Raw genomic sequence first — 255,340 nt, 5'->3', positions numbered from 1 at the left:
AGGAAATGGTTTCCTTGCTCAAGGAGGTTTATGAAATTCCTGCCTTATACATGGGACTCTGAGCACCTGGTGCACACAAATGTTGAAAGGCAGTTGAAAGCATCTCTGCTTTGTGGGGGTCTGTCATATCGGTTGTTCTCACAACCAAAATCACACACCTACACCTGGTGTTCACACACACTGACCTGGCAGTTCTGTCTGTCTGGAGAAAAGACACAGCCGCCCTCACCTCACCATGCCCTCAGGAAAAGCCCTCTGTGGTGCCACCACGGCTGAACCCAGGCCCACTAAGAGGGACTTGGCACTGCACACTCGCTCAAACAGTCTTGGTCATCTTCTTCGCAAGTCCCATTTGAAGAGCTCATAAGTTAATAGTTCTGAGAGTACATCCAAATTCACATTTTCTAATTGCCTCCCATTACTTCTGAGATGTGAACAGCAGTGCTGGACATGCGACGGCACAACAAACCGAGACGTGTCCTAGGACCTGGTGGAGAAGGTCAAGTCCCAGGTCCCAGTCCACTTACATAAACCCAACGAGAAGGTTTTGTGTGCTTCCTTCATTCAAGGGAAGAGAGAAGCAACGCTCCCAGGGAGGCATGGCCAGGTCCCACACCAACCCTAACAAACAGATCAACTATAAGAAGAAATAGGGCCGGCTGCACAGGAGACTGTCAGCTCTGGGGAGAGATGACCACAAGTCTTGTTTTCCCCAGGTAAGACAGCTAAGACAAAAGGGGAGGGCTCAGTGCGGGGAAGAGGGCAGGACCCAGGAAAGAGAGCTCAGTGCTTCAGCATTATTTACGCTTTTTTTCATGTACATCTTTTCTGAAAGTCTTTTTGCTGCAGATGGACTGTAATAACAATTTCTGTGGCATCCTCATAGAGATGCTTCTCACAGAAAAGGGGCTTGCATGCCCAAAAACAACTGTTTCCCCCCATCTCTTTCAAAAGAATGAAGGGGATCTAATAAAAGATATTACCTCTCTCTGCAAATTTTACCTCAGTTAAAAATAAGACATTGGGTCAGATTCTCATCTGGCATAAATTTTGGGTCACTGAATCAAAGCCCGGTGGAGTTGCACCAATCTGGCCTATTGTCTATAATGCAGATTAATAAGAAAGACAGGACTCTAAACCAGGTATCTGTAGCCAAACCACAATTCCAGGCTCTTCCTTGCCAGTTCCTTGTGCCTGGGGCCATAGATCACAGAAAGTTACAATACAGATCAGAACAAAGTGCACATGTACGGACAGCCCAAGCATGTTAATTTTTGAGCAAATCCTTATAATGAACCGAAACAGAAGAAGCTCAAGAAGGAGCAAAGAAACAGTAAAATCTATTGGCATTAACAAATTCAAATACACAACAAAGTTAGGACCAGAGTGATTCTGCCCATTCCCTGGTGAAACACAGTATTTGTCAGCAAACTACAGGCAACGCTGCTTCAGGACTCCACATGGCTGTATTTCTGCATGGCAAAAATCCTGCTAAACTTCTCAGCCTGGCAGAACAGAAACAAAAGCCAGAAAAAGCAATGGGAGAGAGGTAAAACCAAACAGCAAACTAACACATATTCAAGCTGTAGCATAGAAAAAAATGAAATAAAGGCCCAAAGCAAACCCTAACGTGCTCCAGGACACGATTGCTCTGCCAGGGCCCATTAACACCTCATAATTGTAACCGAGCACCCACAGAAAGAATTATATTTTCATATAAAACAACACAAAAAACAAGCTAAGCTCAACAAACCACCAAAAGGTAACTAAGAGAAGTCAAACTCAATTACTTTTAAAAAAAAAAAAAAAAAGAAGGATATAACATGAAGGGAGGAAGGCATCCTAAAATTTTGGAAGGGTCAGTCTGGAAAAATTGATCGATAGTCCTTATTTCAGAGCCAATTATTAGCAGAGCTGCTGGACGTGGACCTGTGCTTTTGCATGGGAAGTGCAATTTCCTATGAGAGGAAATGTCCTCCTGGGGGCTGCGTGCCTTGTTGGCAGTGGGACCATGGCACGGGGAGAGACCCGGAGAACAAACCTAGAAGCAACTGTGGTGAAACTGAAGGGCTCGTCAAGAGAGGTGACATTCTCTGTCACCTGGGATAGGGAGAGGGGGGCAACCCAATGGGCTAGTTCTTCTTTTCAGCTGAGGCTTTTTCACAGGTGTTTTCCAAGAGAACAATCTCTTCTGATGTTGCAGCCTTGCACCACATGGTACACCTCTAGTTCTTGCCTAGGCCAGCGGTGATCAAGAGATGGCCCTGAACTGCAGTGTTTGTGCAGAGACTTTGAATGTCTTAGAGTTTGGGATCTTTGGAGCAAATCCTTTGGCTCAATCCACGAGAGAGATAAAGATAACTGTCAGAAGGGAAGCCAGTGAATTCATGTTTATAGCGAACTGCCCTGTGCGGGCTGAATTTACATCAGAGTTTTTCACGCACAGTGCATTACTCATGGCCAAGCTAGGCGCCCACCAAACATTTGAGGAGTTGCTGGCCTTTAGTAAGGCCATTCAAAACAAACAGCAGTAATAAATACTCCTGCTGGTATGCCTCCAGAAAGCCCAAAGGTTAAGCGAACTGGGAATCTTCCTCCTCCTTCTCTGACCAAGGTTCCTCCAGATCATGACGGACCCTGTAAAAGAACTGATGGAATAAGTTTGCCAAGCCCAGCTGGAACTTTTCTAGGGTACACTGACATAAGCTCGGTTTTTCTTATGAGATGTTATGATTGCTGTACAGCATGCAAGCAATGTGAAAATGAAGATAAAGACTTTGAAAGGCATTTAGTCAAAAAAAACTAAAAAAAAACCCAAACAAAAAACCAGCAGCTTGCTAATTGTGATTAAAACTTTTGTGCTAATCTTAAACACCTTATACGCATTTCAGAAAACTGAAATAACAACATCAGACTGATCTTTGGCTGCTGCATGGTGGCAATAATAGCAAATGCTTTTTAAGAACAGAGAAGTCTGGCAATTCTAAGTCAATACTCCATGATCCATTTGGTTTTTTAACATCTTTCCTCTTTGCATTCAAACCTGCACCATCTGGCTTTAAAGTGAGAGTTAACTTCCTTCACAGTCATAAGGTGATCTTTGACCCTTCCAGCATGGCTGGTAGGAGACAGCAGCGGCTTCCTTGGTCAGCGAGTGCTTAGGTCAAGTGCTAGGAAATGGAGTTGCTGGCTCTGCCAGTAAGCGTGAAGACAGCTTTTGCTGTAGCTGCGAATGATAAAAAGGTTGGAGTTTTTCTGAAAGCAGCTCAGGAAGGAAACAGACCTAACATCACCCTCACATAGCACTCACAGTAATGGGCATACCTGGAAAAGGGGCCAGAAACATCCACTTTAGTCCAGGGTGGCCAATGAGAAAATAATGATACGTACATGTGAAGGAGGGAAGGGACCACAAGGCTCATATGCCACCCTGAACGCCCACTGTATTGATTTATAGGCCTGACCCAGAGCCCACCAGGCAGGTCTCTGCTCCAGTCACTGCTTACTGCATTCGTTTGACATATGCTGATGTATTTTGTTGCACTTCTGGTTTACATTTTTTTTTGTTCCCTTTTTTTCATTGTTTTTTCTTTTGTTCATTTGGTTTTTGTTTTGTTTTTAAGGGAAGAGGTTAAAAAAAAGTAAAAAATAATAAAAAAATAGAGGTAAGATCATAAGCATTGTCAGTCTTTTCACAACAGATTTGCATCACCTAACAGAACTCACACCTTTTATTCTTGCTGAGGTCTGGTCAGCACTTTTCTCTGAAAGTAGTCATTTTGCATAGCAGTTAGTCTTGATCGCATTCATGGCTGCTTAAATATTTTCAAACCTGATTTAAAAAAAATAAAAGCCATCTACCCAGATCTCCCATGGGCAGGAATATGTTAGGAAGTTTTTGCATGCTGTTTTACAAGCTAGTTTGTAGGTCTGAATTAAAATAAACAAGTTAGGGGAAAAAAAAAAATTATTGTTCTTAGAAACGTGTTGACCTATGAAAGTCTCATCCCAGATATAAATCAGATATAGGGATCTTTCCCGGCCAGAACTAAGATCCAGAGAAGATCTGAAGAGCTGAGGTGTGCTTGCTCCTGAGTAGACTGCTAAGAGAAGCTTAGCTTATTCAAAGTTCGAGTTCAGCTCCAGATCAGTATATCATATATTTCTCAGTGGTGTTAAGATTATCACTGTCTTATCATGAATGCCAGTCCCTCTCCAAGGCAGTCATCCAGGCTCGCTCATGATGCCCAGACCACATTCTCTCCCATTTTTGATTTGTACATTTTTGATATTTGCACATCATGTATTCACTTCTCTGGGAGACCAAGTTCAAGAAAATGGAAATTCGTTAGTTATTTGGTGTAGTCTATGGGAGAAAGGCTAATAGTTATGATATGCTGCAAGGCAAGATACGTACTTGTGTGGTACTCAGTACCACAAACCTGTTGAATTGGTCATTTTTAGGTATCTCCATCTTTCTTGTGAACCGTTCCATCCTCGAAACAAAACTTTCCCTCCTTGGTACCATCTATCAAAGGCTCCATTTTATGCTCATATGTGTATGTTTGCACACACGCCTGAACTCTGCCCTGCTCAACCACCCCGAGCCCTCACCAGCCTCGTCGCTGCATTCACTGGGGCTGGGTTGGCAGCTGCTGTATAGACGAAACTTGGATGTTTTCATTATGGAGCTATCCACGTGGTAAATTTTGATTCCAAAGTTTCCTTACGTTAGAGCCACCAATCTAGCTTTTTGGTTTTTTTACCAGGGAATGCAAATCACAGCAGAAGTGCAGCTGTGTCCAAATTCCCACTTAAGAAACACACATACAACCAAAACTAGTTGTTTCTGGCATGCAGCAAGGACTTTATGAATACTGTGCTTGGTAGATGATTTGCTCATGTTCCCCAATTTTCCTAGGCATTTATACTTCCTGGGCAAACACCTAAAACACTTGAACACTTAAATATACCTGTACTCACCATAGCGTTTGGCTCCATTTAGCTGGGTTCACATGCTTACTTTGTAAGCACCCTCTCTTTTTGGTGAGCAAAACTTTAACAGCTAGTGGTGTATCAGATGTATCTTTAAAAACATAACTGCAAAGAACAAAATATCTTAATTTTAAGCTTAGTTGCATTCCTAAACTGCATATTCTGATCCAAAATCTTACCCAATATACATTTGTACCTCAAGGGACTTGCCAAATCTGTAGCAAAACTTGCTTTGTCTTAGAAGAGAAACAAGTACATGTTGCATCACACATTAATGCATTTAAATTGGATTTGGCGAGCTTAAATTTGGGATAATTGTGTTTCTTTACTTTGTTTTTTCATATGCAAAGTGATTGGTATGAACACTGGCATCTGTCTTTGCTTTTAAGCTGTTTAAAACTTTATTGGCACAGTCATATGAGGTAAGTAAATATTTTTTTCATGAGCCTATAAAACATCGTTAGTTTATTTTTTCATCATGTCTGGTTGGATAAGTATCTCACAGTGCCTGTACATCTTCATGAGAATTTTATTATTTATTTTGATTTAGGCTAAACTAAAACGAAGACCTGTCCCAAAGCCCTGGGCTTCTCTGACAGTCTTTAAAATATACAGTAATAAAATTGAATTAACAGGCTCCCTCAGTGATTTCCAGATGGCAATATGCTGGTAACAGCAGAGAAACCACAAGAGCTTTAGCCCCCTCTGTTCTGCCCTAGCACTGCAGCAGATGCATCCTTTGCATCTCTCTCATCCCAAAGCGGAAGGGCCAGAGGGCAATGGCAATGGGGCAGGCAAGAACGGGATCCTGTCGTCAAAATAATAACCTTACCCATTCCCACACGCCAGAAGAGAACATTGGCTTTGCAGGCTAGTGCGCAACTGTGCAATTTTTGAGAAACAATAGCTCCAGGGTAGATAATTTAATATTTTATCCACATAGAGACATTAACTATGTCTAGTAAACTAGAGAATGAATTACCAACACGATGGCTGCATTACTGAAGCTCGTCTGTATTAATTCTCCATGTAGACTGCCTCGATGCGAATTGAGACCACCACTAAGTGTGCAGCTTACCCCAGATTTGAGGGGAGAAGGGTCTGCACCAGGAGCATCAGGAAGCACAAGCACATATCTGCCACAGGTTCATTTTCCAGCTGATGAATCTTGAGTGCTCCAGAGTGGACAGTTCTGACTCAGGACGCTTGATTATAAATCTCATCGTTTGTCTGGCTGAAATAATATAAACCATTTCCTTCCAGCTTTATAAACTGGGTGAAACAGATAAATTGTTTTCTTTGAATTTATCAAACACCAGGAGAACCAACAATAGAGGAAAATGTTTTCGTGCATGAAAACATCTGCAGAACTTTGCCAGTGTAGACCCAGTTAATGTCCCTGTCATCCAAAAAAGAAAGCTGCCACCAGAAGCACAGATATTGTTTCTGCTGATGTAACCTGCATGATAAACTTGGAAGAAGAATGCAGTGTTGTATCCACACCGAGCAAACCTGTCCTGCTAACTTAAAATGTATTGCCCCTGCAGTCTTTGCCTAGCCAACGCTTCATACAGATAGGGCAATTTTCAGTTGCAAACAGGTGAAAAACTGACTTTTGTGCTTGAAAGCAACTATAGTACCTATAAAAGAGGTGACTAACCTTGCCAACCACCTGCGGATGGCACCACTATAGATGCAGAGCAGTATTTTGGACTGATTGTGAGATGTGGGCTTGATGCATCACAATTAGTGTGTCTTCAAAGACAATGCTAATTGAATGGGATTGTTACTTGCAGGACTGAGACAACAGTTCTGCGAACAAATGGGATGGAGAGAAAGAATAAGCAAACTATGCAAGCAGAGCTAAATACTTTTTCTAAAGTCATTTTTCTGTTACACTCAGGTGATTCTTCCTTTTGCATCCATGGCAAAAACAACATCTGTTTTGGGTACAAGATGGACCTCACCCACTTACACACCTGCTCGTCCCTCTCTTGTAACCTTGCTCACAAAGCAACACTGGAAAATGCTCCTTTACAGGAATTACAGTTTCTTCAATGCAAAGATAACTCATTCAGAAGAATCCAGGAAGGAAACAAGGGTTGTCCCTCCTTATCCCAGCAGATCCTGAGAGAAGGGGAAAAGACCCTCTATTTTACCTTCAGTGAAGTTAAACAATACTCATCCGTAATATCAATAGGATTATATTAATTCGATATAATCCAAATGTTTTACTCCTGCTGCCATTGCCGTTGAAGCACAGAGAAGTGATACTCTGGACACTGAACCTCACTAGTTAAATAACAACAGTTAAACAGCCCCGATGCCCATAGACACCATCCTTGCCCACATGGTTGTCCGTCTCCGTCTTGGCCCTGCATCACACACAGATTGCTCGGAGGGGGCTGGGTCCCCACCGATCTTCAAGACAGTGGTGGGGGCTCTGCAGCTGGGGAGCCCTCGGAGCTGCAGGACGCCCCATGGTGGGGCAGAGGCACAAGGCTTCCTCCCCTGCAGTGAAATAAGGAGACCACTGGGCAGCCCACCATCACACCGGTGCCAGATGCTGGTGAACTGGGGAGCTGTAACGAGCTCTCTGTGGTTTCCTTTTTCCCCACTATATTCCCCCTTCTTTCTCCATGACATCCCGAAAGTGAAGGGCATCAAACACACAAGCCACCGACGCGGTTGGAAAAACACAGGTATGCAACTTTAGTAAATATAACTCAGTTGTACCAATAAAATTGAAAACAGAGAAATGACATAAAAAGAATGTACATTATTTTAAATTACAATTTTTTATATGTTCACTTTTATTGCCTCACTCTTTAAAATAAATCCAGGGCCTGATTTTACTTTAATAAAAGTTTAATTTCACATCTTGGTTTCAGTTCTGTACTCTTAATTTATTCTATGGCCAGCCTTCTGACAGGAAAGGAGCTAGAGCAGCTGGGGAGTTTTACAGGCAAGGTTATACCCAAATCACTGTGGTACAGTGGATAAGACCAAATTCAGTTGTAGCTTCCACCGTATAGAAGTGTTTTATTCTTTTGGTTTTGGTATGTATTGTTTCGAAAAAGCAGCAAAGATTGAAAAGGAGCTGTTCTCCATATCCAAAAATGTAAGCGTGCATGTCGATGTTTCACAGTCCCATGTTTCAAACTCGCCAGAAATGGCGTATGAGAGAGGGGCGTATTAAAGGCCAAACCCAGAGCATGTAATACACAAGTGACCCGCAGCGGCACCACAGAAGACTCCTGCTTTCAGAAGCCTCAGCATACCAAGCAAAATTTGGATTATACGTCATTTTACTTCTTTCTTCTGAAAATCACCAAGAGTGCAAAGGCGAGTAACAATTACTGCCCTTGCTCCACAGCTGAGCAGTTGCTAAACTCAAGCTCCCTCAACACAAAAACCACAGATCCATTAGCAAAGTCAGGTTGGATACACGCGGGTTTGCTGCTTATAAACAAGGGCAGAACGTGATTTGCAGAACAGTTATCAAAAGCAACTAATATGACTGCACAGAAATGAAATAGCCTCTTTAAGCCATTCAGGACTCTAAGGCATCACACACAAACCCTGCCTCAACACATCTGAAACATAAGCAAAAGCCAAGGGTGCCCCACAGACACACAGATACACCTTGAGGGAAGCCAGACTCCGCACAGCTAGGCTCAGGTTTTCTCCTGAGCAACCATTTCCCCAGGGAAAACTTGGCTCTCCCAGCCCCGGGGCAAGGGCTCCCCCCAGCCCCTCTCCAAAGGCCTGTCTCTGAGGGGACACCTCATGCAGCTTGATTTTGGCCCAAGGAGGGGATCCTTTGCTGCTCTGCCATTACCTCCAAGCCCCTTTGACCACAGGGCCTCCTCAGGCCACCCTGTGCAGCCACAGGCAGCCCCACTGCAGATTTCTCCCTCCCTGATCCATACTGACCACCTGCTCCAAGCCCTCGCTATCAGCAAGCAGCCGGGGAAGCAATAAAATCACCAGTATGCCTGACAAAGCATATTCTCTTACCTCAACAGGGAGCATCCCACCAGCGCCTGCCCACTCCAGTCAGCCATGATGCTCTGTGGAAAGCTGCAGCCCCACCTCACCACACACCTCCCCACCAGCAGACCTGCCACATCTGGGGGAAAAGGGCCTAGGCGGGGGCCAACCCCTGCCTGCCTCCAGGTGCACCAGCCTCCTCCTCACCTGGCACAAAAAATACAGCTGAGGCCCATTGTCATCGTTGGAGGGGGGAGAAACAGGCCGAGTCATCGCCAGTGGGGAAAGGGCTGACCATCGTCCTTCAAACGGGCAGCCCTGGGGTAGTAGTTCCTGGCTTCCTTCTCCTTTCCCCAAAAATTCCCTGCCTGGAGGCAAGTGCTTTCCCTCCATGGCTGCTAGGACCTGTGGGGTGTGCTTGCCCAGGCGTGACATGGCAAAGGCAGGTGAGATTTGCTCGGGCAGGACTAAGCCATGTGAAGGACAAAGCTGCCTCTCTCAGGACCAGAATAGGCACAGCTGGAGCAAGAAAAGCATTTTACGTGGCATAAAATGGCAGGCATTAGCCAAGGCAGAGGATGAACACAGCCCTTGTGAGGCAGCTAAGCTCTCCGTGTGTTGAACACCCAGGCAGCCCAGCCTGGCCGGAGATGAGCAAACCTCTGCTGTCTTGGCATCCGACTCCCCAGCCAGCTTCCCGGGAAGGCAACGCACGCAACCATTTTGTTTCTGAAGGGCTTACTCGCAAGCAAGGGGCAAATCCCATCACTCAGACTCACAGTGTAACGTCAGGGTTAGGACTAAGGACACTAAGCACCAGCACCAAACACGCAGCTCTGCACACAGAGGCTAATGGATGCAAGCACACCTACTCCTAAAGACCAGTCCCTGAGTTTATGCAACCTGTTCAGCTCACTGGTAAAGGGGGTTTGCATTTAACATCAGTAGTAAGTGCTTGTGCTCTGGCTGCTGGAGGTCTTGCCGATTGCTGTAGTGCCTCTGCAATGGTGTAACTCATCACAAATGCATCATTCATCACAAGGTTCCCTACCCTACCACTCACAGCTGTTTTAGCTTTGCTGTATGTTATGCAGCTGTAGCATATCAGCATGTGGATTAAAAAAAAAAAAAAGGAAACTAAAGCAACGCTTTCACTCTTCTACCTTTTTTTCAAAGGAGCAGATAATAATCAGCCTATCCTTTCTGCAACAGTGACAAGGATAATTTTGGTTTTGATAATATTAAATCACGCTGTGATAGAGGTCTGGTGGAAGGACCAAAAGCACTGTAGCATGGCTGAGCAGGCCAGCACACAAACTCGCAGCTGTTAACACCTGAAGGCTGACTACTCAAGCCCAGATACGTAGGGGAGTCTTACAGGAGCTACTGAAAAGAACAGGAAATAATGTCATGTTTTATTCATGTCCGCAAAGCAGCACACAGCTCTACAAATGAAGAGATAGTGATTTCCTCTCATCGGCCTTAAAAAAGTACTAAATTGTAACCAAGGCAGCAGATTTGTTACCATCCTAAATTTATCATTTCTCTATAGCAACCAGGTCCCTTCTGCCTGGCTGTTGCTGCCAGATGTTCATTTCAGTGTAATTTAGCCATATGCGCAAGACACTGGCTTGCACTGCCCTCGCTCTGTTTTCCTTGTTAGCAATTCTCTTTGCTTCCTGGTCACTATTTCATTAGCAATAAGTCATGCAACTGACAGGTGAAGTTGTACAAAGAAGTTTTTATTAAACGTGCTGATGGGCCGTGCTGCCTGCTGAAGCTTTGCAGATGGACAGCCTCCACCTTCCAGGTTGTGACGCTAACCGTCATGCTGCACAGGAGTAAAAGCCCTCTCGAAAGCCTTTCTCCACTGTGCCTTGGGCAGAAGTCACTCATCTCCTCCTTCTGAGGCAGTAAACCCTGCTTCCTTAACCACGCACTGGGTAGCAACACGGAAGGACTCCACGCTTGTAAAGCTCGAGCAACTCTTCACTCGGAGAACAGCCAGGACTTTGTTAACACACGTACAGACCCAGTTTATTGCTGTCTTCTTCCAGCATCTCTTCTCTTTCCCCTTCTCTCTCCCCAACCCCTTTTCACAGTTTGTTCTCGTTCCCTGCAGACTGTTTTTAATGCTATGCTTTAAAAGGATCTCACCTCTTAAGGGCAAGGCTACCAACTGTAATCCATTTGAGGCACTTCTGCATGTATAAGCTCAGCTCCAATACCACCTCAAGGAAGCCAGCAGCTTCTGTTCCTCATGTTCCTGCGCTAGAATATGCTAACCTGTAAAGCTGAGCACAACTGAGAACTTGGGCATAACATAGAAGCATGAACAGAGAAAGATAACACCTTCATTCATTAAGAAAATCTTAAGTAAAAAGAAAACTGACTGGAAGCACAGCGTTGCCCTGTACTTCCAGAAGCAGCATTGCTAACAAGACCAGTTTGCCTTGTGGCTGACCCAGTCATCAAAGTATTTTAAGGGTCCAAGAGGAACAGAGCACACTGGCCATGTTAAGTGGATGTACACCCTAATATTTGTTTTTACCACATGGATTCTCTGGTATTCACAAGGGTCGAGCTGACATTTCAGCTTTTATCTTTCTCGCCGGTCCAAATTAGCTTTGGCATTTTCCACAAAAACCTGCAAGAATTTAATACACTGAGACTATCTTATTCGAGTTTGGCTGAATCTGCCCATCAAGCTCAAACGCTTTGGTGGGGAGAAAGACAGAAGAATGAGGAGTAAACTAAGCATTGCATATTGCATTTGCTTTGTTTTCCTAGCAAATTAGGCTAAACCCAGAATTCTGTCCCAAGCAAGTCCAGGAACAAATTTCAAATACACCCGGGACTATGCTCTAAGCCCATAGTGCGGTCGGTGTCATACTTAAGTCTTGTCAACACGTGTCATTCTAAACCTGAGATTTTCATGCCACATTCAGCTCGCCCACATCTTCCTTGCATTTGCTTTCTAACATTAGACAGATTTACTTTCCTTAATGACCAGCTTTTATGGCCTCATCTCTACACGTATTTACCCAGCTGCTATGTATTTGCTAGGTGAGCGTGTGTGTCACTTCACGTTTCAGAAGGGCTTTTAACCCTCGCCTCTGGGCAGCCAGGATTTCCTGCTCGGCAGCAGCAGGAACAGAACGAGACAGGAAACTCCGCTGGCTGCTGCCAGGGGCTGGGAGGGAGAAAGGTCAACGGCTGTGTTTGTACCTTCTCATTACTCCCACATCCTCGGGATTGTGCCTAGTCAAGATTGCATTTATCAATGCCACTATCGATAACCAATTTATGAATACCTGAAATTCGCAAATTGCCCCTTTTATGTTTTCAGTATTTGCTCGACTTCATCTGAGACATCAATGCCACTCATTGCCTTCAAATCGCTTTGAACATTATGTTGCTGAGCAGGCACTGACCGGTGTAATAGCAACGCCAAATATCCACAGGCTCAGCGTGTCCATACCACCCATGGGAACAGAGCCAAGCCTGTCCAGCAGCTTGAAATGGGAGTAGATTTTTCAAGGCCCTGTGTCTTGAGACCATCCACTTTATGTTTTGCTTTGTAGAAGCATCTTGGGAGGACGGCCACACAAGCCACATAATATTGCAAAGTTGCAACAATCATTTGACATTCTTCATCATTAGGAAATATAGTTTAATTTTAAAACATGGTTTTTAAACAAAAACTTTTTTCACTTATTTCCTAATTTGATCTGAAGTTCTAGAAGCATCAGCTTAAACTTTACATGATTACAGTCACATCATTGGGTTTTGTCCATCACCTTTTTGTATACTTACAACTTCATTTCTGCGACCAGCATTTCCATTTTACCTTTTAGAAGGCTGCTGTGACACTTTATAGCACTACAATAAATAAATTCATTTAAACGCTGTTACATCCCCATACTTGGGCACTACCGCATACTACCATGAAAGTAGAAATAGACTGAATGCTTCTCAAATAGGAATGTTATAGTGGAGTTTTGGAACAGTCAATTGAAACAAACTTAGCTTTATTCTGAATCAAAATTAAACTTTCATAAAGTTTCCCATAAAAAGCCCAATGCCTTGTTTTTCGAAGTGCAAAACAAATTCATAAATGAAACATTTCACAGCATTTCAGTAGAGGTACCTCTTGCTGCAACTTGTATTGGTAAATATTGCAAGGAACAATAAGATATGAGAAGTATTCTACCCCACATATTTTCAAAACTGAATTTATAATTTCAAAATGACAGCAACAGTATTTTAAAAAGACAGTGTGGCAAACATTTTTGAAAATACCTTTGACTACCTCTGCTCAGACCTTAAAGCTGAACATGAACAAAGCGACCACCTGCCAATTCTGGTCTCCATAAAGAGCCTAGGGAAAGACATCAATTTATGTTAAAGGTAATGTGGAATTCCGAGTCAGTGCTGGGACTAGAAAACCATAAACAGTGAGCCTATAGTGTTTACACAGCTGCAAGTTCAGGTCCAACTTTTTAAAAGACTTACTTAGACAAAGGGAACACTGATGAGATCTGGTTGTCATCCTGAGACAAGTAAATCATCATCTAAAGTCTCCTTCAAATTGAGACTTTCTATATCTAAGTAAAAATACTGCATTTTTATGCCGTTAATCCAGAAGAAACACAAATAAAATGCTTGACTGTCAGGTTAGTTTTCTCCTTCCTGTGAACAAGCACACAAAAAAACTTTTGAATAATATTGAAAAATGGTTCTAGTTCTACAAATTAAACTATGTCGTTATTTCTCCTGCATACTATGACTTTTGCAGTTTTGAATAATACTCATTGAAGAAAATGCATCAACATAAGACAATTCAACAGCTCTTTCAAGCCAGATGTAATTTCAGCCATTTTAGCTTAAAGGGCATAAAGGCTTTACAGGAGTAATGCAGATAAACCGAGAAATCTCTTCTGCTCCTATGTGGTACAGTCTTGCACACGGAACAGTCACGCAGATTCCAGGACCTGTAACAAGGTTTTAAATGGGACATGTGTGCAGCAGCAGGACACTCTGTACCTGTTGCAATAGCTTAATACAACAGGTCTTTGGAATATGGGGAAACAAAGTAAGACAAGGGATGCTCCTGTATTATACCAAGAGAACTTTCCAAGAGCACTTGAATGTGGTCCCCTTGCTGCCCAAACAGGGAATACCGAGGAAGTGAAATTTCTGAACGGAGTAGATTGGTGTTCAGCTGTTGCTTTGCCTTCCTTTGCTCATATTCCCTCGTTTTCCTATTTTGCTTTATCTGGGACACAAAAGCAGAGCTTCTGTTAGCATACATTTACAAATTCAATCTCATCTCTCTCTGCAAGTGCCAAAGCCTTCCTAATAGTTTTCCTTAGGTAAGAGTTCACCACCAAATTAAACTGAACCAAAGATGACAAGATAGTAGAATATATTTGTTTAATTTCAGCACAGAAACACGTAATTGTTTAGGCCCATTTTCTTTTTATTAATAATATAAGGTTCTATAATCTCTTAACATTACAACTGAAGTTTTACAGTTAATCTCACACTAAAATGACAAACACTGTTTGGCTTTATTTGCAGAAAGTTAAGTTACAACCTTGATAAACATACATTTCCAAGATTGAGAAGCAATTGTGTTTTCTGGATTTCAGTGCTAATGTATCCCTGCCTTTGAAATTGGTTTCAGTTAATTAACATTGCTACGGAAGAACTATTTGGCCTGGCCTCTCTTCACAGCTGTAAGGCAAAGATGATCTTTAACTCAACCAATATACTGTAAGTCAAGTCAAGAGGAGACATGTTTTTTCTTTGAATGTAAGATTTAGACCCTGGATTGATTTCTAACAGATTTCCTTCTTTCTCTTATAAAACCTTTATAAGAGTCTCTCTAATGTAAATACATTTTGCAGTCAAGCCCTACTCACTCTGCACCTTTCCTCCTTCAAAGAGAGCAGAAACTGTAATTGGAAGTCATGACAAGCTTAATTAAAACTGCTTGTAACTTACAGCCAAATAGTCAAGCAAATGAAAAAGTAACGTGTTATGCCAAGATACACTTCTGATGTTCATGGATCAAACTCCATCTCTGAACAGGCTGCAGCTATGGGAAGTGAAGTCTTTAGAAAGAAAATCGAGAATACAGAAGGGAAGAGTGGTGGAAGAATTTAGTATTATAAAATGGAATATTTCTTTTAAATGGGTAATGATCTGTGCGTATCTAGGTCTTCTGAACTTGCATTACGCTTTTCTCTAGTTTAATTATGAATTTAAAGTGAAGTTAAAGACAATCAGTAATGCATTTCAACTACACTTTCACTAAGCTCTGACCCATTCATAGGACAGATAAATATTTAGGAAGACAGCAATAGGGTGGCCATTAGAAAAAATATCCATTACATTGGTAGTTAATCTTTTCCTCAGAGCTATCCAGAGACATTGCTTTGGGACCCTCATAGCCTGTTATTTCACCTTCCCATAGGACGATTGACATGCAGTAAAAACCTTTACTGCATTTTAAATCACTTCAGAAGCCAGTGGCTATTTAAAGGTCGGAAATAGAGGGTGTACAGAATTTTTGTCTGTGTAATTTCAATACAAAAAAAGGGACAGGGAAACCACAGTCAGAAAACTAAGAATGGGGAAGGATGGTGTAGAGCTGTGTAGTACTTTAAGTCAAAATCTTAAGAGACTGGTATTACCGAGCTGTGACTACTTGTTTTAGTTCTGCTTGCGCTGTCATTCTGCAAAAAGACTTCAAATATGTTCCTTCGAAACTGATTCTTCATAGTTAGACATATACTTTCATTGAGGCACAAAAACACCCTTCATATTTACCAACTCCTAGAAAGGTCTCTATACGAGTCATCAGCAAGATGCCAGCTGTGGCCATGTAGTCACCATCGTGCAGCAACGCAAGCCGAGGAAGTTCTCTGCAGAAACATGTACAGATTCACTTTGCTGAGACACCGTTGTGTACCTAAGGAACACTTAACCACAGTGCTAAGAGTAACTTTCCTAAAACAGGCTACACCTAGCGTTTTGGTTGTGGCTGAAATATGAACTCCGAGGGCCAGAAACATAAATACAAAAGAGTAGATTTTTACGTTGAAATGTTGTGAAGCAAAGACCATTCGAAATAAATCTAGCTGCATTGCAAATATCACATTAACGTTCTGTTTTATGACCTGCAGATCATAAAAAAAATTTTCTTTAAGTACCTTGACACATGCATTTTAAACTGATGTTTTTAGTCTTCATGTTTTTTGATCATTTTAATTATAGAATTGAAATTCATTTTTAGACTAGTTCAAAGTTGTCGGATATGCAGCATTTTTCAAGCATTTTATACTTTTTTTGGTATATGACCAAAACTGAGAGCTAATTACATAATATTCTAAAATAGTTAAAAAACAAAAATGCACTTTTATCTTTTTCTCCTCATTAAGGGCACTACCAATACAAAAGGTGTCCAAACTGACACTACAGAGCTATGAAGCAGTTGGCAAGAGACAGTGTCCTCAAAGGAGTCTGTATTTTTTCTATCCTATGCAATCATACATATTAATTATCAAAAAGTTGGATAATTTGCTTTAAGAAAAGAACCCACCTTAAAAATGGATCATGAGTATTGACAAATACTTTTAGTTCATTTTACTGATTAAGATTCAAATTTCAATGTAAAAATGCTTACTTTCACACGATACTGATCAAGAAAATATTTCTTTTTCTGAAAGTTAAATGGACAAAACTGTGGCTACTAGTGAAGTAAATAAATGATTCATAAAGGCCATAGGAAACTGTACAAAACTAAAGTGGGAAATCTCACTTACAGGATGACAGTATGTTGTCCACCTAAGTGTTTTATTAAACTGTTGAGACTGTTTCAAAAGACAGTGCTGGGCAGTTTCATTTGAATAGGCAAAACTTTTTTTTCTGAAAAAGATATTTTGCATCTCTGCAAAACAAACAAAACAGGAGCAAAACCCATACACACTAGGACTGAAGTACAGATGAAGGCAAAGTTTTGTTACAAACCTGTTTTCAACATACAGTGAGAAATGTCCATTGTACAAAATTTAGTGACTGACCTACAATTAATTTAAGATTATCCCAGCAATGCAAATACAACTCAGAACACCTCAACTGTGTAAGATTTTTCCAATAGTACTACGGTGGGAGACCACTGAGTTTTTAGAAGTAGTTTGACTTGTCTCTTTTGATCAAAGCCTACATTTGTACTTTAAGTATTCACGGGTTACAAGTCTGTTACGTACTTAATCCTTCAGCACAGAAAGTACTCCTTGGTGTTCCCTCATCTGTCTCCTAGCAGCTTTCCTTTAGCAAGAGGCTGGGTTGAGCAGCTGCTTCTGTAGAAAACACTGTTGTCAGTCTTTGTTCTCCTTGCAGGGGATGGTTTAGTAAGACACATCTGGCAGTATCCAGCATTGAAAATACTGTCAGCTGTGTTGCCTACCCAAACTTGGAAAACCAGATTTGCATTTCCTGGTTGGTAATACACTTTGTGCCCGGTGGGTTGTTTAAAGAGTTAAGAACTTTGTGAGTAAAAATCCATAAACATTAACAGTGATGTTTCAACTTTATTAGGGGGAGGAGGAGGCAAAAATAAACGTAAGTTACTAGTTTTTAAAGTTTAGTCTATGTTATATTTGATTACTGGGATATCAATACAATGAAAGTGGAGGAATTTCAGCAGTAATTTTGAAGAAGGTTTAGTACATCATGTTGTGCAGGGCTTTATAAAAGATTTTTGTTTCCAAAGATGTTATTGGGGTCCACATATTCTTTAACAGATCTCAGCATTCCCAGACCAACATCAGAGATGCTCTCCTTCATCCAGCGCTTCCGCAATTTGCCTACTGGAAAAACAAAAACAAAGTGTTTCAATATATGGCAGGATTCTAGGAGCCAATCAATCTTGTGACCATGAATGAATAAACACTGTGTGATAAATGCTTTTATTCAAAAATGAGAAATGTTTTGCTTTATTTGATTTATTGAGCCCACCAGACTATCAAGCTCATTAAGCTCAGCATACTCCCAGAGGAAGACTGTGTTCCACACTGTCTACTTTCTTTAGAAACTATGAAATTTAGATGAAGCTTGGGCTGAAATCACATGTTCCATTAAAATAGGGAATTGGTAGTAACTGTTAAAAAGTCACCAAACTCATTTTAAGTAGGAAACTGAAGAGGAGATTACTAAAAAGCAGAACCCCACACCTCCCGATTGCTTTAAAGTGAAAGCATAACTCAAAACAGTATGGGTTTAAATAGCAAAAAAAAGTTTTCTAAGAAGAAGGGTTAAAGCCTAGTTTTAAGTCAACAAAATACCTTATTTAATTTAAAAACTTTTACACGGGCTGATAATTGCTCCTACCATTACACAAGAGCTTAGTTTCCCATGTAAAAACGGATATTCACAACACATACCAAATACAAAGCAAAGCTGAAACACCAGCCATTTGAGAACTCGTTTCACTACTACTCTCACAATAGCCCTATTAAATGGCCGAACCTTCACATACTAATTAACCAAGTCATCAACTCTGATTTAACAGATCATTCAAAATAAAGGGCATTTTTTCGTTAAACACACTATAGGATTTAACTTGTCAGCCTGAAACACAAACCATTTGTCAATATGATGCGATATAGTAAAGGTTTGAGAGACAGATGCTTTAAGAGTATCTGAAGCTACATTCAAGCCATCTTTTGTGCCCTGTTCTCAAGGTAACCATCAAACTGCCATCAGAATAATAAATTACACAGACACCTCTGGAGAATGGAGTATATTTGTTTATACCTTAAGGAATATGAGCTAGTCACAATGCCAACTGAAAAAGCAAGTAACGTGAGAAAGAATGAAATTTGCAGTTTGCTAGAAAACAGCTACTCGCAGCATGCATGTCAAGAGCAAGGATTGTAATTGAAGGACAAAAGAATTTGTCATGTGGTGGGAACTGTAGTTGTATTTTGCAGCCCAGCTCAAGAAAAAAAAAAAATCCCCATCTGTAAGTATACTATCACTACAATTTGACTGTCTGAGCAAGCTGATGTAGTCGAATTTTATCTGGGGATACTTTAATACTACTACTACTACATAAAAAGAATCACTGATGTGGCTTGACCATCACGTCAAGTCACTCACACTGGCCCTTACACAAGCAGCTGAAGAACAGTCATTACCATTCTCAACTGTTATCTGTAATATAGTTTCAATGAATGTGTCCTGTGGTTATGGATGTAATTGTCCTGAAAAGACTGCAAACAACTGCTCCAACAAGATGGAGCACATTAGAATCACAGCAGGATGCCCAACAGCTAGCGTGCCTGCCTCTTTTACACCTCCAGTAATAATACAATTCCACAAGGAACTGAACTACTGTCTGAGCAGCACCAAACAGTCGTTGCATATTTAATGAAGTCGCTCACCAAGTGCTGGAAAACAGAAGGTGCTTGGAGTGCATCATTAGTTCTGTCAAAGTGATAATTTACACATCTATCTTGTCAAATTTTCTATGGTTTATACTTTTGCAATAATAAATCTAACATACATTTGATTAGTGAACTGTAAAGAAAAAAAAAGTTACCAGCAGTCCTTCACAAACATGTTCAATGAAAAGATTTTAACCCCTTGATAACAGTAGGTTGAGCCCTTACTCCTACTGCTCACGTCAATAAGATATACAGGGATTTTTGAAGCAATCTGGCTCTTAGAATTCTAAAATGGTCCATCTAATTAAATGGAAAATAGAGCAAGTGAAGGAAAGGCTCCGTGCAGACAAGAGCACCACCTAGAAAAGCAATGTTTACATTTGTTTCACTTCAGGTTAGTGCTGCCCTCTAAGTATTCTCATAGGACAATTAGCTTCAAGAATGAGAAGGGAAAAGGAGGAAGAAAATACCATAATAATAGAAGATGTTACCATGAATGTAAAAATAATTCCAAGTGGCAAAGTTGCCTAACTCCCCTCTAAGACTAGGCAAACCACAGCCTTGGACTCAAGGAAGCCTTAACTTCCCCAACAATAAAAGGTCTCAGTTAAGCCTCTACCATGGACTAGAGAAAACCACCTTTCCACTTCTAGCCTACAGAAACCTTTTAGTTTTAGCCCTAGATGATGCCATTTATATAGAACTGATACAAGAGTGCACAGAACCAGATTTTAGCCAAGCATCTACCCCTTACGTGCTCTCAGCATGGTATACTTTTCTCAATTAAAAACTGAGATCAAACTCACCTGATTCTATATGCTACATCATAACATTATTAAAAAGGTTCCCAAATCAGCATAGCATTGTACGATCAGTTTGTAGTAGCTATTTGTCAACTCATCTGTACACGCCATTACAATGCTTGTTGCCCCAACTGGAAACAAATACAGCCTTCCTTCTTCCATCTTATTCTTCTGAAGACACCTAAGCTTACACCTTAATTATCCAAGATGAAGTGCAACAGAATTAGTTTTCAAGTTTTACAAGCGGCGAGTGCCCTGTTCCTGAGGTGTGCTGAGCAGTCTAATGCTTTAAAACATTCGCTGCTAGGAAGGCAGAAGTCTTCCATCTGAAGCCCAGCTATCACAGAGTACACACACCCTGGCATAACAGAGAGTCTGCTTCACACAAAGTATTCAGACCAGAAAGCCAAGAAGCTTGTTCAGTAGCAACGCTCAAAGACAGTCCAACACCAGTTTTGGTTTTGCAGTATTTTCAAGTTTTATCATCATTATAGTCCATACGTGAAAGAAAAACATGTGAGCTGGATAAGTACTTTTTCCCCAATTCTGATAGATGCTGGTCCAGCCCTCAGCTGGTTTCATTAGAAGAGTTGATCATGCTCCCAATGCCCTTTTAATCTGTTAGGGAATAAATACACTTTGGTGAAGTGCAACCATACTCTATGCTGCTCCTGTAGAACCCACCCTTTGAAAAAAACCAACCAACCAAACATGCACTGACGTTACATTCTCTGCCAAAAGCAACAACAGTTTCCTATGTGCATGATTTTTCAAAAAGTGCATTAGATGGACAGCACATACCTGCTGGTCACAAAGAAGGTAAAATGGGAGTACAGCTTTCCTGGCTCATAAAGGCTACACTTTATCTATATATTTCAAAGATGTACACTACATCTTTGAAAATGCATCTGGATGGCTGCAAAAAAATCTGGCTGCTAAGGATGGAGCTAGCAGACAGAAGGCAGCAATTGGTTTTCTCACTTTTGGAATATGAAGTACTTGGGCACACATGAACAGGCTTGTAAGGAAAGTTTTAGTGTAGCTGATGGATCCCAGGAATAACTCTACACCCATAGAACAGATCTATAGCAGCGTGTGGTCCCAGTGGAAATAGGCTCTAGTGGCACTGCACGTGTCCCTGGACTTCCTCTGCTCCAGCCCTTTCAATTCCAAGAGGCAGTTATTGCAAAACAATAGCTCTGCAATAGGAGAAGCAGTAACAGGTCCTAAGAAGGATGGGGTTCTTCCAGCTGTTGCTTGCTCTTCCTGAAGCTGGTTGTTTCTATGGAAAACACCTCTCTACTTTTAGAAAATGCTTAATGTTTTATTATTCTTCCAGAGAGAACTCTGCAATACTGAGAAAGGTCAGTGCGTTAATCTAATACTGTGGTAGCGCTGGAGTACATTGGAGCAGTGTACCTGAAGTCTACAACATAATTAACATTTTGCATCACCATAACACCTGGCATATATTCATTTGATATCTAAACAACTTAAGTACTTTTGAGTTCTATGTTGATGAATCATAAAGTCCTTCGCATTTATTTGTTGGAAAAGACACTGAAGATGACTGTTCTATTACAACTTTCAACAGACAAGGACAAAAATACAACTGTGTTGTTATATTATTTTACATGATGTAATTGTGAAATAATATAACAACACCCCAGGCCCCATCCCTGGAAGTACTGGGGTTTTTTTTGTTTTGGTTTGGGGTTTGTTTTTTTTTTTTAGGGTTGGTTGGCAGTGGGGTATTTTGTGGTTTTGGTGTTTGCATTTTTAGGGCAGGGTTGTTTTGTTAAGTTTTCCTACATGAACTGGCAGGAAATTGATACTATACCTAAACCTGTGGAGCTGGGCTATGTTAACCTTTATTCTAATCAATCCGTCTAGAAAGTGGAAGAAAATTAGTTCTATTATGTTAAGTGGCTAAATAGGGGTATTTTCCTCAAAGCCACAAGCTGATAATTGTTTCCTTAAGTAATCAGTTTTAATTAGAACATTCTGTGCAAGGGAAATAATCTATCATTAATTTTTACACTGTTCCTTAGTTTTGCATGGTGCTTAGCATGGTAATACAGAAGGGATCAGGCCTAAATCCAGCCAGCTCCCTTCTGATGCTGTACCCCAAAGTGATTATAGTTGTATTTATACCCCAGTCATACCTACTGGTACTTCCTCAGCACATATTTTATATATACAAAAAAAGAAAGCATGTATTCTATGAAACAAGAATTCAGGAATGCAAGGTGTGATACATCATACGAGTGGTTTTAGGGCTTGCCCTAAATAATTAGAAGAATCATTTATCTGAACTTAAACTTACTTCTGTCTACAAGAAATTGTCATTCCTAATGCTGCTTTTTAAATGTTAAGTTTCTAGAAGCTAACTGCATCTCTAGCAACCCTTACTTACATGACTCTCAAATCTAAAGATACTCACTGGCCAGAAAAGCAGAAGGATCAAAGCTGCGTTCAGAGATGTGCACTATCCCTTTATAAGGGCAGGACATAGCCAAGGCAAGATGAAAACTGTAATCAAGACTAAAATCTCATGTAGGAAATGAAGACAAGGGATGTTACAACTAGGATATCTAATTCCTGAATACCTTTCAAAAACTTTTACTAAGTCACAAATTATGCCACAGCATTAGTTAAAAGGGACAAAGAAGGCGAAAGAAACCACTTTGAAGTCACACATTAGAAGCTACTTTAAAACCACTAAGAAGCTTTTCAGCAGTTTGTTAACAACAAATTTAGTGAGAAACAGACCTAGCACATCTAGGCAAAATTGCCAGGATCATGACAAAAAAATCTGATAGCCTCCTCTATAAGGATCAGTTTCTGAGGCACTGGAGAATGGCTGAATTCCCCCTATGTAAGTGCCTATCTGATCAGCTATGTATTTTGGGTGTATATTTATTAGCAGCACATATGCCTCAGATTCTTCCTAGATGTAAATTCTGTTCATAACATAATCCAGAAACATTATCAAGTGTTAAATACTAACATTAAAGTAGATGCCATTCCTGACATTTACAAATTAGATTTAAATATTTGAAAGTCAAGAGTGAGAAAGACTTCAAAAAGCAAAGATAATTTGATTAAATGGACAAAGTCATTTAAGAAGTATCAAAGAAATTATATCCAGATTTATAAAAACAAAAAATATGGATGTTCTACCCCAAAATACAATCGTTACATTGAAAGGATAAGTTCATTACACAGATACATATGTCTGGCTTTGCTACAGCTTCTTGTGTCTAGGAGATGTTTGCTGTACAAGGGTGGTGTTAATACACTTCTGCATTTTCTTTGTTGGAATGTTGTTGTTGTTACGTATTGCAAGGTGTGACCTTTAATATAATCCATTAATAAATGAAAGTGATACAAGTTTTAAGTCTCAAAATTCGTTGGGGAGGATCTTCTGACAGTATTGCTACCTTTAGTGAGTCTTGCCTAAAAGTTACAATAATTTTCATTAGCCTGGAGGGAGGGGAGGAGAGAAGAGATACTGAGATTAAAATAGAATCCAAAGTCAAGTCTTTCTGAAGTTACTCTTCATAAAGTTAAAGGTGTAATGATTTCCGTTCTCACTGTAGATTGTAGCTATGTGTTTACCTGCAGTTAATACTTCCCCAGATCTAAAATAATTTAGCGCTTTGCACATCTCAAACTGTCACATATGACCACTTCTTCACTCAAGGAGTGTATGAAGATTGACTTAAGCAGGCTTTGTATTTCCTATAGCCTCAAGTCCCAGACTACATCTGTTTTCTTTGATACACAAAAACAGAGTTAAAATAGCTCCATTTATCACAGTGTGATTGTAGGCAGCAGACAAACCAGCCTGTCTGTTTCCAGATAGTGAAAACAACTGTTATTAATCACAATTACAAGACAAATACTAAAATAAATTGCACCAGTATTTTCTTTTACCCCACACAATAGCCCAGTCTTAGCAGTGCTAAGAGTGACAAGGCCTGAAGGTCAGTAAATAAAACTGATACTATTAGGCTAATTCTCAGCAGCACATCTACTAAGCACTGGAAAAAATGGATCTTTAATATCGTACACAATGAACTGCCAGACAAAAGCACTCAAAGCAAAAAATATTTATCAGTATAAGAGGCAGTCGTGCACACAACAGGAGCATAAGAAGTCTAATGGAAACCAAGTTTTTCATATCTGTGGAGTCAAAAAGTTCAAGTGTGCAAGGGTTTGAAAATGCTACATAAGATTTTTTTTTTTCTTGTTCGACATATGCTGCAAGCAAGGTTTCATATGGTGAGGGCAAATACATCCAAACATGTGACAAGCTCCAGCTGCATGCGAGTTAATAGTTGAAATGCTAGTCACAGTAAAATACAGCTGCCACAGCAGGGGAGAGCACAATAGTGCATCAAGGGGGTAATTCCACATCCCATGTGTGAGAATTAACCAGCCCACTATACCACCATATTAAAGATTTAATCAGAGGACAATAAAAGCATATTAAACAAAAAAATACTGAAACTGTTTTCACTCACGTTATCATCACCTACACATCTTTCAATATCCTGATATTGCTAAAGCAGAGTCCACTTCAGTTTCTGTCACAGAGCTAGATGCCTGAGAACAGCTCTAGCTAAAAGCTTCAAGTCCAGGAAGTCACCAACATGTTTTAAAGCGCAGGTTATGCCCTTCAGTTTTCCCCACATAGAGCTTTCTTAGAATTACAAAATTTTAATCTAGTTTTAAACCATCAGACTTCTTCCTCTTTGCTCTTATTTCTGTGGCCAGACAATTCCCCAAGAAAGAGGAAGAAATGCATTAAGTTAACCAGTTAAAAGATAGCTACACAAATCAAACTGACTTCCCAACAAGTCTTCCTGACCGAGTTTACAGTATTATATAGGAGACATGCAATCAAATTCGGCTATCTGAATATTTGGGAAAAGCATATGTGAAGCATCAGATATATGAAGTATCACTTATACATGACACTGATTCTTAAACTTAATATTAAAGCACAAGATAGCTTGCAAAGAGGCTAGTAACTCAGGACAAGTAGTTCCCTAACTCCAAGAGAGGAAACTGAACAATCAGAAGTTAGAAGACAGCAAGCCAGTAATAACATCAATTATGCAACAAATGGTAAATTGTAACATAGCTCAATTTAAAGCCACTAGCTCTTTTATGCAGATACTTTCACAAAGTGCTCTGGAATTAGGTCTAGCAGCATCCACCTAGTCACAAGGGACACTAAGCTGCCTTAAAACTGTGAAAGTCTCATTTCAGGTCTTTGTAACTGAATATACCTCTAACACCAGGTTCAGTAAAAGTTGCTCAAGACGAACTGATCAACTATATTTTCAGGTTCTCCAACAGCCTGTAGACTTCCTATCAAAGGTTTGAAGCTGGTGCTCATAAATACACCGCATTGTGTGACTTGATATCAAGTAAATCACATCTAGGGACACTTCCCATGAAAGTCTGACAAACAGGTGAAGAGTTTCTAGAAAGAATACCAGGAGACTCCTGCCCCCTTCCCAGTAATTTCAGTTAATGCCTGTGAAATATTTTTCCAACTTACATTATGAACTACTTTATGTACTCATGAATACTTAGCAGTATCAAAGAGATTAATATTAGAGTGAGAACATTACCTCCATGGTGATGTGACAGACTTCCTCCATTGGCAAGTATTTCTTCTCTAGCAGCCCTCTAAATTGGAAAGGTGAGATATTTATTCAACAGCAAACACACAAGATACTTGTTTTCAGTGCAATACTTGCTATCATACACATTACACAGGTGTATGGAAAGTTTCAGAAGTAATAAGGGTACACAGTACAGAAACATTTCATTCAAGTCTGCAGATAAACGTGGGGTTTTTTTTCCAATTAAACATTATCAAACCCAAGGCATTTAAAATGGCATCTTTTATAACAAATCTATTATTCCAGAACGGAATATTCTGGATCACTTCCTCCTTGACAAAACTAAAACAGTCTAGTGGCTGGGATGCTCATCTGGAACATTGTTAAGTGCCTATTGAAAAGGAAATCGCAATAAAGTTGTTTGAAAACAGGCTCCCCAGAGTGATTCAAGATCTTTATTCAGACCGGAGTTTAGACCCAGATCTCCAAGGTTCTAGTTGAGGAAGTGAGGTACTTTACAACTGACAACTCTTTCATGGGCGAAGTTTGTGGCAGAAAACAAAATTTAAATTTTGATGTTAAGAAATATTTGAATGCTTTCAAGCTCTAGAATCTTCTTTCCCATGCAGCTCTGATTATGAACAGTGAGACAGCTGAGAAGGCTGTAACAAAGAAAGCGTTCCTAAGCAGAAGCACTAAGCGTTTTTTCAAAAAAGTGTACTTTTTTTAGGAATAATGTATATAACCATACCTATGCAGTTAGGGATTTTTTCAGTCTGCCACAGAGTGCATGTACTTGGTTGGCAAACTCACTTTGTAGGTTAAATTTAGTCACCTACAATGGAACTCATGCATCCAGGTGATTGCACAGCTAACTAATTCCAATAAATGGCAATATCTAACTATTAATAAAGTCTCATTAAATAAGCACTTAAGTATTACATTCTCCAGTGCCCTATATTCAACAGCACAGAAGCCTCACAACTTTTAGATAAAACTTTGCATCCAAGTAAAGTTATGCTTGCCAAGTTGAAGAGAAATTGCTAAAGAATAAACATGAGCAGAATGATATCCTAGTTATAGACTATTTCTGCACAGTCTTATTAGCAATTTTCTGGTGCTAAAGCTTTAGCATATGAACTAAAAGGTAGGATGAAAACCAGCCTGGCCATATCCTTCTATGTTTAAGTATTACATCTTCACGGTAACAAGGATATTAGTTTCCCCTAATGAGGTAAGGATAGTGATTCACCAGCCAAAGTGTTAAAACAGAGAGTTATTCTGTAGCTTTTTAGTAAATGTCGAAGCAGCTTGCAACCAGTCCAACACAGCAGACTTTGACAAGCACTTATCCAGGCCCAAACAGAAATAACCATAGCAGTTAATTCTCTGAAACAGCATGACAGAGACCGTCACATTCATTATTCCCTACATGCAGCACTATTAATAAAGTACAGTCTTGATAGTTTTACCATGTATTTTAAAGATTAATTGAGTATTAAGTGAAAAGAGTAACTTTGTATATAATGGAACTAAGGAAGTCTTGTTTCCCATGGATTTGGGTTTTGTAGTTGATAGTTTCTGCCATCCAAAAACCAACGCCAGTTCAAGCTTTTCTGTACTTCAGTAATAAGTGTTCATTTACTGAATGTCTGAAGTAGTCACCTTGCAGTCTTTCCTCTACTTGGTGCACTAGTAGAGCGCACCTCTCTCCCTAGCTGCTAGTGATCAAAGCTTTACAGACAGAATTTTGAGGTCTTTCCTGCAAAATTCAGTTAGCTTGGCCAATGGGTTCAGTATATTTTATTATGGGACACAAGCTTCTCCCCCTCCCCCTTAACTATTGTTCTTATATACATTACCTCAATTTGTTCATAAACATGAATAGGATCACTAATTCCTCTGTAGTTAAAGGCAAAGTAGAAGTAGACACATGCACCTGCATCATAAGTCTGTGTCACCCTGTTGAAGAGAACTGCATTACAAACAAAGCTTTATGGTATTAAGCCAGCCACTATGTGACATTACACAATTCATAAGGTTATTTATTTTAAAAAGTTGCATTTTTTTAAAAATAGTTTTGTATCCTTTTTGCTCATACTTCATGAGTGACTCAATGCTATAACAGAGTTGAAGCTCTTAAATAAGTTGTTACACTTGAGTTTTGTGCATATAAGCAAATTTCAAGACTAATCAAGTGCTACTAATCCCTTGAACTACTCACTCTTGCATGTAATCCACTTGCAGGTTAAAGAGGAAGTTCAGAATTACTAGTGTTTGTAATGCTATTAACGGATGCACTTGACCTACTAGCTAGCAAGTTTAATGACCTCTTCCTTAGTTCTCTTATTATCAAAGATTCAAGAAAAAATATTAAGTTTTTGCATGGCTTACCTGCAGGTGCAAAGAGGAGCAAACTGAACACCCTTTTCTTTGCATTCTCTTACTATCCTTTCCTTTACATTCCTACAGAGGTCCAAAACCCTGTAACAGAAAACACATTAAAATATAAAATCTTAGTATATGATTTTATACAATGTCCTAAATAACACAACTTCAGCTTTGGTAATCTTTTTGAAAAGGTATAATCTAATAAAACTGGTTCTTGAAGGCAATCACCTGTTTTAAGTAGCTTAAATTTTGTTCTAAGAATAAAATAGTCCTCATCATCAAGACTTTGCTAGTATTGCTTTTTCCGTACTTCTGAATAGCAAGTTTACTCTGAAGCAGAGTACATAATGAAAGCTCTTTTCCATAAGAACTAGGAGTCAAAAGTCTTCAAGGGAAAGTGGAGGTTACCTGTTTCTATATGTCTTTACTTACTTTCTCAGCAAGACAGCCTGAATTTTTTGGCAAAGTAGTTGACAAATACAGCTCATAGTACAATGCTTGAGAACTCTAAGGCCCTGTATACTCTGCTAATACCACACCTTTGGTATGTTGCAAGGCCAAAACTGGAGATACTCCAGCTGTGCACTAGTTTGCCAGCTTGAAATGTTATAGTTCTAATACGGCAATGAACTATTGAACTTTGTCATAAGCTATACTTGTTTTACTTTTTTTTTTTTTTTTTTTGCTTCCAGGACAGACCCAGGTGCAAGCAAAGTGCTAGAACAATTGAAAGAAATCACTGTTTTTCAAATCACCATTTCTTTATTTATATGTTATCCAACAAAGGTCTGCAGTGCTATATATACAAATCAGATTTTTGAGACTTTTTACACATATTTAAAACTACTTTGCAGATTGACAGAAATAATACACAAGAGAAATTTATCCATTTACTGAATAAGCAAGTAAAGCTAAATATTTTATTCAGCTATCTTCAACAAGTCCGGAATAAGGTAACTGATTGATTTATGGAAAATTACATAGTTCTTGTGAGTCAAAGTAGAAAACATTTTTTAAAGCAGGATAGGTGAGAACAATTTCAAATATGTTCTTAAAGTCATTCTCTCCTGAAATGAGAGAGGGGCAAACCAAAGTTGGCAACTAAGCAGTTAGCATACTTCAAGATCTAGGAAGTTAAATAAAGAGCAATTTTGCATTAAAATTGTCCTCAAGTTTCTGCCACCCATTTAAGATCCTATGCCAATCTTCAAACCAGAGGCTGGAACTTACCACTAAATTCAATAGCAAGGATAAGGCTTACCAGCTTAAGTCATCACACTTTGCACACTTTCCACTTTGCATTAAATACTGGAAAGTTTTGATTCAAATCACTTAATATCCTGCATAAGAGGTTTCAGGCTTACTAAATGGACATAGCATCCAAAATTATTTCATACATTAAACTCTGTTGTGGTCAAGTGTTTCTCAACCACAGCTAACAGATAAAAGCTTAGGAAAAAGATTTATCTTAGGCAAAAGTTATCTTTTCAGTTCATTTCCCTGCATTACTGGGTGCCCAGACCACGACAGCGAGGAAAGAAAAAGCTTATATTTAAATATATTTAAGTAATTTTTTTTCCCTCTTCACTACCAACTTTTCCATTTGAAATATACTGCTGATCCCACAGATGTGGCTGCTCATCATACAATACAGTTATTGTCACCACTGTCCAGCTTCCTAAACTGGTCAATTTCCAGTCCTGAATTTGTTGTTACAGTAAGCTAACCTAAGTAGAAATATTACTGAATGCTTGGCGACATTGCATTTACAAAATCCTACATGTAATTTACTAGCAACTTTAGCAAGAACACATAGGTGCAAGACTTGAGGCACACCAGGGAGCCTCCCATACACATAAGGCCTAAATTAAATTAAGTTTCCCCATGAGCAAGCATAAGTTAGGAATAATTTGAATGAAATCAAGTACAAGTTTTAAGCAATTCTAAAGAATAATCACAGTTTACCTATCCCAAGGAACAGATGTCTCGAATGATTCTCCTATTACATAGTAATCCAGGCCCAGGTCCTAATAAATAGAGAAAGGAAATTATCAGTAACATTCAGCATCAACATCTGGGATTCCAGTGTATGCATCGCAGCTAACAGTTGAGCAACTTTAGTTAGTCTGTATGAGAAAAACAGAAAGTCTATTTAACAAAAACACCCATCTGTCCCAGTGACATTAGTTTATAATTATGGAAATAGGGTATCTCTTCAAAGACACAGATGACAAACATTTTGATGTCATTGCTATAGCGAGACAACTTGTCAGACTATCAGTATGCCTACACTAATCAAGTATTTCTACCACTATAGAAGCAAGCCAAGAGCTTCACTGTGCTAACCAACACAATACTGAGTAGAAATATTTATTTGGAATGCAGTTCCTATCTATGTAGAATAAAGACAAACATTTTGCCCATTTTATGTACAACCTGCTGAAATAAAGGGAAATTCAGTGATTTGTCCCTGACTATAAAAGCCAAATAAAAAATAAAATCTACCACTCAGGATGTACATACTATTCTGAAAAAAAAAAAACACAAACCAACAAACCTCTCAAACAGTAAGACTAAAATACATAAGAACAGCTGCATCATTTCATATTTAAAGTCTATTTGTTCTGGTATTCTAATTTGAACAACAGCCATAAGCAGATGTCCAAAGAAGAGTAAAAGGTGAGTGTGCACATGAGTATTTCAAGTACTCTCCCAGCCTCCAATTACGTACAACCTGTTGATTTATAAGTCTAATCTTGTTTATTTAGTAACTGCCAGTGGATTCTTCCATCTAATTTTCTTCACTCTTTATTAGAAACTATTTTCTTAACAAATGCTTTTATGGTGTTTTGCAGATGAAGTTTCATGAGTAAACACTAGTCAGAAATGGAAGAGATACAACGTCTGGGAGAAGTTTGAGATATCATCCAAGGCAACCTGCTTTTAGATTTCAGAGAAAGCATCTTCAAAAAGACATCTGTTTTGTTATATTAGAATTTTCAGCAAGCGGACAAAAGGTGACCTACCCGAAGGTAAGCAATGACAAATGTCAGCATATATCCTCTCTGTCCGTTATCTTCTCCTGCTGCCAAGCCACTGCAATTAACAAGAATTTAATTAACTTTCCAGCAAAGTAGTCACTGGTTTCCAAAAGGAATTAAAAAAACAACACTTTGATTATCAAACGTATGTGCAAGTTTAGCTGTCTACACTGTGTTACAATAGGTGCAAATAGTAGGGTCTTTTCTTCACTAGAAATGAGAAGTTACTTCCAACCAGACCTTTAACTCTTTGCTTTTCTCTTTTCATTCCATAATCCAAAGAGGGATGAACAATCACAAAACATTTGATGGAGACCTTAAAATAACAGTCTTCAAACATCACAAAATAGCAGAGGAAACAGAACTAGATATAGTATATCCTTGATGTTCATTTACAGGAATAGGTGTAACTACATTTCTAAGTGTGTTGGATGTGTGCACTTGTATGCTCACAGGTCATGAGAGCAAGACTCAGGACCCCAAAGCGTAAGTGATGTGAATGGATAAAAAAAAGACACAGCACTAAAAAGAAAAAGGAAGCCTTGCTTTCACTAATCTATCAAGTCAGGAGCATTATGAAAATCTTTGTTTTTAACTATTAATTTCTAAGAACAAGAGAGTGCTATGTATCTGTAATCAGTCTTCCTAGAAGCTTCTATAAATCCGAGAGGTGTGTGGGATAAAGTAATCAGACATCCTGAAGGAGGACAGAATTAAAGCATTTCAGACCATTAAATTGTTTTGCATTTTAGACCAAGTTAAACTATTAAACACTTAATTAATAGCCTTAACTGAGCAGCGCAGACAGCACATCATCTAACAGACAGGTTCCCCCTCTTATCAATATACCATCCTGAAATACCAAAATACAAAAGGACTCACAATTGAAGCCTGTTCTTGCATATAACATTAAAATAACTAAAATGCTCTTTAAGATCAAGAGCAGTGATATTCTTATTGAATGTTAGCAAGCTGCTCACATGAAATACTACTTTCATAAGCTATTTTAAGTGTTAGAATGAAAGCACAAATTTCAGAAAGGGTAGCCTTGAAATGGATAAAGAGCTTACGTATATTTGAATAGGTGAGACTACAATACTAGCAATAACATTCTTAAAAAGTAAAAAGTATGTTCTTAAAAAAAAAAAAAAATCACACTTTTAGTGATGGTTTTTATCAGTCACGCTTAATCAAAGCGGAAGGACAGAAACTACCTGATCATTACTCAGCCTCCCACACCAATGTATGTTTTCTGTTCCTTTGTAAGAATAGAAAACAGTCTACGGAACAGAAATTCACTGCATTCCTTTAATTAAACACAGGCTCGTCTTTTAAACAAAGTTTCTTGTATTCATATGCTCACATCAATTCTGCAAAAATTTAATGTAGCCCTTATGATTTTGTCTCCCCCTTGTGTAGTTAGAGTCTGGTATTGCAAAACAAGCAGCTTCCATGCCTATAAGCAATTATAAGGGCTAGTTTCCATTTTATTAACATCAGTTCCATATTTAGTCAAATACTTACTTTTCCTGCAATACACAGACAGCTGAAGTTTTTCAGTAAAGTTACCTATTAAGAGTTAGCACAAGCCATATTTATCAAAGGGGACATTCAGTAACTAATTGATTATTGCCACTTTAAGCTAGTAAATTGAGAACATATCCACACAGTAATCACTATAAAAATATGGTAATACTATTTTTTTCCTGGACAGTTAACTCCCAGCTTCATATGAAAAAGTTCTTTGAGAAGCATACCCGAATTTGGTGGCAATATCATAGACTTGCTTTTCATGCTGAAGAACCTTCTCTCTGTCACCCTCAAAGAGCAATGTAGCTACACACAGTATGTTGGGATCAAATCCTTTAAACTGCAAAGACAGAAAACTTTGTATTATGTCATAGCTCATGTGGTAGAATACAAGCAACAACTTTTTACTTTTCAAATATATAGCATGTGCTCTGGCTAATAAGTGTTGTTGCAACTAAGAGGAAAGATTAGGAAAAAACATCTTTCAAAAAACACTTAGTCCCAAAACAATCAAGTTCTTCTTTGACAGGACAAACATTCACAAGCCCCCTGAAATAACAGAGGTTATATCTGTCACGTTTTTCCTCCTGTTAAAAAGCAGACAGCTATTATGTCTATTCTACCTATGCTGAAGAAAGAACAGGTCTTAAATGCTTTGAGTAATAGGGAGACATTTATATTCTATCAACTATTCCTGTATTGAAGCAGGAAGATGACTATGATGACCATAAACATCACTGCTCGCAGAACAGTTGTATCGACAGCATACCACAGAAACGTCTCTATGCTGGGAAAAGCACTATGGAAGGAAAATAACTTCTAACCTTGTAGCAGGGAGCATATCCCAGTGGAAATGGGAAGAAAACTATTACAGGTTTAACAGTAATGCGGTCAGGCTGTCTGTATGGCTTTGTTTCAGGACTAACAGTCAGGAGTCATATCTTAACTTATTTTCTACATACCTTTTTTATTATTAATTAGGTCCAGTGAACTACCATTACAAGCACGTTTCAGAAGGAATGGAGATGTATATAAAGTTGCAACAACATTTAATGACTATTTCCACAGTTAAAAGGGTAAAAATTTATAATTTAGAACAATGTATTCTTAATATGTATATTGACCAGCAACTTTTTTTTTTTAAAGCCTTGCCCTTTCCAGTAGCATTCATCTCTTCCAGTCTCTAACTCTGCTTGTGATAGCTTGTTATTAAGCATCAAGCAAGATTATATGAAGTTACATTAATAGTTGAGAGTTCAAACTCATCCTTTATGCACAACAGATATGCTGAGAAAAGTCGCAGTTAGTTGCAATTCCTTTTATTATTCCCTTAACTGAATAGATTAACTGTACTGGAAGTTAACTGAAGGTACCAAGAGGGTCCAAAAAAACCAAAAAAACCCCAACCATCCAGCAATGAGGCAAAGTATCTTAGGATGGCTCAGTCCTCCAGCCAGTGACGTCAAATCTTTATGGGGATTCTCCAGTCAAAGACATCCAAATTAGTATTTCTGAAAAGGATATTGCATCCTACCACCCCAACAAAACACCACCATGAACGCTACAGAATATAGTGCCCTGGGCAAAGGATCTGTCTTATCCACTAGTCCTACAGAAACAGCATTGCTAACATAAACAGAAATAAATATTATTACCGCTGCGATAAACTCCAAGCACAGGAATAAAGGTCTATTAAGATGCAATTTACTGTCCTTTCTCATCGTAGAGCCATTTGCATTTTATCTAACATAAATTCTTTTGTCTATTCTGCCATCTTTTGGCTGTAATGCTCAGGTAACACCTTACAGTTCTCTTTAAGAGGCATTGGAGGAACTAGGGACAGTGTGAACTAGTAAACAAACAATACCTAGAACATTCACCTATCAGTGAACAGTCCCAAACTATATGGAGGAATAAACCGGAAAGACTTTGTCCCTGTTCTTTTAAGTGGTATCAGTTAAACAACTAACATTCTTTTACTGAACAGAGGTATCTGATGTGTTCTGCATCCTGATGTTTACTTTTTTGTTGTTGTTGTTACAGGAAGCAATTCACAGATGAAGTAAGCGTAAGATGGATTTGAGTATCTCAGTCTCAGTAACATCTGCAATATCAGTCTCAGGGTCATTAAACCTGCTCCTTTCTCTGCTCATATCTCCTGTCCCACCTCGGAGTTTCTCCGAAGTAGCAGTTGCTAAAATACACGAAGGGGACCGAGCCCTGACGTAAGAGCTCCACACTGGTCACCAACCTGGAATCTTTGCATCAGTATTACATATTATTTCTCCACAAGCTCTTTTTCTCCTGCAGATCTGGAAGAATTTGAATTGATATACAACATCCCTTGGTGATACAACATCCCAACAAGCAGTGATGCTTGTTGCTGACTACAGAAGCAGCAGTTATTGCTGACCAGGATTGTTTCAAACTGGCAGCAATCTTGTTGCCAAAACCTTTACTTCTTTAGATGTTCCTGCACTATGGCAGATCAAGGAGGGAAAGCAAAATAATTTCTGGGCTATCTCTAAAGCTAATACGCGTTTCCTAGCAAAAGTCCCAAGGCATACAGCATTTTCTACTTCAGTAGCACAGGAAAAAGCAGCAGAATCAACACTAGCCACTGTCCCTCAAGAAAGCCCACTCCTTGAAGACACTCAAAATTATCAGATCAGAATGGAATGTTTACCTCCTCCTCTAACAGTTACCTAAATCCAGGATGATGCAATTTTCTATGTTTGAATAACCATATTTGCAGGAACTGTCTAGTTCGCTAATTTGGAGGAAAAAATCAGTTAAAAGACAAATTATTTCATACAAAAGCTTCGGTGAAGTCATTTTAGCATCAGATAATTCTGGATTAAAAAGGGTATTCATTGGGATGAATTCCAGAAAGATAAAGAACCAATTTATATGGGCAATTCAAGACAAATATGTTGAGATTCTCCCAAAATTCTAGTTCACTGTACTAACAAGGTAGATTGTGCCTTGACAAAATCTGGGGAGAGGAAAAGACAGTAAAGTGTTAGCCTTGCTCCATCAGTATGAACTGATGATCAGCGGTCTGTAAGCTAGATAAATCTGTTCCAGTCTTGCTCTGTCACCAACTCACTGTTGGACAAGGCACATTAATCTCATCTATCGATATGACCAGTGAGAGCAGCTGTCATGGAACAACTCCTCAAACAGATAATCTTATTTTGGATTAAACCACCTTGAGAATCTACAGCTAACTGATAGTACAATGTAGGATCTGTTACACTCAAACTCAGCTGCGTTAGAGACAGTATACCAAAAGATCTTGAATTTTATAAATAGCATGCAAAATTCCAAACATTATTAAAGCCCAAAAGTTACCTTTGTGATGTAGAATTTTTTCAGTCCATCCAAAAACGACGTAAATATGGAAGCAACTTGTGGTTTAAGAGCATGACCTTTGGCAAAAAGTGGAAAGAGGTGTGTTAAGGCAAATAGGGCTCTTAAAATTCCTACTTCAATGGGCAAAGAAAAAAAAGTTTAGTTGCCAGAATCACTTGGAGCACTTTGATCATCACAATTTAAAAGTTGATTTAGGGAGAGGTTTTTATTAATTTTTTAAAAGGCATACATACAACTGTGCACAAATATTTCATTTGACACTAATTAAGGCTGCCCTAGTTTATATCTTCACAAGTATATAGTACATGGAAAATTTTAAAAGAACACTTCATTAGTTTTTACACTACAAAACTAAGCAAAATCAGTGACCTTTTTAAAAGTTATGCCAAAACCACTGAAACCAATAGCCAAAAATGGTGCAAGTTAGGAGTTAAGCATTTTTTTTTTTCTTAACGGTTATGTCACTTGTGCACAATTTTCTACATAAAGCTAGTAATTGCTTCCTTAATCACATACAGGGAACTGAAATTACCAGGATATATAAATGGTGTCTTGGAGTCTGTTAAATTAACATCTCTGCCTCGGGACTGAGTTTAATTGAGATGAAAGTCTTTTACTGTTTGTTCCATTGTTTTCAGTCACGAGCAACTTCTGAACTCCCATTACTGCTTCACTTTAACAGTCTTGCATCTGGCCTACATGCTGTGAGCCCAATTCATAAAAAAAGTTATGCACCATTTACATGATACTTCCTTCTAAAATACTTTACAAAGTATTTCCTTCTGAATAAAGCATGAACTTCAGTAAAGGCTCTTCCTGCAGGCTTGAACAAACCCAGAAGTACACCTCCAAGCACAGAAAAAAGCAGCAGATAACAAAAGGACACGAATTTATTAAGCCACAGTCTGTAAAAACTACTGGATTTAAGCCTACTTAATAATGACAAAAGGGAAAATCTACAGACACACCTGAAACTATGTTTTACAGGTGACTGTATAAGCTGCAACCTCAGATCAAAGCTAAAAAGTAGAAGAATGATTTATTCAGTGTTGGGTTTAAAACTTGTAATCGGTCAAACTTCTTCCCAATTAAAAAGAAAGAAAAATGCATCTGCCTTGTTGTACACGTCTGAGAGAAACAGTGTAACACAAGAGTGACCAAAGCAAGCAGCAAGGCTTGCTGGGCCCTCAGGTATTACACATCCTGATTTCCTTGGTTTGAAAAGAAAAATAAAAACAATAAAAACATTAATGCTATTTGAAGTCAAGATTCATCACCGAGGCTTCTGTTCAGAAATTCTGACTTGTTCAAGTGGTATTAAAATAGAGGCATTCAAGGTCAGTCAGACTTCACATTTTCATCTTTCGGGTAAGATCAAAATAGCACAGTCTCAGCAAGACGTTCAAGTTCTGTAAACTGTTAGCTTTTGGGTAGCGGAATTTAGGTTCTCCTCAAGAGCGTCTTGAGCCAGAACACATATTTTGCCAAATTTCCTACAGTTTAAAATGACAGCTTCCCCTAAGAAGTGCTCAAAAATGATTGCTCTGCATGTCTGACATTGCCCTATTTAGGTATTTGAACTAGTCGAAATATCACAAAATCTTTGTGTTCAGTAATGTTCTAGTAGTTTCATTGACCTTCTATACTTAAAGCCTACAGATTAGTTCTATTTGCGTACAGTTATGGCATTTACTATATCTGAGCTTCTTTTAAAAACAGGCAGCTCACTTTGGACAAGTATGCTATTGTCTCTCTCTCCCATCCAAACAATCATTGTGACATCAGAATGTTTTCAAAAAACCTGCTACTTCTAAGGAATCTATATACCACTTGTGGTGCTTATATGAAATTTAAAGCATGGCTCTTTACTGACTGTTATAGTTGATACTGTTTTCCCTGAGACAAAAACAGGCTTTTCTTTCTGAAAGTACACATTACAGCACCATCTAGACTTTGACTTTGGAGTCTGCCTTTTGTCTAGTTTTGAGCAAAAGAATTACCCCTTAAAACAGATTTAAACTACTAAAAATCAAAACCATTGGAAGAAGATACTCCTCCAAGAAGATCTACTTACTTACCGAACTGAAACTGTGCATTGTCAACAAGGCGAATTGATGCAGGAGCACATCTCTTGGGGACAAAGCCAGGGGAACGAGAGGGAGGAAAAATAAAAATATTATGTACACAGTTTTGCTGAAATACGTGACCATCAAATTTTTCATTTAATAATAGCGCACAAGAAAGTACACTTTGATACCAAAGACCTATGGCCATCAACATCATTGAAAAGGGGTGACTATAAGCTCGTTTTCACTTGAATAGCAACATCTATTATTAGGCATGTCAAGATACAACGCATTGAGAACTTTCAGTTTAACCTCAAGCCAACACAGGAATAGACCAAAGATCTTTGACCTTCAAGTATTGACTGGTTTTCTAAGTTACCAAAATGCACTAAACATACCGTATTTGATTAGAATATTAAGCTTATGTTGCTATGTAATCAGAGATACGCATACATACAAATTCATTGAAAAGTCTAATTGTTGTGGGTTAACCCTGGCAGGCAGCTAAGCACTGCACAGCTGCTCACTCCTTCCCTCACAGAGGGACGAGGGAGAAAATCAGAAGGGCAAGAGTGGGAAAACTCATGGCTTGAGAGGAAGACAGTTTAATAAGCAAAGTGGGAAAAAACACACTAAAGAGTAATGCAAAAGCAAGCAATTACCACCAGCTCACCAATACCCAGCCTGTCTCCAAGCAATGGCAACCCCTGGAAAACTCCCCCCTCCTATTTTATTTCTGACCATGATGTTATATGGTATGGAATATCCCTTTGGTCAATTTGGATCAGCCTTCCCAACTGCGTTCCCTCCCAGCTTCTTGTCCACTCCCAACCTACTTGCTGGTGGGAGGAGAGTAAGAAACAGAGAAAGCCTTGACACTGTTCAGCAATAGCGAAAACATCGGTGTGTTAACATTGTTTTGGTCACAAGTACAAAACATTGCACCACACAGCTGCTACGAAGGAAATTAACTCCATTCCGGCCAGACCCAGGACATTAGTGCTCTGCCATCGGACTGCAATTAAAATCCGTATATGGGTCCAATCTAGATTCTGTACTGTACAGAAATCTGAGAAACAGTAAAAATAGCTGCCTTCAATTAGGCAAGCGTCTGGTCATATCTACACCTACATTGTGTAATCTGTGATGACCATGTCCAATCACACTGAAATGTATGGCCAGAGGAACATGACAAAGCCTGAATTTTATGCTATCTTCATCTAATTACATGGATATGGAAGTGCTCCCCTATCATTTGTTCTGACATGTTCACCCTCCATCATATCATTAATATACATTGCGTCACTCAATAGGAAGAAGGAACATAAAGAAGAACTAAGCTCACCACGCGGGTTGACATAAGAAGGCTGGATGAGTGGTTTTAAATGACACCAACCCACCCACAACCTGCAGGTCGGTTATTGTTACATTAAAGTAGACCAATACAGACAAGAAACAGCTTTTCAGATAGCAATCATTGTAATTACTACCAAGATTGATGTGAGGGGCAAAAGAAGAGAGGAATAAGTAGTTCAGGCTCAAGTAAGCAGTGACACAGCAGCAACAGAAGCTTAGAAATGGAGCAACACTAAGTGGCTCATAGTGCCTTTTTTTCCTCTTCTAACTAAGCCCATAGCTAGGGAAACACACTAGTTCCTTAACTGACTTTAAATGTTGATCAGCCATATGATTAAGCATTCCCAAACAGTCTGCTTAGGTACCTTTAACAGAAAGAACAAGCACTAGCAGCAGAAGCACAACAGAAGAACTGGCAAGTGCTGCTGACTAGCATATACATGTCATTCACACACCAGTTTGAACATCTGGCTTGGAACATTAAGTCATTAATTTAGACCAATCACTGGAAAAAATGTAAAGCTGTGTTTGGTTTGGCATTAATTAAAACATTTCTGAAATTACTTCCCCAATTCAGGGTATATTCCACCATTCATAGAAATGATTTGTTATGTTTTGCACGGAGCAAAGAAAAGTTAGTCTAAGATCATGATGAAAGAGGATAGCCAGTGTCAAAGTTGCCTGGAAGCATAGCCATGAGGAAAAGCTTTACACAACTGGGATACCCATGTCTGAGTTTTGCCACCTGAAACCATCTGACCACACTATTCAGAAGACACTGTTTAAATACTACAGTGTAAGCACAATGCCACCTCAAAATATCCATCTCACCTGAACACATCACTGTGCTTCAGGAAGCGTTTTCTAAACACAGGCCAAATCCCTCCATTGCATGACTTTTGTTCCTTTGCCACTTCAGAGCTATAAATTCAACTGCCCTTTACTTGCATGCTGCAACTTAATTCCTGTAAATACTGCTTCCTTTTACATAGTCCTGAATTAATCTGAGGGTCAAGCTCTCCATTGAAGGAGATGCAAAGCTAAATTTTCTGTGCTGAGATATGCAAATAATTCCCGCTAAGGAAAGAGACATCAAAAGGCACATCCACAATTTGGCTCAGAACATCAAGCAAATTCAGAATGTGCTCAATCCTCAATTGCCTAATTTCCAAAAGCCTTACGGACCATATACACTTACAAGACTCTCAAATCCTTGGTTATCAGTTGCCAGAAATACTAGAGCATCAGCACAGCCCTAGTGCTAGAATCTGTGTTCTTGAGCGAAGTCAACATCCAGCTTTTCTTTACCTGCTTTGCCACTTCCCTTAAGCAGGCCACCCCTCGTTCAAAGTTGGGGAAGACCACAGAGCCATACTTCTGGTATTCAGGGACTGGGCGAATCTTTATCGTAACTTCAGTAACCACTCCAAGAGTTCCTTCAGGGAAAAAAGAAAAAGTGAGCAAGTGTTGCAAGATCTACTTCTTACAAGTTACCCAACTTAACAAGTGTCTACCATGATGCTGTACGTTAACACAAATCAGAAATCAAAAAAAAAAAAAATCAGTATTGCAGTAGTAGGTGATTTATTCCTGACTATTTACATGGTGATACAAGATATCCTCTAAATCATAATGTTTGTTAGGAGACTTGTAGGCTAACTCCACAGATCTGTTTTAAGCACTGTTCAGAGCTGCTTAACTTCAGTCCTAATTAAGGTCTCAATGTATTACCCCAACACAAGAAATTCATGCCTGCATAATGCCACCCATAGACACACTGGAAGCCACAGAATTAAAGATGCTCAAGTCAAGCCATTACAGAAGCCGAATTAAGATGCAGTCATGTGAAATTACTGTTTTTATACCTTCAGATCCCATAATGAAGTGATGGATATCAGGTCCTGTTGACATGCGAGGTACTTGACAGTTTTTTTCTACTATTCCTCTAGGAGTTACCATTTTTATATGAATCACCTGTTCAAACAATATGCAATGACTATAAATACTAGCATTAAGCACAGATTTTTTTTGCATGATATTTATTTTCAACAAAATGTATATTAAGCTTGATACAGTTCAACTTTGTAGACTTCAGACTTTCTGTAGGCGGCACCAAGAACTTTTGGGACAACCTGAGGACTGTTACCAACAATTATTTCTAACACAGCATGGTTTGCCCACACAACAGGTTGTTTCCAGTTCTATGACAAATCAAATCAGCTGCTGGCTACATACAGACAGTACCAGTTAAAACTGTTTTGTTTCTTAGTGTAAACAGTACTTTATGGGTACTAGGATTTTAATCCAGAATATAATAGTAATTCAGAGTAAAAAAGTGAGGGTTTAAATTTTCCTCAATTTTGCTTTAGAACTGCTGCTTGATGAAGTTAATATAATTCAGTCACCAGTTGCTACATAAATATTTCCATTAGGAAGAAAGACAGAAGTAAGATTTGTAAAATAGATTATCCATATTAAATCTGCCATAACACTGACGAATACGTAAGGCTAGAAGGTTGTATTTTTAAAATATTTTTCAACGTTATTGCTTCCAGCTTTATTTGTCCACATGCAATACAGAGACCAGTTTGTTTTGTTTTTTTTAAATCCTTTACTCAATTATTTTATACCAAGGAAGCGTGGATTTCAGGGTTTTTTTAGTGAAGCCTTTAAGTGAAGCAAAATTACTGAATTTCAACTAATGGCTTTAAAACTTTCAAGCACAGGTTGCTAAGTAATTTTCATCCTGCTCTGAGCTGTTCGAGAATTACACTATATGCGTTTTACGAACTGTTGATTCTGCAATAAGTGGATTTTAGGCAGCTTATATAGCACACCATTTCTAGATGTAAACACTTCCCTGAAACTTTCTCACTGTGGCATTTTGAAACTCATGAACTGTTCTGAATCAATTTTCAATCCTATTTCTTCCTGATGAAAATCTCAGAAGCTGTTTTAGCCTGAAGTTATGCTTGCATGATAGAAAAGCTTTCGGCTTCACATCTCCCAGTACAAGCAAAGCTATACCGTTCAGTAACACTTCAGGCAGCAGAGGACAGATGACACTTTTTAAGTGCTAGTAGTTTTAGCTCAGCCAAGCCTACTGAATAAAACCTGTGTAGTTCCTGCCAAGCTCAGCCACTGATAGTAATGTCACATGCGTGCACAGAACAAACGCGTCTGTGAACTATGAGCTGATGAAAAAGCCTGAGGTGATGGGGATAAATTACCTAGAGTGTGTTGCAGGAAATAAGGAAAAACCCCCACATGTGTAGAAGGGCTATTGTACAAACTACGAAAGAAAGCTGGAAGTTTGAAGCAAAGAGGTAGGCAAAGTCTGAACAGTGATGATTTAACTTCAATATATTAATTTGTTATACCAGAAATGGTAGATTTTTAAATCAAAAAGTATGCTTTAAAGAACAAATTACCTGGGTTAATATAAAGATGAACCATTTAAATGCTTAAAACAGATTCAGGAGCAGAATACTGCCATTCCCAGCTCATTGCTTCCTTCCTTAGGGCTCCTACAGACCATGTGGTGGCATCAGATTTCACCATTGTGCATCCACACGGTATGTTAGATCAGGCTACTGATTTGAAAAAAACTGCCAGCCTAGGGGGCGATAGGAAGGTGGAAAGAGCTAGCTTGCTGTCATTAGGTGACTCAACTAGACAACATGAGGAACGCAGAACAGGTAGGAGAGAACATGGGCCTTTTGAAATCACTCTAAAAATTTGACAGGATTATTACACTGGATTAATAGAGAGCGCAAAACAGTGGTAGAAAGCGCCAGAGTCAGGACAGGGTAACACTATTCCTTGAGCGAGCCAGTGAGAGCCAAAATGAAAATTACTTAGATCAGTGATAAGGATTATTAGTACTAATAACAAAAGCATGCAAAAAAGCATTTCAGATGCCAAAACTGTATCACTTAAGAGAACTGCAATTTACTATCCCTTTTCCCTCTCATCACAGGTAATTACAAAAGTTAAACCTCTGAACAGAGTAATTAATTAGAAAAAGTATTAGAGCTATTTACCAGATCTTCAATGTTTCCATAGATGTTTTTTTTCATGCCTGATGCTCTTGTTGCTACCCATCCTCCTAGTGAACTGAACTCCATGGAATCTGGTTCATGGCCTGTGCAGAAGCCACTTTCAGCAAGCTAAGGAAAGGAAAAAAACACATTCTACAGAGTCTGCGTTTGTTTAGTACTCCAAATCTCAGTATTCTATAGTTGGTTTTTGTTTTTTTGTTGTTTTTTTTTTTTAATTTGTTTGTTTGTTTTGGTTTTTTGGGTTTTTTTTGTTTTTTTTAAATACATATCCTGACCACACACCCACAATTTTAGTCTTTGTTATAGAGATGAAATGCAAATTGATTCTGCTTCTACTATGCAGACATAGTGCTACATATCAACCTACAATACTCCTCCCCCATATTTTAAAACTAAGACCTCTATTGTTCATAAGAAGGTGCGAATGCAAATACATATGGAAAAAAATAACTAACTGCCAACTTTGCACAAACGCTGCCAATAAATAAGGCACTTAATCTCCTGTTCTTTCTATCCTAATGTGATATGCAGCAGGTCTGCAGAAAATGTGAGCAAATTGCCTGTACTTAATTCTCTCAAGGAGCGATGTGTTTTAATATACAGCCATCTGGTTGGGCTTCCTGTATGCAACACTGTCAACTATTTGTGATGCAGATCACACATTCCTGTACATTAAGTAGTCACTTGTTTCTCATTTTTCTGTATTAGCTTGGCTTTGCCATCTGCACAGCACCTGAGGTTGATTGGATGCACTCAGAATCGCAACACCAAAGCTGTTGGACAGGAAGAATTAAAGACCGAACAGTCTCACATTAAGTGATAACTGTGTTAGTGTATTTGAGATGACCAATTTGCACTGACTGACTGATAACAATCCAGGTGGACATAGGTATTCAAGTATACCACATAATGTGGATCATTAACTATGTTCTGTTGTACAAAGTAGTTCTAACTTAAAATGATTGAAAGTCACTTCTACGTAGTCTATGGTGATCTACGTAGCCTATGGTGATTCATCTAACTCATGGTCCTCTCACACCAGAGAAGCTTGTGGCTTGAGATGCTTACTGGTCATATATTAGGGGAGGGTTGGAGCCTGCACTCTCCTCATTCCCCAAGATGAAAAGAAATTCGCTTCAGTCACAACTTACCGGTTTCTAGAAGTTGTAAAAACACAAGCACAGAAGACCATGCTTCTGAAAACTTTTAACTGACTGGGCATGTACAAAGCACTTGGCCTAAACTCCTTGAATCCTGTTGTATGAACAGCATGCGCTAAGAGCACTTACAGGACAGGGGAGACATAATACTATGTACTTTGCAAATGCAAGAGACAGACTCATCCAGAAAATACGAGCATGTACTAGCTTTTCCTATAGACTCACAATCTGATTGATAATGCTTTCTACAAAACCCAGTATTAAATATTGTTGTATGTTCATTATCCACTTGTCACCTTTAGTACTCATCTATCAGCTATTTTTCCATATTCTGTTCTGACAAAAAACCAAGTAACTTAAGGCTTCTCTATAGAGCCCACTAATATCTGAAGTTCTCATCCCACAGAAAACAGTGTCTTAATCACCCTAGTCGCTAGCTAAGACAGACAACTGGTTTTGAATGCCCCATTATAACACTTACAGCCTAGCTTTTGTCAAATATCAGGTTTCCCAAATCTGTTATTTGTTTAGAATTCATGTCTCTGTTTAGACTTTTAGTTACTGTTATAAGGTTCACTTCACTGCAACATAATTCCTAGATAATGCTGGTAAAGTCTCTTTTTAAAATATATATACACACACACTAAGTAGATGATCCGATTTTGTATTCTTTGGACACTGAAGGAATTACATAGAAGCCCTCACGTGCTCAGAGTCACTCTGTAGATTAAAACCTTTGTATGAATACTAGTTTATATTCAGTATTGAACAAATTGACAACCAATACTCTTTTCATAGTCAAAAACATGACTGAAAAAAGTTTTATCAAGAATATTCAAAAAGAATAAATGCAACAGTAGCATTTCAGCTCATGAGAGCTATAAGCAGCAAGGGAATATTTCCCTTGCTCTAAGTGAAAGGAAAAGTAGTGGCATTTAAAGGACAGATAGTAATGAAATATCAAACTACTACCGTAGAAAAATGTCATTTAAATGCAGAGAATATTCTCTGCATTTTAATTCCAAGCTTAAGAGAAATGGATCCAGAAAGGTTAAAATATTACATCAAATGATAAAAGGGAAAATAAAATAGGAAAGGCTATCTTTCTCGTCATAAACAGCTCTATTAGTCAAGTATGATAAGTTTTCATTGTCTGGAAAAAAACATTCAAAAACCCCTTCAAATCTCTGCAGATTTGTATATAGCTTTTGGGTGCTAAGAAAAGTTTAGACAACATCTAGCTATCAAATAAGTCAAGTCCTAGAATATTTTTTTTAAATAAGCTGAACTGCACATTCTGAATAATAGTTACAAACATCCACAGCTTGCTTGATTATAGAGAAGTACCAAGAAAGATCCTGAGAAGGGTGCTGTAGCTCATCTGATAAACTGCAATAAAAAGCCACTAGAGGTCAATTAAAAGTGAAGGGGAATCTTCCACTGGACTCCTGTTCTGGGCAACTCTCCATCGTTTCTGCTACTCTCCTGTAGCTGGCCTTAAGCAGCAGCAACTGCAAATCTGTTACACGGTCTAACCTTTCTGAGGAAACTACCTCTGGCTAAAATGACTAAAACACGCCTCACACAATGACAATTTGAACTTGTCCCTGTAACTGGTACCAAGTGTCATACCGTGCAAACACAAGGGTGTATCTAAGGTCTGAAATAGAAACCATAGCACTACATCCTATGAATTGTCAACTTACTGTAATCACATTTTGTAGCTAGAGCTAAAAAGAAGTTTTTTTAAAATGGTCAAATACAGCATTCAATGCCATATGGTTCATAACCGTGAATATAACGCTTACCACGCCCGTCTGCATAAAAACACACAAGAATTAAGCTAGAATTCAATGATTTACACAATTCAATGATTTACACAGAGGAAAAGCTATGAAAAATGGGGAGAAATACTAGATGCTTGACAAGTTAAAAATACCTGGTTTTCCAGATCTTGTCCAACAATGCCTGCTTCCACACAGGCTGTTAAGTTTTTCTCATCTATCCAGAGAATCCGATTCTGTTGAAAAGCCAACGAAAACTAAGAATCAGTGTTAAAGCTTTTTGTTTATTTCCTTCCCTAATGTTATACAATCAACACACTTGGTCATACAGTTTACTACTAATACAACTCCAGTTATTAAAGCAGTGAAAGCTGAGCCCCCTCACACCCTCAAACAGATACATAACACATTAGTTTATGAAATCACCACTACAGAAGAGTAGCATATTTGTTAGTCAATTTATACTAAGAATGTTTACAGAAACAAGGCAGAAAAAAAAACCCAGAAAGAATTAAGTCAAAGCTCTTACAGAAGCAATACAGCGATTTTCACTATTAACATGATTGAAGGTGCCTGAATCTGACTATCTGGACATTAAGTACACACCAAGAAAAGCATTCTTAAACATACTCCATGGGTTAAACAGAATGCATTCAGTTATTCCAGTTCAGCTCTTGCATTTTGACACAGTAAGCTAGAAGAAAGATATACTACAGGATGTCAGAGTATGTACATACTTTAGAAATTTAAGATACTTGGATCATATCATTTTATCTTACAGGATTCACTGTTCCATCAGTATATTCTACTAAACAGGAAAAGTAGTAAACACTACAAGTTACATGGCACACCAAGCACAATTGTCAATGAGTACAATCCACATGAAGGAGAAACTTAAAAATGGTTTTAGCTTTGTTTATAGCAAGGACACCACAGAAGCTTGAGCTTCCACTCTTCATCCTTATTAAGTACACTTGTGGTGTACTTCTATAATTTTGTGTATTAATACTGTACAGAAGAACAGCTCTACCTTCCCTTTGCCTTGATTTTTCAAATGACAGAAATGTGGACAACTTGTGGTCCAACTTAAACTATGCTTCAAATCAACTGCCTCCCCTCACAACATCTGGGCTAACTAATTATTCAAAGCCAGCTATTTCAGCTCCTTTCAAACACCTTCAGTTTCAACATAAACTACTTAACTGATCTAAGATGCATATGTAAATCAGTTTTTATGCAACATAGACCCTACATAGAAGATGAAGATACCTGTTAAGTGTCTATTAAAATAGTAAAGTTTAGACAATCATCTTAACTGCTCTGAGACACCCAGGTTTTAACTCTGACAATGCTTCTTTTCACCTTATTTCCTTATTTTCCTTCCTCATTCGTGATTACAAGAATTGGTTGCAGAGTCATTCAAGACACTTGAAAGTGGTCTATTTTCTGAGTTGGTGTATACTTGCATATCTAGCTGACAAAAAAGCATGATAAGAGTTAACCACATTCCTTTCCCACCCCCAAACCAGAGAGAAGTCAAAGCTGTAGGCAATGAATCAATGAATTCAAATGAAGGCCTGAGTCAGTACTGTATGTATTCCTTGGATTCTACTCCGTATAGACACACAAAGAGCTTCCTTCAATATGCAACTGCCATCACTTTGTAGCCAGAAACACTGAGAAACAAGTTAACTGAAGCACCACTGACTGAGTAGAGAAAATGGAGCCAAAACCCAGGTCTTACCTTCAAGGCTAAAGGAGTTATTAAGCTCAGCAGGTGCTCAGAAGCAGTAGAGCCTTACATCAAAAGATACAGAGCTGCTTCTGAAGCATCTCATTACCATGTAGTCATAAAACTATCATTTTCAAAGCATAAAGGTCCTTCATAATGGAAGGATGAAAACCAGCACTAAATTTTACAGAACTTCATTTCTAGACTGCCATAAAGCTATGAACTTCACATTCTCAAGATGCTATCTACACAAACATCTCGTGGTGTTTTTTTTTTTTTCTTTAAAGTTAATTCTTCAAGTTGATTTATAGATATTAGGTCACCTTACCAACCTTTGCTTTAAGTATTTTTAAGTCTGGAAAAACTAGTGACATTTACAACAGTAACTTCTTCCTAGCCTTTCACTTAACCTCAGATACGACGTTCCAATATAGAACAATAGCAGCTTCCTCTGTTTTTCACTTAAAGCTGCTATAAGAAGGCTAAGCAGTGATCTTTTTTCTTATTAAATAAACACAGGTCATATGAAGTAGTAGAGGGTTAACATCAGCAAAATAGCACTTAAACTGAAGGAATACCCATTTAATCATGCACGGTACAAATTAATATTTCCATTCCTACTTTATCCTTGCAAAGAAAGAAATTATATTCTTTAGTGATCATCGTTCAAAGTAACCATATGATAATTTAAAAAAAAATAAAAACTTGAGAGACATACCATTTGTGATGTATCCAGTGAGACAATTGTTCTTTTTTCTTCTTCGGGACATTCAAGGGCACTAGAGACACTTGTCCCTCCTGCAAATATGGGAGTGACACTGTCATCGTAACATTCTTGGGCAGCTTTTCTTCACATACCATCCCTCTCTCCTTCCTTTCTGATATTGAACTTAATAAAGTAAGATCACTGAAGTTCACTGTTTGAGGCTACAGATTAGCCTTTTAAGGCTGTCCCTTCTCCCAAACTGGGTTTCACAAAATCAAGGCAGCATTAGAGATGACAATGCTTTAACTGCACTCAATAACAGACCATGAAATTCTGTGACCATCTCAGCCACTTCTGTTAAGTCCAGAATAGAGTTTTAAAACAAATACGGATTAGAAATAAGAAAGCCATCCAAGAAACAGAGATAGCTATGGTTTCTATATAGTGTTCTGAGATCACTATGGAAGTCACTACACTTCCACACAGAAAGCTGGTTCAAGAAGTCTACCCAATACAGGAATGCAATACCTATCTGAAAGCAGGAAAGAAATTGAAAGGGTATAACAAAATAAAAAAATGGATAAAACTAAATGTCAAACTTCTCTTAGAGTTTTCTAATGTGTCTTTATAGGATGTCACAGAACAGCCTCCAAGTCGTCTTTGGCTTCTCAGAGACTACAAAAGCCATAGGAAAAGAAAGACTAGGACGCTAGAGATCCACAGCAAGCTACCAGAAGAACATCCAATGGCAAATATAGAGACAGTGCTAACTAATAAAACACTCTCCAAGGGCAGTAAAGCCCATCAGCTTTGTTTCCAATGATAGGAAAGGTGGCATTTTCCTTACATACCAAGCCCTATAGTAATAACTCCAGAAGCTGACTGTAGCTCAGTAGAAACAGACTTGGAAAAAAATCTGAAGATCTTTCTGTATCCTGGTCAGTGAACAAGAGATAGTCAATATTGCTGCTTTCAGCTATACCAATTTATTGGTACCAAAGGTGACTTGTAGCAGTCTTACAGCTCTCCAGATGAAACTGACAGGGGTGAGAGTGTTTTAGGGAGAAACCAGCTCCATTAGTTTGGTATTCTCTTCAAGTGACATGCTCACCTTCTCAAACAATTATGGCCTTCCTACAGGCGCTATACTCCTACAGCATAAGAAAGTACCAAATCTGAGAATACAAAGATTATACAGGCCTTTACCTGTACTCAGCACCTGGACCATTTCCTGAAAACTCCTTGCCACAGGAGTCTCTAACTTTCAAACTGAACACTGTCTAAGAGGAAATTACAATTATGGTTAATGATTTTGCGGTACAGGTGTCTGACTGCAATTCTCCTTGGAGGTATGAGCTTCAACAGTACAACAAAATAACCCTAATTTGCACGTGTTTGTGGGAAAAGAGCACAAGTAATGCGTCCAAAAACATGATACCTCTAACACATATTTGAATCTCTTGACTTATTTCCTAGAAGACTTCCAAGGCACAGAGGTAGATTTCAGCTTCATATAATCAACTCCTCTTGCACATTCAATATTCAAGATGTTGACATACTTTTAATGACTTCCACTAAATTGAATATAGCAGCTTTTAATACTGCAAGATCATAAAAAAATTAAGACTGCACTTAAAACACTATTTTAAAAATATCTAACTATTATTGGTACAATATATTATTAAGATCATATATTTAAATTGAATTCAAGTAGAATACATTTTCACTATTGTAATGTTAAACAGATTTGAGATTTCATAACACTTACCACCAAATGGTATTATGCAGAGATTGTGTTTGCAGGCTAATTCCACAATTTTAACTACGTCTTCATGGCACACTAAAAGAGTCCAAAGAGTTAAAAAAAAAAAAAAAAAAAACAAAACCAGGATTTGTGCTTAGTACTGTTATTTGTGCTTAGTACTAAATATTGCAGTCTGAATAAGCAGCAGCTCTTTTTGTGACACCAGCAAGGAAGACATTTCAAAGAGTTCGGCACTAAATAAGAGCTAGGCTCAGAAGCGTCACAGTTGCAGAGTAAAGTTTAGACCTGAAACAACTCTACGTTTCTACTACTACTGTATTGAGACCTCCTGCAAATTCTCAGGGCAAGATGAGCCACCAAGCAGTTAACAATTAATCTAGCTATCTTGAAGAAAAAAAAATCAAGTTTAAAGCTTTTATTGAAAATAGGCTGCCCAATTTATTTTAAGTGAGAAATAAGTCTCTTCTGAGATCTGAACAATATATCTTTTTTTTTTTCCTTGTTTCAAAAGTAGAGTTGCTGGTGAAATTTACTTTTTCAGAATGCATTCTGTGTCTGGTCAAAGAGGGAAGCAGAAACGCTTGTGCACAGGCAAGGAAAAGGATTAAAAAAATAGATCAAATACAGCACATACATGAGCTTGTGCAAACAGCAGAGAAGGAGCAGGACGGAATAAATATGCTTACAAACTCTGACTACTTTGCCCTTGCCATACAGACCAGCTTTAAACAACGCTAGTCAACCATTTTATTTCAGTTGCTTTTGGAGATGCACAAAATAAAGCTGTGGCAAGTGCTGTTCATGGTCACCAGTGCTGCCATGTCTGTACCTGTCCTCAAGTAATGAGATGCATCTTATAGTGCCTCTTTTTATGCTTCCCATACGTGATTCCCCCCCCGCCCAAAATAAAGGAAGCAAAATTGAGCTAAGACTAAGTTCTTATCAAAAATTTTTAGGGTTTCTAATGCAGTGCAGCTACCAAAGTATCAGAAAGAGTTATAAAAGGTAAGGAAAGAATGGGATTCATACAGCTAAACTGAAACCGACAGGTACTTAGACCAAATGACTTTTTGGTTAGCTACTGAAGAATGGCACATGGAAAGTAGTTCCTAGTGACCACAAGAAACATGACTCAAAGAGAAAATTCACACAACTGTGCAAATGAAGTCATATCAGTTTAGGTATTTGTATCCTTTTACTAAATAGAAGCAAGCACATTTTCTGCTACATATTATCTACAACAGCATTAGTTATTACTCTACTTAAAGTGGGCCTAGCCTGTACTCGGATTGCCCTACTCTTTCTTCAAGTCAATGATCCTTTGTAAAGTGTTCTGACAGGAGTTACAGGTGTTATACTTTAATAAAAAAAAGTACAGCATGTCACAAAACAAAGTTCTTTAATACAAAGATTTTGCTACCCTTTTACCATCACGTACTCTTTAAAAAAAAGAAAATTTAGACGGCCATTTAGACAACCATTCTTGGTGAACAAGAAGTTCAAATTACACTGAGGTTACTTAGTTCATGAATTCAGCTGTAACAGAAACTTCACCTACATTTAATAATAAATTTGACTTCCCTACAAAGTGATGGGATTTCACAGGCACAACCTGCAATCCAGATGTTAAACAATCACGATTACCATCCATGAGAAAATTCCTTCAGTTCCTGTAAAGATGAGTGAAGCCAGTGAACCAAGAGACAGCTTCCCCATGACAAGAAAGCACAGGAGATTAGTAAACAATGGCCTCCCAGATCAAAAGGGAGAATAAGACAATTAAAGCTTACCAGGCCATACAACTATATCGGGAATTCGCTTAAACATTCCTTCCCTGAGTATAAATATCTCATGGAGGCAGTGACCTGAAAAACAAACAATAAGTTAACAAGTTCAAACAAGGAAGCATCGAAGGCAGCGCAGTTACTTAAATGAAGTTCTCTTACCATGAGCTCTGAATACCCGATCTTCTGCATCCTGCGAATATGAGATTTTAGTGTCTCTAAGATCCTGAAGAAATTCTTCATTTACAGTGGATGGAGGTACATCATTAATATTTAAGGATGCCTACAATACAAGAAAAGAAGTTCATTAAGGGTAGGTTCACTCTTACAGCATTTACGTACAACAGAAATAATACAAATAGGTTACCACTAACTGATACCCAAACACAACTATTTAAGACCAGAAATACAAAAAGTTCTCTTCCTTGTCTTCACTCACGATCCCACTTCTCCTGCCTGGTACTCAGCTGACTAGATGCAGGCAGGAAGTTCTGTTTCAGTAGCACATTCTTACCCTTTTTCCTCCTGAGAAATTTGGAGAAATGCACTAGCTTATGAGTGCATACTGAACAAAATACCTTTTTAAGGACTTCCCAAGATCCAAGAAAAACAACTGCCTGAACAGAACTAGAGAGTCTCCTTTTGATAAAGGGGTAGAGACTGAAGGTCATAATTCCTTTTTGAATTCCTCCTCCAATACAGAGAAATACATAACGAAGCAAGTACCTACTCCGCCAATTCCTCTATTTACAGATTTGTTTCTACCTACCCACTTCCCCTCCTCCTATCATGTACTGGGAGTAAAATCCATCTCAGACCAAAGCCTGATCAGAAGTCCAAAGCAAGGCAAAACTAAGTTTGATTGATCTAATATAACAAGTATACTTTAAGTAGACCTCACACATCAGAAAGGCTTTATAAAAATCCATGTTCAGTCACTAACATGCAGGTGTTTCCAGAAAGCCTCTAACTGGAAATCCTGATCAACACTTACAGAAAAAAGTTTTTCTTTCAAAGAAGCTACACTGGACATTTTGGCTTACCAACAGGCCTTGAATCAAGGTTCTAGAAGTCCAGAGGGAGAACCCCTGCTTAGGGTTTTCTAACAAAGGTTTTCTTCCAGGTCCTTACAACAGATATCTCATATAGTATACTTATGGATTCTCAAAGTGCAGACCTAGCCATTTAATCCTCTTTTCTGAAGTCCGCTTTAGGTATCAGGCACATACAAACATAGTTCATGCATTGACTTTTTAAATGCACTTGGAGAACGAGGATTCTTCACAGGATTCCAAAAAATAAGATCTTCATAGACATTAAGTGTAATGCTTTTAAGTGCTTTGAAGGTTCCAAAACGGCATGCCTTTTTTTTTTTTTCCACTCCTTAAAAATAGAGCCAATAAATTAATCTATACCTTTTATGGGTAACCTCCCCAAAGGAATATGTCTTCTATTACAAATGGCCTCTAATTAAGGAGTTCTTTAATTATACGTAAAGCCTGTCTTATGACTAAAAACTAACTTTTGGACTTCAACTCTTATTTGGAAAGAAAGTGTTGGTCAAAAACCTTATTTCTAGTTATTGAAGTCCCTCAAGTTCAAGAACAAGAAAACTGAAAGTTTTTCACCACCCCATCTTTTATTTGAAATACATTCTTAAAAATTAGAAGTCACATAAACATTAGTTAAAACATAGTGCGGTGCTTTCAAGCTTCTGTCATGAAAGCCTTGCTGGCAAATTAACCGACATCACCTTCAACTCAAATAGAGGAACGTTCTTGCAATTTTGTTATAAAGCCACCAGGAAAGACTATGGGCTGCATAATGATGCCAGAAAGAGCTTGCTTACAGCCCTACCACCAAGATGTATATTCTACAAAGAGTTCCACATAGTGAAAGAAACCTAAACATTTCTTTGACGAGCCTAGCCTATGCTTCTTGACAAGTACAACGAGAAAACAGCAAAACTGAATTCATTTTTCTTTCACCTTATGATGTTTCAGCCTTCTACAAAAAAGTATACCCACACATCCAAGTTTTCTTTGCTGGAATGGAGTTTTGCCTATCTTCGCTCTACATAACCTCCAGAACAGCTGACTTTTTGTGAACATGTGTCTTAAGATAAAAGCTTCAACAATAGGACCAGTTACCAAGTTAACAGCAAGGAAAACAGAAGTTAATGGTCTCCCATCTGCCACCACGGCAGCACTCTATTCTGAATGGGTTGAGTCTCAAAGTAGTAAGAGCTGAAGAAGGGAAGATTTAACCTCAAACAGGAAGGTTGTCAGGTAGTTAAAACATTCATGGTGATGGAACTTGCCTACCAGTGTCCAACCAGCGTTCAAGGCCAGGTTGGATAGGGCTTTGAGCCTGTCCCTGCCCATGGCAGAGGGAGTGGAACTAGATGATCTTTAAGGTATCTTACAACTCTAGACATTCTATGATTCTACACGAAACTATGTAAGGTTATGCAGAAATCAAAGAGTACTTACATAGATAATTCAGAAAGCAGTATCTGCCTGAGATATGTTCATAACTGATAGTTAACAACATTTTGAGGTCCAAAAGGATAGTCAAATGTTTGTTTTAGAGTTTTCATACAGAACATATGATGTAGTGAAAACATAGTTTTAACAATGATTTGACTTCTGAAAGAGGATATGTGCTGTTCTGACTTGTTTTAAGGATAATATTAACTTCTTGAAATAAGGTGCCTGAGAAAAAGGCTTTTCCCTCCAACATACTCACTTTGTCACCTACAAACACAGAAGCTGACATTAAGCATTGCTTAGGTGAGAGGTACATCACTACTAAGAGATCATGGTTTTAGGGGCCAGTCACAATAAGCACACAGGAAGCCAGGTCTTGGGTTGCTGCTTTTAGCTCTTACCATTCTGATATTAATGCATATTCACACAGTGCTGTTTGCTAATGAAATAAAGATCTTTAAACCACTTCAAAAAAAAAAATCCCTGCTAGCTGTGCTTACATTTTCTATTTTAGAATTTGGTTTCTTCATGATTTCCATAGAAAGAAGTATTTTGTATCATTTCAAGTGGAATACCAAATGCTTGAAGATCTTTGTTCTCCACAAGAGGGACACAAACTACTCAAAGGTATGACAATTTCTTGCAGATTATTTTAAGTATCTTGATTTTTATCTCTTTTCCACAAGTATTTTAATCCTTTAGTTTTCATCTTCAAGATTGAAAAATTAATATTCATCCATATAAAGCTTACGCAAAGCCAAACAAAAATATGCCTTTATTTTTTCTTATGGGACTGAAATATTTTAAGATTTGTGCACCGAAAGGCTGGACAGGAGGCAGGCCTTTGTGAACTAGGTCTAAACTGCTCTGTGGTAGCTCTAGTCTGAAAAAGGAGAAAAACATCATCAGGCCTTGAGCATCACAGAAGCAGGTACATTTTCATTGTTGTTAATTATAACAGAGAAACGGCATGCAACAGGGAACCCTCCAGTCTTACAGAATAGAGGCAGGAGGAGATGAGATAGAAAGACAAATGGACCAAGAGATCCCCCTCCTACTGCTGTTCCTATAATCAAATTCCTTCACGCTCTGATGATAGTAGGAGGTGAAAAACCAATAGAGCATGACAAGCTGAAATATAAACTAGGAACTATGACAGAGACATGAAAATGGGGGACCTGCAGTAGTAGTTGGGAACACCTATGAGAAGCCCAGATACATACTAGAGACTCCAAAAAGTCCTGTTCTGCATCAAGGTCATCAGCCTGTTTCAGATCACAAGAACATCAGAAGCAGAGGGGCACAGCATAACAGGAAGGCATTCAACATTGCTGGCAGATATCCTGAAGAGCTGTTTTGCAAGACGTGCTGGGAATCAAGACACTATTCAAGAATCTGCCCTTATCCTCTGACTCTACTTTGTTCTATATTTCTGCTACGTGTAGAGAGGGAATGTCTCTCAGGACCTCTGATCACAGCAAATTAAAGCAGCTGCCAATTAAGACCAATCCTGGTCAAGGAAAATGCATCAAGATAAATTTTTTCAAAATATATTGTCAGATGGAAATCCTGCAAGTCATAGCAGATGAAAGAATGTCTTGATCAACAGATGACTGAATAAATTTTCGAGTTTTCATGCTCTATGAGATTACCTACTTCACAAAAAATGCAATCTTGAACTTACTCAAGAAATGTGTAAAACTGTTACCCAAAGCAGGGTTACAAGCACAGCCTGCTTTTAACACTGCTTAAGCTGCCTATAGTCAGGAACCTGCAGCTTCAAAGGAATTCTTAGAAAGGAGTCAGGTCTCCTGACTGACATGAGTTACTTTTCTTGCAAAGCAAAATATAGATGCTTTCAAAACCCAGAACACAAATATGTTGTTTTTTGGAAGAGATTCAGTTCAATCTTGAGTATTCTGCTGGCTGGTTTTCAGCACCCAGACAGGTAAATATAATTACTGTCAAATAAGAACTTGTATACCATTAAATACACTGAAAACACAGCACAATTTAACTTCACTGTACCTTCTGTCTTTGTTGTCACGAACAACATTGAAATTGCATAAACAATTCCCTCTAGGCAAACAGTTTCTACAATCTTGAAAAGCAACCTACAAGCAAGGACAAAAAACTTCCCTGCATTGGAGACTTTTGTTCCAACAGAAGTACTACCAGTTAACCTGGAACCACAAGTCATGCTACGTCATTGAACGTTTCATGTAAAACACTTTCAAAAAATTGAGGTATTAATACACTATATTTAAATCATGCGCAAAGTGACCTTCAGGACAACAGCTGAATCATCTTTAACAATATGGTCTTGATTATCACCAAGACTAATGTTCAAAGGAACTGGTTCAGCTATTTACTTACTCTAGAGGTAGTTTTGTGCTCCAGACTTGCTCCAAAGGTTTTTTCTATCCATTCCTTAAAAGTTGGTAATATCATACCACCTAATCTGTACCTGAAAAGTCAATATTACATACGGTCATTTTAAATTAAAAGAATGTATGTCAGATACACTTCTTTCGATTCTATGTATGCACAAATAGTTAAGTTTTAATTCAAATCCTTTACCTACAAGCCTGCAAAGCTTTTGCACATATAGTTTTCATGCAACTGCACATTTCATTGTATTTAACTGCTCTGTACTTCACACAATCAAATCAATTGTCAGCATCTTCAGTATTATTTTCCTTCATAATCTTTGGGAATTGCGGCATAAGACTTTTCAGATACCCCACCCCCCATCTTTACTTTTAAGAAAGGTCTCCCCCTTTCAGTAGGACAAAAAGCAGTGTCACACTTTATATGCCAGTTGCAGGTAAAGGCATGTGTGTATGGACACACTGCAACATAAACCAGTCTCAGTCACACAAACCCAGCTCAGTACACCTTACATGCTTTGAAGAAAAACAGCATTAAAAATCTTTCCCTCATCACCATAATGCATCAGAACCCATCAAACAATGTAAATTTATTTATTTTACAGACTCTTTGGCAAGAGCTTAGCCATGTGACTAATGAGGACTTAGACAAGGGACAGAGGAGCTGTTTGTGAACATGTCTACCACATGTGAAAACAAAACAAGGCTGGGGACACACTTAAACAGGTAGGAACTATTGCTATTAATTGTATAGATTAAACACCTCGTGCATGTTTATGTATGCACAAGTATTCTCTGAGAGGAGAAAAGGGACCTTTCTTTGCTATTAAGAGCTTTCAGCAGCTGAAAATCCTTGCTATAGTTTGCACCTGGGTCACTGCATTATGCCTCATGGGTCTTCCTTCTAAGATTATTCAATCACTGTTAATCCAATTATGACCTTGTCCTTCACAGCTGTTGCAACCAAGTCTACAACTAAGTCCCCTATTACACAGAAAGATCAATTTCTTTTGTTTCCTCGCATCAACTACCTCCCAGTTCTCCTATTGAAAAAAAAGACAACTCTAAGAATAGAGATAAAAGACTACAACCGTATCTCAACTCAAGTTTGCCTCTTCAGCTTGGAAGACAGCATTCAGTTGTTCTTCCTGTGACAGCTGTTATTGCATCATCACACCCATATGAAACAGTTAAATGAATTCAATGAAAAGGAAAGCACAATAAGCAGTGAAAGTTTAATGCATTTCCATCAGGTGTTTACAACAAAGGTACAGACTCAAGTCAGCTTGGTGTGTTTTCTTCTCCAAACATACTTTTTGGTATTGCCAACCTATACCTGGCTCGCAAGGGTAACCTTAAACACTTAGTCAAAGGACAAGCTAAAGCTATATGAACACGAACAACTTCTAAGTCAAGAAACAGACAGAAGTGACAGCACAGAGGGAGTTGGTGAGTTTACTGCACAGAATACAACACATGACTGCTCAGGAAGCAAGCTTTGTACATACACTGATGGTGCAAGAAGCCTCCCAGAAGACCTCCTCCCGCCACCCACACCCAAAGAAACAGGTTTAGTTACTCAGACTAGCAAGTATCATCTATCCCTGGTGAAATGGTAGAGCATATAATAAAAAGATAGTTTGAAACATGGAAAAGCATGGCCTGTTGGGAAAGGCAACACAACTTTCATAAAGGGAAATTCTGTTTCATTAACCCTCGGAGTTCTATCAGAATGTGAAAACAGAAAGTAAATAAAGGGGATACCTTGAACGTTAAATTCCATGCTCCCTTATACTTCCACAGGTGTTCACCCCAAAAACTATTTAAGAAAATACATTGCTACAGTTAAGGAAAGGTTATTCTATAGGCTGAAGGATAAGATAAGAAGCAAAGGGCAGGGTTTATCGGTCACTGTACAAGACAGACTCAGGAGTGCAGCTTGCCACACACTGGTACTGGGACCAGTTTTACATAATGTCTTCATCAGTGATCTGGATTCATCAATGGACTCTCCAAGCAGCTCAATAATATTAAGCTCTTTTGGGTAGACAGATACCATACAGATAGGAAGGAACTCAGGACCTTAAAAAAAACCTGAGCAGACAAATGAAGATGGAAGATAAGATGTAGATAATTGCAAGAGAAAAAAAAAGCATTATTTGCATATTTGGCAGAATCAGACTGGTAGTCAGTATACGAAAAATCACGGCATCTTCACTGACAACGTACAACAGCAGCCAACAGTGTTATGCATTAACTGGGCAGGTATAAGACAGACGACAGTTCATCTCTTTCTGCTGCTCTGTAGAGCCCTGGTGTATCTATACCTTGAGCGCAGCACACAGTTTTTGTCCCTGTATCTCCAAAAAGATGTAGTACAGCTAGAGAAAGTTCAGAGAACAGCAACTGTAAAGACCAAGGAGCCTTGTAAGCAGAGACTAAAGGTCCCAGGACTCCTCAGCACGGAGAGAAAGTGGAAGAGAGGATACCATTGAGCAACCTGGAACTTGCTGCCATGGGATGCTGTAGAGGCAGACAATATCAGCAGACTTGAAAGCTATTAGACAGGTTTATGAACAACAGATGTGTAAGTGGATACTAAAGGGACAAGGCATCTACATCATCTTTGCAGATGCCTATTCTTCTCTTTTCACTTCAAACACTCTCCTTTTGCTGCTGTGACAAACTATTCCATAGAAACTATGCTAGTGTGGCCCAGTTAGAGAGAGAGAGAGAGAAAGTGAAGATTGCGGAAAAAACGCCATTCTCCCCCATTCTAGAACAGTGACTGGTTCTCATCAAACAGCAGCCTCAACACTTTCTCCTGGAAAAAAAAATAAAAAAATCCAAGTCCAGCTCTTTAACTTTTTTTCCTTCAAAGTCCGCTGCATAAATTTTCTATGCAGCATAACCTACCCCAGATAAACTAGAGATATCAGATGAAAGAATGAGTGACAAAGTGACAAAAGTCAGAATCCTGGCAAGAAGATAGAGACCACCAAGATCTCCCTAAATATTATACCGTGAACTCAAGTGCCTAAAACGAGGCTTTGCATTTTAATCTGGGCCTGAAAAAAAAATAAAAAAAAATAATAAAGAAATTAAGGATTAGAGGGCTCAACATCCCCGTTAGGTTTTTGCAGCTTTGACTCAATCTACCTCATGCTAGTTTACACAAACTCAAAAGACCAGGAAGGAATTTTTCTGAAGGACAGTACTTATTTCAGACTTATTTCTCTTCCCCGTTCTTTTCCTCTACTCTTACAAAAAGTATATTTTTTTAAACCAGGGAAGAGACTACAAGACTATTTTCCACTGAAGCAGAAAAAACAAAAAGTAAGATGTCAAGTGACAGGCTTAAATCCCACTGGAAGAAAGTGAAGAGATCCCTAAGTAGACTTAATTTTAATATAATTTCCTAAAAAAAACTTCAGAAAAACAAACTTGCTGTACAAAGGGCTAGTAGATAATAAATCAGAAGCGTTACCACTACAGAACATACAACTGAAGCACGTTTTTATTTTTAAGCTCAGAGGATATAGTAGCTACATGCACAATGGTTAAAAAAAAACAAACTAAAACACAAATTGGAAGTTTAATAAAGCAACTTGTTGATGCTCAAGAGATTCTCAAAACCGGCAAAACTTCACTGACCTGCTGCATGTTATCTAAAGCTTTAGAACATGGTGCAGATTCTCAGTTTGATTCCATTCTCCAAAGGAAGTTTAATGTACAGAGTATATCAAGTTACAAAGATTCACATTAATTTGTCCTTATAACACTTTTAATAAACCCTCCAATAAGCCACATAGGCCATTTTACTACATGTTAGGCTACCGTGCCTAGAATCCAGTAAATCTGTTAGATGCAGAACAACTAATAACCTATTCCATGAGATAAAGCAAGTTTTTTGCCTTCTTTGGATTAACTCAGCAGTGCAAGTTTTTAAACTCTTTTCAAAAAAATCTCTAAATAAGATACTCCAGTTAGACAGATTTTCAACTTACCTTTTTCCTGTGAATTCTGCTTGACCCTTCTTATTGAAGATGAATTTGGAGTCATTATATCCCCATCCATTCCACTTCAGAAGTTCTTGCCTTAAAGGGTGAAAAATATATAAGTGAGATTATTAGTATATTGTACGCCCAAAATGTTTTGCAGTTCTATGGCTTTGGAAAAGTGTCTCATTAGATAGCAATTCCAGAAATCAAGTACATAGCTTCATAGAGCAAAAGGTCATTCTGCAGCCACAACCGTTACTCCTTCAGATTGCATCCTAAGACTTGAAAGACAAGATGTTTTATAAAAACAGCCAGTTTAAGTCAAGGCGCACTGGATGGTGATATTCTCAAATTGGCAAGAACAACATATGAAAGATGTTTATTTTTAAATCTATATATAAATACTAACACAAATAGGTAATAGCTAAGTATTTTCAGAATAAGACAGACATTTAGCATTATTATACTCTGTCAAGAGAATAATTTTAAGTTTTAGTTATTTGACATCACTACTGTAATCCCACTGCATTCTTAATAACAATTCACTTGACGAGCCACGCAGACACATTTGGACTGAAAATATATTTTGTAAAGTCAAGAAAATCCCCAAGAACTGCAGGAATAACATAGCAAATAAAACCTGAATGTGACCTCAAAGCATGCCACCGTAAGAAAGGGAGTATAAAGAACAAACTAACAAACCCACAACTGCCAAAATACAACCACAAAATTGAAATACCTTAAGCACAAGCATACCAAAACAGAGGATCTCTTAATTACGATAAAGCCATCAGAATTATATCAATGTAAACATATCTAAGACTCAAATATATATGAAGAGTAATTACACATTAATCTGAATTTGCTTAAAAAGTTTGCAATTTATTTACATTAGAAATGAAGTACTAACCTAAAAAGTGAATTTTAGTTAAAAAAAGGCATCTTAAAGAAATCTAAAAACAGATTATATACCTTACTCCACTATATACAGCAAATGTCGCTCTTACTCTTTGATTGTATAATGTAAAAGTAAGATGATGATCAGGGGTGACCACTTCAAAAAGACCTCATGATTCTGAGAAAGACCTCATGATTCAGAGAAAGCATTGCCTCAAGTCAGTTATAACTCCAGCACTACGTACAAGATAACTGGGTGATGACTGATTACCAAAGGCTTTCACCATAGAGATAACATTAGCATAGGCTGCTGACATACTGTCAGTGTTGCAATTAAATAGACTTGGCTTAATCAAAATTCATTTTCTTCAAACTGCCTGTACACAAGGTTTCAATTAATCAAATGGAAAAAAAAACCCACCACGGACACATATTTCATTACAATTGTTTGAATCAGACTTCTCAACAAGCCTTTGACAAATTTAGCACTTTCAGTAAACTTTACAGAGCACTTTCAGTACCCAGTAACTAATACATTTTTGTGAAATAGCCAGTCTTTGTTGTTCTTCCACAGTGAGGAACTGATTCTAAAATTCCAGTCAAAATTAAAGCGTTTGAGCAGACAGCCGTCCAGATACAGAAGCCCCTCTGTCTGGCTGTCTCCTCTCTCGATACTCCATCTTTATACATGCAAGTGCTCACTCAGAAAAAGGCAAGGATGCACTCATGTTCGATAGCACAGGAATGCCTTGTGCTATTGCACTGACATGACAGATTATGAAAAAGTGTTCTTAATGCATATTATGCAGTCTTTCCTATTTTTACATGTATTCCTATATTATCTATATGTATATTAATAAATATTGTATATATTTATATGATATTCCACAAAGAGACATACACAGGCAAGTTGTTCCCAGCTGACACAGAAGTGGTCAACTCAAGTGACTTTTTTTAAAAAAAAAACCAAAACAAAACAAAAAAAAAAAACCCAAAATGTTCCCCTCCAATTTCCATCATTGCAGTCCTCCTCAAGGCAAGATTTCTCCCTCTGCTGACTAAACATAGTATTTCTATACACTTGATCTCTGCAGTTTGTTGTATCCTGTTCAGTCGGCACAGACTTGATATTAATACACAAAATCAGAGGAAGGCTCAAGCAGCTTCCCCCCTAATTTAGAGAGGTAAGTCCTCTTGCAAAGCAGTGCCAGAATAAGTACGCCAATATGATGCATGAAACAGGCTACAGAAACTGGCTGCAAAGCTGGAGATAATCAGACAGACCAAGACAAAAGACCAGGCTCTAAAGGAACTGGTGTCATAAGATACACTGATAAAGAACACCTTTGAAACTATCGTTAGTCCTGATGTCGGTACAGATAGATACTCTCCATAAAATCCAGGGGAGGTACTATTAGTTAAGTCATGAACAAAGGCCCAGATACGAGGTCTTTCTGCTAAGCTGACTGCATTCCCAGCTCTTTGCCTTTTCTAAAGGCCTACTGTCCTAGGTTGGTGTTAAAGTACCTGGTGCTTTCATCAGGCTTTAAAATACAAAACAGAGGTTAAGAGTCTTAACTCTTAAGAGTTTATTTTCAGGTTGAACTACTCCTGAATAAAAGTAAGTACACAAAGGTTTACTCTGCCAGACAACATAGCTCCTGAGAATAATTGAATTAAAATCTAATCTAACAGTTTGCATGCTTGTAGCAGAACAGCTGGTTCTAAAGCATCTCAGCTACCTTATAACATGAAGTCGGGAGATTTCCCCCCCCACCCCATCCCTGTATAACGGCCAGTATTATATCTTGTGACAGATAAACACCACAACAAAAAGTTAAACATTAACTTTTATGTTCAAAACTCTACTGGGCAAGTCTGAGGTTTCTGTTTGGAGACAGGAAGGGCTCTTTTTGTAAGAAGTTATATTTGTTCTTTCTTTTGTTCCACTATACTAGAGTTCTGCCAGTTAAGAACTGTTGTTTGATTTACTTAATGTAGCTCCTAGCACTTCATGACTACACACTAAGTTAGAGGAAATACTGCATGTGGCTCCCTAAGAAAGAAGCCTAAGAAGACCAGATTTTAAAAGAAAGACTGATTAGTCGGTTCTAATTTGTAATTGACATGGTCTGCAGTGAAGACCAAGCTGTTTAGATCTTCTCACATACCATTTGAAAGGTATGCTCTTTGTGAACAAGAGCTGGTGAACCTCAAGAGAATTACCTTCAGCACAGAGGAAAGCAGGAGACATCCAGAGGAGATCTGCAAGCCTCCTTGACTCCTGAGGCAATGGCAATGTCACACTGATATAATTCAAAGATTGTAGCAAAACTTTTCGGAAGGGTTTTTTTTGTTAGATATTAGTTGACGTATTATTCAGAAGACATGCAAGCAGCTCTGCAATACAGAGGCCAGGGCAGCATGCTGTTCTTCTGCAGGTCTGCCTCAATACCGCTGCTCCCTCAATAAGGCAAATACACTAGAACATACCTGCTCTGCTTTCCATTGTCTTTCCAGCTTAAATTTGGATATTAAAACTGTAATTTGACAGCATAATCAGAAGGCAACAAGAAAAAAAGTATTTTTCTAATCATAAGTGTCACAACTGCATTCCTCCCTCTCCTTCATTTTCATATTGTCCTTTTGCAGCATTATTTATACAGTCACTGTTCCTTGGAAAGAGCTCTTCACACCCCAGCACCAGTGCAGCACATCCACTGCTCTCTGTGTAATGCCCTGGCGTAGCAATTAGAGCTGCCCAACAGATTAGCACCATGCATTGTGTTTACCTTGGCTCTCAAGAATCCAGGCTGTGACTGAGCAATCAACGTAGCCTTCAACACTTCCCAAGGTTTTCATTCCCAAAATCTCAGTATTAAACTCATATTCCATAAGAGTATAAAGGGCACAAAGAACTGCTGAGCACTTGCAGACCTAAGCAGACATTAAAAGCTCCCTCCATGTACGGGTACTCAACATATCCAATCTTGGCTTTGAGACCAAGGGACTCAAACCACACATTGATCTGCAGCTTAATATGTACCATCATTACACCTACCTAGACTTTTACAAATTATGTGTCCTCTAACACTTCAGTATTTTGTACTATCTAAAACAAGATTTCCCTTGCATTAATAGTTTCTATCCTCATTCTTCAAAAAAAAAAATATCAAGAATTTGATTGCTAAATGGTAAAAAACCAACAACAAAAATAACCTGAATAGCCCATATAATACCTGAATACTCTGAATAATATCTGAATCTCTCAAAACATGGTAAAAAAGTTTTCTGCCCTAGCCTGAAAAAAGAAAGATGCTCAGTTTGGCTTAGTCAACTGACGTGTTCATGCTACATGTGTTCTATGTGTAGCAAGACATAGTTTACACACCCTTCTATTTTTCTTCCCAGACGCCTTTCCAGGAATATATACAGCAAAAAGACTCATCAACATTTGATACTATTCTTGCTTCAACTTCGACGTTACTCAGCTCTATATTGTACCTGAATTGTCTCATTTAAAGACAACACCCTTCCCATTCAGTCATTGGCTTCAACAAAATATCAAGCTCACTAACTCTACTTTCATCTTTGACAAAAATATGGAATATTTTAGCCAGAAATAGTAGGAAATGACCAGTTCTCTCTTGCCTTCTAAATAAAAAGCCAGAAATTCACTACTGAAATATATGAAGTACTATAAAGCAAAGATTGCTTAACTTTTTAAATATATATTTATATATACACACACACAAAATTATGTTGTCTGAATGGAAAAAACCTGAAAGAAAACAAATCACCATGGAAACAGTGACAATAGACAAAAATAGTGTCACTAGGTTAGGTCAATTTAAATATTTCACTTTCATTACAATGCCCAACACTGAAATACTAGGTTTAACTTGATGTAGTAAGGATTTTTACAGCAAAATATTTGCTCAACAAGCCAAGTGTTTTCTGCATTTACCTGGAAAACCGGCAATGGAATAATCAAGGAGAGACTGGACAGGACACTATTCAGGTAACAGCACAATGCACTATATTAAGCCCCCAAACGACCATGAAGGTGCCTACAAAGTGGGCAGAAGCTCATGAGCTGACAGCATGTCTAGCCCTGGGTGGTGGCCCCCCACCCACCAGCTGAACTAGTGCTCCCAAGGCACCCAGTCACTCCTCTGGGCAGGCGGAGGCCTCCAGACCTACATTATTTCAACACAACTGTACCTGCCAGCACTTTCCAAATCTCATGTTTTAGGGAGAAGCATGGTGACTGCCTGAAAAAGTTCTGGTCTCTCCCTCGGAAACTGAAGAATAAGCACAGGGTCTCCCACAGATGCCCAAGCTCAGCATCTGAAGTTCAACCCATGTGGAAATTACACCGTGGACATCATTCTTCAGTAGTTTCAGATTCACATCACAAGTACATATCAGATGCCTGCATACACAATATACATATAATATACATACAACTGCCAGTGAAAAAGTGTTTTATACTGCAAAAGAAAAGCGTCACCAACACTTACAAAGCCTTTTATTTTCCAAGGTTTAAAGCACATTGCTACTATAACACCAGAAGTAAACACAAAGGTTTTTTTCACTTATGAGGAAGTTATGAGATTATGTTCAACGAAATATCAGAACCAAGCAATGAATGAACTCCAAATATTAGCATCATGTGATTTAACAAAGAATGGAATTGCATCATTACATAGACATACCATTTAAGCACATAAATATCAACAAAACTTCCCCCTTCTTCAAAATATTCTGAAGATCTGGTACATTATACACAAAATTTAGACAAACAGGCTAATTTACTCAAAGGACAAGCGACAGTTTCATGTATTTTCTTCAGAGAAGCAGGATGAAATTGCAGTTCAATGCAGCTGAACCAATGCAGCTCAGGTGGAGCAAAGCCAAGATGCTCACATCAATTTCCTCACAATAACCACCAACATTTTCAATTCAATCACCAGCTGATGCTCAGCATTAAAACAATGTATACATAAGATATTCACAGACACTCCTGTTCCATGATCCAAGAACCAGCACATTCTCGGAAATTAGTTTAAAGTGGCAGTTTTAAGGGCTACCACATGGGCTAAAGCACTGGTATTTTCTTAATGTAACAACACAAGTGTCTTGCAGGTTGCAGAGTTCCTGCAAAACTCAGTACATGGGTGCAGACTGAGGCAGTATTATGGTGCTAAGGAGTTACAACAAGACACTACCCAAACAGTAACTCCTCAAAGCCTACCTCACCTGGAAATTCAGAACTCTTTCCACAGATGATACTGGAAGGTCACTCTCCCTCTCCTCTGGAGCAGTCTCTCTGTTTGGGTTACATGGTCACACTTCTCAACCAAGTAAGAAAGCCACTCCAGAGTCTTTTTGAAGGCAGTAGTAAATTAGTATCAGGTGTCTGGAAATTCAGAAAGCAAGTGTAGCCCAAGGAAGCCCTTCAAGAACTACTTTGCAAAAGCATCATTTATCTGGAAAAGAGTGCCACGCTGCAGGCAGGGAGTATCTGCTGTTTGTCATTCTTACACTTCTTCCCTCTTGGAGGGTCTTCCCTGCAGCAAACCAAATGTAATCGCTCTCAAGACTGAAGTCAGATAACATCTGCTTTATAACCTTAGACACATTCAGGTTCTGCAGCCCATGCTTTCAGCTGCTAAAACCCCTGCAGGTGCACATACACTTGATTCAGCTGCTATTCTGTTTGCTGAATATCTGATATGGCAACACAAACCTGGATTCATATTTACAGTTTACATCCACAGTAAGCAGCTAATGCAGACAAGATTTTAGGTGTAAAATAAGACTTTAAGGGTTTAAGTATGCCAAAGCATAGTGCTGTTTGGTTTTTTTTAAGCAACTGTTCTAATAAAACAAATGTTAGCTCTCCTTACACATTCCTAGCCTCGACTATATCATTACTCTTCATTTCAGCACATTGTAATAAACAAAGCCCCAAGGAATAAGGAAACTGGTGTTTCTCTAGTGCTCTTTCATAGAAAGCTTAAGTCAATTAGGGCGGATTAAAGATTCAAGAAAGCTAAGACATTATACCTGTGCTTCTGCGTATACACTCAGCCAAATTATGATTCTTATGCCACGGAATACTTTACTAGAAGCTATCCCTATTCCACCTACTACTTCAGTTGACACCAGTTTCATTTTTATCTTCAAAGAGACTGCTCTACTACCAAAAAAAAAAAAAATGCATGCATGTGGCTACTTCCAGGCAGTAAACGAACAAGCACTTTAAGATTTATTTTTTTTTTTAAACATTAGAGAACAGTCCTTTGACAAGTATTTTTTGAAAGCCTGCAAAATCAGGAAGCCCACTTCACTACCTTAAAAAAAAAAAAAAAGACAGGTTAGTGGAGGAATCAATTGTCTGCCATTTATTTGCTCAAGCAAAATAAGATCAGTTCCTGGACAGCACTGTTTTACCTGTTGCATGGAAAATTTTTAGCATGCTCTGTGGCAAATACATCAGATAACCGCTGAAGAACCCTTTTTGGCCTATAACATCAACCCTCAAGACTTGCACACAACAGCCCAATTTTGGATATAACACTGCAGATGCATTATGCTTGTCCATCACATTCAGCCTACAATTGATTTTCAATACTTCATATTATTTTTTCTCTACTAAGAGGTATAGTAACATTTCAGGAAAGCCTAGTTGGCTGCAACCTGTTACACTACAGATGTCCTTACTTTACTTCAGCTCAAAATAGCTTCTAGGAAGTACAAGTAATTACTCTAGATCAGATACGTTAACAGATCATTCTATTCAGTTCAAATAAAGAATCAAGTTTAAATAAATAGCTGTACATACGCATTCATTTTATTGTACCTAACAGTTCAGACCTCAGTAGATATTAAGAAAAATTCTTTCAGTTTTTGCTGTAAACTGCTACTTGCAGTTATAATAATCCCTATTGTACTGTATGTATTAAACATACTTTACACTTCTATCTTGTATCCAGGTGGGTTTTTTCCTAATAAAATTTAACCAATTAATATATCCAGTTTGGTTTAATTGGTATCAAATGATCTAACAATACATATTATATTACTTACATTCTTACAGATTTCCTGACACGTCATCTGCCTGACATTCAACTACTTGGCACTAGATGACAGACAGGAATTGCTGTTGCATATGAAGTCACATTTGCCTTCAGATTATGACATTTTCTTTTATCAGGCTAATGTTTCCATATGAGAATTTTCTTACTTTATCTGTTCCTCTACTTCAAGCATCAGCCTTGACTAGCTTTGATGCAATCACAGAGCCTCCTGTCAACTGCTACACCTTCCTCAATGCAACAGACTTGCTCTTCTGATTTATTAAGTCTCTAGGGGCACCAGCTCTTTCCTTCTTTGTCCTAAATTTCCACCACCTTAAGCTCAGAAGTCAGCTACACCAGGATTCAGTTCAGTGTCAAGTGTTGCTTAAGAGCTGTCTCTTGTCTAAAGAGTTAAGTGTTTATAATAAAGACTGCTCTGAGTATCAGCGGTAAGATATGAAGCCTCTTTAGTGTTACTTCTTAAATTCAAGTAGGAGTTAATTCATGTTGCTGCTTAATACAGTCATAATCATTACCTGCAACTACAGCATGAATTGCAAGAGTCTATATAAAGGTATGGAGATGTTAACACATTAACCTGTGTGTGAACTTGATACAGAGCAGGCAGCTGGGTACATGCTCATCCCTAGTTTACCCTGGATAACAGTATGCCCATAATAATTAAGAGATCCACAAGCTCTCTTCATCCCACAGGAAAGAAGCTTCTCCACAAAGAGATAGGAAAATCAGGAAATCCTGCCCTACTTTCTCTTGCTCCAGGACAGAAAAATTTTAAGTCTATGAGCTACCGAGTAAACATTTAGTTACACTCAATCAATACTCCCTTTTAACAAGGGCCAAATTGTTTAAAGTTTGATTTGAATAAGTTATAATACAAGCTATTATGGCAAGATTAACATCAGCATCTGCTCCACCTCTGAGGCACTCTTACTTTCTAGCACTCATAACAGTTACTATAGTACAGCAGTGTTCTAGGGACTTGTAGCACCTTACTGTTTTCAAAGCAGTACAAGTTGAACACTTCATGTACTTAATCTTCAAAAGAACTGTATGTAAGTTTTTAGCTCAAGTCTCACCAGCAAAGTGAGCTTACTAATAATCAGTCAACAAAAGTCAACAGCGAAACATGAAAGTTCAGAAAAAGTAATTTCAAGGAAGAGTTTTTTCCAACTTTTTTTTTTTTTTTTTTTTTTAAGTTTTCCAGCACGCCTGTTGTCCTGTTAGGGTATAAACACACATTGTATAATTATGATGCCCATCTTCTACTGCAACACTCAAAATATGAAACTCAAGCCAGGAATGACACCAAGAAATAACATCTCTCCACTGTTATAGTACCTAAGACTTCCCTCAAAAGGATACTCATCTAAGAATAGCGTTGCTTGTCTTTTTTTGAGGACTTTTCCCATCTTGATAACCATAATCTTAAAAAGTAGGAAGCACATTGCAATCTTTAAACAAATCGATTTGCAAACACATTGTTAAGCCTTCAGAGGCAATTTTATTTGGAAACAGGGTTGATCAGATGAGCACCCACATACTCTCAGTCAGTTCCACATACTCTCCTTCCTCCCCTCACTGGTGATGAAAAATGTCTGGATAAGATCCTTAACAGTTTGGTCTTTGAACCATCAACAAGAAAGCCACGTTTCTGCAGGTGACTGACTGGTGACTATTGGATAGGCAGCCAGAAAGAAAACTCTGTGATCAGAAACATACACCTGAAACAGTACAAAGCTACTACAAAGGGTTTTTTTCATCATAGGAAGTCTTCTGCCTTGCAGAACAAATGCAACATGAGAAGAGTGCCCCTAAATCTTGTACCATAGCATCTGTAGCTTTGACACCATTTCAAACACTACAGGAAGGATACAACAGGGGTAACGAACAAAAGTTGTGCTTAAGGTACTTTTGGCTGCAGCTTTGCTAGGAAAAATTAAACTAATAGTTCAAGAGGCAGAAAAGCTGAATCATCATCATCAGAGAATGCAAGAAAAAAGCATCTGGGTTTGGATTATCCTAATATTGCTGATAAAAGCCACACAGCACCACTGTACCTATCTACGGGCCAGTTATTTTTACCAGATTTTTCAGTCAACCTTCTAGGTCTCATGAATAGATCAACCAGCTCCAGATTAGCTGGAAGTCACTAGAACAGGACTCGGGTGATCATCACATGCTGCCTCCAAATCAGTATAGACAACAGAATTGTCTTTCTCCCCCATCACTCACTTCAAAATCTGCATATTATCCTGAAACACAAACTCCACCTAGACCCTCACACCCAAGCTATATTAAAGTATCAGTTTTCACATGCAATATCTCAAACATGTTTCAACCACATTTCAGACGTTTAGCAGGAATCTTAAGACAGAGATACAGCTCTTTAAAGTTCTTTTGTTTCTATACATGCAAAAAAAATGGGCTCTAGGTACAAAGACAGTTCTATCTAAGGTGCAGACCAAGCTTTCCAGCAGCTCCCTTACTCCCATGGCAAAATAGCCAGCAGTTGTATCATTTTGATCATAAGCTCCTTGAAGTAACACGATTTTTATGCTTAATCCAGAACAAATTATTTAGAGTATAAATAGCAATCCATTATGATCTTATAGGGAATCCTAATATGGAAGAGCAATGTCAATAACTTGTAGAAGCACAGGTGTTAAGTTCACTATGCCTGTGTTTCCACAGAGAAAGAAGCTATCCTTCAGGTCACATGCATCTTCACAAAAGCCTGTTTCACCTGCTCTTCAAAGATGCAATAACTGGCTGTAGAAGTTACACAATACTCCATTTAAAATAAAACCCTGAAAAATAGCTAAACTGATATTTTTTTCAGAAACAGTAATTTCTTCCTAAATTCAAACCAAAGAAAAACTCACTATGGAAGGCAACAATTTTGGAATGACTCATTTCTTTAGTGAGCAGCACTGTTTGACACACCTCCTGCAAGAGCATCAAATCCTCCTTAGTGAGAACTAAAAGATTTCAAAGTTGTTAACATTTGACTACATGCCCATGACATCCCAGTCCTCCCAAAGCATGCAAGCTCAGCTTGTGGCCCTGAGCCACAAATGGCCTGTTAGAATAATTCAGACTGTCCCTTGTTCTCTTCTTGAGAAAAGCTGAGAGCAAACCATAGGCTGAATGAATTTTCCTCAAAGGAGGAACAACTCTTTCACCTACTGCTTGCCCTATTTGCCTCTTTACCATCTCCATACACAAACATACAAGTCCCTGTACGCAGCTCGATGGAGAGCAGTAGGTTGTCTATAACCTAAACGGTAATATGCTCTTACTGGACAGCACACCAACACACATATAGACAATCCATATCCGAGAAAGGGGAAATCAGGAAGCAAACAGAAGTCCACCCGAGCAGAAAGGTGGGCCTCACGATGATAAGTTACATGAAACTATATCATGGTACTATAATTGTAGTGTTTAAGAGATTCTACTAGAAATACAAATCCAAGAGCCAGTGAAACAATTTGACTATATGTATTCCTTTGGTCTCAGGTGACTTGAGATTCCTTACTACTAAATACAATCAGAAGCAGAAAAGTTAGTTAATATGCTTAAAACTATTAATGTTTAAGAAACCTGAGTTAGAGCCTAACACGAGTACATTTTTGGCAGTATTCATGTAAGGTGAAGGTTTCACGTGTCTGCAAAGACAGGACTGAAAGCCCATACACAAACCTTGCTCCTCACACGTGCTACGTTCTTCACTGTAGCAGCCTCAAAGTATTTTACAAACACCGAACCTCTTTCCCCAGTTATCAGGGTGCCTAGGAACGACTTTCCATTTTAAGAGAACGCCACTCACTACAGACACAAGGAAGAGGCTGCAAACCACCTTCCCTCCGTTTCATCCGGTCCCTGCAGCGGCGAACCGCTTCAGCACTTTACCCGCGGTTGGGCTCCTCCTCCTCCCCGCCGCTGCCTTCCCCACATCTCCCAGCCCCGTTAACCCCGCACCTCCCCGCGGGGCCTCTCCCGGGCCCCGTCAGCCCACGCCCGGCCCCAGGCGGGAGAGAGACGGCTCTCCGCAGCGCAGCCTGCCCTAGCGCCGACCCGCACCGACAGCCGGCGGCTCCGGGAGCCCGCCCAGCACGGCACGCACCCCTCCCCCCGGCGCGGCCCGGGACCCGCTGCCCCGCGGGGACCCCAGCCCGCACCCACCGCTTCTTCGGGATGGAGCCGGAGGCCGGCCCGGCGGAGCCCCCCTGCGCCTTGCAGGGGTTCGGGGAGAGCGCTTCCCGCTCCGCCGCCCGCGGCGAGCCCCGCAGGTGCCCGGAGATGATGCGCAGCCGCCGCCGGGCGGAGGACGGCGACCCGCCGCCGCCGCTTCCCGCTGCCTCCTCAGCCGCCGCCGCCATCGCGCTTCCGTGTTGTGCCGCCGATCGCCGCCGGGTGAGAGGTCGGGGGAGCGGAAGGCGCCTCCCGCCGCTCCCCTCAATATGGGCCGTCCCGGCATGCACTGCCGCCCGCGAGCCTCCCGCCCCTCCCAGCCCCGCCTCGGGGCAGCGGTTGGGCGCGCGGCCGCGGGAGGCGGCCGCGGCCCCCTGAGGCGAGGGAATGCCCGGCCCCGGCAGCTGAGGCGGGACCGGGCGGCCCGCCCTGTGCCCCCACACCGCCCCGCTCGACTGTTCGGAGCGACGGAGGACGCCTGTGTCGCCAGAGCTTCGAAGCCGAGGCCTGGTTGCCATCAGCGGCCGCGCGGCCCGCTAGAGTAACTGCCGGCCTCAGCAGTTCAGGGCTTACGTGACCAAACAAGGAAGAGAAAGGGAGGGGGAAAAAAAAGCTTTATTGGAGATTTCTCACATCTTGTGATACAATTATCGCCCCGTTAGAGCTCTAAACAGATTTGAGGGAACACAAAGGTGTGTGTTCTATTAAAGATTGCCTAAGTTAATGATGAAATGCTAATTAATGGCAATAATATAGGTGGGTTACTTAAGACATAGGTTGTTGAGGTGACAAATAATCCTACAGGAATTAGAGATTCTATCATTACTGTTGACAGGGGCACAAGGCCCCAGTGATGGGAGGGCTGCTGAGCCAGGTGCCTCTGCCTGTGTAACCGGACTGATCATCCCACGCCATGCATTGCTAGAAGAGAGGCTCCAGGCGCCCAATGATCCACCTCCCACCAGTAAACCCACACCACGAAATGAAGGCTGACTGGTGGGAATATATCCCTTTCTGGAGCACCTCTCTTATGAGGGAAGTCTAAGAGACCTGGGTCTGTTTAGCTTGGAGAAGATTGAGAGGGGATCTTACCAATGCTTATAAATGTCTAAAGGACGGGTGTCAAGAGGATGGGGCCAGGCTCTTTTCAGTGGAGCCTAGCGACACGACATGGGGCAACAGGCACAAACTTGAACACAGGAAATTCCATCTCAACATGAGGAAAATCTTTACTTTGAGGGTGGCAGAGCACTGGAACAGGCTGCCCAGAGAGGTGGTAGAGTCTCCTATAGAGATATTTAAAACTCACATGGATCTGATCCTGTGCAACTGCTCTAGGTGAACCTGCCTTAGCAGGAGATTGGACTAGATGATCTCCAGAGGTCCCTTACAACCCCTACTATTCTGTCATTCTGTAGCAGGGACAGCCATCCCTGGGTACAGAACTGTCAATCCTGACCATGTTTGAGCCTTGTGTGAACAGCTGGGATTCACCCTCTAGCATCACTTTGAAGACGGAAAAGAACTGGGATTTAAGGGGAGATACAGACGTGATGCCAACCCCAGGTGCCGCCTGCTACTAGGAATCATCCTGCACTGGAGGGTTTTGGTCAGCTTTGAATTTCCGCTCAGGAAAAGATGTGGAAACTGGAAAGACTTTAAAGGAGAACAGATGAGAAGAGGTTTTTTTTCATCAGAGAATGAAAACAAACTGCATCCCTTAAAGAAGACTAAGGAAGATAGGGTTTCAGTCTTCAAATATGTAAAAGGCTGCTATGAAGTGAAAGGGAGTAGTCAATCTGCTCTTCATGTCCCGGCTATGTTGGTGAGAATGAGCTCAAACTGCAAGATATAACTTGAGTATTAGCATTGGACTACTTCCTAATGGCAGTGAAAATCAAAAACTCTTGTAGTCTGCCTAAGTAGAGACTGAAGTCACCTTCATTAGACAGTGTTAAGAACAGACAACATATGTCTATCAGAGACCGTATGGTTATATATATAGTGTGTGTATATATATATACACACACACTATATATATATAAGCTATATATATAGTGTGTATATATATATACACACACACTATATATATATAAGCTATATATATAGTGTGTATATATATATACACACTATATAAATGCCCTTCTGCTCAGGGCAAGGTGATGGGCTAGATGACCTACTCATATTAATTCCAACTGTTTTCCTGTGATGTGAAATACCTTACACTGGTGAAGCCTACTCAGTTTTCACACAGGAGCTACTTCTGTGATTAACTTTTGCAGTTTGATGGTGACGATCAGTTTTGGGGAAATCTTGAAGTGCGATGCTAGTATCTGTGCAATTACTAATACTTTCATAATGACATTTTGCCTATCATTGTTGATTGATTTGTTCATTCCTTCCTTATACGTCCCTATGCTTGTTATGTCACGTATATGAGATAAAATCACATGAAAATTCATAAAACTCTTGCCCTCTTTCCAGTCTCTTTCAGGGACCTATTTCTCCCATGATACTTCAACGTGATACCTTTCCGTTAGCTAAGCAACTAGCAGAAAGTTCTCCAGGGAGCAGCATCTTGCCGAAAATTCTCCAGGGAGCAGTATATAGTGCACAAGCAGTGAGTCTTTGTTTCAGTTCCCTACTTCACATGCAATATTGATGCCTCTTTGGGCATATAGCTTCCCCTATATAAACCAGGGATAACAGTATCTCCCTGGAGAGACTGGTTTGAAGATAAATACACTAAGCACTGTGTGACAGTACAGGATCAACCCCTGTAAGACCTACTGATGAAAAGCAGTACATAAAAGCCAACCAAGTATTATTACTATTTGTTTTGCTTTTATTCTCACTGTTGTTAATTTATTTTATGCCCTTTGTGTACTTTGACTAGAAAATAGCCTGTAATTTTCCTGGGGCAGGAATTGCACTAGTTGCAATGGGGTCTTAGCTTTAGGTTAGGTTTCTGGTATTACTGCAACATAAACAGCTGTTCAGGCAGTGTGATAGTTTGCTTATGGAGTTAAATTTCCCCCCTGTGAATAATTTGTATACTACTTTGTGGATTAACTCATGTATATCCACATTTAACTGTCTGCTGCTGTGGAGGCAGCCTGTAGGGAGCAAACATGGGTCTCTTGACGGAATTTCCATTCGCATTGTTTACTGAAGTTCTGGATATAGCTGGGGGTGACTTTAAGTCACAGTTACCTAAATCTTTCCACATTGCTGAATGCTGGCAAAGAGATAGTAAATTCATTGTAGTAGGTTTCAGATTTTTCTATAATGTTTCTTTGTCCCACAGTCACTTGTAAAGAACAATAATGAGCCCATTGCTTATTTATTTGATCCTAATCATAGAGGTTGTCAGTAAAAAATTGAATTCAACTGGTATCTGATAAGCAATATTTGTCACCACCTCAGAACTTAATTCTCCCGAAAGTTCCCAATTAATTTTCAAGTGTGTCTGTGGCTGCCACTAGAGGTGTGGTGATATGGTTTGGAAACCAGTGAGAGCACTTGTATTACACAGAGCAAAGGTACAGCTGAGTGACACCTTGGTTTTGCGCAAGAGGGATCTTTGCTTACAGCAAGAATGTTGAGTTCCTGACAGTGCTCTGCATGCAATCCTCAGCTCCCTTGGAAGGATGGCAATCTTCATAAACAGAGGCAGTAACATAATATACTGCAGATCGTGAGGTCATTGTTTTTAATCATTTGTCTAAAGTGAACCACTGTCATATTTTCAAAAAAGATGTCTATTTGATTCATATAAAGTCTATCTGGTAAGTAGAAGTGCTGAAAAGAAAATTTAGGAAACACAATTTTGAAAGTAACTTGGTTATGACAGCAAAGAGAACTGATTTCAGCAATAATACCAGCAGATCTACAGTGTGGTAGTTTGAAGTATGCTAATAGTTCCCAAGCCAAAGAGGCAGCGTTCGCAGTTCCGTGAGCTGTCCTTCTCACATACCTGAGTGCATCTGCAAGCGTGAGTGAGATGCCAGCTCAACATGACACTCCTTATGTCATTAAAAACCTGCATTTCCAGAATGCTGCACATTGGCATTTTCAAGAAACATAGTTATAAAGAGAGTTTACATTGTAATACAAAATAAAGTATCCAAAATACTTTAAACTTTCAAAGAGGTCTTCATAGCAAGGTGTCTCAGAGTTCTGTTATGCAGTAGTTACGTGGGAGAGCAGAGAAGGAACCTGCTGCTCCAGACAAACACTATGCTCTGGGGCAACCCATACGCAGGCTGTGAAAAGAAAAGACTTCTGATAAATTTTCTTGCCTTGAATGAAGTTCTTCAACAGATTGTTGAAAATCACCTAATGTAGCATGAGAACCCTTGAGATGTAGGTATCAGATGTGGAACATTAATTGATAGGATACATATCCAGCCTTGGAAGCTTTAGCAACTTACAAGTTGCTGAAATAGCAACTGTACACACATCTAGAAGAGAAAGTAGAGTACTATATTCAACTTAAACCGTAAAAAGAATTTTGAAAAATTTCAAAGAAGTCCTATTGAAACCTATGAAAGTTCCTCGCCCCAGCTGAAACTAGCAGGAATTGCCAGTATCATAGTACGTGCCTGTGCTGTTCCTTTACAAAGTAACAGAAAAAGGTTGTGAGATTTTTTATTTCTTTTTATTTTTTGCTTTTATAGTAGCACATGTTTGAGTTGTGAGATAATTCTTAATTCATCTCACTGCTTCTGAGGGCAACAGAATAACATTATCATAATAGTAGCCAATGAGAAACTGAACCTAAAGAATCCTTTGGTATTGGGAAATTAGAAACTAACTTTTTCACTCATCTTTATTTCACGGCACCACTTGCAAAGTTAAAGCAGAAAGTAACGCCTACTTGAATAAGGTGTGTTTTAGATTTTCTTGCTTTCACCAGTTCAATTATTATTCAGATGTGATTGACACTAATATATTAGAACACCTTTTTGTTCTGTAGCCCAGTACAAAAAGCCACCACCTACAGAAAAGGTGGGGTTTTGGCTGCCCTAGGTACAGGATGGGTGTGGGACTTCCACAGCTGAATCATGGGCTCAGAAGAAGCTGATGAGGCAACAAAAGGGGGAAAAGGGCATAAGCCCTTGAGATCACCTCTGAATTAGTCATTTTTTTCACCAGAGAAAAAAAAAGGAAAAGAAAACTTACACCCATTAATGAACATGTCATTCAACACCAAGTAATTCATGCTCTGGGAGGAGTTTTGTTGATGTTTGAATGTTTTCATGAAAGGGGCCAGCCAATTTGTCTAAGACCTACTTAGGCTTTATGCCATTTTTACGGAGTCAGCAGAGGCCCTGGGGAAAAGACACCACATCCATCCATCCATCCACTGCCAGCTTATGGCAATAGGAGGCTCAGCTTGCAGGTCTCAGTACCACAGAATGAGAGAGGCCCAGTTCTCAGAGCTTACAGCTAGTGAGAAGCCTGCAGGACCTCAAGCCATTGGCAAGGATCAGTCTGGATTTGGAAATGTTACACAAGGACAGGAGGAGCTGAAACTATGAAGAAGGTGATAAAAGCCTGCAGAGCATAGGCCTTGAATGAAACCTCCTATCTAGGGATCTCCAACTAGAATCTGACCTTTTTTTATATGGAAAAGGTTAGTGGCCAGCATGTTCTCTCTTTAAACATACAAAGAAATACAGATTTTTTGTACATGGTGGTCAGCTCTCTCCTGATAAAGAGAGAAAGTATCAAAGATAATCAACAATTTCAGCTTTCCGTCAACAAGATGATCTGAACAGCTTAGACATGCTAGAGTTTAGAAGTAAGTCTGTATCTGAACAAGAGCTAATCACTGAGAAGCAAGTGCTAAATCCTTGTCCGTAATATATTGACTCCTGCATATTGACACTCTGTGAAACTGCTGTGACTTCACTAAGCCTTCCCCTGGTACACCAAGGCAGAGTTATTAGTAATACATTATTATTGTCTATGTACTAGTAATAACTCCAGATGTGACTTTTCTGTTTATCACATTTTGCATGAACAAACGATACTTGCTAAATTGTTAGCTGTATGCATGGATGAGTTTGTGCATTAATCAATTCAAGGTTGGCCTTTGCAAACTGAATAAGACACATTTCTACTTGTTTCTTCTATTTACTTTTGCTAGTAACCAGTTAAACTCTATCACTGGTAGGAATAGTGGCAGATATGTTTATCAATGTAGATGCTTCGCGGTTTCTCAGTGAACTCATTTCACCTTCTTCATTCTCCTGTAATGAAGTATGCTGCATCCAAATAACTGAAAGGAAGAAAGGCAAGCTTCCTAGAACACTCTGTGTAGAGAAGTATAGCCCTGCCCAGTTTCAACTCTTCCACAATGTATGCCAAAAGCCCATCAAGAAAAAGCTATCATATTTATTTATTGAGGTAATTCAGTAAACCCAAACATAGTTACCACATCTGGCTTCCCACGGCTTTGTCAGTGAGAGTAAGCATAATTTGACATTTACAGACACTTAGCTTTCAAGGTGCGTATCCCAAAGGAGCTCCAGTGTGGTTTGCACGCTCTTTTTTAGTGCCCCAAGACTTTCTCTCCTTCCCCTTTTTTAAGAGAGCTGTCAATTAAAGTGAAATGTAACTGCCCAGCATGACAAGGGAGCTTCTGTTGAAACTATTTGCCTCTACACTTTCCTGGCTGTTGCAACTCCTGTACTTGGTGCCTTGGTGACTCCATCTCATAACTGTTCTCCATTCTCTTCATTTACTTTCAGAACATCCATTTTTCATTACAGCTTTATTTCCTCCTGTGGAGGAGTCTGGCAGGAAGTGTTGCAACTCTGAAAATCCCCTTTTGAGAAGGAGCTTTGCCATTCTCAACCCAGTTTATTAATTTCTCCTGAATAGAGTTAGTAATTTCCTTTTGAGACATTTAATTAATATAATTATGATACTCTCCTCATTTGGATAGTCATGTATTTTTGGAAAGGAAACATGCCCTTCTATATTTTCCCAAAATATATTGCTTTGATAGCCAGCAGACAGCAGAGAAATGTTCCATGGGGAACTGAGGCAGGAGAAGCTGGATGTAGTAAACATTACTCAAGTTCAACAGTTTGTCCTGATAATCCTATATCCTGGCGCTCTCCTGTCCCGTGTGCTCTAATGTGTATGGAATGTGAGATGAACTCAGGATACTGCTAGGATCTCTGTGTACATCCGGCCTTCTGGGGAGATTGTATTATAGCATTTTATTAAATAATCCATTCTAAGTATGCAGTTTGATGCATTAAAATTCTTGCACTAAAATTCTCACAATTTGCCACAATTTCTCAGAGTTTAGAGGAGGGAGAAGAAATGACCTGATAACGGCATTTGCTTAATTCTGTGTTTCCCTTGCTTATGTCCCTAGACATATCATTGGTTCTAATAACCATTGTTTTACTCCTAGGGGTATATAACATATACACTGTATTGTGGAAGAGAAAGTTGCTTGGGTTTTAATTAGAAACTCAATTCCTGTGTATCCTTTTGAGAAGATTGTGGATGTGACAAGAGCTCTACAACTTCTGGATGAGAAATAGCATCTCAGGAGAAATACAAGGGTATGGAGCGGGCTGATTGTGCTTGAATTTTTACTTGCTTAATTAAAATACAAAAAAGGTGCTGATGAAAAGCCTAGTGTATTTGTGCAGTTCTTGACTGAATCTTATTACAGAATTCTTTACTGCTGGAGAATGGACATTTATGAGATAGCTTAGCAGAAGTGTTTGATATATTTCAGTTAAAGCTGTAACACAACTGTTGTGGCTATCTCAAAAAAAAAACTTTTCCTAGGTCAGATAGCAAGGCAGCTTAACAAACAAATCAGCTATTGCAAATCCTTCCTCGGAGTTTAATGAGAAGGAACAATATCTTCTTGTGGCTATTACATTTTAGACAATTACCCGAGTATGCTCTAGGGAATACCAAGGTATGCAACATCAGACACACAATTAAGCAATGTAATTGCGTAAACACCGTATTCGTGACAGGCAGAGTGTTTGAATAGACCATGCAAAAACTATTCCCAAATGGAAGCTGACAAATAATCAGGTGACTCTTTAAAATGAACAAAACACTCTTTATTCTGATATATGCAGGCACCCATATGCTTTTATAATTCAGATCCGTAATCTTTCAACACACAGCTAAGGATGAATACCATCCCTGCCATTAAAGTCTGCTAGGGAGTGTGGGTTAAGCTGTGTCCTCATGTCCTGCAGCAGATTTGCAGTTTATGCACTAAGTTAACATGCACTCTTACCCAAACAGCCACCGTTCTACCGATCCACTGTATCACGGAATCACGGAATCACGGAATCTTCAGAGTTGGAAGGGACCTCTAGAGATCATCTAGTCCAACTCCCCTGCTAGAGCAGGGTTGCCTAAAGCACATCCCTCAGGGCTGCATCCAGGCGGGTCTTGAAAATCTCCAGAGAAGGGGACTCCACAACCTCCCTGGGCAGCCTGTTCCAGTGCTCTGTCACCCTCACTGTAAAGAAGTTTTTCCGTGTATTTGAACGGAACTTCCTATGTTCTAGCTTGTGCCCATTGCCCCTTGTCCTGTCGCTGGGAACCATTGAAAAGAGCCTGGCTCCGTCCTCCTTAAACCCACCCTTTAGGTACTTGTAAACATTAATCAGGTCCCCCCTCAACCTTCTCTTCTCCAGGCTAAAGAGTCCCAGCTCTGTACTTGTGTCTTTGTTTAGCCCTCAGTGATATTCACTTCCCTCTTAGTCTATTCCCCCAAATTTTCCTGCAATGCTGTATTACTCCTTCTAGTTTGGCCCAGCTTCCCTCTGCATTGCCAAATCAGAGGCGCCTTCTGACAAATCAAAGATGCTTTCCCTGTATGTACTAACTAGATATAGGGGAATAATAATTCACCTTCATTTGTAGAGACATGCTCAGGATGGTTAGTTTAGAAAGATGTTAAAGAATACATGCAAAGATGATGAGAATAGATAAGAGTCAGGCAGAGTGTAGACAGAAACAGGTGGTCATATTGGACATTTAATGGTCTTTCCATGTGCTGTGCCAAGAGGGGATCAAGCACCCTAAGCAATTTTATAGCAAGATAGTGGATGCAAATGGAACACCCAGCAATGGCTTTTTATGTGCTCGTGCCACAGAAAACTTCAGCAGGAGACGGCCAATGCCGTGAGCACAAGATCTTCTGTATCCTTGTACCAGGTTTCTTTTGTACCTCTGCTGTTTCTCAAGGAATGGAGTAATGGGAAGGAGGAATTGGCAGTCAGTGAAAGAGGAACTGGAAGCATAGAGCTGTGAACAGGGAACTTAACCACAGGCTGGGGAGCACCACCCACCATGTGGTGTTGCACTCATAGCTAACCGCAGCAGAAAGGGAGTGATTTCCTGGTTTACATTGAGCTAAATTATCATGCCAGTACTATGCCACTTGTGTTTTGTTTGGGACAGAAGCATGCATCTCCCACACCTCATTTTCATTCTCCTTTTCCTGGACCTGGATATAAGATCTTCAGTTTTGCCCCATCTGAGAAACAAAAATCCGGAAGGAGGTGACAGGCTGAAGTAATAATAATGAGATCAAGTAGTAAATCAAGGAAGCTTGAACAAATGTAGCTAATTGAGTCATTCTGTGAAACAAAACAAACATTGATTCAACTATAATTTAGGCTGTGGAATCAAAGGCAGCTGAACAGAATATTTGTATGAGTAAAAGCAACGCTTCTGCTCAGATGCAAATCTGTTGCAGTTTTTAAAATACAGTTTTAACATCAGAGATGCTAGTAAAAAGGGATGATTTTCAGGATTTTGCAAATTACAGCACAGTATATTAAGAGGAATGAGTGGCAATTTATCTGAATATGCAAGGCTATAAACTGGAGCAGTTCAGCAGCTGCTCCACAGTCAGCTAAACTGTCTTTGTGATGAGAGCGAGAGCCTCCTGGAGAAGGGCAGGGTGGACAGTCATGGGTAGGAAACGTTAAAAAGCATCATTAAGTAAGCGAGCACTGCTAGAGCAGGCTGAATCATGAGAGTTACTATCAGGCAGGCTGGCAGTCTTTCTCCCTTTTATTTTTGGAATTATTGTTTATTTGTTGATTTAACTTTTTAAAATTTTGTCTCCTTCCTGATGATGATGTGATTTGAATTCATCTACATATTTGATTATTGTATTCTAGAAGTTTAATTAAGGATATAAAATTAAGGCATAGCTTCAGCTTGTCCTGAGGAATTTGCACCAGCAGGGCACCTTAAATGCTCCTATTGCTGCTGCCTTGCCAGACCTGAGGACTCCAGTCTCGGGCACTGTCAAGGCAATGCTGTTCACCAGTGCTTTGTTTCAACAGAGAAATGTGGTGCATACAAGGGATAACAAAGGCAGCTCCTTTTTTGAAGAACACAAAATAGATTAAGCTGGTCTCAGCTGAAAAGGATGCCATCAATTTAGACAGCAGCCTGCTCTTTCAGCTGAAAACATGGGAAATGGAGCAGCACAAATGGGTGAACTGCTTGATTCTCCAAAATATTTGTGAGATAATTAATCTCTACTGCTTTCTTTCTTTGATAGGGGACCAGCTTACTGCTCCATTACATGCAATGATATTGCTGAAGAAGGTAGGCATTTTCAAATGAGAGAAAACCAGAATTTATTTTCTCCTTAACACAACATTCTTTGTGTGCTGAGAAGTAAAAAAACAAACTGTCCTTGTGTTCATGGCTCCTCAGCACTGCAGCACTGGAAGTTTAGGGGCAAAGGAACAGTTGTAAAACAGAAAGTGGGGGCAAAGAAAGCAGTGCCAAACTTTGAGGGAGAAAGTACTACTGTAAATATACCTAATGACGACGCATAAAAAGAAGTACTGAGTGATTCCTCATGCTCTTGTGAACTGAAAGCAGTTTGGTGAGAAACCTCAGGGCAATCATTCCCAAGCTTGCTGGAACAGCAAGACTCCAGGATAATAGTGTTGGCTCCCCTGCTAGAGCACTCCCTCCTGGCCAATGTATGGATTAGTTTTAAGAGGGCCATTAAGGATAATAGTACAACCTTGTGACTGAAGGAAGAATAAAACCATGATAATAAATTTGGCAGAGGGAGAGTTAGAAAATTGAGACATTTATCAGGACGATTGTCTTGCTGTGACAATAGTAGTACTTACCCTGGACATCTTGGTACAAAGCAGCTTGGGCCAAGAGCATTAAAGCTGCCTTACCGCTATTTAAATACCAAATTTCAGCTGGAATGGAGAGGATGAGACTCCTGGTACACAGGAAAGCAGGACAGAGCTGAAATGTCTGTCCTTGTTCTTTAGTTCCTAATTTGAGATTTTCTTATGCGTTTGAATTTTTCCATAAATGGCTAGAGATCGTTTCTGTCTTATTCCTCCAATAAGAGGTTTAAATTCCTCATTTACTGCTCAGTACATCATTCAAGCTCTCCAACTCTCAGAGCAGAAAGCACTGCTTTTGGATCTTCAGTGGAGAGTTCTCTGCTCTTGGAGCAGGAATGAAGACACATAGCACGTTCCTTTTACAGAAAGAATTTTAGCAGTTATTTTGTAGTCAACTGAAGTGTGTATTTGTTTATCAGCAAAGTATTTTCTAAACACTTTTTTTTATAGTGTCTAAATATACTTTATTGTAGTTCCGAACCAGTTTCTAGCCACCATTAAAAAATTAAAAAGGAAAAATTATTTGCCTCAGATTTCTTTTCCTGGTGATACCACGTATCCCAGGACTGCCAAGCGTTCCTACCTTCTGTAGTTGTTACTTGACTTGTACAGCATTGTTGGCTGTGTTAAAAGAGACAGACTTGATCCTTATGCCTTGTCAATCTTACTTTAGATTTCATTCAGTTGTGTTGTGACTGGATTTAACAGAAAAGCTTTCCAATTTTTTTTCTCCTGTCAACCCTTCATTTTTCACTCTATCTTACCTTGTACACTGCCCCCAGGACTCTTTAAAATGTATTAAACATTGGAACCAGACTCCGGAGTCAGCAGCCCCTGTGCACAAGCTTCTCTCAGACTTCTGGAGTGCTGCACTGTGACAAACTGATTGGAATCAGTGCCTCTGTAGTAAGCCTGTGATGCAGTGTCCTCAGCCCTGCAAATCCCTGCAGGTAGTCCCAGCACAGGCCAGGCAGAGCAGGCAGTGGGCCCTGCAGTCCCCAGCCAGCACGGACATCCCCACCTCACAGGCTGGAATGCAGAGACTGAAGCTGTACCCTAAAATCTGGTGACGTCTTTTCATTTGTCCTACCACATCTGGGGACAGTAAGGATCTTAGACAGCATCTCTATGTGAAAGCTATTTAAAATTGCACAATACTGAGTTCTGATCTAAGGAGATCTGGTAAGCTGAGCAGGGTGGGTTAACAAGATATTTTCTGATCAGTCACAGCCTAAACGTGTCATTGGCAAAGGACTGGGATGTGCTATTTGTGACTTTTGCTTCCAAATGCAAACAAAGTACAGCTTTCCTTTTACCCAGCAGATGGCCAACTGCTCTTGCTAACAGAAATTAAACCTAAGCAGAGGCTTTCTCACGAACATTGATAGCCCTGCAGGTAGACACTTGAAGGGAAGGCAGCTTTGTTAAAAGATAAAATGAAAACCTATGGTAACTTCAAATTCAAGGCCTGATTATTTTGTGCCCTATGTTGGATCTCCCTTTCCTTCAGACAGCTCTCCTTGAGTAGTAAAGTACATGCAAGGCCTCTGGGAAGTGTGGTGTGTGCTCCAGGGATGTGTGGTGGTTTACTTCTACAAGGAGCACGAAAAGCTGCAATAACAGAAACAGTAGGCTTTGTATCCCTGGAAAAGCTTAGAAATATTAAGCTGAATTACAGGAGAACACGTAAATAAATGCTTTGAAGTTTTGTTCAGTGAAGCTCGATCTGCCATTCCCTGATCTTGTTCTTTCTCTGAAAGTTCAGTGCTGTTCCCAAGGGCATTGCAGGTTTAGCTGGACTTGGCTGCACCCAGTGGTTGCAGTTCTGCCTAATGCCTGTGACTTTAGGTGGTTGGAGGGTGCTCCTAGATGGGAACATGAAAGTCTAAACTCGAACTAGTATTTTCTCCAAAATTCACATTCAGGATTAACCCAGCAGCTTAGACATGGTACTGCAATATACAGTTACTCATCCGGAGGGGACGGGTTCACCTCACATCTTAGACTTATCCCTAATGTTTTGTCTCCCACCATTAACTTTTAGACAGTAGGTAGTTACCAGCATGTGCAGGCTGACGGACAGGCACCTTCTAGCATCAGTAAAGATCTCACAATGCCAAAATGAAGTAGCTAATGAAAAACAAACTAGGAATGGAAACAACAAACTTTCATCCATTGCTAGGAGATAATGCAGTCTAACGCAGTGTGGCAACCATTGGCAGACACTCAAAAGCAGGAGCATGGGGTGCTTAAGAGGCTTAGACTGACTACAGTCACAGGCTTTGTCAACCCACATCTCCAGGAACTGAGGACACAGTAGGCGTCAGTTCCCCTCCCAGACCTGCTTTGTTTGCAGTAGTTTTCCCTCTTCTGCTTTTCCCATACCTGGTACAGCCAGTGCTATTCAATCACCAGGAAGGTATGTATGTACGCCCCGTCACAGATTACTGTAGTACAGAAATTACAGAAAACAGTTTCCTGCTTTATTTGATATAATTTCTAGCACAATTTGAGTTACTGTTTTATTATTTCTCATATGTAGCCAATTAGCTTTTTCTGTATGAAAATCTCTCGGATGGCAACACAGCAAAGAATATAAATTAAGAAAGTATGACTCTATGCTAGAAAACTAAACTGGCAGGAATCTTACAGGCAGATAAAGTAAATAAAACAGCATTAATAATCTTAGCAAAGCATTCCAGATTTTGAAATGACAAAGTCCTTTTCAATAAGATTTTGCATTACTTAAACACTGACTGCAATGTGTTGTGCAAACAGTTTTAATGTTCTTCTCTTACTGACACGGGGGGTTATGCAACCAGACCACAATACACATGTTGCCTTTTGAAGACAAGTTTAAAAAGCAGTAAAGTATTATAAGAGTATCATTACAGGAGCAAAAGCTCTTTCTAATCATTCCAACTGTTCATTTCACAAGAGAAGGAGGTTGTTTAAACTCTGTTCCACGGTATATTATGAGTGTAAACCATAAAAAGCAACCTTGGGAGACTGTGCCTGCACCAGTCAACGATGGGTGCCACAAGCATTTGCCTTTCAGAGGTGGCAAATGATGCCATAAGTTCACATACAAAAGTATGTGCAAATGGCCTAAGAAATGCCAAACAGGTGGAATGAAAGGTTTCTGGCATGGAAAGCAACTAACCTGAGGGGAACTTCTGAGCAAGAGAGGCTGAGTGTGCTTCTCTCCCCTGCTAATGTTCTCTGCCATTCTGCCTTTTTACCTTGGCATCTGTTAACTTGATATGCTTTTACTATTTCCTGCCCTGCCCCAGGTGTCTCTAAGCTTCGTATTTGATTTTTGGCACCCTTTTCCCTTTCGTGCTTATGCTTATTTCAGGCAACAGCAGCTGCATGGAATAAATCATTTGTGTTTTATAGAGCCATTGTTCAAAGCTGTGTTTAAGAGTGCTCTTACACATTTGCAATAGTAAACAACTATAGAAGCTGGAATTAATAAAAACATAATAAAAAGGCAGAGCTAAATACTGTTATACAGTGAAAGCAATTGGAAGTATGCACGTACAAAAATACTTCTTTGATTAGCACGTTATGAAGGAACAATCATTTTTAGAGGAAGAGCATGCAGTACTTATTTCATCTACTAAGATGCATCATTGATTTTGTGTTTTGACTCCAGTTTTGAATAAACATCACAAGGCTGAGATGTTAGATTCACTTTCTTCGTTTTGTGAGTAAATGTCACTTTAGGTCCTCTTTCAACCAAGTGACCAGTACTGTGGTGCATACTGGAACAGCCTCAGGGATGATCTAGTTATGTTGGGACTACAGTTGTTGGAAAGGGAGAGAGATTCCAGCTAAGAACACAAGTCTTCTCTCTTTTTCCATCATTTCTATCTTTTTGCAGAAGAGAAGCATTTGGCATACAACTCCTCTGGCAACTCCACACCAGGCCAGAGGCTGCCTTGCAACAAAGCTAGTCCTTGGAGTCCATATTTGACCTTGTTGCTGGAAAAAAACCTAGTGGCTTGGCTGTAGCAGAATTTTCTCTGTAGTCTGTTTTAAGTGGGTTACCCACAAATCACTAATTAAAATGAGTGGATCCCTAGAACAGATGAATTCAGACTTATCAGTGAGACTTGCTATTTTAAGGAGTATTTTACATTTTACAAGAAAGGAAAGAAAAATTAAAGTAAGCATCTTTTGATAACTTTGCATATTCCACTCATATAGCCAACTCCTATTTTGTGAACAGCTGTATGTATAACGTGCATTTTTATATTATCTAGAACTTCAGAACACAAGATGGCAGTGTACATTGTAGTGAATTCAGGCTTCGAGCTGCTCCTCCTAGTCAAACAGAGCATATAACATTTTATTCAGTTGTATATTAATCTGGTCATGTACTTGCGGTATTAGAAATAAACCTAAAAGTATTTGTCAACACCAGAAACAAATGCAATTTGCCAATAAATGAATACTGCATGAACAAGTGTTAGGTAAAGCTTAATTCAAGATTTTATCGTACATAACAACACTCTGGAGACATTAAAAGCCTCTTATGGAACTCCTCAATTGCAATAACAAGAGGGTATCCCTTTATGAAGGAATAGAAGTTGGCTCAGTCGTAAGAGCTTCCAGAGCAGAATTGGCTGCTGGGGAAAAGCACATAAGAGAGCTGGCAGCCTGAAAGATGTGAAAAGCTCAGGGCTCTCAGAGGAGTAGTGCAGACCACTGAAGTGGAACAGGCTGAACAGTATCTAAAATTGAACAGGTGCCTTCCTATGAAAAAAACAACAAAGCGGACAACTGTTTGGCATGACAATTCAGAGAAAAAAAAAATTCCACTGAGAGGCATCAAATTAGAGGCTAGGTCTCTGGCTGATGACAGAATTGCTTAAAGAACTGCAAGGAGTTGGACCTTTCTGTGCGTAACTCCAGAGAAAGCTCATTCAGAGTCTCTCTGAGTACAAGTGGCCAAAGAGAACTGCAGTAATGAACTTTCTATGCAGCTACCCCCCCAGTCCCTTTTCTTGGTGTGAGCCAAATGTTGGAATTAGTAGGTGTAGCTACAAAGTTGTCTTGGCTGCCTTTCTGAACTGAACTTCTAGTATTTGGTTATGCAAACACGGCCTTATTAGAAAGGCTAGCTACATAGTCAAGAAAGCCCTCAGAAAAATAGTAATATTTCAGAGTATAAAATAATTCTGGAAAACATTGTCCCTGTGAGATGTGTAACACTGACAAAATTCTAGGCAGTCGTGCTTCCTTCCTGGGGGATGTTGGTATGACATTGCCTCTCTGCAGCCAAACTCACGGCACTAACAGGCAAATCAGGCTGACCCAGAAGATCAAAACTCAACACCAAGGTTCATCATTTCTGGATACAGCTTTTAATTTAACATAGTTATTTGGAATTAGGTTATGAAAATGTATATAATTTCTTTCAGACAGGTGTGATTTAACTATTTCATATTTTTCTCTCCAGATTGAGAATATTTGTCATTTTGCATTGTGCTGGTCTATGCAACTCACAGTAGTGTGAATGGAGCATGGCATCCAAAACTTGACCAGCGTTTTTGATAGAAGGTGGAATTGGGAATGCTGGTCCCCACATCTACTTTTCTTATTGTCATTATTCATATGTAAAAATCCCTCAACTGCAGTAGCTCCAGTGAAAAGTTGTGAGATTTTTCATGGTGGTCCACTCCTCTTGTTACAATTAAATCGACTGCTGCTTGTTATTGCCTTATGTTCCCATGCATAAGTCACTGGGTTTATTCCAAGAATTTTTTCCCTTCTCTCTGAGTTTGCATAAGATTGAATTTGGCATTGATTCAAATAAAATAATTCAAATGTCATTTTTCCCTCATATTTAAACTAAGGCTGGGTGTGGGCTTGTGACTAAAATAAGGTGTCTTACCTAGCAGTTTCAGTCATTTGTTCTATTTGTCACCGCAGATTACAGAAAGTGTGGTATGCACAGAATTATGCATGCACTTTTCAGCCATCTAAATAGAGGATAAATTGAACATGTCATGGTTCTAGGGTAGTAATTTATATTGAATACAAGCTGGGAAGGGACCAGAGCCAAACCCTCAGATCTAAATTACCTTGAGTTCCAGGGAAATTTTAATCCAAATAAAAACTTCACAGCTGCTCATTATATAATTAGTGAACCAACAGGAGATCATGTCTCAGCACTCCCAAACTAAAGAATTTACACCAAAATTGAAATTTGTGGCATAGTCCACAGGTGTCCTGTACTGACCCTGACCACCAAAGTTCTGTGTGCAGTTATTGCCTCTTGAATTCTGCTGTCTGTTGTAACCACTCTGAATGTCTTTGCTGGCTTTTATTTATTCCCATTCTCCATAAATGAACTTTTTGTGCCTGATATTTCCTTCCCGAGTGTGTGTTATGAGGATTCACAAACTCAAGATTTTTCATGTATGAACTGTTGAAGTGGGTCTCATGGCCACCTTTTCATTACAGGTGCTTTTTCAAGGTTTGATTTGCCTCTTGTCTTTGGCAGCCCTGGGAATTGCCTGCCTTTCAACTTCCTATGAATGCAGATATCACTGGTAATGTCCACGTTTGGGAGGAGAAAGGAAAACGTTTTATTTTCTTGCTTCTTATGCATGGTCTTCCCTACATCTTCTTTTGCTTCTAGTAAAAACCCATCCACTTTTTTATGTCAGTAGTCAGCCCATGTAGACATACACTGAAATTCCTTCTTTAGGTAAAATAGTTCTTACTTTTCTATTCGGCATCAGTCCTAATCCAACCTTCTTTTCCTGGGTATAACCAATTTCCCCATAATCGAAGGTAATCTACCATCCTCTCACAATAAAAAGTAGCTGTAATAGCCCACCCCAAGATTAATCTCTCACTCCCCAGTATTTCACAAAAGCATCTGTTTGACCCGACCCAACCCAAATCAAAATTAATTTCTTTCCCATAGTCCAAAACAACTTCTTCCCTCCAAAATAAACCCTTCTTCTCCTGCCATTAAATTCTAATGACACTTGCAAATTCAGGAAGTCGTGGTGGAGCAGAATGATAGTAGTCCTAGGGGCATTTTAACCTTTTCATTTACTGCAAAGCATCATCCCTCTGCCTTTCATCAACCTGTAATGTAAAAGGCAAGGTCTGGTTATGAGGGGATGGAGCAGGAAATGTCAGCAGGCCGGAGATTGCTACCTTCTGGTCCAGCACAGGCACCCAGGCTCCAGCTGGGGCTGCAGGCTTCAGAGCTGTTCAGGGCAGGGAATGACAGAGGGAAAGGATATTGGGGGTTATTGCTCCCACAGATAACATTCCCCAGGTAAACACTGATTGTCATAATGAAAGTAAAAGGCAATATATTTAAAACTGGCAAAAGTAATACACCTGCGAAACATGCTTGCAAATGGTATCATTGAGGCTAAATGCTTAACAGGATTCAGTAAAAGGTTATACATACATATTCATACATTTATGTGGGGAATTAGATTGGACCTGATAAAAATTCATAATGGATATAGATGTTCACAGTTCAGGGCATAAATCAGCCACCAGCCTGAGGTTAGAAAATAACTTCCCCTATAGTCAGGTTATTATACAATTATCCATTCTACTTGTGGAGGGGGGGAAAGGAGGTTGAAGAATAGGGCAATTTCCTCAGAGACATCTGGGAATTACTATTGGCAGACAACTAATTTATATTTGATCTGGTATGGAAGTTCTTATTACATCAAATAATGTAATTTAGGATTAAAGCATATGATTTATTTTGTATTTTCTTACTCTTTATGTAATCAAGTTCATGCCTGAGGGCAACTGCAAGCCTTTTCCTTTTAAGCCAGCCAAAGTTAGTGAAATCCACTGTGCTGCATTTTCTCACAGAACCTCCTTAAAAACAGCTTCGAATTTTCCAAGGAAGTCAGGCAGAGTCCCAGGAATTTAGTTTGTTGAAAAGCTAGCCGACTAATATAGCCAACAACTGTCTTAGAGAAAAAACTGCGTGCACGAACTGCAGTAAAAATCTCATATTCTGAAGAGTTCTCATTCTTGTTAAGTTTGCATAATAACCTAAAAAGACTCACAGAGCTCCTGAATGTCACAAATTAGAGCATGCAGCCTACCCCGGGACTGCTTTTTCTGCTTGGTACTGTCAGCTCACTTGAGCAAAACATACATGTTCAGCGGACTTGTTTTCATTAAGCAACACACCTCCAGCTCCCTTGTTGCACTTGCAAACAGTCTGCAAGCCAACACAACACACACCACACACTAATAAAAACAGCCTTTGTGACCTTGCAAACTGATAGCTTGATTGAAAATCAAATTCTTAGTCAATTGATTAAGAAACTATAAGTGAACACAGGAAATCGTTTACGTTTGCTGCAGGGTTCAAGGGATGCTAACTGCATTCTGCTATAGTTTGCGGAATGCATGTGATACACTTATCGTAATAGCATGAATTATCATCACAATAGATGTGGGAAACTGAGGAACATTTATTAACCAAACATCTTACCAATTTTCACAAGCAAAAAGTGGTATCAGTCTCTCTTAGGCATAATTTCTGTTCCTAGTAATACTAGAAACATTGCACAGTGATAGCTCAACATCTGGAAGGTTCTAGGGCAACAATCAACAAACACTGTGGTTTTATTAAAAAAAAACTTGCTGTGCCAACTTGAGTGATCTGCTTGGACAGGTTTATAAAAGGAATGGCTGAAGTGAAGGCAGCAGATGTAATGTAGTAGATTTTCTTAAAGGTTGCAAATAATATTCCATAAAAATCTTGCTTGAAAAATGAATTCAAGCTGGCTGTGCTAGGAAAGCTGTGAGTTTGTTGTGGAGCACCTGACCTGTCCCCTTATGTCCCCCCAGCCAGGGCTCCCCCAGCTCAGTGCCCAGTGCTGTAGGTGTTGGAGGCAGGAGGCTTTGCAGGCTCCAGTTACTGTGCTGTCCTCGTTTAACACACAGGGTCTGCGACTGCTTTATGGCTTTCTCAGAACAAATAGGGCAACTCCCTTAAGCACAACTAACTCTTAACAGCGGCAATGTTACCAGCCCTGCAGCTGAATCTCAAGTGACGGTTATGATCATATGGGGTGGGCCTTGTTGGGACCATTTGACACCAGTCTTCTGCTAGTCACATATGCAGTTTTGTTGTGTCTCCTGCCTCCTTATGTCCTCCTGCTGCTACTAATGACACCCTGCCAGCAGCAAGCGATTTCCCTGGGAAGCTCCCAGGCTGCTGACAGCCCATCTGCCTCCTTCTGCCAGCTACCAGACTGCTGCCCTGTCTCCCATGTAGGCTTCTCCCTCTCCAACATGGCTCACAGTATGCTGGAAACCCCAGTACATACTCAGAACCTCAGTACAGTGTTGTAAAGACATATGATATATTGAACTGTGAGATGTTTGAGGTATGATAAATATTCGTGCGAGGGCTGATTTTTTTTTTAATGTTTTCATCAAGAAAATAAACTTCAGGATACTGCTGACATTTACAATTGTACATCGCAAAAAGCTGCAAATACCAATGAAGAAAGAATTATAGATGGGGTGTAAAGTAATGGTGCACTCAAAAAGTAATCGTTTTGATCTAGAATAAGGCAAATTGATAAATAGTGTACAAATAACCCAAATAATTTTTCAGTGGAAGAAATAACCTGAAAAGCAAGAACTGGAAAAGAGAATGATGGGAAACTCTCCTTCTTCCCTGGCAACTAGATGCGAGTTTGCACAGGACATGGCAAGGCAAAAGAGCAATGTCATTTTGGACTCCCAATTAGGAGCTGTAGCAGCATCAGGTTAAGTCATTTTCTTTATGATTTTGGCTTAAAATATTCTGTTCCATCCACAGCACTATCAAAAAGACAAAAGATAAATGAGAAAGAGTTATGAAAAAAGCCAGAATAGCAATCAATGGCTGAAGGCCGGATTTATTTGGAAAAACGTGTATATGTTTAACTTGTCCAAACCTTTAAGGGTAGTTAAGGGGAACCCATAATGGATGACTTCTGGAACAGAGTACTTAGAAATACAAAGTAGGAAAAAAAGCGGTCAGCAGGTCATGGGCCGCCAGAGATCCCAACACTGGGTTGTTAGCTCCTGCTGCTGAGCAGCTGCCAAATTACTCTAGTAGCAGATCCCAAAAGAGTGCCTAAAAATAAGGGTTGCATTTGTATTCTGAGAGTCAAGCTTAGTTTTTGTTTCCTCAGAAACTCACTTCCAGAGACAAACCTCCCTGTTTCTACCACATATTTAAATAAAAAGTGGGCACGTGGTCCAGCAGAGTGCCGAGAATCACACCCATTGCTTGATATTCCTTCCTATTCAAATACAGTCTTCATTCATCCCTAGGCCTAGTGGTACCTCTCCCTATAGCACACTAACGGGGATGAGATCAGGAGCAAGGCTAATGGGTGGCAACACCATGTACGTAATGACATATTTAGGAGAGGAGAGAAAGAGGCAAGTTAAGCTAGAAAGAAAAAAAAAAGTAGAACCAGGCAAAATACCAACAGAAACAGCATGACTCCAGGGTTTCTGCATTTCTGACTGTTGCCTTCATACCGCGGCATAGAGGACACGTCGGCACTGGAAGCTGGTCTGTGCAACTTGTTCAAGGTCTTACCTCTGCTGCCTAGCTTGCAGTGAGACTGCAGGAGCGTTCCTACGCAGCGCTGGCATCTGCCCTCCTGCCTGTGCCCATCTTCACAACCCCGAGCACATTTGGAAGTTAGCACCCCAGCAGACACATCAGGACAGGCTCAGCACTGGGGGCTGCTGAAGGCTACCAGGCTGCCTGCGTAACAGCCCTGCGGACCAGAAGCAGAGCATCCTGTGCGTGTGGCTGCTCCATGAGCAGGTCTTGCAGAACAGTGGGAATAGAGTCAGCAGGTTGCTTATGTTTTAAAAGTGGTAAGTAAGGACTCCTTGCTGGGTTAGCAGAATATATGGGGCATGACAAGAGGCTGAAGGAGTAAACAACATATTATATTGCCATGTCATGTGACTAGCATGAGGAAAATATCAAAAAAAAGAGAAAAAGCAAGGGAAAAAAGTGGCAATAAAGCAGCCAGCCTCTCCCTTTCTCTTTGAAAATAAAACAGGAAATAACTTGGGGTTTCCCCTATTTAGCAAACACTTTTGTTATAGCAGAGGACATACAGAATGAGTTAGAGGATAAGGAATGTCTTTCCTAGAAGAGATTATGAATGTATCATAGATTTAACACTATTTGAGTTCTTAATTCTATTCGTATAGATAGTGCTAGTATACTAAAATACCTTGATAAGACAGATATTCTACTCAATGTTTGTGTTACCTCTTGCATCGGAAAATGAAAGTTAATGAGACCTCAGTATTATTCTCACTTTCACACTTTATGGAATTTTTGGGGGTGGAAAGGGCAACAAAAAGTCCATTAACAATTATAGTATACATTAGAGAAATGTTTAGGCTCTCCGAGTTCCTGGGAACACCTGAGAATTTAAAGACAAAGATAGGCAGGCAGGAGCTGGGTCAGCTCACCTATGGTGTAAATGTATTCCAACACTTAGAGGATGGTGGGGAGTTCAACAGCATATCAGACATGGGGTTCTGACTCCAAAGCACATGATACACTTCAGGCTCTTTGTAATATGTTTATTTATAGTTAGTCTGGCTTCAGCAGTTGAAGTCACAAAACTAAGGCTTTTAAAATTATTCCTAGTATGTTCAGAACAATGCAGGTTGCAAATGTTTCTATTCATGGATTTTAAATTGCTGTATTTACAGGATCATTAATTCTGGAATAAGTTCCTTCATCTATTTTAGCTTATTTCAATATTTAATTCTAGAACAGTTTTTCTATTCTAGAGTTGTTCCAGAATTGTCTTGGCTCCAGAAGGTCATAGAAGTATCCTTCATGAGACATACTGATATTGTAGTATTCCCTGGGTAAAACAAGAATTAGGATTCTAGTTGGGTTAGGAGCACAGATCACATCGTTTATTATCTGCAGATGCCAGGACATTAAAGCTTTCAATTGTTTTCCCACCAAACTGAATGAGGCAGTTCGTTAATACAATTACCTCTGTATAATTGGAAACTAAATCATCGATGACTGTGTGATTTGAATATTACTTTAAATAATTTCATTTTTATGATGCTATTTTGTTGTACATGGTATCACCAAATAGCTTATTAATTTTCCTGCTGACTGTGATTTGAGTTTGCACCTTTCTTTGAGAAGGAAGAGGCACATTTTCAACCTTTCTAGTTTTATGGGATACGGCATGCATTGCTTTTAATTATTTAGCCTGACAGACATTAACACTAGAAGTGCATAGTCCATAGCAAGCGAAACAAGAGGGAAGGACCGGGTGGATTATAACTGCCCCAGGAAGAGGAGGAGGCACCAGAGGTCTTTGGCAAGGCCCTTACAGAAAATTGGAAATTTGGAGTAGACAACAAACACAGAAGTTGAGCGTTGTGAAGGATTTCCCCCGCTCCTTTCAGAGGAGCGTCCCTAGTCACTGCCTGTTCACTCTTTTGGGAAAAAAAAAAAGCAGTTTAAAAGTATTTGGACAGGTAATAGGGAGAAGAGCTACAGACTACTTGCTCTGTGTCATGGTCCATCTGGATTTGTCAAATTTACAGGACAAGGTACTCTGTAAATTAAACTTTATTTTATGACCTCATTAGGAGAGAAAACAAACGTGACAAACAAGGGCTCAATCCCCTTTGTACAGGCTAGTCTAGCACGTGAATTCACTAATTCATAACTAAAGTCATGAGGTTTCTAACAAGTTCTCTAATTAGTAACTCACAATTCATTAACTCGTAACTTGTAACTTGTGTACCTATGAGCAAAATAATTACCTACCCAACTGTGAGGGTGCTCATCCTTCCTCCTCTGTCACGGTGTGGGTGTCCCCTGCATCACACTGGGAACACCAGTAGTGTTTTATCAGCACTGTTTTTGTCATGTATCCAAAACATAGCACCATACAAGCTACTATGAAGAAAATTAACTCTATCCCAGACCAAACCAGTACAATCTCCACACCTTATTCCATACCATTTATATCATGCTCAGGTCCTACACTATCCAATAGATCCTTATCAGTTACTTTCCCCCTTCCCATGCTTTGCTATATACAGAGATATCATTCCCCTAGTCTAGGGACCACCCCTGTAAAATGTCCATAAAATGTCCACTGAGTTCATTAGTCCGTGACTTGAGTTCTATCTGTTATGGTGGTCACTCAGGACAGGAGAGGTGGTGCGTTGCGTGCAGTTATTGGGCACCAAAGCTCAGGCTGTGTTACTGCTGCACTTGCACTGCTTTTTGTAAGGCACGTCTTCCACTGATGGTGGTTCCTGCCGTAGTACTTGCTATAACATGCAACTTGAACTATAGGTTACAACAATTTAAAGGTATATCCATTACAATCTCTGCCTCTGGTCCCTTTGGACACCGCAGTGTACTCCTCCCCTTGTCTCTGCTCCAGTGTGGACTTACCCACAGACCACAGGCCCACCCACTCCAGCATGGACTTACTCATGGGCCACAGCCTCTTCAGGGTTATACCTGCTACAGCCTGGACTTATCCATAGCCACAAGTCTATGCTCCAGCATAGACTTATCCACAGACACAGACACTTTGGGGTGTCCTGCTCCTCCATGAACTTATCCACAGGTCACAGTCCCTTCGACTCAAGCTGACACTGGAGCTCCAGCCTGTCCAGCACAGAACAGCAGCGATGCCCTGGCCGTCAGCCAGCCCAGGCACATGGCCACTGCCTTTATCAAAATGCTCCCAGGCACAGCAGGGTGAGATGATAAGCCCCACAACAAACAGCAAGAGCAAAAAGCAGCCACTAACAAGCACTGGACTCTAACATACAGTAAGGCAAGCAAGCCCCGTGGCAAGCACAGGACCCTGCCAATTAATAGCTAAACAGCTGTAACAGCTATAAATTTGGTCTAGCAAACTCCAGTCTAATCTGTTGTTACTTCGAACCCTTCAGGCCCCGTGTTGGGCACCGAAAAGGACTGTCTTGGATTAATCCCAGTGGGCAGCTCAGCCCCATGCAGCCACATGCTTGCTTACCCTAGTGGGATGGGGAGATAATCAGTAGGGTAAAGTGAGAAAATTTGTGGGTTGAGATAAAGACAGTTTAGTAGGTAAAGCAAAAGCTGTGCATGCAAGCAAAGCAAAATTAGGAATTCATTCACTACTTCCCATCGGCAGGCAGGTGTTCAGCCATCTCCAGGAAAGCAGGGCTCCGTCACGCTTAATGATGACTTGGGAAGACAAATGCCATAACTCTGAACATTCCCCCTTCCTCTTTCTTCGCTTCAGCTTTTATTGCAGAGCACAGTGTCATATGGTATGGGAGATCCCTTTGGTCAGTTGGGGTCAGCTGTCCCAGCTGTGTCCCCTCCCTGCTCCTTGTGCACCTCCAGCCCGGTGGGGCAGCCTGAGAAGACGAGAAGGCCTTGATGCTATGTGAGCAGTGCTCAGCAATAGCTAAAAACATCCCTGTGATATCAATATTTTTCATCACAAATCCAAAACATAGCACCATACAAGCTATTGTGAAGAAAATTACAAAACCAGTTCAGTAAATAAAAAAAAAAATTTTTTTAATTGACCAAAAAGTCTGCATGAGTTTTCACTGTGTGAAAGACACAATAAGCTCAACAACTAAGAAATGTCCTTGATCTTGTTTTTAATCAAGCTAACGTAATAGGAGGTGAATTCTTAATGTGTAATGTTGGTAAAATGTGCACCCCGCAATTGTCTGTACGTAAGCATCTGTATGTTACAAAAAGCTCTTCTGAAAATTGTTACCTGTTGAGTAGACCTGGCTGCTGTTGCAAAATGAAGCACCGCTGAGTGATACTGTCAAGATAACAGTCCTTCTCCTCTATGAATGAAAAGGGCGGTCATGCAGAGTGCCTCCAAAGGCTTCTAACATACTGCCACAAAGCGGCTAAATCATCCTTACAAGCTCTTTTATCTGTTTTAAATGCATTGTTCTCAAGAATTTTTCAACTTGAAAAGAAATTAATTTCTCAGTTTAAGTCATCAAGCCATAACAAGACAGAAACTCTGGCAGTCACGCAATCAAAGCATTTCAATGTCAGTTTATTCTACAGGATGAGACAAGTACCAGCAGAAGATAAACCATTCCTGATTCCACAGAGCCAAATTTAAAGTTGAACTTTCCTCAGGAAGAGTAAGGGTCTATATTCTACTTGTTCTTACTCAGGTACAAAGTTCTACCACTTCTTGTATTTCTGTGGTTCCTGGGAATGAGATCATAACTATACTTAACGTCCAGGATGCGGGAAAAGGTTGTAGGCCTACGGTTACTATTTCACTAGTACTAAAGACAGGGTCTTCTCCATGAAGTGAGGAAGGAACCAGCTACTGCACTTCAGACTGTAAGTTAATCTCATCTAACTTTTAGATGGTAAGGGTTTGGGAAGATGAATTCCAACAATTGTGGCTGAGGACATACCATCTTATGCCAACAACCAAGCAGGGATCCATGGTCCATCTCATGACTTTGGGACGTAAGAAGGGAACAGAGCTTGTGCCGCATGTGATGCTGATTCCAGAGTCCTTGGATTACACCTCGTGCACAGCTCTCTGTGAAATAGAGGATGTCTCCTTATCACTGAGTGAAAAATAATTTTTTTTTCATTGAATCCTTTCATCATTGTTTTTCTAGTGACATTGCAGGGAATAATTTTAAAATGAAAGTTCTTATTAAAGATGTAACATCGAAAAAACTTCTAGGCAAAATCCCAGACCCTGAGAGTCACTTCTCATTACAGTCTCAGTCAAAATAGTCACTGGTTCAAACCTCAGAAATTCAGTGTGACTGAAATTCACTCGGCAAGTCAGGACTTCTCTCCAACATTTTTCAGAGGTTTGAAAGATTTTATTCTGACAGATACTTTCCTCCATTGCCCTTGTATTTGAAGGTACCCAAACTAGCAAGGTTTCTAAAATGTGTATTTTCAGCAGTAGATGGCACTATGAAGTTTCTATCTTCATAATTATTCTAATACAAAATAATATTAAATGTTGTGCAGATACATTAGAAATAACTTTATCAAAATGTTGTTAATAGTCCATTATCTGAAAATATGGGCAGATATTTCCATTTTCCTATTCCTGTAATTTTAAAAAGAGCATGAAAAAATTTTGGAATAAATTCTGATAATAAAATAAATGTTTTTCTAAATATTACAATTGACAAAAAGTCTAATGCAAGAATAGGAATAATGAGAATGTCTAATATAAAAATAGGCAACTAATAACATTTAAAATTATGTGTGTCATAAAAAGTTCTCTATACTCTTTTTACTCTTCAGTAAAGTACCACCGTGGGTTGTTCTTGAATATGCTACTTCAGATTTCCTGGAAATTATATCTATCTTATTTGGATACAAACTGTAATATTGCAATAATGAGTGTCAATACATATAACGAGGTACCTGCGTTTTAAAAGATCAATGAACTATACTGACAGGAATACAGCAAATGGAAAAGCGTTTGGATTTTTCTTTGCTTGGCCAAAAGTTCATATTTACAAGCGGAGACCAAAGCATTACACGTGGGCCCATATTCCTTTATGTATTCCATATGGCCATGTTATTATATCCCATAAAAACTCCAGAATTAGAAAGATGCAATGTTAATTGAAAACATTTTCTTCAAAATTTCAAATACAAAAAGCTATAAAAAGCAACTAACAGACAAGCCTGTGTTTCCAGGTATTTCAGGTTGTTTAATCAAATGAAAATAACAATATTGCAAAAGTGCTGCTCATAACTTTGTTTCAGAAAGCTCCTAATGCCATACACCTCGTTTGTCAGTGGCGTATGGTGGGATGAGTGCAGTGATATACAGCATTTTCATACAGCTGAGTTTAGGATGGCTGCCTTACTCATCAGAAATGAAGCGCCGGTCTCCCTGAGTTCAAGGTGTGAAGATAAGGAAAGGGGAAAAGAAATTAAGCAAGCAACACAAATGAAATATATAGTCACTGCTCTTTTATCTGGCCTGGCCAGAAAGTGTCCTTGCCTTTCTTTTTCACCCCAGGCTCCATGCAAGCTGCTTAGCTTTGCATACTATTTCTGCGCTGTGATACAATCTGTGCCAACGCCTAAGATTCACGTTTGCTTTTATTTTGCTTTCTATTAAATAAAGCACATAGAAAAGACACCTTTATAGCTTCAGGGCAATTTTTCACAAACTGACATTGTGTATTACTCATTTTGTGCTAACATGATCTGCTTGCTGTTTCTTTTATAATACTGAAAAAGTCAAAAGCTTCAGTATTTAATAAAAACATAATTTGCAAGGAGCTGGCAGCAGCTGTACTCAAAGGTTTTTTAACTTATGACAACCCCAACTTCTGTTTCTCCAGAGTCTCCAACAGACTGCTTTCAGCTGCATTCCGTTGGGTTCACTTTTAGACCACAGAATAAAGTGGTCCTACAAAAATAATACACATGAATATACTTAAAATTTTGCTGCTGATTCTCCGTTACAAATGATTTATTGTTGCCATCCATTCTCCCTCCACGGAATTGAAGCCATCGCATCATTTAAGAGCTCCCTCGATATACCTAGTTCATTCGGTGATACAGCACGTGTTCTGCTTAGACCTCTGTAATATGTTTAGTGGTGCTACAGATGTGTTTTACCTAAACCTTCATTGTAAGGCAAGTGCTCCCACTGTATCTAGTACAGTCATCCAACACACATATAACAACTTCTGCCTTCTTTCTTCAAAGGGTTCTTCTTCCTTCAAAGGGATATATCAATTTCATATCATTACAGCAAGCAATATCTTTGGGTAGACACCCATCTGCAACATGATGGTGCAAAGAATTTTTAAAATCATTACGGATTTATCAAATTTATACACTTGTGCTATTTTTTAATTTGTAAAGTCACACTCTTGTACCTTGCAGGGCAAACGTGAGAACAAGATCTTCACGCCAGGCCTGTTTAAATTGCGAGGTGCAGTAACACAGCTGACGGGCTGTGAACACCCAAAGCGGGCACAGCGCACAGTCTGAGAGAGGCTACGGCAGCACGCTGGCTGCAAGCCACACGAGCCAAATAAGCACCTACAAAGGAATACTTAGATCTGCTGTTATGGCTAGTAAGAGTCTCCTAATTCCACGCTATTTGGTTATATTAGATCATTGAAAGTAGACACAAAAATGGGCCCAAAGGGTGACCGAAGGATCATTTGAAAGGTCTGTATTGTCATATACTGACAGCCGGGCTACAAACAGAATGGCAGCAGTCATACGCACTTCCAAGCCGTACTCAGTGCACTGAATTGACTGTCTATTTGACTGCTCCTTGAATTTCCAAGTGGAACTCAGCTTGCTCTCCGATTAACGTCGTTTACCAAATAATGACAAGTGATTTAAGATAAGTCACTCCAATTATTTGGTAACTATGACACAGGGGCAGGGACCCAGGCCTGTGGCCCGTCCGCTCCACAGCATCCCCTCCTACTCTGGGGTCTGCCGGGGCACGTTCTTGCTGTTACGCCTGAGGAATATGGTGTGTTGTCGTATGCACATTAAATAGTTGGAGAAGACAAAAGGTTGACAAAAAGTTACTAGTAACGACCAGTAACATTACTGCTCGGGGGGGCACCCCTTCTGAAGGTATAAATTCCGTGCAATTTGTCTGTATCGAACCCCAGATCTCCTTATCTCCTTTTCGGCCGTTTTGGGAGTTTGGACGCTGGTTCGGCAGCAGGCAGTCGGTGCACCGGCGGCTCTGCCAGGCCGTTACCGTGTCGCCCCCGCCTTTCTGTCCCCGCAGTGCCGCCCACCGCTACCCACTGCCGGCTCGCTTCCATCTTCCCACCTCGCTCCGTGGGTACGCCATACACGGATACACACGCAGACAGGCAGCGGGGATGGGTGCGGGCAGCACCGGCGCCCACCCGCTACGGCCGGATCAAGACGCGGCCGGCCGTTACCGCGGGCAGGGCAGGGGGCGGCGGAAGCCCCGGGGGCGGGCGAGGTTCCCGGCACGGCCGCCGCAGCCGCCGCTGCCGGGAAAGGAGCCGCCTTCCGCGGGCTCCCGAGGCCGTTGAGTGGCTGGACGGCGGCGGGGCGGAGCGCGGGGGCGGCCGCCGGCCCGTCCCGGTCCGGGCCGCCTCCCGTCCCCGAACAGCGCCAGAGTCAGCGGGCAGGCGGTGCCGGGCCAGCCGCTACCACGCCGCACCGGCTTCCCCGTGCCCCCCGTCATGGAGATCGAGCTGCCCCCCGCCACCCAGGTGAGAGCGCGACCCGGCGGGCGGGGGCGGGGGCGGTGGAACCCCCCGGTCCCCCCCCCGGTAGGGCCCGGCCCGGCCCAGCCCAGTGGGGTGTCCGGGCGAGGGGCGGGGCGGGCGGTCACGAGGCTGGCGGAGCACGTGGCGCCGCCCCGCCCCTACCAAGGCGCTGAGTCACGGCGGGGGCGGTGCCGCCCAGGCCCCCGCAGCCCCCCCCCCGGCCCCGCTCCGCCGCTGGGGGGGGGAGGGGGAAAGGTCAGTCAGGGCCTCCAGGAGCCGCCTCGGCGGCAGCTGCCCGCTGCCGGGGCAGGAGGAGCAGGGGAGGGGGAGAGGGCCAGAGCCGGAGCCGGAGCCGGCCCCTGAGGGAGCGGCTGACGAGGCGCCCGCCGCCAGAGGGGCTGCCCGCGCTGGGCGAGGCGTCGCTGCCCCCGGCGTGCCCGTGGGCCTCTCGCTCCTTACTCGGGTGAGTTACCGCAGGTTTCCTTTGGTCGCGGCGGGGCTGCCCGTCGCAGCTACCTCGCCGGGGCCCTGTCCCCAGGCGGGCCGGGCTGAGCAGGAGCTGTTGCACAATCACGCGCTTCCCCGGGGCGGCTTTGGGTCTAGCGCAGCCTCTCACACGCAGCCCGAGGAACACGAAGCGGGATGAGCCCGGCCCGGGCCTGAGGGGCTGTCGCCGGGGAGCTCGGCCTGCTGGAGGGGCCCGAGCCATGGCGGTTCTCTGGGGTTTTGGCCCGGGAGGAGGTTCGTCTCGGTGGTCTCTTCCGAGGCCAGTCCCTTGGAGGCTGAGGGGCGTTGGGATGCGTTTGTGTTTCGCGCTCTCGTGCTACGGAACCTCCTCGCTAAACGCCTGGGGAAGTTCAGGGCTTTTTGGATCGCAAGCTAGTTGCACAAGCGCGGGGTGGATAACTGAAAACATAACTGAGCTCCATTTTAAATTTATATAATCGTTACATGCTTTTTTCGGGCTTTTAAATGGAAAACATGACCTTATCAACCAAGTGTTAGCTTTAAAGAAGTAATACTTGAAATTTCATCTGGAGCTGTTTTAGTTCTTTTAATACTACAAATTTAAGACTCAAGAGTTTTGAGGCTCCTTTAGTGTATGTCAGTACAATGTATGCTATGCAGTAGTGGTTGTTTTTAACATTGTCTCTCCATCCTTTAGGATATATAAGTGGGTACTTCCTACAGGTAACATCTCTGTAACAGTGTTAGATGTACCTTTTTCTGTTCATTGAATGCTGTTGCTTTTCTGTCTTAGGCCACTCATGCCTTTGCCTGGCCCATCTCTTTTTCTAGCCCTGGGTAGCGCATTCGGGACCTCTACCTTGCCTCCTTGGTTTCTTGGAAAATACTGTAACAAAAATGAGGCTCTTGGCCCATAGTGCGTAAGCACCTTGCAAATTTCTTTTTGCCTATACTATCCAGCTATGGCACTTTAGCTCTCATTTCTGAGGGAATCTGGACAGACTGATTCCTGTGTACCTGCTTTTGTACCTTCTTGTCCAGTCCACTGTGACTGCTCTGCCAGCAAACCTAGCTTTTGTTACTTGTTTCCCTACTTTGCCAAACTTTCTACCAAGCCACCTGTTGCAATTTGCCTATCTGAGCTCAACAGCTGCTGGTTTATTCTCTTGCAGAGCTAGCCTGAAAAGGCACTGCGTTTTTTAGATAGTAGGTGATTACCATCTTTGACATACAGTTTTAAATGTATTTATTAAATGGAAAATTCAAATACCCTTTCCCATAAAATGTTCCCTCAAAGTGAGAGATGGGGAACACAGTCTTCATTTAGCCCATTAGGTCTTGCAAGGCAGTGGATGGGAAAGGTGTGCGCTTGTGCAAATACCATGCAAGCTCTTAGTCTTTTATGTGCCTGGAAGCAATTGTCATAGCAGTAAAGGTGAATGTGAAGGATCGGGATTGATCTATCTCCTGAACCAGAACATAAAATCGACACTTTCTGCTACGTACTTCTGTGGGAGTTAGCAGTGACGTTGCCTGCAATATTCTTAGAAAAAGTATTCCTCTCTGCCTGGAAATAGGATGCACTGCTGTACGCAGAGGTAAAATGGGATGTTTCCTTTTACACACTAACAACACAGACACTGAAACACATAAGAGAAAAGAATGCGATGGAACAAGCGTCAAGGTGTTTCAATCATACTTGTGAAAGCAGTGATAATTCTCATAGTAGTTATTCTCTCCTTCAGTAAATTTGAAGTTATTGAAATGGTTGCTTGTAACCTTGTAAAACAGCTCAACATGCTCATCAGTTATTAAATTTTGAGCCTTGCAACAAGAAGAGAGCAAAGAGAATTCACTTTCCAACACAAAGAATAAAGCAGTGGGTTGTACTTACACTGAAGACCGACTGTAACAACTAGCAAAGCCAAGTAAGCAAATAATTGAGTGCCTGTGTATCTGTTAGGGTTTTTCTACCTAGAGAACTGCCCTGAAGAGTTTCCACCTCAATTAGTGTGATGTCTTCAGTCTAAAGGGCTTTAACGAGGAATTACACATACTTTTTTTATGACATGCTGCATTACATTGTCAAGTGAATGGGTTTATTTTTTATTCCCTAATGGCCTGTCATTTCCACACGAGGTAGATTCTGCAGGCAAAGACAAACAAGTGCACCTCTCAGGCCTGGCAACAAGTCTTTGTTTTTAGAGTTGGTTGGGTTTTTTGTTTTGTTTGGGTTTTTTTTGGTTCTTGATAATGTGTTTTAATAACTCTGTTGAATAGCACTATCTGATCAAGATATCTGTAGAAGTATCTATGTATGTAGATAAATTTCAATATAAGAAAACATCCACACTTCTGAATATAATGTTGTCTACTCAAATTATGGCCAAGTTTGGAGGAAGTAGATGGGAGAGTATCACAAGCTCTGTCTTAAGTGAAAATGCATTTATTTTCACCCTCACAGTTCTTCTGTGCTCACCTTGGTGTGAGGCTTCACTGACAGCTTTCTTTCCTTCAGATCTCACAAAATAGTATCTTTCAGTTAAGCTGGTGGTAGATGTAATGCAATGTAGTATGTTTAGCTGAAATTAATGTAGACTAATAGGAACTGACCCTGTCAATCCCTTCAGGAGAACAACTAATTGGATATTATTGTTATTGTAGTAAATATCCATCATATGAACACTGTTCTGTAGTTTGTCTTTAAAATGTGCTAAGAAGTCACAGTTATATTGGAAATTGATGGAAGCACAATAAGTTAATTGCCTCTGAAAATCTGACTTGAAGAAGTTTGTGGTTAGGACTCAAAGTTGGAGAAGAGTTTGGCTTTGAAAGTTTGTTGGGAAATATTTGAAAGAGACCAAACAGGAACAAAAAAGAACATTCAGTGTAAGCAGAGGGCAGCTGGATGATCTCGTGTGCTTTAAAGAACTTGAGACATTTTTATAGCACTGTGTGGGTGGTTAGGAAGGTTTGTGTACACTTCCCACCAATGTTCATGGGCAAGAATAAATTTTGGCTCTCTGGGCCTTACTTTTTTCTTTTTTTTTTTAATTGAAAAAGCAGAGACAGTATAAAACTTATCCTAAATAAGAAAGCAGCAGGTAATGTATAATCCTGAAGGACAAGGATGTTGTTAAAAATGTGTCAGATTATTATAGTTGTTAGTGTTGCACTTGAATAAACCTTCTGATATCTTTTGGTTTCTTTCCCTCAAGTTCGGTGTCTTAAGTTTGCAAAGCAGAAAAATATCTGTTTGATATGTATTGCTGCCTTTGTGATCCTGACTGAAATGAATGTAGCAATAGCATATTGAATATACTTATTTTGTTAAATAAAACTTGGATACCTTTGTGGAATATGCTGGGCTTTGTGAGATGATGAGGAACACTAGAAGTGGAAGGAGCTTTGTGAGATGATGAGGAACACCAGAAGTGGAAGGAGCCAAGTGAAATACTCGTTCATTTACTTTCTCGGTAAAATTAATTAATACTATTTTTTTTAATATAGTTTTTCCTGAATAGTTGTAAAATTTTGTTATATTTGGTCCTTCAACAGAACCAACAAACCCCAAAACAGCAAAAGCTGTCGGAGTCTGTCATTGAAAATCTTTGAAAGCTTAGCGGGAGAAGGAGAGAATGTAGAAGGTTCAGATGGTGACAGCAAGTAACACCAACTGTGCCTGTAGCACTGCGTGTGCGCTTCATTGGAAAGAAGGAATTTGATTTTTGTATCTAGAATACTGTTTCTTTCTCCCCCCCCCCCCCCCCCCCCCCCGAAGTTATAAAGATAAGCTTTAAAATGACTAAACCATTCATTAAAATTAGGCCAGTTTGTGAAAGTGTGATGTATTTGCAATGATTGTGTTGGCTGAGGCGAGTGCGGTACAAGTCCAGGCAGTAACCTGTCGTCATGAATTAAATATTAATCCCCTGCTGCTGTGCTTGAATTGCAGCCAGCAAAAAGTCCTCCAAAGTCTCCAGGTTAATCACCTAGTTAAAGTTTGTTTTGGCCTCCCATCTCATTCCAACCCTAAGTAACCTATTATTTTAATAGAGCACATTCCTAGAGAACTTGAAAGGGTTTGAAGTCTGTTCGGTTTTCTGATACAGCGTATTATACAGAAGTTGGACTTTGTACCACAGAATACAGCTTTAGGTGAAGGGAGAAGAATACAATGTGTTGGCCAGATCAGGGTTTTTTTTTCAGTATTAATCTAGTTTAGCTGGTTTTGGAAACACTTCATCTGCTACCTATGCAAGTCTTTCTGCGTAGACCAATGAGAAGTCAGGTAGGAGGAGTTGGAAGTCGTGACTTTGAGTTTGTGTTATCCAAAGATGACTGATATACAGTGAACTGCTCAGGATTGCTCAACACTAATACTTTTATGGCATATTTGTTTTATTAAGGTAAACAATTAAACCAGCCAGTATGCAATGAAAGCCAGCAACGCTATCTGTGGTGTATAAAACGGCTTTAAAGCAGGGAAGGCTTATCTGAAACCGACACCGGCAAATACATTTCAAGTAAAGATAGGTATTGTGTACTTTTATCTTTTCTACCCAGTAACTGCTTGCTGTACAGGAAAAGCAAAGCTAGTGACAGTCACGTATTAATTGTCAGTAGCAAGAAGTTAATTGATCATATAGCACTTAAGTTTTTCTGAAGTATAAGAACAGCATTACTACTCTGTGCAGCACAGTACTGAAGAAAGCACAGGGACAGCTCTGTCTCAGGATTTCATTGTTTCAGTGATTTTTAGATATATATTTCTTCACCACCTTTTAAAATAAGGAAATTAAAAAATACATTCTCCAGCAGAGTATCTTGTTTTAATATTAGTTTAGTTTTACCTTGACATGCATAGCCCAATAGTGCCTGTTTCAAATAGAAGCCAAGTCTCAGAACCATACATTTAATTAAATATTAATTTGCATAACCAAGCAGTCTGTAACAACATCAAATAAAGATAAAAATGTTCAGTTATCTGACTGCTTTGGAGAAGAGGGTTTATCTTCATCTTATGAACCATCTTCTGTTTTCTGTCTTTAGCCATTTTGAATTCTTGGTGAAATACTTGTTTTGTTTTCTTTAACTGACAGGTTGATTTTCTAATGTTACATGTTGATACATGGGATTTGTGTTTGGCTCTTAATTCCTACTTCAATGTTCACTTTAAAGAATTAATTCAATTGTTTTGATATGTTGATCATGATGATGGTGGAAAGCCAATAGGAGTTTTACTGCGTTAATAACCAAGTTAATAACTCGGTTAAGTTAGCATTGTTTTACCAGCAGAGAGTAACCACTGCTCACTGGTATATTACCAATCCCTAGCGTGAGTACTAATTGGCAAGACTGTAGTCGAATGGGTATAGCTTAATAATACTTACATGGGTGCAATTTATATACTATGGATCTGGTTGAAGTTTTTTATTATGTGAATTTCTGATTTTGGCCTGATTAGCTGCAGTTTTTATACTGGGAAGAAGGAATATAAAACAGTGTTTATTTTTAGCTAAATTACTTTGAGGGTGCTGCAAATGACTATTAATACTTCCTATCTTTACAGTTAAACTAAACCCTTTCAAGAAGTATATCTGTTGATGCTATTGCAGTACTGAGAGAGTTGAGACCACCCAACCTGGTACTTGTCTTGCAGAGTCTTAACAATTTTCGTCCAACTTCTGCAGTATTATTTTGACCAATGATATTAAAAAAGAGAAGAGAAAGGAAAAGAAAGTGCCTTTAAGTTTGATGTTGCAGCAACAAATTATGTAAGACCAGTTTGAAACCATCTCTTCCAAACCTTTTAAGGAAGTATCTTCTGTATGACTATGAAACATAAAGATAGCAACTTTTCCCTCCTTGCCCCCACCTCTGTCTTGCAATTTCAAAGTTTTATTGCTGTTTGCTGTGTTGGTTTTACATGCTGTCTCTTGTAAGTATAAGAAGACCCACTCCTGGAGACTGCTTGCAAAACAAAGTTTGCATGCTTGAGAAATTGACTCAGAAGGAGCTTGGTTGATAGCCTGTCTTTAAGAAGAGGTTTGTTTTATGGTTAAGGGTGTGCCTATTTGCTGTGTTTGAAATTAATGCCCACTAAATGTTGAAGCAGTGAATTTTCTACAGCTGAGTTATTTGAAAAGATGCTGTGATTTTGATTTGCTTCCTGCTCAGGTCATCATCACTATTTGGCCATTAAGAGCTATGATAGAGAGATTCTGGGGGGTTTTGTTTGTTTGAACCCTTGTGGTACAATTAATACCTCCCTACTTACTGCTATAATTAGAGTGGAGCAATTCCTGTGCTGCTTGGGCTGTTGGAAGATCCACACTCGGAATTTCCAGGCAGCATGTGGTTGATGCAGGTCTGCCACTCTGAATGCTGCCTGCTCCCGTGTAAAGCTGGGGTTTTCTGTCTGCTCCACAGCTGGCATTTGTGTTTTGTGCCGCCTGGGCCTGGAAGCTTGGTCATTTCTTCTTTCTGTCTTCAGGACCTGTTTGCTTGAGTTATGTACTGTTGGGTAAAACAGCTGAATTTTGGGTAGACAGGGTATTTCCAGTTAGATTGCGTGCAGTTATGCGACCAGATGACATGTTCCGCAATCAGCTGGATAATAAAATGATGGGCAAAAGAGGGTAGCAGGGGCGGGTAGGCAGCTCTGAAGGTTGGTGCAGCTCAGCTTCAGAACAGTTTTTCAGAAGCTTCATGGCTGGAAGAAAAACATGGAGACTTTAGTGACAGAGGTCATCTGAGACGTGTCAATGGGAGTATTCTACCCCAGTTTGTTACACTAACCTTGTGTTCACCGGTATCACAGCAGTAGTGACTCATACGTGTGCACTGGTGCAGATAATACAGTCATTAAGTGTCCTTGGAATGAGCGTACTGTAGACTCTGTTGCAATCTTCTGTGAATTATTTGACACGAGATGCATGGACATATTTTGTGTTATATAACATTGAATTATATTTGCACTTTATTTTTTTCTACTGTAATTTGGTCTTGAGCAGATCTGTGTCAGCTGAGGAATTTCTGGAAGATTTTCCCACTGATACTTATAAAATAAATCAAACAAACCTGAGCAGACTTTTGAAACAAGTAGATCTTAAGATACCTAAGGATGAAAATGAAAGTACTTCAGTAACAAAAATAGCACTATTAAAATAGTGTAATATGATAAAACAGAACTTATATTTGAAACTAAGTCATAACTTCTGACAGCTGGTCTTCCAAATTATTTAAGTTGAATTCTTGGGCTATGGAAATGCACATCATGTTTAAATGCCTCATAGCTGTGTATGCTGTAACAGAGAATTACAGCACAGTGACTTCTGATACCGTGCTTTCTAATTTGGTTTTAGTATTTGAACCAACTAGTATAAATTGTTGTGACTCAGTGGAACGTTGTAGTTCTGTGTATTGTTCTCCAGCTTGATTTGTGATCCTTTACCATCTGCCACTACAGGCATCTAGTCTGCACCTACCACTCTCAGGAATCCTTGCTCAGCTGGTAACCAGTGCGAACGTATCTAGACATCTCTCATCTCTTGAAGTTTCTTTTTGCTGACAAAGTGAAGAATGGAAGCCACTTAAATAATGAAACTGTTAATAGAGTGCTTTAAATTATTCTGAAAAAATCCGTTACTAAGGTCAGACCCATAGAATTATTTTAAATTCAAAATGAAGCTTGGCATTAGTTTTTGATAAATTGTATGTGTATGTGGCAGAGATGATGAACAAGGTCTTACAAAATGCAAGTAGTAATGACAGAATTAACAGTTCACAGCTGACTCTGAGAGGAGTGATTTACCCTAACAAGATCTCTGTCTCTCATTGTCTGCTTTGACTGTGTGCTATAGAGAAGTTATAGAATCTTGCAATTTTTACTGATAATTGCAAGTAAGTGAGGCATAAGGAAGTAAAGTGTTTTGGTAAAAGGCATAAAACTGTTTAAGATCCAAACCTGACACTTTCTTTGCATTCCATATTTTCTTATTTTACAAGTGATCTTAACCTTTTTTGCTCAAGAAATTGATTCTATTTACATCTGGAAAGGAATCAAATCTTCTGTAATGTCTTCTACTAGAGAAAGCAGCTGTAAAAGCTGATTTTACAAACAGTCTGCTAAATATAGTGTACTGTAATGTATTTGCAATCTGGATAGCCTTCCCCCAATATTTAATGTTTGTTAACCATATTAACGTGCCTGGACTATGTTTGCTGCTTAAGAATGGAAGAGAGATATTGACGTGTTTATTATTTGTGGCATACAGTCTTGTTTTGGCCATCGTAGGTGCTGGTAGAGTGTGTGAGGGGACATGTGTCAGGGATTGGCCTCTACCTTGATTTCTCAGGTACATCTCCCATTTAATCAGAAGGCTAAAAGAGGCATCCCTGTGACACCCAGCCGTACAGGCTGTGAGCCTCCTCTGTGCTCCAACGGGACAGACATGGGAGCCGCAAGGAAAGTGGCGGGCAGGGGAAGCGCTTGATTTGGATGGAAGGCCACAATTACTGGTGGTTGAGTTTTGAGGGTTTTTTTGTTCTTCTGAGGATATCGAGAACTGCTGCTTTTGTATAATTTGGTAAGAGGAATAAAACCATTTACCTACTCTGGTTCATGCCTTGGAAGATGGATTAGCTCCTTTTGCTTTCAGAATTTATAAATCGAGTACCACGCAGGACTTTTAAAAAGTGAGGACTGGATTGCACCACACAGAAACAAAGCTTTAGTTTTGTACACAGTGTTGTTCAGTTCCTCAGTGGGTTTACCCTTTTTAAGCAAAAGCTGTCATTGTGTACAAAACCAATAAATTGGCATGTGGACGCCTGACATGGTGGCCCTTCTTGAGCTTTCTGATTTAGTTGTTTAACTTTGCAGGACCTTCAAGAGCTTCCTGAAACCTTTGTGGACATTGATGGATTTTAGAGGATTGCTGTTTGCTCAGAAACACGTGAATTACAGGTGCTTAAGAAAATGAGTAAAATCTATCCTTGCCTCATTCTATGGAAAAACAACTCTCATCATGTGTCTTGGTGTGCCTGGAGGAAGGGGAAAAGCTATACAAACTCCTTTCATGCAAATTATATAATGATTTCTATGTTTCATGTAAATTTCTCGTTGTGTTTTTTTTCCCTTTCCCCTTGTAGAAACTAAATAACCTTTCCAAGTGTACTTAAAGTTGAACACTCAAAAAAAAACCAACCAAGCAAACCTGATCCTGCTTATATATTCAAAACTGCACTGACAGTGAATTCCCAGCATTGTCTCTATATATCATGTATGTGAAAAGTACACATTAATTGCAAGACTGATCTGCAAAGGTATTTAACACCTGTGCCCCACAGCCTGCAGTGGGAGGTAGGAACCTACATACTTTGCCAGATGTGGGCTGTTGTATACAGAACGTGTCACAGCTGACCACCTCTGGAGCAAGCTGTATTCCCTGCAATGTGACCATATTCTTAAGCTTTTAGTCTTCAGGTAGCATTTTTAGGCTGATGAGGTGTTTGTGTAGCAAGTTCTCTGAGATTGAAAGCATCCTTACTCTGTCAGCTCAGTGTGGAAGTGTGGAAGAATTTCCTTGATGCAGCTTTCTGGAGTAGATGTCTGTGTTACCAAAGGGCTGATGGACGTGTTCTGGCAGTACAGTTAGTGAACCTCACTGCTTTCTAACCCACAGGGATAATTCCTGTTGCTTGCAATCGTAGCTTGGCCCACAAACAACAACAACAACAAAGTTGCTTGTGAGATCAGTGAAGTGAAACTTGGTGAGAGGTGCTGCTCCTAATACTGGAGCACGCTGTTTCCACAGCCAGGCTGTAATGACCTGTCTGGTACCTGTCCCCATAACTTGCCCAGCCATCAGCAAAATGACAGCTAAAAATGGGGACTTTACAGGAAGATCCCAGAGCAGTGACAATGTATAGTACGAGAAAGATTCTAAATAACCCCAGACAATATTTTTGACTCACAAACGCGTATACTGTTTTCATGTTTGTTTTGAAACAAGCTTTTCCAAAAAGTGTGCAATCCTGATGAAATCGAAATAACGGCTTATAGGTTTTAACCCAAGGTTAATACAACCTAATGAATATGTTATTTGCAGTTTTGCTAGGTTCTTTTCCCTGTTTCTATGCTCATCTTTTCTTACTTCCTGATTTGTTTCGTTGGATGTAAGAGTGTGCTGTAATTTGACTGGATCGTGTTTCCCAGATGACTGAGCCATTATTATAAACAAATCCTCTTGTAGGTAAACTAATGAGTAGCCTGTGGCGATGTCCGCACGCAGTACATGCGTGGCTGCGTACAGCAGGATAGCTTGAAGATAATCATTTAACAGGTAATTGTTTTACAAGTACTGTAGGCTCAATATATAAAACGAATCAGGACACAAAGGTTGTTGTTTTTCTATTGTTAAAAGAACAGCAGTGTTTTCAGGTGCCGTGGTTTTTTTATACTATTGGTTTATGTGTAGGGTAAGGATTTTTTTTGTTGTTCTTGTGTAAATGCCATGGGTTTATATGATGCAGTTTTGACTTGGGAGGAAAAAAACCCAAACACAAAATAAAGCTGTTAAAATTAGCTTTTCCTGAAATGACAAAGACTTCTTTCTGAGATGGCTGCTATTTGAATACCTTTCAAAATGGAGTTAGGTGGTGTGGTACATAGTGATTAGACAACAGCTAGAGTCAGCCACAACAGAATCACTCAGTTTACTTGCTTGGACAACGCAGCAGAGTCTTGTTGATATATCAAGCATGTAAAAACAAATAGACGGCCTAACCCACTCTTTTATAAAACAATTCGTATTTTTGCCAGCCTCCCAATTTCATTATGCAACTTGTGTAATAGATTGTAACTTGGATACATATTAACTTCGTGTGCTTATTGACTTAGTCATTTTGTAATGCTGCTCGTGCAAGATAGAGTACAGAAGTAGCAAGTAAATGGCTCTGTTAAGCTGAAAGAGGGATTCAGACTTTGAGTAGAAGGTACCACAACACTTTTATCACGAGCCAAATATACTGCGGAAAAGTGAAATTTAGATTAACACAATATAATTAAGACAGAAAAGGGAAGAACGGAACCCATCTAACAGAAACAGCAAAGCTCTGAAAACATTTAAGATTCATTGCTTTATATACTAATGTTCCAGAAAGCACTCTGGGGATGTCAAGAGATTTAGGACTAAGTTTGAAGAAGCGGGATGACACCCAAGACCATTTTTGGCTTTTGCTTAGCAGCCAGGGTAGGGCTTGTAAATATGGGCATAGTTAAACTTCTTCAAGAAAAGTTCATCATCAGCAGCATACAACGTTAGACCAGACTCTCTCTTTTCCTTTAGGCTAAGGCAGAAATAGGGGAATTTGGAGCAGATACAATGCATGATGGATCTGGCCATCTATACTAGAGAATAACTTTTGAAAAGTCAGGTGTTGTACAAAGAAAATAAGTACCAATGTCAGATTTAAGACTTTGCTTTCTGTAAGCCATGCAAATGAGACAGTGGGTTTGGGCTTATTTTTTTTCCCCCTGATTCTTTTTTTTTTTTTTTAAGGATGTTGAGGCAGGATCAGTTCTGGGACCATTCATCCCCTGGAAACCACATATGCTATATTAAACTCTATTATTTTAAAGCTACCTTCTAAAATACGTATTGATAAAACAATTTAGAAGAACACAGCTACTTCTGGAGTGTCTGAGATAGAGCACGAAACAATCTTCTGCAGAAAGATCTGCGGCACTGAGCAAGAATGCCCTGATCTGTTGTACCAGAAATGGTGACCTGAAGGCAGACCAAATGTAGTGGGAAAAGGAGATATATATGTGTTTCTGACTCCAAAGATTAATGAGCCAGAGAGGAGAATGTCGCTCCTGCTGCTGTGCCCCAGGCTGGAAGGGAGTGCTGTGAGGCTCTTGCACACATTCAGTGTTTTAAGGAGTGGCAGGGAGGTGGGGATTGATTGATTTTGCAGAAAAAAGAGAAAACTGTTGTCAAAGTGAAGAAGTAAACTGTTCGTGTTCCTCCTTTTCCTTTTCTTTCCCGTCTTTCTGATGACGGTGTTTTTCTTTACCTGCTGTGGTCTTGCTCTACTGTTAGCATTCAGATTTTGCAGCTTTTGGAAGTTAGTACATTAATGACCATGAACAGCCTACAACAGCTATTTTTTATTGCAGTTATGTTCTTACTCCCGTCTTTTCACTATTACTGGATAATATATGGGGTATATGTTTTCCCTGCCAGTTTGGAAGGCTTGCTTGCCACAGGATGTATCATATGGGAAAACCATCGTGTTGGGAGCTGTACAGATCTTACGGTCTTTGTTGATAACGTTCCTGGAAGATGACACTTCAGGTGAAATATATAAATCACGCACTTCTCAGAGGAGTTATTTCTGGAGTGAGGGTTGGGAGAGCGGGTGGGTAGTGTCCAGAATTGCACTTGTAGGGGAAGATTGTCCTTCCAGCCAGCCAGAGCCTCTCCCTGTCTTTGTCAGAATAATGCCCAGACATGGCTTGTAGTGAAACTTTCTTAAGAATGCTGGACAATCCAGCCAAGGAGTTTTTCAACTAATCTAATTTCTAAGAGTAGATCCTGACAATTTGGCATTTATTATGAGAGCCTGATGGAATACAGTGGGAGGTACAGTCTGAAATACGAGATGTATGTTAGGAGAAAACAGAGGCTAATCACTTTTAGCTAATGAAATATCAAGACACAAGGTCACCATTTTTCAACAGGCTTATATATATAGACATAGAGTGGACATTCTCTTACGACATCACTTCTTTAAAGCTATGGCTTTCCAACCCTTTCAGAGACCTTTTTCAGGTAAGTTAGTCTGCAGGGCTTAAAAAAGAGTTTGCTGACCAAGATAGCAGGTATCCAGAGACTGTTTAGGGCCAGGAAGTGCAAATGGGCATCAAGAAGCAGAAGCAGGCTGGTTTAGTGTCAGTCCAGTCACACCAGCAGTAAGTGGCAAAGGTATGAAAGACAGAAAAAAAAGAAACCCCCTCACACCCACCCAAGCACCCTGTTTCCTCCTGGATTGCCTGGAAGGTCTTGGTGAAGAATGTGGGACAACAGGCAGCTCCACAGGGCAGTCAGGGATTTGACCTTGTGCATTCACAAATCACAGGTTGCTGTCACGGGGTTTGCTTGACAGCTGTCTGCTCTGTCACATTTCCAAATCCTAAATGCAGACATCTAAAATTGCTATTGTACCTCTCTGCCCTCAGTTTAAATAGCTTCTGCCATTCCCTTTTCCCCATTCTTCTCATAAGGGCCACTGCTCGTTCAAATTTTTTGTGTCCTCACTGTCCCTTCCACATTCTTGAATTACTTTCTTCAATTTCCAGTTGTAAGGGATTGAAAATTGCAGGTCAGCTTTCAAAACTCTGTTTTTGAACTTTTGTTTTTGAAAAGTTATGGCATTGTGCTAACTTTGTCTGCTTTCTCTGCTTTCTCTTAAGCATGAGGCTTATGTGTCCAGGATGTTTTTCTGTAATTATGACTTGTAATTAAATTAGTAGCTTGCCTTGAAAAAGATTTCAAGAACAAACCACTAGTTATGGTGATTTCAGAGATCATATGAAGACATCAAATGACTTATAAATAATTCTTAAAACTTACTTGAACGAAATAAGATCCTCCTGAGGATTTTGAGGGGAAGACATTCAGCTGTTGCTACCACTGCCTGTGCCTCTCTTAAGTGGTGAGATGGTTCCAGCTTCTTCTCTTGCACTTGCTTTATTACTTGATCCCCTCCCTTTCATTCTTGCCTTGGAGTATCTCAGGTCCTTGATCCTCACTTCCCGCACATTGTTTTTTTTGAATACAGAAAAAAATTTAAGGTACTTTTTGTTCATTCCTTTCACTTTCTGGGAAACAAATAGGAATTGGGGGATACTTTGCCATCTCTTTTTCTGTGAGTAAGCTATAGGAGCGTTTTCCTGCTGCTTGTGGGGTCCCAGTCCAAGCTCTCACCTGGATGTGATTTATATTGATTCTGTTGCTCTTTTATTTATTCATGCTGGCAGGTGAATTCTTCTCTTTTCTTGGAGTTAGGTGCTAATGCACCCTGGGAAAGAAAAACAAATCTTGTCTAGTGAGAGATTCTGCTACTGTTATCCCAATTTATGTTGCAACATACATGATGTGCTCTGTATGAAGGGGATGGCTAATAACAGGTTGAAAGTACTGTCTGAGATGATAGCAGATTGTTTCTCTCCTGACACCTGGGCCGCTGGATGTTTCCACTTTACTGATGCTACCTGTAAGTGGTTTATATTCCAAACAAAACCAAAAGCAGTCAGATAAACCAAACAGGGAAGAAATGAAAGATGAGCATTTTGTTCAAAGCACAAAAGTCAGTCTGTGAAAATAACACGAAAACAGGGTCTCTTGCTTTTGTTTACCCTACTGCAAATATGTTTGCTTAGGAGCAATAAGAGTTAATTGTCAAACTTTACAATGTAGTCAGAGATTTTCGCATAAAATGTATAACAGACTCTGCCCAGATGGCAAATGCTGATATGTAAATCTAAAACATGAAAATTTCCATTGGGGGCCAGATGGTGGCTTAATGTGAATTGTTTAACATTTATGTTTATCTTATTAAAAGTGCCTTTATATGTCCAAACTAAGCTATCAATGTGGTTGAAGACCATATCACTAAATGAATAAAAAAAAAAAATCAAACCACGAATACGAGGCACCTCCTGCTTACATGGATCAGGGGAAAGCAAAGCACGTCCTTATCTGTTGAGAGAAATCCTTTCTGTCTACAGAATTGTGAATAAAATATTAGAAATAAAATCAAATCGGTGTTTGCCTGCTTGGGAGAAACATTAAAATCATATTACTTTCCCAGAAGTTAGAAATGTGGGACAATGGTAATACACACGTTAAATACCTTGATGTATTTCCCCTCAAAATAGGCGTTGGTGTTCGGGGTAAAGAGCTGAGGTCTAGACAGGGAAAGTCTGACTCCCAGGCGCGGGTCCTTCCTCCTGCAGGGCAGGTCTGGCTCTTCCTGCGCTGCCTCTTGGCTCTGCCAGAACCCATCGTTTCCTCTGATGCAATTCAAGAAATTGCACAACGGAGGAAAGAACAAACGGGCGCTTGTGGACTCTGTCACATGAGGGACCGCTGGCGCCTTTACAGTAAATACATCTGATATTAAGGGAAGTGGTTAGCGTGACTCCGGAGGGCAGCAGGGAGCCCTGGGTCAGATGAATCTTTCACAGGACTCTGGGTGCACATGCTCCAGTTTGGATGCGAATCTGTCCTCGCTCGTCCCTCCAAATAAATCTTTCTGAGACCAGCACATCATGTTGAGGCATCCAAAAAATCAGTGGGTAGCTGTTACACAAGCAAGAAGTAAAATACCTTTTAATAGCTTTAGTTAAACACTCCATGCATCAAATACACGGCTATTTTTTGTGATGCACAAGGGGGGAAAATGCTTCAGTGATAAACCTGAAATATAGTGCCTGTCTGTGTCTCTGGATACCTCTGTGTATGTGTGCAATAGTGTTCAACAAGGCAGAGAAATAATTTAAAAAGGAAGGCTGTGGGGAGGCCGGAGGAACAAAATTGCAAAATATTTGCTTTAGACTGTGATTTTTAATTTTTTTTTTTTTTTTAGTTCTTTGCCGCCATCTTATGCTGGGTGTTGTGATTCACTCCTTACTGAATCACTGGTCACTCTTGACTCCATTAACTTTGACCTGAGGCTTTGGACTGGTGCCTAGAATTATATATATATTTTTTTTTCCCTTGAAAAGGGGAGTATTACTAAAAGCATTGGCTGAAAATATAGATAAGTGTTAAATGGCAGGTTAATATTTAAATCAGTGTGCTGTTTGATGATGTTACATATTAGCGTGTTGGACAGAAGAACACTTCCCCCATGCCACCTACTCATGTGTACAGTAATTACTTGAATTGTTGTTTGAAGTTAAGGCTAATGTTGCTGTACAGAACTTTTCAAATTGAAAATAGGAGGGCTTTTTTCCAACTATATGGTGATAATTAAAAAAAAAAAACAAAAAACAAAAAACCAACCAAACAAAAAAACCCCAAGACAACCAACCCACTCTTTTTGGTTTAAGTGCTACAAATGCAACAACTAAGTAAAATAAAAGGAAAAAAAAAAAAAACGGTGCTCCCAACAAGCATCTCTCTCCAGGGCAGAGCTCAACAGCATTTAGTAAAGCTTGGCCCTTTGCCAGAGATAAGATACTGGCTAAATGTGGTCCCTTGAAAAATGGTGACAGGAGCCAATCAATGCTGTCATATTTCTCAAAAAGAGCCCCAAATCCCGAAAACCATGCAACTGTATTCATTCAGAAGATTATCCTGCTTGCTGACTTATTGCCGCGCACACAGAGGTGCTGCTGTACAGCCACGGCATTTTTTTTTGGCCAGCTGGTGTCTGTGGAGGTCTCATCCCCCAAACAAGGCAACACCCAAAGCTACTTGTTTTGATAACAATTATAGCCAGTAGCATGGGTGAAAGATTTCATAGCTGTGCCTTAAGTTTTTGTGCTAGGGCTACGTGGTTTTTCTTAAGGAAAACGTGTTACACCTTCTCTACCTCTTTTTGTGATCACTTTTGTTTTTCATGATTTAAACTGAAACTGAGCACCAGTTCTGCTATTTTTGTGCTGCAGTCTGTTGCAGCTCGGGGAGGAAAACAGCTCTGTTAGTTCACAGCCTCGTGCATTATACACACACACACACACAGAATCTTTTGAGTCCCGTTTTTAATGGTGCCTTGTAAATGAATAATTCAGAAGTGAGCCCTAAAATCCAGATCCTGCAGTTTTATCCAGAACATATTGCAAATGCTCTGAGCCTGGGAAACAGTTTCGAATCTGCTGCAGAAGGAGACAGTGAGCAGCTGGTAAACTACTGGCCCTTAATGAAGCTATACCATATTGCAGTATCTCCAATTACTACAGAACTTAATTAGTTCGTTTTACCCTGCCAATCTGCAGAGACCAAACGTTGTCCTGGGCAGCCACTGTAATTATTTCAGCTTCTTCATTGCTGGCCATCAAAGCTGCGTTTGGTCTCTCCCAGCAAGGTATATTAAATATCTTAGATTTGGGAATGCCTGCATTGTATTACACACAGATATTTTACTGCCCAGTTTTACAGAAAAGTACTTTTTTTAGTAACTGGTAGAAGTACTTCATGCAATGTATAAATATGAGTGTTAATGGTATAGCATTTTTAACAAAGAAATGAGAATATTGAATCGGTTGGTTCTCATGTGGACTTGCCCTAAAGCTTTTTGCCGTAACTGTTGTACAGACGTGACCGTTTCGAATGGCAACATGACTTGGTGTTCAGGTTACTCTGCTTCTCTATTTGAAAATAGTCTTTAGAGATAAGGAAATATTTTAATTTGATATGGTTGCAAAACAAATGTATCTTGGGTGTAGAACTGCTAACTGAATGAGTAAAGTGCTGTTTAAATGAAATGCAGTGTCCGGTATATTATTTGTAGTGTGTTAGTCTGATGAGAATGCCCAGCACTCAGCGTTATTGTTGTGTGCTCCTGCTAAAGGGTAATTTTAAGAATAAGGGAACATGCCATAAAGTCAAAACTCCCAGGCATCAGCAAGAAATCGTTGGCATTTACCCATCTGAGAAATGTGGCTACCAAATTTTAAAATTCTGTATCACCTGACATCCAAATTGATGATTTTTGAGTGTTAGGTTTTCTTCACAGAAGAAAATAGTCTAAACTTCAGCCCTTAAAAATATTGAATGTGTGAACAATAGAAAAACAGAACAATTCTGTTTGGAGGCTAACCCTCCCCCCAAAAAAATCCTTTATGCAATACATTAAAAAAAATTGTAGCCAAATCAAATAATATTAAATGGGTGGTTTTCCCTAAATAGCAGAGTTTAATTTGTCTTCTGAAACAGGCTCAAGAGGTAGCTGATTTCCAAGAAATTTAGGTCATTGTTAGCTGTCTGATAATGTTTGACTCTGTGATGAGCCAGAGGCCAACTGATTACCAAAATTTGACACCTGTTAACCTCTAGTTTATACTCAGCTGCTCCAAACCAGCCGCACTTAGAACATCTTCTTAGACTAAGCTTTAAATTACAATTTTTTTAATAATTGTGTTTGGTACTACAGTGATGTTATGTCACTTGGTGACTTTGAAACCAGGTTGTCCTCCAGCCCTGAAGCCCTGTTCTGCAGATCTTTAAGATCAATGCTAAATACCGGGATGGAACACAAATATTTTAAAATACATTGCAGTATGGCTATTATAGTTACTTCAGACAGCCCCTGTTGTGTTTTTAGTCAGCTTTTACAGTTTTATATGATCATACTGTAAAAAAATTATGTGGGCAAACTTTTCAATTTCTTTCAATTTCTTTTTTCTCTTTAATGTTCTTCTAAAAATTACTTTCTTACTGTGACATAATTCATTCTATAGCTTCACGTTTTCTATGAGCAAACTTAGGAAAGAAGAATGTATTTGTCCTCTGGCTAGTTCATGTATTACCTTACCGATTGTAACAAACCGCTTAGTTTCTGTGAGCCTGCGCATGGGCCACAGCAACCAAACCATCAGTTCACACGCTTCAGAGAGGTCCTGTAGAGCCCCGTTTTACTTAGATAATTTTGTAGGATTGAGAGAATAAGCCTCAGTTACGTGAGTCTACCTGTTTAATACAGAATTTAAAAGCTTTGCTGTTGTTCTAAACCAGTTTTGCTGGGGAGGATGCTTGCTTAAAAAAAGCATTTCTATTACAGGACATGAACTTGATTGACATCCTTTGGAGGCAAGATATAGACCTTGGGGCAAGGCGTGAAGTTTTTGATTTTAGTCAACGGCAGAAGGAGTATGAACTTGAGAAACAGAAGAAACTTGAAAAGGAAAGACAAGAGCAGCTCCAAAAAGAGCAGGAGAAAGCCTTGCTGGCTCAGCTGGAGTTAGATGAAGAGACAGGTGAATTTATTCCTGCTCAGCCAACTCCGCGCATTGAGTCAGAAAATACCGAGCCACCAGTCGGTTTTTCACAGGTAAGCTCTCGTTTGTGTTTGTGAGTGCGTTTAAACCATTTTCCATTCACAGGAAGACATTATGTTAGTGGTTACCTAAAATGAATTTGCATTCGTTGCTGTAATGGAAGATTCTTCAGTTATTCAAAGATGCAGTAACATTTTTTTTAATAACTTTCCTATTTAGACCACACAGACTTCAAAACCAGAAGCAGAAGCCTTGTCCTTTGATGACTGCATGCAGCTCTTGGCAGAAGCATTCCCATTTATAGACGACAATGAGGTAAAAATGCTCAATACAGCGGTTTCACGGGTGGTCTTCTAAGGGATCAGTCTCGTGTCTTCTCTTACTAACATTTGTCTTCACCAGAATGTTAGTTTGTGATATGACTTGAGTTTTGTCCCCAGGCTGACTCCAGCTGGAATAAAGCAGTGTACTAGGGCTGTGTCCAGAGGGACTGGAGTCGTGCTCCTGTGTTCCTTCTGCTTACTGAATCCTGCAGCCAGGATCCAGTGTATAACGCCAGCTGATGGCGACCCTTCCAGTTACTGCAAATAACTGTAGTGGTTTGTTACAGTGAGCTCAGTGCATGTGAGTTGCTTTATTTCCGTGTGCAGACCCAGACTATTTGATGTGTAAAGATTTCTGGCTTTTTTTTTCCCCTGCTATTTCTTTCCTTAATATGAAAATTCCTTTAATGGGTATATTTTTGTATTATCCCATTATTTAAAAATAAATGTTTTCATTAAGAAATACCTATCTGTTCTGCAGAAATGGTAGAACACCAAAAAATAGATTTTTTTTTTTTTTTGCTTTGGAAAATTCAAAGCTGGTTTTTTTGGTGGTGTTTTTTATGTGGATCTTTTTTGTTGTTGTTATTGTTGGTTTATTTGTTTTTTTTAAACTTGGTTTTTTTAAACACTCCAGGCTTCTTCATCTGCATTTCAGTCACTGGATCCTGCTCAGATTGATAGCAGCCCAGTCTTCGTTTCCTCTGATCAGACTCAGCCACCTGAATCACCTCTTCTAGTTCCACTTACTGATGCAGAGAATATGCAGAACATAGAGCAAGTCTGGGAAGAATTATTGTCCCTTCCAGAGTTACAGGTAAAGGTTTAGTACAATAAGCACCTGAAAAAAATAGCATGGTATTTTGGAAGAGTATGGTATTTCGGAGAATGCGCTACAAGAGCTTCTTAACAGATGGCGATTGTGACTGTCATGTTGGATTCTACACTTGTAGGATGTCTATAACTCAATATGAGCTTTAATTTTTTAAAAAATAATACATTGAAAAACATGTAGGAGGAAGGAAATTAGTTGTTTATCAGAAGGCCTTAATAAAACACCATCTATCTTCCCAGTCGGAACTTCCCCACATTTACCAAATCATTGTTTGCCTCTGTGCAACTTCTTACAGCGTGATCATTGTTGAAATTTCAGCTGCTTAAAAATGGGCATTTCTGAATTAGGGATCTACAACAGGAATTATTTCCACCAGCATTAATGTAAACAGGGGTTTTTTTTGCTGTGTCTAAGTAGATTGTGTAAATCACTTATGGTTACTTTTGCATTCAACTTTTATCTAAGGAAAAGGTTTTGTAAAGGTGTTAATAGAACATATTTAGATACATGGAAGAGTCCGGTATAATTATATAACTTGTTTATATATATTCAGTCAGAACTAAGTATGTAGTGTACCTGAACCAAATATTTCAAAGGAACAAAACTTTGCTATAGTACTAAATTGTGCATTACAGAGCACATCTAGGTTTTTTTTTCCCTCCTATCCTTATATTTCTATTTATATTTTCCTTACATTTGACTATAAAATTGAGTGAATTTATTTTTATATATATTAGTGTAGAACAACATCATGCTTCGGCGTGATGCTGCTCTACTTTATGCTGTTAACAGAAGAACTGAATGCTCAGTGGAATGCCTGTAAACCTGAAAAATTTTTTTTAAAATGTTAAAAAAAAAAAAAGTATTTGCAGGAACTGCATTTTTCCTGCCACTCTACTTTTCCCTTTTGTTTTTTTATATTTTTCAAAATTTTCCCAGTTTCCTAATCTTTACTGCTTAAAAGCCCCACGTAAGTAACAGGGGCAATTGGCTGTTGAAGAGGCAGCAGTGAAATAGATTGCTGCTGAAAACAGATTAAGAAACCAAACCAAAATTATCTATTGCAGCAATTCTGAATAGTAATGGAGTGTCTTCTGAAAGAAGTGAGATAATTAAATTGAGGGCATCGCCTTTTATGAATGATGTTTGAAGAAAAGAAAAGAAAAAAAAGAGCTCTCATTCATAACCTTATTTTAAGCCTTGAACAATCTCTGATTAAATAATCAGTGTGTGATCCCTTCTTAAGAGAAACAGAATCATTTTGGTAATTGCCTAATTCTTTGGGGACGGCAGGCACACTTATTTCAGCTTCAGTTAAGAAACTGCCACCCCGTTGGAAAGAACATTGGTCTTGTAGCCAATGAAAGCCCATCAGCGGAATAGTTTTGGATGCTCACCCTGATGTTAGCCAGCTTAACTAAAAGTACGTGGGGTGAGTTAATGTTTGCAAGGCTTCGTGTTAGTGCTCTTTTTACTTCACCAAGAATTACATTTCCCTGCACTGAACAGCTGCTTCACTCATTCAGTAAATCCTAAAAGAATCTTGTTTCTTGAGGAAAAGAGATCTATCACATAACATGAAATTGAGTGCTAAAAGCAACAGTGCGCTAGCAATGCTCATTAAGGTTCATTCAGTAATTTTACGTGTACTCTACTCGTGCCGTTCCTAGCGGTGGTGCTTGTGAGAAGCTCAGACCTGGCAGCTCTAGGACCCCCGCTAGCAATTCAGCAGAACAGGAGGGCTCCGCGCAGCATCGGAGCGCATTGGGATGGGTCTCTTGGGCATCCTGCTGTGAGTTTGGAGGCTCTGCTGTCTTCATCTAAACCACTTTGTCCAGAACAAGTTGCTTCCTACTCTGCTCGGGTGTCTAGTCGTCTTCCTAGATTGCACCTCCGTAGTAAAAGTGTGTTGTAGCCATCTAGGTTACAGCAGTGTTGTAATACCTACTTTATGTGCTTGTTGATTGCTAAAATATTTAATGTTTGTGGGTTGTAGAAAGTGGTTTTATCATCAGTTGGTGATGTATTGCTCAACTTCTCTCTTACGTTTCCCATGTAGTGTCTAAACATTGAAAATGATAACCTGGCTGAGGTCAGCACAATCACAAGCCCTGAAACCAAGCCAACAGAGATGCACAACAGCTATAATTACTACAGCTCATTACCCGTCATGAGAAAAGATGTTAACTGCGGTCCAGATTTCCTGGATAGTATCGAGGGCCCCTTTTCCAGCATTTTGCCACCAGAAGACACCGGCCAGCTGAGCGTGAACTCTTTAAACGACACGTCCCCTTCAAACTCTGATTTCTGCGAGGATTTCTACACCGCCTTTATTGAGACAAAGGCGAACGGTGACACAGCAACGACAAACACCATCAGTCAATCACTCGCGGAAATTCTAAGTGAACCTATTGATCTTTCTGATTTCTCACTGTGTAAAGCTTTTAATGGCAACCACTCAGGAACCGTACCAGAATGTAATGATTCTGACTCTGGTATTTCATTGAATGCAAGTTCTAGCGTAGCGTCGCCTGAACACTCTTTTGAATCATCTGCCTATAGAGATAAGACTTTTGCTTGTAGTGATTCTGAAATGGAAGACATGGATAGCGCTCCTGGAAGCGTGCCGCAGAGCAACGCTGGCGGGTACTCATTGCAATTCCAGGATCAAGCGTTTTCTTCTGTGGGGCCAAGCGCTCAAACGCCCAGTTTGCAGTGTATAAACACACTAAAGAAAGAACCCCCTCCCAGTCCAGGCCACCCCAAAGCCCCGTTCACAAAAGATAAACCTTCAAGCCGCCTTGAAGCTCATCTCACAAGAGATGAGCAAAGAGCAAAAGCTCTGCAGATCCCTTTTCCTGTCGAAAAAATCATCAACCTCCCCGTTGATGACTTCAATGAAATGATGTCTAAGGAGCAGTTCAACGAAGCCCAGCTTGCGCTTATTCGCGATATACGCAGGAGAGGCAAGAACAAAGTGGCTGCTCAAAACTGCCGTAAAAGAAAACTGGAAAATATAGTGGAACTGGAGCAAGACTTGAGTAACCTAAAAGACGAGAAAGAGAAATTGCTTAAGGAAAAAGGAGAGCACGACAAAAGCCTTCGTCAAATGAAAAAGCAGCTAACCACCTTATACCTTGAGGTCTTCAGCATGCTACGTGACGAAGATGGAAAGTCTTACTCTCCTAGTGAGTATTCGCTGCAGCAAACCAGGGATGGCAATGTCTTTCTTGTTCCTAAAAGCAAGAGGTCAGAGACTAAACCTTGAAGGGCAGCGCAGCTGGTTGCTGGTCTCCGAGTTCTTATTTTTGTATCCTTATCCTGATAGTTTTCACTGTGAGGTGGAATGCAGAATGAACTAGGTAATATTTTTCAAGTAATTCTATGCAATGATAATTTTAAAGTTGATGATTAGTTTGTGGAAGATGCAAGTTTAAAACTAATAGTGTAATGGAGATGGACGTATGCAAAATTTGTAATCTTACTTTTGTAACAGACATTTCCTTCTTATAGCACCACTTTGACTAGTTTCCGTATACATGTAAATATTTAAAGATACCATATTTATATACTGTTCCTATCTCTTGTTATATTCATAGATTTATTTGATATATATATATATAAAAAAATGATTTTAGCCTTCTAAATATAATTTCTTGCAAGACAAACAGTATGGCCTCTGATACTTTTTATAAATATGCAATAGTGTTTGTTTCCCATTTTTCTTACACGTTTATACTTGCTTTATATTTAATATGATTTTAATTTAGTATGAAAGTTGTTTGATTTTATCAGTTCATTAAACTTTTTTTTAAAAAACTCTACTTCATACATATTTATTTCCCTAAAGAAGGGAAATCCTGACTAGCTTTCCAAGGCGAAGTCTTCGTGTAACAAATACACTTCATTACCCAAGGTGTGTCACGCCGCATTGTCAGCAGAATTTTAACTGCCATTTGGAAGGATTTGTGTCACATAAAGTTAAATTTCAGGTCTCCGCAAAGTTTACATAACTCTTGTTTTGCTCTTTGAACACTACTTACTTAAGTTCACGATGAGATCCTTTCCTCCAAAGGCACTTAAAAATCTGTGAAGGCAGATACTGTCAGCATTATGCGTTGTGCCGACTTAAGAATTCTGTACGCTTTTGAGTAATTGTTCTAGAAGCACACGCTGTGTCTGCGAGCAGGGAGCGGCCGTCGGCACTGGGATCGCTTTGGAGCTAACGGAAGGAGGCACACACTTACTGCCAACCTGCTGCACTGGTTGGAACCTGTGCTCGATTACTGAAAAGCATGTGGCGTTTAAATTATGATTTATAAGAGAATAAAAATGGGGCAAGTAAATAGCACTGTTTTGTTTACTCCTCTCAGAGGGACTCGGTACTTGATCATCGTGGATTTGTTGAATGCAGAAAATGCATAATTTTTGATTTGAAATACACACCTTGATCTCAACATGAAAAACCACATCATCTTCCTTCATCTTCCCTATGAAACTTCTAAAAGGCACATTTAATCTGAAATGTTTTTTTCTGCCACTGGTGCTCTATATCATTTTATGAATATTTTGTCTATTACAACATTATGCATAACTTCATCTAGTGTAATAAACACCAACTTGTTTTGCAAGACCTTATTGTACTTTTTTTTTTTTTTAAAGAAGGAACTGAGATGTTGAAAGAAGGTAGAAGTCAGGCCCGCAGAGATTGTTTAATAACGTTGGAGGAAGAAGAGTTTAAAGAGGGACATCAGATTAGGAAACCAGCCCTCCATTAGGTCATTATTCACAAAGTTAGAGTAACGCTAAATAAAATTATACAGTGGTTGGTGAATTCGGTCCTGAGATTTTTTTATTTCTCAAACTGTTGAGCCATGCTGGAGCCGCGTACCCACCCAGCAGAAAGCAGCTCATCTCCTGGCTGGCCGTGGAAGCCAAAAGAATGATTCCAGATAATAACAACAACCCTGTTCCACACTGTATCAACTGCTTACCGACCTTCTGAGGGTACTTAAAAAAAACCAAAACCATAAAGGCACAAATAGGAAAGGAAGGGACTAATACAGAAAGCTGTAGTTCTGATGAATGCAATGGAAGTTCAGCTGTTCTGTTCACTGCTCATTCAGCTCTCCAGTCACTCCGCACCCTCACCTGAACAGCGATAACAACCGCTTTGGAGTTGTGTTTTTCCCTGTGTGCACAGAATTTCAGATGTTACTTTATTGCCCAGTTGGTCCCAGCGGTATCAGTGTAACTCTTCACAATCAGCTTGTTTTTCTTACCCCAAATAAGTTTTTATTTCCAATCTTTGTCACCTTGTCATTCATCTTTCCTGTTAGCTCATTTATTAACTCATTTACTGATTCCAAATATCAGAGGCTGCTCTAGTACCTGGTGCAGACACTCTCTCCCTCGCTTCGCCCGCAGCACAACCTCAGCTACGCGGAGAAGAGCAGGGCCAGGCCAGCAGAGCAGTAACAGTGTCAGCAGGAAGGTAGTTTCGCTCCAGGGCAGCGTAACGCCAGGAACCACAATCCCGTTGACCACATCCTCTTTAAAAGGCACGTGTAAGGGCCAAGCACCAGTACCAGCAGAAACTCTCTGGTACCTAAACCTGGGACTCTCAGAATCTCCAGCCCACCTTAAGAGAAAAGTAGCACTTTTGCACATCTCATACTGTGTTACGTGCTGCAAACTTTCAAGTGAGGTCCTGCCACGCAAAATGTTTGTATCTGAGGCAGCACATACAGTGAAATCACGAAAAAAACCTGTAGCCTCGGTTTTCCAACATGGCTGGCAGCGCTGGGAACCCTGCCCCTTACATCAAATCTAACAGTTGTGTTTCCGCAGAAGGCACCGGGCCATGGAGATCCGGGTGCAAGGGAAATCCAGCTTGCCCTGTGAGGCAGCTTACCTTCTTCACACCCACCTTCTGCCTGCTAACAGCGCCTCACTCCACCCCACCGCACAGGCAAGAACACTCCTCTTGGTGGAGCCAACACCAAAAAATACCAATGATTGAAAACTTAAGAGGCTGGATTTGATGGACGAAGCAGATTTATTTGCCCAGAAAGGTCATCCAAGCACCAGCTAAATTAAATCTCAGATAGTGCAGCAGTGAGGGAAATTTTTTATGCTGCTGTCGTCCAAATAAGTCCATATTGACTTTGCCACCAGCACTGCCTAGGACAGAAAACACCTCTAAGAGTCACCAAGCCTGGGTGAAACGCAGGGGAAATGTGAGACTTCACTGCCGTGTAAAACAAGAGGGTCTAATCCATACTTAAGGATGGCAATTTTGGAGCGTAAGCATTAAGGAGGCAGCACACCAAGCCATGCCCTGGACAGTCTTTCACCACAGCTACGCAGCAGCTCTCGCACATGGGTAGGTCTGATGGCAAAGCACAGAGAACCAGAAGAGGACGAGCTCCTGGGTGTCCCCCCGCCATCAATCAGGCTATCAAATGTCTCTGACTTACAGAGAAAATGTTCTCTCTAGCTGTAATATAAATACCTTAATCACCAATTGGCTGTAAAACGGAGACCGCAGTAAGCCCCTGCCCTCCACTTCAATTTCGTCCTTGTTTTAGCACTAACGCACAGGCCCGAGGCAAACAGCACCTTGCAGCCTTTGCCAGGGCGGGTGTATTTGTGCTACCCACGTCTCAAACCTGATACGGGGACACTTACTCCAGTACTGGGACAAAAGAGCAACAACAAAACCCCTGCAGTTAATGCAAAGCCTTGCTTGAATACCACCACAAATCAGTCTGAAGTCCCTGGGACCACAACAACTTGCATTCAGTTTAAACCAGCATTTTTCATAGCACGAACACGGCGAGGGTTGTACTGGCATCGAAACACCCAACATCATTAAGGCAAGAAAATATTCCACATTCCATTATTTCGGCGTATGTGAAAACATCAGGTTGCAAACGATAGCCTTCGGTTTATTATTATGGCTGAGGTACAGAGCGTGTTCCCAAACCTGAGCGTGACTGGCGCCATTGCCCATCTCGTGCATCACAACCCTGACCTCACACGCTGCCACGTCTCCACCTGGAGACCTTTTATTTCTTGATCAAAAGGTTCAGTTTTAAAACTACTGAAAGTACCGCTGAGGAGCTGGGCTGAACCAAGGTTTCCTGACTTGCCGTCCCGAGGTGGAAAGAAGCTCCTGTGACCCAGGCTGTGGTGCGATAACTGAAGAGCACTTTGTGTTCCTCACGGCACTTAAAAAAGGTGATGGCAACGCACTTTAGATTGTAAGTCATTTGACAACGTACACTTTATTCTGATACAAAATTGAAATATTTTAACAAATTTCAATCCATTATGGACTATACTGAAATGTTTAATTTCCATGTTATTTTTTAAACTTGTTTAACCACAAGTTCTAAGATTGCAGCACACTAGCGCCGTGGCTCTTGGAGTCTTTGCCAGTTATTTTAACATATTATTCTGTTTCCAATCTTGCGATATTATCTTCTACATGATGGCCATTTTTCTTCTACGGAGAAACTTGGATTACTTTAGTTCAGGAAAAAGCTAATCTTAGATAGAGATGTCAACCTGTAGCACCCACAGCAGAAAAAGAATCATCCATCAGATATCTCGATTTTAGCGATACCGAAGATCTTTCATGCTCCACACAATTTAAGATACAAACACTTGTCAGAGAGCACAGACTGACGGGGAAGCGGATATTCCACCGCAGCGCAGACAGCGTATGAAAACACGTTCACGTCTTAAACACAGGAACCAAAGACAGCAAGTCAGTACATCACACAACCAACGCTCTGGAGACCGGGAGCATCCCCCTTCCCGCCTTACATATTTAAAGGATACCAAAGGTAAGAGGCTGTTTCATTTCAGCGTCGTATAAACAAAACACTTATCGCATCCGCGTCGACCTGGGCCCCTTTTGGGGGAATACATTTTTACCACCTGGACATACCATTTGCTTTTCGATTAAGACACAGGTTTACGTATCAAACAAACTTCCGCAGAACGGCAGCTCAGGGACCAGCGCTTCGTTAACTTTACAACTTCGCGTCTCCATCTACATTTACAGCTGCTACTTCCAACAACAGCCGCTATAGAAAGACCGAGCCGCGAAAGAGCATTCTTAACTCTTGGAAGCGCCTCACGGACAAAGATACACTTAACCAAGTACTCCTTAAGGATGCGTTTGTCTTTGACAAGGGTTATTTCTGAGCAAATTGTGGTATGAATAATTGAAATTAAGCAAATTAGTCTAACAAGAGGGCTATAAATCCAAGCGGGAAAAGAATTCTAACAGTGAATATCTAGATCTGCACGTGCTGCAAAAAGCCCCCTCCAGAGCACAGGACAAGTCTGCAGCAACGCAGAACCCTCTAATATCAAGGAAAATGTCCAGGCCTGGAAATGGGATGCAAACTACAAAGTTTTTGTTAAAACTTATTTTTGTTAAAACATTTTCAAGATTTTACTGTTAAAAAATTGTAACGTTCCCCCCTCAAATACAAAGGCCTTTGCCCGCAAGGGAGGAAGCAGAAGCCACACTAATGCTCTTCCCCGTTACCTGTTGCTGCGCGGGGGGCCAGGGGGGCTCAGGAGAGCAGCTCTGCCCAGCAGAGGAGCAGCAGAGCTTCCCACCTGCGGCCGCAAGAAGCACGTTGTCCCCCTCGGCACCAAGCTGTTGTGCCCTGCGCCGAGGGGAGACTGGGGCCTCACTGCAGCACTTTCAATTTCAGCTCAACCTCAGCTCACCAAAAAACCTTTGTCAACGTTTAAAAAAAATTAAAAAAAAAAAAAAAAAATATGCAGTCACTGTGAGAGTTCCATTAAGCAGCTCCTGATTATATGAAAATCTCAACGTTACCATTGGAAATTGCTTACAAGTTAACTTTTAATTGTATGTTACGGTGTCAAGTTTGCTTTCTGGATGTTTACAGACAGCAGGTAACAAGTTTAAACGCTTGAACCAGTCTGTGAACATCCCCAAGGCCCAAGTGAAACTGAAATGCGCGACTTCCATTTTCCATTGACTTTATTTTCTGACTAATCAAAGCAAAACCAACACTAAAATAGAAACTGACTTCACAAAAATAATGCAGAGACTCAAAAAACATATCGGCAAGTTTGAATAGTTACTAGACTACTACTATGCAACACAGAGTTTAAAATATCCCAGACTTGTAACAATTGGAGGGAATACACATTCCAAGAGTTAAGAACCAACGTGCATTAAAGCAGATTCCATGGAAAGTTCTTTTATTGCCATTTGTCTGTATAAAAGCAGTCGTGCTTTCAGCTGGGTGGCACGTGACAGGACCAGCCTCCACGAAACCACCCCGCCTGAAAGCACCCAACACCCGAAAGGGTCTAAAACTCCACTCTTTTTGAGATTTGCACAGATAAATACAAACCCACCTGGTACGCCGAGACTCATTTATTGGGAGGGAAGTCCCTGCTCTAACCAACGCAAAGTGCCTTTACGGACTTTCTGCAGCAGCGGCGGCGGCGGCAGCGTGTCACACGCCACCGAGACCTGCGATGAACCGCTCCGGTGTCTTCACCTTGCCGGGTTTCTGTTAAGGCTTCTCTTTCTACGACAAGGTAACGAACAATTTCTCAACCCCCCGCCCCCGGCAGCGGTAAGGAGAGCAGGTATTTCAAGACATTTATCGTTTCTGTCTTGTCGATCTCAGGCACACAGCGATTTTGTACCTGGCAGGAACAGAAGATTCTCGAATAGCAACTATGCCAGCAAGCAGCCCTCGCCCAGCGCGGGACAGGCTGGGTGACGAATGCTGGAATACTTGCTCCTGAGTGCTTAAGGCTTTCCTCGACATTAAAAGGCTGGCAAAGGAAAGCCTAGAAGGAAATACGGGTTAAACAAGTGTTTTACTATACACTACAAATCTTACCCAGTCAGAAACCTTCAATGGAAGAGGATGTGCAAGACATTCCCCATTTTGTCAAGCAGCAGCTTCTCATTCAACCTGAAAATCAAAGAAATTACTCTTACCTTGTTTAAAAACCTCCCGCTACTCTTTATAATTCATGAAAAATTTTAAAGGCAAACCTTACCTATGCTCATTGCCCTTCCTTTCAGGTCTAAATGCTAGACCTATTGATTTTGAGTCAACTCAAGTAGCTATCACTCAAGGAGGTTCCAAAAGGTGAAGAACTCTTGCTAGACTTTCTTCGATATTTCAGCTGTGATAAGCAGATTTAACTAGCCTTTGGAAAGCTGCTCACTATCAGCACAGTATCTTATGCCTTCACTTTTCTGGAAGTTGAAGCTGTTGCTCCTGCTGCCTCGTCATTCTTTAATTATGCTGACTTCTCCATACTCAATAGGCTGCTGAAGTCCTGTCTTATGAGTCTCCTTAGCAAAGTATGGGTCAAAGAAGTACATCCTAGGTTCTTTAAAGCTGGTTAATCACTGTCCTTACGCTCTTCCACGTCACAAACAACAGCTAAGCTACCCCACCCGTCTACAAAGCCGTCACTTACATCCATCTCTTAAAAGGTTGCATACAGATCTTGTTCATAAAGTTTATTATGACACTATTTTTCAAAGTTAACATTGTTGTCACAGTACAGCTACAAGAGGCCCTGTTAAAAAGAACACTGTCAATACATTCTAAAAAAATTTAGAAACACCAGATCGATTGTCAGAAGGGACATCAACCCCATCCTCCAGTTGTCCCTGCAACCGGGTGCAGGCCCCAGGTACAAGTCTACACATCTTCTAAGCACAGTAGCGTACAAAGCAAGTCGGTAGTTGGGTGGCTCACTCCCTAGTGAGTTGTGCTTTAGTTTCCGAGGTTTTCAAACTCCAAATGGGTCGTTTAAAAAAATGCCTTTATTGAAATACAACCTCCCCCCCTCCCCAAGCCCAAATTAATATGTACAACAACAGAAGCGTTCACTAAATCACCAATTCTTGCTTGCACTTTAGAGATATTTTAAAACTCCACAGAATAGAATAAGCAGACTTTGAAATCCAGTTTGGAGGCTACCATCTTGACACCGGTTCCTTGTTTAGTGTACTGCAGTCTACATACACTCCAATAACAGCGTTTAAATAACATTGTTTAATTTTTTTTTTTCAAACAACACACTCATTTTTCTACTACTTCTTAAAATTATAATTCATTATTATATATGACTGATTATGCCTTGAGCCATTCCATACATCTTTGCAGATTCATTCCTACACTGGAATCGCATTTACCTTATACTGCACATTGACCCAGAAGTGAAACAGGTGTGAGTAATTCCAAGACCATATTGTCAAGTGTCTGAGTATTTCTTCTATTGACTGGGCCCCTACTCCTCTGAGTCTGAATTGACAGAAAGCACTGTCCTGGCAATAGTCGAGAGAGAATTCACATCAGCTGAGAAAAGGACAGGCTGCAGTGCCTTAATTTGGAGGTCAGAAGTGAGAATGAAGTACAATTTCTAGCCATATGTGCTGATAAGATTTGCTACTCCAGTGCATCAAATCCAGTTTTAACACACTATCATTCTGCCTGTGGAAACTCCAGACTGTACCATTCTACGTTGTGGGAAGTGTTTCTAGTCGGTAAAATACAGCTAGGTGGTGTTTCAGTTTTATCTTCGAGCTCTTAGCTGAGCGCAGACATTCGCAAGGGAAAAAGCTTGACAGCTATACTACTTAGAGCCCATCGTCAACGGGCTTTTGGAACGCGTTACCTGGACTGTCAGTGATTACACCTGCGCTACCCTTGGCTCCCAGTCAGAAGATTGTGTCCAGAAAATTGCCTAGGGTGCATGCAAGAAAGTATATAGCCATTAAGTTATTGAGGAACATACCTATTACTCTCACTATGACGCCTCGTTTAATTGAAACAGCGCAGTCTGGTGTGAGGGAGAGGGAAATGGGGACAAAGGAAGGGGATGAAAATTCCAAGCCACCCTCCCCGAAGTATAGTTTTATTGAAACAGAATCATTGTATATCCCAAGGAAACAGGCACTTGATTCCCCCCACCTCAACTTCTCGGGAATTACAATAAATATAAAGGTAAAAAGCAAGTTTCTTTTTCTCGTCACCCAAGACTTAAGCAACTGCAGTTATCCCTTATACATCTCAAATGAGACGGGAGACAGCTTTAATGTGTCTAAAGTTGGTCTTGTTAAAATATTTATCATGCCTTATTTTCTTGAAGCGCTAGTACTAATACAGAACTACAAATTAAAAAAATATGCACAAACCAAAAAAGTAATTTGAAATTTTCATTAAGGTAAAGCTTAGTTCTATAATTCACAAACACTAATTTGAATAACTCAATCCTAGTTATACATCTAAACAAACTATAATGCAACATACAGATGTTTTCCCTCTGTATGCCTATGTAACTCATGTCAGTGACAGTTACATATATACACTGAGACTAGACCCCTTAAGACTGCAAATCAATAGGTGTTTCTATTGTTAACTTTAAATTAATACAAAATAGTAATTGAGAAATGCATTAATCCTCTCTATTAACTAACAAGGAAACACCCTAGACTACATTTTATTTCTGTTATAGAGTTCTCTGTACTAAATGTGGAAAAACTGAACTACACAAATATTGAAAAGTTAAAAATTCCTTAATTTGTTTATTCCTGGTACCACTACCACAATTTACAGGGCAATATACCTGATGTAATGGGAAAATAAAAAGAAAAAAGAAAGACAAAGCTACAACAGATAAAGACCTCAGGAATGTACATCTAATCGACACTACATTGCATTAATCAATAGCTGCACTTTTTGCAAACTGTGGCTATGACAGTCCTGAACAAGAAGGGTTTCCTGTTTAAGCTGCGGTAACTTTTCTGACTATGGATCATCGTTCCTTCTGTGGCAGATTTTACAGTTCCTCTAATGCATTTGGGACGACTGTCTCAAAGTAACCTGCAGCTTTCCTGACAACTCCTCGCTCTCTCTCCTGCTAAGAACTGTAGCCTGTTGAATACAGGATAAGAAAATTATTACTCTCAGTGAACAGTTGTACATTATTAATCATCAATATAAATATGCATTACACCTACCCTTTTTCCGGTAGCATTTTTAGAATCTTCTACCACCGTAGCCCCCACTTCCACTGCCAGATCCATAACCACCTACAAAAACAGGGTATATACTGAAATACAAGAATACATGAAATTTTCACCCAAAACACATTTTCTGTACAAAATCTTATTTACCACCATAGGGACTGCCTGAACTTCTGCCACCAAAGCTGCCACCACCTTTCATGGGACCATAGTTGGATTGCTGTTGTCCACTGTAATTGCCAAAATCATTGTAGTTTCCACTTCCACCATAATTACCTGAAACAAATGCAGATTTATAAAGCCACGTTTGATCAACACTTAGGGCGTGAAGCTTGCCAAATTATGATATCCAACAGAAATGTAAACTGTAATTGTTTAAAACAACTTCAAATAGAATTGCAAGCATTTTGCACGCTACCTCCACTCACAATGCACAAGTGACACAAGACCCTTAGCATTTTGAAGATTAGAAACTAGTATTTCATTGAAGATGAAAAACACCACATGAAATTAGAAAATATATACAGATTTGAGTAGGCAATTTTGAAGTTATCAGGCCAAATTTAAGGCCTCCAAACTTGGAAAAGCACAAGCTTCACTGTCATTCTTCCACTGTCCAACACTTTGCATGTATGACAATAATGTAAACTACATACAATTTATTTGCTCCAAAAGGTGATAGAAGTGTAAGAGGCACGCTGCAAATACAGATCAGAGGGCATAATAAAACACGCAGCAGATTTTGCAGTTTAACTCCCCCAAACCTGCACTAGTCCTTGGCAAGTTCTTACTGTTCCTTCTCCAACAATTCTAGTCAAGCACCTAAAGCTGTTTCGGTATTTATGGGATACCCTTGCCAGAAACATCCTGCCTATCATTAAAGGCCTGCACAGAATTTACCCCAGATTTAAAAATTAACCTTATCGTTCTGAAATCCCTGCAGGGAAATTAATACTGACAGTGTAGAACACAGCAAAATTGATCATACAACAGGACATAGCTAGATGTATTTTGGTTAGATATTAACCTAGATTTTACATATATTTGTCAAGGGTTTACACTAGTTAAGACCATAAAAGAGTATTATAATAATGCAATTTCCAATTAGTCTAATTAGAATGTGTAATTGGCAAAAGAACTGCTTTTATAAAAATAACTGGAGTAGCTCATTTCACAGGCAAACAATAAAAAAAGCTTACAGAAACTCAGATGTATAGTCCTCACCAAGGAGGACATGATCTACGCGATGTGAAATGTGAACTGGTATCTGACAGCAACAGTGTACTTCAAATGGTCACTTTAAAAATCCTCCTACTCTACCGCCACACACAGATTTATAGCTGCTGCTTTTCGAAAAAACAACGTTGTATATAGTGTATCAAAGCTGATCCAGAGGCAAAAGAACTTTCCTTACGTAACACAGTATTTGCATTAGACCTAATTGTACAACTCATTTTATGCAGTATCATACTTCAGGCGCTGTACAACTCAGACCTGACTAAAAGAATAGATGTCTAATTAAAGCTGGCATCTTACCACCACCGAAATTTCCTCCTTCATTGTAGCCATCATATCCTCCTCCTCCACCTCCGTATCCACCACCTGGGTTTCCATATCCTGGTCCTCCACCACCACCATAACCTCCTCTGCTGCCATAGCCAGGACCACCTCCATAGTTGCCACCTTCGAATAAAAGAAGCAGCAAACTAAGCACACCAAAGCTAAATATTGGCAAGAAAAAGTCCATTTAAAAACAAACAAGCGAAAAACAAACAAAAAAACCCCATACACAATAAATATCTCCCACAACGTTTTCCCAGTACTATATTCATTGTGGTTGCATCATTTATCTAAACTATTTAATCCAAACCAAAAAAACCCCCACATTAGTTCAGGTATAACCTTGAAGCATGACACTTAAAAGTTCATTCTGGCTCACAGAAAATATATAGACATGCTGCTACCACCACCCCTTACATGTAATAACTGCCTCTTTACACGAACGGTGTTATCAGTACTGTGTACCATCCTTGTTATTCCTCTAAACTGAAATCACTCATTAGGCAAAGCCCTCAAAAGAATTCTGGTTTACATTTTTTATCTAGACATACAGCTTTATTTACACATGTGTCAAAGCTACTAGACATTCTTTTTTTCTGATCACGTAAAGATTATCTGAAAGACTTAGTATTCCGGATGCTGACTTGGTCTCAGACATTTTGTTGGAGTAGTTCCAAACTGAGAAATAGTTCCCAATAACTCAACACCACTACATATATCTGCTTACAGAATCAGGACATAAATAACTACATGCTATTTCCCTCATTCCGCACCCCAAATGCTACTTCCACAGACATTTGGCAATTTCCACAGTTCTCTTCAGATGCATTTTGCATACTCAAACTTCATCATGAAAAAGATGCTACCGAGCCATGAAAAGTCTTACAGCTGATTGAAAAGATATGTGGTATGTTAGTTGGTCACTGCTTTATTCAGTTTTAGTCACTTCAACTGACACCAGAATCTTTGTTTAGTTCTCAATCATCATAAAGAGGTGCTACACGACCTCATGACATGAGGTTTTTTAAAGGGTACATACAATGGAGTATTTTTCTTCCACCCATCATTTTGTGGGGAAAACAAAAAAACTTTAACTCTTCACAGCTCTACTATGTAGAAAACATCACTAAAGTAGACTTGGTTTCCAAGGTGAAGGCAAGACTTACAGCTGGTTACAATGTCGTGCAAAAAAAAAAAAAAAAAGTGAACAGTACACTTACCATCACCAAATCCATTGTATCCGTCACCACCCCCAAAGCTTCCTCTGCTCCCACCACCGCCACCACCACCCCCATAGCCTCCTGGAACACAAAACAGATGAGAACGTTTTCCTGAACACACGTTTTAAGTGTTTAAGCCAACTGACACAGGAAATAAAAAATTAAAAATCACATTCTATACAAACATTCCAGTCATTTACCTCTTCCACCAAAGTTTCCTCCTCGGCCAAAGTTCCCTCCACCGCCTCCGAAGTTTCCACGACCCATGAAGTTGCCTGAGCCACCCCCACGGCCTACAAAATATTTCACTTTAATTACATTAATTGAAAGCCAGTTACATAAAACAACTATGCAGAACTCCAAACTCACCTCTCTGAGAGCTAGCAGTCTGCATCTCTTGTTTTGAGAGTGCTTTTTTCACTTCACAGTTATGTCCATTTATAGTATGGTATTTCTGAACTAGAGAAAATTGTGAAATAGGAAAGAGTTAGAAAATCAAATCATTGAACGCAATACGCTGTAAAACTCTCATAGAAAGCTACATTAAATCTACCCCATCTCTTACAATGCTCAAGCAGCTGATTATGCCAACATCTTACACTCCACACACTGCTGTTCTGAAATCTAGCGTTACATTTTTATCCCGCAAGACATTTCTCGCTGAAGAGTTACATACCAACAATTTTATCAACTGTATCATGATCATCAAAAGTTACAAAAGCGAAGCCTCTTTTCTTTCCACTTTGCCTGTCTTCCATGACTTCTATGGTTTCAATCTTGCCATATTTTTCAAAATACTCCCTTAAATTATATTCTTCTGTATCTTCTTTAATTCCACCAACAAATATTTTCTTTACTGTGAGATGTGCCCCAGGCTTTACAGAATCCTACAACACCAAAAATGACATTCAGTGTTTTAAATTATTAGGTAAAGATTAGGAAATACGGTTATCTGAAACACTTAACTTACCTCCCTCGAAACTGCTCTCTTTGGTTCAACCACGCGGCCGTCAACCTTATGCGGTCGAGCACTCATGGCAGCATCCACCTCCTCCACACAAGAATAGGTCACAAAGCCAAAGCCTCTGGAACGTTTTGTTTGTGGATCTCTCATCACCTGAAAAAACATAGAGGTTACTCTGCATTTCTATACTAGATTAAGTACTTATATCCTTACAAAGGTACAAATTTATATTTGACACTTTACCACACAGTCCGTGAGTGTGCCCCATTTTTCAAAGTGCTCTCTCAAACTATCATCTGTTGTTTCAAAGCTCAGGCCTCCAATGAACAGCTTTCTCAACTGCTCCGGCTCCTTTGGCTCATGGCCCTACAAAATAAAAAACCAAAAACATATTTTGAATACAAACCAGAGTTAAAATTTCAAAGAACTACTAAAAATTATCTGTGCACATTATAACTACAAATAGGTGGAATACATTTACAAAAAACAATGACTTCTAATGGGTTCAGGCAGCAGCATAGTAAACACCTAATGAGGTGTGATTTTAATTAAAACACTAACTAACAACTTAAGAGTACTCAAACGCACACAACAGTAAAGAGATTTCAATATACTAAATAATTCGGTTGCTCCCACCCCCCCGGAAGTGCATTCATTTTATGCCTATCTTATGTTCGAGTTGTGGATTGCTCTGTAGGGATCAGCAATGAAGCACTGCTAGATAAAGGGAAATTCTAACACTTGATGAAGCGTAATCGTGAGGAACTATAAAAAATTTAAGAACACAGTGTACAAGAAAAAAAGGTTATTGACCAAACTGAGTGTCTACTCCGTTGGGATATCAATTTTGAAAGGTTATTTTTATGTATTTTGAAGAAGTTTATCAATTCTTAATTCATTAAAATTCCACATTTTGTACTCGGATAATTTTGTAAGTTGAGTGCACGCAAACAAGCAAGTAGAATCTCATATGTGGTTTCCCAGTGTTATGGGAAAGAGCCCTTAAATGTGAATCAACGTGGACTTCTGTCTTACAGATAGAAAAATGTCTTGAATAATGACTAATCAATGACCAGTAGTGGGTACAACTACTGGAATAAGACTGGTACCTTAACAAGCATCGTAAAAAAAACTTAAGTTTAATTGAAGCTTTTGACAGTATAACCTACATACACATATATATGAGCAGCCACATTTTAAAATGTGCTACTTTTCAGAGTCCAGTTTTCTATAGCACAAATTAAGTGGGCTTATAAGTACGTTAGTGTTTCTGCTCTCTTTCAGTGTTGCATATGTTTTTTAGTTATAATATCCCCCCCCTACATTTGACAGTTTATAAAAAACTATTTTACAACTTTCTCCCATTCCCAAGACAGGTAAGTCTTATAAAAAGCAATCAGATTAAAATCTTATTTAGCAAGCTGGTACCTTTGTGCATGTAAAACACTCCACAACAAGGTGCTAGCCAGCTATGCTGCATATTGCTTCAATTCTGCAGCATGACTGTGTAGCAGGCTTTACTGCTTCTGCTGCAGTGGGTTAACACAGACCAGATGCAGCAGAAAAATCAGCCACAGACTTCTACATGTAGATGTCTTGCTTCAAACCTGAAGGTAAACTCCTTTAACCTCTGCCAGTTTAAATAGAGCGGGGGGGCTAGTGCTAGGGCTCGTCAGAAAAGTGTACATCCCTTTGAGGGCATCACAACCACCCTAAAGCCACCCACCACAGCAATGAATACTGTGAAGCAATACATGGCAAAAGAGAATTTCTGAATTACATACTGCTTTAGGAAACTATTGGTTTATAATGTTCAGGTTGTACCATAGGAAAAAATGCCTAGGATTATGAAAACCTGGCTGATAAGTAGATCCTGCTTTTACACCTGCTAAACCTAGTGAGAAAGAGCCCTAGCATTCACGGTAACAGCTTTCTGCTTAAGTCACTAACTTTGTCACTACAGGAACATTATATAAGTGACTGACAGTCAATGGTCTTGTGAACACAAAGTAAAGCTTCTTTACTATGGTCTTCCAAGTGGTCTGGACTACAGAATTATAATAAAAAAAAAAGACATCTCCCTTCTAACTATACATAAGCTTAAAAATCGTACAGCATAACACACCTACTGTAGAGAGAAACTGATTTAAGTTAAGTGAATTAGTGGTTTCTGATGGTAATTGCATTTTGTTTTTTTTATCTACTGACACTACTTAATTTTAGCTGGGTTATGTTAGAACTGGCAACATTAAGTGTTTCAATCCCTCCTACGCATATTAGAAGAAATCTATTACATAAAACTGTAAAGCTTAGACTTCTTCAAAACCAAAAGCCTATATAAGGAAAAATTAGACAGACTTTTTACAGTTCTCTGACACTCCTCAAGGCTACAGGGTTCCAGTTGGCAACTGCTTTTACCTTAAAAGAATGACCACAGAACTCTTTGGGTCACTCATGAAAGGAAAAGTTAAGTCCTCTTCTGCTTATTTTTATTATGTGCACATGAACTGATGTTCTCATATGGGAGGAGAACGCCTGCTGTTACAGCTTCTCTCTTTTATGGGAGACAAATTATCCTCAGGACACACTTAGGCTACGTTACAGGAACTCTCCACGGAAATAAAAGGCAACAATTTATTAAGGAATTATTTTGGGTTTTTTCAGGCATTTTATTCTCACCGGGGATAAGAATCTCTAGGGCCTTCAGAGTGCTGTCCTCTATCACACAAAATGTTGTTTCTCCGCCCTGCTGCTGCAAGTTAGTTAGAACAAGCAGTCTCTCCTGGGCAGCAAACTCTCTCTCTCCCTTCCTCCCTAGCGTAACTACCACACTGCTTCAACAAGATCAGCAGGCTCCCTCCCACTCACCGATGCTGTGGGCCAGCACGCCATTTTGCAGTGCTCCTTCAGTCGGGGAAGGGCGGGGGAGTAGCGGCGAGAACGCCCAGCCTGCCTGCAGGCAGCAAGCTGACAATAAGCTCCGTTTCTCCCCCTAAGCAGTTTAAGGGACTCCCCAAACGCATTAACAGGCTCTGAGGAGGCGGGGAACTTTCTTCCCAGCTTTGACTAGCGACTTCCTCCCTCAGGCCAACGCTCTGCGCAGCGCCGACCGCCTCCATTTTGTGAGCGATCTCGTCTCCTCCACCCTCAATATGGAGCCGGAGGGCGGGGCGGGGGGGAGGAGCGGGAAGGCGCAGCAGCGCCGGCCACGTCCCCGCGCCGCAGTGGCGCCATGGGCGGCCAAGGAGCGGCCGGGAGCGCGCCCGCCTCCCCCCGCTCGCCCCTGCGGCTGGGGTTTGGAATAATCGGCCCTTTGGAGCTGCGGTATTTCCCTCCGAAGGCAGCGTTTTCAGGCGGGTTCCTCCCCCTGCATCGCGCCTCTACCAGCAGCAGCGAGCGCCCCAGAAGCGCCTGGCGCCACGCCTGCGGCTCCACCTGCCCGGCGAGGCCGCTCTGCCCTCGGGAGCCGGACAGACAACCGGGGCCTCACCACCTTTCTCTGCAAAACCCCGTATCTAGAAACTTAATAGCTTTTAAGTACATTCTGCGGCGAGATACTTTTGTAACTACCAGCGCGACCTGAGTTACATTCTATCCAAAGTCCAAGAGGAGTGAGACAGTTGCAACATTCCTTCCAGGAGGACTTTACACACCGCTTCAGTGCAAAATAACCATTCCAGTACAAAATAACCATACGCTACCAGACACATGCAACCCGCACAAGGTTTGGTCTCAGTTCAAGTGTACTCAAGCCCCTCCCACAATGCAGTACTGCACCATTCCAGATAAAGTTGGTTTGAACTAGCTATAATATTCAGGCACCCTGGAAAAGTAATGTTAGAAAGCAAACGAATAAAAATAAACAATCAGAAAACGTCTCAGTTATAAGCTACATATTTAACACCCTCTTTGCTGATCCTTAAAATTGAGTTTATTTTCTGAAGGGTGTCAAGACTTTTTATTCCCCCCTCCCATTTCCACACCCTGCCCCAAAGTAACTAGCTCCCATCCTCCCAGAACAGCCCCAACATCTTCTCTATACTACGCACCTTATTCAGTCTACGGTATTTCTGCTAGAAGCAAAAGAAAACAGTTATTTTTACTTAGTACAGCCTCGCTTTCATTTGCAGTGACTATTAGGCAACCATTTTTATTAAAAAAAAAAAGAAAAAAAGAACCTGTCCTCATTCCCACTAAAACCAGGATTTGGAAGATAGGATGGAATCAAGTTCCTGCTGATACTCTGAGGATGCATGAGTTTCTTAAAAAAATAATTACACCTTGCTTTAATCACAAACATACATTTAATCAGTCTTGTTATAACAAAAAACTAGTAAAGCAAAAATTCCCCACTATGCTTAATACCCCACCCCTTAAAACTGTAAGTAATACACTGCGATTTAAAGTTATTCTGCTAATATGGGGATGAAGAAGGTAGAAATAAAGCTATGAATTAATACATTAGATACAAATGGTTAAGTTTGGGTTTTTTTAAGTCTTTTCCCCTTAGAGCTACTTTTTAAAATAAAAAAATAAGCAATCCTCTCACCTGTGAGGACCGTCTTCCTTTCCTCTTGTAGTCTTCCACGTCTCTCTCTTCCTTAAGAGCAGCCATTTTGGAAGGGTACTCTAACTCAGCCTTTCTTTTAGATCTAGGAAACCTAGAAAACAGGTTGGATAAGTCAGTACTTACCCCAATTCCTGTGCAGTGGGGCCTTCTCTGGCTGCAACCCACGGGCGTGGCTTTATAGGAGGAAATGGGAGGGGGGGTGAAATTAGAAAAAAAAAGGTAAGTAAGTGAAAGGGTAGAGTAAAAATCCTCAGCCTATTCTGCTCACAATTAAGAAGCGCTGCAGAAGGAGCATCTGCTATCCTAGTAAAGGGCTTTTTACAGCTGCTGGAATAACTAGGTACAACCTAAAGCTAAAATCAGTAGAAAACAACCTATGTCGATTACTGTCTTACATAACTATCATGAATATAACTGGTACAGGGCAAGCAAATTCCACCTTTGATACCCAAACCCACTACATAAATCAAATTCTACTTCTCTAGATCTTAAACCCAAAGAATATTTAACATTTTGCAAATACTGCTTATCAGGTTTATCTTATGTGTAATCTATTGTAATCAGTGATCCAGCAGCCTACAAAACTGGAACACTAGGAGATGCGTTAAATGTTTTCTGCATTGAAAAATATTTTCCGCTAACACCAGTGCAAGAATCCTTTACTGATTCTATTCTTGCAACATCAGAAATTTTAACACTTGATCCTCAGCAATCTGTAGCATTAGCCATCTGCGTTACTTTTGCTTCCAAGTGCTATATTTGATTACTAACCTGTACTACTTACATGCACAACTTTTCAAAATAAATGTTAACAAAGTTAACATGTTGTTACAAAACTCAAGTATTTCACAAGATAAGCTCAATGAATGAACCCATTCCTACAAAAGAAATCACATTCCCTTTAGACTTTATTATTTCACATTTTCTGAGATCATTAACTTACTTGTACTATACTGTATTAGTATCTTTGGCTGCAATTAATCACTACTTTGGACGTTTCTTGAAACTTTTTTTACAGTAGCCAAAGCAGAATACTCTCAACTAAATAACAGGCTCCTATAAAACTGTATTTGTGCTGCATTAAAATCATTGCTATTTACAAGATTAGGTGTATTTTAGCAGGTTTTGTTTGGATTGTGGGTTGTTTGGGTTTTTTTGTAAAGTTTTATTCCTGCAAATACTAGGTAGGGAAAGGCAAGCAGGTCTCTACTAATGACCAATATGTACTGTTATTCAGAGTGGAATTTATTATTTAATACAATTCCATGTTAAAATCCAGGTTCAAATTAAATTAAAGTGTGAAATCATTAGTACCACGAACTAACATTTTTATATGTTTTATTAAGTAACATCAAAGTGTTTGTGTTATCTTCAGTTTCTTCCTACACAATTGTTAAACCTGCTCTTGAAATACTTTAAATCAAACATCATTTTGACTTAGGAGGTATTGGGATATTAAGTGTTTCAATTGAGCTGTTCAGTTCTTAAAGTCATACAGGGGAAGTATGAAACAGAATGTTAACTTTTGAAAAAGGTGCTGTATGGCAAAATAAAACTTTGGGAACTGTTAGGGAGGAAAGCGATAAGCCTATTTAAATACTTAAGTAATGAAAAGTGTGCAATCCCTTTCTGATTTTATCACCTGCTGCCTTCTCCAGTGGGGCTCCATGCTGGCCAACATAAAACTCTCAGGCAGAGTCTCTGCCACAATGGCCTCTGAAGGCCATGACGGTCACAAGAGAATTGTCTCCTGGCTAACACATGCCCCTCAGCTCTCTCCTCTCTTATTCCTACTTTGCCCCATAGAAAGTTGTTAAAAATATCAGTATGACAATATTAGCTTTTTTTTATACTTAGCATCAACAAAATAATCCATTCAACTCAAAAATATTCAGAACATTTTTATCAACTGAGTTAAACTAGCACTGAAAGAGTTGCATAGTGCAACTTGGCTACAGAGCTGAAAGTAGACTCAGAACAGATCTGCTGGTTATTAAAGAAAGTTACTAGGAGATACCACCTTACTCAAAGGAACTTATAATGCTACTGTATCTCTTACAGAGACAAGTAGTAAGATAGTGGTGGCGAAACAGACATTCCCAGGAGGGAAGTTTACCTGTCTAGAGAATACTATGCAGATATATTGGTCTTTTTTGTAAATAGCAAAAGTTGGACATAATGTATATATACAGTATATTGTAACAAACCTAAGAGTTAAAGCAGCAAAACAACAGATTCTCAGTTTTAAGTGTGCTCGTAGCTTATTCACAACGCCAATAGGAATGTCTGCTGGGAAAAAAATAAGATATTAGCTTAGTAACTTATGAGAGGGGTTTCCAAGCTTTACTGAAGAATGTTCAAATGCTTTGAACATCATCCTTCCCATTTGTCAAACTATTCAACAACTCCGAAGCAGCTAAATCAATTGCTTACATGGAAAAGAGTTATTTTTAGCTGTTTTGCTAAGGGATTCAGTTTCTTCTCTGCTTTTAATGTAGGAACAAAAGTTGTGTGACCTGTTAGTTTCTCTGCTCTCAGTTCTCTAAGGTTTCAGCTTGCAAAGAAGGGGGTCAAAAAAAAAATCCCAACCCAAAAAAACCCCACTTCCAAAACCCCCAACCCTGCATTATTTTTGCTCATCATGCTTTACTTGAAGTACTTGAGCAAAAAAACGTAGGTTTTGAGGAGAGAGGAAAGAAAAGCAAAGGGGGATACCATGAGTCCCTCTGGGTAGGGTGTGGATAACTGCCCCACTGTGCATTTGGTCTCGACTTTATTCAAGTTGAGAGAAATTTGAGCCAAGGTTTGTGCAGGACTGCTTCTTCGTGTTCCCTACCAGGATCATGGCAAGATGCCACGGAATATCGTAGCTTTTGTGCATGTGCGGCTGGGGGAGTGGAGAAAGGGAAACGGGAAGCTATTCGAGAGAGCTGAGCACTGCACCTTCCCCCGCTCCCCGGGCAGCAGAAGCTCGCTACACGTGCGAACTCCCCTGCGGATGGGGGTGAGATATCAGGAAGGCGGTGCAACGTGCACCAGCGCTCCTCGGCGAGAAACTTGAGTGCTGTACTACGCGACCTTCATGCTTTAAAAATCTGTTGCCAGGAAAATGAGCGGGAAAAAGAATATCCCTGGCGCACTACGCCGGATGGCTTCCATGGCGGGCCACAGAGGGAGGACAGAACAATGACACACGCCATGTGTGGGGCTCGCTTCTCCCCGCTCTCGCCCGAACAGGCGCTTAAGTGTTCCGGTGTCCCCCAGGACAGCCGAGGAGGGCTCTGCTACCCACAGCCCCGTCCCAAGTCGCGGGGCGGGCCTCGCCCCCCCCCCCCCCGCTCTGGAGCACAGCGAAATGGCGGCCGCCGCCGCTGCGCCCGAGGGGCCGTACGGCGGAAGCGCAGCCTCTCCCGCACCCTCCCTCTTCCTGCCAGCGACCGCCATTGCGAGATAATGCGCTATGTCGCAGGGGGAAACGGGTGCGGATCGCGGCAGAAACACGCTACGAGGAGGAGGCGGCAGCGGGAAGGGCGAGGAGCACCACTACGTGCCGATCCCCCCCTCAGCCCCCCAGCCCGCCGCTCCGCCTTCCCACCGGGGGCTGCGGCGGCGAGTTACAGCGGCTCTACTGCCGCGGCGGGAGGGGGCGGGTGCGTGAAGGAGGCCGCTTCACCTCCCCTTCCACCCTCGCCTCGGCTCAGCCCGGCGAGCCCCGCTCCCCCTGCGCGGCGGGCAGTTACCTCCATTTTGTGACCAGACTCGCCTTCTTCGGTGCCAATATGGATCCCAGAGGAAGAGGAGGGGGGGGTGTCACGTGGTGGGAAGGCGGGCTGCAGGCCCTACGCGGGAGGTGGCGGGAGGGAGGGCTGGCGGCCCCGCGCGCGCGCGGCGGCCGTTACCGCTTTCTTCTCAGCGCCACCCTCCCCTCCCCCCCTTCCGCCATAACCGCCCGCCCGAGGCCGCGCTCGGCGGAGCAGCCCCTTCCCCGCCGAGAGGGTGGGAAAGGCCGGGGGCGAGGGGTAGCTGGGGTGGAGAGAGGAGGAGAGGGAAGGAGAGCGGGGGGGAGAGAGAAGAATAAAGAGAGAACCGTGCCAGCGTTCCGTTAAGCGCCTTCCCGCCCTGGTCGGTCCCGCGCCGGCAGCCGGCCCAGCGCACTAACCGCCGCCCGCTGAGGGGGTGGCGGCGCCGGCGCGCAGCCGTGAGTGGTGCGCGCAGGCGGGCACCGCCTCCCCGCCACACGTCAGGCCGTCCCGCCGGCTGCGCGGCCTCCCACCGCCGCCGCCCGCCCACCGCCTCCCGCCGGCGCAGGGCCACCAGAGCGGGCCGCGGGTACCTTGCCTGCTTCTGACCCTGGGCGGCTGCTGTGCGAAAGGGAAGCCGTCGAAATGCCGGCCTTGAGGGAGACCGTTAATCTAGACGGGTTAAAGTACTTTGTAGGAAAGAAGAGAAAGGAAAAGGAAAGGAGGGGACGTGACGTGATACTCACAGAGGACTTCTGCAGGAGTAGGAGGGTATGCCTGAGGCGCCCAGGACTTTCCAAAAGAAATTATTTGTCTCCACATATTGTTTTGATCCTGGAGGCGTTTCAAGGAGGCAAGGAAAAGATTTGCTCTCCGGAGACTGTTTAGCACTCGCCCTTTGGAAGTGAGGGTAGGTTAGTGTATTTCTGGTTGAATACCAAAACACACAAAGCAATAAGTTTGACAGACTTCTCCATACCTTCTTAAGCAGAGGCATTGCCTGTATCTTAGTGGCGTTTGTCATCATAAACTAGCATAGAGAGCTTAAAAGAAAGGGTCTTCTGCAAGGATTTTGTATAGAAAAAAAGCATAGTTAAGCACATGCGTAACAAATTTTTGCTTATCTGGAAAATGACATCAGGAAAAACGGCATTAGAAAAAGCTACCCTTAAAGTTGTTTCATTCTTGGTTATCTCTATCCTCTCACAGTACCAGTAGCTATTTCAGTATGATGACCTAACCTAGGCAGGAGGTGTTAGCTCTTACCCACTTTAAAAATATCTTTATGCTATATAAAGAAGGGAACCAGTTGATGTGGTTTTACTGAGAGGTTTGTAGGTGGATGTCCCCCCCATATGAAGTGCTTGACTGAAAGGGTTATGCAGTTCCTACAAAATAAAAAAAAAATTAAAAAAAAAAAAGAAGAAAAAGGAAAATACAATCTTTGAGTTTCAGATTAGCATCTTTCATTTATGCAAAAATGTCAAAACCCATTTGATTTCTCTAACTAGAGAGAATTTTCCTAATACGTACATAAATTCCCAATAGGTTTAGAAATGTTCTCGCTACTATTGCGTACAGAAGTTGAAAGAAGTTTTTAGATTATTCCTATATTTTGATCTTTGATGTGAGAAGGTAGGTGACTTCCTAGAAAGTAAAACCCAGTGGAAATCTCAGCAGCCTCCAGATATTCTTTGCATTGAGGCCAAAACCAACAATTTCTCATCTTCCTTCTCCCAATCAAGTAAATCACAAAATTTAACTTTTTATTTAAAATAAAATTTTTCATATGTGTATCATTTATGTTGCTTGTTCTCTTGCCCTGTTACCCAAAGGATGAGAATACTGTGAGACAGACAACGGTACTGGCTAAATACGTCTCTCAATTTCAAAGGTTCTTCTAGTTTACACAGGAACTGCCTCACCGAATTTGAAGAATACCATGCCTTTATTAGTTTGATTGCCATTCGTTTCACAGTAAGCATCACTCATGGAGAGGCTGATTGTCTTGCGGTCTCATTTGGTTGCACAGCCACAGGCAGATCACATTTGAATTCTATAGTTTCAGTTCATGATAGTCCTCCCCTATGTGTAATCAATTGTACAGAATGTAATAATTTTATAATACTGTGCTTACTGCACTGACATAAAAGACAAGGCAATAAATGAGGGAGATGCACATTTTGCAAAGATTCACAGCTGCTGATGACAATTATCCACAAGTTTGAGGTCTTAGATGAAAAATTATAATTTTGATTGCAGGCAAATAATTTTCTGCTAGTAAAGTGTTTTCAGGTTGGTTGCTATCTAGTAGAATATTGTCTCCCATTTTGGATCACCCATTTCCTTAAGAAAAAATATAGCATTTAATACACCTGTATCTATTCTGGCTGATGTAGTTTCATAGTCAGATGTGGTTTCATATAATGTAGCAGATGCAGCATCAGTGATTTATGCAGATGGCTAACACGCTTTTCTTTTTTTCCTAGCACTGTTTGCAAACGTGTGCTCTCTTCTTTGTCAGCCAAGGGAACAGTAGTTTGTACCTCATTCAAAAAAAAGTGGGAAAGGCTTTTAACTTTTATATATTTCTGTGGCTGAAATGTCAGTTTCTCTTCATTGTTCTTTTTTGTTGAGGGTTTGTTGGAGATTTTTATTGCTTGATTCTTACATGGTATTTGTTTGTGAAGTGAATCTTCGGATACGTAAATATTGTTGGTGAAATTGTCCAAAGTTGTTTTTTTTTTTAGTGTTACACAGGGGTTAGCATGCAAATATGAAATTGATCTTGAATTCTAGTCTCCAGAACAGAAATGTTAATGGAGCCGATTCACTGAACCAAATATGTTTTCTGTAAGCCTCTTAGGTTGCAGAAACAAATGGACACATAATTAATTAAATGTTAGTATTTTGATGATAGTTTTGCAAATTTATTGGTTTGGATATATTTAAGTTTCATACTTTGAAAAAGACACAAACTACAATTTTGATAAGAAGGCCTGAGTGCTCTATAGTTAAACATTCGTGTGAGCTTCAGGACGAAAGATTGTTTAACATTCAGCTATTTTTTTCTGCGTTATAGAAATATGGTATATTTAAACATGGGCAAGTGTTATTGCAGACACTTGACTATTGTGCAAGCAACTGCAGCTTCTGCTGTCTTCTTCATTTAGAAACAATTGTTTTCATCTCTGAATTTGATTTCAACTGTTGAGCTTCGCTGAACAAAGACAGGATAATATATTAGTGTAAAGTCTGGTAACATTTTGGCAATCCTTCTTGTACTTGTATGCAGTGCAGGGTGTATGAAAACCTTTTACTTCATTAATTAAAAATACGTAGAATCAATAACCTGATTCTTGATATCAGAATTAGTAGTATGATTATGCTACAGTATTTGCTTTTTTTCAGAAATTGTTAATAATACTCTTTATTATATATATAATATATATACATATGTGTATATATATACACACACATATATACATACCTATATACCTACGTATATACATATAGGTATACATATGTACATTTGTGTACACACACACTCCAGAAACAACAAATACTAAAGACCCTTTCCACTTCAGACTGCCCCAGAACAGTGGCAGTCTCTGGAGGACTTAGTTGCAGTGGTTTGAGACAGTATTTCCCCTTTCTGTCTGCTTTTTTTTGCCACAGAAGGCACTGAATGCATTTAGATTTATCAGCTGCTTCAATTTACAAACTCCTATATTAACTTTAGTAATTGATAAAGGTGCATTTGAAGTAGTATGTCAGTCTATGAGCTAGTTTGAAGCAAAGACACACATACTTGTCCACCAGCCTAGTACAGGTTTAGTAATCTCCAGCAAACATTTGGGGAAGTAACACTAAACTCTTGCAACTATGTCCGTTAGACTCCGTCTGTCAGAGACCTTCGATCGATTTCGCGTGACATATATTCCTCAAGAGCTACATCTCAGAGCTGTGATCCAGGAAATGAGCTCCCTCAAACAATTAGCAACTAGCTCAATTAAAAAATACTTTTAAACTGCTTTCCCCTTGTATATTTTGGTTTCATTCAGGGACATTCTTTCTACAAATTATATCTCTGTATAAAATGTTTATTCTTTAGAATATTTTATATTTGTACCAGATATGTAATATGGAAAATAATAGCGTTTTGGATTGCTGTAAAAATGAATAGTTTCCTAAACAATTTTTTCCCATTTGTCTGCTCTTCTTTGGATGCTGATTAATTCTGAACATATTAGACTGTTTTATTCCATAACCTGCTCTCTCTATGTTTTATCTGAATTTTATTTTTAAAATTTATTTGCATGAAACCCTCTGTCAAAAATTAAAGGAGGAAGTGTGCATTGGGAATGACATTAGGACTAACCAAACAATAAAACCTCTAATAGTGAAGGAACAATAGCTTGCTGAGATGCTGTTACAGTGTAGTTGGCTCTGTAACTTTGTGCACAAGAATTTCACATTTATTGACTAGATCTTAGGATAGGAGGAGTTCTCTTAGTAGCAAAATTATGCCCTAGACAAAGTGTAAAGATGCCATGTCAGACATGTAACAAAGATTGTGTCAACAATCATATTTAAGGAGCTTACTAGAGATAAAGTATTGTATGCCTGACCTCCTATGCTGCTTGATTTATACAAGGCTCTAGGGTAAATTTAGGGCTTTCTTAAAAGCAACATACATTGTTTATACTAGATTTTTTTTGTTAGCAAACATATGTTTTCTTCAATTGTAGATCAAATAGAAAGGAGTATATGTATTGCTAGGGAAAAAAGGAACGTGATAGCCAGTTACAGTTGAAAACTCCAGCTAAAATGAAATTTAGTATGTTGTGTTTAAGATGCCAGTGCATGAGGGGTCAGCTGTGCTAAAATTTGTGTAAAAAAATCATCACAACTGGGAAAAAGACAAGAAATATAAGATTACTAGAATAATTTTTAATTGGGATTCATGTTTTCTACACAGGAAGAAAAAAAGCCCCTGAGATGTAGAAGGAAAGAAAAATGGAGGACGTAGCAGGTGATATTTGCTATTCTTGAAATCAAAATTATGAAAAGTAGTATATGAATATACTTGATCTTAGTGTTCATTCTTTGTTACTAAGATTTGGAAAACACTAGTTAGCAGTAATTATACAAATAGCTAAATGGTAAGTATTACTTGGTATGTTTTATTAAGGCGAGAAACTGCAGGTGGATTTCCTGCTTGCCTATGTATCTATGCAAGAGAGTAGGGCAGGGGAAATAAATCTTGTTCTTTCCTTGACTGCAATGCAGATCTGGCTCTGGGAGGGGTTTTCATATCCGCACGGCTCAAACACATGGTCAGTGTTCAGCCAATAGTTAGCCTTACATCTGGCACTGGATTTGTGTAGCTCAAAATGCCTTTTTTGACTGCTAAACATGAAAACCTTTCACTTTTTTTTTTTCTAAATTGAATTTGCACACATTCTTCAGATTGTGATTTATATCAAACATAATTTTAACTATCTGGTGTACACTGTAGCTACCCTAACAACTACTTTACCAACGAATGTCACGACAGGATTTTTTTTAAAAACACACAGATGATATCACATAGATGATTCCTTTCCTCTGCTTACTCTACTAGCTATGCTTAAACTGCTAGGATCATGCTTTTTGATGGCATGCTATGTTTTAATCTGTTTGTAAATTGTACTCCACTTTTAAGTATTACACACCCCTGGCAAGTCAGATATTTCAAAATACATTGAATTAATTTTTTACATAGTTATTTTCTGTTCTGTTGCTGCTGAGAAACATTTTGTTCATTTTATTATATGTATTTGAGGTTTTTAGATTACTGAGATGCAAGGACATATGTACAGTTCTTTATATATAGCATGAAACATATGTGAATAAGGTTATGTCTTTCAAAAGCTGCCAAAATAAGTTCAAATTCCGAAGGGTAATACTACATGTGCTAATGCTTGTATTTGGAACATTAAGGCATATCTGTTTTTAAAAAATCATCAAATCTTCATAATGAATTTCATAAAAGTTTTCTTTTTTCTTTCCTAACATAAAATTTTATATTTAGTTAGAAATAGATACTGCTAAATACAAAATATTATACCCTAAAACACAAGTGGTTGTAATTTAAACCATTACCATAAGCATTATAGTAGTCTCTGCTAGGTATCTTATAATTCTTTCTCAGTATTGAAATGATTGTACTGACCAATACCAGGAGTTCAATGGGGGTGCTGGGTGACTAGAATAAAACTCTAGAGAATGTCAAGAATCAATCTACTTATTGTGGCTGATTAAATCAGTTAATTAAGAGAAATATATTGAAACTCCTGGGAGAATATAGCCAAAGGTGAGGAAACCACAGCTGGTACTTAGTCATATGTACATTCAGAGACGTCAAGAGTATGAACTGATGTATTCCACAGAAAATTGTGTTACATGTTTAAAAAAATGCCCTGTAATGCATGTAAATGGCTGCACATGCTTGTTTACCCAATATTGTAGGTCATATGCAATAAACACAATTGGAAAATGCTGAGTAGTGGAAATATTTATGGCAATATATAACCTGATGACATTTCTGCCTTCAGGACACACATGGTTTGAATTCTTTGGCCATATAATTAATAATTTTTTATGTGTTAATAAGAGGATAGTAATATAAGTAGATAGATTATGCAAGAGAAATCTAACATAAGGTCAACTAATTCATAAAAATGTATTTTTTGAGGCTGTAACTTTCAAACAAGTTATATTGTGTAAATGGGAACAATTCAGATTTAAAATGTTGCTATTTTACTTTTGGAAAAATGACAGGCAAATATTTTTTGTGGAGTTTCCCCTGCAACCTATCACTCCTTGTGAAATAGAGTATAAAAACTAGTACCTTTTTAACAATTGCAACCATAACACTGTTGTAGTTGTATCATCTGCATTTAACATGTAGTTCATCAATCTACATTATCTAGATGTCAGAGGACTTGGTTACAATCCCTTGTACCAGATGTAGTTAAAATACAGTTGGATTTTGTGATGTTTAGGGGATTTAATAAACTGTCTAATGATGTCCCCAAGGTGTACAAAAAATTCTGGATAAAGGCTTTAGAGTTATGAAATCAGATTCTTGTCTGATGTCCATTCCTTGCACTTTATGTTGGCTAAGGATGAGGCCTACAATCTAAGCAGGCCTTAGTAATTTGCAGATATTTTCCATTTTCATATTCTTTCTGGGTGACATTTGAGAGACTTGTTACTCAAAACATGCAGATAAACGGGTCTGATTGATTGCTTCGCTTCAGTGGGGCCCACTTGAAGAAGTCTCACCTGGGACTCGGTGACTTTGGAGTTTCTTTTTAAATTTAGTCAGCCAAGAGGGCTGTACCATTTTGAATGCTGTCTGTAGTCATACCACAGAATTTCCAAGATAAAAATAGTTTCTTATATGTTTGTGTCTATCAGTATACAATATTTTATTTAAAAATCAGGAAAGGTGTTTGTAACATATAAATATAGAAAACACACAGCTGGATATTTCTGTGATTTAAAGTTACTGTTTTATCTAAGCAAGATTTAACTGCTTTTTATGTCCCCGTATAACCCTCCAGTCCACCTGTTGCTTTTATTCCCTCCCTCTCATGAAGTTAGCAATGGGATTAACTGAATTAGTTATTTTTTTCTTCTGTTCTGTAGCCCTGCGCCCAAACAAAGCCTCTGTCTTGTCTATTTTTTTTAGCTTAACACCCTCCCAAGAGTATCAGAAAGCAGACTGATGCAATTATATAGCACATCCCAGTGGAAAACTAGGACTGCTATGTCAGGCCTGGAGCAGTGAGGCAATATTCCAAGCTGATGGCTGGAAACCACAAATCTTGACCATTATTGCAAAACTTGTGATAGGAACACAGAGAAGAGTATTATTAGCCAGTCATGCAGTATTAAATTATACATGACTGCAGCACTGCTGAAATATCAGCCACCAGCCTAAAGCTCTTCCTTTTTCTGTTTTGTTCACTTCAATGACAAGAGACGGATTTTCCTGTTTTGACCTCTGGATCAAATCTGTCAATATTGATTTTAAAATCTGCCTACAGTCCATCTTTTGAACCCAAGTCTTTTTTTTTCTTTTTTTTTTTTTTTTGTGAAATCCATATCTGAGATCCCATTTACAGTAAAACACAAGCATGTATGATTCCAAATGGTTTACATGCATTTTGGTCTTAGGATGCTGAGGGAATTGGCAGTATATTAGCTGAAAATGTCTGTACATGTTTCACTCCATTATTAGGGTTTTACTTTAGTGGTATCCAGTAAGAACAGAACATAAATTGCTGTAGGATGACTTCTATATGTCTGCAGTGGCAAGCTTCTTTACTCTAACGAAAGCTAATTACTGGACCAAAACAGCTGTTGCTGAATTATTTCTCTGTGAAGGGCAATGAGGAGAAAGGAATATTTTGGTATTAAATACAGTTTCTTTTGGAACGTGCATGTCCCTATTACATGCTGCTAGATATTAGCTTGATAATTGTCCCACAAACCTTCAGTTCCTCATAGCAGCAGCCATGCTCCTTTGTTGTCTGCCTTACATAAATGATATTAGTATGCCAGAACTTACGTTACTTATCCCTGTATGAATGCCACCAGTACAGAAAGTCTCCTCAGACCTTCCCCAAACTGTCTCAGGCCTTCCTGAGACTCTCCTGGACATTGTTGCTCTTCAAACAGCTCTGTGAGCATTCCTGCTTCCACTGAGGACTGTATAGGAAATTTGCTACGTAACACTGTAGGACTGCCACTTGTTACTTTTAAATTACAATTCAGTCTTGTAAGGTCACAGTCTAGGTAGGATGGTTTGAGAAGAGGAGTGGACCAGTGTTCTGTCTTTGCTGTGAGAATCAACTGTGCTTTAACCATTCTGGAAGGAACTGGGTTATAAATAGGCATAGAATTATGAGTATTTTGAAAAATTCCAATAGTACATAATTGCTCATTGTTATCTCCTGTGGAAAAAATACCTGTGTGTTTCTAATAAAATCTGGCAAAATGCTGCTTTCACAATGCTGAATGTGAATACTTTTTTTTTTTTTTTAATACTGGCAGATTGGTTAGGACTTCAGCTACGGTAATTGAGTATGTTTTCCTACATCCCATGATTTAACAGGTCGAATTGTGAGTTGAAGCAGCTGAACTGTAGGCCCACATTCCCCTCTCCTTACCATTTTCTGAAGATGGTAACTTCCAGCAGGGGAGGTACCAGACAACAGGCAGTGTGCAAATGACTTAAATCTCTGCAGCTGTTGGCTCATTTCTATTCTGGTGCCACATGTTGTTATCAGTAATTTGTGACATTCATCAAAAGTGGGAAGTGTGTATGTTTTTTCTTTTTCTTAATGTATGTGCTACCATTGCAGTTAAGCTGAATGTTAAAGTATTAATGCAGTTTGTTTTATTACTTTGGCAATACTGCCCTAGCAATTACTGCTCAACAGACAGACTTTGTTCAGGGAAAAAAAGTCAAGGTGAGGCGCAGCAAGGGGAAAAAAGTCATTAGCTCCTAGCTAATCAGAAAGAATACTTTAGTGGTTTTTGTGGGTGGTTTTTAAATTTTCTGTTGTTTTTAAAAACTACATATAGCAGAGGAAAACAATATAAGAAGGGGCTTGATGAACTTAGTGGGAGGAGGTTATGTAAACAAATAAGCCCCTTTGTTTTCTTTCCATATAGATGCTTGGTGAATTTCAGACTCTGGACTTTTCTGTGAATGCATTTACAGATAAGGAAACTGGTACTAATTCAGCTGGAATTAGTATCAAATTAGAGCATGCAACAACAGGATGAACACTTCAGTACATATAGAGTTTGCTCAAATATATTTATGTAATAGGCTGAAAGATTTCCAGCAAAGCTTACACCCATTATACTAGTGATATATCCTAGCTCACAAAATTCACATTCTGAGCTTCATTTTTCCACAGTGTAGAGGTGTTTTGTTTCCAGGTTTGCTTTGTGATCTCTTGATAGAGATTGTCTTTTACTTCGTTTTCACTCATGAGTGAACTGCAACTTTGGTCTTTTTGTAGCTTCCCTTTATTTTAAATTTTTGATTGTATCTTCCATTTTTATTACTATTGCCTGTTTTAAAAAATATGTAAAAATTTTCAAGTTAATCATAATTTTATTTTTATATTTATAATCTGTATTTTTCTTTCCTCTCTACTGTTTATGTTAAAATAAGATGGCTGATATAGTACAAAGTAAATGTAATTAAATGTTAATAAGTAATGCTTATAATAAATACATTTTACTGGCAATGCCACATTAATACTTTGCTCTGAGGTGTGAATCTGGAACTATTATCATTGTACACAGATTTCTGATCCTTGCACAGCATTCCATTGCAGTTGGTCCTTGGTAAAGAAGTTGTTGTTCTTTACAAAACAGATTGGATGACCAGGATCCAGATTATTCCTAAGTGATGGATCTAAATTTTTCAGTTTGATAATAATAATGATACTGATTTACTATATCAGTTCTATTTTGAGCCATAAATTCAGCCCTGTTTGTTGAAATAATCCATTAATTCAAGATGAGAACAAAAATTAAAGTTTACCTTGTGTGTTTCTTTTGGTATCACATTCCTAAATGATGTAACATTTCTCTTCATTTTGACAGTGTCCAAGTGGACTGGCAAACTTAAATGCTATTGTAAGAGTACAATTTGTCTTTTACTAATAAAGGTGGTGGTTTATGTGTGGCATAATATTTGAAACCATCTCATATATAGGTTAACTAATTAAATGGATTAAGCAGTGTCAGATTTAAAATCTTGTATGTTTTGGCAAACACCACAAGTAAGGTAGACTTATGTTATACTCCCTTTTCTTTAATTCTTTGGGGAGAATCAGTACTGGGGATATCTAACCTGAAACCCCATTGCAAAGGAAAACATTAAATACTTTTGATGCCACTACAGTGCTGTTTGGGTTTCTAGCACTAGGGCGCTCATCCAGCCAGCTTTGGAGTTGGTTAGGTATGAATTTGTAATATAGGTCTCTTACTAGACTTAATATATACTAGCATTGAGGAAAGGGTTGCAAAATTCTTAAAAAGAGGATGAAACTGTCTTGAAAGTATTAAGTTAAAACCAATGTATTTGTCAAATAAACCTCAGATGGTGACATATACATTTGTTTTATTCCCCAAACAGCTTTGTATACAATTTAAAGCTGTGAAAATAACTGGTATGAAGCCTGGCCTAGCTTTGTGAGTGACTGATTTTTTTTTTTTTCTTCTTTTCCACCATTCCACATATAAATACTGAGAAGCTTGGCATAAAGAACGCAGCCTGGGGCATACCCCATAAAACTTACAATGCAATTAAATGAGCAATTTCTACTGGAAATAAAATGGGTATGTTGAGTAGAATATGAATTAAACCAAGCAGGAGCAGAGTCAGACAACCTTTCGTAGTACTCCAGGCTCTTCAAAAGAACCTCCAGGGTCAGCAGTACCAAATGCAGCTGACAGGTCAAGGCCAATCAGTAAAGAAAGATAACTGCAGTTTGCAATGAAAAGCAGGTCATTCCAAATTTTGATTAATATAGTCTCAATGCTGTGGTGTCCACTTGAGTGGGTTAGCAAAATAAAGACAGATAGCAGTGGATTAACTCTAACACTTCTTTATTATACTGCAGCCGTTACAAGCTTTTCTGCTGCATTCACTAAGACTAGGTTTTCTCCAATTTATGATCCTTCGTCTCACATTGCTGTCTGTCCTGAATTCTGTCGAATTGACTCAGTTATAAGGGGCTGCCCTGTTGACTATTTGCAGGACCACAAAAATGACCTCAAAATAACTTTGGAACAAGGCAAACCCACCACGTTCTTAAAATTATGATTAGTTGATGTTGGCAGCATGTTTATCCTGTGGAGCATATACGTCAAAAAGGTGTCAGTCAGCTCCCATGGCTTTGTTAAAACACTAGGGGCAACTAATTTGTTGTTTATTGACAGTTTTTGTTACAAAAAACAAAGACTTAACCTTTAGTTACAGAGTGAACTTTGCAAGTCTAACTTGCCAGCGGCAGGAATCTGAGAAGTCCAGATACAATGAAGAAATGTTGCCATGTAAACTTTCCTCTTATGAAACAACAAATGTGATTCTAATCTGTGTTCCTTAGATGGCATTTTTTTGAAGTAGAAGAGAAACAAGTATGCTCTCTTAACTGTTCTTTTCTCTTCCAAGATAAAATTGGCAAAGAAGCCTTTGTATACATACTGGCCAATATGGGATTGAAATAAGGCTTTACAAAACACAAAATATCTCTATCAGTGAAGGACAGAATTCAGTAGCATATATGAAGCTAGTAAAAGAGATTTAAAACACCAAAATAATTTGATCTAGGTGGTTTCCTTTTATTACTTTCCAGTTTTTTGTTTTGTTTGTTTTTCTTTTTCTTTTGGAAGGTAAGTGTTTGTCCCATACCAGTTTGAATATATATTATAACTGTGTTCATTAACCCAAATCCTTCCATGCGTAGTCTTCCAAATCAATATGTTACTTAGAACTGGTTGTGTCATTTTAGACAACGGCACTTTCATGATGTCGGTGATTATCCTGGAAGCATAGGTGCAGTCTGTGTGCATCATCTCCTTCAGTACTGGTGTGTGGGAGCTGCTGTTTGCTCTGCTCTTCGGTTGGATGGAAGGGCAGTACTTAAAGTGGGCTGCAGACTAGCCTGGCAGTGGTACTGTAGCCTGCAAATGGCAGAATCTAACCAGTCTCAATAATAGTGAAGATGTAGATGAGGTTCACCATTTCCCAGTTAGGTAGGACAAAAATGTCACTATAATATTATACAGCAGGTGACCTTTTTCAGAGTAAGAATTAGATTGCTTTTTTTTCTGCATAGCTGACAGTATATGTTATTTTGTGATTTTTTTTTTTTTTTTTTGTAGGGAGAGAGCTAGACATTGCAGTGAACCAACTGCAGAATTTGTAACATGTATAGCACTATTGTTCAAAGTGTATATTATCTTCTCTCTGGTCCTATGGAAGATTGTAAAAAAGAATATGTGTAACTTTATGAGCTACACTGTTTAATGGTGCCAAGGCCAGAATGGCAGGGTTCTCTTGGGGTGACTGCCATTACTGATACGGAAATTTTGTCTGTATGTCACAGCTTTCAGAGTGACTTTGGACAGCTGCAGGCACCTGCCCTATAACAGGAGAAAGGTTTAATTTCTTTTTAGGGAAGATTTTCTTACCTTATAGAAGTATTTCAGTGTCTATTCAGACCACAGCTGACAGGTCAGCCACAGATATGATGTATTTGTACATTAACAGGGCTCTGTTACTGGTAATACATGAACATTTATGGGTTTCGTTGCCTTACCTGTGAATACATAGACAGTTGGCAAGAGTTGCCTGAATTTTTGTTTGGTCTCTTCTGAGGCTGAGCAGTAGCTGACCAGCTTGTAACTCCCCTGCTTTGAACTCTGTGTGTGTCTGGATGTGAGTGTGTGTGTGCCAATGTGTGTATCCGATCAGCCCACAGTGACTCGCCTGAAAGAATCAGAGCAGAACATAGCAGTGAGGTCTATAGCAATGTCAGATCCACTGCCGTGAGAGACTGGAAACCGAGTCCCTGCCTCTTAGGGCGTCTGTATCCAGCCAGCAGACAATGAAAGCAGCAGGCTCTAATGAGAAAAGGGAAGCCAGTGAAGGAGACAGACTCTGTGAAATTTATTAGCTGGTGCAATAAAGCTGCTGCTTTGGGAATGAACCTGAAGTGGCCTCTGAGTTTATTTGGGATAAAAAGCCCAGTAAGGGAGGCAGTTTATTGGGGTACATCCTCTTCATAATCCAAGATATTGACCTCTACGATCTCCCAGCCAGTAGCAAAAATATCAGACTCTCCCATCTGTGCACGGTACCGTTTATTTTCATCTAATAAAAACAAGCCCTGAGTCTGTTAACTATTATCCATTTCCCTTTGCAGAATGTATGTTACCAGTCATCATTGAGAATATTGCTTTCAGACTCTTTTTAGTTTATAGCCCCAAATATTTCTTGTTTGCTTTGAATAATTGTTTTCTGATGAAAATTAGGTAGCTGGCTTGTTAATTAGTAAGATATAAACGAGCCACATCGCTACATTTTTAAAGCTATGGTGCCAGCTAGTGGTGAGAGATGATAGACAGCATCTCAAGCTTGACATTTATGTAAGTGTACAGTATATTTTTATGTGCATCATGATAAGGTGACATTAAGTTTTATTTGTCAGTTATCACTACTTTGTGACAAAAAAGGCAAAGTAAAATCAGTAGGTGCTATCATTTTCCAGTTGGTTTTTAATTGGATATTGTTTATTTGAAACCTTCCTGCCATTATTGATAGAGTAATTGCATCATTCATCAGGCCATTTGCCAATTAAGTCTTTTAGTCCTTAGTTTCCCATGTGTGAACGTCAGTTCTTATGCATGATGAACCTGTAGGTGCTCTTTTACTTTGCTAGAAAACGGAAATTCTTAAAAAACGCGGTAGAGCTTAGTTGTGAGTGAACAGATGTTTAGACAGTTTGTGCAATTGGTTCACTTGTGAACACCGTGAGAGCTCTAGTGTGGCCAATACAGGGTAAAACTCTTCATTGATTATATTTACTTGTATCTGATGCACCACACTAAGATGAAAATCCTGTATTTTATTAACATGTAAGGAAAACTCAAACAATTCATTATCCACATGCATTACCTGTATTCAAATAAGCTCACAACAGAAAAGAAAAATAAGCAAATCTTAAGAACATTTGTAAAGAAATGTAAAAAATAATTAATATTTTTAATGTTTTTTTGAACAAAGAGTCATTGACAGGCCATCTTTTCTAGTTTAATTAAGCAATAACTGATCTCAGTGAGGTTGTGGAAGGCTCTTGAATACTAATAAATAAAACCAGAAGATGAAGCATTTTTTTCATTAAATAGTAGGAGCTGTTTATAACTCTATTACTTACTGCTAAAATCAATTATTATTACTAATACTCTACCAGTAATTTATAACTGGAGGCACGCTGAAGGTTGTAAAGCAGAACTTTTCTTTTTAAATGTCAGACACAGCCATGAAGGTCAGCTATTGTGAATAAGGACACCTCAGATGAACACACTTGTAATAATATTTGTGAAGATAGATCTAGTGTTAGTGACAGCTGCAGGCAGTAAGCAGAGCTGTCACAGTCTTAATTCCAGTCTAACGCATATGATAACACTGGTGTAAAAATGCAGGGATGTTTCTAATTCAAGGGAATAAAGAAAGTGGAATTACTTTTGTATAAAATCTAGGCACACAAACAATTTATTTTAAAAAGGTGCCTGAAATATTAACCTATGCAAGAAATAGTCTTCTGTTGTTAAAGTAAATTGTATTCTGATAGGTGTGAAAGAATTTCAGGGACCCATGGTGCTTGTTTGTTTCACTGCATGTAACTACTTGGAATATACTGTCATATTTTCATCATACACTTCCTTTTGGTCCACTTTCCATAGACAATGTGTTTGTGACAGATGTGCACTTTCTGTTTTTTCATGTGCTGTTTCAATACAGTTGCTTTAATTTAATATTTCAGGAAATATTTAAATGAAAAAAACCACTGATATCTCTTATACTAAAAGGCAAGTATGAATCCTAAGTGATTTCTTTTAATTGGGGGTTTTATAATATGTCTTTCACACTCTTTCATGATTTATTACTTAAATGATTTGGGATATTCTGCAAAATGGTAGTCTCCTGACATCTACATAATTGTTGATTCAATAAGGTTTTAGTTTTTCAAAGAACTTACCATGTGTTGCCCAGTTGCAGAAAATTAGGTGCACTCTTTGAATTTGAGACCAACACATGACATTCTCCAGCTTCAGTTTTCTCTTTTTGGTGCTTTAAATTAACTATCTAAAACGTTGTATTGGTATGTAAATAAAACACCATATTCATGCTATAATTTCTTATTTTATTTTATTTTATTTTATTTTATTTTATTTTATTTTATTTTATTTTATTATTTTATCGTAACTCTACTGTCATTAAAAAAAAAAAAGTTGCTTATTCACACTAATGACTATAATGCTGTCAGCACTGAGGTTAAATTGCCAAGGTATTTGACTTCCAAACAAAATAATGTGGAGTTCAATGATCTAAATGCAGTGACAGGTATTTATTATGTTGAAATATCCATTTGGATTGACTATATGGTATTGAGCTATACTGGTATTATACTCCAAATGTGTTTCTTGTTCAAAATGAATACTTTATGCAGAAGACAGAAATGATGCAAAACGATTCTTTTAAAAACCTTTTTAAAAGATGTTAAGTTTATTTTCTACATGTTTGCTGGATCAGATATAAATTTAAGAGTTTGCTTTCTTTACTATTGTAGAACACTTGTTATAATAGCACTGAGATAATATACTTAGTGTATTCTAAACTGGATACCCTTGTGCATCTCATAAAACTCTGAAATTTATGCATTTAAAAATCAGTTTAATAGATTAAGCTAAGAGGACTTAGAAGAATGCAGATTTTACACACAAACCTTGATTTTAAAAAAAGAAGAAAACCTGCCTAAATTGAGTTGTCATGTAATTCCTTTATATCGACTGATGTTGTGTTAAGCCTGCATTTGATGCCATGGCTGATGAAGGGGAAAAAAAGATTCGCAATAGTTTTGAAGTGAAAAGGAATGTGTTTGGAAGGCCCCTTGGCAAAAAATGCTGCTTTATTATTTGAAAGAGCTACCATGTTTAAGTACCTGGTGGCGGCATTTTCTGCCCTTGCCTCAGAACGCTGTCACCGGAGTCCTCCGCAAAGCTCTGTGTCAGAAGATGCAGAGGCCCAGTTCGGGAGTTGGCCACATCTGTCAGGAAACTGCTACAGATGGTTCAACTCATTAGCTGACAGAACTCCTAGCAAACATCATCCAAGAGTACGGGGACCTCACTTGGACTAAATGTTAAGCTTGCCTCCTGTTCAGTGCCATTGCGTTTTCTGCAAAATAAGATCCTTAACCATTTCTATTGGACGCTGGGTACGCTTGAATGTAACCTGTCTGCAGCTCTGTTTAATACAATTTGCAAATGTGAAAAATTTAAATTAATACTGGTTGCAACACTACAGGTCCACCCAAACAGTGTCTCAAGCATAGCTCACAGTATCTTTTAAATGTTGTCTGTATCTGATATCAGCGTGTCTTCATAATGATCTCACAACTGTGATGCAATGAACTCCAATGCATTTCTAATATATTATACCTTTGTATTTGTAAAACCTTGGCTTTAGTATCATGTTTATATTGTATGTGTGCAGTCACTCATGCAGAATTTCTCATCTTACCTTTCTTCTTGTTACTTGGTGTTTCCAGCAAAGCTGTTACATATTTATGTCAGTGTTCGTAGCAGAGCAATTACAGGTGTGTTTCCTAGTTAACTTCTGCAGCAGAGCCAGCAGAGGGAGCATACACATTGATGTTTTATGCTACTTACAGATTTTGGCCAATTTTTTTTCCTGTTTTTGCAAATACATGTATTTTCATGTACGTGATTATGTATATGAAACGTACATAAGTGGCCAAATGTTTGTGCTCCGGAAGTGCCATAACTGTGGAGAAAAGCTGAGCTGTCTATTGTTTTACAATTACAAAATCGGCTTTGATTTAGCAAAGAATTGCATATATCAGTTTGTGTACTGGGATTAATTCTTTGGACAGAGTTTTTTTGGACACTGGAAAGAAGAGACTGTTCCCCCAAAACCCCTTCTATTACACCACAGAATACACCACCTTTAGAAAAACCACAACATAAATTTAAGGACAGGTTGAAATGACTTCACACACTTGCAAGGTCAAACCCTTAATAAATCACTGTACACATTGTGTGTGGTTCACCTGTGTGAAATAGGCTTGAAGAGACTGGTCTGGTTTTAGCTGATATTTGGAGACACATTTTGGGTGTATGCAAAGTATACTATGCAAAGGCTTCTTTTTTGGTTACATCTAAATGCATAGCTTCTTAGAATGTGGAATTGCTCTGAAATAATTCTCACATTCATAGTCATTGTGCCTTGGGCCTGCTGACAAGGTTGACAGGAATTTTACATGAAGCACTGTCAGGACAGAAGGAAGTTTTTTTTGTACAATCTTATATGTGTTTAAACACATTTACTTTGTAAATCATGCTGTTTGCATCATGATTTAAACTTTATTTAAATACTTTTTTTAAAAATTTTATTTAGCATTATTACACTATGTGCTTGGTTAAGCCAGGCGGAGTTGATTATCATTAAAGTGTTATTTATTTCTATTTTATTAAGCCCCTTTTTACATTCATGTTACAGGTTAATTTATACTTTTATTTCATGCACTACTTGGCTTTACTGATTAATATGCCCCATGGCATTCAATAAAGCCAGGCAGTGGAGGAAATAAGAGTGGTATTAATTTCTAACATTGCTATAAATTTGCCTTAATAAAACTAGCTGAATAACACTGCAGTAGTAATACAATGGATGCTTCCAAATTGTTAGCAAAGACACAACTGAAAGAACAACACATTTTTTTCTGGAATTTAAGAATGCTGTGCTGTCTTTTTACTAGTGTTCAAATTAGACTACCTGTTATAATACTGAGTGCTCTTACATTGTGTTCTAAAAAGCGGTATGTATTTTTTAAAAAGAATTATTATTTTACTTAGTCAATCAGTTCAATCAGATGCAGATAAATTCTTTGGATCCTTTCAAAAGCCTTGTGGAATTTCATGACCACTGTTACTTAACAGACTGTCTAAAACCAGGTTTTAAAATATCAAAGAAAAAAGAGAATATTCTGGAGTATAAGGGCAAACAGCAAAAAAGAAAAATTAAAATAATGGATTTTCTTTTTAGTAGTAAAATAACTACTAGAGATTTATATTTTCCAATATTTTCCATTGATTTACATGTTGTTTTGTAGTAGGGTGAAATTCTCAAGAAAGAAACACAGATAGGATTGGTGAATGTTAGTTTTAGGTCTAGGAACTACTCATTATAGTGAAATTATTTTTGCTGTATTTTATTTATTAACTATTAACTATGATAGCTATAATTTTTTGAACTCTAGATTGTTAAATCTTTGTGGTATGAAATTCTTAAGTAATCTTTGCTGTGTAACAGCTAGCTGTGACAAACTTTTTACTTATTCCTGCATTCCTTTCTTGTTCAAACTCTAAAAATTTTGCTCAGTCAGAGAGTTTTGGGTCCAGCTGTTACTTGACCTCAGTGCAAAAAGAAAACATGATAAAGTTAGCGTACAAAAATCTGAACAGAACTGTAGTCCAGAAGGATTGCAAAAATCCTCAGATCTTGATCCTGGAAGGTGCATGGAGAAGCCCTTAATTGCTCCTGAAGCCAGTGGGATGTGAGCCTTCTCTGCACTTTGCCGGGTCAGACCTTAATAAATCACTCCACACATTTTGCAGGGATCACCTATGGGGTGAAAGGCAGCAAATGTTTAAAAGGATTAATATAAACATTATATATCAGATGGAACTTATTTTTACATTCAGGCAGCTATGAAAATAATACTGTCATTTTGATAAGTGTATTGGTTAGTTAAAATCAGATGGTCAGCAGACTATCTACTATCATTTCATTTTACTAAATAAATGCACTTATATACATTTACATAATGCACAGGCTGAGGATCTACCAATGTGGATTCAGATTAAAATTTTATCTGTATGTAATAATCTTTGCTTAATTTGTTTTTCTAAATAGTAACAAAACCTGTAAATTTGCTATGTTTTTCTAAAGAGTAACAAAACCTGTAAAATTGCCTTATTTACTATAAAACTCATATATGTCCAAACATACCATTTAATTTGCTAATATGGTGCTAGTATAGTTTAATTATGTCAAATAACTTGTTCAAGTGTTCTGTAACCTTTTAATCATAGAGTCACTGAAGTTAGAAATGGAAATTATCTCCTCGCGTGTGCAGGGCACAGCCAGTTCAGGTCTGTGCCCTACATATGTAATGTGTGATATTTTATCTGGGCTAGTTCTCTTGCAGAATTCCATTTTATCAACTGTTTTCTCAGAAGAGTATTTAGTTTCTAATGGAAAATTAAATGTCTTCTTCCTGTATCAAGCTTTAAACAAGATACTAGACAACAATAGGAATAATGACATTCGCAGTCACGTTAGATTCGATGTTTTAAATGGGAATATAATCCGTCATAATTTGGGGGAAATTTGCCAACTGCTGTGTCAAACTGGATAGCTTATCCTAGAATTGTGCTTCATGGAAAGCTCTTCCGTATGCTCCTGGAGTGGTGGAAAATTAGGTTAGAAGAATAGACCATTGATTAGGTTGTTTGGCAGTTTAGCTTGCCAGAAATGCTGAAAATCTGTACCACATATTAGTATCAGTGATATACGCAGACAGTTAATCCTTTCCATCCTTCACTGACAACAGTACAAGTTTGGGCTACACATTAGCTCTCTGGATAAGGCATTTGGGGTGGATGTAAAAGATACTCAGAATATTTTATTTCTAGTACGTACATAAGCAGCAGATGTGATTATAAAGGAAAATTCACAACAGTAATTTTTTAGTGTTTAACCCCCCAATGCAAAGCTATATATCTCTTTTCTTCTTGTATCACCCCAGCCAAGCAGAATAAACTGCAGAGCTTGCAAAACAGAAAAATGTATGTTTGGGCTATGAGGCATAACACGTGCAATTAAATATGAGAAGATCTCTTTAGTTAACAGTGTGAGGGCCAGGGGGCAGAGCGAGTAAGGCTGCCGCATCTGCCTGGGTGCTGCAAGTAAGGCACGAAGGGTTAAGGCAATGTCTTCTCTCTGAGAGATTTTTAAAAACCAGTCCATTTTAAAGGGATGTCTACAAATTAAAAGATTAAATAGAGGAAGGGTGAATCCCTCTCCCCATCTCTTGCACTGTACTTACCTTCATGCAGATGTTGAAACAAGAATATTTGTTTCCGTTTCAGCTTTTCTCCAAGTGTCTTTTATTGGCAGGGACAGGACTGATATTTTGATTTCTTTTGCTCTTTTAGTTTTGTTGGTTTGAATTATTATTTTTTTCCACCCATGTAGCATACCCGTGCTTTTATAGAACACAGAAAATCCTCTACTTTTTGTAGACGGAAATACGTACTGATTTTCCACAAAATGTTTCTCCTCTTTCAATGTATTTTTATGGAATTAAAAAGTGGTGCCTTTATTTATTGCCTGGCAATTAATATTATTTATTTTTACACGTCCTTCTTTACAGCACAATCCTGGAAGAGGAACTTTGGTCTAAACATTGTTTTTAAGTTTTATATTTCCAGCCATGCGTTTAAGTAACTTTTGTTTCAAAATGAATAGGTCACTTTTAAACTGACGTTTTCTGGGAGCTAGAACCTAAAATTCAAACCCAATGTGGCCAAATCCCTGCCCGTAGGTACAAGAAGAGTGGAAATTGAACACAAGGGGGAGCTGCAGGGGCGGCTGTGCCCACCGCTGCGATAGATGTGGCGTCTTCACCCCGACAGAAAATATGCCGTAAACGTAATGCAAGTCGGTACGATTCTTGTAAAATGGTCACCGTGGGGTGGCTGTGCTGGAAACGGCCTTGTCGCCTGTTGGGTTCCACCCGGCAGAGCTGCCCCCCGCGCCCCCAGCTCAGCGGCAGCGCGCCGGACCCGGCAGGTCCTCCCAGCCTCGGCAAGGAAACCCTGCAGCGAATGGTCGCGGTCTTCATAAAGAGAAAGGAAAATATAGGTGGGATGGGGGGGAGGAAGAATATCAATCTGCATATAGCCAAAATTCTTTTCCTTCTTTGCTTTTACATATTTGTTTAAAATCCTGTTTGAAAGGCAGATGCGGATAAATGTCCTAGCGTGTAAACTTAAACTGTTGGAAATTGACTTAGGTGGTTTTTGTATGGATAGTAGCTTAAGCACAGTCCTGAACACATTGGATATAGAGATAAGTGTAGGAACATTTGCCGCTCTCTGGAGTATAGGGAAACTCCTTCCTTATGCTTGGTCTGGAGATGCAGATGTAGAAAGGTGATATTTTTTGACCACCGCATTACCATTGCTCCTTACATGATAATAAATAATGATAGTTATAATAATACTGATGATTATGATGGTGATAATAACAATGCTAATAACAACCAGCGTGAAGAGCAGAGCAGACAAAAGGACTTGCTACTAGGGAAAAATCATCAGAAACATTCTGGACACCTCACCCAATCCTTTAACCCACAGAAATAAACTCTATCTTTAAAATTCAAGCAAAACAAACACCTGTTTCTTTTCTCTTCTCTTTTGAGCTCTTTCTATTATGATCCCTGAAGTGGAAGGTTGTTTGGAGGATCTTTACAGAGTGTGGACGTGGTTTGCTGCAGCTCAGCTGAGGTACAGAGTCCCGCTCTACCTGAAAGATGCAGGCACTCATTGCAAATTGCAAAAGTATGCCCTTTATCATTAAAAATCAATGGGCCTCTTTTTATTGGGCCTTCCTGAGGCTGATGCTGGGTAGCCACACCATTTCTTTGTATTTAATTAAACTTTCTGTGATATAAATAACTGGCATGCATATAATGCATATATGCAATTATGCATATAAAAAAATAGATATTGGCCAAGGAGCCTGGGGAGTTTATCACAGAGGGGTGGAGCTCTCAGCCTGGTGCTTTCAGGGCAATGATACAATAAGTCTTACGAAACGTCTGAAGTCAAGGCATCTGAGATAATATGACACAGTTTGTATCAACTATAATTCCATTTGTACTATGATCCCAAGCCTTTTTCCTAATATTCAACAACTTTTGTGTTTGGATCTTCAAGTTCCCATTATAAACTTGCACAATATATTTCAGCTAGTGAATTCAGGGAGAATACTAGGCTTTGTGGCTTCAGAATTCTATCCGAGGAGATGCATCTGAAAATATTCTCTTTTCCATGGTTATTTTTATCCTGTTCTTTGTTAGAGAAAATATGTAGGAAAAATGTGCTTCTAAAATGTGTTCCCAACTATAATAGTTGCTACAAAGCAGGGGCTTTCTCTTTCAAACTCTAGAGTATGTTCTTTCAAATTGCAGATTTTTTTTTCTGGCATTTGTTACTTGGAAAAGAGAAGATGGGAATGACAGAAGGAAAAGATGAGAAATAGATTACAACAAATGGAATAATTCTTTCGGAGCAGTACACTTTTCACCTCTGGGTGCCACTGTTCAACTGTTTCTTGTGCAGTGACCATCTGCCTGGAAGTCCAGCTTTTACTGGAGAAATATTCCCTAAAAGAAACTGTTAAAGAGATACTGCCTATATCTCTGGATAATCAAGAAACAAGTTTCTGATGTATGGATATTAGTTACTCAGTGTTCTGATATGTTATTTACATACTGAACAATGAAACAGTAAACAATCCACATTTGTTCCATTTAATGAGTGAAAAAGTCTGATAGTTTATTTAAAACTTTTCTTGCCTCTTTAGTTAGAAGGTGAAGAGTGAATCTCCTCTCTTTTTTCTGCATAAATGAGTACTAGTACAGATTTCTTAAGTACACGGATTTACTGTAATCATTCAGTTGATTTAAACAAGTTTTACAATATCAACAGTAATTTGCTTTATTGCCCACAACCTACTTAATTCAAAAAAATCTATTGACTGGTATCATTTCTTTTCAACTGCTGTGGAACTGTTAATATTCAGAGCAAAATTAATTGCAGTCTGTGTATCCAGCTGTTCCACCAGATTAATTATATTGTGACTATTTCTCCTATAAACTCCGCCAGGGCAACTTCTCTGAACTGTACTATGATTTTAATTCTAGTCATATAGAAATCTTCTGTGAATGAAATGTGTATTACTTAATTCCTTCATTACTATAAGGTTGTGTTTTGGGCAACATTTTCAAAATAATGACAGTTGCATTTTAGATCATAATGATCCTTTTTCTCACCCAGGGAGGAACACTGCTGCTGGTTTGCCCATACCTTCAATCTAGAAGTGTTCTTCCTGCACTGTACTAGGTACCGCAGTCTATCAATGAAAGCCAGCAAGTCTTCTCATATCTGCACACAGATAATGGAAAGTTCCATGATAGCCTTATAAACAGGCATGGGCTGTATTTATTTTTGTTCGGTGGTTCTATACGTTCTATATATGCATTTGTTCAAAGGGGAGGAAAAATACAGACTAAAACATCTGTTAAAAATTAATTTCAACTTTGTCCCAGATTTGTACATTTTTTTCTATCCAGTTTCATTGGAAAATCCCAAATAAATAGAGCACCTCAAAATAAAGGAATTTAACTTTATCCTGGGAACATGCAGTTCAGGTTTTGGAATGGGAAACGTGTAATAAAATGCTGCTCAAATGAAACTGGTAAAGCTGTAAAATACGTAAGTGGAAACTTTGAGGAAACTGGCAATGAGAAACTGGAAATCAAGCAGTAATTTAAGTTTCACACAACCACCCTTTGCATGTGTGAGTACAAAGGAGAGACTAGGCAGAAATGTGAGTCAGAGCACTCCTCTCAGGAACTGAAGGGACAGAGATTCCCAGCATCTGTTTCCTTAACTATCACCCAGAGGATACTGGTGGTAAATCACAGTGAGTAAAAATAGAATCAGAAAACTAGCTCAAAACAAATGAGGTACTGTACTTTGCAGTACTTTTGCAGTACTGTATCCAGCTCAGCTTTCATCTGTGTTCAAATTGGATGTGTCAGATCACATTCACTTCTAAACAAATTCTTATTAAAATCACAAGCATGGATAATTAGGATGTCCCACAGAAGAGCCAGCCAAAGTTGATGCCTAAATGGGAGATTTATCCTGCTCACATATTTTAATGAACGCATCAATGTCATTGTTGTAGAACAACACGGCCAATCCCTTTCATAGTGTTAATCACTGCTCTTTTGAAGTGAATGTGCCCAAGTCGAATTGAATCAACTCTGGTCCGGCCAAGAGACTCCAAGTGGAAGAATGAGTTTGTATGTATGAATTATTTTAGGGGCCCCATTGATCTGTACATAATTTCCATGTCATCAGGGAAGGCTGAAGTAACGATACTTTGCTTTCAAGGGGTCTAGTGAAATGTAATTAAAGTACTGTGAGTTCTTTATCTGGAAGACACATACAGTTGCAAGGGATTCTTATCAACCATAAGAGTTCTGAATTCATACTTGAACATCAAACATATAAAATGAAATTTTACCCATTTATTAAAGTTGTGATGTTTTAAAAAAATGTCAAAGATCAATATGGAATCAACATGTCTTCAGTATATCCTATTTGCTGTAAATAGCCTTGTTATTAGATATGTGAATATAATGTGACTGGGACTTCTGAAGAAAAACCCAACCTTTTTTTTTAGAAATATACGTATTTATGTGCAAATAATATGAGATATTCATGGAATCTGTAATATTTTAGCAAATGATAGTTGCAGATTCCAAGAACTACAGCAGTTTTAAGGAATTAGATTTTTAGGTAAGAAAAGCTAACAATAATTAGCAGAATTGATCCAGGAAGTTATCATTGAGAACTGTTAATGACTTCCATTTCAATATATACTATTGTCAAGAGAGAATTCAATTTTTATGTCTTCTTTTAGTGTTTTGCCTCCTCATATTTTGAGGATATACCTTTTTAGTCTTGTTTTATTTGTCATAAAAGATCATTTAGTTTTATTTGCAACACAAGATGTTTTAAGAAAAGCCTCCTCTTCTAGAGAAGTTCATCATTTTAGTAGCAGTAGCCCTAAAAATTCTTGTGGTTGAGGAATATTTGATAAAACAATAAAAAACTGACAAAAAAGAGAACAATCATATATGCAATAACTACTAAGAATGAACCACTGCTGGTTAAAAGCTCCCAAGCAGAAAAGAAAAACTTTTACAATGAGGATCATCTGTCCTACTGTTTCCTATTGTTGTTATATAGAAGGAATCCAATTTAAATCAGTATCACAAACAATGCAATAGCAAATTAGCAAAAGAGGTGTTCAAGAGTATTTTAATTATTCTAATCTCTAATTATATAGAATTAAAAATTCTGGGAAAAAATATTATTTTGTGGTTCTGAAACTGGCAAACTTAACAATATGACTCTCATCTCACCATATGTGTATTATTTATAATTCTTTTAATCTTTGCTCTACAGTGCATTTGGTCCAGCGTCCATGTTCTCTAGTTTATCACAGTTACCTTTCTAAGGCAGTTTTCTTTCTTGGCATTTATATAGTTTGGAATCTGGACCTTGAGGTGAAAAGCACATTTTGAAAGAAAATATTTCTTATGTTTTTAGCCAGGTTAAAAGATTTTAATTATTTTTTATTTGGTATTTTGCTTAATTAGAGTCAGGGCTCCACAGCACTATGCTACATGCTATTACGCAAACATTAGCACTGACACAGAGGTCTTCCTCTTAAAGAATTTGTGAATAGACTTTCAAAATGTGTAGTTGCTGTTGTAGCCATCGTGCCTTATGGCTTTATGGTGTATCACATTGAGTAACCAGCTTTTCGAAAGACAGGGAAACATAACTGAAGAATATTCAAAAATCCATTTGACACAATGATGATACAGCTCCATTCAGTCCCTTGTGCTTACTTCTGGTTGTGACGTGATCATTTCTAGTGATTTTTTTCCAGTAGTATTTGAGTGTGGTGAGTGCACCAGCTGCTTCAGGTGCAGATGGCGTTTTCCTTGTATGCTTCTCTATGCCGTTTGGCATTTGTTTTCCATTTTGTGTGTTGGCTCATTCACTCAGGAGCTTTAGCAACTGAATCATATCTGATTTGTTCATTGAGCATCATACATGTTTTGTCCCGTATCTGCTGCTGAGAAAAGGTGTGAAAGACCCTGAGAGACATGTAAGGCAAACAAGGCACTAAGTAAACTAAGTGATGTCAGAAATTTTTTGCTGTCTGTACCTAGTTTTCTTGACTAAAAAGAAATGAAGCACTTTACCTACATTATATATAGTTTTAGTACAGTTAACATGTATTAATTACCTAAAGCAGCCCCCATCCAAACAACGGCAGCAGGTTTTTTTTTAGCAGTGAGGAGAAAACCCTAAGAATTTAAGGCTACTAGTAATTTGCAATGTGCAACTTCCTATGGTTTTCAAAAGAGTTATATTAAGTTAAATTATTTTTCTGTGCTTTCTCCCACTGATCATGTAGACAGCAACACATTTTTGTATTTATGCTGCCTGTTTTGCCATTCTAGCTCTGTAACTGGAATACAGGAATTTGCTGATTCATTTAGTAATGCTTTGCAACACCCATTTTCACACTGCATTTGGTTAAAAAACCCATATGGCTCTGCATGACTGGGAAGCTCTGCTCATAGCTCCAAAATCAAGAGCTATGAAATGACTAGACTTGTCTGCAGATTGTTTAGTGACTGGAGGCAAGATTTAATGAACTGTTGTCTGTTGTATTGTAGGAGCCTTTGTAAGCAATGCAGCTCATTATTTCTTGTCCTAAATGAGTGTCTAGATTTTAGAAATAGTCTTAAGTATTTGTTGAATTAGGTTTGTGTATACATGTATATAGTATAGAAAAACATATGTATAAAATGTAATATTAATTTTTTAATATATAAATATGTATGTGCAAATATAAACAGTTATGATAGTTTCTGAAAGATATGCAGGCTAATAGAAGTTGGATGCAATCTTAATACAAAATAGAATCATTTCTAGAAATTCAGATTAAAAAAAAATAGTCCCAAGTTCCCATTGCTAAACATTTCAAATGAGATGAGCAACAGGGTTAATACTGATGTTAAAGCACTTGCTGCCCCCACTGCTTTCTTACTGGGTCCTCTGCTGCAGGTGAACAGGAAATGGGTTATCATAAAGTTGTGGGAGGACTTTCATCTGCTTATTAGTAAAGACTGTAACACAGTTGCTAGTACAAACAAAGCCATAACCCTCTCCAAGAAACAGGAGTTTTGCCATGGACTTTCCTGGAAAAAAAAAACACAAAACACCACAAAACCCAGAAGCCAAACCATGCTCCATAGTATTTTATTTCTCTTGGGGCTTGGTTTTAAGCTTTTTTCAGTTTTGATTTGAATTATTAATGCATTTAATCATAAAATTATTAAATTTGCATACATATCTTATTAAATTTCACCTGTGCAGACAAAATTGTAAAGGGTGACCACATGCCTAACAGCAGGGGAGACTGGTATTATCAGCCTACCCTGCTGTTAACACCAGTGCAACAAAGTGAGATGGAGCAGGACTTGACATACCAGTTCACCAGTGTCAAAACAAAGATGTTCTTCTGTGCCCCATGTCAGCTTCTCTCCTCGCTTCAGAGTACTTTTCTACTGCTTCTTTGTGGCAGTTGAAATGCTGATTCTGTGTCTCTTTATGGCTAAGGACAGTTTTTGGTGAGGAATAGGGTGTTGCTGGTAGTGAGTTAGATGGCCTCGCTGGGGCATGAAGTAAGTAAGCACCAGAGCTGGTAGGAAGGAGGAGGCAGGATCATGCAGGCAGATGCAAGAGCTGAGGGAAGGAAGCAGGCAGACGTGCAAGGTAGAGGGGGGAGAGAGGAGACAATATTTCACTTTTTTGTACTAGATGTAGTACAAGATTCCAGATTCTCCCACCTTGACTTCACTGTTGTATAAAAGTCCGATAAACTTCTATAGAAGTTAATTATTTTTTTAGCAAGTTGATGCGAAGGGTACTTAAAACTATTGGAGTTATGCATGAGAAAATCTTTAGTTGCCTAACACCAAAACCTACAGGCCATATTCAGTTCTGAAGTAAATTTTCCCCTGGCTTCAGTTTTTCTGGCTAGTTTTCAAGAATAAGGAGAAATCTTATCCAAGTGTCAAATTTGGTCAGTGGCCAATATTTTATAGAAATACACATGTAGAAAATAGGGAAAAGAGACTAACCTGAAAAAGGCGCAGCTGGAAGTTGCATCTCTAAAAAGTCCCTCTACTGAAAGGCAAAGTGGTCTTGGGTGTGGTGTTTTCTTGTCTGGAAATACAAAAACTTTGCATGTGTACACTTCTTTCAGTTTTCTCTTAAGTGGCTACCTTTGAAAAGAAAAACAGAAAGGTTACAGTCTGTGATCCTTACATTCCTGAGGTGTGTCCTTTTATCTTCACAGGGTGGTTTTGTACTATCTTGTCAGCTGCTGGACCTTTTACTGTCCTTTTAACAGCCTACTCTAAGTTACAGTTCATTTACACTCAGCTAATAAGCAATTTTAATTTCTTCTTGTTGTTCAATAGGCACACTTATTTGCAGCACATTCCTAGAATATTTTATATGAACATCGATTCCCTCCTGAGCTTTACACAGTGCTCTTTGCACTGGTGTTCTTCATAATAATTAATTTATTTTAACCAAGCTTTTGTGAGATAAAGTGCCATTATCTGAATTTTACAGATGCAAAACTGAGGGATGTAGAAACAAGAATCAAAAGAATCTACTAATTCTAGGAGCATGGCTTGACAATACTGGCTTGCTTATTCTGAGTATCTGGTATCATAATAGCACTGTATTGTACAATAGCACTAGGAATATAGTAGCACATTAAAAGCACCATTTCCATTGATTTCAGTTTCTCCTGTCATGCATGAAGAACACACATTTGGTGATCACTTACAAAACATTTGCTTTGAGTGACTTGCCCCGTGTATAAGGACTCTGTAAGTCAGTGATAGCATCTAATTCTTTAAGGCAGGTTTCAACTGCCTTGTTCAAGAAATCATCCATTCTGTTTCTACTAACTTTTAAGTCTTTTAATTACATAGCTTAGCCCACATAATGTAACAAATATTTCTAGTTGTGTCAAAGAAGATAAAAAGCTCTGAAGTGAGAGGTGCCAAACATTATAGGAAAGCTTTATGAAACAACAACCCAGGCATCATTAAAGTGCTTCCTTGTTTCACAGTTGACTGCAAGTATATTAAGTAGGGAATCTGATTTGAGAACACTTGTGAGGTCCTGAAGGTATTTCTGGAAATATCAGACTGAATTCTGTCACATTCAGTTTGACTCACTAAAATGAAGGATAGTGACAATCATAGTGACTGGACTCCAAGTGCCAAAGTTGCACTGCACAGGAACAAGAATACACCTGCACCCATGTGCTTTCTGCAGCAGATGAAGCAGTGGAGTCTAAAAAGTCTTCTACTAAAAATCTAGCACAGAGCATCTCCAAGCTGTGCAGTCAGATAGGGATCCTGTGAAACAATTTATCTGAAGTTCTTTTCTTTCCACCCTCATTGTCCTCTCTCGTTCCCACTTGAAATTCTCGTTCTCTCTGCTTATCAGGATGCTTCTGTGTATTACAAAGACTTGTGCTTTTGTTAGGTTTATGGAGAACTTGCAAGTTCAATGTCTTGTTTGGCTGTTGAAGGATGATATTTTTCAGTGAATAAAAGTCAGCTGGATCCATGCCTTGTGTACCAAGTTTTGTCAACTTGCCTGCTACCTGTAGACTCTCTCATGAGAACTGTTCGTTGTTGATGAAATCGATGTTGGTGGTGGTTTGGAACAGCCTGTAGTTTTTATTTCTATTTGGCTTCTGTTTAACTGGTTTTCTGCATGCATACACGAACTGTAAAAATCTATTTATTTCAAGCAATCACAAACAGAATGGGAGGAATTGTTTCTATCCAAAACTTAATCCACAAAGGACACTTGGGTCAAACAGTTATTTTTATCTGGCTATTTATAGTGACTAGATGTTATATGAATGTGTCTTGCAGGAGCTGTTTGTAGATAGATTTATTTGAATCCAGTCCTGATGGAAATATATGGAACTCTGCTGGCCACATTCAGTTATAACAGGTCTGGAACTGGGCCATTCAGTTCAGTAGATTAGTGCAGGATGTAAATTGGTGTTGAATTTGATTCACTGTGGTTATTAGGTGTGTGAATATGAAGAAAATAGAGTCTTGTGGAAAAAATATTAACAGCTAAAACCCAAAAGCAATATTTCCGTTGGGCATTTCTCCAGTAGGTGTTCTATGAAGCGTTAATAATATGCAATTAATTCTCTGAATGCAGCATGTGCACTCTTTTTTATCAGGGTTTTGAATGTTTGTGGAAACAGGATCCTTTCAGCTCCTTACAGGACACTAAAAATTCTGTCTGCCTTTAAGGCTTGTGTTGTTCTCCTCCTGGGAGTTTGAAGGAGTGTGGACTTTAAGTTTGCTAAGTATACAGATGACTTGGATCAGCCCTGTCTCTGATACACATTGCGGATCCAGATTATACTACTTCAACACCTTATTATAATATATAACAGAACATTTTTTTCAGCACAAGGTATTTGTGCAGCAAATGTGTTTATATATACATGCTTTTCATAAGCCCTGAAGCCCCATTTCTTCATTCTATCTAAACTGCAGAATAGTCTTTCATTTATTCTGTCTACAAGCTTATGCATCTGCAGTTAGTTGGATTGATAACTGGCTAAGATGGAATATTTTGGGGGAAATGGTAGAAATGTTGGGAGGAAATGACCTCACCACTTTTATTCTTGCTTTTATTTGAGCAATAATAAAAAGATATGACTATTATGTTATATTTAAGCGTATGCCTAAACAGTAAGTACTCTGTAACTACGCTCAGAATCTGTCCAATAGTATCCAAGATTTTTTTTTTCTATGATTAGTGCACTGTTTTTAAAGACAGGACATAGAACATCTTTACAGATAAGTAATAATGTTTTTTATTTTACTGTATTTTTAAAGCAAATTGTCAACAGCTGTGATGTAAAATTGGTTATTTCCTGGCAGTTAACGCTCAAATTTCCCATAATAAGATTTGTTTTCCTAGCAAACTGGTGCCTTGGTACTGTAGGATTAAAATTCTAAATCATCTCAATGAAATGCCTGTGTTTCCATTTTTAATTGTTGAAGTCAGAAAGGGAATAAAACTACATAATTGCAAATGGGTTTGGATTTCAATTTAAAGAGAAAGCTGTCATCTTAAATAAGTCCAATAACTCCTGGGAGCCAAGATAATTTTCAAAAGATAATAACTCTGAACAAAAAACCCCAACAACCCAACCTCAAGTGATGTATATTTATAAACAGGAAAATCATTTTCAATTGAAGAGTCGTCTCTAGAGATCACTACACTTCCACAGTAAAACAATTCTCAGCTTGAATCCAATCCAATTTCATAGCTTTCTACTGTCCTAGCATTGTACCCTTATCAGTTAAGATGCTAATTATTTCCCCTTTGACCGTATCATCTGATTCTGATGATATCAAAGCAAACTTAAGTGATTAAACATACAATTATTAGACATTTGACGTCATCAAGTGGCAAGGTTCAGTTTTTCCTCCTGTTCACTTATAATGCTATTGTCAAAGTACAGTAAAAGTCCATTTGTATTGTGACTTAAATGGTACCTTTTCTATAAATGCTGTGCACACTTATTTCTTTCAGGAAGCAAAGGAGAAAAAAACCCACTTTGTGTTTTGAATGTGGCTTTTTACACTCTGACTTAACCTTTAGAAAATGAAAAATACAAGGTCAAAAGGTAGTTATGTTAGAAAATATTCACCTGGATTGTTGTATTGATTTTTTTTTTAAGAGGAAAGCCAATAGCATATAGTTGCAAAATGCATTCATTAGCCCTAATGGCATGTTTCTAACACCAGTGCTCTAGCAGTCTTCCCCCCAGCCCCACTTTCTATTTTAATGGTTACCGTACAACACTTACTAAAAAGTAAACTACTCCTTTTTTCTGTAACATAACTGATAAATTTGGTGTTATGTGAAGAGGTAATATTTATCTTACATTTCTATTGCTTCTCTGAGAAAAATAATAACAGAGAATCAGAACGCTTAACTGTTCTTGTACTGTCAAGAACATGTGTTTTGGAAAAAAGGAGCGCTTCTGGGCAACAACGCAGTAGGTCAGATTCTCATTTTATTTTTATAACCATTTAAAAAGTGCTGGACAGTATATAGAAAGTCTAAGCAGAGAAAAGTTTACATTTGTGTTCACCTTTGAAGTCTTTAGATTGACAGAGTAGTGTAGAGCAGTCCGTAGGTACATCTAGTGACCAGCAAAAGCCAGTAGTAAATGCCTAGGGACACATTTTTGAGCAGACGTAAAACCAGAAATAATTTATTGTTGCAGTATGGACACTGAAGTGTTGTGAAAGTTGTAATTATTTTGAAACCTGATAAAAAGCCTTTGAAATCAATAATTTGTCTTTGATTTTGAAGTGCTTCAGATCAGTTTTAAGCCTTATTCAAATCATAGTATCATTATCAGCCAAATGCTTTCCTAGCATTGCTGAAACATCATTTCAACACTGATTTGTAGGAGAAAGAAACCACTTACTGAATCACCGAGACCACTTCCTGAACATTTTAATTTTACGGGAAAAAGAATATAGTCATAGGATATTGAAAACAATAGGCTTAGCAGCTTTTTGCTGGGGGAAGTCTAATGATAATGGGCTTTTATTTAAATACTGTTATGCAAAAGTAATTTATCTTTCTTTGGGAAATCTAAGAAAACAAGGAAAATGCTACTGAAGCTTCATTTGATGTTTTTCCCATTGAGCTTATAAGGTTAGATTTATGATGTGAATTTTTGTATCAGATACATAACTGGGAATCTGAATCTGTTGCTGAACTGTGCTGTTCCTGAATATTGCCTTAAAATATTGAATAATTTCTTTTTTTTTTATGAAAAAAAACCAGCAAAACCAAACAAAACCCCCAAACCCAAAACCAACTCAACAAGCAGAAACAAGTTAGTATCAGGATTTTTTTTTTACAAATTTGAGGTTATATTCTCTAGAAAACTTAAAAGAAATTCTGTGGAAGAAAGTCCAGAACTATATTATATCCATATCCATTTATTAAAAAATCCTTGTCTGATCTCAGATGAGATGTGGACCATGTAACAGATCCTCAGAGACTGACTAAACATTTTGATAATTTAGTTAGATATTGGCTATAAATATTTAAAATTGTGAATTGTTTTAAGACTGAATGTTATGTGTTTGTGAGGAAAAGAGAACTTGGGAACCCTGCCTGTATCAGGATCTGTTTCTGCTAATATAAATCAATTAGGTTTTACAAAGGCTTATGTTACATTATGCTGATCAGCTAAAGCAGGCACTGACTGAAGCAGTTTTCTTGGCTGTCAAAAATAAATAAACAATAAAGGGCTTCATCTTGAGAAGTATAATCAAATTTTTTTGAGAATAGTCTGAGATTCCAGAATTGACATATTCAAATCTTGATACCTATATCTAACTTAGACTTGGTTATTCATTTTCATATGCTTGATCTCTCTAAGAACATGCAAATTCTTCATGCATTGCTCCTGCTTATCTATCTGTGCTGCTAAACATAACTAAAAGTTTGCTATTCATGTTACTAAAAATGAAATCTTTTAGGAAAAGTTTACATGATGTTGAAAGACTGGGCTATACAATGGCAGATGAAATCAAATGCTGATAAAAGTAAAGCAACTAGCATGGGAAAAAACATTTCCAGCTTTATATATTCAGGGATGATCTTTGAATTGATTATTATCATTCAAGAGAGAAACAATTCCATCATACTAGAGTTATGACAGCTAGCTCTATGAGGACATCTGTTGAGTGCTGGGTAATGGCAAAATTGAATAAAATATTAGGAATTGTTAGGAAAGAAACCATCGTTGAAACCATCATGCAGTTATATCTTCAATACTTGTTTGCACGTCTCACCCCTTCAGCTAAAATTCGCACAGTAAAACCAGAAAAGTCATAAAATAAGCCAATGACAATAAAAGAAATTACTAAATAGATTAGGGTTCTTCAGCTAGGAAAACAGGTAATGAAGGGAAATATGATAGATGCCTGTTAAATCTTGAGAGGCAGAGAAAAGAGGAATAGAGGTTGACTATTTCTTCTAAAGTGAAATGAGGGGCCATGAAATCAAGGTACAAGGTGACAGGCTTAAAACAAAGGCAGTACATTTTCAAAAAGTTTAATTTGGCTGTGAAAATTCTTGTCATTGAATGTTGTGGAAGATAAATTTTACCTTGGTTTAGACAGCAATTAGATAAATATGTGGAAGAAAAATCCATCAAGGGCTATTAAACACAGATATTACCTCTAGTTTAGGAAGTCTTTCCCACAAATTGCCAGGAGTTGGAAGAATGTCCAGGGAAAGTATTGCTGTATAATTGCTCTGTTTTAATACTCTTCCCTAGGCACTTACTATTGGCTTTTGCTGGAAACAGGCTACCAGGCTACCTTTGTTTTGACCTGCCATGGCTATTCTTATGATCTGCCCTGAAAACAGCAAATACTATTGAGTATTTTCCAGTGAAACTCAGAAATCAACATATTCACAATGGGAATAACACTTAGTCCACAGAGATATCATGCTTCTAAATATTATCTGCCGAGTGCTTTTATGTCCTATAATTAAAAGTTTGTGTATGCTTACATATAGGAAAATGTTCAGGTGTGTTTACGTACATATGTATATGTGTATACATGCAAACACATCTACATATGTATTGTTATATATTTATTCTCTTGGACTTTTTAGTTCATCCAGTTTATTTGTTGAATTTTACATGTTGCAAATAAAAATACTATTCTGAATTTACAAAGTCAGTTACACTGCAACATGCAACAGAAAAAAACATATGAAATATGTGATGTCAGGAATGTATTTTAAGAAGCTTTATTTTAAAAAATCTTAGAATATAAAGCTTTAGGAAGCATCTTGTATTAACTTGAGCTCAATTCTTCCACTTATCAACAGAAGTTTGTTGTCCTAGAAATGTTTTATTAAGTAATGGATTTGCATGTCTTTAGTTAATGGCCAGAAGGCCAAATTAAAATTTTTGTTCTGTTTGGACAGGATTCATAGTGTCTTACTTCAGGCACTTTTGTAGGAGTATGGTACCTAGGCCGTCTCTTCAGACATAATGGGAAGAGAAAATCACTTCCATGGGGTGATTACTGAATGAAACTAAGCTTTAGATCTAAAGTTGTCTGCATGGACCAAGTCACTTTAAAATTGTTGCTTTTAGGTTTTCTTACATTGTTTGTTTCAATATCAGAGATTTGGATAATAATGTATGCGTGAATATATGTGTGTGCAGCTGTATGTTTGCTGATAACTGTGTCACTGCATAGCATACTCTGATCCAGTGGTGGATCAGAGATGGTGGATATAGTAGAAAGACTTTCAAAAGAAAACACCATTCCCGAAAGCTCTTATTCACAAGCCTACTCTAGATTTGTACAGGACAAGGAGATACCATCATATTCTTTTAACCTAAGTGCCTGTGTAAGTTACGGGACTTTTATTCCACCTGTCACTAAACCCCGTAATTTCTGTGCCGAGCCCATAACATCTTTTAGAGGATATAGTGACATGGTAGACTAAAATAGCTGTGCATTTATACAGAGAGAAACAAAAGAAGACACTAAACCTTTTTTGGAGTGGTGGAACAGACGTTGTCTGGATCCAACACTAGAATCCCCCGGGGAAAAAAGTAATCTCTGAAGTAAGTGTGCATCTGCCTGCTGCTTCTCCCGCTCTGATGGATAGTTACAGCAAATAAACTGACTCAGCAATGATACAATGAATCTCACAACCTTCTCTACTCCTGCTACTTCCTCCTATTTAGAGTTAGTAGATAGGTACTCCGATTAAAACCTACTGTCTAGATACAAACTATAACACTGATTAAATGGATTGTTTTGCCAAGGGAGATGTAGCTGAATTGCCCATTTTTCATTCAAATGTTCAAGCTTAGAGAAGTAGCTTCCAGCTCTAAATATATTGAATCACCATTAACCCAATGAAGAGGGTAGGAACACAGATATACACTTCTTATTAGATGAGCAGAGTTGCTTGTCTGATAATATGAACAATTAAATGGTGGTGTTTGTTTAGATCCTTTTAAAATGAATTTGATTCTACATGACAAGGTGTTGATTAAACTCGCAGCAACAAGAATTCAAGGTATCCATGTTAAAGTATTTGTACAGGTCAGGTAAGGGCCCACTACACAAATGCTGTGCATAAGTAATTGGTTAAAAAAGAAAAGGCAGAGAGACTCACCAGGGTTATTACCTGTTCACAGTTGAATAGAAGCCACTTCCCATAGGAATCAGTAATTGAACCCTGTTCATTCCACTCTGTAAAATGATTACGATGTAAAAGTGAAGCAAAAAGCTTTGAGAACAGAAAAAAATGCACACACAATTAAGGAGTGCTGAGTTCTACTATGTGGAATACATTTCATATGTGAAGAGAGTGCTTTGAAAACATGATAAATGTCTAAATTTTATATTAGTAGCTCTGTTTATTTCAGTTAGTGTTCATTTTGAGTTTCTTTAGTACATAAGAACTTAGAATGTATTAAAAGAGAATTAAACGGATGTATTTGTGTTTATTAGTCATGAGGTTTTAATGTAACTCTCCAGATTTATAACAGCTTTAAAATGGATTCATAGAGTTTTAAGGCTAAAAGAAATGGTTATGATTATCTAGTTTGACCATAGACCATTTCCCCTGGTGATTCCTCATTGACTCTGATGGCCTGTGGCTGAACTACAGTAAATTTTACAGAAAGACAGTAGTAACAGAATATGAATAATTTGCACATTTTATATTTCATATGATAATTTTAAGGCACTTTTATGGTCTTCACATGCCTGAATATTTCCATTGTGTCTACTGCTGAATATTTGAATACACATGAGGGTTCAAGGCTTACTTCTTAACTTGTTGTTTTATCTGTTTGTAAATGTTGCAGTTCTTAGCACAGAGTACTAAATTACTTGCTCAAACAGAAATAAATCTATGACAAAATTGGTAACAAAACCTCTTTATGTATATTGATTCTAGTGCCACCCACTCACTCTCCCCAAAATACTGCCTCCATTAAAGTATTTAAATGGGTGGGTGTGTTTTCCAACACTTTTTATGAGTTTTAGATGAATGGGCAAATTACCTGAAAGGAAATCTCTCTCAAAATAGCATAATATGATAAAATAAACATACGTTCCTCCTATTAAAGAAGATATGGTATAGACAGCTGTGGGCTTTTAGAGATAGCCAGGAAAGCAATGAATGTCATAGCCAAACATAAACTGAACTAATTTACTTGTGTTGATAATTGTGGGGCAGCAATTTATCCAACAGTGTTCAAAATCAAGTAGAATGTCTTACACTTTTGGTGGTTTTGTGCTAAAGATATCAAATAAGAGGCCTTAGAAATGAGTACAGTTTTCTTTGTCAAAGATACAGGAAATGAGGAAAATGGAATTCCATTTGGCAAGATTTTGGTGGGAAAGTATTTCATTAAAATTATACTGCTCAAATTTATGAAATACTACTTGTAGTGAAGAGAAGATATAACAATTGTGGAAAGTGGTATTCTGTTTAAGGATGGCGTTCTAAGAAAGAATCACAGTCATAAGAACATGTTATTGCTCTTTATGTAACTGAGAAGTAAAATTTCATGTGTCATCAAAACTAATGATTGATGGTACCATGTTAGGTGTGAATTATACTATTGAGTCACTGACAATTGGGGTGGTTTTTTTTTTTTTCATTTTTTATATGTATCAACCCAAAAAAACCTTATTAGTATTACTAGTAATATCTAACACCATCAGTTTGATATGTAACTGTCTTTTAACATGGAACACGAATGAATGCACTCAGTTTTATGAATGAAGTTCCCAGTACTGTGGAGGTACTCGAAAGCAACCATGGTGACAAACTATTTTGGACTCTTTTTTGCTTTTGGACTCTTAGGAAGGTCAGACATTAAGGGTAAGTTGTGTTCAAGTGAGGAGGAGAATATTAACATAAATGTTGGGAGTCATATTTTCCTCTAATGTCTGGCTTAAAGAACCTGCCTCTACAAGGGACAGTAAAAGCCTTTTTTCCTAAGTTTGGGCCTGTTTTCCTTGACTTGAAAGATAATGATTGCTGTCTCAGATCTTTTTCAGGTGTGTGTCCATCTGTTTGTGTGTAAAAGATTTACAGAACAATACATCTGCAAAAAACAGTTACACTAATTTAGTAGGGAAAGCCCTATACAAAGTAACCATTACTAGTTAGACAGTAATCCACAATGCTGAGGGGAGAGAATGTTACTTGCATCTTCAAAAATGAATTTGCTATTTCTGCTTCACTAAAAAATCATTAAGTTGCATTAGATGATTGCAAAAAATCATTAAGATGCAACAGAAGTCATTCCTTTCCCCTCCACCACAAGCACTGAAAAGAGAAATTTCACTAAGTAATGCTTTTTGTATAGCCTCCTGATCTTAGTGCTGTAGATGTATACTAAGCTGTGAAATGTTTCTTTTATTTATTGCTTGAAGCAGAGCCTATTGCAAATTGTATTTCCTTCTGTAGTAATTTTAAGTGAATAATTGCAGAGATCCTGGCACGCTTTCCACTGATATGAAAGAGAAGGAGATGTGTGGTTTAATTGTTTATCACCGTATTACTCTGGAGTTTTGGCTGCTCATAATGATTGTCATTTGCTTTCTTCTGACCAGACAGCTAATTAAATAAACTTTCCATAAATATTTATTGGCATGTGAGTTATATGTGAAATTCAACTCAATCCAAAGGTAAATCTTAAAACTGTGAATGCTTCAGGTCTTAACTGTAAACTCAGCAACAGAGCTTAGCACACAGTGTGTGCTAATCCCACTCTGATTGGAAGCTGTAAATTTTCATTTCAGCACCACTGGGTCAGTTCGAGTTCAGTTACGCTGCAGAATGAAGTAGTTTCCATGTTACGTTACCACTGCATGCTAACTCATTCTTGCAGTACTGAAGAACTGATTAATGGATGTCATTTGTGCAGGTAGAATCTCAATGAATATGAAAGTTCTGTTCTACTGACAAGATAGAAATACCGTTTTGTGAAGCATTTAAGCAACTAAATTGAGATAACTTTAACTTTAATATAGGTATTTCAAATTTTAATAATATTACTAATTTTTATTTTAATAATAATCAAGAATAATTTCATTTTAATAAGACACTTCAAGAGTTCGTGACTCCTAATAGCATGCTTTTTAAGTGTTACTTTGAAATTCAAAAGCCCCCCAGGTTACTTGTGTGTAACTGAAAATAGATTTTAACCAGTGTTTATGCTTGCAAAAAAAGTGTCTATTAGATTTATTCCCAAAGTGCTATTTGCATTTTAGTGAAATGATCTGTAGAAAATTTAAAAATTCATGCAAGAAAGACAAATCACTTTTGCAGACTAAAAATGCATCACTGGTGATGCATCATTGTCTTTTATACCTTTGTCATCATATCTCAGAACATTAATAAGCAAACTTGTGCACTACTCAGAGGGTTTAGTAAATTTTATTTTTCAGTAATTTATGACTGTTGCTCTTTTTTGTATGATTGTGCAGAAGAGAGATCCTGCCTACCTCCAGTGTTATTTAGATCATGTCTTTAGTAACAGAAACTAGTTCATATGTAAACAGGAATTTAAGGCTGAGCTCAGAGAGTATTGATCATCAGTACAAAGTCTAGCTGGAGGCCACTAACTAGCAGTGGATCCCAGGGGTCAATAGTGAGCCCAATACTGTTGAATGTCACCATTAATGGGTCAGATTATGAGGCAGAGTGTACCCTCAGCAAGTTTGCTGATGACACCAAACTGGGAGGAGTGTCTGATACAGCAGAGGGTTGTGCTGCCATCCAGAGGGGCCTCAGCAGGCTGTAGAAATGGGCTAACTGAAACCTCGTGAAGTTCAAGGTAGGGGACTGCAAAGTCCTGCACCTGGGGAGGAGTAATTCCCCACACTAGTACATGGTGGGGACCGACCAGCTGGAAAACAGCTTTGCAGAAAAGGACCTGGGGATCCTGGTGGACACCAAGTTGAACATGAGCCAGCAATGTGCCCTTGCAACAAAAGTGGCTGCGGGTATCCAGGGCTGGATTAGGTGTGCAACAAAAGTGGCTGCGGGTATCCAGGGCTGGATTAGGTGTTTTACCAGTGGGTCAAGGGAGATGGTCCTTCCCCTCTACTCAGCACTGGTGAGGCCACACCTGGAGTACTTTGCCCAGTTGTAAGCTCCCCAGTACAAGAGAGAGATGGGCATATTGGAGAGAGTCTAGCAAAGGGCCACTAAGCTGATTATGGGACTGAAGGAAAGGCTGAGAGAGCAGGGGCTGTTTAGCCTAGAGAAAAGAAGGCTTGGGGAGATTTCAGCAGTATATATAAATATCTGAAGGGAAGGTGTAAAGATGGAGCCAGGCCCTGTTCAGTGATATCCAGTGACAGGACAAGAAACAATGGGCACAAACAGGAGCCCGGGAGACAGGGGTTTTTTTTTGAAAATGTGGGTGATTGAGCACTGGCACAGGTTGCCCAGGGAGGCTGTGAAGTCTCCCTCCTTGGAGATACTCAAAAGCCGTCTGGACACGGTCCTGGGAAACCTGCTGTAGGTGACTCTACTAGAGCAGGAGGGTTGGACGAGGTCATCTCCAGAGGTCCCTTCCAACTTCAGTCATTCTGTCTGTGTGAAGCTAAGTAAATTAAAATTATTCAATTAAAATAACTAAATAAAATAGAAGCCCTCACTGAAAAAAACAAGCTGTAACTCTGTAACTTTGATGAATAATGGTTGTGTTGCTTCACCAATTATTTTGGCAGAATAGTGGGGCATGGAAGGATGTGTTCTAAATATCCATGGATTTTAATTTCTTATCTTGTGCCTGCTTTTTTTTTTTTTTTCTTTTTTTTTTTACTGGCATGACACTGCCTAGTAACAATAGGAAAGTCAGCAGAGGAATTACAGACAACAGAGCTGGAAATCACACAGAATTTCATCACTGTGATAGCAGTCTCCCTCAGTTGAGGATTTGGTACTAAGAGCATCAGGAAGCATTTTTAGCAAGATAAATATTTACAGAGCAATCTCTGTTACTGTAAACTATGAATAATGCCAGGCTAAAACCATGCGTACCCTTGGCCTGGCTCATGACTATGGTTAAACTTCTGTCTGCTGCTATTTGAACTGCTTGAAGACAGTCAGCCACACCCGTTCTGGTTTAAAAAAATACAGTGAAGAAAAATATTTCCAGCTTTTCTGTGTTCTCTTTTCTGTCATATTTGGAAGCTGGCAGAGATGTAGGGAAGAAGTTATACTTACATGCAGAGAACTTCATAAATATCGGCCTTCTTATTTTAATTCTGCCTGGCTGGTTCTTGGTTTAGAGAACCTGGAGGCCAGATGCTGCAGCGAGGATAGACTTCCTGGCAATAACCCAACTTTGTAAAAAAGAAAAATGCTCTGCAGAGAATGATGAAGAGCTGGCTTTCCAAAGTTTGGAATAATTTCATCAATTTACAACCAAAGCACGACCAGTGATAGTTACCATATACATCTATTATAGCAAATGAAATAGATTATAGTAGGCAGCTGAAATATTCTTATTCTAAACAGCGAATAACTGAAAGAATAACAAGTCTGCAGTTTGAAGGAGGAACGTGTAGGGAGTTAGGTGCTGCTAGATATTAGCTGACTCATTGATATGAAGGCCAGTAAGAGGTCCCCTTTAATAACTTGTCTTGCTTTATAGTTATGAAGGTCTATCATTTCATTAGAGTGAGTCATATTTCTGAGGACAAGAGGTCACTGTAGAAGTGGTACCACAGGGTTGAGGGGTGGTAGAGGCAGAAATATACTAGTTGTGATGGTTAGATGTGCCTAAATCTCTCAGTTTTTCTGAGTACTACCTTAGGCTTTCAGGGAAAAATAAACAGTTTATCTATGGCACATGAAATAATCTGAAGACATTTTAAATTAAATTAAAATGCAAAAAGCATCAAATTATACAAGCACAAAAATAGATGGAACAGTTCGTTATTTTGAGGTATCTGCCAGGAAAAAAATTGAGATTTTACAACAATTGCAAGTCCTTCTTGGAAATCTTACACATTTGTGGGCCAGGATGAAAATTTGTAAGAAAAATCTAGTTTAACACAATTTTTAATGGATTTATTAAAATAATAATAGGCAAACAAGCAAAGGTATTACAATGAATAGTTCAGTGATCAAACTGAACTCATAAGTAGCTATGAATGAATCTCTTAATCTTCAAATTGGTACAGAAGATGTCAAAACAAATGATGAAATTGATGCAAGAAAAAGTTGTTTTCTTTTCCAGTCTTATGTCACAACTTTGAAGGAGCAACTTATTTCCTTTAATCTAAGACCCTAAAAAGCTACCTAGTGTTATAACAGTGGTCTTTATGTAGCAGGTGAAGGACACAACTATCAATTCTGCTCTGAAATAATTTACAAAGATACATCATCTAGTATATGCGGTAAAATCAATCTAGTAAAATTTCTGAGAAGTGCAGGGGTTTCTTTATGGCTCACAACTTGAGTTTCTCCAAATCTCACTGCTGTTGCATTAGCAATTGTTATTTTCCTTGCTCCTTTAACATACCTTCACACAGAACTCACAAAAGCTTAGGTAAACAGATTGATGAAGAGCATTGATTTCTGCAACTATTCTATTTAAAATAGAATATTTTAAACTTTTGGGATTTGTGATATTGTTCCTCCAAGTGTAGGTGTGCATTCATGGTCTATCTGTACATTCACATGCTGATAGGGGAAGAAATGCTTTTGTCTCAGAAAATAACCAATCATTACTATTTTTTTGTAAATGTGTTGCCATTTCTTCTGCATTGTTTTCTTCAGGAACTTTGCTCTGTTATGTTTGTTGTTCCTAAAATTCTTTCAAAGAACAGCTTCACTAGATGCTGATGGCAGTAAGAGTTGCACAGGCAATGGTGGTTAGCTGGCATAGCCAGTGACTGACATTTTTCGCTTTTTACTCCTGCAGAGTGAGGAGGCACTTATCTGAAGTGTCATGGGTATGCTGAGAGACCACAAACTGCTTTTATGTGTTCATGACTTCCTGGGTTGGGGGGAACTTTCTGCTTTGTTTTCTGTGAAGACAGACTGTCAAGAAGCATAAGGAGAGTTCATGAGGCCTTTCCATAGGACGTAGGCTTCAGATCTCTCGTCCCACTTGGAGAGTGCTGCTACTTGCAGCTTCCTACTGATGTTGCAAATTCTGCTGATGTGCCTGTCTATCTGGTACTTTCAAAAATACATCAACAGGATCAGCTTGACCCTCACTAGGAAAAACAACTCTCCATTTGATATATTTATCATAGAGACAAATGCTTAAAAAAAAAGTCAATGACATCACTAGTATCTACATTTCATTTACAGAGCCTTTAAATCCATGACACTTACTTACTGGCAAGAAATGAGGGAAGTAACATGCAGCCTAAATCAGAACAGAATTTATTAACTACTTCAGTGGCTTTTAACCTAGAGATGCGGGACTGCTTTATCTTTCTATCAGAATTAACTAAATTAAAACAATTCAGATTTTTCTTGTTCTTTTATGTTCTTTTTCTTCCTTATTGCCTTAGTAGTGTTTGGTTGCTCTTCTGTTTTTCAAATGATAATTAGACAATCTTTAGTGTCTTCTTTTGTCACTGTAGGCTGGCAGATTTCTGACACCATTGCAGCTGTATTTCAAACACAGTAATCACAAAATAAGAACAAATTCAAGGAGGAATTTGTGTTCCCACCCGCTGGTTCTAGGTGAAAATCTAGCATACATATTGACTAATCAAGTTCTTTGTGTCTTATAGGCACTTATATAAGCAAACAACTTTGAGCACTTGTAAAATTTCTGTCGTTCTTATGCATTGATTTAGAACGTTAGGCCAAGCTCTATTTCTGTAACTGCTTCATGAAAGTAATAGGCAGAGTGTCTTACTGGGCTTGGAAGAAACCCAACCATTTTAAACACCAAAGTACTTTTTGATCCTCTTGGGGCTTTTGAATCACATGTTATACTCTGTGATCAGGGTTGTTATCTAACTTCCTACCTTTGTGCTCAGAATGGAATAAAATCAATAAAAAACTTAATTTCAAGCTCATTTCTTTCCAGTGTCAGTAAACAGCCCAGCTGTAATTCATTGTCATATCTATTTTACGTGACACACCTGCTGTCATGGTTTGGACTGGATTGGCCACTGGGATGGACAACAGATGCTCTCTCCCACCTCTCTCTTCAAGGAGAGAAGGGAGAGAGAGGAAGGGACTTATGAGTTTAGAAGAAATTAAATTACTTTAATGAAAATAGTAATAATAAAATAAAAAGAAAATAATGAAATACATATACAAAACCAGTAGTAAGCTCCTGGGATGACGATCATGTCACTGGCAGGCACTGGGAAAATCCCAGACTGGACTCAGCGATGGATGGGAACTGGATTCTGGAATGCATGGATCAGGATCAAAGGCAGAAGAACAGAGTCCTCCTTGGACACCAGCCATTGAAGAAAGAGGGCTGACCCCTTTGATCCCTCAGCTTTTATACTGAGCGTGATGCCGATGGGATGGAATACCCTGTTGGTCAGTTTTGGGTCAGCCGTCCTGTCCACTCCTCCTTGCAGGTGCAACCCCTCTATGCTTTTCCACTTCTGACCCTCCAACAGGGCACACAACAAAGTGAGCTGACCTTGGTTGTTATAGCAATCAGTATAAGCAGGAGCCTCTCTGCACACCATTCCTTGGTATTTAATATAAACATAAGTCTTATCACTCTGAGAGTGAACAATATGCTGTTAATTTCAGAGAGCTTCGGAGAGTTCAGTTAGTTAGAAGAGGCTTAGCTGCAAAGTAAAATTACTGAACAGAAAATTGGTTCTGTTTTACCTCCAACTAGGACACCTGTGCAAGTTTAGCAAATGTTCTCCTCTTCAAAGCTTTTGTGAAAAATAAAGCTTAGGGACTCTATTGGAAATTAATAGGAGCTAAGGAATTTTCAAGTTTTCAAATATTCCACATTTATGACTTCTTCAGGTAAAAACCCCAGTTATTTACACCATTCACTCAAAGAAGAATTTCTTTCTTATTAAATAAGAGGGGAGAATACGAACACTTACTGAATTCAGTGACCACTGAGTTTCCCTGAAGAAAAGCTGCACTTGGAACTCTACAGACATAGACATTAAAATAATAATTAAAAACAGTCTGTTACAATAACTAGTTTTCATTAACACATACACCTTTCCTTGCTTTGAGTTTGGCAAGAAAGCAAAATATCACATCTGCCTTCTGCTTGGCTTGTGTGGGTTGTTTAATATCATCTTCCTTAGTTCCCAAATACAAGAATTTACTCATAAGGGTTAATTAATTTTTATAAAAGGAAGTCAGATTTTTGAGTGGAATTCATAGTAGAAGTGAAAATTATCAGTACTACTTTTTGGAATCTTGAAAATAAAATGTTTATATGTATATATTTTATTCTTACTCTTCACAGACAAAAATATTTTCCTCAGATACTTTTATGTGCTTCAATGTGTTTGAAACAGATGATGCACAATTATGTGGAATAGGCAAAAGGTTGCATTTCGGACTTAAGAATTTTAATTGTGTCACTGATAATGTTGATCTAAAAATTGCCTCGTTAAATGAAAAAAAAATTCTTTTTATCTTCTGTTACTAGGTGATAAAGAATGTAGGGGAAAATAACGTATGGAAACTGAGTAAGACTCAGTGTAGTAGAGACGTACAAAATGGCTACAGTATAATAAAGAAGTGTTAGGGTTAATCCATTGCCATCCATCTTTATTTTCTATTCCACTTCATTGCAACCACAAATATGAACTTGACAGATGTTAGTAAAAGGCTGGATGTAATCCAGGCTACAATGGTTGCTGTGGATAGAAAGTTTAAAAGTGTTGGCTTAAGGCTGCAAGAAGCTGAGAAAAAAAAAAAAAAAAGAAAAAAAGAGACATGAAAAAGAAGAGAATTTGTCCTTGGTGACTGATGGACAAAACACAAATTAAATTGATGAACTGTAAAACAAATTCATATTGAGAAATATAAGGTTGATACAGCTTTATGAAAATAAGGAACTGGATAGCTTGAGATCTGTTATTTGCTGCTATGGCTTATCACGGTGTTGAGAGATAAGTAGTTTATCACTCATTTTATGTTGTGTGGTGGGACTTTCTATGCGGGGATTGGTCAGCTGAGCAACACAAGTACAGTATTAGCGTAATGGGCAAGCCTTAGCATTAAGGGATAGAATGTCACAATTCTCATGTAAATATGAGTCAAGAGTTCAAGTTTCAAAAATCATATTTTAAAATCTGCACTATAGTCCAATGTTTCAGCTTAAGTAAGTGTTTGTGATTGTCAGAATGAGAATAAAAAATACAAGTTTGGAACACAGCTCACCCTCTCTTGCCAAGGTAAGGATAAGCGTATTTCTTTATTTCACCTCCCCAGTGCCACTGATTTTTTTGGCTAAGGGCATGGAAAATATATCTACCTTAAGAATACAGGAGTGTCTTTGTAACAGTCAATCTGTTCAGCAATCTTTAATAATGCTGTCTTTATTCACCAGACTCCTTTCTCACCTGTCACATGTTGTGATGCTGAGTTCAATGAAACCTATGTGGTATTAGAAGCATTACTACCTGAGCTACTCTCTGCAACTTAGAAAGCTGTTTCTGGCAAAATAATAATAACAGTTTTCTCACCCTTGCTAACATTGCATACTTGTTTGATTCAGGAAAGCATGAAAACCTTGGACTTTAGCCAGAAAATGTTCCTATTGTTTTTGGTGAAGTGAAGAGTTGGCAGAAAGCAATTTTTTATTTTAACTCAATCTTCACTGCTCTGCAACAAAATGTAATCTAGGCCTCTTTACAGATAATGTTCTAGAAATGAGAAAACACATGCAGTAGGGACTTACATGTTTATACTGAACTCCTGTATTTTGGCTCATTACCATTTTTTCTTTGCTATTTTTCCCATAGTAATGCATCATTTTGTTATCTGCTCTCATATGTCTCTTACTTAAAAGTCCTTCAGTTTTTAGGGTCAGTAGAGCTGAAATCCAAAAATTAATTTTTGAGTCGATGCCTCAATTTTAGCTGAGGCATTTCTTCCATTATGTTGAAGAAAGCAGCTGAAATAGTCCTACAGACTGGTTAGTTATCCAGGAGGGTAACATCTTTTATGGCCAATAGGTATTTTTAGAAGAAAGACAGAATGTTCCTTCAATAGAGCTTACAGAATTTTTTCCAATAGAACGATGCCTGTTTGATGGAACAAAAATGTTCCACAGGAATGTTCATTCTGTCACAGCCATCAAGAGAAAATAGGCAGGGAAGTGAGCTTTTATTTTCTTGCCAGGTTTTGTACCAATCAACCAGCTTGTCAACAGCTGTGTGACCTCTTTTCTAGGCTCTCTAGGCTCTTGAGCTGGCAAGCTCTCAAGCTCCTCAGTATTCTGGTTCATCACTTGATGGGCAGGTAGCTCTTTCTCTGGCTGCTTGTATGGATCACAGAGTGGCTTGCTCCTGGCTCGCCTAAGCTTCCAAGTGTCTTGCTAACTGGCTTTCTTCCCTTCTTCTGTTTAGCTCCTCAGATGCGATTTCCACAGACTGCCTCATTCCTCATTTCCTTGGCTTTTGAGGTGTGGTTAATGTGACTGGCCTCTTGTCCATTTAGCTGGCTCCCTGGTGGATAAGCATCAGTAATCCAGCTGGCATGCTCTCCAGAAGTTGCTTCCTAAGCTGGTTGTCTGTTTAGCTGTGGTATGGGTTCTCTGTAAGGCTTGCCATCTCAGGCAAAGTTAGTTTCTGCTGATGATCTGCTCAATGGTGTTCTCTGGACTTTTTTTGGATTTTCATACCACAAAACAGGCTGTTTTTTTTAACTTCATATAATGATTAAATATGATAATTCTTTACATAAATACTTGCCCAGTTTTCACAGAAAAATCCAAAGACTTTGGCTACCTGTGTTCTTCAGTAAGCAGGAAGTTTTTTAAAGGAACGTTGTAAATTTAAAAAAAAAAAAAAGATAATGTGTCTCTCCTTTTTTGCTGACTGACGTGTTTTGTCCTCTTATTAAAATGTCTTTCTCCTATGGGTTTCTAGAAATATACACATGAATCAGAGAAGGTGACTAATTTTTCAGGGATGACATGCTATATACCAATTAAACAAATGTTTACCTCAAAAAAAATACTCTTCTGTTATTTATAAGTTTTATCAATATCTGTGCTAAAAGTAAAAGCAACGTGAAATACTGCAAAATTATATTGAAGATAATGGGATTTCATTTAAAATATCTTACAACTAAGAATATAATTCAGCAACATTTAAAAAAATGTTATCTCACTACGTCTGGCCTGTGGAGGGAGAGGCAAAGCTGTTATTTTGCAACATGATAAAGCCCACTTAGAACATCACTATTTAGAAAGTTTTTATTTTGAATTTCCCCTATTTTCTAATCCTTGAACTCCTTTCTGGTACAGATGCTATTCTTTACTTTATTCCTGTCTTTTTCTTATATTTTGCTCACTCTTTTCTTATGCCACTTGCCAAATACAGCAAACGACCATCACATGCACAAGTCAGGCACCAAAATCAAGACTGAAATTAAAGTTTATGATTGGATTATTTACAATGGTAGGTTTTCTTAAAAAAGCAAAAAAAAAAGGGAAAAAAAGAAAATGTACCATTCTTTCCAGTTATTTGGTTTCAACACCCTACTCTGAAACTAATACTGCTGTTAATCGGCTAGTAGTTGTCCTTGCTGCGTGGAGTAGTAGGTGGTACTTTATTCTGGCCATAGCTAGGCATTCCGGTCAACTCTTCTGCTGACAAATGGTGCTTTATTCTTTTTATAATCTGAAGATGCAATAAATCATGGAAATTGGACACACATGAAAAATTTTATGAAAAAAGGTAACCTCACACAACTGCTAAGGATCTTAAAGAGCAGGTAACTTGCTTTTCTCAAATGGTTTTAACAGTTTGAAAAACGAGGTAATATTATTTCATAGTTTCAGTCAGGGGAGATAAAAGATGTGCTGGTCATACTTAATACTACTGCAGTATTAATGATAATGTTATGGTGAGACTTTATTCTATCCACTGAAGCAATAAAATGTCTGGAACCAATCTTCTGTCAATACTTCAGTATTTCAGAGTGTTAGTTGCCTCCTCTAATGAGGGGTGAAATAGTAACAAAGCATCGGGAATGGGCTTCTAGTGACCTCTTGAGCCAGGTCCCTTTCTGTCCCTTTCCTGGTGAGTGGAAAGCTGTTTTGTTCCCGCTGCTGCTATAGATAATGTGAAGTCTTTCCATAAGAAGGAGGAGTACTGCTGAAGCCGAGGAAATTAACACAGAAAGATACACCTCTGTGGAGCTAAGAGGATGCAGTTTAAGGCGATGAGAGAGAAATCCTTTGTATAGTTGTTTTGAATGTTTATTTAAACAAGATATAAATAAATCTTCAGTAAATGACTGTTCTTCAAAGCCAGTACTCACCCATAGCTTCAGGAGCTCATGCAGGCGCTGATTCACATTCTCTCTCCTTTTCCAGTGCTTCAAGCTATTCAATGCATTCTTCTTTGGCGCATGTTAGAAGATGATAAAAACTGTTACAAATCTCATATCCGTGTTTGGAGCTTGGACAACTATAGTGGAGTCTTGGTATTTAAAAGCTATTTCCTGTAGGCAGTCAGGCCAAAGGAGCGTATCCAGAGTATATTGCAGAGATTTAAATATGTCTCTTTGGCTAAGAAAAAAACAACTAAGTCAAGACAAAGCAACGTTTGTGTACCTTGCAATTAATGTGAAAGCTTTGTACTGTCTGACTAGAAGCTCTCGACCTGTTATTTGGCACCATTTAGCTTGGAAAAAGGTGAAAACAAAACTGTGAAAATGTCTAGAAGTAATTTATAAAAACAATACAGTTAGATTGTCTTTGCTGACAGTTCTGGATCTGACTGAATAAGGACTAGATTTTCTGAAAGGAGTACTACAAGCAGTTTTTCCGAGTATCTCTGGGAACTGTGGTGCTTATAGCGACCTTTATATTCTAGGAAATAATCAAAAGTTGTATGCTTTTATATATAAAATATAGGAAGAGAGAAGAGGACGTTATTTGCAAATAGTAGAGGGGGAAATGGTTCCTGCTTCTAGGAAAAGAGAAAGAGTCTTATGCATTTATCAAACAGAACTGGAATTTCTCCTCAGCTGAGTGGTCCTCGCTAACTTAGCTAGTAGTATTTATCATTATGCAAATATTCACCATTCATGAGGTTTATTATTCATTAATAAATCATCAGCTTTTTATGGTATCAGGCAAGTATTATTACATACTATACCTAGCAGTGAAGTGACAAACCCTGAAAAAAGTTTTACCTAATTAAACTATAACAGGTTTGGATCCCTGTGAATTGGAGCTCATTTCCAATATTCAAGCTGTCTCTAGGGCTGACCATCATAGCAGTCTGAAAGAGTTACATCTTCACTAGGACAACCTCGTCCATGGCCGTTTATAAAGCCAAAGAAAGTGTCAGGCAATGTGTGAGGACTTAGAAATAAGTTAGTGCATGAAAAAGAATTTCACAAAAGCTGGATATGAATTTGACAACACAGATCTAATTGAGGAGGAATTATCCCGGACTATTACTTCAGAGTTCAGTACGAAAATCAAACTTGTCATTTAGTTTTTCTACTTCAAAATTTCTCCTCTGAACCCTTGGGGAGGTATTATATAAAATATTACACAATATTCACAAAGAGACTTTTAAAATTGGTTACAGTAAGTTTACATAGCAGTTTGAATGTCTGCCAATGTTAGTGTTTTAGTGAAAGAGTTTCTTCCTTTCCACACCCTTTAAACATCCGTAAAGTATTTCCAAGAAAAGAAACAAGTGTAAAGATAATACAGTATGTTTGGCATTTCTGATAAAGAAAGGCCTGATTTATGAACCTTTTGCACACCACTCATGTTCACAGTTCATAGACTTAAACCCTTTTTTTCCTTGAACATGCAATTTCCTTCTGTCTCATAAACAAAGAGTGGGGTTCATGAAGGCAGGTGAAATTGGCTTACACAACTTAGATAGTATTCTCTCATGACAAACAGGGAGCACATTTATTTTCCTTAGAAGGATGCTGGTATGATGATTGCAGAAATAACTGGCTTGTGTTCAAGCCCCATACAAATAAATAAGCACAGAGAAGGTACACTAAACACCTCTAGGGAAACCAATGCTCTCCATTTTTCCAGAGGAACCAGGGTTTGCATCCCCTTAATGGATCCTGGAAGCAATAACCAGCTGGAGCTGAGGTTCCCCTGTCCTGCAGTTAATGGAATTAATCACAAGAGCAATGGGACATGTGTGACATCCCAGAAAGGGAGTCTAGATAAAAGTTTGTTTCTGCAGTTCAGCAGGGTGTACTTCTGCACAACTGTTTTGTAAGGGCCATGAGTAAATTTCTGAGCCTAACTTTCAGATTTTGTTGTGTGTAAGCTACTGCAGGAGAGTTTTACACTTTCTTTTCTCAGTATTAATTTCTTAATTGATGCAGCCAATACACATGAAGCTCTTAGACTCTCCAAAAAAAGATTAACTCTTACCTGCTTGTTGGCATTTGTATTTATTTGATTTTGGACCAAACACTTTAAAAAAGAGAATTCACTTTTTGTATCTAAATGATCTGCATGGATTCACTCAGGATCTGTTCCTAGAAGGGGACATATTTGCTATTGTAGAAGTGCATAGTGAAAAGAAGCCATCTGCATGATGGATGTGGTGCATGATATAAAATTGCTATTAACCTTAACCACAGCACTATTAAACTGGTCAAATAACAAGACTATGCAACATTTGGACATACAATTAGTATATTTACTAATCCTTATTTAACTATGAACAACATTTCTCTCAGCTGTAATCTTTTACCGATGGTATTTGTGGTCAAGGGAACACTTAACACTGTCTTGTAACTTCTGTCTCTCTTATGTAGTGCCTAAAACAACAACAGCAAAAATATACTTGGAAGGTATGTCTTTTTAATGAATAATTCTTAGAGAATAGAGATTGTCACAGCTGAGAGGTATTATGGAATACCAAATAGATGCCAAATACGTCTGGACCACAGGAACAAGGTGACTTTTGTGGGAAGGTGGCTGATCTGAAACAAAGTCTTTATTGAGACACTGTAACAATTCTACAGGAAGTTTTATGAGCTTTAGTGTAAAGAATCTGTGTACTAAAGAGAGACTAAGTAGACCTTGACACAATTGACCACTGTGGTGTACTCTGTCAATAATATACATACCGAAGAGAAGTCATTAGTCTGCAGATTGGAGTCTCCTGCACCACTCCATGACACATCCAGCTCTACGTTCTGTATTGCTACCATGTATTGACAACGTGCCTATAAAATTCTTTTGTATGTGCTTTGCAGTGGAAAAATATTATGGATCACTGGGTGTCAGAAGTATTATTTTGGAACTTATATTTGACAATAAAACTCCATACTGCAGGAATACCCTCCTACTCATTAGATTAATTCAAGACAATACACATAGCTTTTTTAATATTCTTCTACTGTGGGATTATTTATTTCATAACTGACTTAAATCAAAATCGAAATAATCTTTTCTAAAAGAAATAATCACGTTTCTATAAAAGATAGGTTGTAATAATGGGTTAGTATATATCCTCAAGTGCAAAGACAGAATGAAGGTTGAAAATTTATCATTAACAGGAATAAGTATTGCTGGATTGTCAGGTACGGTGTACCATAGAGTATGTTGCAGTCACTCCATACTACTTTGAAAAAAGGGCATTTATTATTAACTTCAAGGTCTCTAGTTCAGTGGGTTTGTCAGAACCTTAAATTTATAGATAATTTATCATTTTAATTGAAGTATTATGTAAATTGTACATGATTTTGTCTGGAAATTACTCCTTATCCTTTAAAGATAACAGTAAACGAAAAATACCTGTTAGTAATGTATAAGCTCCCAAGGTCAGGGATTCAAGGGACTACAGGTGCATATTCAAATCATATTGAAGAAACAAGACTGCAGTTTGGTTTAGTTTAATGGCTGCACTAGAAATTTCCTAAATTTCCTATTCAGAAAAAACAGAAATGAGCTGAAAAAGGGCATGAAAACAGCTTTATTTGGAATACTTCCATTCTTTGCTTTTCAGCTTTGATGAAAACATTGTCTATTAAACAGAGTCTTCTCTCTTTCTAGGTCTTACTCCCATTTTAAGTTTTGACTTTATCTGTGTGTGAATAGAACCATCTTTATGACAAGAAGTGGAAAATCAACAATTGAAAGGTCTTTTGAGCAACTTCCAACACACTCCTATGCATTGAGAACATATGAGCATGAGTTGCAAAATTGTAGTTCAGTTTTTATTTTCTTTTATTTTCTGAGCAGGGGCGAGACGATAAGGCTGGCAGTGTTTTGTATTTAAACCATAGGAAACCCGTAATGGTGCTAGGAATGCAGAACGTACTGTGGGTTCTGGCATGGGCAAAACAGTGGCACGTGCCACGTGACGCATGAGTGAAGAATCACGCAGGGAGACTGCGTTCTCTTGTGACCGCTCTGTGCCAGTGAATCCTTCTACCCAGGTGTTGTATTGGTGCTCTATTCATGTGCCCAGATGCCCAGTGAACTCAATCTGCTGGGATTTAAGAGATTTGTCCTCCTATTTCAGTTATAAAATAGGAGCCTTTACATTCAAATATCATAAGGGCAATGTAATAGCTAATAGACATTTTGTGTGGTAGTGAAAATACATTAAAGTTGAAATCTATGATGGAAGCAGCTCCTTTCATTTGTTGCTTTGATTTCTTCTTTTGATTGTTTAGACTTCTGAACTTTTTTATCATTTCATACAAAGCACATGGAGTTTATACTCAGCTGAAGGCAAGGTACGTTCAGAAAAAGCTGAGTTTTGCTTGTGTTTTCTGGACCATCTGCAAAGTAAGCACAGGAATCGGCAAACTTACAAAGCCAGTTGTTTGTCCTAGCTCAGGTCAAAACACTGAGAGTTTGCCTGTGAACATTCTCTGAAATCCAAATGACTTATTATCAGGCTTCCTTTGCTTTTGATCCTGTTGTAGGATGATGTGTTTTCCTAATGATGCAGAATCTCTCATTAAGTTCAGGAAACAGGATATAAGGATAAGTCAATTGACTCAATTTATGGGCATAATAAAGCAGGCCCTATTACCTTCAGCAATCAAGGCAAGACAAGGTGAAACACAAAGTTGTAAAGTTATTATGACAAATAACTTACTATTTGCCTGAAAATACAGAGTTAAAATACACTGTGTTTTTGAAGCAGAATTTGAGGCATTAAAATCTGAATATAATAGTCAGAGTCTATTGTTTAATCTGTCATCTGAGAATATTTCAGAATTCATTCAAAGCCAGAAATATCTGTCACTAAAGCATGATGAACTACAAGAATTTTTTTAAGTATTTCCTAATGTCTGCTCTACATCTCCTTTTGGCCTTTCTGAGTCAGTGTTAACAGCTGGGGCATTTTGTTTTCTTACTTGTAATATAATTAAAAACAAATTTAGCAGGAGAATAGAAGTTTTGTCTGTTGGAGGCCCGTTAGTTTTTAGGAAGGTGATTGGCAATGTACACAGCTGTTCCCGACAATTATAAAGTTAAAACAGCGAAACAAGGGAAAGAGGCTGAATTTACCAAATATGGTTTCCTTTGTATGTCAGTGAAAACAAATCATTGTACTGGCTAGAGTTCTTCACGCAGCATGCATAAATCAAACTCCTTTACACATAGTGCATTACAGAAATTAGAGATGAAACTTAGTATCTTCCCAGAGAAAGCAATGCAATAGATGCTTCCAAACTGCATGGAACGCAGTAGCAGGTAAAGAAAACATTGGCAATTGGGATTTAAGTTATACATTTTTGCCTTATCAGGAAAAGAAATACTTTTAATTTCATATGGAATATAGTCCAAAACTGGCAGAGAGGTGTTCCTTATTCATGCAATTAAAAGTTGCCTTGAACTTCATCTACCTATATACAACTAAGTTCAAAATTATGAAAAGAGGTCTTGTGCTTGTGTGTTGATTAAGTCTGTCGTGGTACAAATATTGCCAAAAGAGTAAATGGGACAATATTGAAGGAAATGTGTGAAGCAAGCTGTCAGTCATTGGTACCATTCCCTAGTATTGAACTATGGTGCTCAGGAACAAGTCTATATTGAGGTGTTCTGACTCCGTATGTGTTGTTATTCTGGCAAGTATTTAACGCAGGGCTTTGACCACCTACAACACTTTCTGTAAGGAAAGATGAGTTCGTCTGGGTGTCTTTTGTCCAAATTCAGTTCAAACAGCAATACTTCACTCGTGTTATTTTTGTCTTGTTGAAGATGTTTTTGGTGGTGTGACACAGGAAACAGACAGTCTAAAGAGGGTGATGTGAGTGACCCTTACATATCATTTTTTGTGTTTATTTGTAAAGTGCTTTTGAATCTTAAGGAATTGTAAGTGCTAAGTGCAAGGCATCATGAATATTATATAAATGTATGTTCATTAGCATTAAAAATTCAGAAACAAATTATTTCCAGTGCCAGAACTTATTCTTACATTCAGTCACTCAGCAGGCAAAATTAAAGTAAAGTACCAGCAGCCCCATTCCTGTGCCAAGACAGACACTGCATTTCAAGACAAGGGGCAAAGGAAGTAGGGTCAACATTGTAAATGTTTTCAGTATTCATTTTGTACAACTGCTGGATAAAATTATCTTGTAAGCTCATTTACCATGCCTCACCTTGCTTTTTCTCCCTTGATATTTGTGCCTACACTTCTGAATAAATACTGGTTATTGAAATAGTCAAAATAAAATATAACAGCAGGGACAGTGCAGCTGCTGTGTAAGGTAAATGTAATAATGGTATTGATGACTTTACTAACTTAGTGAATGAGAATTTACCTTGGGAATAGGGATGAGTTTGTTGTCCATCATCTTTATTTCATTCATCAGCTAGATGTTGCTCTGGGCAACGGGAATGCTGTTTGCCTCTCCTGGTTTTAGCTTGGTTTTGGGCCAGAAAGATTTACATTTATTTTGTTTCCTTCTTGTACTTGCTGTGAGCAAGAAAAGGAGACCGCTGCTCTGTGAGGAATCTGAAACTGAACCCTTACAACACCTGAAGAGCCAGAAAGTTCTTGTTTGTTGTTTGGGAGGAACCGAGCCTTTTGATTTGGCTGATTTTTAATTTTTAACTTTGCAGATGACAACAACTTCCAGTGGCTGTGGTAGCTAAACCTTATTTTTTCAAGAGTATTTATGGTGTCCCTTTAAAAATCCCTTTAAAAATCAGTTTGTTGCTGCAATTAGAGAACTCGAGTAGTTTTTGAATCCTGCTCATTATCAAATAATATCCAGAGAGGGAAGAGAAATTCATATTTTCCTCCTTGTTCATGTTCATAACAGCCTTTTCTGCAGTTGATATGCATATGTAACTCCCATTGCTCTGCTTCATTGACTCTCCCTCTCATTTCAAACCTCATTTCAAACATATTTTCTCTCTCCTGTTGTTTGTTACTTAACTCCATTACTTAGTTACTAAACATATTTATTGACAAACACATAGAGTAATAGTTAATGGTGAATTACACAGAGTAATTGTGAACACGCATGTTGTTACTGCTTTGTCCTCTTAGCTACAGCTGAAAAAAAAAGCATACATTTTTAGATTTAATATAGTGATATACCTGCAAATTAAATATATGAAGTTTCTTGAATCTTATAAAAATTTATTAATCTTTTTTAGATTTAGATATTTTGCCAACATATTGCCTTTCATCTTCTAGGTTTTGAAAACAGCATAGAAAAAAGCGCACAAATTTACTGACTTTTCCCCAGTATAGGAAGGTTAGAATCAAAGCTAAAGGCCTAATGTAAAAAAATGAAACTAAACCCTCTAAACTTTCTGGGAGAGTTTCAAGTGATTTCAATGAGCTTTGGATTGACTCTTCAGTGGTACCAACAATGCAGGCAAAATTCAAGTTCACTGTGTTACAGACTTCTTGGGGGGGAATAGAATGAAGGCTGGGTTTTGAGGAGGCTAAGGATGTTAGGGGAAGGGGAAGTTCAGTTGCTGGGGTTCTAAAAGAAGACATCTGGTCAGTAGGGCTTCAGAGGGGGAATTTTAGAAGGTTATAGGTGGGTATGAAGACTTAGGGAGTGAGTAGAGCTCTGGAGAATTTGAGGTCTGGGAAATTATAGCATTCAATTTGAGAAATCATAGGAAATCACTTCCAGAGTGTGAAGGTGAGCTTTGGGGGAGAGCTCAGTCATGTAAGAGCAACGAGTGCTCTGAAGGAGTTAGTTAGGGAAACAGAAGTGGAAATACTCAATAGGTTTCAGGGTATGCATCTTTATTGAGTTTGTGGTTGGTGGCTGGGCAGGTACATGGTTCTGTTTTTTCCATTCAGCCTTTCAGGGGACCCTTTTTTCCGTCCAAGCAGAAGCTGCTATTTAACCTTTTGAGTCCCCTGGAAGAGAAAAGAAGGGAAAGAGGAAGAAGGAAGGCAAGGTCTGAATTTTCCTGTGTGTAGGAGGTTAAGACCAGAATCTGGGAAAGAATAGTGTAAGAATTGAGAAATGAACTCTACTCATTAAAGCAGAGCTTTCTTCTCCTTCTGGGAACATCTGCTGGTACTGAGAGGAACAGGCAGCGATAAACACCATGCCGTACGCTCTCCTGGGCAGCAATGGCAGGAGCAGTTGGCTGTGAAAGCAGAAGCGGTTCAGACTGGATCTCTTGTCTCATTAGACACAAACAAGGTAAGCAGCATGCCACTGCAGGCTGTTCCTGCTTTGTTGCTTGAGTCTTCTGGTCATCTGCGAGAACATAGGAAAGTTTGTAAGCCCTTCCTAGAGAGTATATTCTCATTTAAACTAATGGTTGGTTGATGCGTATATTGATGCTAAACCAATCAGGATAGAACTGAAAATGTATGTAGCAAATGTTGACTTCCAGGCATATATATTTATTTTTAAAGTTATGTATAAGAAAAAACCCTGTATAGCCACTTTGTGAACTAGCAAACACAGATCCAAGTAGTGGCTGTAGGAGCTGTAGGTGGCTGCTGAGTAGCCAACATTTATATTTCAATAAGCCAGTCCCCATTTGAAAAAGTTCACTGCACGTTCATGTGTCACTGCATGTTTTTATGGCCCTGCTGTGCATGCAGAATTGTTTGTTTTCTTCAAATAGAAAATAGTGGGAACCTGACCAGCACTATATAATAGCATAGGCTCCTCTTCTAACATCTGGTTGCTTTCATACTGTAATAGACAAACAACTAAACATTCAGTGGCTTAATTTCTTTTTCTTTTTGTAAATCTGAGGCATTCAAATGCTTATCAGATCCTGAAGGGGTTGCTGGTTTTACTTAGGAAAAATCACTACTGACTTTGAAACCCATATCAGCTTTGTTTAGCTAACGAGCATTGACTTGAGAATTTGGCCCCAAATTCCTTCTATAGATAAATCATCTGGAGTTCTCACATGAGCAAGCTGACTACTTATGTTTCCAGTATTTTGGGGGTTTCCTAGCATCAGGAGCACCACAGAAGTGAATGACCTTTCTCACAATCCTTCAGTTTCAAATTAGAGTTGGGAATTTAAAATAGAAGTCTATATAAAATGCAATTTTCCTGGCAGGAAAATGAAGTAAATTCAACAACTTTATACCCAGTACCACTCCCACAGAAACAGATAGCTGTAGGATCGGACTTCAGTAGGAGCAGCAATGACAAAGAATACTAGGAAATCGGACTGTGTGACCAGACCTTTGAGGACTTACATCTGCAAAACATTATAGAACATGTGGGCAGCTGCACAGGTGTTATAAAACTGCTGGTGTTGAGGGACTATTTGATTAGCTAATTACCCTTATAAAGGGACAACTTAATCTGTGTGAAACTCCCCCAGCTGAGAACTCATTTTGTCATTCTATTTTCGAATTTTCTCTCCACAAATTGCAGTTAAAAATAATTGGAAATTTAGAAGAAAAGAAAGAAAGAAAAAGAGAAACTAATTTGTCAATAAAAAAAATCAACTTTTAAAATTCCTCCCTGGTGGTCTGGTATTATTAAATATTCTCCTTGATTTTTTTTATCTTGGTTTATTGGAGGGAGAAAAACAATTATCTGTAAACGTAATTTTTAATGCATGGTAATAAAAATAAATGGTACAGCTCTGCTGCTGCTCACCTAAATCTTCTTCCCTGGTGGTCTAGTGGTATTAAATAATCTGTTCCACATGTATTCATCATTTGCTGACAGGAAAAGGAAAACTTTTTACATTTTATTGTCCACAAAACAAACACAATGTTAGTTAATCAGGTGGAGAAGATTTTTCAGAGGGTCACTCAAGAAACAAAAGAAACCTTTTACTTTCCCAGCTGGTGTAATTTTAGGTCTCCTAATTTACATGACAATTAGCATGAAACTAGAAGTGCAGAAATTATTTCCAGGGTGCCCTTTGTATTCAGTTCTATTTTGGCCAGATATTATTTGTTATGGTTTTATTCTTTTCTGCAACAAATTAGCTAAAGTAACGAGTGTTTGCCACAAATTGTCTCATTGCTGATGAGTCATTCCTTTGCTTTAGGATATTTACTGTCTGTTTTACACTCACACATAACACTTCTTAAAATGTAAATCTCACAGTGCCTTACTAAATTAGATCAGCAAACGTTATGCTTCCTATTTCAAAGACCGATAAACTGATAGGTGGTGGTGTGCAGTGTGGACTGGCCTGCAGCTGTGGGCGATTCCATGACAGGAGAGGAAAACAGAACCCCAGCCTCTGCAGTTTTTTTCCCATCTTAGAGACATCTAATATCTTCTACTTCAAAAACATGAAGATTTTATTTTCCAAATGCCCTTAAAGCTTTCTGCAATGGAAGTGGAGTTCTCATTAATTCTTATTCATCTTCTTTTCTGGCGTTTGTGCAGTTTTTAAAAATGACGCTGGACAAATTTTTTGACTAGTTTCAAACAGCGTGATGTCATGGTGTGTGTACTCTCCTCTCAGAGAAGAGACACCAAAAAATATTGATTCGTTGGACAGGGTATTATATGTATTAATACTGAATTTTGAAAATACAACATTTCCGCACTCTTATAATTTCGGTTTTGGCATAAAGTTTAGTAACATATTTTAGAGATTTATCTGTGCTAACTGATGATTCTTTTCATTTTATAAAACAATATATATGATTTACTTATTAAATACAAGCTGATATTATTAACATATAAATCTCAAGTATTATACTGGATGTGTACTTCATATGGCACGTTGGGGATGTTGACAGAAACTGCTTCATTTCCTTTGGGTTGTTTTACGTTGATACAGTTTGGACATTGAAAACAGCAGTGGGTAGAAAATACATACTGGATCATTTTTACAAAAGCTAGTGCAGGGGCTGTTTTTTTCTAAAAAGGCTGTAAATAACAAAAGCATAATAGACTGGCACGAGATGTAATTTTGATCTCATTATGCTGTGAAGGCTTGATAACTCAAGAGAGGTAAACCACCAGAGAGGAATAGATTCCCTATCACAATGATTTTAAAAATAAAAATATCATTCCAAAGGGTTCACAGCCCATTCTTGGGAAGCACAAATATTTTTGCTTTAAAATAGGAAGATATGTACATTTGTTTTTAAACATGAATTGCTTTCATCTCAGAGGTATAAAATAATTAACTTAAGCTCTGATAAAATCTGTAGTTTCTAATTGAAAACATGTGCATTGTGGGACCAGTGGAATGTTTCCAGCCAAGCTGTGTGTGGCAGAAAGGAATCTCTACAGAGCTCAAAGCATTCCTGGTTTTATGGTAAATGTCTCTCTCTCCTCACTGAATTCTTATTAATCAGTTTTATTTACATGGCGTTGTAGTGATCTGCTGAAGAGTAAAATGCTTTAAAAACATTTTGAAAGAGACATAAGAGTCCTTGGGGGAGTAGACTTTAATTTAGCAGCAAGTTCCATTATAAACCACATTCACTGATAAGGCTTTAAAAAAACCCAAAACTTCTTATGTATGTATGTTTGTATGTATTTATTTATTTTCTGATGATATTGTTGGATTGACTTCTTGGGAAGCTCCTTTATAGCGGAGTGATGAATGACTTGTGTGGCAATGATAAGGATATATTTTTATTAAGACATAATATTTTTTCACATTAACTACCATGAATACATAAAAATGAATTACAAAAGCTTTTTCATTAATCAGCTGCTCTCTGGGGTATGTGGTTCCCAAGGATAGTAACACAAACTAGTGTACTGTCTTTGGGGCAAATGTCACAAGGAAAATCTAATCTAAAACCATTACGTGTCTCTAGCAAACAGCTTCTTTTTCCCCCAAACATCACTTTTTATTAAATACTTTATTTAAAAACAAACAGATAGCTTCTAGAGATTGTAAAGTTCTCAGTGACGGAGTCTACTGTCATCTTCCCAAAATGCCTGAAGATATTCTATTTATTTCCTAATCTGGATATCTGTAGTACCATAGGGTTTCTTCAGTTTTAATCCCTGCATAGTTCCTCGGAAGACAATCGTTGTGTAGTTACTTGGGAAAAAAGTTCAACCTGGGTTAAAAAAACCTCCCTAGGCCTTAAGTAAATATGTGGTAGCTTGCCTGTAGTAACTCCCGTGTTACTGTGGGACTATCAGTAGCCTTATTAGGTAGATCAAAGCAAGCTCAGATATACCTATGTGAATTGCAGACCTACTTTTAAATTGTAATATAGATCTGCACTCTGATTTTCTTCTAAAATACCATGTACGATTGTGTTAAGGTGAAGAGTCTGTGAAAAAACCACTATTTGATTGTGTAAATGAATACTGGAAAAATATTTAATTACACAATGACACACATGCTTTGTGGTTACTTAATTAGCCAGAATGCTCTTAAAAGGCACAGTGATAAAAATGGAAATTCCGTTGCATAGACTGTCTCCGGAAATCTTTCTGGTAGGATGGCAACTCTGCAGCATAGATCTCGGTACCTTAAGTTAATTGAGAAACTAGAAGTTACCATTATAGCTTACTATTTTCTCAGTGAGCCTGCCATAACTTTGGGGGACAAAAGCATTTGGTGAATGAAATGTGCATTACAGCAAAGGAATGCAATGTTTTATTCTCTGTTCTGGAGATGTAGGATCCTTCTATAAAGCCTTTCTGATTTCAGATGACTCGATTCTCAACTCTGAAATCATTATTCCAGTGTAACAGCTTTCAATACTGGAAGAAGAATGTAAATAACTTCATGCTTAGAAAGAAGTTTGAATTATTTTTATTGTGGTTTCAGGTTTTTTTTCCTCCTAAATCAGTCTGAGGTAGAAAGTTATCATAGGACATTCACTCTGAAGCCACTGAAAAGAGCTTTAAGTATTCAGAGTTTAAGCTTTAAGTTTGGCAAAAAGCTCTCAGCTCTGGTAAATGCAGAGATTTCCCAGAATAAAAAAAGGTTTTAATTTCAGGATAAGAATTCATGGCTAAAACTATGAAAAGAAAGTGTCCTGAGTCCATTCAGCCCCACCCACCAAATCTATTTGAAGCATTAACTTTTTGTAAAACCCAAAATAGATTATTTACTACGAACAAACATACCACCTACCCTTGTGCTAATATGTTCTAAAGTACCAGGAACTTACATACTAATTAGAATGAAAGCAGTAGTATTCTAAGATGAACATGAATCTAAAGGAAGCTAAAGTTTCAAACAAACAGAAGGGATCCTTTTTCACACAAAACCAAGTAAACAGTGGAATTCCTGACCTCTAGGTTTAGTATTGAGCATGCAAAAAATTCATTATGATTCAAAAAAGTATTAGACAAATTTCTGAGAGAAAAATATTACATACAAATTTACTGCTTTAACTCAGAAAGCCCCCAAAGTACAGATTGCTAGAAGGTGAAAGACTATTCTGGAGAAATACCAGTATATGATATATAATCCTTCCAGAGCTTCCTTATTGGCCATAACAGAAGATAGGATGGGGGGTTAGATGGATTTTGGTATGGCTGTTCTTCTGTTGATACACGGCTGTAATATCATTACTTTGACAGCACTAGTCCTTTGTCACAGAGTAATTCTTCTTACAGTTGTTAGTCGCTTTGATATTTGTGCTAATATCAAGGACATCAGTCTTTTTAGTTAAAGCTAAGAATCACAATAGTCGGTATTTATGGGCATTGCTCCTATTTCTGTTATTGCCTCCTTATGTGACTTGAGGGAATTCTTCAGCTTGTGTGTCTCTGTTTACCTAACTTCAGAAAGTATTTTTGAGTTTTCATTAGCTGAGTGTTAAGATTCTTGGTGAGGTTAAAATAAGAGTCAATTTATACTGAAAACGCTCTACTTAATGATTTTTATTTAGCATTGTGCTCCTTAATTTTGATTTTCATATTTGCATTTATTTCACAAAGTGTAAGTGTTGTGCAAAAACAATGATGAAGAAGAGTGATAAATACCAGCAAACCATCTGTCTGGAGGGGAAGAAAGCACGTTCGGAAGGAAAACTTCAATTATAAGCTGTAAGTCCAAGGAAAGTATAACTGGCATCTGAAAAGCCAAGCAAAACCAGTTGTATAGCACTAACCTAACTATCATTATGCAATATAGCGTTACATTGACATGCCCTTAATCATATGGAATCAAGACAGTGATACATAAATTATTCATCAAATCTTCATGACTTTTAGTCATCTCAGCATATAATATTGTGCTTCTTCAGTGGAATCATGAATCAAAATATGAAGTTTCTTGTATTTTGGTTTCTTCTTGAGAGTCACCTGTGGGTATCTGACAAGAGAGGGCTGCTGCTGCATTAGTAGCTCTGAAAGGTAGTGGCAACCCCCACAGCCCTTTTATTTCAGGCAGTCTTTGTTTTGAATTCATTGGTGAAGGAGTTTGAGCAGCCTAATTGTGCATGCATGGTGTCTTTTCAGTACATAGTTGAATGGCAGCCTTCTGTTCTTTTAAGTAGTTATTATAGGTAAGACTTTCTCTGTAGCAATGATATTTCTCTTAAAAAAACAAGCAATTCTGCTGTCTTTGTGTATATGCTGGAATGCACACTCATCCTCAGAACACGACAAAAATAAAAACGTTGTTAGATACACAGAAGCCAAAAAGAAACGTAATTGGATTGCTGTTGCAAAAAGAAATCTGAGCTGTGACTGTGAAATGATCCCAGTTTGCACACCTATGGGTAGGAAAGCTTAAAGTGCCAGTATCGCACTCTGGCCCATTCCAGACCTAGAGGCAGGAGACACACCTGTAAGAGGTGTGAGCCCTGTGGGACCTATTAGTCCCACCCTATGGGCTCTCAGTTCTTGTGCGGGTGGAGTTATCATGAGAGCTCTGTGGCTTCAAAGGATGCAAAGCAGCCCTTCTACCCAGTGTAAATGGCTAAGAGCTTCATCTTAATACCGGGAGAACACGGTGAGAATATAGTCATTGGGAAGTGACATTCAAGTCATAACATTGATTAGTTAGATCCAAGGCTTGTATTATATCTATCGAGTTGCTGTCTGTATGGACTTGGAAGAAAGGACTGTGTCTGGGAGGTTCATTCCTGAGAAGGAATGGAAGCTCTTCACCTTGTAAGGATTACGTTCAGCAGTTGTAACTAATAAAACCAATTAGCTGACATCATCAGCACAATTTGGCATGATTTTCTTCAGCAGTAATGTAAGTTCAAAATTGAACTTATCAAATATAGTTTTGCATTATCCAGATACAAATCAACAAAAATAGGCTCACTATCCAAGTGCTTTCAAAACAAAAGCAAATATCCTGCCCTTTCCATTAATATTTGCTTTATTCTGTTCCACCACAATGGAATTGTTAAGTCAGCCCTTGTCCTGCTCTTCCATAATATAATAAATGTAGCACCCAGTCCTTCTAAGTCTTTCCCAAAATGCCAAAATATTCGAAAGTACCATCAAAATTGTTTTGTCTTTAGAACTAGAGTGAATTTCACCTTGGGAGCAGTCCTGTGTGACACCTTTGATGCTTTTTCTGGAGGAAGTGCTGAGACTTCTATTTCTTGCCTTGTCTGTGAAGCACTACTACAACGTCCGCAGAGAAGTGCACAAGAACCTGTGCTGTAGTAATAACAAAACAGGCTCTCTTCCTCAAAAAAGCAGAAGACCATCCTTTTCACATAGAATATACAATACAGTCTGAAATAGAACTGATTGCCTTTTGTTACTAAGTATTAGTAAATTAATATTATAAGACAATGTAGTTCAACATCTTTTGTTACGTGAGAGTCAAGTGAATACAAATGGAGGTAGCGACAATGAAAGGTGAGGATTGCCTGGCCATGGTAGTGTTGAATGTACACAATAGCTTTGGGCAAGTGGAAGGTCATTTTTTATGGTCACAAGGTCATAAAATCTCCTAAGATGCATAGCAAAAAAGAAGGGTTTAGCTGATGGGTTGGAAAATGAGCACAATAATACAGCTGAGCACTGAGAAATCTTCCCAGAGAGGGTAGGATTGCTCTTCCTTTGTGACCCACTGGCCATCAGCTTCTTCCAGTGCAGAGAGCCGGGGCTACAGTGTTGGAAGCATCTAGTTAGCAGTTTCCAGGTGTGCATTTGTCGCTGTAGCTACGGGTTGTGTAGAGCTCCCACAGCTATCCCAGAAAGCTGCTTTTTCAGTGGCTTCTAGCCTTTGTTGTCCCTACACTGAGCACAAGAGTCGCACTGTGACATTGAACATACAGACTTGTTCTATGAGAAACTGCACTTCGACGCAGGTAAACAAGGTGTTTTATGTGAGAGGAAGAGGTGGTTATGGATACATTTTATGTGCAGCGGATGCCTACCCTTGAAACGTATCGGCTAAGCTGAGCAGCGTCAAACGCAGGGTTGATTAGGCATATGGCAAAAGCAGAATTAATAGGTTTTCTGAATAGTTTACCTCCCTCCACCTTTTTTCTGCTTCCATCATCTGCGCCTCTATGACATTCAAGTGTATCAAAATGCTAGGTGCTCATTAAAGAATGAGTCTGCCTGTGGCGGTCTATAAACTAAGGCCAGAGTTTCAGAAGTGCCGAGAGCCCAGCAGCGCCAGCTGATGTCAACAGGAATTGCAGGTGCTCCGCACATCTGAAAATTCAAGGCTCAGTTTTTTAGCAGAGATCTGTCATAAGTGTCTACTTGGGGACAGGTATTAAAAATGCCAAAGACACATACCCACATACAAATGAACAATAATGTTTTCGTATGTACACTTGAGATAAATCTTTTAGAATGTCAGAATGAAAATAAAATCCTTTGTATTATTTGCAGTTACTTGCAATATATTGAACATATATCAGAATAGTTCCACAGGTTTACAGAGGGCTAGCCCATGTAGACCTGCAGCTTGTGGCCTGGGGACAGATCCTTGCAATGTGGAGAGCCTCATTATGTGCTCAGGCACTGCTTGACTTAGTCCTCGGAGGAGTGAAGTTTATAGAGACAATAGACACGTCCAGGTCTGAGATTTCAGCACTTGCAAAGGACGTCAAAGGGAATTGTGTTTTGAATGTAAAAAGTTATAAAGTGCTATGGATGGTGATCTTGGTCAGGTGTTGTCAGCTTTTTATAAGCATCAAAATCACTGGTGATATTTTTGGTGACTGGTAGCTGTTTCCCACTTCTTTATTCTCCTTTCAGGAAAACGAGAAAATAGCCTCCCACAAAATAATGATGCTGCGTCATTTCATAGATTTTGGCTTTTTTCTTGCTTTTTAAGAAAAATGCGTTTATATTCTATTGAGGAACTCTTGAGAGAGGCTTACATAGAACTGAAAAATTCTGTATTTGGGGCCACACATTCTGTGAAGTATATAGAGAGAAGACTGCATAAGCATTCATTTGCCGAATGAGGCGGGGATCTGTGGAAAAATACTGCATGCAGTCATCTCATTAAAAGCTTCATCACAGACTATGTGGAGCTTTCTACTAGGCTTTGAGTGTCTGGTTTGCTAATTTAACATAAGTTTTATGTAGCTGTGTAAGTATGTGACTATATTAACCATCACAGGATCGTCACAGAGCTTAGTGAGACTGTCCTTGCAGGAAGACTGTAACAGCATCACAGGGTTGTGGTTTCGTAAACAATGGTGCTTAATACAGTATCAGCCCTTTCTTTGCTACCTAAATTGTATATGCAATATTTTCATAAGTGCTAAGCTTAGTCAAAATTTAAAAACAACCCATCCCCCCAGAATAAATACTGATTTTGTTTCAGTCAATGCATTTATTTATGAAAGAAGCAAGTCTGTTACTTAAGCAAGCCCCTGGGTGTGTTTACAAATACCAAACAACACAATTAATCATTTTTGGTGTATTACACTGCTAGCCATTGGCTGTGTAAAGGATATGCCCTGCATTTTTCGAATACTATAAGAGAAGTGCTAACATTAAAGGCAAAATCTCTAACAAACAAACCCCCGAACCCTCTGCCAGCAAAAAAAAAAAGAGCTCATTTTCATAAATTTACACAGAACACAACCTTTAACTATGACGATCTTTTTGGAAAAAAACCCTTGACTTATGATAGATCCCATTGTGGTTTTTTTTTAATTGTCCTCTGAGCTGTTGGACAGTGCTGGAGGCCTCGAGATATCGCTGAACTGGCAAGTGTTCTGTCCCTTTAAGAGTCTAAGCTTGATTGTCATGATGAGTCTGCATGCTTCAGAGTGACAATACTTTTTTTTAAATAGATTTTTTAAAAATTATTGAAAAAAATAGGACTTCCTTCTGCAGCAAGCTTTCTAGATACTGAAATGAAACCTGTGCTCCCCATCTCATCTGAACAGTGTCCCAAAAAATTCTCAGTTTACTAAATATTTTTTTAAAGTTCTATGATTAGATGCTAGTAGGGTGTAATTTTTATTAAAGATAAATTAGGATGGAACCATAGGTTAAAAAGTTCTAAAGAAAGGAAAATAAACAGAAGCATGAGTGGTAAAAGGAGAAAGAATACTAGATGAATAATAAAATATTTAGTGCTTTTCAATTAACTGTTCGGACGATTAGTATACTAGTATATTATATCATAAAAATCATGTCTATTAATTTTTTACAGCCATTATCTTGACTGTGATTTACTCCCCTCAAATCATTAACAGTGCTATTAAAAAGGTGGATGTAGATGAACGTTCTGGTTAGTGTGCACGAAAATAATAGGATTATGGCTGAGGGTCAAGAACGCAGCTGAAAACCAACATATTTTAGAGGACAGAGGTGGGGGACTGGAGGGGAACAGACACCTGAAAGGAAATGAAATGAGGAGGAAGGAATACAGCAAAAACCATGATCCGACTCTGTCCAGTTCCTTACGGTAGCTGAAGTGCTTTTCTGGTAAGATTCCTTCTCTCTTCCCCAAATGCTGCAGCTTAATTTCAATCCTGAACAAACCTTCGTTTCACGAAAGGCACAGCCTTTTGGAATCACACAGCTTTTCTTCACAATGGAAATCTGTGTGTACATCCGGAAGAAGATAAATATGTGTATGAATAAGAGTCCCCGGGGTCTTTTCTGAAGCAATGAAGCATCCTTGTTTCAGGTTACAATGGCAGCTTGAGGGCAGCATTTCCATCCAGAAGAAAATGGCTGTGACTCTTCATAAATAGAGGCCTTCTTGGAAAATGAGATAAAATGCATAACCAGGAATGTGTTAACCAAAGAGAGAAGAGAAACATCAGCAAAATGAAAATGAACGGCTGACACATAGTTGGGAAAAGGTTACCAGTGGGAATTTCTTTGTCTGAATGGATGTTTTGTTGTATAAATAGATGTGTTTTTATCATGATATTACTTGCTAGTATTAATTAAAATTGTAATCAAATTTTCCTGGTGCTTTTCACACCTGAAAATGACAGTCCTTCACACAGATGTATGGATTCACTAAGTCAGAGTTTTGTGTTAATGCTCGAATCTTATGCTCAGGTACCAGCTAATTAGACCATGCATTTAAAGTGAGATCATTCTTTCTATATTTTTTTCTTGATGGTTTTGGGTAGAAAGGTTGGGCTACTACAAAAGAGGTGGTAGCAACGCTTTCTGACTGACAAAGCATGTTATATTACAAGGTCCATGATAGATTTTGAATGTCCGGTGACTTTTTATAAACGCAGACTCTGGGCAAATGTCAGCTGGTGGGAGGAGAGGTGCCAGCCAGCCTGGTGGAGGGATCCTCACTGCCCTGTCTCTGTGAAACAAGGTGGCTGAAGGTTGTGGTCTGCAGCACGGCTGTGTGATGTACTCCCCAGTGTTTGCCTCTTGCTTCCCCCGACCCTCCTTGATTGAGGAGCAGCAGAAGAAATGTGCACGCTTACATCCATTTTAATAGGGCCATTGGCCCAAGTCTGACCAGCTGGGCATGCCAGGGAGTGTGTTGTCTGCAGCTGTCTTTGTCCCTCAGATACCTAGGGAAGCTCATGGAGTTTCAAGTCTAGCAATTATTTTACACCTTTGCAAGAAGAGAAAGAAATAGGATCATACTTTTAATAGTAATTAAAAACCAAGGATAAGCTGTAAATATGACCTGCAGCTGCTGGTTGCAAGAGCTCCTCATACTGGCTCAGCTCCCAGTTCTGAACATTAGAAAGTCCCTTCTAGTGTTTCACATCCCTATTTCTGAGTGGAAGCCCTGCAGGACTTTACCCCAAGCCAGCAAATATTCCCTAGAGGAGGAATGGACTCTTGAGTCCATAGTACGGGAGAAAGCTGGAGAGTGACGAATGATTGATTGGTGCATGAGGCGATACATTTTCTCGCTATATGGTTGGGCTTTTTTTTATTTTATTATTTTTATTTGTTTGGTTTTGAGATGTGCAGGTTTCATCTCATTACTTGTTTCACAGGCCAGGCTCCTGCCTCCCTTCACACATGTCTGAAGGAATGAAGGTGAAGGCCTCAAGTAGTTGATTTTCTCACATTTCGTAGGCTTGGGTATGTGCTTTCAGTAATTTCCTTGAGAAATGTTAAGTGACTTATTTCTCTGCATTCTGAGCTACAGTATGCTTGTCTCTTCAGAAGGAAAAAAACCCACCTGACTGCCTATTTATTATTCTTTTTAACAACAAGCAAAATTATGATGAAATGATGATACATTGTTTTTGTACTATTTCACAGGAATTTATGTATTTAGATAGAATAACTTGACATAATGAGAGGAAACTTTTACAAAATTTTTCACCTCCAGAGGCAAATCCTAATTTGAACATCAGCACCATGATATAATATCATCCATCTGTTGCTTCCCAGAATGCTGCAAAAGAGCCAGTCACTTCCTTTAAGGTCTTTGTATAGTGGCAGTTTAGAGTGCTACAGATTTAACTGGGTTATCTGCCCTGAACATGCTCAGGTAAGTCACACCACCAAATGAAGTAATGACTGACTGGATTAAAAGATCTCCAGAGAAGCACTTTTTGATTTTTAGAATGAATGAGATATTAGTAAATATGTGCTTTGTAATTTTGAGTTTTCTGTGTTTTGACCGTGTTTCTTTTTATGTTAAAGATACATTAATCCACAGTTTTCCCTCATTCTCAACTGCTTTCATAATGAAACAGGGTACAGGGGTGAGTGCAAATATGAAATAATGGGGCAATAAAAGAATTAACAAATGCCATACAAAAGTCAATCTAACTTTCACTGAGCTTGACATTCAATGTCTGCTCTCAGAGAGCCTTCCTTTCTGTCTTCTTGTTCCATGCTTCAAGCACTATCTTTATGTAAAAAATTTAGTGAAAGGGCAGCTTTTAAAAAAATTCCGCATTTTCACGAATGTGATTGTTTTAAAACCTTCTGCCACAAGGCTTCTGATGCTTCCTTATTGCCAACCCACTTGAGGTCTCTTTCTGTACCCGGCGTCTCCCTTATCGATCTTCTGGCCTTCTGCTGAGTCCTTCTTTTTGCTGTCCACCTTCTCCTTAGTGCGCTGATGTGAAGTCCAAACTAATAAACCTGAACCCATTTAGTACTGTTGTACAGCACTGTTTATTAGCCATCACTGCAATTATCTGCCATTAATTTATCTAATTAATGTTGGATTCATATATATTTGTGAGTTCTGCAGTTTAATTATGCACTCCGTAAAAAAAAAAGTACTTTTTCTTTGTTTTATAGCTGCTAGCCGATTATTCCTTGTGCATTTTGGGAATTTTCTGTAATCTCTTCTTCATTGAATGCACGTTCTATGTAGTGTCAAAACCAGTTTGAAACAAAGCACTTATGAGCTTATCCATTACTATGCTTGTTTCTCTGTCAAAGTTGAGAAAATCACAGTCTTTCTTTCATTAGCTGAGGTGGTGGTAATACACAGCATTCTTGCAAGCAAAACAGCCCCTTTTGGGAATGAACAGCCTTCAGAAACATTGTCTGTATCTCATGTAGCAGCCTCATTTCTGCTTCCATCGAAATCGAAAGCAATTTTCCATATGTGATATATTTTACTTTTATTCTATTAAAAGCAATACAATATTTGGAAAATCTCCATTAAAGAACAATTATAGTACTATATACAACATGCATAATTTCCTAAGGTGTCTTTCTCTTTCATTCTCTCTTTTGTGGTCTGTCATACCCAAACATAGTCTGATCTCCTAGAAGAGAAGTGCATGAGTACTTGTGCTAAAATCTATTAGAAGCTTTGCTGAAGTGAATCTTCTTAGATAGATAGCAAACGTTATACAAACATGAGTATGTATTTGCACATTTTATTAGTTGCATAAGAAATATCGGGTAAAGGGAATTTTCTGAATGTCAATAAGTTATTCTAACTGTTTGTCTGGAACACTTGTTCTGTTCTTCTCGTACACTACAATAGCACACAGATGCTGAGTTAATAGTGGCAGCTTTATGTCAAGTTTTATAATCTGAATTATGTTTCATAAGTGACATAAAATCTCATTAGTGTATTCTGAATAGGCCATAGATAAAAATTTGTTCTGTTCATATACAAATCCAGATACCGCTCCAAAGAGATTGAAAAGAAGACCTCACAATAGTGAAATAGCGACTTGACAAAAATGTGAAGTATGTATAAACAACCAAATGGAAGCCTAAAAGCCATAGTATAATGATTATAAGATGTGAATAGATAGAAATACTTTTTGGACCTTTCAATGGCTGGGTAACATAAGTATTAAGTACTGAAGTTTGTTTGAAAAAAAATTTTTAACAGCATGTAATAACACTGTTTGGGCTGAGAGGGAGCTCTGAGCTTATTTTAGAACAGTGGCATTACTGAGCCTGGCATGGTGTCATTATATAATTGCATCCAGCTGATTTCTTTGCAGTAATCCCAGCATTTGTTAAATAACTCAAACCAGAAAATAACAAAATGGTAGAACTCCTTCTTTTCTGCCTTCCCTTAACATATACTAAGGCTGCGTTTTGCTGTTTCTTGTGTTTATTTTTCACAGATGCCTGTAATTTTTTCTTAGCCTAGAAATTCCACTTAATAAATTTAGTTTCAGCTTTGCATTTTTTTTTCCGAAAAACTGAGGCATGCAATTAAAGCACCCTTTTCTATTTATAAATAGAAATATCTTACCTTAAGCATATACTTAGTATTATTCTTAGCATTATTGTTGGCATTTGTTGGTCTATTGCTTATTTTAATTTGTATTTAAATATTTTGCATGGTAGCAAGCCACACATTTCTTGTTCTCCACTGCATCTGGAGTCACATTCAGTTAAAGTTCACTGGTGTTTATCCTTGGGATTTTGGCTTGGCCAGAGAGGAGAGTTATCCACAGAATTTAAATGGGGACTTCACTGGCGTTTAAAGCTCAGTGATATTTGGAACTAGAAGTTTGATTCTGGTCCAATGCTATTCTTAGTTTTACTTTGTTTATTATTGCTACTGTAACAAATGAGTTTCTGATGCCATGATTCCTGTTGTCCTTGATACCATCAACCTTACTCTTAACTACTTAGTATGGCAAGAATGGCCTGAAGAAGTATCACTTATCATTTCAATTGTAAGACTAGTTTTAATGGCAATAGATTGAAACTTCACCCAGATCCATGAATTCAAGTTTGTTTAGAGCTGGTCAAAGAATTCCACCCTCTACTTCGATGCCATACAATTGGCTTTTTTTATGTCATATTTCTCTATTATATATTTGTCTTTTAAGAAAAGAATAATTCCTGTAAGGCATTTTAACATATATCACCCGTGAAGTGAAGGTTATTATAAGCATACGTATTGTGGGGTACACATACCACGAAGTGTGGCGTGTCTTCATAGGGAGACTGTGCTAAAAGATATGGCAGTTAAATGGAGAATATTGGAAAAAAGTGTAACGACATTGAAATAAAAGGGGGAAAGTGTTTTCTGGAGGTCATTAACACTGCTACTAAAAAGAGTCACACTGTAATACTTCAACAGATTTTATTTTAAATATGAGATTTGATTTTATTTGGACGTAGCATGAAACCAGGGACGGCAATTGTTAGATTTAAGTGACTGTAATACACCAGTCTTTCATAATAAAACAGAGATAGTATGGGTAGTCATTAGTTTAAGGAAGAATTGATATTTTGACTGCTTTCTAGCTTTTGTCAGTTTGAAGGTGATCCTGAATAAAGTACAGTTTCTTATTTGTGGACTGGCCTGTTCTCTTCTGGGTATTATATTCCAGGAAAGATTCACTGGGTGCATTCCTTAAACATGACTGTGCATAAAGCATGTGCAGATCAAGGAAAAATAAATTGCTTCAGACTAATAAGTTAGATCTATGCCTTTACTCTTGTTAGGCATAAATCTTCCTGCATATAGGTCTAAACAACTTCTTGTGATCAGAACAAACGGTTCTGGAGAGATGGTTATGAATATAAAGCCAGGAATTATCCATTTACATTCTGTTAATTTTAGTAGGAAATGCAGACTGCTGCTTTCCTCGTATAAAAATATGTAAAATGTATTTTGCTTAGTGAATTGCAGTTACATGCAACAGACATCACACAAGTGAGTGTTTTCTGCCTTTACATTTTGATATTAAGATGTTGTCTTATTATTAAAGTGCTCTGCTTGGGTTTCTCAAGAGTCATAGGTTTAGTTCCAAGATTCCATTTAGGCTCTTAAATGATGTTTGTCATCCTAGTTCTGGGCTCAGCAGCTCATGAAGGAATGTGACTAATATCTGTCACATGTTGGTCATTCCCTCATCCTCTCCCTAGGGAAGAAGCATGTGCAATGGAATGTCTTGCTTTGCTAGAGATTTGAGTTTTTATTTTAAAATTCACAAGTTGGTATGGTATTTTGGAGATGGCAATATCAAAGAAATGTGCCTTGCACTGGGAATGGAATGGCACAAGCTTTGCAGCAGTCCTTATTCTTTGTGGGAGTTCACACCATGCATTTAGATGAGCTGAGGAAGATCTGTGTTCTGTAGGCAAACAATCATTTGTTGCTGAGAGTTCTGCTGCTTTAGAGGAGTGTAACAGCTAACAGCGTTCCACTTAGAGCTTGAGGTGTTTTCTCTCCGTCCAGACTGTTGAGGAAATAAGTACATGATAAAATACTGTGTGTGGTCATGCTTGAGATAATAGCTCTGAATGAGCTACCTTAGAGCTTTTGAAACAAAAAGAACTTCTAAACATGATTTGAAATTCAGTTGAACACAGAAAACGTCTTTGGTATGCTTGTACTTATAGGAAGCTGAGAGAATTCTGTTACAGAATGCCTTTGTGACCTTTGGCGATGTGGTACCTGGGCCTACAGATAGCCACATGCACAGACAGACCCTGAAATTATCACACTTAGAATGTGGTTCTTCACTCCTGGCCTAACGTTCACACAGAAGGGGCATTTTTTGTCACCAGAAGAGGAGAGAATTTTATACGTAAATACACAAAATATTTTGGTTTGTATTTCTAAGTATTTGTAGTTGTCTGTTGATACCAGTCTTATTAGTCCTGTCTGTGGTAGTGTGGTATTAAAGAATGAAAAGTTTTGCAGCATGATGGGAAATAACATTGAAGAGTGCATTACTGTACTCATTGTGGTAGTTATGTCTGTAAAATTGCAATCCAACCTTGTAAATTGTTGTAGGATGACTCATAAGTGGTGATAAGTTGTTATAACAAGTCTTCGGTGAGTTGGTATTTGCAGATCAGGTCCATAATTAGTGGAAGATCCAGCAAGTGTTCTCACATAGAGGCAGTTTCTGGAAAGATTTGAAGTCAGAAGGAAAGAATTTCTGGCACTTGCATGATTACAAGCTCAGGTCTATAATGACTACAGTAAGAGAGTACTGCTTTTATTTATTTTAACTATGTGTAAAATATTTTTAGTAAATTTAAATTTTACAAAATTTTTCCTTGTGAGTATCATAAACAAAGGAGTGGAATGTGTTGCCCTTGTGCTAATTAAAGATTCTCTGATCTATACAGTGTCTCCATCAGCTAAATAAGAGTGCTTATGTATTGCTTGTTTGAGGATGACAGAATCTGCTGCAGATAAAATAGCCCATTTGGAAAAAGTGAACTCTTTTCCTACAAAATCATTCTTAATGTGTTAGATAACCACTTAACAGCCATCCAAAAGAGAGAAAGAAAACCATAAGTATCTGTAAAGAACAGACTATGTATCTATCTGGGTGTGTATATCTCCAACTTTATCAGGTAATGCAAATGGGATTTTAACCAAAAATAATTTATCGTGGAGTGGAAATGCAGTACTAAAATATTAGTATAGTTCAGTCATTATATAAGTTAAAACTTGTTAATATTTACAAAATTAATATTTTCTAAGGAATTTCAAAATTCAAAGAGCACCTGGAGTAGGAATGAAATGGAGATGTGTTCTGCTACCATGAATAAAGGCCCCTGATTCTGGAAGCTGTTGCAGGAGTAAAGAACTGTGAAGATACCGGCAGCTCACTGATTCTTTCTATGGCCGATTGTGTTCAAAATTTTCCATGGATGCCCAAAGCTTTGATCCTGGAAACACCCATGAACTGTATTTTGCTCATAGGATTAGCTTTATAGGTGTTAATGGGATTACTTACATGAGTAAGACAAGTGTTTGAATAATATTTAAGGAATCCTTGCCTCGATATTAATGTACAATATGAGCTATTAACTAATTAATGTGCACTTGTGAATGGTGAAATGGTCCTGCAGATGCTTAAGACAGTCTCATAAATTTGCTAAGACTAATCATGCAGTAATGCTACTAATATACTTAGTTGTCTTCAGTTTTGGGCCATGGTCTTCAATGTAGTGGTAATTTAATAAAATGTTATTTTAGGCTTGTGACAGTTTAATGTTTAAACCAATCAATGTTTTAAAAGTACTCTTAAAAGTGTCTATTTCATTGTGCTCTCTGGGAGGAAGAAAGCACAATGGAAGGAAAACACATCTGTAGAAGCAGCTTAATAAGGCCTTTCATAAACATTCAAGTGCGCAGTTTTCAGCTGCTGGTTTGACTGCTAAAGTTCTAAGGTGAAATCTGTGAAATGCTCAATGGTGAAAACGTTACAGACCCAGAGTTGTCTTACAGATCCTTTATATTATACTACAGATTCACCCAGTGGACAGTACATGCTAACATGCAAGTATGAACATGACACTTCGTTCAAAGTCGGTGCTCAGCATGATTGCACGCCTTATGCTCTTTTGCCTAACTGATTTTTATTTCTCTGAAATAAAAAACAAATAGTAAGATTGGGCCACATCCAGAAATATTCCTTGACTGGGTCTGAATAAGGAGTACCTGAGAACAGGAAGTATAGGATCACAGAATTATTTAGGTTGGAAAAGACCTTTAAGATCATCAAGTCCAACCATTAACCTAGCACTGCCAAGTCCACCACTAAACCATGTCCCTAAGCACCACATCTACATGGCTTTTAAATACCTCCAGGGATGGTGACAACTGCTTCCCTGGGCAGCCTATTCCAATGCTTGACAACCCTTACAATCTTCCCCTGCTCCAGCGTGTGGTCGCTTCCATGGGAGACAGTCTTCCATGAACTTCTCCTATGGGTTGCAGTTCTTCACAAACTGCTCCAGCGTGGGTCCCTTCCACAGGATGCAGTCCTTCAGGAAAAGACTGTTCCAGCAATGGGTCCCACATGGGGTCACGAGTCCTGCCAAGAGCCTGCTCCAGCGTGGGCTTCCCACAGGGTCACAGCCTCCTTCGGGCATCCACCTGCTCCAGATTGGCGTCCTCCACAGGCTGCAGGTGGATATCTGCTCCACCATTAACCTCCAAGGGCTGCAGGGGCACAGCCTGCCTCACCATGGTCTTCACCACGGGCTGCAGGGGAATCTCTGCTCCGGCACCTGGACCATCTCTTCCCCTCCTTCTTCACTGACCTCAGTGTCTGCAGAGTTGTTTCTCTCACATATTCTCACTCCTCTCTCTCCACTGCTATAGTTCCGCACAGGTTTTTTCCCCCTCCTTAAATATATTATCACAGAGGCTCTACCACTGTCACTGATGGTTCGGCCTTGGCCAGTGGTGGGCCTGTCTTGGAGCTGGCTGGCATTGGCTCTATCAGACATGGGTTCAATATGTAAGACAGTTTAACAAAAGATTTGAACCTGGAATGGCTCATTGTCACCAAAAAGCAGGCCTAGACACCTGCTCCTGTAGACAAATCCTGCTCCTGTAGAAAAAACCCTGTTGGAGAAATTTTGGAGCTTGTCATTTGACATAGAATTATCCACAACTGGGATCTCAAGAGGGTATAGCAGGAATTTCTTTAGGAATTACTTATATAAAAACAAGAAATGCAGTATTCTGAAATAGACCACATTATGTAATGCCATGTGTTTCTAAATGTCTTAAACATATTACAGGCTATTGCCATTGTTATGGATTTCTTACACAGCTAAGAACAAGACTGAAATTAATGGGAATATTTAGTGTTAAATGTGCAGACAGAAATGACAAAGTTTGATTTGATTTACACAAGCATAAATGCAAAAAGACCCTGCTATCATTAAAGGAATTGTGCTAGATTTACACTAGTATAAAGAAGATAAGAAACTGTCCCAGGGTAGGCACTTTAGCAATAAAATGCATCCATTTATAGGGTGAAAATGTACAGCAGCAAGAGATATGAGGAAACTAGGCGGGATTCCACCTGGCAGGGCCACGAATCGCCCTGGGAGAGCCTGTCTAGGCTGCTTTGCACAACACCTGTTTCTGTAAAGAATTTTAAAAGCTCAAACAAAAGTGTCACCTATCAAAAAATCGCCGAGGGGAGGAAGAAAAAAAAATGTATAGTGGCCCAAGCTGTTCACTATATTGCTTAAATCACTGACATCCATGGTGTATATAGTCTGTAGAATCTATAGAAAAAATCTACACCTTTTTAGTGCACAAGTAACGGAGTTCTTTTTGATTATAATCTGTTTAAAATGAAGGTAATGTCAATCTTCAATTTGGTGGAGGCTTTGTGCTCTTCTATCCTGTACAAAATTCTTTAGAGACAATTTAAAACCTTAGAAAAAGTGCTGTCATAATGACAGTACAAAAAATCGTTATGTAGTAAGCTCTTGATCTTTATTTGACATCACTGCTGGTCCTAGCGTCTGCCTGTAGTCTTGAAGTCTCACGTACATGGGAGAATTGTAAGCTTGTGCAAAAATGAAAACATTTTTTCATGCAGATCGGAGTCAGATTCTGATTCTAAAATCTTGAAAAATATCCACCTCTCCATTACTACTATGGATTTAATTTTAAATGATTGTCTTTCTACAGAGATAAATGAAAGTACTGGTAAGAACAGTAATACAGTAGTCTGGCTGGCACTCCACTATTGTTCCGGTAGGTACAACCATCCGGAGCAGACACTTCCAGGATTGATAGCAAACTTCAGTCGTTCAATACGGCTGGCAATACCAGTCCATCTTTAGTGAAGGGCACTATTAATAGCCAGGTAAAAGCATTTGTATATTAGAAGATTCCAGTTATGGTCATATTGTGTCAGGAAGATGTCAGTGTTCTATCTCGTCTTGCTACTAATGATTGCTAATATAGTACTTACAGGATAATAGATGAGGAGGGATGGATTACAAAGTTATAAATCAATCAAAGTTTTTGTGATACATTTATATGCTTTTGCGGCTTGTTAAATCATCAAAACCCTCAGATTGATTTTTACTTTAATAATCAATCCTCTCTACGTTTTTTAACATGCAGTCAAGAGTTAAATTTTTGTAACTATAAATATTGAGAAGAGTATTATGACACTAGCAGGAAGATTTATTACATTCTGATGGCAGAGCTGAAAGGATGTATATACTGTACCACTGAAGTGTCAAGATGCAAAGGTTGATTAGTCAGAAAGAGTTTGTTTTACACAGAGGAAACTCATCTGTATGTTCATCAGCTGATATGCAGCAGGAATTCATCTGCACAAATGTTTATACTCACAGATGGTCTGATATCAGCCCGCTCATAGGATAACGTCTGAGTTTGTATTGGGAACGCTTACAACATTATCTGTGATGAAGCTACAGCAGTACACAGGTAAGTGTCACATCTAAGGCTGTACAGCTACTCTAATATTCATCATGGCTTCTGATAAGCAGTAAATGACCCTCAAAGATTCAGACTTTCTGTTTACACACTTACCCAAAAGGCGAGATTCCAAACTAGGAAGTCTTTTAAGGGAAAGAGAGCAATTAAGTCTCTGGGCGGAACCAGCTACTAGCTTTTAGGTTTACAGGCAAGTCTTGTATTTGCATGCCATCCAGTAAGTGCATTAAAATGTGATGGTTGAGCTTTTGACAGGAGTTTCGCAATCGAGACATATGTAGACCAGGAACAAGACTAAATCTACCAGACACATCCGGTGCAATTAATACAGCTTCCAAAAAGAACACATTTTTATTAGGTATATATCAGTTTACTGTGCAAAGTGGTCTATGTGATATTTAGAAAGCACAGCGTTGTACACGGGAAGTTAAGTCAGTCCACTGAACTGAAGAAGGAGATTCTGAAAAGCTGGAAGCTGCAGATCATTAGTGGGGAGGTTGTTCGGTGGCTTGTACAAGCCTCCCATGTAGCTCTACATGATGTTTCCATCACTGGCGCCATCTAAGCCATGCAGAATCTTGCACTTATGTGGAATGTTTTCAGTGCAGCTGTATGCACTTGGTGAAGTGCAGCAGCAATCCCAGTTGAGATGCACATCACGTGTGTGTTGTGTTAAGTGACCGCACAAGTATGGCCCGTTGCAATTGTGCTGGAAATGTCCCAGCTAAACAACTTTTGCTTTAGCTAACCTGGTTTACTTCTCAACAGGCAAGTAGCATATATATGTCCAGTTTATAAGTGCTAACCTGACTCTATTATTTGCACACATCTTTCATCTTAAACCATTTTGATTAGAAAAAAGCTTGTATTATCTTAACAGAACACTTATGAAAAGGATTAAAAATAGGCTAATGACAGATATCAAAATGTATTTGTGCATAGGGAGAGATTAATTTGGTAGATTTATTTCCAGTGGAGCTCTCCAGGGATCTAGGCTTGTTTTGATACTAATATTTTTGTCAAGAAAAATAGACAATGGTGAAAAGCATTAGTTGTTAAAGTCTGTAGATGAGGCAGGCATTAGTGAGTTAGTAACAATAAAGAAAAAACGCAATTGTTAAATGGATCTCAGTGACCTAGTGACACGGTCACAGACCAATTATCATGTTATTTCCAATTGCATGTTAGTATCACTATACATACTGTACTACAGATACTTGCTGTAATATGGCAAGATACGCTATACCTAGAAGCTAAGAACGTAAGCAGTAATTCTGTCGTAGAAGAATCTTATGAATATTCAGTTCAATATGAGCTGTCAATGCTGTAGCTAAAAGAGGCAAAGGGTTCCTTGGCTGTATGAGAAGAAAAGTATTTGTAGAAGTAAAGAAGTACAAACAATATTGGCAAGATCAGTAATAAGAATGTGTTGGTTTCTGGAGACTATACTCTTCAAGAGGAAGATGTGGAAGTAAGAGACTTCAAATGCAAGCCATGAAAATTGTGCAGATGCTAGAAAACAAGCCTTATTCTTCCAAGAAAGAAGCAAGGAGTTCTACTTACACAGCTTCTTAAAGATAAGGTCAAGAAACTCACGAATACCCTTCAATGGAAAAAAGTCTGATAATTGGGCTTTTCTGTCCTGCTGACAAAGCATAACAAGATCGAATGGCTGGAAGCTGTGAGAGTAATTAGATGCAGGAACTGCTTGCCAGGTGAGGTGGAGGACTCACCATTTCTTAGATTTTTAAGGAAGGGAGTTTAGATCTTTTTTTTTAAAAAAAAAAAAAAAAAAGTAGTCGCGCTTCAATGAGAAATCCTAATACCTGTGTGTTTATAGGGACAGGAATGTGGGGATGGCAGTGAAAGTGGGTTGCTGGAGGTTTCCGGTTATCTTTTCTGTCCTTGGAGTTTGTAGATCTTAGTTCCTCCTTTCTTTTGCGGGTTGCAGCAAGAACTGAGATGCTTGTCTTGCTCTCTCTGAAATGCTTTTGCCTTGTTTGGTGACACAGACAGCTCTGCGTTAAGACAATAGTTATAAAGAGTTCTGAAGCTTCAGAGCTTCATCCAGTCAAGAAGGAATTTCCCCAGACGTCCAATTAAGTGTATAGATCCAAGGATTTTGTTTGTTTGCAGCTTCCTCTAAAGGAGGAGAGGCTGACCATAACTAGACATGGGACAGCAGATAATGGGAGCCGGAGTGCTGAGCTGTACAGAGAAACCTCCTAGATGCGGCTGACTTGTCTTGCTCACGTACTTGTGTTAGACTGACGGCTGGCTGGGGGGGAATACACCTGCAACCCAGATGGGAAAGCCCTCAATAGCGGAGGCTAGAGTTCATTTGCTGAGATCACTTGGGCATATCTCACCTCATCAGTTTCCTGCCTGTGTTGAAGTTTTGCCTGTTGGACTCTTATTTGTGCTCCTCTACCTTCTGCCTCAGCAAGTAATTTAATACCTCAATGGGGCCAAATATTTTGGTTTAACTAGAAATTTTGCAAATCGCTGTGGGCCGTCTGAATGAAACTTAATGTTTTCTGATTAATAGGTGGCCAGCTGGAAGCATCTAATAATTCTTTCTTACTTTGAACTATAAAATTTTGAAATATACAATTTAATGACTTTTATTTAGGGCTCTTTGCTTAACAGGATTAGAGTTGTGGTTCCATTTTCTCCTTAGGTTCTCTTTAAAGACACTCTTACAACTCTAGTGATCATTATTGCCCCACTAAATACCTCTCTGAAAAATCCTGCATCCTTCTCCTGGAAACTGTCAGCAGTGTTTTTACTTGGTGAGAAGTGCCAGTAAAGACAGATGTCAGAGCTTCTGCTTTGACAGAATGAACTGCAGATTGTGTTGAAGCAAACTGGGAGGAAGGGGTGTTGGTACAAATGCACTATGGCAACACAATACCCTGTGCCAAGGAAAAATTCCTTTGGTCATTGTATGTCATCATCATGTGAAGTACGAAGGGGTCCAGACTAGCTTCGTCACGTTCTCTAGTTTTATTGGGAAGGAGTTCAAAATGTATGGGTTTGAAGCATGAAGACTGAATGAAGACTGTGCTGCTTAATCAGAGGTTCATGGCAGCACTGGTTCCTAACATACGTGTGATATATGCTAGTATGCTCCGTTTACTTTATTACTTTGTAGAGAGGTTTACAGTTTAACCAGTATTAGTGATGAACCTGGAATTACAATGTATTGAGTTCCTTTAACAAATGCAACAAATGACAGTCACATTCAGCTCAGAAAACCAATGGTGGTTTAGAGCAGGCAAAGCATAATTCTGGTGACTGCTGAACCATTCAATCTGCTGAAGTATAGGATCCAGCAACATTCAAACCCAGATGGTGTTTGAAGTTCCCTTGCCCTTTGTCTCCTTTTGCCTTTGCATTATGAAGAAGACTTCATGATAACTAACAGTAGTCCTCTGTGGCAGCTTTTTAAAATGGATGCTTTTTTTTTAGCACAAAGATGGAGGAAAAGAGTGAGAGTTGTGTGCACTCCAGTTTCTGTGTTTATTAGCAACGTGAAGACAGTGAAAGAAACACTAAGAAATTTGGGCATTTTTCACTAAGCTGTTACCCTCAGATATGAAACTGGCCAGTTGTTATAAACTGGTCCCCTGTTTCTCTACAATGTACTGATCTGACTTAATACTAAAAACACAGTTTGGGGACAAATAATTCATTATGCCCAACTTTCTGAAACTCATCTTGAGATTTTGGTGAATATTTACTGTAATGTATTCTGTTTGCACTACAGTTTTTAGGTTGAATATAATCTTATCTTCCTCACTATGTGCATGCGAACAAGGTTATTTGTGACAAACAGTATTATCTGTTACTCTTTGAGTTTTATTTGCAATGTTACACTTTTCTTTTTGTCAGTAAAAAGTGGGATACCCATTTATTATAAACACCAACATGCGATTGCATTTACTAGACACATGACAAAAATAAAAGGATACACAAAGTCAGATATGTTTAAAGTCTTCTTTGAATACATTATGAGGTAGTTAATAAATTAGTGAAGGTGCAAATCAGTTTTGCAAAGGATTTGCAAGGAGAAAAAGAGCTACATTTGTCGTGTTTCCTATAAAGTGATGTGACCAATGGTAGCACTAAAATACTTGTCAAGAAAAATCTCCTATTTAGTGGTAGCCTCAAAACCTGAGCCCCACAGCCATCCCAAAACCCTGAGGCCCAGATTTAGTTGTAAACTAAACTCCTAGCAATTAATGTGAAACAAAACTACTACATTGCATGGTCTTTCTTCCTTGTTCAGCCACTAAATTAACTCTTTAAATACATTTCTGGTTTTGATATTTGTTTTGGTAAGGGTGTCTGAATTCTTATTGGTGTTAAAAATCAAACACATAAAAAGAGTAATGAGCTCCTTAGGATAAGGCATTTTATCACTGACATTTTCTAAGATTAGAACAGGCTTTTCAAATGAAAAAAAAGTCTAGAAACTGAAAAAAATACTGTTTGGATTGTTTTTGTTGTTCTCTGCCTCTGTATGACTGCCATAAACTTCAGCTATAATACAGATATTTCGTTCTGTACACATACTTTCTAGAAAAACAGTAAGACTTCTGGTCAGCAAACAAGATAGACTGCCCTGAAACGCTTCTCCTTTTCCACAGCTTCCTTGTGTTTTATTGATAAAATATTTTGCAACTCCTGACTCTGTAACGAAGTTGAAGGAGAGCAAGCATCATTATAAAAGGATCAGCTGAAAATAAGGCAAACTACTGGGCTAGCTGAATGACATTTTGGGTTAACTGAAAATTCGGTTTCCATTCTTTTTTCGCTAATACCTGTGAAAATTTACTTTTGCTTTTACCTGGACTTTCTCTCTTTTCTCACCTTACGTGTTTAGCTCTGGCTCCCAGTAAGGAATCCACTGTTTTCCAGCTCTTGTACTCTTGTTTAAGCCAAGAGCTTCAGCTGGATCTTTCTGTATTTTGCCCCAGGCATTTGTCCCACTTTCTTTCGACAGAAGAATAGAAAACCACATTTGTAGTATTCCTAAATTAATTATACTTTTCCAGGCTTAAAATACTGTGACAGATCAACAAAACAGTAGCAGAAAACTAATTCCTTCAAAAAATATGAAAAAAGGAAGTTGTGTAAGATGGTGTAATTAATCTTGCAATAAAAATAATTGTTTACAGTTAAAATTAATGTAACATGCATTCCTCAGCAGATAATAAATTATGGGGTTTCTCATTAGCATTTGAATTGATTTCCTCTAATTTCTGAGGAACACATGAGCATGTGACTAGATTAAGTTTAATTGGACTACAGCTGGCGCTGATTGTGTGTGGATAGGGTGGGGGTTTCTGACTGATTTGGCATCTTCCTGCATTGTGTTTCATTGTCTGTTTTTTCCCATTCAGCTTTTGCTGTACAGATTATAAGGCACTGAGAATTAAAATGGAAAAGAACCCTTTGATTTGCGAACGCAGAAAAATATACGTGAAGTATTTACAGAAGGTCTGTGGTGTCAGCTAGTGAGCAGGCAGAAAGTGAGACCAACATCATACTTTAGAGCCGAAGCGCTGTGCAGTATAACGTGCAGTATAACATGCACATGATACAGACATTATCAGAAGAGCATTTGTGAATCTTACTACAGCAGCGTAAGGCACTGCTGAGTAGCTCTCTGCTGCTTCCTCGCTAACTGAATGTCACTGCTGTCACAGCAGAAAGTTGACTGAGATCTGTATTATGTTCTGGAGCTCAGTTTAGTGTTTTAACTGAAACGGGAGCAGCTGGGGCAGGAGTACACATTCTTTCTTACTAAGTCTCGTTGCACAGGCAGTAAGCTGTGCCAGATGATGAGATTTTAAAATTTTGCTGCTAGTGTTACTGGAGTTCCTCCATCAGCCTAGGTAGCCCAGATTTCTTCCTCCAACAGTGGCCACTAATAGCCGCCTACGGAAGGGCATGAGATTAGGTCAAACATATAGTGATAATTCCCTCTCTGTTCTTCTAATCTTCATTGATGTATGGCTCATAGATTCCATGAAGCAAAGGTGATGCCTGTATTTAATAGTCCTGGATGGATTTTTCTTTCATGAAAATATCAAACAGCTTTGAAAATTCATGTTGAATCTTCAGCATTCCCAGCATCCTGTGTCTGATTTTGTTAGTATAACTGTCCATCGGGTTGAACTATTTTCATTTGATATCATCTAATTCTTGTATTAGAAAAGACCTTTCAACTTCTTCATGCCACTTCTGATTTTTATAGTTAGGATCATGTCTTCTCAGAGGCAGAGCTTTAAGCGAAAAAGGCCTGCTCTGTTTAATCATTTCTATGTACAAGTCACTCCAAGTCCCAATTGTCTTTGCTGGCATTTTCTTTCTGTTTTCAAATTCTGCTACAACTTTTTGAGATAGAGAAACCAAAGCTCTATTGAGTACTCAAGAGCTCACTCATTCTGGATTCATACAGTGGCATAATGATGTTTTCTGCTTTTTCCTCTATTCCTTTCTGAAGACTGTAGATTCATAGGAAGTAGCATGATATTAAGCGTGACTGGGGGTGACAGAAACAGGACTACTAAACATAGAAAGGTACAGAGGGCTACCTGTTGAGAAGAGCGTCATACAAGTAGCTGATAATTTAGAGACTGTGGTTCTTGTCTTCTATTAAGAAGTTTCACATACTGAAAAAGGAAACAGTTTAAAGAATCTTGTAGATGACAAAATAAATTCAATGGAGGAAGTACTGAACTTGGGGCATATGGTGAGGTTATTAATGGGAAAGAAAAGGTCACAAGGTATAATGAAAAGGCAGATGCTAACAGTGAGCAATTTAATAAGAAATGCAGAAAGAGAGCCAGACTTACTCACGGTGTAATTCAATTTAGGTCAGCATTTGAGGAAACATCTGAAGAATGAATTTGGTTCATGCTGTATAATCTTGGGTTTGATACTCCCCATCATCTTTTGTCTTCCAGGTGCTTTCCATCACAGCTAGAGATGGAAAACGATGTTTACTGTTGGTTCTTGCTGTACTTGAAACAAGTAACACATGTGAAGGGAAGTAGAGAGAATGTTTTACAAGTCAAATTTAAATAAAAATATTTTAACTAATAGGTTCCTCGGATAGTGTTCCAGAACTGTTTTTCGAATGTGCACTGAGAAGGCAGACAAAGATATTTTAAGAATGAGTAGTGGACTAAGAGACTTTATTTTTGTGGCATTTCTTTAGACCTTTCTTCCTAAGCAAGGAAATTCGAACCTGATTAGAATGGGGAGAAAACAGAAAATGACAATGTAGGAGGGTAAGCTTACCCCAAAAAATCAAGAAAAGAACAAAGAAAGAGTGAAAGATATCTAGGTTTTTCTTACTCTTGGATTGAGGAGTTGCCTACTGCATGAATTGCCCCATTTACTCACCTCTTTCTTTTACATATACATTGCAGACCATAATTGGAAGTGTAGCCCTTGCAACTTATGAAATATTTAGTGCTGTCTAGTGGATATTTTTGTCAGAAATAGGTATATATACAAAATTATCTGTTCTGCCTACTTTGTCTCTTTTTTTTTTCTGGAAGGTTGATATTAGCTTTTGAAACATGATCTTAAAAATGTCTGATACATTTGCCTGATGCATGTATGAAATAAAAAAATAAAAAGAAACAATTTTCCCTTCTTCGGATAAATATACTACGCAGAATAAATTCCCCTGTGTGAGAGTTTGGCCAGCAATAATACAGTTGCTTTGAGAATCATATAATGGCTTCTTAAACCTCTGTGAACACTGAGGAATGAAGTTGTACATTTCATCTGAAAAATTACAACCGCAGCAGTACATTGTATGTTAGCACCATGCTGAGACAATGGCTTACCACTAATTTGAAGAAAAGAATACCCCCTTTTCAGGGGCTGACACTGACTCTTCCAGATGGGTTTTTCATGGAGTATTTTCTGCGAAATACTGTTCAGGCATTTGCTAGGTGTTAGAGGTTTGTGAGATTTAGGAAGGTTAGAACCCTATGTATTCTGGCTGCAGACCAATTTCAGGCTATTTGTTTCCTGGGACCAGAGCTATTAAAGTCACATCTTGTAATAGGGAAAAAATCTCAATATCAAATTTTACATTTCTTAGTTAAACCTAGATATAATTCTGTATTTATTTGTAAGTAGCAGTGTATTTATGTAAATTATTATTTATTATTTGTATGACAGTAATGCCTAGAAATTCATGTTGTAGACCTGGTACTTACGGTGTTCAGGTCTTACAGACAGAAAAGTTCCAGCTTGCCTGTAGTGTTTTAAAAGTATTTTTTGAACACTGTGGGTGTGGGGTTCCAGTGCGTGCCAATGAAGACGGTATTGCCAGGCTAGTGATCAGCTGGCAGTGGGATGCCCTTTTTAGAAGCAAGGCAAAATTCAAAATAGGGAAGTAAGCACCAGTGATGCCTTTGCAGTGCTTTCCAGAAAAAGCCAACTGCTGGTACCATGCCTGCAGTAAAAATAATATGTTCCTTACTGTTTCACTTACGCATGAAAAATAATTATGCCAACATTAAAAATAAAACAGAACACTAGAAGAAGTAGTTGAGAAAATGAACAAGAGTAGTTAATCGCTAGTCTGATCAGACCTGTTCTGCATTGTGCTTTTCTACTTTTTTTGTACCTCTTTTGTCCCATCTCCAGTAGTGAGCAAAAAAAAATCCTTACTGTACAGTACACACGTCCATCTTATATATAAGCATTAATTTGGAGAGATGCTATGAACTGCCCAGCTTCTCAGTGTTACTAAAAAAGCATTGCAGGTTTCTAGGGAATCTTCTGCAGTCAAGGGCTCTTATAGCCTTCAACCCTCACCAAATTTTTTTCTTCTGTGCTCAATTTATATGCCTCCATCCTTTCGAATTTGAAGATTTTAGCTAGTCTCAACTAGCTTCTTGCTTCAGTGACACGCTCTGATGAAAGTGTACAGTACAATTTGACTGCAGCAAAACGCGCTGTGTACCATCTCTAATTGTTTGGGCTGTCAGTACAGGATTTTAGCCTGGCCAGAACTTTCAATCTTCTGTGCTTTATGTGCATTAAATCTTTCACCATCTACTGAATGCCTTCCCTCCCCCCCTCACTTTGTGCTGTAGGAGAGCTATAGTCCATAACCTTTGTTTTCAGTTTTATCATAAATTGAAATACACGCACACTTAAATTTTCCTAATAAATAAAGTGCTATGTTGTTCTAAAGCTGCCTTTTCACCTCATTACAGCTCAGCAGAGTGGAGAGTGATGTCATGGTTGACCCAGCACCAGCATGCCCATAAATGATACAGTATGTTCCCCCCTTTACTTCCTGGCTAAAGCACTGGGAAGGAGCTTAATATGAAATTCATGCCGTGATGACAGATTTAAAAGTTGCTACAGACTGTAACAGACAGCAACTGCATTTTGCAGACATACATGACACATACCACTCTCTTGTATTCTTAAGTGATGACATTTTCAGTTTAAAGAGTTATGCTTCTATTGCGTATTATGGCTGCCTGTCTACAAAATTAGGCGGGAGGAGGGAAGGGAAGGAAAGGACAGGACAGAGAAAACACTGAACTTGATATAGAGCTCTGCTCGGAGAATACGTCGAATATTAATCAGTGGTTGGAGGGGCGGCACACACCAGTTTTTAAGCAGACTGCACTTCTGCTCTGTGCCTTTTGGGGGATTTTGGCTGTTTGGAGGCAGACAAAGCAGTTGTACTTCATCTGGTGAAATGGGCCCCTCACACTTTTAACAAGGAGACTCTGAAAACCCAAACGGTGCTAAATTGTAAATCTGCAAGCAGGAAACTAACATGCCAAACTTGAGACACCCTTCTTTGGCTGGGCTTTCCAAGCAATTAAATAAATAGCCATCATGGGGTGTCTCCGGGGCAATAAAATATGCCACTGAGGAGAATTTACAGGAATGAGCCAGGGAGGGGTGTTGCCTGATAGAGTGCTCTGATGTTCTCCACTTGCACCTATGTCTGTGCTGGAGAAGCTTCTCATGAAAATAAAGCTTGATTGTAAATATGAGCACTGGTTTATAACCTTGGCATCTTCCTTCACCCTCTGCTGGCTGTCCTTTTCTGCATCTACTCAGTATCACACCATACATGACAAGTAAATAGTCACTCAAGTTGATATAAAGCAAAGTTATGCAAATACGTAAGAATGGATTACTAGCGTTGCACTAGATCAGAAAACAAAATGACATTGGCCTCTTATCAGGAGGCATTTCATACTGTTACTGCAGTTTATGCCAAATAGGCAACCTCCTCCACCGGAAAGCATATCCATTAATTTCCTTCAGGATTCATAGATGCCTGGCCAGGATTTCAGAAAAGCTGAAGAAAAAAGAATACCCTTGAGAATTCTTCCATGTTCTATTCTGAGACACATGTGTGCAGAAATAGGATTTTATGATTTTTTTAGACACTGAGCACCTTAAGTCAGAGCTGAAGGAAATCAGCCCCATGCAGAATTATGTCTCTAGCATGGTAGGAATGCCCAGTCACAAGAGACATGATCAATAAAGCTTATAGTTTATGTACCTCAATATCGAGTTTCCACATTTTGATTTAAGGAGTTCCTAGTAACATAACCCATGGGGGCTAAATTTTCCTGCTCTGCATGAATGAAATGTTGCCATTTGTTCAATATTCAGGTTATTTATCATTTGGAGTCCCTCCCCATGTTACTGAAGCCAAATCCCCTCACAGAAAGAGGCAATTCTTAAAAGGCAGTATAAAGCTTTGCTCCAGTAAGATACCAACTAGTGAAGAGCAAAGCTATTTGAATTAAATCAAAGCAGAATCAAAACTTGAAGACTGTTGAATCTGTAAGGTTTTGTTTCTCAGGCAAACTTTTTTGAATTTCAAAAGAGTTGTGGAATTTTTGACCTTATTAAAATCATGAAGTGCTGTGAATTTCGTCAAAAGATTGACGTCATGCAGATTTCCAACTTTGGTCCTGAGTTGAGTTTGCTTACAGGAAGATTGCTAAAGCATGTCTGCATATAAAGATCCACTTCTTCAACAGAAAAGCTGATGTGAGAGTGGTATTTCAAGTATATGACCTATCTTTCAATATATCCTACAATCTGGAATTTACGTGTCTGAGTAAAACCTGTGTAAACACCTACATGCTTGGCTGTGATTTTGAAGAGATGTCACACTATTTTCCCCGGACAGCTTTAGCTGAAATGTTGTAAACAGTTTTGACATAGATCGTAGGGTATGTGATTTTCTGTCTTCTGTTGCAGGTGCCAGACCAGTGGAAACATCTTTTTAATTCTTCATTCATTCCAGTTTCCCACATCCATATCAATTTATCTTTGTCTCTTGCAGAGCCTCACTTAGCTGAGTAGCTCTCATTTGTCCCCTGACCTTTGACTGCTACTGGTCATGTAGAGTGTAGGATAAGGAGGGGAAACTGCCGAGAGAAAGGTGTCTTTTTTCTCCATCAGTCCCTTGAGGAACTGAGTCTGGTCACTGCAGAAAATGTGAGGATGCTTTGTAAGTTCCTAGATTTATTTTCATTCCAAATGATGTTTTTAACAATTACTGTCACTGCAAAGAATATGAAAAAGTATAATTTAGGAAAAAGTTATCATCATTGTGTTTTCTGGAAGGTCAGATAAGGGTATGTTGGTACAGAATTCATGCAGATTTATTCACAGCAGAAAAACGGATTGACAGTGAAAGTCAGAGTTTTGTAAATTACTGTTTTGAACTATAAAATATTACATTGCCATCAGTTTGTTAGTTTTGTTATTTTACAGCATATGGAGGATGGATACTAATTTTTCAATATTAAGATATTTTAAAGTGAAACATAGCTGACATTGTAAAATGGAAGGAATTAGAGACTGTTTAAAGCTAGTGGCCTGTTCTCCAAACCTGGAGCATGGATTAGTAGCATCTGAAAAGGGAAATCACCAGGGATGAAGTATTGACCAAGCTAGCAGGCCCTTGTCAAATGAAAGTGTAACAAACTAGAACCTTATTAATCACTACTTCTCATGTGCTTTGTGGGGTTTTTTTTCCTAAGCAATATCATTAATTGTGAAATGTAATATTTTAAGTAGAGTTCTGTAAAAATTATTGTGATTTTTTTTGCCAATTCAGTCATCCTTATTCTGATTATTGAAAAAAAACAAACCCAACATCATTGTATTTTACTATTTCCAAAGTCTTCCCTGGAGATCTGAAACTGAAACTGTCATAGGACTATTTTGCCAAATCTTTATTTGTGTGAGTCATCCCACCACATCTTGCTGACAAAATGGGATGACCTAAATAAACACCGTTTTACTTTTTATGCTTTGAATGAGCCCCCTATGCAGGTGGTGACATTAAATTAGTAAAACTTATTACTGGAAGAAAAATCATATTCTTAAATGTAATTTATAGCTGCTAAACCTAGAGCACCAGGACCCAGCCTCTGATCAATTATATGCAATTTCATTAATCTGAATATGATTGTACAAAATGTAATTAGCAAGTTATAGGTTTATCTGGAATATAAGATTAACTCTGTGAGATAAAACCTTTATTCTGGGATGTGAACATTGCCCTGCCTTGCCGAAACTGGCATCTGCCTTCCAAAGAACTAACAGTCTGCTTCGACTTCAGCAAACGTTGGAGTATTCGCTAGCTCTGGTTACCATCAGAGTTCTCCTGGACATGCCAGGTGAGAGATGGTGGAAACAGACAACGACCCGTCAGCAGGAAGACTTAAACTTCTTTTTGTTTCAAAGAAATCCTTGAGAAAGGGTTGAATTTGAATAGGTTATAAATATGGATTTGAGTGATGAAAGAAAATGTGTGTTACAAATTTAGATCCTCTTCTATGAATACAGAGTTGGGAAGAGATGTGTAATATAAAAGCCTACATATATCTGACAGTTTAACAACTGGAACACGCAGGATGAGAACTTTGCAGCTAGTTCCATCAGTAGGTAGATATATATGCATTCTTTTCGTCTCTTCCCTGGACACTTTGGTGTTCTACTGTGTTGCCTGTATTAAAAAGTGTTTTTTATATATATATTCTGCATTTATCTTCATATGGCTTCTCTTTAGGACATTTTCATAGTCTGTCAACCCCTAAAGATACCGTTCCTCCATGATAGCTGCAGAGCAAGAACATTCTTGCAGTGATAAGCCCATGGTACTCAAATGGTAACAGGTTGCTGCACCATTAACTGCACAGTTTCCACACCACAAGACTGACGTGGAAGAAGTGTCTTCTAGTGACTTACATCAGACAGGCAAGCTCCCTGGCCTGCTGCAGTGTAATTGGGAAAGGACCTGAAACCTGAGCATCCTCAGGCAGTTTGTACTAGGAAATGCCCCGTAAACGTGTGGCAAAACTTTGTTGATATGTGCTTGAATGTATATGTGCTTCTGGGTTTACATGTAGATAAATATAGGCTGAATGCATGGTATTATGTTTTAGGCAGATATGGTGCACGTCAAATTACAGTGACAGAGAGCCAGGGTGATTGAGCTCAGATCTGATTAGCATAGAAGATGTATAAGTAAATCATCCTATTTTCTTTGTTTAAGAGTTAACTGGAAATAAGTCTGGAATTATCTAAACTGATACACTTCATTGAAATCAGTAGGGAATTTGTGTGCATAAAATATTAGTTGTTCTTTTTAACTTCCTAATAGTAAATGGGTCTCCATAGCTATATTGTTAACTTTAATAACAATTAAGTGCTTAAAAGTCACGACTATTAATTCATTAGAAAAAGAGATGATATGCAATAGTGTTAAGTAGCATGAACACAACTGCATAAGCTGCATTTGACTGTGTCTTTTTTTATACGTACATTACGGAGCAACAGCCCAGTGCATGGCTGCTCAGAAAGAAATGGCGTGCACAGAAGAGAGCGGATATAGTACCATCCGTATCAGCTTAGAGACAGGGATGCTACAGCCTGTGAGGAAGCAAGATGCAGGTGGCAGCAGGAGGGCTTGCCAGTGGTTCCTTTGCCCGTAGTGGGCACAGAGAGAAGGCACCAAAACTGTTGCAGTGCCTCAGCCCAGCAACACAGAAAACAGTGTTACAGTACAGGAACATTTTATCACTTATGACTTTAAGCTGTATGATGCTCCTTGGATTCTCACATTCCTCACTAGTAATTGCTTTTACTGTGATACTCTGCCAAATTTTGAGGCTGATTCTACAAATCTTGCTCATACGACTTGTCCTTAGAAACACAAGTTATCTTCTTGGAGTCAGTGGTTACTCTTGTGAGCTAGACTAGGGTTCTTGAATGATGTCTCATTCAACAACAATTAAGAAACAAGGACTTTCTTCTCCTTTGCTTTTATTTATGAAACGATCTTTATTTCATATAGAAGACTGATATGTCTATCTGCATCAGTGCAACATCTCTATATAATTGTAAGCTTGTTACACTACAAAGTGTTTTGTTTCTCTTTTTTTCCCTCCGTGATTCTCACACGACACTGGAATGTTGTCTCCGTTCTTTAGCGAGTTGATACAGCTCTGAAAGTGTGGCAAATTGACAGGAAAAATCCTGAAATCAGACCTGCCAATCTACTTCACTTTAGTGCACGAGAGGGACGCCTGATTTGTACGTGGAGATAGAGGGACATCAATTGCCCTGGGATGTGTACTGATGCAGAAGTGTCTAGCATTACCAGTTTGCTTTCAGTCTGTTTGACAGGTGAAGCTGTGGGGCAAAGGCGATGGTCATGAGTTGTGCTTTCCTCTGGAACACTTTGGCTAGTACAGCCTAACCGGTAGGCACAGCACCAGTTACAGTGAAACATGGTAGCCTATGTCTGGCTTCAGGAATTCACGCACCAGGCAGCAACTCAAAATTAACTATATGCTGTGTTGTATGTGTTCTCACATCTTCGAGTGTTGTTAGCACTGTTTTTGAAGGCTACAAAACCTTTGTAACAACATGCTGACAAATTCAGTCACATTGCTTACCTCTGTCATTGTCAGTCATTTGGAAAGTGAACTCTTTGAGTAAAGACCCCCTGTGTTTTATAACACCTGTCACAGTGGGTTCAAGTTCATGGACATGTTAATGCAAAAATATAATAAATAAAATTAAAATCCATTTAATAGACGATATTCAAGTGTGTACTCAAACCAATGAATAGTAGTCATGTCAAAAAGATCACAAAAAGAAAGCACACAAGAGATTAGTCTGAAGGCCTCATTGTCCTTCAGGCAGACATTGTACACGTGATAGCTGTTGGAATTATTTTCATGCCAAAGGTGAGCACATTGTATGTCTAATACAAGTTTGTAATGTGGTATTGTAGAAAACCACATTAGCAAAAATTTGGATGGCAGATGCAGAGGCTTTCAATCAGCTGTGGTTCTGGGAATTATCAACAAAAGATTAAAGACCAAATTCTACTGTTGTCCAGTAGTAACTTACTTCACCAGTCATGCAATTGGAATAAACAAGCAAATTACATCAGGATAAAGGATGGCAGATGGCCATCAATGACAATGCAAAACGGGGTTGTGAATCTCACTTTTCACAAGAAGCTGTGTCACTTCTTGTAGCAGCTCTCTGGTAGGCTGAAAGAATTCACATCCTGACAACGGTGTGATAGAATTTTCTGCTATTCTTCCCTTCCCTTCCCTTCCCTTCCCTTCCCTTCCCTTCCCTTCCCTTCCCTTCCCTTCCCTTCCCTTCCCTTCCCTTCCCTTCCCTTCCCTTCCCTTCCCTTCCCACAGTATTTTTCTTCTCCCTGTGCTAATGTATCAAGTTTTGAATAGAAATTATCATTAGCCAAAATGTAGAGATTCAGAAGTGAAATCTTTTACAACGAAAATAGTTTCTGTCAGCCCTCATTGATGTTTTCTGTCTGTTTGCTACCATAATTTGTCAAATATTATATTCAAGTTCTCATAAATGAGGAAGCCTGGATTTGGACTGGGTATCAACTCCATGACTTGAGATGATGCTAGTGATGTTGTACTTTTGTCCTCTTCAACATCTGTTGTATTTCAGTTGATTGGTAGATAAAGTGCTATGTGCACATATGTAGGAGCAAGAGTCGTCTGTGAACTAGTAAGAATAAACTGGACAAAGGCTGTTGGTTATTTTAGGGGAAATGGAACATATTAATCCCTGTCTTCCCTGGCCTAAAGCTTAATCCCAGAATAACCTTTCAAGCTACTTTCAAGATGAATTATTTTATTTTTTGGCATTCTCAAGACTGGAGTCAGTGAAGATAATTTTCTCCCAAAGCTCATACTGTGCTGACTGTGATTCTGATACAGCATTTATGTATTTACATAGTAAATCTATTTGCAGTAAATTTTAAATGTATCAAAAATTAGTACAGTTAATTTTCATCCTGTTACTATTAGATTTGGGGGTTTTTGAAGTCTTAAAACTAAATGTGTAATTAACCTTTTATCACCTAAATATATTGACTGATAGCCATGCTTGCTAAAAATGGAATTTTGAATACTAGTCTAATTTAGAAAATGTTTAAGATAGTCTTACACCAGTGTTTTAATCCCAGTTCACTGTGTTGTTTGTCAAGTCTTCCGCTTTTCGTCTCTCTTCATGGATATTAGAAATGGGCAAGACCAGTAAGTATATTCAGACTTCTTCCACCTTATTTCATAGGTTTTTGACAATGTGTTTGACTGTTTTCTTGATTCTCTGGGGAGACATCTGTAATTTGCTGAAAATCTTGGTACCTTTGAGTTATCCCTTCTGTCCTGGGGGAGAAAGGAAAAGGTTTTGTATTTAGCCAAAAGTCTTGTAAGGTGATACTTTCAACACTTTCAGTTAAGACATGTTTTAAAAATGTTTAAGTGGATGACTTCATGCTTCATTTTATGGCATTCCTGGAATACTGTTACACATACAATAAATGTTCATTTAATCACGAATACTATGCTAGTTGTCATTCATGAGACAGTGCAATAAAGTCCTCACAAGTTCTAAATGGCCTATTTTATATAGAATACAATATCCTTGAGCTATAGCAGTGATGTTCACGTTAAACTCAAGGATTTAAGTTTCAAATTGAAGGGTCTTTCTCTTATTTCGCCAGGCACATGACTTCCCGTAGAAGTTAATCTCGAAATGCACTGAGTCCTCCCATTTTATAACATATTTTATAGGGGAAGATAATTGCTCTTGCGCTGCTCTTTGATCTGATTCTGTTAAGTTTATTCTAGAAATCTGTCATCTATAAAAGCTAACAAGAATATCCACATCTAAATAGTTTTGCTATGGTGGTACTGCCTAAACATAAGAGGGGAAGCAGATACGATGCACAGTTTATGCATACTCTTTGTAGAGTAGTGAGTGACATTTACCATTTGACACAAGATATTTACATCCGTTCATCAAAATATGACTCCTCATCGCAGTCTTCTAAAGCTAATCCAGTAATATACATGATTATGGTAATTTAAAAACGAAACATAGTGTAGAAAAGGAACATGATAAATGCACATCATCTTACTCTTTATGGCTCTAGTAAATGTCATACCTTAGGCTAGACTGAATACGGTTTGAGTTTCCCATGCAAAAATCGTTTTCGACACGAGTCAGTCAACAGCCTTTTCCTTACTCATTACTACTTAGCCTAAAGATCTTAGGAATCTGTTTTTGTTTCATTATCAATTTATTTCCGAGAAATATCATTGTCTTTACCTAGTACTAAAATCATAATTTCCCTTCAGTTTGTAACTGGGACAAAAGTAAATTATCTACCAATTCTGTGAAACTACTTCTGTGCCTGGATCTTTCATTCTCTGTGTGATGCTTTAATCTGGAAATTAATATAACAGATACTCCTCGAAGAGTCTCAGAAAGGAGGAGAAAAGGGTGTTTTATATTGGAATTAAGCAACCAGCTAGATACTTCAGTTTTCTTTATTTGGAGAGCAGTAAATCCTTTTAGCAAGTGGAATAAACCAGTGAGAATAACTAGGAAGGCATTTAGTGAATTACACAAAGGGTGTGTGGTTTAGACCTTTTCTGGAACGCAGGCTGCAGTTTAGCTGTCGAGGCACTATCATTCTCCTCAAAGGTGAAATGATTTAGAGGCCTAGAGAAACTTAATTTTTCTTGATCACCATGTGCAACCTGGAATTTTAATGGCAGGCATAATTAATTCTTCTGATGTTAATCATCAGGGCTGGGCTCCACAATTATCAGCCTAGTGCAGCTGGGGCATGGTGCAGACATGAAAAATTAGGAAAATGAATCAGTAATAGGGTGGCAGATTTAATCTGCATCATGAAAACAAAGTTAAAAAGAGGGAGATCGAGAGAATTTCAGCTGAAGCTTTTGTGCCAATGAGCACTGACAGAACTGAAAAATGTTGCCGATGTCCAAAGTGATTGGTAATTACCAAGCCATTGAATTTTTTATTGTCAATTTATCATTGCGCCAGAGGTTAAATTTAACATCTTCTTCTAAAGCCATCACTCTAGGAGGAAGGCAAGCTTTGCATCACGTGGCCCAGGAGTCAGTGAAAGGTTAATCAGGTATTCCTTTAGTTTGTGTGTGCTCCCAAATCTGTCTTTCTTTTTGTGTCCTTTATGCTGCATACATACCGTGGGGTATTTTTTAATTTATATTACCTGTACATTTCAGAAAAATATTAGATTGCATTCCTTGGCACAGCATCATTTGCCTTGCTGTGTATTTATAATGCTGTATATTCATACTTCCTCAGGCATATTTTACACGTATTTCAATATGTATATGGAAATTTTATATATACAAAGAACTGTCTGATACAAGGCAGGCACCTCCCAAGTAAAGAAGAAGATAATCTTAGTGTCTGAGAGTACTGCAGGAATTAAAAAAAAAGCCAATAGAATTTCTTTTGGGTTTGGGGTTTATTTTTTATTTCTTAACTGTGTTATTTGGTTTGCACTTGATTTTTGCTTTGTTCTGAAGCCATGTTGTTTGTGAATGGTCTGGTTTAAGATCAGGGTAATATTTGGAATACCAGAAACTGCATTTGGGCTGAAGGACTGTGAGGGAAAAGCTGTTCACATTTTGCATCTTGTACAATGCTGAGTACAGTTTTGGCACTTAGCAAATAAGAAATATTCGCAATTCATAAAGGAAGCATACATTGCTCCTTTGAATCTTCCCCCCTCAAGAATATATAGTAAATGGTAGGGTCTTTTTTAATGCAAAAGCCATAAAAGACTGAAAGAAAGACAGCTTCAAAACATCCTTGTAATAGAGATATGTGACATGAATATACATTCATATGTTAGGAACCAAATTGAGCCCTGAAGTGGAAATCTGTTCAATGAAATAGTAGGATTTGTGCTTCTCTGATTATAGGGTTGGATCTGCCCTGAAAATTCCAAATGCATGTTCTTATACTCATTGCTATGTAGCTGTCTTTTAATACAATGTTAAATACAACTTCTGTCTGCCTAAATTCCTACCTTAATTCTGCTCAGTAGTCTTCTATTTATTATACTTTTTGCACGAGTGTTTATTTTAGATTCCAGACTGTGCTCTGATTAAAGGAATTGTATGCATTTTCTATAAATTAAAAATGGAAATGGCCTTTAGGGGAGAGCCAGTAGAGGAATCAATGCATGCATTAATTACTGCAATTCATTACCCAAATAAACACAAGACTCAGCCTTTTGCTGGATACAAATTTAGGGACATACGATGTTTACAAGAGACAAAGGCTTGTGATCCTGCTCATGTTAATCTGCAGATCAAAGTATGTGAGCCCATTCCTATTGGAGGCTCCTTTGGGGATACCATAGCTGGGATCAATCCCCCCATGCAGGCAGTGAATTATTACTGCTGAATACAAAAGCTGCTCACGTGACATCACTGTCCCCTAACAACAGGGACACTTGCTCCAGATAGTGCTTTAGAAGAGCATGTTTTCTTGATACCTCACTTTTCTATAATTAAACTCAAATCATAAAGCAATAGCTGTACAATGGCCACTGATTCCCTTCATAAACAAAAATACGTTTCGGTTCATAGCAAATACTCAGTCATTTGGAAGAAAAGCATGAAAATGTAATCTTTAGCTTCCCAGAGGCTTTCTAGAATATAAACAGAGGTTAGAAAATATATAGCAAATAAAATTATACAGAAAAAAATATCAGTGATTTATTGAAAAGGTTTCATACTCTCCTGAATTAGTATCCTTTCTTTTCCTTAAGAAGAAAAGTATTGGAAGAATGCAATTTTCCTAACAGCATCTGGATGCCTTTCTTCCTCATATTTTATAGGTGGAGGATAAATTACCATAGGAAGGTTTGTGTTCAAACCAGGACACAGAGCGTGATTTGAATCTCACTGCATTTTGCATAGCTGCCATTGTGGGTGCGGGCTCACCCCCAGTGCTGGCAGCTCACAACCAGCCAGTTCCTCCTTTCCTCTTGGAGCACTCAGCTATTTTAATGGGATTCTGACCAAAACTGCAACTAATTAAGAATCAATTCAGGACCATTAGTAAGTGGGACTAAGCTAGCCAGTGTTGCATATTTCAAAAGAGCTGGCTTTAATGAGAGGAGTTCTTGGACAGGGGAAGAAAAACCCCACAAGCAGATTAAAGATAGTGTAGGGACCTTCTCCAGTTAAACTAAACAACTAATGCTACACAGAAAGATGCTGAACTTGTAGTCCTCTCTAATTGATCTACTTACTGTTCTTAAGGAGACTTAAAACAATAATGAATGCAGGTATTAACTGCGTGTTAGTCATTCAATAGCTATTTATAAACATTAGCAATTGTTACATTTTGCAGTCGCTCTTTCTCTTCATCAGAGGAACATATGTTATCTTTTTTTCACACATATTAACCTTAGAACTGTCAAACCATTTTCTCTTCTTTGGGCTTTCTCTTCTTTGTACTTTTTCAACATCTGTTTATCTGCGCTGCATTGCCTGCAGATGGTATTTTTAAAATTTGTTAAAGGGTTAGGATGCATATTTTTGACAGCTGTAGTTTTGTTTCACCACAGAACAAACTTTGCTAAAAATGCAGTGCTTTGAGGGAATGATTTCATTTTCATTATTTCATTAGTTGTATCAATTTCTCCACCTAATCTCTTCTGTTAATGAACTGGTAGCATGTAAATGTAATCATTTCAGAACTAGAAAAAGCAATATATGGCTGATTGATTTGAATTGTTAGAGCGGGAATGCATACAACTGTATTGAGATAGTCTGACATTTAAGTGGTAAAATCACTATACAGTAAATTGAAAGCACAAACCCAACCACACTATGTGATAAGTCCTAAACCTCACAATTTGCTCAGTTGGACAAGGTTTCTCGGTTTGAGACAGACTGAACAGAGTGACAAATCTGCTGTGAGTGTATTTGAGAAAAAAGTGTGCAGAGCTGTTTATATTCCCAGAATCTGAACATGAATGGAGTCCTCAGTGCAACACCTATACACTTGATACACATTTTGGATGTTTTGCAGAATAAGTTAAGAATTTACACAGGAATTAGCAGAAACCTTCTTTATTTCAAAACACCAATTCATTTGGCTGCAGAGGAGAGAATGCACTAGAACATCTTTTCAGTATGCGTGCTTAAAAGATGAGCATCTTGGCTATTTAATTGTTTTCTATTTTGCAGCCTGAGCTGTATTGCTAAACAAACAGTATGCACTCAGTACAACATTCTCTTGCAATAAATATTAATCAAAACAATCATAAAGAGGCAAATGAATTTGGGATTATTCATCTTTGCAGGAAAAGCGGGCCCTAGCCAGGAGCAGAAGGGTCTCCCTGTCACTGCAATTTACATTAGTCCTTGTTTTGCATACATGGAAGCTTAATACTGGGTACATCTTGCGAATACTGTTTTTAGAAGCTCTATCTTTTTAATCAAGCTTCTTCAGCTTCTGTGAAAATGGAAATGGGGTTTGTGTGTGTAATGACAGGTGGTAGTGAGAACAACAACAGAGGAAAAGAACCTGGGGAGAGCGGAAAAAAGGCTACTTTAAGGAGGCTGGAAATAAATCAGGACTGTCTGTTAAACATGCACATTTTTTTGTTTTTTTATTTTGAATCTTACTTGGATATTGCATTTTTAGTAACCTCAGATGTATGTCGACATTTAACAGGGAAAATGACTGACAGATCAACAGCCATGAAGTTTTTTATTTTTAATAAAAGAAGCAAACAAGTAATTTCAGCTCCCTTTCCTGTGGGTTTTGTGCTAAGATCTGAGAAGGACAAAAATATAGAGTCCTTCCACATCCTGGTCAAAGCTTTTGGCTTTTACAAAATAAATGGAATGGAACAAAGTGTCACCTGAATGTATAGAAGGGTGTTTGGAATGAGGCCAGGCCAGGAGAGACATGACCAGTATTTTCATGCCAGTGGAGGTCCCCAGACCAAGTATCAGCCCTCAGGCGAGTAAGCCTCAGAACAGCTCCCAGGTGCTATAAAAACTATTTCAGCGTAGTTGTGCAGCCATTCCACAGCTCACGCGAAGAGAATTCTACTGACCTGACCTGTGCCAACAGACACAAGCATTATCTTTTTCTTTTTTTTTTTTTTTTTTGTCTTAAGAGGTGATCTGAATGTTTTTCTGTTTCTATTCTACCATCAGTTAGAAAAGTAAAACCTCTTTGCTTGAGCTGAAACAGGAGGAGCTCTCTCATCACTTCCATCTTCTGGGCCTTATTTTTACTCATCTGTGGTAAGTTATGAGGATCTCCTTATGCTTACTCGTGGTAAACCTGTTCTGCATAACAACATAGCTGTAGAACTATCAGCACTGTCAAGATCAAGACTTCCCAGTTTTATGTGGCCTCCTCTAGATTTATAGTTAAGAATATGTTATTTATACAGCTTCAGTTTCTGACACCTTCCTGACTATTCACTTCCCTCTATGAGAGCAATGAACCTCAAATCATGGTGTGTGTGGGAGGGGTTTGTTGTGGGTTTTTTGTTGTTTGTTTTTTTTTTTTTTTTTAACTTAGGTAATTATTTTATGGTAATACCTGACAGGTGCTTGGTAAAATGGCTGATATGCCGCTGGAGATCCTACGTCAGGATGATGTCTTGTTGACTAGAATTTCTGATACTATGGAAACTGAATAAGTCTGAACCATCATTATTTTTATTTTTACTTCTTGGCATGAATTTACTGCTTGCTTTCCCATGCAGTTTGCCAGCAACTATTTTGCATGACTGCCAGCAATATGGAGACTGAAAGAGTCTACAAGTGCCTTTGCCTTGCTTTCAGAAATTCATGAAACACATTTCACATCCTTGCCTGGAAGATCTGTCTCTAAAGAGGGATCGGAGGAGGTGAAATAGAGTGGGAAGAACAGTTCTTTTCCTCCTCAGATATGTAGCATCCCTGCAGATGTGTTCCCGGAGGAGAACCCCTTCTCTATTGCAGCGAGGGCCAGCTGCTCCCTCAGGGCGGAGGACGCCAAGAGTGGTCAGTACAGAGGCCAGGCAATGGCTTCACTGACCCTGAGCAAGGAAAGCCCAGCAGAGTGGTGACAGTAACAGGTCCTATAGATAGACCAGTGACGATCACAGCAAAAGCAAAGTAACAAGTCAAGTTGAAAGCCAGTTTGGGAAAGCCAAGCAACAATTCAGGTGGGGCAGTTAAGGTCTATTAGTGCATTCAAGGCTGAGGCAATACTTTACCATTTACAATTCAATCTGCATTTCTTCTGCTTTGTCCAGCCATTGAAATCTTTTTTTCTCTACCACCAAAACTGAACTTACACAGTGTCTCTGGACTTCCCCACTTGTCCTCTACTCCTCAGCTCTGCCTTTCTTCACCGGTCTAAGACTTTTAATGAAAAGCGACAGCAAGAACAGTAAAACCTTGTTACGATGTCACTTGAGGTTTGGATAGAAAACAACTTTTATTTTAACAAATCCATGACCTCGCAGCAATTTTGCTGTTGGCACTGTGCTGCATACCATGGCTACTTGTAACTCCACAACCCCAAGAAAGACATTTATACTTCCCAACCATGACTGGTTCCTCAAGAAAGACTAGAGTATTTCTCATATTTGCTGAAGGAGTGAGGTTTATGACACACAGCTGAACCCATCTGATACTCTCCAGTAGAAGGCAGGGTCCATGTGCACTCAATCAAAATCATTTTAATAAATCATAACCAAAGAGGGGGGCGGAAGAGGGCAGGACAGACAGGAAACAGGTATGTTAACATTAATTTGAAATGGTTGTTTGTGATAAAGCATCCTACTGACTCGTCTACTTTGTTGGGTAGTAAAGCAAGGTTACAGAGCACTAAGGAAAAGAGAAAAGCAGTGACATGAGAATCATGGGCATTATAGGCAAGGAACAATATTATTAGGAATTGAACTGAACAATGGCATGGGCATATTAGCCCATGTTTTTCTAGTGCCGATGCTGGGTGTTCAAAACAAAGCTTTGCAGTCTTGTATATAAACACCTCTGATAAAGTGATTTTTTTTTAAATGATATGTAACTAAGTAGGTTAAATTATGACATAAGCATATAACTTGACTTTAAAATACCTACATTTTTGCCTCTATATTGCTATAGAAGAGAAAAATCTTTGAATTGAAACCAAAAAAAATATGAATAGAACTAAAATGGTGTCATCTGCCCCCTACCCCCAACTGAGCACTAGCTTCCTGAGGAAACACAGTCAAGGAAAGCCCAACTTAATTCTATGACTTCTGTTCCAGTAGCACTGTAAACCTGCCATTTGTATGAAGCTGTTTAGTCATATATTGGCTTTTTCAAATTATTGTCTTCCTAGGAAAGAAAATTGCATCTTTGAGAT

The 255,340-nt window shown here is 38.8% G+C and overlaps 3 protein-coding genes across 36 annotated transcripts; 1 reads left to right on the top strand and 2 right to left on the bottom strand.

Annotated features, from left to right (window-relative positions):
- Window positions 1-14,407: 14,407 nt before the first annotated feature.
- Window positions 14,408-103,907, bottom strand: AGPS (alkylglycerone phosphate synthase). Of its 7 annotated transcripts, none has more exons than XM_054207759.1 (23): window positions 100,400-103,907; window positions 99,727-99,802; window positions 97,752-99,352; window positions 95,517-95,700; window positions 61,528-61,617; window positions 57,507-57,597; window positions 52,804-52,924; window positions 52,648-52,722; window positions 50,861-50,932; window positions 49,105-49,184; window positions 46,810-46,890; window positions 43,693-43,818; window positions 41,515-41,623; window positions 40,958-41,085; window positions 38,306-38,357; window positions 36,207-36,283; window positions 33,080-33,192; window positions 31,308-31,377; window positions 30,247-30,308; window positions 28,285-28,374; window positions 27,753-27,852; window positions 25,897-25,954; window positions 14,408-17,867 (listed from the first exon to the last, which is right to left on the bottom strand). In XM_054207759.1, the coding sequence occupies exons 4-23, from the start codon at window positions 95,570-95,572 to the stop codon at window positions 17,746-17,748; spliced, it is 1,773 nt and encodes a 590-aa protein (XP_054063734.1). In that variant the 5' UTR covers window positions 95,573-95,700; window positions 97,752-99,352; window positions 99,727-99,802; window positions 100,400-103,907; the 3' UTR covers window positions 14,408-17,745. The 7 variants fall into 7 exon arrangements, 6 of the variants coding, with proteins under 6 accessions (XP_054063734.1, XP_054063735.1, XP_054063736.1 ...); XM_054207760.1 differs by lacking the exon at window positions 95,517-95,700 and having other exon boundaries at window positions 97,752-97,812; window positions 98,391-99,352; XR_008467586.1 differs by lacking the exons at window positions 95,517-95,700; window positions 97,752-99,352; window positions 99,727-99,802; window positions 100,400-103,907 and adding an exon at window positions 73,710-73,955 and having other exon boundaries at window positions 14,408-15,920; window positions 17,265-17,867.
- A 141-nt stretch (window positions 103,908-104,048) lies between these two features.
- Window positions 104,049-129,474, top strand: NFE2L2 (NFE2 like bZIP transcription factor 2). 3 transcript variants are annotated; one of them, XM_054207765.1, is made up of 6 exons: window positions 104,526-104,663; window positions 113,556-113,639; window positions 123,467-123,736; window positions 123,903-123,998; window positions 124,644-124,823; window positions 126,901-129,474. In XM_054207765.1, the coding sequence occupies exons 3-6, from the start codon at window positions 123,470-123,472 to the stop codon at window positions 128,107-128,109; spliced, it is 1,752 nt and encodes a 583-aa protein (XP_054063740.1). In that variant the 5' UTR covers window positions 104,526-104,663; window positions 113,556-113,639; window positions 123,467-123,469; the 3' UTR covers window positions 128,110-129,474. The 3 variants fall into 3 exon arrangements, with proteins under 3 accessions (XP_054063739.1, XP_054063741.1, XP_054063740.1); XM_054207764.1 differs by lacking the exons at window positions 104,526-104,663; window positions 113,556-113,639 and adding an exon at window positions 104,049-104,203; XM_054207766.1 differs by lacking the exon at window positions 113,556-113,639 and having other exon boundaries at window positions 104,449-104,663.
- A 2,624-nt stretch (window positions 129,475-132,098) lies between these two features.
- Window positions 132,099-150,457, bottom strand: HNRNPA3 (heterogeneous nuclear ribonucleoprotein A3). 26 transcript variants are annotated; one of them, XR_008467591.1, is made up of 15 exons: window positions 148,934-149,898; window positions 148,426-148,507; window positions 146,198-146,309; window positions 145,698-145,721; window positions 141,892-142,014; window positions 141,655-141,801; window positions 141,361-141,571; window positions 141,054-141,143; window positions 140,885-140,992; window positions 140,685-140,765; window positions 139,441-139,587; window positions 138,055-138,180; window positions 137,899-137,970; window positions 134,756-134,830; window positions 132,099-134,555 (listed from the first exon to the last, which is right to left on the bottom strand). XR_008467591.1 is itself a non-coding variant. In XM_054207775.1 (14 exons), exons 3-13 carry the CDS (start codon window positions 146,261-146,263, stop codon window positions 137,918-137,920), a joined length of 1,176 nt encoding a protein of 391 aa, XP_054063750.1. In that variant the 5' UTR covers window positions 146,264-146,309; window positions 148,426-148,504; window positions 150,306-150,373; the 3' UTR covers window positions 132,099-137,812; window positions 137,899-137,917. The 26 variants fall into 26 exon arrangements, 20 of the variants coding, with proteins under 20 accessions (XP_054063750.1, XP_054063755.1, XP_054063756.1 ...); XR_008467592.1 differs by having other exon boundaries at window positions 132,099-134,434; XR_008467588.1 differs by having other exon boundaries at window positions 132,099-133,603; window positions 134,259-137,812; window positions 148,934-149,896.
- Between the last annotated feature and the right edge of the window lie 104,883 nt (window positions 150,458-255,340).

Source organism: Rissa tridactyla, chromosome 7 (genome assembly GCF_028500815.1).
Source record: "Rissa tridactyla isolate bRisTri1 chromosome 7, bRisTri1.patW.cur.20221130, whole genome shotgun sequence".
In the NCBI taxonomy this organism is placed as follows: Eukaryota; Metazoa; Chordata; class Aves; order Charadriiformes; family Laridae; genus Rissa; species Rissa tridactyla.
Note: the sequence above shows the minus strand (reverse complement) of the source record. Positions and strands in the feature narration are given on the sequence as shown.

Bases quoted from the DNA above. Each gene is read 5' to 3' on its own strand.
- AGPS (XM_054207757.1), bottom strand. From the start codon at position 73,906: ATGGCGGCGGCGGCTGAGGAGGCAGCGGGAAGCGGCGGCGGCGGGTCG. The intron at 28,375-30,246 runs GTAAACTGTGAT...TTTCTGTTACAG, and splicing joins ACATCTGTTCCTTGGGATAG to GGTTTTGGACCTCTGTAGGA. The intron at 27,853-28,284 runs GTAAGCCATGCA...TCTCTTCAACAG, and splicing joins GCTCCTCTTTGCACCTGCAG to GGTGACACAGACTTATGATG.
- NFE2L2 (XM_054207764.1), top strand. From the start codon at position 104,174: ATGGAGATCGAGCTGCCCCCCGCCACCCAG. The intron at 123,737-123,902 runs GTAAGCTCTCGT...TTTCCTATTTAG, and splicing joins CACCAGTCGGTTTTTCACAG to ACCACACAGACTTCAAAACC. The intron at 124,824-126,900 runs GTAAAGGTTTAG...TTTCCCATGTAG, and splicing joins TGTCCCTTCCAGAGTTACAG to TGTCTAAACATTGAAAATGA.
- HNRNPA3 (XM_054207770.1), bottom strand. From the start codon at position 148,979: ATGCACAGTGGGGCAGTTATCCACACCCTACCCAGAGGGACTCATG. The intron at 142,015-145,697 runs GTGCGTAGTATA...TTTATTTTGTAG, and splicing joins AATACCGTAGACTGAATAAG to GGCCATGAGCCAAAGGAGCC. The intron at 141,144-141,360 runs GTATGTAACTCT...AATTTTCTCTAG, and splicing joins TACAGTTGATAAAATTGTTG to TTCAGAAATACCATACTATA.